This window comes from Camelus bactrianus, chromosome 2 (genome assembly GCF_048773025.1).
Source record: "Camelus bactrianus isolate YW-2024 breed Bactrian camel chromosome 2, ASM4877302v1, whole genome shotgun sequence".
In the NCBI taxonomy this organism is placed as follows: domain Eukaryota; kingdom Metazoa; phylum Chordata; class Mammalia; order Artiodactyla; family Camelidae; genus Camelus; species Camelus bactrianus.
In genome coordinates, this window is record NC_133540.1 from 108997689 (window position 1) to 109286046 (window position 288358).

The 288358-nt window shown below is 43.5% G+C and overlaps 3 protein-coding genes, 1 long non-coding RNA gene and 1 other non-coding gene across 19 annotated transcripts; 1 reads left to right on the forward strand and 4 right to left on the reverse strand.

Annotated features, from left to right (window-relative positions):
- Window positions 1–3112: 3112 nt before the first annotated feature.
- LOC141579410 (uncharacterized) lies at window positions 3113–3831 on the reverse strand. Its single transcript, XR_012510680.1, has 2 exons — window positions 3673–3831; window positions 3113–3567 (listed from the first exon to the last, which is right to left on the reverse strand). It is a non-coding gene; the product is annotated as an uncharacterized LOC141579410 (long non-coding RNA).
- Window positions 3832–15503: 11672 nt separating this feature from the next.
- On the reverse strand, window positions 15504–208353 carry TBC1D1 (TBC1 domain family member 1). 13 transcript variants are annotated; one of them, XM_074349337.1, is made up of 22 exons: window positions 207727–208279; window positions 197621–198118; window positions 117582–118088; window positions 115478–115567; window positions 113614–113718; window positions 112957–113089; window positions 108227–108318; window positions 101656–101766; window positions 96587–96715; window positions 95233–95319; window positions 91737–91978; window positions 89784–89945; window positions 88870–88989; window positions 87758–87897; window positions 54423–54608; window positions 51916–52077; window positions 46309–46467; window positions 34316–34560; window positions 32776–32935; window positions 25842–26011; window positions 19445–19618; window positions 15504–16001 (listed from the first exon to the last, which is right to left on the reverse strand). In XM_074349337.1, the coding sequence occupies exons 2-22, from the start codon at window positions 198035–198037 to the stop codon at window positions 15801–15803; spliced, it is 3792 nt and encodes a 1263-aa protein (XP_074205438.1). In that variant the 5' UTR covers window positions 198038–198118; window positions 207727–208279; the 3' UTR covers window positions 15504–15800. The 13 variants fall into 13 exon arrangements, with proteins under 13 accessions (XP_074205438.1, XP_074205435.1, XP_074205446.1 ...); XM_074349334.1 differs by having other exon boundaries at window positions 91698–91978; window positions 207727–208278; XM_074349345.1 differs by lacking the exons at window positions 197621–198118; window positions 207727–208279 and adding exons at window positions 143495–143620; window positions 143846–143995 and having other exon boundaries at window positions 91698–91978.
- Window positions 208354–225676: 17323 nt separating this feature from the next.
- Window positions 225677–225749, reverse strand: TRNAD-AUC (transfer RNA aspartic acid (anticodon AUC)). Its single transcript has one exon. It is a non-coding gene; the product is annotated as a tRNA-Asp (tRNA).
- A 2037-nt stretch (window positions 225750–227786) lies between these two features.
- PGM2 (phosphoglucomutase 2) lies at window positions 227787–262231 on the reverse strand. Of its 3 annotated transcripts, XM_074349374.1 has the most exons (14): window positions 262061–262219; window positions 257760–257927; window positions 252381–252487; window positions 249241–249325; window positions 247476–247559; window positions 247147–247340; window positions 243308–243497; window positions 242361–242458; window positions 241049–241229; window positions 240866–240959; window positions 239230–239359; window positions 238322–238511; window positions 236076–236209; window positions 227787–230896 (listed from the first exon to the last, which is right to left on the reverse strand). In XM_074349374.1, exons 1-14 carry the CDS (start codon window positions 262109–262111, stop codon window positions 230794–230796), a joined length of 1809 nt encoding a protein of 602 aa, XP_074205475.1. In that variant the 5' UTR covers window positions 262112–262219; the 3' UTR covers window positions 227787–230793. The 3 variants fall into 3 exon arrangements, 2 of the variants coding, with proteins under 2 accessions (XP_074205475.1, XP_074205480.1); XR_012501276.1 differs by lacking the exon at window positions 238322–238511 and having other exon boundaries at window positions 262061–262231; XM_074349379.1 differs by lacking the exon at window positions 247476–247559 and having other exon boundaries at window positions 262061–262220.
- A 21646-nt stretch (window positions 262232–283877) lies between these two features.
- LOC105074966 (GTPase Era, mitochondrial-like) lies at window positions 283878–285670 on the forward strand. The gene is given in 2 exon segments (XM_010962692.3): window positions 283878–284598; window positions 284601–285670. Coding segments are annotated over 2 exon segments (1308 nt in total). The 5' UTR covers window positions 283878–283892; the 3' UTR covers window positions 285203–285670.
- Window positions 285671–288358: the final 2688 nt, after the last annotated feature.

Sequence of the window (288358 nt, forward strand, 5' to 3'; positions counted from 1 at the left end):
CCAAGGCACCCTGCAAGACAATGTTATCACCTAGAGAGCGCCAACGCTCCTGTAGGCAGATTTTCCTCCTCTGTTGCCCTTAAACTCTGGACACAGGGATGAGAATGGAGACCAGATGAGGGCCTTTGCACTCTTTGAGAGGGTGTGCTTCTTCTCGGGGGTGTGGGGCACACCTGAAGTTCTCCTGCGAACCAGGTTCCCAGCTCCTGAGGTCCTGGGTGCCAAGAGCCTTGGCCAGCTTTTGCGACTGGGGATGTGTTGAGTTCAAATTGTTCACTCCGTTGGGAACCTAATTCGATCTAAGATACTGCACGAGGTGGGCCTCATATTCCTTTCCTCCTCCCTCGTGCCAGAGAAGGATGGCGATCAGAGGAATGAAAGGCAGTTGGCCGTCTTTGAACACCCAGAGTGTCTCACAGCCAATACAACCTGAAGAATATGGATAGACTGCTTCAAATCTTACCTCCTTTACTATTGTTCAACAAACACCAGAAGGACTCGGTGCATCTAATATAAAAATTGAATAATATGTTTTCCTCCTAATTAACCATGAAATAAAAGCTACTTATAAAGTGAACAGACGACTCAATATTTGTTTAACGATGACATCATATTCACATTTTTGCTGAAATTCCAATGATTTGGAGCTCCCCTTGCCAAACGGCAGGCCCTGAGAACTCCTTTAGAATTTTCCCATTATTCTTGGGCAATCCCAAAGGGGTGTTGGTGTCTTGGCACAAGGATCACACAGCATTGTCCACTGGCTTTTTCTGCAGAAAAAGTCCACCAAGCAGACCCTTAAGAAACTTCCCTTTCACCACTGCTGATAATGCGAGACTGTCATGAGTCCCAGGTTCATGCACAGAGAAGTGTTATCTACTCATTTACTCCTTTGACTAACTGCATCAGAGCCTCAGCCCCACCCACCCAGATACACACACATGCACACACACACACATGCAAATGCAAATTATTGTATGCATAGAAAAGGAGCTAAAAGGTCACACATCAAGGACTTTTAATAATGGTGAAAACTCCTGGAGCATGAGTGTTTGAATGTTTCTCGTTTTTGTCTGCTGACATACCCACTTGCTTCGCTTTTGTGCCATCATTTTATCTTGTAATGCTCTTTTTATCATGTATTAATATATATTTAATATTTCATTATGTGGTGCTTTCATTTTAAAATACCATCTTTGATGTTATCATTTGGCTGATAACTGGAAGTTCTTCCATTTATTTTGGTCTTCCCGCAGGTTGCACTGAACCCTTCAGGAACTGTTCTTTGAGTGTTTTCTGGCTTTGCATTTCAACCTAATATGGAAGCTGTTGAGAGCTGGTGTCCCAGGCGCTGTGCCAAGCACTTTCTCTGTGTTGGGCCATGCCACCCTCCCCAGCACTCTGGGGGGACACTGTAATCCCCACTACACTGACAAGGAAGCAACCCTCAGAGTGAATGTAAGCCACCAGGCAGCATGTGATTGATGCCAGATGCACGGTGCAGAGACCTAAGTTCTATGGGAGCTGCAAGGTCTAGAGCCCTTCTGGGGCGTCTGTTAAGGTACTAGTTTGAGGGCTCCCTCAGGCACTGGCCAGCTGGACTCCCCACTCTCAGACAAAGATCTTTCCTCTTCCCCCAACCTCCTACATCCTGGAAGAAACAGGGAAGGGCTGGGCCTCTCTGGGGAAGCTTGCCCACTCCCCACCCCGAGGCAGAGAGTCAGCAGAACTCAGCCAGCCTATGTTCAGAGAGGCTGTGGTCCTGCCAAGTGTGCCCCACCCAACCTCCTGTAAGAGCTTAAGAAGTCAACAGGCCCAGAAAATCAGGCAGGCCTTCTTGGGGTAGGGAAAGGAAAAAAACCCTGCAGCTGCCACTTAATTGGCATTCTAAACAGCCAGAGGCTTCCAAGCACAGAAATGAATTAAATAAGCTTCTTTTCCCCTTCAGGGTGGAGAACAGCCTCCAGGTCTCCACCCAAGTCACACCCTAGCAGCGGCTATTTATAATATCTAGGTGCCAGATGGAACCTGCCAGGGTGAAACAGAAAACAGAGGGCTGGACAACAAAGTCTCCCCAAGCCTGGTGATGCCGGGAGCAGATGCCAACCCCCACTGAGCACCTGGGGACCGACCGCAGGACCCAGGACCCTGTGCCTCTCTGACCGTCCTGCCCAAGTGGCACTTCCCCAGGCAGCAGAGGGCTTCAGAGAGCGGGCTGGATGCTTCTTTCACATTCCACAGCCTGCAGCACAGGGCTGGGAGCTGGGCAGGGACTCAGGCTGTACCTGTCGGACAAGGAGCAGCCAGCAGAGTCCAGGAAAGCTTGCCTGGGCCAGCAGCCAGCTGTGGGGTGGGGCCCCGGCTCCAGGCAGAAGCTGGAACAAGGTGGCACGTGGTGGTTCAGAAGGGGGTCGTGAGGCAAACCCTGATTTCCTCTTAGCCAATGTGACTTCTGCCTGTTATTAACCCCAGAGGGAACCTGCTTCCTTATTTGTGAAACACAGGCAGTAATTAAACCAACTGAATGGAATTTTTGAGAACACTAAATAGACAGTAAGCACTTAAGATTCTTCCGCAGCCTTGAAATGGCAGCTGTTCGTATTGAATTTTTTGTCCTGATTAAAAAATGCCTCTATGTTGGCCACTGTCTGTACCACTGTCTTGCAGGGCAAACACAGGTCCCCCTCCTCCTGGAGGGCTAACAGGCTTGGAGACAAATCACATGGCAGCCTCCCAGGTCCTGCCTCTGGTGGGCCCATGCAGACCGGAAGGCTGGCTTGAGCTAACAAGCCATGGAAACAGGCATCTGCATAAAATCTGCTCAGTATCCTGCTGCCCCTGCTGCTCTGGTCCGGCTGGTTGGCTAATGAGTTAAAACAGTTTCTCCCCAAAGGAAAAGCCCTTCTCTCATTCTCTGATGAAATCCTCCCCTCCTGTCTCAGTGCAGTGCCCCTCCTTTTCTCACCGAGCGTTCCTGACCCCCAGGCCACAGTGAAGTTTCTTTCAGAGTTTCTGGAGTATCACTGTCCTACAGAAATGTAATGCAGACCACAGGGGTCATTTTAAGCATTCTAGTAGCCCCGTGAATAAAAGGAAAGAGGAACAGTGAAACTAATTTTAATAGCATCTTTTACTTAACCCAATATATCAAAAAGAGTATCATTTCAAAACATAATCAACATAAACATTATTAAGGAGACGTTTTACAGTATCCAGTGTGCATTTTATACTTACAGTACATCTCAGTTCGCTCTAGCTACATTTCAGGTGCGTGGTCTGCACGTGTGTTTTGTCTGGCATGGTCCTAGAGCATCAGCTTGATCTGCCACTGGCTTGTCTGCAGGGGCGGCTCCAGCTTGAGTCTTTGAAGCCGCGGGCTCTGAGGTTCTGGCAAGGGTCTGCTGCAGATCAGAGCGAGGAGTCTGGCAGGAGAGACTACAGTCTGAGTGGAGCTGGAGACGGGACACCAGGATCCCCAGCATCACACTGCGCCTCCCTTCTGTCTTCTCCCAGCCAGTCCCCCGACATTTTGGGTCCTAGTCTTGGGGTGGGGGTGGGTCGTGGGCACTGCAAATAAAACATAAAAAGCCATTTGCCCCCCAGAGATCTGGACAGCTGTGCTTTGACCGCCCCCCCCCTCCCCTTCTCAATCAGGGGAGATGCTTTCTTCACCTCCCTGTGAGCTCCCACAGCTGGACTGAAGTTTGCAGTTGGGACCAGGCTGTCACCATTGAGGAATAAAAGGAACCTCCCAGGGATGGGGTCTCACAGAGGAAGAAACAGGAAGAAAAAAGAGTGAAAGGGAAGACGCCTCAGACCGGCCAGCTGTAAGGACACTGGCAGCCTTTTCACACAGTCTCAGAAAAGCTTCTTTGGTTTCCAAAGTATCTGCAACATTTTTAGGTTTGTGGCCTCTGAAGGCTCAGTGAGCCTCTGCATGTGAGAAATAGTTTCCAAGACATCACATGAAAAATATTTTCTTTTGGTGCTCTGAGGACCGGAGCTCACTGAGGGCTGACCCTACCGGCGAACGCAGAGCAAGGCCCTCCCTGACTGCCAAGCCGCTGGCTGCCGCACTCACCGCCATTAAAACACGGGATTACGATGCCTGCCGTGTGCAGGGAATGTGAGAACCTTCTGGAAAACCTTGGAAGGGGCCAAGATGGGACTTTGTGGCTGGTGCCTACCAGTCCTGAAGCCATGGAGGCGACCCCTGGTTTCACACGGGTCCCCACCCTGCTGGAGACGCTGGTTTCTGGCGCAGTCCTGGAGTCTCCCAGGCCCTGATCTGGCCTAGCTTTCTGAGACATTGGCCCCTCTATGTTGGCTGCCCATCATGCAGACTGCCAAGTCAGTTACTGAGAGGATTCGGAATCTGGGGAATAAGAAAATTCATCTCCTCTGATCTAGGGGAATTCATGGGAACAGTCTGAACAAAATGACCTCTTCCAGACAACCTGGCTGAAGAGCAGAAGCACCAGTTGCCCCAGAATTGAGCCAGTGAGCAAAGCTGGGCCTCCCCTGATTTTGTCTGGGCTACTCTTGTGTCCGGCCAAAGCAGACCACATGGACACCTTGTCCCAGAAGAAGTATTTTTCTTAGAAAAAAACCACCACAACACACTCTCTTGAAAAATAATTTCCTTTCTTCTTATCACCGTAAAAATCTCAAAAATTAAAATGCTGAGAAATTGAGGTTCTTCTGATACCTGGCCTTTTCTGGTTAACAGGAAACTCTTTTTAACCAGTGGTGCTGAAAATCTCTGTCTCATGGGCCAGGGCCTGGCCTGCTTTTAATCATACAGGACCCTGCCGGGTGTCAGGGCACTGTGATTCCAGATGGTGGGGGACGTCGATAAAAAAAAACACAGAAGCCACCGAGTCAACCCTGATTCCAGTCCTGCCGCCGGCTGCCGGAATTGTCTTTCTGTTTGGTGTTAACCAGACCCTTTAGATGAGCTGCTTTTGTTGTAGCTGTGTCCCCCTTCCCTAAAATCTAAGCATAACAATTCAGTTCGAGGGCTCCAGTTAACAGGGTTCCACTGGAGGCGCGGGTCTAGTTGGAGCAAAACGTTTTTGGCGCACGTCGAGCGCCTGACCGCGCCACGACTGCAGGAGGACTTCAGCACCGCTTGTCAAGGGCATTTCCATTTGGCTCCCTGTGAAGTCACAGAAGTTCTAGCTATTTCTGCAGTGTGTGACTGCCTGGTTTATTTGTCAGAACTACCCATCAGGGCTGAGCTATTCTTTTTCTGGAGCTGCTTATATGATCACAGTCATAAAATGTTTGTTTTCTTAGATCCACTTAAGCTGATAAGGCACTTTTAAATCTTGGAAGCCAGATTGCTTAGAGAGGAGATGATTTTCCTGGTAGGGGGTAAATCTAATGAACCAAGGCCTCTCCCTTGACTGGGCCGCTACATTAAATGGGTGTGAACACCACACGCTCATCTGAGAAATGACGTGGCTGCCTTAGGAAGGTTTGCTGCCAACTCTGCTCTCTCTGGCTCACACCCCAGCTGGGAGGTGCAGCCCCGAGGACCTGGAGAGACCGGGCCACCCCGGGAGGCAGAGGGTCGGTCGTGAACATTCCAGGGCCATTGGCCTACTTGCCACCACCCTGGGCACAAGAAGCCCAAAGAAAATATTCCAAATGAATGAGCGTTGAACAGGCTCATGGATTTAAAAACCTCAGCACAAATCTATTCGAAGTCAGGCCTGGCCCTCACAAATCTTGCTTTGCTGAGACAAAGACAAATAGAGAAGGAAATCACTATGCTGTTGAGAGCCCTGAGTGACATAGACAGAGAAAGCTGGCTGAGGGGAGAGGAAGGCAGGGGAGAGGAAGGCAGGGGAGAGGGGCAGGGGGACCTGTCAGGCAGGGCAGGCAGGGCCGGCCTCCCTGAGGAGTGACCTGAGTGGAGTGACCGGGGAAACCATGTTCTTCCCACGCAGAGGCAGCAGGGGGTGCAGATGCCCCGGGATGGGGCTGTGGCCACCAGAAGGGCAGAGAGCTGGGTGTGTCTGGAGGGTGGCAGGGGAGCCAGCAATCAAGTAGGGAAGGAGGGAGAGAGTGGGGCAGTTTTTCATCAGAGACTACAGACGGTCCCCAATAGCCATTCTTCCTTCTTCCTCTTAGTGATAAAACCCCCCCATCTTTGCGGGGCTCATGGGCCTCTGCTAGTGACCCCGTCTTCCAGGCTCTTGTACAACAAAGGGTGGCTACGTCATTAAGTTCTCGCCAATGGACCGAGACTGGAAATGGCTTCTGCTCCGTCTGGGCTCGGCACTCAGTGTGGGCAAGGTTCCTCCCTCTCTTCCAACCTTTCTTCCAGGTGGAACCAAGACCTGGAGCTAGTGAGCCACCAGGTCCCTGTAGACAGGGGAAGGCCCAGGCAGAGGTTCGGAAAGTAGGGTCTCTGGGCCTGCAACGTCAGCATCCACTGGAAACTTGTAGAAATGCAAACTGGCCCCCCGCCCCCCTATCCAGATCAACTGAATTAGAAACTTTGGGGGCAGTGCCCCACAATCTGTGTTCCAACAAACCCTCCAGGGGATTCTGATACATTCAGGTTTCAAAACCACCACCAGCTTTCTCACCATGGGTAATACTGACACCGTGGGCACTGACTTCTGCTGGGGGGTCTGTCCGTGCCCTGTGGGGTGCTTAGCAGCATCTCGGGCTCTGCCCTCTAGAAGACAGTTGCACACACCCTTCCTCTCCCCCCTAGTTGTGGCAACCCAAAATGTTTCCATATGCATTTTGTGTAGTATGTGTATCAATTTTTGGAAGAAAAGCTAAGAAACTGATCAAAGGGATTACCTTTGGGTAGTAGGATGCAGGTTGAGGGGGCTTCGGGGGACGTCAATGTTATCTTGTATGTTCTGTCGTGTGTTCGAGTTTTTACCGTGTGTACTGCTGAAATCAATCTCTAGGCCCAAGATGGAGCCACTCCTGCCCAAGGTGCCACGCCAGCAACCAAAGCTCAGATAACATGGCCCCGTAAATGCTCCCCTTCACCAGGAACGCAGTGTGTCCCGGCAGCCAACCCCCAGCAGCCGAGCTGGCTCTGGGCCTTCTCACCCCAAACAAGACTGACCATGTGGCCCCCGGGCAATCACACATTTTTCATCTGTCCCGTCCTTGCTTTTTATTCTTCGTCCTATTAAAGTTTCTTGCCTTCTGCTCCATTTTGCAGTTCTCTGAAAGGAGGCGGTTCACTTTATGAAGTGTTAGATAAAGTTTGTATCACCTAAATTGTCTTCTTTAATGATTTTTAAACAGTATGTAACATAACAGTAATGCGGAAGAAACATTTTAGAAAGACAACAGATTGAAAGAAAGAGTGGAAACTACATTTCTTAACCACAGTTCTAACACCAGCTCCAGCGTGTGGGGGTTTTTTCCACACCACCAAGCAATTCTCGGATGCCAGCTGGGTCCCTTAAAGTTCAACTCAGTTCTGACAACTTCTGCCTGGGGAGAGCGTCAGGCCCCACAGGTTAAGGGCACAGTCCCACAAGACTTGCCCACCTTTGGACGCCCCACTTCACACGCCAGTTGCAAATCCCTGTTGTCACCTGTGCATCTGACTGGCTATAAATTGGAGGTTCCCCCAACCCCGTCTCTGGGTTCAATTAATTTGCTAGAGTGGCTCACATAACTGATGGAGATGCACAGAGCAAGTCAGGAAAGGGTTTGGAGCTTCCATGCCCTCTCTGAGCACCCCACTCTCCCTGAATCTCCATGTGTGCTCCAACCTGGGAGCTCTCAAAACCCCGTCCTTCTGGGGTTTTATGGAGGCTTCATCACATGGGCATGGTTGGTTAAATCATTGGCCATTGGTGATCGAGTCAACCTTCAGCTCCCCCGCTCCCCAGAAATCAGGAGATGGGGCTGAAAGTTCTAACCCTCTATTCTCAGTTGGCTCCCCTGACAACCAGCATCCCCCCTTTCAGTGCTTTCTAAAATTCACCTCACTAACATAAAAAACGATACTTCTATCACTTTTATCACAGAAAATCCCAAAGGTTTTAGGAGCTCTGCTGAAAGATCAGATATATATTTCTTATTATACATCACAATATCACATGTACGGAGGGCTTCTCAGCACATGTGACACATGCTAACACATTTTTAATCTCTGTGGGGAAGCCAGATCCTGGAAATGCCAGGCCCCGTTGTGAGCTTCTTAGATGAACATTACCTTATGAGGAAAGAAATGAGGGATTGATCCATTTGCAACTGTGAAATGATCAGCATTACTGGTTGGGTAGCAAGAGTTGAAGGGTGGGCTCGGTTCACTTCCGGCTCATCACAGGGCCTGGCATGTGGTGGACTGCTAGGCATTGTTTTGTTCTGTTTTTAGCTATTGTTATATCACCGTACTCTACACTTAACATTTCTCACTGTCTAACAGTCTCTAGAATTATTCAGATTTTCGACGAATAGATTATACCATGAATGTGGAACAAAGGGAGAGGCAAGTGGCATGCCCCATGAAGTATGGAAGGTCTTCACAGCAACGGGAAAGCATGGATACAATAGAACTGTGGACCAAGAATAAGGAGATTCTCTTCCCAGCCTGTGATGCTAACTCAGGTGTTTTCCATTTTGTACTTGTCCCTCACGTACAAGTGGTTCTTAAGCTTTGGCACGCTTTAAGATCCCCTGGAATCCCTCAGAGGGCTTGTTAAAAAAAGACTGCCAGCTCCACCTTGTAGAGTTTCTGAACTAGTAAGTTGAGGTAGAGCCAGAGAATTTGCACTTTTGACAAGTTTGCAGATGCTGCTGATGCTGTTGCTCTGGGGGTTATGCTTTGAAACCACTGCCCTTCGCATGAACCTAGAGCCTGGCATTTAAAACTGCATTTTGCTCGAATCAGGTCACAGGTCCAGCTTGTCAACATCAACGTCTTCACCGCGTTTGCTCTGTAGCATCCTCACGTCTGAGAGGCAGGCCCCCTTCCACAGGGCCTTGTACAGGTCACGGATACAATTGTGGACTCGGCTGGCCAAGGACAAAATCCAGGTCAGGTAAATTAAATCCCTAACTTCTAGGCTCATCTCAATCCATTATAATTACAGCAGTAGTTCTCCATCCTGATTAACTTTAAAATCACAGGGGAGCTTAAAAGACAACAAAAAAACTTAAAAAAAAAAAAAAATCTCCAGGTGATTCTAATGTGCAACCAGGGCTGAGAACCACCATCTAGAGGTCTTACTAGTTTAACCTGTTAAATCAACCCAAGTGAGTTCTCCCGCCCATGTAACTTTAACTTCCGTATGTTACTGTGAAAGATGTTACCAAAAGCTTTGCTGACATCAAGGTATGTTTTTCTACAGCTTGGTCATTGCACTTTTCAAATCATAAAATTATATTGGCCTAGCATGACATGCTTTTAAGAAAATGTAATCATTTTAGAGATCACCTTTCAAATATGTTTACAATCTGCTAAGGAATTTTGCCTGGGGTCGATTTTAAGCTCACAAAATTGGATCCATTTAGTTTCTATAATTTCTGTCTACTGATAGTTAACATGTACTGCTTGCTAGCTTTGTCTCAGCCACAGTGCTCAGTGCTCTTCATAAATATTCAAACAATCCTGTGAAACAGTTACTATTATTTCTACTTTATAGACGTGCTATCGGGGTTGGACTCTAGTTGACTTCAGGACCCGTGATTTTAACCACTAGTTGTTGCTTCTATTTATAATTGCCAAGTTCCATCTTGTTCTTCAAGTGTTTTAGGATAACTTAAAAGGACGTTAAAGATATGAGAAAGCATGAACTAACTGGAATAAAGACAGACCAGAGAGGGTCAAAATGAGTCATGGGTCAGAACAAAATGCTTCCACATTTGCTAACTGAAGGGTCACCAGTTTGGCTTTGAGTGTTTTGGAAATGTCTAGTCAAAATAGGATCACATGTTCAGCTGCACAGCTAACATTGGATTGAACACAAGCGTTGCTCAGGAGAAGAACCTGGGAAGCCCTGAGGCTTCTTAAAGACGACACTGAGGATTAAAGGAACTTCTGCAAGAACATTCTCACAATCCCCACAGACCAGACTGTCAACAGGGCTCAATAAGCCAGACGTTACAGCATCCACTTCTTCTCTTATTCAATAAAGCTGCAAATTTCAGCTGGCTTTATAATTCTTCAAAGATTTCTGCATTCCCATTTCCAGTACCCCTTCCACCACTGGCAACTCATTCTAAAAGAATATGAACAGCAACTGAGCAAGTCTTTGCCCATGTATTCTCAGAACCCTGGAATGGAATCTGAGCAGTCAGGATTTCCTTTTGGAGAGTTTCAAGTAATATTCCACTATATAGTTTCAAGTATATTCCACTATGGAATATTACTTGGTGGAATATTACTCAGCCATAAAAAAGAATGAAATAATGCCATTTGCAGCAACACAGATGGACCCTAGAGATGACCATACTCAGTGAAGTAAGTCAGACAGAGAAAGACAAATATCGTATGATATCACTTATATGTAGAATATAAAAAAAATGATACAAAGGAACTTATTTACAAAACAAATAGACTCACAGACACAGAAAACAAACTTATGGTTACTAAAGGGAAAAGCAGACGTGGGGGAAGGGATAAATTAGGAGTTTGAAATTAACAGATACATACTATGGTATATAAAACAGAGAACCAAGGAGGACCTTGTATAGCACAGGGAACTATATTCAATATCTTATAATAACCTATAATGGAAAAGAATCTAAAAAAGAAATATATATATATATACACACACACACACACACACACATACACACATACATATATACATACATGTGTGTACAACTGAATCACTTTGCTGTACACCTGAAACTGACACTGTAAATCAACTATACTTCAAAAACAAAAACAAAACAAAAAGACCCAAGAAAGTACAGGAAGAACAAAGGTGGGCAGAACTTTGACATCACTGAATAGAATGACACCCCACCTCCACCAGGTAAACTTGCCTCGACTTCTCTAAAGTGCTACTTCCCCATCTGCACAGATTCCCCAAGATGGTACCTCGGGATGTCACCCTGCAGGGGGCCAAGACCCAAAGCCATGGTTTAACAGTAATCAGAGTCAGCTTTTCCTACAGTTGGAGGAAATGAGAAACACAGTTAGACGTTTGGAAAGAAGAGCTGCCTAGAAGAGCAGGAAGACACGCAAGACACAGATCCATATACAGAACAGGACAACAACAATGGCAGGAAGATGCAGCCAGAAAAGTGAGGAAAAGCAGACGAATCTAACCGGGAGAAGAAACGAGACAAGGAATGAGAACAGCTTCCTTCATCCCCGTCAGACTGTCCAGGCTGACTCCAGTGGTTCTGTGGGGTGGACACTGCGGTTAAGAAAGTGCAGTGATTCGCAGGTGCTATTTTTAACACCACACTGTTCAGCTCCTCTCTGCTCTGCTCAGTCCAGGGCTTTGCAGGAAAGAGGCTGGTGGAGAGACACTGTGTTCACAGCAGGCACACAGGCTGGGGAGCAGGCAGCCACATGATGAACTGAGACCCATGTCTGAGAACACAGGGCTCCAGGCGGGGAGCCCAAAAGAGACTTCTTAGAACGTGCTATGGAAAGGGCTTTTCCAGAAAAGGGTGTTTGAAGTGCTGCTGTTGGTTGGGTCATCTCTTAGCCAGAAACCGTGTGAAGGTGTTACTCAAACAATCTTGGAAACGCTTTTATAATTTGTTCACAAAGCTTTCCAAAGAGCGGAAGAGGCAACCTCTAACACATGTTGATGAGTTTACGTTAGTCTGCCCTTAGAGAAGATGGAAATTTGCTAACCATACCTCAACAAAAACCTTTGCACAATTGGTGAATGAAAGTGAATTAATAAGCATCATGACTTAATGCGACCAGCAGTGCCCTTTCTCTCTCGAGAGGTTGTAAGCCATCCTTTATTCAGCCACAACAGTGCATTCAAACCAACCATCAAACTAGGCTAAACTGGGAAACTGACATCTGAAGGACTGTATTGCAGTCTTAAAACAATATTTTAAATGAAGTGTTCATGGTTCTACTTAGAAACACTAGAAGTCATCTTTTTAATCATCAATATTTTTTAACTATTTTGTTTCACCTCATTTAAGACTTTATTTTATAATAAAATTGAGTCATGTTTGAAATTTTTAAGTAAATATATACATGGGGTATAAATTCAAATGCTTTGCTAGTAAGGGCTTACAACCAAGACAGTTGGCTGATTATTCACTTTAGAGATATGAAGGCAGTTATTGATGAATCCTAGATAAAAACATTCTTTTTCATCTTTGTTGTCAGTTTCAAATTCAGACCCCACTGCAGCAGCATTCCTCTGCCCAGCGTCCACATGCAGGGGGACTGGGGAGCTCCTCCTGGTTTTTACTTACGATGGATAAATTAAGGCCCCTGGGGGCCCCACGTCTCAGGAGGAACCTGAGTTGGTCTCCTGACTATACAGATCACCCTTCTGGAAAGTGAGGCAGAACTTTCCTTGCCTTGAAACTTGATGCCATCAGAAACAGATTCCCAAAACCCACTGAAATTGAAGCTGAGCGGTGTTGACTGTGAGGCTGTCAGGAGACTGAGGATCTACCGATCCCGCAGCTGAGCCATTAGGGGGTTTTTGAACCTGTCTTCTTCTCTTCGGCTTTTTCCTCGATAAAATGAGGTGGAAGGTGGTTTTCTAGTATGAAGTAGAAATAGAAGGTTCCCTCTGGCTTTCCCAATCCAAGATTATTTTGAGCTATTTCAAACCCTTAAAGCAGTTTCAGTTTAAGATAATGTGGCTTGTACATTATTTTCCCACATAGGAAGCTTCCTGATCTTAATTTGTAGATTGTCTGGTAACACTTGACAGAAGGAAGCAGATGCAGGGAGGGGAGGTCCTGGACGCCAGTGTTGCACCATCAGTGACAAAGTCCAGGTCAGTCTTCGAGTCCGAACTCTATGGATCACTAATCATACATACTTAGCTGGAGGGCCTCTGTAAAGTGACTCACTCATGCATGCTTAGGCAGGTGCCAAAATTAATTGTGGTGGCTGTTCTACGCCAGCTTGGGTAAACCAGGACTACCTTTCCCCAGGTCCCCTTCCTTGGTGGTCTTAAATTAGAATCGGCTCAAAGACATCCTTGTGCAATTTTTGGAAGGCAAAGTGAAGCAAGGGCCATCTTTCTCGGAAGGTCAGCAGTCAAATGTGGTGACAGACAGACACGAGGCACCTGGCAGGTCCCAACTCATCCTCATTCTCCTCTGCTCCACCTCCAGCTCTTCTTCTCAAGTTCTGACCTTGACTGTTGACTTAGGGTGGCTCCGGCCCACCAGCAGACACCTGGCTGTAGACGCAGAGGTGGTCACCACAGAACACAGAGGCCCACGCACCACCTGCCCAGGCCCACCTCAGCACCCGTGTGTGTCCTGCTTCTTGGAGGGACCGACGGGGGTTTCTCTTGACCCGCACACCTCCCCCTGCACCGTCCCCTGTCCTCTCCTCACACTGCAGTGCCTGCTCTCATCCCTGGAACAAACCCTGTACCCACAGCACTCAGAGAGACCCTTCTCCCTGGATTCACCCACCCACCAAACACAAACCCCCAACTGGACACTGTTCTGTCTCCTTGCAGCTCCTCCGAGGACCCCACACTGAGTGCTCTGCACAGAAGGCGTTTTCATACGTGTTCTATGTTACAGTGAGCTTCCTGGGGGCTCACAGTGTCTTCAGTCCCAGAGGGCAGAAAGACAATCTTCAAGTGCACACGTGTGTAGAGTTGTGCGTCACAGGAAAACATAACACAAAACCTTCTTGGTTTAAAATTTTGCCTCTGTGAATTCTCACACAGTGAGGAGAACTATGAATTTATCTGTCCCCTACTAAGTCACAGGCTGACTGTCCAACCTGTCATCACAGGCCTGAGTCAACCATCCTCTCCCCCCCCGTGTGATCTCATGACAGCACTCGCTGGCACGTGACACATGCAGCTGGTCTCATCAGCCCTACTACGCACACCGCGCAGAGAGGTGGCAACGTCACAAGCACGTGGGTAGCAACACTAGAAACACGAGACGCCGGTCCCTCAGAGGCCTCGTCGCCATCTAGTCAGTCACACACACTGATCCACAGGTGATCGGGGGGCAGTCCTTCGCTCCTGGGCTAAAAATCAAAAACCCAAAGTTAAAGAAACACCAAACACTGTAAAGTGTGGACATGATTTATTGCTTCCTTGTTTCTAATTTAATGCAGAGTCGATGTTTTTGAGTAATGGTAACAAGATGTCCAAAATTCAACATTTTTAAACATTCAAACAGTAAAATACGTGGAAGGAAGCCCTCAAATGTGAGCTCCTCTAAGTTACAGCTGGTGGAACAACTCAGGGCAAAGGTTACTGGCTGTCACCTAGTTCACAAAAGGAACTGCTCTCCTCTGGTTCGGGGAACAGGCAAGGGTCCCCAGTGTGAACCAACTGCGCAGGCACCAGGGGCAGTACGTTGGCCTCCCTTGGAAATGTCTGGGGAGTCTTTCTAAAAAGTCCAAGTGTGAAAATGCTTCCATTCACCTCAGGCTTCAAAGAGATGCCCTCCGCTGAGAGTCAAGAGGCCTCTCATGGAGGAGACGTGGCTGCGATGATGCGGTGACGACCAGAAGTGGTTCTGCTGTCAGTGAAGTGAACCTGCCCACACAGCTCCCCTCACGCCACCGCCTGTTCAAGGAGCACAGGGACGAGCCTTGCACAGCGACCAGACGACACCAGGGCCACCGTGAGAGGCCTTTTGCCGGCTGAAGGCACAGGGTCCTCGTCATCCTGAGGGAAGGGGTCGTAGGGGTGTGAGTTACATTCAAAATGCACATCCTACCTCGAAAAACTGCTTTCAGCTGCCGTACATTTGACTGCAATTTCAGGCTGAAAGTCTGAAGACTTTGAAATGCCCTGATGTGCTCGGCAACTTCACCAGGAAATCAGAGTCCCAAGGGGTGCAGACACAGGGGGACACAGGGCTGCACTACATCCTACAGCAGCAGAACACATGACTCTGCAAGGTGGGCGTCAGACACCACAGAGACTGCAGCTGCGGGTGGCATGCTCAGCCTCCCCTGGCAGGGTCTGAAAACAGATGATTTCCCCTGAAACATTTATCTACAATGACTTTCATCAGTACTTGCAGGCCAAGGAAAAAAATGTATCAAAACTATTCTTCTTAAAAGACAAACTTCATTAAGTACCAAGCACAGTGATCAAATTTCAGATGCCAAATTCAAATAAGACGTCAAATTCGATTTTTCCTAACGGTCATCTGAGGCTTCCACAAGAATGGTCAAGGGCCAACTGTGCTCCCACCAGTGATGCTGAAGGTGTAGGTCACACAAACCCCCTTTGGAAGAACGATGGACCCACATCTTTGCCGGAGGAATCATCTCCAGCCTCTCTGGCTTTTGAAATTCCACCGTATTATGAATGCTCTTTATAAACACAGTGATCCCGAGAAAGGAAACAACAAAGGAACATAAAGGTGCATTTATTGGTGTCCATGCCATCTAAATCTACCGAGTACAGATATCAGGACTGGAGAAGGGACGAATCAGAACCTAAACAACAACAAGAACACCGGGGCGTTTGCCCAGGTGCCGCAAGTCTCAGCCCAGAAGACTCTGGATGCCGGCAAGCCAGCGTCCTCCCTGAGAAGCACGCGCCACGCTCCGCTCTCTCCCTCCAGCGTCTTCCGTCCGTCTCTCTCAGTTAAGGCCTGGACAGTGTTCGGGTGGCGGCCACGTCTCCCACGGAGCTGGGCGATGACGGTCAGTCGCCCACGGGCTCGGGCGGTGCGTGCTCAGGCTCCGGGCCGCTCAGCTCCGCCATCTGCCCCTGGAGCTGCGCCACCGTCTGCAGCAGGGCCGACCGCTCCAGCTCTAAGGCCAGGGTGGCCTGCTTCAGCTTGCTCTCACTGGTCAGGAGCCTCTCAATGGTGGCTTCGAGGCTTTGGATCCTCCCATTCGCCACCTGGAGAAGAACAGAAGAAATGAGAATGTTAACTGCCCAGGGAGACACAGCAGAGCTGGACCCCGCACGCCGTGCCGTCCAGCCCGGGGGCTGGAGCCGTATTTCAGCAGCCGCATCTCTCTGAGTTCACCATCACTTCGGCCCCAGGGGAAGACTGCCTCTCCCAGGTCCCCTCTGGGGGAGGCTGGGCTACCCTGAGACCTTCCAGCAGTGGCTGCTGTGGAGGCTGCATGTGGAGACAGTGGCTTCACAAAGCAGAGGGAGCCCAACCCCTAAGTCACCCACCATGGTGGGGACAGCTCTGATATGGCCAAATAATGCCCCGTGGAGAAGAGGTGGCGCTGTGGGGACAAAAAGACTTCTGTGGTGGGAAGCCACTGAGATGCAGAGTCATTTATCACTGCAGCACGGTCTGGCCCATTCTGACAAATACTTTACATGTACAAACTGACATCAAAATGGTTTCTACTTGAAGGCCCAAGTAGTAACAGCTCTCTAGTCTTTACCTGCCCTGCAGTGACAAGACATCACCCGTCAAGGACACAGGCATTTCCCCCAGGACGTGTGTGTGGAGCGCTCAGCTGGCCTGGCTCTGCTGAGAAGTCCCTGCTCACAGCCTCACCGACCAGACACGAGCAGTGTCCTTGCGCCCACCCATCTGCGTCCTAAGCACACAATCAGGGTGAGGCAGAACCTCCAGGTGCTTCTCCCTAGTAACCGACCCTCCTTTCTCTAATCCCCTGGGGCCGGCTCCCCAGGCACAAGTGGGCTGGCTCTGGCGACGCAGACAACCACCAGCCCTGGCCTCCACGGGCTGCTGTCCCCGCGCTGCTGTCCCCGGGCCCCCCTGCCTGTCCCGGCCTCCGCGCACTGCTGTCCCCGGGACCCCTGGCCTGTCCCGGCTCATAGCCGTGTTCCCGGGCGCGCAGATCATGGGGTCAGTGAGGCACCGCGTGGCGCCTTCAACCCTCCAGCCCTACACATCCCTGTTGATTTCAGGTGGGAAAATGGTACGTATTTTGTCTCGTTTTCAAAACAAGGGAAACAGTTTTTTGAACAAGGTAACGCTTGTGCCAGACAGACAATTCATGACTCAAAGCGTAGCTCTGGCTGTGACACAAACACTCAAAATAGAAAGAAAAAGGGGCTGAGAGCCTAAGTCGCAATCCTGCCCGCAGGCGGGTCCCGCCTCACCCCCTCGAAGGGCTGCCCCGCTGAAGTCCACAGCACTCCCCGCAGTACCTCCTGGCTTAGCAGTGAGCTCATGTGCACGGTCGTTTACTGTTCTGCCTCAACGCCAGGTCTCTCCTCACGAGAATGCAGCTCTCACGGGAGCAAGCACGCCTCAACGTGCATGGGGGTCTGGCCTCCCCCAGCACCTCGCTCGTGCACTCAATGCCTGGTAGCTGCCTGCCATGGAAAACGCATATCCCTTACCATCCAGCACCGCTAGGCATGTCTATGCAATCGTCTCATGCATGCTGCTGGACAAAGGAGGCTGGACAGTGTGTCTCCAGCTGCCAGACACCATCCTTAGGTGTTTAACAAGAAAATAAATGGGACTTTGGTAGGTCTAACAACTATATGAATGGAACAAAGCCAGGAAACTGGTCCATTTTGATGCTCTGGGGAAAAAACCAAAGATTTAGGTTTGAAAATTAAACATTGCACTGAACACCTATCCCGGGACTCTGAAAACTGTTTTAAAAAAAAAAAAAGTGAAAAGAGGTGTGAGTCTGACAGAACTTATGCAGTCTGGCTGAAAGACAGTAAGTCCACATGACTCTAAGAGTAATGGGAAAACTACATTCAGGCACCCACAAACTGACACACCCCAAGAGCCCTTGGTCAGCACTCCAAGGAGAACATCTGTTATCGCCATGGACAGCCTGACGCCTGCCTTGAGGGCTGCAGATATCTGAGCAGCTTTTCACAACTCCCTGTCTTCACAAAAGGGGTGCAGGATCACAAAAGCAGCACGAAATTCCTTCCCTTCCTCATCACAAGAAAACCCACACGGGTATTAGCCCAATAAAACAAATCTTTTATTTGAGTGCTATCTTAATGAGACAAATGCTTCCAGTGCAGATCTGAGCTTTGCCAGGAATGTTTCCAGCATGCTACAGTTCAGGGGCCAACTGTCTGGAAGGCATTTTAAATGACCACCTGTACTGCAGACCCTTACAGGCAGACCAGCTCTTCATCCCCCGGCCTCCCTTTCAGGTTACAGCCATTCCATCCTGGAGAGACTGCATCCAGGCAGCCACAAAGACATATTCTCAGCTAGGACATCTCAGTCTGAGAGGGGAAAGCAACTAACTTTCAGAACGTGACTGGTAGTCAGGACCGAGTAGGGAAAGCCTTTCCTTTGTTCCTCTACCGTAAATGTTGACTAGGTTCCACTCGGGTAAACCCCTGCCGGGAGGAGTACATTTTAAACAAGGGCTGATTTAAACTCCCAAATGATGGCCTCTCTCCCATCACTGCCAAGCCTGTGTCTGCAAAGCAGCAACTTTCCACGGAGAAAAGTAAAGAGGCTTAGACCAGGATGGAAAGCTTATTCTAAAGACAGTCCAGGAACACCACAGAATACATATTTTGGGGGAAAAAAACAAATTTTTCTCTGCAGCAGCTCAAATATAATTTTTAACACCCCACCAGAAATAATTCCTCACCAGTAACAGCATTACCACCCATTTATGACATTTAAAAAGTAGACTGTGTGCTTACTTTACTCCATCTGACAGGTAAAGGAGCTGTGCTGAGCAGTTAGGTATCTCTCTGTCCTTGTCTCACACTCGAGGGACAGAACAGAGCAGGTCAGCAGTCTGCCCGGGGGTGGGGGGCGTGGGGAACACGCACCCGGCATCATCCAGGTCTCCACCTCGCCCTTCTGCCTGCGCGGTCTGGGTCTGCCTTTCTACTGGATGTCCTCACCCACGTTGATCCATGTTAAAACGGAAGCTGCTAGAGGGGGGGACTGTGTCCTTCATTAACCAAATCTTTGTATTTGCACCAGGGACTCTGGTTTATTTTATTAGGTAGATTCTGTGGCACTTTCCTCACTTGGCATCACTCTGTGGATCTAGCCGGTTTCGCTCATGAAAGCTCATGCTTCTGATTCTCTCGTCACCACTCAAAGCACGGCTGCTGGCGTTCGGCTAACAGCACTGCTGCACCCAGTTCACCTCTGGGTCTGTCTCCTGAAGGGCCGAGTGCAGAAACGGCTACTCAGGAAGTGCCAGGAGCGTCTGACCTCAGCAAAGGATAATCTGTCTGCTTCCTAATAAAAAGGAACAATTCTCCTAGGCTACCTTTGATCCCCACTGCAAACAAGCCAGGAGAGAACGGTCATGGGAAAACCTGGCCCGCGGGGCCTCTGGTGAGTTAATGAACCACCACACACTCTCGGGTCAGGAGGTGGCCTCACAAACACGCTCTACCTGCAGTTGTTCCAGGAGGTCAAGGTTCTGTTTGCGTAAGCTGCTGTTGGTTTTCTCTAATTTGTCCATTCTTTGGTTGTCACTGAGAGGAGAGGAATCGATAAGTTCTTCTTGAAGCACATGGTACTCAACTTCGTAAGCTTGTAGCTGTTTTGAGATGTCCATCTCAAACACCTGTTATGTACAGAAAAGTCATCAGGCACTGAGGATGAGAAAAATCTCTCTCTTGCTCTCTCTCACACACACACGGACACACACACACACACACACACACACACACACACACAGAGCCATGTCTACGGGCATCCAACCAAGCACCTGATGCCGCCTGATACTGACTACCGACAAACAAGGAAAGCTCCTGAACTGAGAAGGTGGTAACTTCACTTGGGAAGAGAGGATATAAGAAGCATTTAAAAATAAGCCCAAGGTAATAGTAAGTGTGGGTCTCTAGCACTCATATTCCAAAAGCCAAAACCTTATTTTTTAAAAGGTTTACAACAATTTATTTTAAATTCTTGTTTCAGTACTTACACAGCCATTTTCTCTAAAAATTCTGTTAGGTTAGATCAGCAACAATGGGGTCAGAGACAGAAGAGAACAGAGAATCACAGCCCTATCTGCCCAGTCACTAGGTCAAAGTTTAATTATAGTTCAGCTGGGTTTTCAGAGTTACAAAACAGCTAAGTAATGGAACTGTTTACTGAACAACCCTCCTCTGCACATAAGATATGCAGAAATGAGCCAAAACCCAAATGTCACCCACACAGATGAGTGAATACGAAACAATGCCTGAGTTGCCTTCCTTCCCATAATAGTAACAGTGATGAAAAAACCACTCGTGTGAAAAACAACCCCAAAGTGCACAAGTGAGTGAGCTGTTCACGTTTGAACTTTCTCCCAGTGAGTAAGCTTGATGGAGGCAGGGCCAAAGAGGGGGTCAGAAGGCAGAGGCTGCTGCTACCCCAGCTATGACGCCCCAGTGTGAACCTGAGAATTCAATCACCATATTAAAAAAGCCAGCATGATCAGAACACACATTTGGAGAATGAAATTGGTCTTTATAAAAGCAGAAACTGACTCTTCACTGCATTTCCCTAAGAAATTCCAACGGAGTTAAAAAAATCAATGAAAACCTCATTTCCCTTGATAGCATCCCATTAGCATTCAAACACAGGCGACTCCTATCTTCCCTGAAATCAACTTTCAAAAACCATGTTTACTTTCTCACCATTCCCAGCAATCTTATTTTCTCTTCCTTAAGATTAATTTTTCAGCTTCCTGATTTTCAATTTAATTCAATGGCTAATACTAATTAGGCACAAAAGTCATTCTAGGCTGAAAAACTAGTTATACATATTGTATATGTGGCGTGTGTGCACGCGCGCAGTCGACTGTACTGATGTGACCCTCTGCTGTCCCTCAGAGGACCACGAGGTCAGCAGAGATTATCTATTCCATAGTCAAGAAAACTGACTCAGAGGATTTGAGTCAGTCCTCCAGCAGAGCTGGGCTGGTGACTCCTTGAATGACCTTGAGCAAGTTACTTGCCCTCTCCTGGCCTCAGTTCCTGGCCTCCAACATGAGGGTGATAACCACGGCCTCCCAGCACCGCTGTGGGAATTGTGAGACACATGCCTGGCAGCCAGTTGAGCTGGTGCCCACTTGGCTTCCACATGCTTGTCGCAAAATCTCTCACACTCAACCTTGTGCTGCAGCAAAATCACAAGGGGTGCCACATCATGGAACTTCTGAACAGTTCAAACAGAGTCAAAACCGCACACAATAAAACCGAGATTGCTGTGGCATGGGTGTGTAATTACAAATATGGTGCAGAATAAATGTCATTCACACAACTTTCCTTCTTCCACAGAGATTTTTAAATGAGCTCCCAACCTGGAAAACCTGGGAACGGAACCTCTGGCCTTTGATGCAGATTGACGCACAGCTAAGGTTAATGGCTCTCAGCTGTGCACAAGGCAGAGCGCTGTTTCAGGCTTCCATTAATCCCTAGGAACCATCCCGGGTCATAATCATCTTTGCTTAATTGCATCATTATCTCCTGGCTGCCAAAACACTTGGAGCCCTTGACTTTGCAGTTGTGCCTGGGAATGTATGCCCGACTATGGCAGTGTGTGGCTGCTGGTGACAGGAGAGCCCTGGTCCTCGAACAACGCTTCTTCACGTTGCTGCACCTTCTTATAACCGAAACTATAAAAGGCTTCATGGTATTCTACCAACTCGATGAATTAACAACCGTGTTAATCCATTCATCATGTGTTGGGTATCCAGTTACTTGCAAGTTTTTGTTGTTATAAAAGACAACTCTCAACATGCTCATATGTATGGCTTTTCCCATATTTTGGATTATTTCCTAAGCATATATTCCAAGAAATGGGATTACTGAGGCAAAGGGTATGAATACTGGCCCATGAAATACATTACCAAATTGCTTCCCAAATGGGAATAATCAACATACAATGCCATTAGCAACATAAGAATGTGCCAGATACAGTATATCCATTTCTGTTCTTGGCCCCTCTGCTCTTCAGTGTTTCTCTGCTGTCTGTGGACACTCTGTAACGAGGCCATTTACCCTGCCAGCTGCAGAACTAGTCACATACTTTCCGCCCCGCACCCGAACCCCCGAGCCTGGCGGTCTTGGTGGCGTACCAAGGGCTGCAGGCAGTCCTCCCGTATCGGAAATAAGGGCGCAGTGTCTGCAGTGAACTTAAAGACAATAATAAACCCAACCAAAAGGTGATCTGCTTTTTATTATCCCCACATGCCAGCACTTCTAAGCAATGCCAGTGGTAACATACTCCTCCCTGCGTACCCCACCCTCTGTACGGCACTGACTGGACTTTTAGAAAACTAATTCTCAACAGCACAAACCGCCCAAGCACGAGGGCTCCTCCCACAGCAGAAGGGGCAGCCTGGCCACTGGGACTGCAGAGAGCGTCTTCTGAACAAAGAGACTTTGTGAAGATCCTGGCTTCTCTCCTACAAGCTCAACTAGAGCAGAGGATCGCCTGGTGTGTTCATTCCGGAGTGGCCACGACACAGCTTTCTGATGCCCCCTGCATGTGGATCCCCTGGGGCTCTCGCTGAAAACGCAGGTTCTGACTCAGCAGGTCTGGGGAAGGGCCCTGATTCTGCAGAAGTTCCTACACGTTAAGATGCCGGTGCTGGTCTGGGGCCCGACTTTGAACACGGCCCAAAGGATGCTGGAAGTAGGCTGCTCGCCCTGCCTCCCAAGCCCCTCCACCTGTTCTCCTCCCCACATGGAACTGGGGCTGCACAGGCAGATGGCACTCGCTGCTCCGAGACCTCGACCTTGACCCTCCTTTCTCTTCCCTTCGGTTTATTCCCCGGGCTTCCCCCCTTCTTCTGAGGGGATTTTTATGGCTTACATTCAACTGACAGTTAAGTCACACTGAGGAGCTACCACAGAGCCTTCAGACCCTGCCTCTGCATCCTGGGCTCTGGCAGGTCTGGACCTGCCCACCCCCTGCCCCGCCGACGGCTGCTCCTGCCCATCTGTGCCGAGCGGGAGCGCCAGGGCCCTGCCCTTGGTTACTGTCTCCCAGCGGGATGTGGACTGTGCCCAGCCACTCAGGCTGAGGCCCCCACAGAGGGGCATTTAATGAGATGGGGCTGTGGCTATCACAGAGGCCCACCCCGACTGTGCCCCTCCACATACAGGACAACACACTCGGCCGTGTGCAGGGAAAGCAGCTACCACACCCACCCTGGGGACGCCAAGATTCCAGCCTGAGGGCTCTCCGAAGGCTGCAGAGAAATCGCACTGCACCTCAGGCTTCATCTCTGAGAAGAACTTGAGACCAGCGCACCCTCTGCAGGGAGGGGAGGGGAGAGGAGAGGAGGCAGCCGGAAGGCAGAAAGCCAGCCCTCAGAGGTCAAGTTCCAGATGGAACACGTGGGAGGGAAGGAGGGAGGGCAGAGAGCTGCCTGCCGTTATGTCTTGTTTCCCATTGGGACTTGTGGCAGGATGAAGACCTGGACCTCAAGATGGAGATTTGTGTTCCCCACACTCCACTTCCAATGCCCTCGCCTCCCGGGAAAAAAGTGCACCCTGCGGGGCACCCAGAACTCTCGCTCCCGTACCTTGGTGTATCCAGTGAAGTACGGAGGGAGCCGCGTGACTACAGCCCTGGACCAAGGCTGTCCCACTGTGTGCTGTCAATAAAGCCGCACTGCAGCACGGTCACTGCATTCCGACACATACCGGCTGTGGTTGCCTTCAGGCTGCAGGTGACCTTATGTGTCCTTACGGCCCTCACAGCCTAAAACGCTTCCTCTCCGGCCCCTGCAGAAAGGTGTGGCCACCCCACCTTCTCAGCACACTCTTCAGGCCCCGCCCAACTCAACCCACAACTGCTGCCAGCCCTGCTCCCTGCACACTCCTTGCATGGCCCGGCACCGCCCTTGCACGAGCACTGCTGGAGCTCACACCACACTTGAAATTACTGGGTCACACACTCGTTTCCTGCACAGGATGGGCTTCGCTGTCCAAGAGCACAGCACACTCTTGGCTCTGTCCCTCTGCACAAGGTGCTGGGGATGTCACTCCCTCTGAGCCCAGGGACCCATCTATACAAATGGGGATAATGATGCCATACACCATGCCCCAGGGGTGTTAAGGAACCAGCGGAGTAAAGGATGCCAGGTTCCAAACAGAAGCCATTCAGGGACACACACAAAACTGTCCTCTCTCCACACTGCGTCTCTTTCTATACTTCCAACATGTGAAGGCAGCCTTGTAGACTCAGTAAGTATCCTTTATAGAAAAGGGGAGGGAAACGGAATTTTTTTTTTCTGTGCTCAACATCCAGGAGGTAAACAACATCAGGGAGGCTGCCTGCCGTAGAGCCAGGCCCCAGGCTCCAGGTCAGGGCACTCACTGGCGTGGAGTGCAGTTTAGGGAACCAAGGCTCGGGCGTCTGCCCCTGCAGCCAAAACACGGAAATGCACGCAATGAAAGCTCAAAAAGGGAGTAAATGCATGTAAGTATCAGAAAGTAAAGAAGTAAAGGGTGGAGAATTCAGTCTCAGAATACGGGTTAAAATACAGCAAACCGATGAACAACACCCTGTGGCACATGGTGGGGCAGAGCAGCCGCTGGGCGTTTGAAGGTCTGAGAGGGCCTGAGTCTGCAACCCCACCTTTCCACTTCGCAGAGGCGTGGCTGTGGGAAGCTAATTAACCACTCAGCCCTAGGTTGCTAGTGGGTTAAAACCACCTGCCCTCTCAGGAACACAGTCATGATCAAATGAGATCATGTGTGTATGTGCAGATTCACAAAGAACCTGCCAAAGAGCATGTCCTCAACAAGCCAGAGCTATTCACACAGAGAAAGGCACCAGGGAAGGAAAAGCCTCTCCTTGAACAAAGGGGACAGGGCAGAGAGGAGAGAGCTGCTCCCTCACACAGGCACATGAGAGTGGCACCCTGGGGGGCCCTCTCCCCTTTCCAGGCCAGACTTGCCTCCTTCTCAGGGCTCAGCACCTAAGAAAGGGTAGCAGACAAAACCACAAATGCTGCAACTGGGTGCAACCCACCACTCTTGGACTGTCAGAAATCCTAAGGAGGACTTTTTAAAACATAGTTTTATCCCACAACTTGTTTTTACCTTATTGCTCTACATTTGGAGCAGGTGAGGTTAGTTCTAGGCTTCTGAGGCCCGACGCAGAGATCTCTTTCCGAGCACCCAGCCACCCGGCCTCTGCACACTTCCGAAGGTGACCTCACCTTCTGCACAGCAGCTCAGTCCTGCACGGTCAGCAATCATTACAGAGTCAAAATGCTCCCACTCCTAGCCCAGACCACTGGTCTAGCTGCAATGACCAGCTCGCTTCACCCTTAACCCTTCACATTTCAGAGTTACGGTTCTACTGAACACAGAAACCAGAGGTACTGAGACCACAGATGTGGAATTGAAGTCTATTAAAAACACACACACATCATGGAACAAACCTATAGAATATACTCATCACAACTCTGTATCAACAAGTTATTTTTAGAAAATTCCAGTTAAAACCATTCAGCACAAATATCTTAGCACTCATTTTACAAAAGCCTACGTTGAATAAAAATGTATGTATTTCAGAAGAACAAATGACGAGGGGTGTAGACTTAATTGTAAGAAAGTACTGATGGTTTGTGCTGGTTACCACATGCACACACTCACAGCACACGCACACTCGGACACACATTTAATCACGGAACACGTAACTGCGACGTGCCTCCCACACACTGAGCAATGCTGCTCAGGACACAGAGTGGTAAGAAACAGCTCCCACTCAAAGGAAGGAGAAACTCAGCTCTGCACATCCAGGATCGCTGGAGCGTTCAGAGTGTCCGGGCTGAGTCATACCTGACTGATGGTCTTTTCCATCTGCACCAAGCCCAGGTTGGGGAGTGTGCTTTTAATAAAGTCAACTATGGTTTCTAGGTTTTCGTGCTGCAGAATCAAGGGCTTATGACTTCCCAACAGACTTAAAGCCACTTTAAATATGACCTCTGATCCCTGAAGAAAGATCATATCTGGAGAAACACAGAAAATCAGAAAGTTAAACCAAGACCATTTCCAGTCCATTTCCCTTCCCAGATGTTGAGGAGGACAGTGGGACATGCAACCCCGAAGTGCAAGATGCTGATGTGTCAGATACAGCTGTCAAGGTGATGCTGCAAATAATAAATGTATATATATATTTACACCAACATATTGCTGAGATTTGTCACAGGTTCAGATAAATCTTTTTCTGCTCCAAAAAAAAATTAAATTTAAAAATACTTCAAAAGTTGAATTGTGGAAAAGAAAACTTTTTATTAAGTCTATTTTTCCAGGAATTCTCTGGATTTCCAAGGAGTTTATTGCTAACACATATGTTTTCATGAGTAAAACAAAGATTTTAACAAATACTCCATCTTAATTTTTGATGCTGTTAAGGTGAAAAAAAAATGCCTTTTTCCTCTGCTTTGAAATAAGGGGTTGAATTAAAAGATCTCTAAAAACTGTTATAAGCCTGCAACCATTGCAAAAGTACATTATTAAATACTTACAAGGATACTGAATTTCAGCACAATAATGGAATAAAAAACATTGTTAACTCTGAAGAATTCAAAGAACTTTGTCAGTATTTTCTAGTTCACGCCATACTTTTCTCTTAGAACGGTTAGCAAATGTTAACAATCCCCAGCCCGACTGTGCACAGGGAGAGGGAGGGCACGTGGCCCAGTAGCCAGCCCAGCCCTGGCCCCTCTTCCTCAGGGCTGAAGCCACCCAAAGACTCCAATGTCCTGGGGTCCACAGCCCCAGTAACTAATTGTTGGGTGACTGAATTCTGGAAAGTTACCCAACAATTGGAACAATAATGTAAGAAAAAATATAATTTTAAAAGATGAGAGAATAAATCTAATTAGAGGCAACTGTCAATATTTTTCTTTCTTCTTTTTTTTTTTTTTTTTTTTTTTTGGCTGCAGGAGAATGAAAGAGTCAAAGAAGCTGTAAAGTGGAATTTGCAAGTCAAGGAAGATAAAAGCAGTTGAGAAGAACCCCCAGCCTGTGCCTCCCTGGGTGGTTTGGGGGTGACATGTCAAAGCCATTAAGAAACAAGCCACTTAGTGAAGGCCGGATGCCGCTGTGCAGACAGGAGAGGTGTCCCAGGGTGGTTTGCGGACGGTACTCAGGAGAGACCCAGGCGCTAGCTGGTGAGTTAGCCCTGGAGATGTCACGTGAGCGGATGTGCTGCTGGCCTGGGTGCAGCCCTGAGAGCAGCTGCCCTTACAGAGCCCAGGACCACTGTTCCCACAACTGCAAACAGATCCTGGCTCAGGGCAGCCCTGGGAAACCAGAAAGGACGGACGCTGCCTCCTCCTTATGTATGGCTATGGGTGCGGGGGAGATAAACCGATCCTATCTGTGAAATTTGAGCTTCTTGAGGGAAGCAGGACCTGTATCCAGGCAGTGCTGTGGAAGACTACTCCTGTGAAACATCTGATACAGAAAAGACACAGTCTACCCATGTAACTCACCACTGTAGGAGCATAAAGATCTTAAACAGCTCTATAATGCAAACATTTTTAAATAGAAATGATGTTTCCAAAAACAAAACAAAATTTGAAGTTTCTTTGGTTTAGACAGTAAAACTTCCTTTCAATGTATGAGTATTTGCAGCATAATAAAAATTGATGGCATCTATCAGAATAAATATCAAAACGCTGTGCAGGGATCCTGGGGAACGGACTGTACTACCGGGCTAATGACTTGCTATAGCTCAGACTCCGTGAGGCAAGTACCTTGCATTTGGACAGCCAATTAAAATAAACAGTGACTGGGAAATGTTCGTGAGCGTAATCAAATATGCAATCCACATCCGCTGTCTCTTAAGATTAACAACTTGGGTTAATAACAAAGTTTTATTCCTTTAGGATCTTGGTTTTTGTAACAAATCTACTTATGAGTAGAGTGCTTCCTGTGATTCTTAACTTTTCCAAACTGTATGAATTAAAAGCAAAGGGAACTTTGGAGAGGTGTTTTTTTTTTCCTTTAATTCTCTTTTTGGTATGTTAAAAAAAAATAAATAACTACCCCTCGGCATGTTTATTTCATTTGGGGCTGTCTGTATTTAATATAATTAAAAAGAAATGTTTCTTTCCTAACCCTATTCTCAACACCTTAAGAGCACTCTTCTTACTGCTGTGAAGTTTCTTTAATTTAACAAGCACTCACTGAGCATCTAATACATGCCAAGTGTTGTACTGAGCAATGGGGAGTAAGCCATGAACAAAGCACAACAAAGAAACTGCAGAGACACCAACTACCACTTTGGTTGAGTTATGCCCAGGATGTTATAGGAACAAATGGGAAGAAAATGCCCAAGGAAAGGTGACTGCCAAACCTCGCCTTGAAGAACCAACAGAAACTCGCTGGGTAAGAAGCCAGGGAGTGATGCCCAGAGCAGAAGGAAAAGAAGGTGGAAACGCAGAGAGGCCTGAAAGCACCACATCACGCGCAGGAGCCTGAAAGAGTAGGTAAGGCAAGAGCCCAGGCCGTGGGGCAAAGGGTGGGCCAGACCGAGAGGGGCTTTCTACCCGGGCCAGGCCCCTCCGGCTGTCTCAGAGCACGTGTACCAGGGCCACCGAAGGCTTTCTCTTTCTCTTTTCTGAGTAGGTCAGCGCATTCCTTGGCAAGATGATGCAAATGAGACGCAGGTTGTGGGTTTGAGCCTTGCAAGGGAGGGCTAGTTAGCTTTAGACAGGAAAGAGCCACTTTTTAAAAGCCACTGACAAGACCACGCTGATTCCCACCAGCAGATGCCCTCGTACTGCTGCCAGCCACAGGATGCCTGGAAGCCGCCCCAGGGGCCCATCCTTCTGAAGACGAGCAAGCCGGCCGACAGTCTGCATGAGCGAGGCTGGAAGAGCTCAGCTCCAGAAGCTTCTGTTAGACTGAGGGGGCCTCAAATAAGGATTTCCTTTGGGGACACAATGAAGGAATGTGTCTGAAGGGTTGAAAGAAGGACTCCTCAAAGTTTTGCTGAGAGGAGGGGGCCCCTACATTTATTTGATTGCACTTGGGGGCAATATCTATATCCCTTAAAGAGAATTAGCACCTTTTTCTTCCTCTGGAAATTTAAAAATTGAGTAATTTTTAAGTAGTAGGAAAGAAAAATGTTACCTATGAACCAACTGCTCCAACCCAATTATTGTCATGTTTGTCCATCTCTCAATCCTTACACATTTATATACTGGAATTTTTATGAAAAAACAATAATTTCCTTGGAAAAGTGAGTTAATTTCCTGCATTTGAAAATCACTGCATAGGGAAGTGAGCTGCTAAGCCTCCCAGTGGTGCAGCAGCCCTGCTCACAACCCTGAGGCCAACTTCCTTTCTTCTCTCCTTTTTCAAACCATGGAAACAGGCAAAGGGGTTTATCAGGAAGGAAGTAGAGGGAAACTTAAATTCATCTGACTCCACCATTCTGCAAATTATTTGCTGAGAACATTGCAAATAACTACTTTGCTTTGAAGACACTGCAGCAGCCCTGTTATTGTGTAAACGTGCATGGGAACCCTATCTGAAACTCCCCATGATACAAAAGCGCAATTTTCCTCTGGGGGGAAATGATCAATGCAAAGCACGCGGCCAGCAGATGAACTTATTCTGCATCTCTTTTCCAACTACCTTCGTCTTTGTCAAGAGCAATCTCTCTCCTTAACTCTGGGAGGTCGTAGTCCTCCAGCTGTGACACCCCCACATTCTTCCCAGGAACGGGGGGGATGGGGGGAGCAGGGGAAAATGAAGGATGATGGCAGCCTTGCAGCAGGACAACAGCACAGATTCCACAGAGACTCACCTCATCACCACAGCCCCATCACGTTCCCTGAAGAGCCGTTTCTCCTGGCCATCTAAACAATCTTGTTTTCCATCTTTTTAATTCTGAAGACTCTTGGCATTCTTCCCTACATTAGTCTTCTGTTTTTTGGCATGTGTGTGTGTGCGCGCCTGTGTGTGTGTGTGTGTGCGTGCGCGCCAAACCCTCAGTTTCTCAACCCCACCTCCTCTCTCACCTACCTGGCAGCACATCCTACAGAAAACATCAGGAGTCTAACAATACTACACAGCCTCTACCTCCACCAGGAGCAAACTAGGTCCTATTTCTCAGGCTTTTTCCCCAAAGGTAGACATCATTAGAAGGTGAACAGAGAAAGCATCTCTCCTGGGACCCCTCTACACCTGAACTGGAAAAACATATGAAGAGGTGCTTTTACCTTATGTTGACACCCGGACAGAAGGACTGACATGGAGAGAGCTGTGACTAATCACCACGGGAGGGCTGAGGCACGCGCACCCCTGGCAGCTGCCCCTCCAAGTAGCACACACTTAATTTGAGGTAAGCTATTCATCTGTACGTGAGCTATGCCGACTGCGAGCTGAGAATCCCCTACTTACATACAAAACAGTGACTAGTTAACAAAAGTCCATTTGTTTTTCGCTTTTATCCAGGCATAAAGGCCTTATAATGAAATGGGCCTCAAGCCAAAAAAGCCTACAGTGTATGAATGGCAGGCTTTGGGATTTGAAACGAAGCTACCCACCACTGTGGAGCTAAAGGTCACTGATGCTAAATAGAGAAAAAAAAAAAAATTTAAACCTATCTTTTCTATGGAAACTACTATTAAAATGGTTTGCTTTTAGGTACTGATAGAGGAAGTGGACTGTGCAAAACCCCAGCTGCTTCTGGAAAACGACATTGCAACACAGTGCTGCCCTGGGTTGCCACCTCACGCCTATGATCTGAGGAGCCCTCAGCCCTCAGCCAGCCGGGCATGAACCCACTTAGTACAGCGGGGATCTGTGGGACCCAGGAATCACACAGAGACGGGCATCTTTATGCACAAGAAACACCAAGACCCACCGCTGCCTGACAGTCTAAAGAAAAAGACCCCGCTTTTAGTGGCTTCAGCTTTATTTATGAAGTCATTAGGATGAGCTTCAGAGAGTCCCGAATACTCTGCAACAGGAGGGCTGTCATTTCCAAAGCAGAGTTCGTTTGTTTGTTTGTTGTTAATGCCACTTATGCAGTCTGAGGAAAGACTGGTTTCCCAGAGTTTATGGGCCCAGTGCCCAGAACTCTGCAGCGCGACCTCCCTGCCTGGGGCCGGGGCATCAGGAACTCGGCGCTGACCCTTTCGGCGCTTCCTGCTCAGCCCCCTTTGCAGAATTTTCTTCACAGTGTAACTCGATGCTTGAGCTGATTTCAAACCATTAATAGGACTCCCTCCTTCCCCTTTCAATCTTCGCTCCTCTCCATTACCCTCCTGAAAATTACAGCGAAGAATCCAGAGGAAAGTAAATAAGGAGACCACCGATCTGCTTTTAATTTCCAGACTAAGTGAAAAACACAGAAATGCCTGGCAGGAAAGACTGAAGCCTACAGCTAGATACCTTGTAGTCTCTGTGACTCTTTTTTTCAGTAAACTAAGCAAAGAATTTTGAGGATTTTTTTTTAAACTATGGTATAAAACATTCATAAAATCTCACTAATGATTTGTTTAACCAGGAAAAGAGTGTTAAGTATCGATCATTTTCAATGCTTATTTTTTTTAAAGACAGAAAATAAACATCAATTTGGGGAGGGAGCTATGCAAAAGTGGGAGGAGGGTGGTGAATATTTTAAGAACAGACTCTTCCAGGACAGCCACGTGGGGAATGCTCTTGTGGACAGAACTGAATGACAGTAAGGATCTAGTACCCTGGGGAGAGAGGAGGAGAGAAAACAGTGCCCACTTAAATTAAAAAGTGAATTTCAGGACTCATAGAATCCAGACAGATGAGTGGCCTGCCCAAAACTGCCTAAAATGACTCTCTTGACATCTGTGAACATTCCTTTTAAAAACATCTCTAAAAAAGTGTAAGAGTACAGGTTTTTAAGCTATTAAGTGACTGAACATAAATGGTACTTTAAAAGCACTTGATGTGTGGTAACTATCAATTATTTAATAACCTCCTCCACACTAAAAAAAATAAAAGGAACTTGAATTGTCAGCATTATGATTTCATTCTGAAGCAGGGAACTCTCACTGCACAAGGACTGACTGTGCTCACGGTGTCACTCTGCTCCTCATATCCCTGCCATGTCACTGTGTCGAGGCGGGTTTCTGAACTTTAAAATTTTTAATTTTTTAAACTGAGGTACAATTGTAAGGCAGTTTTGAGACTTTGCATGTGAATCCTTATTTAACTTTGACAGAGACAATCTTCTTTAAAAGTAAATCAGTAGAAGGGGAGATGGTTTGAAATGTGTCCCACCCCAGGGTTCTGGGGGCAGAGTGGGAAGACAAGGTGGGGACGGATGAGAGCTGGCAGAGGAGAGGAAGGTGAGCCCGGGGCCATGGGGAGAGGAGGAGGGATGCAGAGGGAACCGGGAAGGAACGGTGGCCCAGGAGTCACCGCTTGAGAAGTCGTGCAAGTGCCAGGCCAAAGAGGTCGAGGAAAACGACTCAGGAGAACCATCGCTGGACGGCGCGTCGGGCCCCCCAGCCAAGCCTTCACGCTGTCTGCCTGGTGGGGCTGCAACGGATCTAAGTCCCACAAGAAGGCAGCTAAGGGGCCTGCTGATCATCAGAAGTCAAACAGGTCCTGGAACTCACAGAACCTCATCATCTCCCCTAAACTGAGAATGACGAACAGCACCCTTTCTTGCAGAAGACACAGGCATAAAAGAAGAGACCACGGAGTGACAACACTGGTCTCACCTAACACGAGAGCACTGGTTCTGGCAGACAGACTTACACACACTCACCGAAGACTCTGGCCACGAATCCCAGCGGGAACTGGGAGGCAAACACAGTGAGGAACCAGGGCGCGGCGTACAGGCTGGGGCCGATCTCGTGCTCCTCCAGGTGGTTGTAGAGGTCTCGGTGGTAATCGTGGAGGAGCCTGGAGAGCTGGTACATCTGGATCTGCAGGGACAGGCATGCAGGGGTCATGGGGAGAGAGCAGTTACCCGCTCTCCCAGGGTGGAAGAGAAGGACCATCAGAACATTCAGGTGAGGTCCCTCATCTCTCCTTTATCCAGCGCGTGCTGGCTGGGGCTGCTGCCGTGGGGCAGGGCCTGGATGGGCCCAGGACACTCATGACGGGGCTCTCCCTGCCACTTCCTAACTTTTTACTGTTTCCTTGTGTTTCTGAGCTAAGAGAATCTACACATCTGTCTTGTGGAAACATGTCATAAATTCTCTTACAAATACACATTCTTAGCACAACGCAAAGCCAGGGTAACTGAGAATAGACTCTGTGGAAGGACGCTACCTAACACCTGTTCCCTTGGCAAGTTCCTCTAACTACCTCAAGTCATTCAAGAGGCAGGACAAGTGTGACTTCAGGTTTACAACACAGGAAAGTTAAAGTAGGAAGACAAGTGTTAACTCAAGATGGAGAAAATAACTTTTCCAACTGGGCTGAACTTCAGCTCATGGGGCTCCGGCTTCCTGCCCAGGAGGGTCCCAGGGCCAGGCCCTGATTTGAGCAGTGCCACGGCTGAGCCCAGAGAAACAGTAACCCAGAGAGGGCAGAGCCCTACCAAGATGCTGCAGGCTGGCTGTGTACTGCCAACACTGGAAAAACCTGTTTCCAGGGGGCCAGACAACACGGTTCTCTCAAGAACCAGCTGTGGCTCTTTCGTATCAAAACGAATCCAACCACCAGGCCCGGCCCACAGACTGTTATATCCTAAATTAAAAAACTGAAAAACTCCGCTCAGAAGATGGCTGGGGTGCCTACAGAAAGTGTGCTGATGGGAGAAGGCAGGAAGAACCGGACAGTCTCTGCGGAAAGTGTGACGTGGGCCAAAATCTAGTCAATGGAACGGTTCCCTCCTCTGAGACTAATGTTCACGTGGCGCATATGCACAGGTGGAGGGAAAGGATTTCTAGCCACGCTGTTCAGTGCTCTGGAAAAGTCCTCGACTCTAACGTATGCTTTCCAAGGACACTGCCTGAGACTCTGAAATCAGAGTATCCTGCTGGTAAGCAAACACATAAACACAAGTTCCAACATTCAGGGATATTCTTGAAGCAGGATCCAGACTTCTCCCCAACCCTGAAAGGCGGCAGTAACCTCTCTGAGCCTCAGCTTTCCTGTCTATAAATCGAGCCGATCAGCAGTGTCTTTCTGAGGACGTGGGCGCATACGAAACACGTGGTGTCATGCAAAGCACAGAGCAAGCTCTCAGCAGTGGCATGTCACGGTGTTAACTACCGGCGGGAAAGCTCCTCAGACAGATCCAGAAAGGATCAGAAACATTTTTAGCATTTATCAAAGGCAGTAAGAACACTCTCTACCTGTAAAATAATCATGTCCGGCCGATACTGCTTCCGCAGTCCCATGTCAAACATCAGGAACTTGAGCATGTTAAACGCTTCTTCTTCGCCCATATGAAGCAGCAAGATGCCTGCCACGAAGCTGAGACCTTGGCAGTAGCCCACTTCCTGGTCTAGAAGCGAGTAGGCCTTCAAAATGTTGTAGAGTGACAGCTGCCCCGCACCCAGCTGGGCAGAGAAGTACGGATGGGTTGGAAAAGTTCTCCCTGTGAAAACAATACACATTAGCTGTGATTAAAAAGAAAAAGAAGAAGAAAGAAAGCTTATTGAACCAGAAATTGGACATGCTTCAGGTTAAAGCAACAGATCTTTTCAAGTTGGATCATGTCCTAAATCAGCACTTTAAACAAGGTCAGGTGGTTGTTCTTGGAATAATGCTTGCAATTAAAATCAGCAATTATTCATGCTTTCAGGTGAAAGAAATGAGAACCTCCTGCGAGCCTGCAGATAACCTGGATTTCAATGTAAAACCCAGAGAAAACTGTCCATCCTGTAAACATGCATCTACTCTCAGGAGGAGCTGACGCTGTGGTCCTTCACCCCTGAGCCACCAGCACCATCGCCTTGCCATGGACACGCCCTGATCAACTCTTCCCAGGCCATCTGGTTTGCCCGCAGTCTGACATTTCTGTTCTTTTAAACTACAGGCAGTGCTTTGAAAAACTGAGGAGCAGCAATTGTTTTCTTTTATACAAGAAGTTATCTCCCAGAAAGAGGTTAAAATAAAAAGCTCTTAACATCCTGATTCTCACAAAAATCTGGCATTCGGAAGGTTTACAAAGACTTCTGTCCAGGAGGCTTCTGTGGTTGATACCTGTCAAATCCCACCTCTCTTCTCCTCCTGGAATGTGACAGACGGGAAAGTGTGTCTCCAGGGAGCAGGGAAGTGCCTGATTAAAAAATGCTCAGCGGGGGCCACACCTGGACCCAGGGGAGAATTACAGCTTCGCCCGGATCAGCAAAGGCAGAAGGTACATAGAGGCCACAAGGTAAATGTTCACCTTAATTACTCAGTCACAGCAAAGGGAGGAGGATACGGTCATGTGTTATTCCCCAGCCCCCTGAGAAAGCATTAAACCAGATCAGTTTTGTTCTGAACTTGATTTAGGGCAGCAACCGCCAAAGAACGACTTTCCTGATTTCTTGTCCTGTGTTCGTCTCTCCCGCCAAAAAGTCTTCCCCGAACACACCCTGCACGCATCACCCCACTACTGGAAAGCAATCAAGAGCTCCCTAGTGGGGCTCTGCACACTCACCTCCTCGCCTACCCTCCCACCATCATGCTCTACTCCAGGCTAGGGGTGGGTGGCCTCTGGTCCGAGCCCCTCCAGGCGTGCGCAGAGCTGTGTGCGCACGTGAGAGTGTGAGAGGGTGTGGCTGTGACCATGCGCTTTCCTCATCCACAGCAGCGCATATAACCGAGCTCTGACGCCAGCCTCGCACATAATGTAACATTCTCCAGTGGGTGCGTTAAAAAGTAACAGTTGAAATTCTTATAGTTTGACCCGACACACACAATACTCTTATTTCAGAGTGTGATCAATATATATATTATTAACAAGACATTTGGCATTATTTTCCTACTGGGCCTATGAAATCCAGTGTGTTCTTGGTACTGGCACACTTCTCAGTCCCGACCAGCCTCATTCCACCACGCGTTTCAAGAGCCACACGTGGCCGCAGTGCTGGACAGCACAGGGCACGCTCTCCTCAGGTTCTCAAAGGATGCGGGCAGAACTCTGGAGACAGCCCTTCACTCCTTTCCCCGCCCCAGCTCTGCCCCACCCCGGCGTGTGCGCCTCCCCCACTTTCTCTGGGTCTCAAACAGGAACAGGTGGCAGAGCACAAAGGAGCCGTGCGGCACAGAGGAACACCAGTAAAGGCTTAGCTGTTTTTAAATTCCATCTGCCAGTGTCAGCACTTCTGCTCCTCAGATGCCCCTCGTGTTAGATGCCGCCCTGCACGGAAACAAGAGCTCCTGAGAACCAGCCCACCTGATGAGCAGGTATTTCTCATTTAACCCCCGCAAGGCTCCTAGGAGGACAAGCCTGGCAGGCTGCAGAGTGACCCATGCCAATCTGGTCCCTCAACAGTTGTCAGATTTGAGGGCAGCGCCTGCCCGAGCGTGTGTCCTGGGCAGTCATACGGGCTCCGTGCTTAGCAAGGTCTTGTGCTGGGTTTAATGCTCTGCTGTCACCGTCTTAAAACTCTTAATCTCGGAACAGGCTGTTCTGTATTTTTATCTTGCAATAGGCCCACTCTGCAAATTATGTACCGTTTGAGAGAGGCAGCCCCCTAGGTAGCCTCCCGGGGTGGCTACAGCCACCTTTCCCGCAGCTTGGCCTCCCAGCCATATGTGGAAGCACATCTAAGGCCACAGTCTGCCAAACACACCGCCTTTATTAGCGAGCCAGAATGAGAAAGGAGCCACACAAGAACTTCATGTGCTCTGTCTTCAAGACTCCAACAAGCACCTCTTGGAAAAGGTTGGGTTGGAGAAGGGCTCTGTGGCAGTGTGATGGCAGAGACAGGCCATATGGGACTCTCCACGGAGCGCAGGGACTCGGCCCTGACGGCGCTGGCCTCAAGCTCTACTCCTGAGTCGCTGGCAGCAGGGCCTGGACCCTCTCTGACCAACGACAGGTCTCAAACTTTACCCTGTTTTACCAATAAAAAGTTCTAAGAAGCATCTCTTATGCTAAGAGCAAACCCTAGAGTGTACATTTCAATTGCACTTGAAGTACATAAGCATCCACCTCTGGACAGTGGGTCCCTGACGAGGGAACTTCAAAACGCCAACCAAGCACCTGCGTGAGAATGGATTTATCTCACAAGGCCACATGTCACACTAGTAATACTCCAGGAGCATTTTTAAGGTGTCACTACACAGACAGTAACGTTACCCTCATTTTATTCACGAGAAAAATGGGAGGAGAAGGGGTTAGCCCTTTGGTAAAGTCACCCAGCTACCAAGTGGCAAACCCAGGATCTGACCTGGGTCCTAAATGCCTGGGACTAAGCTCTCACACTGATGTCAAAGAAAGAGGTATGGGAATTGGGGAAGACAGCTCTCACTCACTCACAGTGCCCCTAGCTCAGAGCACAAGCTTGTCAAAGAGCCAAGGTCCTGCCCTCTCTTTTTACAGAGTCTAAGTCTTCTACCTTCGCAGCAAAGCCTCCCCCAGGTGAGACCCGGCTCCTCCTCCTTCACTGCTCACTCACCTCCCATGCAACACCTCATACCAGGTACTCTTTCCTGTATTTCCCCATCAACGTCCTTGCTGTGTGACCTTGGGCACTTAGTTAACTCCTCTGAGCCTCTCCTTCTCACCTGGAAATGGGACTATGACTGTACTTCCTGGGGCCCCTGTGAGGATTAAATGCAAGGGTGCAGAGAACAAGAGGGACGTGGCCCTGCTCTCAGGGGGCTCTGTGGGTGGGAGAGACCATTTCAGACCACTGGTGTTCCTGTGGTTCTGTTCCATCCCATGGGGTGACAAGCACTCCAGAGCAGAGGGCTGGAGGGCATGGTGATGGTGGGGCTGGCCAGGGTCTGGGAAGGCTGCTGGGAGGAAGTGAACTTCCACCTAAAGCAAGCAGAGAAGAGGAGGCGCGAACAAGGCAGGGAGGGAAAAGGATACTGGGCAGCAAGCACCATGGCCCACAGGCCTGGGGCTGGCCATCAGGAGAAAGGACAAGAAAGAAGTGGAGCCTGTAAGCCGAGGGCACTAATGCCGGGCTGAGCCCTGGGAGCCAAGGCCATGGAGCCAGAGACGTGAGGTTTCTCTCTAAGGAAAACTCAGGAGGCAGCCTGCGAGACAACCCGGGGTGGGCAGAGTCCAGGGCACGTGAGGACGTGAGTCAGGAAGCTGGCACCAGAGACCAGGTCCTCAACTGGGAGGGCCCTGGTGGTGAAGGGGCGAGGGCTGGGTTCCGGATTTGCTCCCAAGACAGGCTGAGGACAAGGAGAGAGGGGAGAGCAGACTGACTCTGGAGTTTCTGGTAAGGAAAACTAGGTGGTTAATCCAAAATAGGAATTGACCAGAAAGAGAAGATGTGGGACAGAGGGCAAAGAGTCAGCAAACGTATGCCTGGACCTATAAAGTTTGGGAAATTTCATAAATGTGACCAGATTACAGTAGTTCTGCAATCTTGTGACCGAAACCCTTGAGGGAAATGCATTTCACAATTCAGAATTTGTGAATTTTAGAAAGGTAACAGTGTATTTGTTGCATATTATGTAACTCCTAGAAGGATCAGGGCAGCAATCTATAATCAAACACACTTAGAATTTTGCAGCAAAACACAAGAAAAGCCACCCTGACGAGAACAGCAAAGTCTGTAAACAGCCTCATGGCACTTCCAGTCAAATTTTGCCTCCAAAATATAGTTCAGGACTTGGTACATTTTGCCAAAATTAAGTTACAGAAAACTTTGGTTTTCATATTCATAGCTTTTGGAGTTGAGAAAAGGCAGACAAAAGATTATAGATCTGTATTAACTTCTATTAAAACTTACAAATTAGGTGAGAGCATAAATAATAGACTATTTTTAAGGAAAAGCATCTTTTCCATTTTGAAACGTACAGCTTGAATCAGGTTCAGCAAGTGCTGTTCAGCTTTGTGCCTGGAGGACTCACTCTCAGGAAAGGGACAGCGGGGCACCTAACTGGACAGAAGGGATTAATGCAGTACACAGAAAGCTAAGGGGCACGAGGCAGGGACGGTCAGGCTGCACTTCAGCACTAGTTTCCGAGCCGTCAGATACTTCATGAGAAGGAAGGAGAAGCTACGTGGGTACAGGGCGAGCGCACACAGGGGCCGGGACTGAGCTAAGTTCCCCAGGCCCTGACCCACTTCACCCACAACCTCAACGGCAGGCATTACACTCCCCCACTTTTAATAGCTGAGGGGAAAAAAAAAGAAACAGGTTTTTTAGAACTTAGCTTAACATCTTACTTAAAGCATCTGACACATGAGTTCTGATGAAGGGAGAAAATCTTCCTATGAGGATCTGTCCCCGAGGCAGCGTGGTCAAGTGCACAGGGCACACGCACCCCAGGAGGGACCATCTGGCCTCTGTGAACCTCGGTTTCCTCTTCTTCACGAAGGGCAGAACGCGCACTTTCTGGAGCCGGGAGCACACGCACAGGGCCTGGCACAAACGGTGCGGTGAGTGGCGTCGGGTCAGGTCCTCGGGTGCGCCATGCAAAACACACACTCAACACAGCTCCCAGCCAAGACAGGAAATAAAGGGCACACGTACCAAGGCAGAGGAACAGTCCTGAAGAACCACTGCTCTACTGACTAGCACGTTCCACCTGAGCCTGGAAATCTCACTTCTAACAGGCGCTGAGAGGCAGCAGAAAGCTCGGCCCCGCACCCGACTCCCACGAAATCTGGCTTTGACGAACACGTGGAACTGAAAGTGGGTATGAATCCCAAGTAACAACGGCATCGAACACTGTCACCGCCCAGACGCACCGGAACGTCTGTGGGGCCCCAGGCTTCCCCGTCTTTCCTTATTATCGACACCAGCCAAGTCTTCCCTGTCGCAGAGTCTCGGAACCAGCACTGATTTTCTTTATGCAAAAAAGCTGCCTGCACCAGCCTGGCCAAGCGAAAACAGATGTTCCTGTGTTTTCTATGAGATCTTCAAATGCAGAGACAGTAAGACAGGCCCCGGCGCCCCTCCCAGGCTGGGGAACAGTCACGCCATCAGCTCCCAAGGGGAGAAGAGCAATGACCGCCCATCTGACGTTGAAATGCAGGCCGTCTTACACTCAGTTCTAACTGGGGGAGACACTGTCTTCCTGTGTTACATTCTCCCTGTCACTGGTTTTCAATGCTGGTCAGCCTAAGGACCTGTGGGGGGTCTCTGAGACCCGTTCAGGGGTCCATGAAGTCCTCCCGCCCTTTTCTAACTGTATCTATGTGAGGTCAGCTTTACCTCATATTTTTCAAACAACATAATCACAACAGATTGAATGCAGAAGCAGATATGAACATTCAGCCGATCCTATTACGCCAGACAAAGAGATTTGTAAACATGTAAAACAATGCCACTCTTCTCACTTTTTTTTAATTTGGGAAAATAAATTTTTCATAGTGATGTGTTGATATGCATGAGTTTATTATAGTTACTTTAAAAGAAATATGCAAGTATTTATATTAATAGACTATTTAATAGTAGAAATTAAAACTTTCTCACAGTTTTCATTTCTAACATGGTAAATATTGATAGAAATTATCCACATCAACAAAGCTCTTTGGGCGTCTCAGTACTTTTAAGGGTGGAAGGAGTCCTGAGGTCCAGAGTCTGGGAAACGTCGTCCTAGGTGAACACCACAGTCCACCCGCACTCCTGGGTACACACCAGGCGAAGGGAGGAGGCAGGCCTCATGGGCAGGAGATGGACCAGATTTAAAATATTCATGGACGATCGCATTCATACAATCCAGTGTTAAGTACTGCAGCCCTAATTTAGAAGGCACTGGGCCAGCACCGGAAAAGGAAAAAACCATGTCCTCTGAAGACTGTACACACGTAGTTCACCCGCAGCAGGCGAGTCTCAGGCGGTGCACACGTAAGGCGGCGATTAGCTCCGTGCACCTCACTGCTCACACACGGGCCACCCGCAAAGTGTTCGGTCTGCGGTGGCGCTCTACAGCTGACTAACAAGCCTCTTTCCTCTGCTTCTTTCACAAAGACCCTGGAGATTTCTGCCTCTCTAGGGAATGGTGCTGACAAATGAGCAAGGATTGTAATCCTAAAACTCCTTGGATCTTGGTTTCCTCATTTGCAGAAGGAAGAGTAATCCTACAACCACAGGAACTCCAAGGCTCCTCCCTGGCTGAGCGCGCAGACCTCTCGATCTTCTATGGCTGCATTTAGCTCTGAGCAGAATTTCGGACTAAAGGAAAAATCCTCTTTGTATTACTCTTCACAATTTTAATTAAATAGTTTGGTGATCAATTGTTCAGTGTCTGTCTCCCGCACTAGAATATGTGCTTGCTAGAGTGCCCGGAAGCACCAGGGGCTCAGGAAGGATCCATGGGTCACCACTGAGTGATGTGGGGCTGGGGGGCCGGGGAGGAGGAAGGCAGAGCTCCGCTGCACACAGGTTACTTTTCAGAAACACTTGGCTGAGTCAAACGGCTGCTGAAACTGGCTCCTACTGGCCTGTTCACATCTCTGCTCAACTCCACATCATATTGGTAGCTTCAGTTCAGCCAAAGTGAGAGTATTTACACCATGGAAATCTGCAAAAATTGGCATCAGCTTCTTTTGAGGGGTTGAGCTGGTTGGTAAATACTTGCCAGCACACCCCTGACTGGCTGGAAGGACGTAGGGAGAGGTTAGGCCTCTCAGAAAGCAAGGGAGGTCACCCCACTCTACTCTTGCACCACCCGTGTTTAGTTACATAACTTCAAGGTTAGAGAAGATTTTTAGAATGATCAAGTAAATTTGATCTCATGGTGGGTTCTTGATATCGGAGGCAATGGCAGACCCTTTGGAATCAGGTGTGTAGCTTCTGGCACAAAAACTTTAATTAGACTCTTAAGCCATGATTTTTAACTGACTCCCATAAGGCAAGGTCCCAACTGGACAGACAGGTGTGTCCCGTAACAAGACTGCTGCATGGCAAGTGCTAGGTACTTTTCTCTCTTTTGCCATTAATGCTTCTTAGTTTTTCACCCAGGACTTCAAGCCAAAGATGAAACAGAAAGCGGTGCTTGCCACCAGCACTCATCTGCTCATAATGAACAGCCCCATCTACTACTCAAAGCACATGGCACCCCGCCCCTCATGGCAAACGAGCAGGCAGGGATGGAGGAGGGAGGCGCTCTCCTCCGCCCTTCCATGGTCGGTCACCTTAAATACTCTCAGCTGATCCTTCAATTTGCCGGCTCTTCTCATCTTTTAAGGATTCTAAAACAGCAAGGAAAAATTCCCTTTTATACTTGGACTATAGCTCCTGTTCTTCCAGACACCAGGCAGGTTTTACACCTTTGGTTAAAATACGTTAAGTGGAAGCAAAAACCAATACAACAGCTGCCACGCTGGATTCTTGATCCAGATGTGTTTTTGGATACGTGCTCTGTCTCACTGCAGCCTTGGCGTGCCCAATCCCACTTCGGTGCCAGTGACAGCAAGTCTCTAGAAGGCCACCAAAAATGGCTACTTCTGGTCACCAAAAGACCCATCAGACCTCTGCAGGGTTTGTAAACTAAGCCACCACTTTACCTAGAGAGCACATTAAAACGATACGTAATTGATGTGGGACTGATTAGGAGCAGTTTCTAAGTCTGCTCTCTGATTTAATGGTGTCCCTACATTTCTGGACCCATTCAAGGGTTATTGTAGCTAACCTCTCCTATCATGGGGGACGCTGGGCAGCCTCCCCGGGGAAGCACTGTCTGCGGGATGCCCGGGAGAGGAGCAGCTGACACGGTGGAGGGTGACGTGGAGCCTGAACAGGGTCTCCAGCTTGCTGCTCAGTGTCCCCCACGGCCTTTCATGTGGCCATGACTAGATGGAGGCATAGCCACAAGGCAGGATGCTGGGCAGCACCAGGCGCCCCGCCAGGAGGGTGAGCAAGAAAAGAGAAGGAAGAAAGATCACAAGTACCTGAGGGCGGCACAAGGTGGGCAGGGGGAGGTTCCCGAACTAGGGCCTAAGTGTGATCTGCTAAGTGTCATCTCCTCTGCTGTTTTCCCCTGGCTGGGCGTGGCCAACTCTGACAGCATTTCTCCACCTCACCAGAGGAGGGAAAGCAGTGTGGGTCTGCAGCCCGCAGGGCCAAGAAAGACAAGACATACGGTGTCCTAGAAGGAACAATGATACAAAGACTAAGAAGACCCAGGTTCTAGAACTTCCTGCCACTGAGCAGGAGCCTGTAACTTGGGCAAAGCACATAAGCTCTCTGTGCCTCATTCATCACCTCCAAAGTGGAAATAATATGTGTCCAAGATCATACAGGGCTGTGCAAAGTTGAAATCCAACAAAGCTAGAGAATATGGTTCACTGTCCAACTACAAAGTCTAGTGTATTCTTGCTCTTTGGAGGGAAAAAAAAATCTTGCAAAACTGATTAGATTAACAGCTAATTTTAGAAAGTAAAGCAAAAGGCAGGAATATAAACATGCATGAAAACCCAAAATACATCCAACCAACAAGCATTCTGTTCTGCTGGCCAGGATATGATGTCACTTTTTAGGAAACACTGAAACATGATTGGTTTTTGCTCTGCCCTGCACACCTCTATTGGGCCTTGAGTGAGCCACAGTGTAGGCTAAATAAAAAGCGTAGACAAAACAACTGACTTGGCAATACCACCTTGGTGAGAGGTGAGGGGGAAGTAATGGGCAAAGTCTGGAGGAACTTCTAAGTGAGCCCTCCCTGAACCTGGCCAAGCGGAGCCAGATCCTGGCAGGCAGGGCACAGGGCCTACTGCTGGGCTGGGCCAACACTCAGGTTCTCCCAGTTCAAGTGGGGAGAGAAGGCTGGGCCTGGAGGATGCCTGGACACAGGCAGGGCGGTTACCTAGGCAACAGCCTCTCTGGGGCCCTGGGAGGGCACAGAGCGGGCATCCACACTGGGACCATGACTGGAGAGAAGCCAGGTGGAGAGACGAGGCTGGCGTTGCCGGGGAGGGGAGGGTGCACCCAGCCTTCGGGGGTGCAGAGCGTGAATGTGGGAGACAGGCGGGGGTGAACAGGATGTGAGTGCAGCCCAGCCCAGCCCAGGAGGAGGGAAGGCCAAATCTCAGCTCGCACACACCCCATGCCAACTAGAGGAGAGGCTGCCGCGGGCCTCTGGGCAGGGAGGCACCTGAGGTGCGGCTGCACAGACACAGCTCCCCGAGGAGCCTCGCTGAGGCCCTTGCCTCATCTGGCCTTTTCTTCCCTCTGCAGAAAAGTGACTGTGTCTGAGCTCCAGGGGCAGAGGACACATCCCGCCCAATGACAAGAGTACTTACTGAAAGAAAAACGAAGAGAGGAGAACATCTGAATCAGGAGGGGGAACATATCCCCTCCCCTCCCTGGGAGGGGGGCGTGCAGAGAAACTGTCCGTACCCCCCTCCGCCCGTTCAGCCTCCTACTCTCAATTTATTTTTCTCTTCATTTCACATGGTAGGAACATGATGTCATTTTTCCTGTTACTCATCACATTAGCAAACACAGCTACTGCCAATCCATAAAACTGCTTTCCTCGGGGTCAACAGGCCAAATGGGCCCCAGCCCCAGGCCTCACATTTTCACCGTCCCCAAGGTGCAATCATGGCCTGTCTGCATCACCCGTCACCCAGCCGGTCATCTCCTAAGGACACTGGGGCTCCTGGTGCAGAGGGCCTGAGGAATGGAAGGGTCTACTGCAGCCCAGAGCCAGAGTGGGCTCAGGTCCTGGCAGTTAGCCGTGTGGCCGTGGTCCACAGTTGACCTCTCATGCCTCAGAGAGCATCCTCATTTCTTAAAAAGGATACAGGTCCAATTTCCCAGGGCTGTTGCGAGGTTTGCGTGAGGTTGGGATGCTAGTGCCTGCCTCATATTCAACACCAAGAGACTTACTGAGCACCTACTACACGACGGCTTCTGTCCCAGGAGCTGGGGTACAGCTACAAACAGCCTTGGACCAGCCCACAGAGGGAGGGCTACACCCTATTGGGGAGAAAGGCCATAAAAAGGCTCTGCCACATAACTGAGGACAGTGATGGGGGGCGCTGGGGGGAGCAGAGGCCTGGAGTCACACTGCACGGCAGAACAACAGCCGTGTCACTTCAGGTATTTCTTAACCTCTCTGCATTTCACTATTCTCAACTCTAACTAAGGATAGAACAATACTTCCCTGATCGTGTTGTGAGGAATTAAATAAAGTTTAAGTAACCTCGCACATTTGGCCCAAGGAAAAGTTAAGTATTAGCTTTAAATAGCAATAATTGTCATAATGATAAACGTGGTATCACGAGGGGAGCGTACAGGGTGGGACAGAAAGGCTGAGCAGAGTCACCGAATGCAGCTGCAGGTGGGAGAAGGGGCCATGTCAGGGCCAGTTTCTCAGGGGGACATTTAAGCTCAGGCCTGGGGAGAGAGGCCTAGGAGCTGCCCGCTCCAGCTCACCCTCACACCTCGAGTGACTGTAAAGTCCTCTCTCCCTCCAGGATGCTGTGCGGTGGGAACTCAAAGAGCCAGGCCTCCGTGGGGCCCAAAGCACTGGCTGGGGTGGGTGTTCTGGAAGCAGGACCACGTGCTCTAGAAGTACCAGGGCTGAGCTCCTGACATACGAAGCCGGTGGACCTCCCCAGGGGACAGAGGCCCCGGTGAGAGGCAGCAGGAGGAAAGGAAGTCCCCACTTGGGGTCACTGACAGGTCTTGTGCATTGTGATCACATCCTGATTCCACAAGCTCTTCACCGTGCTAACCGCAAGTGTACTCAATACAGTTTCCACCTTAGCGTTTTTAAAACTGTTTAAGAGACAAGATTCCTGCCTATTTGCAAAATAAAATCACCCAAGGTATACACACAAACTGCCTTCTACAATTTTTCTAGTAAATCCTGTTTGTAAGCCATAAAGACTAAGGGGTGCCTCCTATAATTAAACGCAGCTGCAGCCCTGACACTTGCGGTTTCCAGGATGTTTCTTCTATTGACTACAAACCTATCAATATCTGTATTACTGAACTGAACGACGGTCACAACTGGGGCCTCTGCGACCCTCACCGCCCCCCGCCCCAGGGCTGACCAGAGTTAACAAGCTGCCCAGTTCAGAGAGGGATTTTTATACATCTGAAGCAGACATTTGTGATCACTCTAGGGCTTTGTTGATTAAAAGTCTCAGTAGTAAATTTTGATCGCTAAACCTAAAGACAGATCACTAAATAACTTGGACAGTCTCTCCAGATTTCTCAAGTGAGTGAAAACTTCCATTTTCATGTTAAATAGACTGCAGACTCACCGAGGTCGATCAGAATCGCGTGCTGCTGGGAGGTGAGCTGTTTTAAGAGCTCTTTGTATGGTGTGTCCTTCGGCTGCTGTTTGCTGGGAAACTGGTGCTTCAGGTGGTGTTGCTCCGCGAGGAATTTCCAGATTTCACCCCGGTGATGCCGTGGCACACCTTCACAGGTGGGGGTGGGAAAGAGAGAGAGACTTCAAGTACAGAATACACCTTAATGATAAAAGCGAGCTGTGTTTCATGCCATTGACCCAAATTCTCATTCCATTATGAATTAACAGCACAGGAAGGGAAAGGAAGCAAACTTGCTCCCTTCCTTCCTTCCTTCCTTCCCTCACCCCCATTCTCCCCTCACTTTCCGACCCCCTCCCACTTTCCTTCCACCTTTCAAGTACGCATGTACTACGCTCAGACTGTTAGACTCTGCAAGGGATAAACTGACCAATGACATGAGCCCTTATCTGGTACCAATTAATAACGTCCCAGGGAAAGAAGAACAAGCGTGCAAAATACGGCGCCAAACGTGGCCTCAGAGGAGGGACAGAAGCAAAGTGAGGTGAGTTGGGAAGAAGGAGCTCAATGGGGGAAAAGAGAGGAGACAAGTCAGAGGAGGGAACTGGACCGCAGCACATGGCGCGTGAGTAGAGAGAGCAGGTGGCAGTCGGGCTGGAAGGGCTTCGCTGGAAGCAAAACTGAGGGCAAGAAACCAGCAGTCTACTTGGTTACTGGAGGGAACCACTGAATGCTCTTGAGCTGGGGAAGGAGGAGCTGCACCAAAGCTGAGACTCTGGAATACTGATTAGACATCCTTCTGGAGGATGGGCTGGAGGAAGGGGCCAGAGGTTAGACAGGGATGGTCTGCTTGAACGCGTCTTGGTGGGCACTCAACGTGGCCCTAAAAACAAGAAAAATGATCTAAGAGCCCCTACCTAATGTTTTAGATCTGATTAATCTGAATACTTAAAGTACTTTAAAAATGTCTAAAACTAAGGAAAGTTCTCTTAAAATCAATGATGTTACTTAAGGCAAACCTCATTAGAAAGTGATGGTTTTCAATCAAAATTCTCGAGTTCCTGATTCTGCTGTGATGAGGCCCAAATGTGGGAAAGGGGAGCAAAGAAAACTGCAGAATAAGCCACCAAACCCTTCTTATCCCTCAGAGGCATTCTCTTTGGAGAAAAGGAGCCTCTGAATCAGGGATTAACCTTTCTTTCCATCCAGAGAAAGAGCAGCAGCGACAGTCACTGCGAGGCGACCAGGCGCTGTCACCACCCTCCACACTTTACATCACCCCACGACCTGCTGAGGGAGGTACAGCACTGGTCCACATGGTAAAGGGGAGGAACAGGCCTCCCGGCTGCTGAGTGGCAGCCAGGGAAAGTGACTGCCAGCTTCTCTCCAAGTTCTCCCTGTCGGACAAGCACTACTCAGACAAGAACTGCGGAAAGTATTTTACGTTCTTACCTGGCAATTAATAATAAAATAATCATTTGTGGATTTGAACCAGAGAGTCCACTTCATTTATTACAGATCCACATGGAACTACTCAGAAAGCACCACTCAGCCCTTGCCTGGAAACACAGTACAGTAAGGAATTCGGTTTTACCATGTGGGAGAAATACAGGGCCACACTTAATTGTGGCCACATCCCACTTTCTCTGTTGATCTCAGAGTTAATTAGATGACTCTGTGTAGTGGGTTGAATGGTGACCTCCAAAAAGGTATGTCCAAGTCCTAGTCACCAGAAGCTGTAAATGTTACCTTATTTGGAAAAAGGGTCTTTGCAGATATCATTAAGTCAGGGGAAGATCATGAAATGAGATTATCGGGTGGGGGTGGGGGGTTGGCGAGCTATATCAGTGACAGTGTCTTTACAAGAGTCAGCAGAAAAGAAGACAGGAAGAGGCAGAGACTGACGCGGTGCAGCCCCAGTCGAGGGAGGCAACAGCCACCAGGAGGTGGAAGTGGCCAAGCGCAGCGCTGCCCACACCCAGACTTCAGACTTCTGGCCTCCGGACTGAGAAAGGAAAACTTCTGTTGTTTTAGCCACTAATTTTGTGATCATTTGTTACAGCAGCAACAGGAAACTAATACACCCTGACAGATGCCTTTTTATGTTATTTTAGTTCTTCTCTCCCTACTATTCCTGCTCATGGGTGTGTGTGGGTGTGTGTGTGTGTACAAACCTCATACTTCACACCATATTAGAGGTAAATGTGGGCTGAAAAACAGCATGTTAAGTGATTAATAGTGGGGCTTTTCACAAAATAATTTTTTCAAACTGAGAAACTTTCCCAAGTTATGAGACGACCAATTTCCCCTTATTACTAAATCATTCCCAGTATCTTATCAAACCTTTACTGTTGGGAGGAAAGGAATAAATGGCTGTGTCACTGGACAGCACCGCATATTCTGGTATTTAAGAGAAAGCTTAGATTTTCTGATTTAAAAACAAAGGGTCACGCAAATCAGAGTCAATATTTTTGCTAAGAATGACCTGGAATACCACTCCCCATGCTCAGTTTTGCCTCGGTTCATAACTAGAGAGAAATCTGGCAGTGGACTGGGGCCTGCAGGCAGGGTTCTGGGCGGACAGGAGGCCACCCACCCCAAAATGTAAAAACCTTTTAATTTTTACTGACTTTAAAAGGTAATACATGCTCATTATTTAAATGGGGGGGGGGGGACAAACCAACCTTCTGAAAACACAAAGGGAAGTGAAAAACCACCTAACTAGAGGGAACATATAATTCACCTCCCAAAGCAGGAAGCTTCTGAAAGAGAAGGGGAAGAAGGCTACTAATTATTGTACTGGGACAGGTTGTAAAGCAGGTACCCAGATGCACGGCCATCCTGCCCACAACTCGGGCATCTGCACACATGTCACGGATGTCTCTACACACACACACACACAAACACACACACACACACACACACACAGAGCTGTACAGGAGACCATGCGGTCCTCTTCTTTTCCATTTAACAACTTACCTCAGACATCTCTGATGTCAGTCAACACAAATCTACTGTGTCATTTTCAAGGAGTATGGGTGTGGTCACACGATTGGAGGTCTAGGGGTTCTGCTTTGTTTTTTGGCTACTAAACAATGCCACAATAAACATTCTTCCCACTGCAGTACATTTTTGACTGATTGATTTCTAGAATAGGTTTCTATACATGTCAGTGCTGGGTCAAAGGTGAGCACTGTTTGCACCTGGCCCATACTGCCAACTGCTCAGGTGGCCTCTTTGCAATCCCATTCCTCGAAAAGTATGCTCCAGATTATAAAGTTCTACCTTGCTATCTTTAGAGAAATCATTTAAACCCAAAGTAAACTTTGAGTTATTTAAAATTCCCTAGAATTATTCTTCCTTCTCCCAGGTTGACGCCCTAAAATCCTGCCACTCTGATCCAGCTTTAACTCAGGAAGTTTACACATCTCTTTCTTTCCATCACTTAGCGATCTTTAGATCATTAAGAGGAGAGCCTTCTTATCCACACAGGGTCTGTCTTCTCTTTTAAGGGCTCAGAAGTGACTTGGCCTCTAACTGAAAGGTCAAAGGTGAGATTCTGATTTGATCTCGTTTTAATTCTGAGCTATGAGATGGACTGTGGTCATTTGTTTGGAGTCGTTCAGTCTTACATGTTGAAACCAGCTGAATGATTGACAAATCTCCTTTTACAGTTACAGATACAAAGTTTCTGCCACAGAAAGTGATGTGGTGATGTCAGGGGATACTCAAGGAAATTCCAGGGTACCCTCAGCTCACCTCTGTGTATAAACTGTCCAATCATCCATCCCCAGCTTCACTACCCAGATTCCAGATACTCAGAGTACTTCTAGTTAGTCCCTCTTATAAAATGCCTGATGAAGACCAATATATATCCAGGTGCCAGGCTTCTAAGAAGCTCAAACATTTGGGACAGCTGTCACAGAACCATGCAATTTACCCTGTGCAGAAGCAGAGCCACCTGAAGACCATCATCTAGTCAGCAGTGAAAAGACTAAAGACTCATTCTATTCTCTGCTTTCTCCTTTTTCAAAACAGCAATCTGGGGCCACATGGTGCAATGGTAAGCCTCCAGCAACTGCTATGGCACAAAGAATGTGAGAACTGGAAGAGAGCCGTGAGATCCTCTGAGAGGTCCATGCCTCTCATTCTACCAGCCACTAGGCCAGAGCCCAGAAAAGTGAGGCCACACTGGGAGGTGTTGGCCGATTCAGAACCTGAGGCCTCACCACTCACCACGTTTCTAGTCTCTGAGAACAGTACTACCGAGGCACTACTCAACTGTGGGCAGGGCTCGATGGTGGCCAGAACTCTAGCAGACTGGGATGCAACCAGCTCCGTGGCCCTGGGCCCATTACTCAACATCTCTAGGTCCAAGTTTTATTACCCATAGCAAGGGGAAAGTCATAACTAGTTGTAGCTACACGTATTATTACTAACACTGATGCTCTCCAAACTCAGATAAAAGTTAAGTAATACCTAATAGACCATGCTAGGAAAACTGCTTTGCTGTATTTACTCTTGGAGATAAATAATGCTTGTGTAACTTCGTCCACTGGACTGCTGATAAAGTCAGAAGAGAACCTAAAATTTTTACCCGTTTGCAACCTTTATTCTAATCACCTGGTTATTCCTGCCTAGACTGACCAGAACTCAATCAGACTCAGAAAGCTTCCAAAGAAATGGTTCTGTTTTGCTTGAACACTAACAATCACTGAAGAACAATCATTAAGCTCTAAAATGCTGTCAAACTATCTGTATTGAAGGACAAGTTTTTCTGTTCTTTTTAAATGTTCCAATCCACTACAGGTCGATACTTTGAAAAAATACAGTAAAAATGAATTAGAAAAACGAAATGGGAGGAAAAAAGACTGACAAAATACGGAAGTCCACATTTCTTTTATTAGGACCACTCTGCCAAACTGCTGGGGAAGTTCCCAGATGCACAGTCCCAAGTCCCGCACTTACTCTGGATCAGTAACTGTCCGGACCCACACACAGTCAGCAGGTCACACTAAAACAAAGAGCACGTACCGTCCACTCTCCAAGGCCTTCTAGCACAGCGGACGCATGTGGTGTGCTTCTCACAACCACCACTGTCATCACCCACATCTCACACATGTGGCGAGTGAGGCTCAGAGAGGTTAAGCCATTTGCCTAAGATCACACCGCAAAGCAGCTGGTAGAGCTGGAATCCAAACCTGAGACTACCTGCCTAAAGTCTGCACCAGGCACTCCGTTGTCCCCTGAGAGTCCCCAGAGGGAAGCCACACAATCCATGGTCAGTGTACTATTTAACTCAGGGTATCATCACATCATTACCCAGTTTGCAGCATCTGAGCCCTTAGGCTTTCCTTTGTCTTCTTCCTATTTCTTGGTCTTCTGGGCATTTTAATTAATTTAATTAAGAGGAATCACGAAAGGTGATAAAACTCAAGTTAATTAACTAAGACATCTGGAAACAGATTCGGTAAAGACATGACAAACAGAAGAGAGATGGCCACTGAAATTGGACTTTAAATGTTTTTATTCTACACGCCTCCCCGGTCATCAGTGAGGGCGAGGCTGCCAGCTGGACTGGTCCCCAGGTAAGCTTACCTTGCCCAACAGCCGAGTGCATTTTTTCCATGTCAAACTTGATTTTCGATCTTCCTGGAGTGGCAAGCATCTTTTCCCATACTGTAGTTACTTCTTTAAGACAAGGAGTGATTTCTTCATAATCAAGCTTCAGGCGCTTGTTCAGCAAATCATTTTCAGAGGCTGGAACAGACGATTTCAGAACACGTTAGTGAATGCTACAGCCACAGGTCTCCTATTTCGTAACCCGACTGCCTGGACATCACCCGCCGTGATGCTGAGGAGCTACAGCCAGCGTAACAGGTCCTCATCAAAGACACTGACACTGCCCCACCCCATTTCCCTACGTTGGAAAAAGCTAAACAGCTAGGAGGTATCCCTGATTCCTACTGCCCCAGTGAACTCTTGTTGGCTGCACTGCTAACATACGCCCACACCTGTCTGGTTCAACCCATCGCCACAGCTACCCTACCAACCATAAATGGCTCGAGGGCAGGAACTATGTGTTAAAATTCCCAGCTCCCAGCATGGCTGGATCACAACAAAACTTGGTCTAAATTAGGAGAGGCTCTCCGAAGATGGTTCCTTCTTATTTAGAGCCAAACCTCCTTTAGGCAGCTTTGACCCTTAGTCATGCTTCTGCTGCCTGGGGCTGAACAGAATCGAATCAATCTGACCTTTTCACATGGCATCTCCTCAAATATATGAGGATAGCTATTACTTCCTACCAACCTTATTCAGTTCATAGCTGCATTAAGAAGAACTGTATCTAAATTACCAAACTGGGGGAGACAAATCAATAAAGGAAAAATGTAAACTGACTCTTCTAAGGATTAAAACTGACAAATTTTTGTCACTCCCACCTAAAACTCCTAAATTCTATTTAGACACAGCAGTAATGCTGTTAGTCCCGATATCCATTCCACACCACATCTCGAATCTAGACTGTGAGTTTTTTAGGAGAGTAGGTAGGCTACATGGCTAAGCATAAGCCACAAGCTCTGCTTCTGCGGAAACCTGGCCTCATCTTATAAATTAGTCATGATCCTGCCCCAAACTCCCAAGATGCCAAGCAGCATCCTTCCCATTTTACAGCCACATCCTGATTTTCTGTGGCTGTCATCTGCAAGAAGATTGGCCAGGATAAGCATTAAGGTTTATGACCTACGTGATGAACAAAACTGCCTTTTTGCTTTTCAGCAAAAGTCTCAACCAACATACACACGATTAAAAGAGCTGTGCTCCAAAGCTGTTGTTTAGCTGATGGAACACTTAGAGATGCCATCGCTATCAAATCTCTTCTAGACACCTGCTTTAATTCTACCTTCAAGAACATACAAGAACATGGTAGAAAAATAGAGTCGGGAGAAAACGGAGGGTTCACAGATCTACCCCCTCACTGCAGCCTCCCCTTCCATAGCAGCCTCACAGGTGACCCGTCTCTCAGCTTCGATACCGGGCACTGGAGAGCCCACTCCATCCATCAGTAGTTTATTCCAACTGCTCAACTACTTTCATATCAAAAGGTGTCACTGCTTTGCATTTGACTCCCTGTTTCTGGTTAAAGATGACATACTTATTTGGAAAATGAACCTTACCAGATTTGGTGTCTTAATAACTTTCAGCTTTATATAAACATCACAATAAAAGATGAAGATTTGCAATTAAGGAGGAAGTTCAATGAAACATACTCTCATACCAAACTGCTCTGGGCAGGGTCAGCATGCACAACCTGTACAGCCTCCCTTTCAAAGAGCGCAGTCAGACTTCCCGATCAAAATCCTCCTTATTTTATATCCAGGCAGCTCTAGACACTCCAAGACCCATGCTCTGGCCATTATACCACCCAGGGTACATAAAAGTTAGCTTCTTAGCTACTTTGAAAATAATATTTTTGGTTAAGTGACTATGGAAATAGGAAATGAATAAAATCTAAACTTTCAAAGTTCCTGTCTTATTTTGATACTAGTGTAACCCTGGGCTCCTCTGAGTTGTAGGCTCCTCTTCAGGCCGCTCTCTGCCTTCTAGAGTTGTCAGCGGGATTAAGTGAGTCCATACTAAAACCTTGCTATCAGTACAGATAGAGCTCAGCTCACTTGAAGTTCAGCCCTCTGTTTTTCAGGTTACCTGCAACTCACTAAAAATGCACATAGAATGAGGTTATAAACTTTAATGATTTATGTAGGATCAGTTCATACTTAACACCCAGGCACAGACTACGGCTGAGAACAAAGTAGGGAGAGCGAGAGAAGAAAATAAAACACTTTCTTCAGAGAGTGAAAGCTTACATTTGAAGGATGCCTCTCAGAAGATTTAATTTAATACAGTTGGTGAGATTATCATCACACCTCCAGAAAGTAAAAAGTATTTACTTTGAAAAAGCAAACAGGTATTTAATATGTACGTGTATACAGATGTTAGAGTATCCTGATCTTTTTTTTTTCTGCTTAACATCTGATGTGTTTCACTTCAAAGTCAGAACAAATTAAATCATCAGGCCTGTTCAATATCAAAAATGACAAACCAACCTTGCAGCTTCTGATTTTCCTTCTCCATCCTGAGGAGCAATATCTGTTGCAGAATGGCCTTTTGCCACAGCTCTCGAAGTTCACGAGACGTCCTTTTCTTTTCTTCTGGGACGGGGCCAAAGGGTCCATCTTCACAAACTGGCTCAAGAGGAGATCGTGGGGGAAGCTCTCCCAGCTCTGAATAATCTGGGGAGGAAAAAGGGCATTTCTGAATGGTCATTTTTCAATTAAAATTTATATTTATACATAGTGCCAAGTCAGAAAATTCTGCTCATTCAGATACCACATTATGATAGCACCAAATTTAAAATTCAAGTTTTAATATGCATTGAGAAACTATGCCTGAGCCACAAAACAAATAAATCAAACAAATTATACGTCAAATAGTAAGCAAAAGCAGTAGCAACTGAGGAAATGGTCAAGGACAGCTACTTTTTAAGGTACAATGTTTTTATCTTCTTCTGAGTTAATGACTGTATTATTGATAACAACAGCAAATGTTCATACAGTGCTCACTCTGTACCAGACTGTTCTGAGGGCTTTACGTATAATAATTTAACACTCAACCATGCTACGATGTAGGTACTGCAGCTATTCAGCTGTAAAGAGAAGCAGACTGCAGCACCAGTGTCTCAGCGCCGCGCCTGGAGCCACACGGCTAGAAGTCACAGAGCCAGGGCTGGGACCCGAGCGGTCTGGCTTCATGTACATTCTCAACAACTGTGCTATAAGGCTATGTGTTTTAGGAGAAGATTAAAACTTATTTAATAGCCAATAATAATGGTGACCATTATCAGATCCTCTACCAAGTGCTGGGCACCATGCCAGGTGTTGTATACGGACAGAATCATTTCATCCTGATGCCAACTCCAGAAAGCAAGTATTAGCCTGAAGAGGCAACTAGGGCTCAGAGAAGCAAAGCAGGCTGCCCAGGGTGAGACACTCAATAAGCAGCTGTGCTGGGATTCCAACCTATGTCCACCTGAGTCTGAAGCCTATTCTTTCTGCAGACACCCCTACAACCCAAATGTCTCCGACACCGTCGATTTTCAAATTTCTATTGATTAGCTAAAACCTCTACAGCTCAAGCCTGTGCACCTTTCCTGACCACAGACACCACGTTGCTGGTGCACAGTGTTGCTGTAACTCTCCAGTGCCTTTTGGACATGCACAGGGAACACCCCACTGGTTCACTGCGGAACTAGCTTTGGGGGCAGCGGAAGTTCCCACACAAGTGGACCTCACCTGGCACAACGCATTCTTCACATGGGCCATGAAAAGCCCGTCACACGCAACTTGAGTCTCACAGCCACCATAGGACAACACACAATCTCTCCCACTCAATAGCTCCCACACACTAACATGTTATGATTAATTTGCAGACAGTCTTTACCACTGACTGTTCATTATTCTTCCCTCAAGTTGGGGTTGCTTTCCCACTATGAATTAAGCACAAGCCACAAAATGTTCAATTTCCTAAAGTAACTTGTCTATCTTAACTCCTCTTAAAAATACAGGATAAAAAAAAAAGGATAATAAGCTATTAAGAACGCTTTACGACCTTTTTAGGCATTTAAATGCATATCATCTCATTTCTATTTATGCTTATTTCATTATGAGCTTATCAAATGAATAAATTAAAATCCTACTTTTTTGGAGGTAAGAAATAATAGACTATGCACAATATGGGAGGATGCTCATGTGCAATGGTCAATATAAAAAGCAGGAATCAAAACTGTCTATATAGTATGGTCTCAATTATAAATGTTATGAGAGGCAGTACAGTTTAGTGATTAACGAGCCTGGGGCTAGGCTGCCTGGGTTTTAATCAAGACTCCTCATTTATTGATTTCGTGATCTTTAGCAAGTTTCTTAACCTCTTTGGGCCTCAGTTTCCCAATCTGTCAAGTGGGAATAACAGCACCCCCCTCACAGTGGTGTTATAGGGATCGAGTTACTTAACCCATGTCATACGAACCACCTAAAACAGGGTCCAACCAACAGCAGGAACACAGCGAATGTTGGCTCTTATCATTTGCTATCACATATTCACTAAAGGGCACAGAAAAAAACACCGGAGGGAAACACATCAAGATTTAGCCACTGAACACTGCAAGCTCTGAGAAGGCTAGAATCCCCTGTCAACGAGGGCTCGCCCAGCACCAAGCCATCCCTGGCACCCAGCAGGTGCTTGATAAACAACTGTAGGAAGAGAAAGGTAGGTGCTGGGTTTGGTGTACTTGCTGTTCTTTTTTGTGTTTCTGGTATTTTCTAAATTTGTGACAGTAAAGATTTTCATAATCAAAAAATTAAAGAAAAATAATGCAAATCTGTTCTGATTTAAATTAAAGACTGAAAAATGTTCTTGGCAGGAGGGTATAGCTCAGTGATAGAGTGCGTGCTTAGCATGCACGAGGTCCTGGGTTTAATCTCCAGTACCTCCTCTAAAAATAAATAAACCTAATTACCTCCCCTTACACACAAAAAAATTTAATGTTCTCTTGCAAAACAGAAGACGAATCACCCTTCTGACAACCTGTATACTTAGGATCACTCATTATTGAACATGATATAGTTTAAATTCATCCCTTTTCACAAAGAGTTTTAGTCCGTATGCTTATCTAATCTTAACTCTGCAGCTTAAACTCTTCCATTTGAGCCCTTTCCTTTCCTTTTTGTTTTTTTCTTTCGCCATCTTGACTGTTGAAATTCTGCTGGGCCCTGTACTCATGATTCAAGTTCTGCTTTATCTCATGTTGGAAGTATTTACATTCCCTCCTGTGAGACGTCCAGGCTGACGTGGTCAGCGCTAGAGCCGTGGTTAGAGCAGCAATTTCTGCACACTTTCACGTGGACACAGAAGGAACCCAGGGACCAGCCGGTCAACAGCATTAGGGTTAATCTGGAGATTCTTTCCGCCTTCTTAAACCTCACCCATAAGATGGGCTCATCTCTCCTAGTCTCCTTCCTCAAACCACATCCTTCCTCTATGCCTGTGTGTCCTGAGAATTCCTACTACGTGAACTTTCAGATTCCGGAGTAATGATGAGAACAGTGCAGGCGCGCCTCCTGTGTGGACGGAGCACGGCCAGGAGTTTAGGCTGTTTGGTCCCCTGGTCCACTTACTCTCTGGCAACTGGGTTGCTGACAAGGACCACAGTCTACAGATGCTTATGAAGCTCCAGTTTCTGTTATTTTCCTATCTGGAGAAATTAGACCTGCCAAGAGTACAAGCACTGTTTGGTGATGACGACCGCGCGACCGTGAAGTTTAAGACATAAACTGCCTGCCTAGGGTTCTCTACTCTTGCCTTCTTTTTCTTGTTGTCAATCACAGCTCAGTCTGTTGAGCCTTTACCATGTGATGAGTCCTCGGCACAGAAAAGTCTGTCTGTGGCAACCACCTCATGAGATATGAGAAACTATCTCCTTTCTACAGCTAAAGTAACCATGGTGCAGTGCAGTTTCGTAACATGGTCAAGGTGACATGGCTTGTAGGGGTCAGAGCCACGATCTGAACCAAGGTGCATTCTCCTCTAAAGTAAGAAATGTCTACCCAGTGCTCCTCTAACTTCTAGATGCACACACATAATGTGGGTACCTTGCTAAAATGCAGATTTTGACTCAGTCTGTCTGAGGGGAGCCTGAGAGTCTGCATTTCTATCAGGTTCCCAGGTAATGCCACCACTGCTGGTCTCAAAGCACACTTTCAACAGCAGGCTCCACACTACATTTTCACTCCTCACTCCCTTAGGTACCCCTACACACTTATCATCATGTCAGCTCTTTATTTTCCTTTGCTGTTACCACTAGAACACCGTTTAAGAGCTGCTGTCAGCCACCTGGATTTAAGCCTTTACAAGTGGTCAGAGCTTCTCCCGACCTTGGTCAGGATACCAAGGCCAAGTGCAGAACACAAAGGATTATCAGCGCTAGTGTTAACTTCACTTCTGAATTAACTAAATAAAAGCTAATCTCCCCTGCAAAGCTCAGCAAATTAACCTAACATTTTAAGCAAGGTTTCTTAACCTCAGGACTATGGACACTTAGGGCTGGATAATTCTTTGTCACGGGGGACCGTTCTGTGCATTGGAGAGTGTTTATCAGCATCCCTACCCCATGACAGCAGCATCCACTCACCCCAGCAGTGACAACCAAAAATCCCTAGACAGCGCTACACGTCTCCTAGGGAGACGGGGGACGAGATCACCCCCAGTGAGAACCCCAATTAGAGTAAACTACCCATCACTTGCTCTCTCCTAGACCCCAGGAAGGGGTAAAAATACATCCCCTTCACCCAAATGTATTTTATGTTGTAACAATTACTGATGCTATAGTCTATAACTAACAACAATTTTTTAAAATATACTTTCTTTTGTTCATGTTAAGATTAGCCTAGTTACAAAGTAATTTAGTAATTTACCAAAGGGGGATAGTTAAATGTTTATTCTAAATTTGGCCTGGCTAAATCAACCCAAGAGAACTGAAGAAAGATCCAGATTTGAGACAAGGCCATCACTTTGTGATCGGTCCTTTCTCACGTGTGCATGCGCGTGTGTGTTTGGGGTGCAGTCTGGTGAGATGTGTACTCATGTACACAGGGGGGTGAGTGGGATGGCAGGGTGAGGATAACAACGTGAAAATGTTGGATGACTGTGGGCTGAGAACCCTGTTCTAACAATAAATATGTGCATCATTTTGACTTGGATCATTCCTAAGCCATTCACACCAGTATTTGCTGAGCCCCTTACACGGCCCCTGGATGTGAAGTGCTAGGTGGTCTAAGAAAGACAGCGACGTTCCTAATATTCCCCAGAACAGCAGCAGGGATCTGACTTCTTTCCTCAACTTTCAGCTTTGCCGAGAGGCTGCACACAGAGGCTCGGGGAAAAGAGCACGGCTGAGGCCCAGGCCAGCTTGGTTGTCCCTCTTTGTAAAACTCTGTAAACATGTACACCTTTTGGGTTCCAGTCCCTTGGGGCAAAATGTGAGAAATGACATTCACTTCCGACTGCCCCAACTGTGGGGACCACAGGCACTGACAGACGTCTTTATAAAGCCTACAAAGCCACGAAGCCAAAGGACTGCAGTAAGAGGCCAGTCTGGGATGGGCTTTTACTATTCCGATATCTCCTGTAATGACGGGCTCCAGAATGCTTAAATTATGTACACTTTCAGAGACAACAGCCTTCTGTGGGTTCTAAGAATTCTAAAGCCAGCCATAACTCAGGGGCCCTATGAGACAACTGCTTCCACTTAAATCACTGCTGTGACCTTCTCAACAGAGTCATAAACACAATCTACGCTGCTGCGTCAATACTTCAGATGTCACACTGTTCTCCAGTCGCTCCATGCTGCATCCTCGTCTCTCTGCACACAGACACGTGGGGAAGAACGTGACATCGCATCACTGGTGCTACAGGGCAGGAGCAAAGGAACGTGCACACAGCCTCACGCTGGCCCAGCTTCCTGCCCTGCAAAGCCTGGGACACAGACTCATACCAGGTCTGAACTGCAGCTCTCCTCCCCTTCAAGACAGGACAGAAACTCACACACTAAGTGCCCTGTAAGAAAGAGCTACCCCAGGAAGAAAATGAAGAGAAAAACCCTTATTCTCCATATTTTTCTGTTATCCCACAATAGAGGATTTTATAGCTCTCTCCATCCCTCTAGAAAAAATCCTCATCTCCCATGCCAAAAGAACAAGAAAATGTTTAAAATTCCAGTTATTCTGAAACCTCTGTTTTAACAATGAACAGACCTTGGAAACAACAACTAAAACTGAACATTAAATCTCTGGAGAAAAGTTAACAACAACAGGGATTAACATCTGCAGCATCTGCTGTTACCAACAGCTGAAGAAAATTTCTTAAAAAAACAAAATGAAATGAATGTGTAGATTTAAGAAACAGGCAGTCCTCAAATGAATGCCGTCAAACTGTTTACAAAGCGCCAACAACTCCACCTCTACACAACAGAGCACAGATGCCAGGAGAACAGGAGAGCGCCCTGTGCCTGGCAAACAGCAGGCGCACATGGAAAAGTCACGAACAAATGAATTCATTTACCCAAGATGGCGCTACACCCTACCCTGACTTCTTTGGATGTTTGGAGGAACAAACAAACAAAAAGAACCTTGCCATTTTTCTACAGTTGCATTATACGATGGTCCAGTTATAGGAAAATAGAATCTTTAAATAATATTCATTTGTTAAAAAGAAATATACTTTATATATATTTACTGAAGTATAGTCAGTTTACAATGTTGTGTCGGCTTCTGGTGTACAGCCCAATGCTTCAGTCATATGGGAACATACATATACTTGTTTTCATATTCTTTTTCACCATAAGATTTGCAGATACTAAGAAGAAATATTCTTAACTTTTTGCCACCTGCTGCCAGAAATCCAGATATGAACATGACACAGTCCCTCAAATTTCAACAGGGTGAGTAAGAGGGGTACACGACTGCTGAGAAATACAAAGGAAGTGTTCTAGGAGCTCAGGGAAGAAAACGAACTCCTCCTGTGATTCAGGTCAAGGACACGGGCCTGGGTCAAACCCCAGCCGCCCGCCAATCTACCTTCTTACCCTCGAGCAGGTGGTTTGATTACTTTCACCTGTTTCCTCATCTGCCAAACGTGCATCTGCGTGCCCACCTCAGAGGAGTCCCGTGAGCATTACAGAGGCAAATGTGTGGGGGAAACCCAGCCTGGCACATAGCAGGCATTCAAATAAATGTCCGCTATCATTTTTCCTCCTACAAGCATCAGGCTTCTGGAAGTGGTGGTGGTTCTTGAAGGACAAGTAAAATACGGGTGAGTGGAAGTGACAGTGGCCGTTCCAGTAAACGGAGCGGCACAAGCAAGGTGCACGGCGGACTCTCAAGTAATCACGCAACAGCCCCATCTGGCTGATGGCTGGACGGTGTGCGCATGGAGACGGAGAAGAGTGGTGGCACCCAGACACAGAGAGCACTGGCTGCCTGGTTCACTTGTGTATTAGTTAGTGGGAATCATGGAAGATTTGGGGTTTTAAAAGGAAAACTTCTTTCCTTTATGCATGCTTTAGTACTGGAAAGGTGTTCCGGCCACCGGGGAATGCAGAGCTTAGTGGACCCAACAGAGGAAGGGCTATTACAAAACAATGTGAAAAAGTGCTGGGAGGGGTTGTGGGGGAGCTCTGAAGACAGAACAGAGCACCTAACTCTGCCTGAGATGGGTGCAGTGGAGGGGGGAGAGGGAGGTGGGCATACAATTTTTTTTTTAAGAAACAGCCGAGAAATGCTGAAACTAAAAACAGAAGCGAAAGCCCCACAGATCTTTATCCCTGTGCCTTCCCAAATGAGCCGTTTGGGGTGAGTTTCCAAGGCTCTATGAAGATGTCGTGGACTCGCAGGGAGAGGAGCAGCAGGGAAGGTGCAGAGCGGTGGTAAGTCCTGGGAAGAGAAGCAGGAAGAGGCACGGAAAGACGGAAGGGAGGTGCACAGCCCTGGGCAGTGCCCTGCTTCTCCCCCTTCCGAGAGCTAGAGCTGAGCAGGGTCACAAAGGCCCCCTGGGGTGGGGGTGGTGGGGGACCGGCTAGGAAAGTCAAGGCCTACATTAGCTTGAAAAGAACCGAGAAAATGCTGTAGTCAAATGAATTTTTATTTAGTGCACTGGATAAAATTATCCTTTGAAATGAATGGCATCTGTTTCTGCATCTGCAAGAGGGATGATAGTGTAGTTTTGGGAAGGCTGAAGGTCAGGGCTCTTGTTTCTTGATTAAACACAGTAAGACTATGAAAAGGAATAAACATTCAGCCTCAGTCGGAATATGAAATGCTGATCCTCATCATAGTTTGATCTCTCCTATTACCATTCATATAACCTTGGATCTCAAAGTGTGGTTCCTGCAGTTTTATGGGACACCTCGGGGTGGAAAAGCACCACCACCACAAAAGGCCCCTGGTCAGTGCCACCAAGACACGTGTGAAGAGTACCTCCAGGACCGGGGCCTGGCCCCCGGGGACTCCCCACCAGCAGCCCTGCAGGACCTCTGCATCACGGGCCACACCCGTTGCTCACTCTCATTCCTTCCTCCGGCTGCTGGGGGATCAGCAGCATTCACAGGAACACAGAAACTTAGGGCTGAAGACAACTTAGCTCACCCCCCACCTCTGCCCCAGTGGTCCCGGCACTGACTGGGCCAGGCAGCGTGCTTCACCAGGACGCACACACCGCAGCCTCACCACGTGGTAAGCGAGGGCTGCAGTGACAGCCTCAGTGGCAAAGGCCTGGGACCCAGAGCTAATTTGCTGGTGGCACCAGATTAGAACTCAGCCCTGGGCTGGCTCATCCCAGTGCCTCAGGGTGATGAGAATGACTGCAGGGGGAACGGTGCCATATGACATGGGCGCTGCCACCTCCCAGCCAGCAGAGCAGCCCGCCTGCCCCTTGACCTCCATGCCTCCTCGGCCACAGATCACAGCCCACAGCAGCACCCATCTCCCACGGCTCTGGTGCAGGGATCCAATGAAGACCCTTGAGAGCACTTACAACAGTACAGCCAGGGGCACGTGACGTCCTGTCACAATCGTTATTTATTCTAAACCTGGCAAAACCTCTGTGTTGCTTAGACTTCACAACCAGACCGGCGCTGCGGATAAACAGACTGGTTTACTGAAGAACACTGGGGAACACAGACATGTAGTCTGTGAAGAAAACAGCAGTGCTGTCCCAGGGGCTCCCCCAACAACAGGAGGCCCCTGGTCACCGCCTGAATGTGTCCAGGGCCCGTGACCACGAGAGGCTCCCAGCGCTGGAGAGGGCCAGCCGCTCTCTCAACGGCTGGGATGCCCTTTCGGCTTTTCTTTGTGGGGCTGACCCCTTTCCTCCTCTTTCAAAGCTCAGCTCCAAAGTCACGCCCTCCGGGAAGGCTCCTCCTGTCACCCCTGCCCTGCCAGATCCTTTCTGCTCCCGCAGCACCGTGGCAAACCTCAGGCGAGCCTCCAAGGTTCTGAGAGCAGCATCCCAGGGGCTGCCAATCACTGTCCTGCGCACCGATGGGAAGGAAGAGCAGCTCAGAGAAGCAGGGGACCCGCGCAGCCTGGAGCACTGTGGGCAAGGTGAGGCAGAGGGAGAGAAGCGACGAGGGGCGGGAGGGCGGGAGGGACAAGGGAAACACGCGGGAACCAGGAGGAGACAGGCCAGGCCCTGGTGCGCCACACAACTCCAGGCCGAGTGGCGGGGGCCCCAGGTGCTCAGCTCTTCTCAACAGTTTCATTCTCACATTTATACAAAACTGCTTCTAAACTTTACATCTATCTACCTGTGTGTAGATACATAGGTGCCTGACGTTTACGGAGAAACATAACTTTACATACACAAAGCTTTATAGGAAATGTTACAAATAATGTGTTAATCATCCATTTACCTCAGCCCGAAAACAATGATGAAATGAAACCCCTTCTGTCCCCGAGGAGACAGCTGAGCAGGCCACCATGACAGGTCAGTGTCAGAAGTGGCAGGACAAGGGCCCACAGGCGGCCGAAGTGCGGGGGGCGTCATGGAAGAGCTACCCCTGGGTGAGGTGACCCTCGTCTGACCCTTCTGTGGGGGTAGGGGACGGCGCAGTGCTCCTGCAGCAAGACCAGGAAGAATGATGGTCAGAGAGGGAGGGCCACTCCTTGAGAGGTGCAGAAACTAAAATGACACATCATGATCCATTCAAGATGAGTTTCAAGTAGTTCCATGTGCCCTTAGGAAAGTGTGTCTGTGTGTGTGTGTGTGTGTGTGTGTGTGTGTGTGTGTGCAGGCGCAGTTCCACATGCCCCTGAGAGATTGTCGGGGTGGAGGGCACACAGATGGTAAGAAATACTTCAGTCAGGGAAGGGCCTCTGTGCTAAGCAAGATCATGTCCTGACACAAGCTCTAGAGGAGACACACAAAAAAATGAGTAGCCATTAAGTTGTGTTCTTGAGAGCCCGTGAGCACTATCACCTTGCAGGGTTTTGCCCCAACTGTTACCTACACTTAGCGCTCTCGTCTCATCTGTATGGATTTTTTAAAAGGTGTCAGACCATCCAACATTGGTCACTTACATACACTGTTGACTGTGATTGCTGCTGGTCGAGCCCCCCTGCCTGGACCTCACTGTGGGTGCCAAGGACGAGCTGTCCCCACAGCAGCACATGGTGTCACTGCCAACAGAACCGAGGCCATGAGTTCCATCTATGGAAGCAGTTCTCACTTGAGGCCTGCAGACCAGCAGCACCCGGATCGCCCAGTCGCTCATTAGAACTACAAATACTTGGTCTCACCTTAGACCTACTGGACAAACTCTGGGGTGGGGCCATTGACCTGGGTTTTTAACTACAGGAATATGAAACCCTTAGCCTGGGGCATTCAGTATTTTTTTCAGTCACTGGCTTCAGGTTGTAGGTTTACCTCAACTGGTTGTTTCACATTATGTAACACTGGGGAACAGAGGTACCTTTTAAATAAATTATTTCAAATTAATTGAGCAATAACTCCATCCATTACAGAAGACCTGACTTTTAAAATAAAAATTTTAAATGTAACACATCTTGCTTTTCAAACACTAGCCAAATCTTGTTATCTTTGTCACTGCCAACTGTTTGAACTAAAATTAATACCATTTCTTATGAAATGCATTCGGAAAGTGCCCCTCCCTGGTGACCCAGATCCACTACCCACATTATTACAGTGATAATAAATTTCCTTCCAGAAAACTTCCAGATATGAACATAAACAGTGAGAAACATAGACAAATGAGTCACCCAACACAAACAGAAAAATACACTACTAAAGGCTAAGATCATGATTTCTCAATCCGTGTTTTTCTAACCATCTGCACAAAAGCAGCTCATCTGTTTATCTAGCAGCCTCCAGTATCTCCTGGGCAGGCGCCTCCCCCAAGCAGGACAGGTCCAGCCCCACCCCCATGAGCGAGGTGTGCTCAGTCTCAGGGCCCCTCCAGGCTTCTGTTCTGCTGGGCAGACTGAAAAGAAGCCCAGGAAGAAGCCAACACCCTCACCCTCAAACCCCTGAGCAGAGCACCGGGTGTTACAGGTCAGAGTGCGACCCGCTCAGAGGGAAGGGCTGCATGACGGAGCGCCGGCTGGCTTTCAGACTCTACCCTCTGATGCTCTGTTTGCAATGTCCACACAGGGGCCAGGAGCGGTGGGGAGCAGAGCTGTCTTAGCTCGGGCTACAACAACACACATCGCCTGGCGGCTTAACAACATTCATTTCTCACAGTTCTGGAGGCTGGGGGTCCAAAATCAGGGTGCAGGCCCTGTCAGGTGCGTGGGGAAGGCCCTCTTCCCTGCCTGCCTCCTCCCTGCTGTATCCTCATATGACAGAGACAGAACTCTGGTCTCTTCCTCCTGTTACTTACAAGGCAGGCAGGCGCTTATCCCATCATGGAGGCTCTACCCTCAAGACCTCTTCTAAACCTAGTTACCTCCCCAAGGAGGCCCCACCTCCATGTACAACACATGGGGTAGCAGGGCTTCAACATACGAATTTAGGGGAGACATAAACATTCAGTCCACAGCTGGAGCAAACGTGGTTCTAAATTATCCCTCCACTCCATTTCAGTATAGCAGATCTGACTTAATGTTTTATGAGGCCGTTGTAAAATTTCCTTAAAAAAGAAGTCATTAAGTTAAGAAAAAAGGAGAAGTTTTGAAAGCACAGGTAACAAGGTTTTATTGTGACCTCATGGAATAAACTGGTGTTTTCAGTCCTGATGGACTGGCAAAATTCAGATTTTTGTTTTTCAGAGGGAGGAGATACCCAGAGGCCAGAACAAGGGACTTGCCTGAACCTGCCATCTCTGTCATTTACATGGCGACTGGCCAGGGCTGCCATGTGGCGTCTTTCATAAGCCGGGTCCTGGGCTGGGACTCAGAAGTGGACTGTCACCTCGTCTCCCCTTTATCCCGCTTCCTCAGCCCGCCTGCTTCCTTGTCAGTGCAGGACAACATGACCTGCCCGCTGCAGAAGCAGGTGTGGAATGGTTCTTCCAACCAACACAATGTAGGGCATTCCCCGGGCACACACTTAGCAAACACATGCTTCCAAGCCCCCAGGGTACCGCGGAGTGCAATCAATGCCAGTGCCTCCTTTACGAGCCCAACTTCCTAATAAAATCACTTGAACACTCATAAGATGATGGAGAAAAAAAAAAAAAGACAACCCCCGTAGCCTTAAGACATGAGGCAAACACAGGTTTTCAATATAAAATCGGATAAAATACGCTCAAGATGAGACAGCATAGCATTAAGGTGCTTATGAAAGAATCAAGAGTCAAGACATCGTTTCCATCACACAGACATTTATAATATAGATGGGTAGGTTTCGTGTATTTAATTAGTACTCAAATAATACTTATGAAGCTTGGGGTGGAAAAGCATCATTTTATCCTGATAAAGTTGTAGCCCCCAAATCATTAAGGTTTATGCCACAAAACAGCAGTGCAAGACAGTAACAGAGACCCCGGGGTCCGAAGGGCCCTCCCGGCTGCCGCCATGGCTCTCCAGTCCAAGCCCTGAACTGGGCAGCATCCCTTTCAGCAGCCCATCCCCTTACTTCCCTTGCTGTTTGTTATTGCCTCCCTGACCACACTGCATGCTCCTGTATCTAGCACCAAATCCACTTTCAAACCAGCGTACCGCAGTGTCATAAGAATCTGCGTATGGATTAAATAGCACATGATAAACCTCCCTCACCCCGTCATTGGCAGGGACTGGATCTTATTCGTAAACTCTGGACTTCCACTGAAAACAGCAGCAGTGTCCCTCGAGGATGCGATGATAAAGACGGGGGCACAGAAAACCGTCGAGGGAGGCAGAAGGAACAGCTGGGCGGCGGCAGTGGAGGCCTGGGAGCTGACCGTGGAGGAGGGGGAGGCAGGGATGGCAGAGGGGCTGTGGGAGGAGAGCGAACTCGGAGGGAGGAGGCAGGCCTCCTCCAGGTGTCCAGCCCGAGTGACCGGGACAATGATAAAATAACACCACAAACAGTGACTTTCAGAAGAGAAGACCTGTTTTTCACCCTCTGGCTCAGGAGAGGGTTTTAGGCTTTTTTCGCCATGAAAAAAGTAGTATTTCAACAGATTACAGAGAAACTAGAGACACTGAAAACATGGGGGAAGAAAAACCGAAAGGAAAAAAATTACCTTAACCCCACCTCCCACAGGTAAGTGCTATTAATGGCCTCTGCTTGATCTTTCCTGAACATGTAAACGTGCCCTCCATCCTCTACCCTGGGCTTTGTCAGCACCGCATCGGGTCTCTCAGTCCATAACCCTTTTGAGACATCACCGGGGGTGCAGGGTCCGAAACCACTGAGGCACGGCCGAGACAGAGCGAGACAGCAGCATGTGGCCCCGTTCCCCATGAAGCGGCCGGCGGGGCGGGCACACTTAGGACTCATCTCCAGAGGGAAGCACTGGAAGCTACTCAACTAGAAATAATCAAAAATAAGAGGGTCACACCACAGTCCCATAGCTCCCAGAGGAGAGCTGGCAAGACGTTCGGTGGGAACAGCTGGGACCCAGGAGCAGAGGTCTTTTAAAGGGGCCTTGGCAGAGGGGACCTTGGGGAATGTGAGAGAGAACCATGCGACCGAGCAGGAAGGTCAGAGGGAGAGAGGGAGGGATGACCCGAAGGCAGTGCAAGTGACCCACAGAGGCGGCAAGGAAACCCGCTGGGGCTCTGCGTGCACCACAGTCCCCCATGAGAACTCTGACTTGGTCACTGACGAGGGAGGAACTGCGAAAAGCCCCAGTGATATGCGTGGCTGCTCTCCACCCTCCCCCTGCCTCTCATGCATCTGTGACTGAAAACTCTAACCCCACCCATCCCATTACACAATGCTTATCTGGAGGTGATCTAAGGTCGAAATCCATGAAAGGAAGCTTATGACTTAAAAGTTAGGAAATATTTTTGTGTTTTACTGGGGAGAGGGGATGGGGAAGTCCACACTATGAAATAAGAAGTTTAAAATAGTGAATCCAATTTTTCCCCCAACTCAACACAATGCTCATTGGGTTAAATGTGGAAGTGTGACCTTTCCACCTGGAAAACCCCAGTCTCACTGCCTTCCTTTTAAGAGCCCCTATCCTGAAAAAAATCAACTTGGGAAGTGGCAATCTTTCTGGGTATCCATGACTGCTTGGCAATTGGGAAACTTGGGTTTCAGCTTTAGCAAAGTTTCGGGGCTTTGATGTTTTTGACTAGAAAGTGGAAAGCAACTGTATGATCACTGAGACAGCTTCCACCCCTTCAGAGTCAGCACACTGACACTCATGCAGAACCTCAATAGATTTCAAACACGTAAATTTAATCTACATGTTTATAAATTATGTAACAAAGTGAACATGTCAAGTCCAAATGTTCTTTGAAAACTGTTTGTGGTAAGCAAATTTCTTAAACATTTTCACAATTTACTTTGCCCAAAAAACTCATTAGAAGAGGCAACATTTTGCAATTCTCTAACCGACCTAACTGACTGCAGCTGAACGTGGCAAATTTCAGCTGGCTGAGCTTCCATTCCAGTCGGTAAGGAGTTCTCACATGCGCACAGGACAAAACAAAGAGGGGAGGAATTGACCATTTGGATTGAATAAACAAAGTATCTTGGTCAAGAGTTAACATCTGCCTCTCCTTTGGACACTTTTTCAAACATCCTGGCACAACACAGAAAAACCAGTACTGCACACTCAGCTTAAAAGTGGAGCCTTAGATTCCAAGGAAGGTCAGCACGGGGAAATCGACCCTCCAGAGCCTGGTGATTGTGTGCTTAGTGGGCCAGGTCGCACCTCATTGCACTTGTTAGCCCTGGGACATCCTGAAAGCTGTGCACTGTCTAACCTTTTGCCAGGATCAGTTTAAAGAGTGAAACATCTATGACTAATTTCTTTACAATGATTCCTGGTCTTTTGTCACTCCCATCAAGGGAGTCTGAAAGGAAACCAGACCCCTGCATCTGTCAGCACTCCTGGCCCGTGGTTTTTCTGAATTCAGAGCATAGGGCTGCTGGGTGAGGCAGGGCCTGTCGCCGCAGGTGTGCACCTGGGCTGGGTGGGGCACGAGCATCAAGCTGCTGCTCGAGGGCCCAGGTCTCCTCTGGCTGTGACTTCAGGTGACGATATGCGCTTTGTCAAAAAGCTGAAGCCATTGTGCAGACCACCAGCCCAGAACGCCCAGAGAGGTTCCTTTTGGCAACGTGAGTGTCCTCCCTGTGCCAGAGTTTCTGACTGTCCAAGAACATCCTCTCACTTGTCCTGAAAGCCTAGTGATGATAAAAGGGAAGGCAATGAGGGTGGAATCATAGTGGCTGCCATTTGTGGAGGGGACTGAAAAGGCAGCTATTTTCATTTCCTTCAAAATCCTACTCAGAACAGACTGCTGGTGCTCTTTCTCGGAGGGTATCGTGGGTGCTTCCTCACCGGCTGCCCCAACACCCCTAACTCTGTGAGGTGGGTGCTGTTCCTCTGAGCTGAGGGTTCTGTGGCAACTGCCCTCCGTTAAACAGCTCATAAATGAAGGAGTCAGGATTTAAGCCCAGGCCAGTTTAATTTTAAACCCACACTTTTCAATTTAACAACAAAAACAAAACCAAACAACTTGATATTAAAATGGGTAAAGGATTTGAATAGACATTTCTCCAGACATGATATACAAAAAGCCAAAAAGCAAATGAAAAGATGCTCAGCGTCACTAATCATTAGAGAAACGCAAATCAAAACCACAATGAGATATCACTTAGCACCCATGAGGACTTCCACTTCAAGGAAACACAAAACACAAGTGTTGGTGAGGACGTGGAGAAACTGGAACTCCTGGCGCACCACTGGCAGGAATGTAAAACGGTGCATCTGCTATGGAAAACAGTATGGCACTTCCTCAAAAAAGTCAAAAACAGAACCACCATAGGATCCAGTAACTCCATTTCTAAGTACATATGTAAAAGAATTGAAAGCAGGATCTTGGAAAGATATTTGCACACTCATGTTCACTGCATCATTATTCACAACAGCCGGGAGACAGAAACAACCTAAACAGCTATCAAAAGATGAATGGTTAAACTAAATGTACTATATATGGTGGAATATTGTTCAGACTTAAAAAGGAAAGAAATCCTGTCATTTGCTATAACATGGATGAACCTGGAGGACACTATGCTAAGTGAAATACACCAGTCACAGGAGGACAAATACTGTGCTATTCGACTTAAATGAGGTAACTAAAGAGTCAAACTCCCAGAGACAGAAAGTAGAATGGTTGTTGGCAGGCGCTGCAGGGTGAGAAAGGGGACGGAGAATTACTGTTTAACGGGTATAGAATTTGGGGTTTGCAAGATTGCAAAGTTCAGCACTCATTACACAACAGTGTGAACACACTTAACACTATTGAACTCCACACTTAAAAATGGTTAAGATGGTAAATTTTATGTTACATGTTTTTTTAACACAAAAATAAAAAATTTTCAAAAATCCATAGTCCTAACCAGGATGCTACACTGAGCCTCCAGTTCTCTTCTCTCTGAAATGACACATGACCTTTTCCCCCGCAAGCGGCCATTCATCACAATAGGCGTCATCGGCTAGCACTAAGTTTCACTTTATGCTGCCTCATGACACCTCAAGAAAACAAAGGACCACAGAGCCCATTTTTAAAACTCTGGCAAACTCAGAAAAGGCGGGTGCATAAGGAAGGAGTCTTGCTATAAATGAAGATCTGAGAGTCCAGGATATCCTCCCAAAGGTCACTAAAATTCAAAACATGAAATCAGAACATTCCCAAGCCCTGTGTCTCTCCCAGAGCCAGGGAGGGTTTCTGAGGGCATGCACTTTTGCCTCATTTAGGCCCAAGCTCCCACACATTATGCAATACTGCCTCTCCTGGAAGGAGACAGTTACAGCTCACCCCTCTTACAATGGAAGAATAGGGTGAGGTAGCAGGCTGAAGACCTAGAGGTGGGAAGCAACATGGCACCCCACAGCCCAGACCCACCTGCCTCCAGGGGTCTAACCAGGATGCTCTGTGGTTAGCCAAGCCGGGGTGCTGCCCTGGGACACTATTCCTGAACACAATGCAGAGGACAGCTCCTGTGGGCATTATGATCTTTGAGCCCCAGTCTTCTCACGTGTAAAATGAGGCATTGCATTCAGCATGCCTTTTCTTCCTAACATGAAAAGCTCCAAATAATCTAAGCTACCAACAATATCAAGGAGACCCTACTGAGCTCCACAGACTCAGGATACCATAAGAGGAGTATTAAAGATAAGTATTTAAGTGAACAAAAGAGCCCTTTTATCCTACCAGCCAGGAGTCTAGTCTCGGACAAAAACCAGTGCAGACACACATGCCACAGACGATGGAGACAGAACTATACCACTCCAGAAGGAATGGAGGAGCGGAAGGATGATACTGAAACCATTTCTGACCCACAGCTGGTAGGATGGTTACAGATCACAACCAAAGGAGCCATGGGAGGCTGAGAGCAGGAGAGCCAGGGACTGTGGCAGAGGACTGGAGTTGACAGTAATACGAGTGACCAAAGGCGAAAAGCCACTGAGGCATCTGGGTGAGGGGATGACCCTGGTCATGACAGACACCATGGTATGTTTGCTTTTTTCACATCACTGACATTAATTCTTCAAAAAGAAAAAAATCGTATTATCAGGAAACTTAAAATGACTTCAAGCGCAGAGCTTGAACTTCAACAAACTATGTTGTTTTAGAAACAGAACACACTGATTTGTACTAACCTATCAATTACAATTTTTTTAAAAAAGTGTTTATGAAAAAGAATATGAAAACAAATACACACACACACACGTATATATATATGCATGACTAAAACATTATGCTGTACACCAGAGGTTGACATATCGTAACTGACTATACTTAAAAAAAAGGGGGGTGTTTAGCTGTATGGAAGGAGCAGTCAGAGAAGATGGAACATATCTTTCAAGCTACCAGAAATAGAGAAAAAGGTTCCATGGGCTTTTATATTTCTTCATTTAACTTAAAAAAAAAATCAATTCCCAAACTATTCTCTGAAACTATGAACATAACATCCTGAAATTTTATTTCTTCTAGAACCATAGAAATCTGGAATCTCAATAAGCATTAAGCAACAAAGTGCTTTGGGACACCTGGGGCTCTTTCTCGGGGTGTGTGAGCAGGCAGGAAGTGGCCCTTGGGAACAAAGGCTTCTGAGAAAAGGAACAGCAGTGGTGGGAGGGCCAAGATGAAGAAAAACCCTTCAAATGAAGGCCATGTATCTCTAACTTTTAGGCTTGATTTCTGCAAATGAAGGCTGTCATTTTCTCAACTCATATTATTGGTCATGCCAAGTTTAATCATTTCTTAGAAGAAAGGGGGGAGGGATTGCCAAATGATCATCTGTAGTTCAGGCCCACAAAAGAAGTGATCTTTATAATTAGGTCCATTTCCAATAAATCTGAATACTTGTTACCATCATGATTTGTGACAGAAACGTGCTTCCATTTTAATCCTCCACATGACCAAATATATTTCAAATGTTTCTTAATTAAAAATGAATTTTTCCCACTTCAAGATATTACTACATGAGAAAACTGAAAAAGAGAAAAGGGGGAAACATCACCTATCGCTACAACATCTCGAAACTTCTGCAGAATGTATGTTTTCTTTGTATTTTTTCCATGAATATGCTTTTTTCCCCCAAAGTATAATCTGAGTAGTTAATAATACCCATATTTGGTTAATATTCCAAAACCATATATCCCTGTATCCAACAGAAACCAAGCACCATCTATGAACCAAACCCTGTGCCAGGTCACAGAACCATAACTAGACAGTGCCCCTGCCACAGGAGCTGAGACAGAGCTTTGAAAATGGGCCCTCAGTGCCTGCAGTGGCTAGGCGAGACCAAAGCGGGAGCAGGTGTGTGAGAGGGCTCGCCGCACACGCGTGTGTCTAAGGTCCACGCTGAGCCCCGCCACGGCTCGCCAGCCTTTCCTCCTCCAGGGACCTTCACCACCTCTGGCTGCTGAGCCCCATGACAACTATTTGCTCTAAGAATCCCATTTTTATTTCTGTGTAAACGTATCAATCAAAATTCATTCCTGGCAGAGCAATCTTTGACGGAAGGTCACTCAACTTCTCCCCAAGTACTTCTGGTAATAAGTTTATATATTTACCCACATAATTTCACCTACTTTGGGATAAACATGAATTGCTAAAAAGCTAGTGAGCCCTGGTGACTTTCACTGTTCTGGTTCTGCCTTTGGTTGCTAAGTAGCGTAATTAACAAGAAGACACTGACGTGTGGTGGCCGGAGGCAGAGCTCCCTCCTCCCAGCAGTGGCCCTGCTCCTCTCCTCCCCACAGCCCAGATGGTATCTTGAGTGGATCCCACTGCCATGCTGGTACCACGGTTCTCCCATCCCTCCCACGGTGAGCTACAATGAGTTGGGCCAGTCAGCTCCCCAGTATCTGGATTGGTACCCGGTAACTGGATGCCTCTGGAGCTAAGAGGCCATACAGATTAGGGAGCTGGCTAACTGTATACAGTGGGAAGCAAGCTGGGAAAGCTAGCATGTAGAATGAAAAAGAGGCCAGAAGAAAAAAGGAGGAAAAATTACATGACCCCAAAGAGGATGGAATCAGAGAGACTTCCTTGGTTCCTGACAACCTAGTTCCTGGCCCTTGTGCTTATCTTGATTTTTGCAAGCCTCCTACTGATTAAGCTCACTTAAGTCATCTTCTGATTTTTGCAACTAAATGATCACTGACTAAGACAGGCTTACACTCATCTGTTTCCTGAGCGTTCTCAGCACTGCCTATAAGTAGCAGGCATTCAAGGACAGCTAAGAGCTCCAAACAACTTCCTCTCAAGAAGCTGGAAACTGAATAAGCAAGAAGAGAACAGAATCAGGGAAAACAAATAGGTTGGTGATAATCAGGCCTGGTTTAATGGAAAGAGAACCATGATTCTAGTCCGTTCTACCACTGACTGCCTGTTTTACCTTAAGTGGGTCCCTTTCTCTCACTGAACCCGTTTCTTCATCTATAAAACAAGGAATTTGGAACAGACACTTTTCAAAGTTCCCACTTCCTTGGATTCCTTGAAAGCAATGGACTCTCCTACATATCCAGTAAGGATCATTCTGGAAGCCGTGTGGGCTGTCGAGTATCTTGCCTCTGCCCAAGGTCAACACTTCAGTTAGCAGGGAACACAGCAGGTGCATCTCTTGTGGTTCAGAGGAGTCAGTGGAAGGGAGATCCCGAAGAGGTCACTGCCAAGAGCAGCATATTCGGGAGAATTCAAAGGAGGGCAATGTCCCAGGGCCGTGCTCTCCAATGCCGTAGCCACCAGCCACACGTGGTTCTCGAACAGCTGAAATGAGGCTCTGCTCCGGAACTTTTCCATTTGTGTTTAATCAGCTGTGTGGAGCTAGTGGCCACTGTACTGGACAGCCCAGATCTAAAGCTCGGGGGAAAACAACGGTGAGACAAAGCAAGCCGCTCTCTAAGAGGGACAGACAGAAACCTTAAGGAGCATCAGGGGTAGAGAAGCAGACCACACCCGAGAAAAGAAGAAACGGCGACATGAGAAGTCCGAGGTGCTCAAGGGTGGAGGGCTGGGTGAAGAGGGGAGAGAAGTAGCATGAGGAGCTTTCTGGGCAAAGGAAGGCATCTATGCAAAATCCCGGCTGCAAGAAGACACACCGCACAGCGGGAGTGGAGGGACACGGCCGGGGCAAGTCTGTGGCCCTGGGTGCCCAGCCCACACCCAGGTTCCCAGCCCTCACACGCTTCCCCTTCATCCTCGCAACCACGTGCATCCTACACAGTGGCCCCACGCTCAGCCAAGTACCATCATAGCTCAGCCGCCCTGCAGCAAAGAGTGACCAGATGCCAGAGTTCCAGACATCAAGACACATGCAGAACTGGACCATGGGCTTCTGCAAAAGTTTGCTCTCTCGGTATAGAGGGGTCACCCTTTCCCCCTTGTTGCTTCCTCCTTCATTCTGCTCGGAGCTGGTGGGGAAGCTGGAGGTGGTACAGCTACGCTGTGACTAGGAGGCATTCAAGAGGAAGAAACAGGAAAAGTAGGAAGTACCTCCGCTCCCTGGGAACGTCATGCATCAGAGAACAGCCCTGCCCTGCCATCCTCCGGACTTCTTGTCCGTGAGAAAGATTAATCCCTCTCTGATTACATCAGCCAGCACGATTTCTAGTACAGTCAGTCAGATACAAATCTCTAGATGATGTCAAATTTGGTACCTGGAAGTGAGGGGCTGAGGAAGGTGGAACTGGTGGAGCAAAGGAACTTGGGCAAGGGAGAGGAAAGCCTGCAACTTCGCTGTGTGCTGGCAGAACATCTGGTCTAAGGGTACGTAGCCTGCTCCACGCCGGGGCCTGTACCAAGTGTGGCTGAGACCGCAGCGGCAGGAACAGTGGAAGAAAACTTCCAGCATGTGGTGCATTGAATCAATGGGAGAATTCTCTGAGGGAGAATGATGAACTCAAACCACACCAGCCGTTTTGCAGAGAGAGACAAGAAATACCCCTTTGTCAAGGCAGGTATCCCAGCCTATGGCCTCTAATCTAAGCCCCACAAGTTGAAGCCTTGTAGGGATGAAAAAGCCAACTGTTCCTATACCCCACCCCCAGCACAACCCTTGGCAGGAAAAAGAAAAACTTCCCCTTGGTAACTGTTGGGTAAAGATGCTTCTGCAAAAAACAATTTCAAAAATGGAATCACACAGGTGGAGATATAACCTCTCATCATTAGACCTGTCCTTAATCGAAAGTTCTCAAGCTAACACACCTGGATAGGAAATGAAGCTCAACACTTGAACTTTGTGTAGAAAACTCATTAGTCTCTCAAGTATAAAATGCAAAGTTATGTAAGATCATAATTATGGTGTTCCTACTTTAGTAAATGATGCTTAAAATCTTATTAGTAGTCATTCTGCAGATATTTTCATTTATATAAAAGTGATAAAACAAATTTACTTAGAAAAAAATTCATTTTAAAAAGCAGTTTAATGCATCCCTTGGCTTGATCTCAGGACTTTACAAAACCAAGAGCTCGCTGAGTGAGCCCGCAGCTGTCACTCTGGGGCCGCCGGCTGGCATCCAGTGGGAATGCCCGACTTCGCCCCCTCCAGGAGAGACAGGACATTTTTTCATTTAAGCAAATGAAATGAACAGAAACCATTCAACTAGGAGGATTCTAATTCTGTTTCTAAAAAATTAAAACCACCAATAAATAATGCCCAAAACGTGTGCTGTATTAGCAAGAAAAATAACATTTAATTCTAGAATACTTCCAACATAAGAACTGTTCTTTCACTCTAACGCAGCTTATCGCCACACAAACACTAACTTAAACGAGTCAAAACTCCTGATGATTTATTCCTAAAACTGTCAACAGCTCATTACTGTGATTAAGAGACCAGACTTAGAGCAGAACCGACCTGATGTGAACCGGAGCTGTGTGAACTGAGTGCCGCGGGAGGAGCACGGGCAGTCCCCACGCATGGGGTTGAGGAGAGAATTATCACCTAGCTGGGTGCAAGTGCTCAGTACGCGGTAGGGACGATTGCGACAGCTATTACTAATATTCGGTTAGTTTTACTGCAAAGAAAATAGGATTTGTTGGCCATTTCATAATCTGCCATAGAACACATTCCTAATTTTCAATCTGTTTATTTCACTAACAACCACTCAGGAGTTTGGGGGCTGAAGTTTAAATCAGAATAGGATGTGCTCCTGCCCATCAGCTGCTGCAGCCTGAGATATTCAAAGGACATCAAAGTGTGGTCCCCACATCTGCAAAGGCAGCATCACCTGGAAACGCCTAAAAATTGCAAATTCTCAGGCTCTACGAAGAATTCCGTCTCCAGAATGAGAACCTTTAGGGATGAGGACGAGCAACCTGTATTTCCACAAGTTCTCCAAGGGATTCTGGGCATGCGGTTTGAGAACAGCTGAAAGAAATGTAGCCCCAGGCCACTGCCACTGACCCGTGGCCCTGTGGCTGCCTCCCAGAAAGGGGGCTCCCCCGCCCCACGTCTTCCCAGGCACTTCTCGGGCAACACCAGGGTCCCCTGCACCATTCCCCTCAGCCTGCAGTGGAAGGAAAGCAAACAGGGCCAACCAGTAGGGAAGCTCACCCCCCTACCCCCGGCCTAACCACGCCCGTGGTCAGAATCACGGGTGACAACTCAGAGCCCGCCAGAGGAGGTTCCACACTCCCCCTTAAAACCCCTTCTGAGCACACAACCACACATAACTTGTACAGGAAGGTTTGCAGCAGCGCTATTCATAATGGCCAAGAGGTAGCAACAACCACCCAAACGTCCGTCGACTGGTAAACGACTGCATTTGAGGTCTGTCCACGCAATGGACCATTAACTGACCATAGAAAGGAACAGAGCACTGACACAGGCTATGACACCATGAACCTTGAAAACATGATGCTCCGTGAAAGAAGCCACACACACAGAAGCACGTATCACCTGATTCCCTTTATATAAAATGTCCAGAATGGGCAGATCTATAGAGAAAGAAAGATGATTAGTGGTTGTTTAGGGGGAGGGAGGTTTGGGGAAGTGACAGCTATGGGTTTCTTTCTAGGGGGAAAAGTATTTTAAAATTAGATTGTGGTGATGGTTCCACAACCCTTTAAATACAGAAAAATACACTGTATACTTCAAATGGGTGAATTGCGTAATATGTGAATTATTACTCAATAAAGCTGTTTTTTCAAACAAAACAAAAGCTTCCTGCCATGGACAGCTCCTCAGAGCTAACTGAAGCTCCCGGGCAGTGCTGTTCAGGCTGCAGGGTGGCCGTGCACAACCAGGAGGAGGGTGAGGCAAGCCAGCACCTAGGATGCAAAATGTAAGGAGCCGCTCATTCTCAGGGCCATGTAAGTGCAGGGTCCATACCTGCAGGGATCTAAAAGCAAGTGCCTCTTTAAACTTTGCATTCAGGGCTGCTTGCCTCGCCCTGGTTCTACTTCACGTTCGGGTATGTCTACAGTTTCTATCCTCCTGAGAATAGCTACAAACTACGAACCATTTCCTTGCTTTACACACTTCAGTGGCTCCCTAGTGCCTACAGATTAAAATTCAAAGGTGACAAATTAAGATCTTCCACTTTGGACTTTAATCCTGTGGCCCCAGGCACAGGCTCTGGAGTGAGAGGAGCCCTAAGGAGGAACTCCCTGCCAGCTGGATGCTGTAAGCAGGGATCACACCCAGGCCCTCCCACTCCGGGACCTCCAGGGTCCAAGCCCTCAAGCAGCAGAGATTGAGATGATGTCTCTGTGTCATCATCAACCCTCAGCCCCAGCCTTTGCACGAAGCGTAAGGACTGACCGTTTAAATGCCAGTGGTAAACTAGGAAAGAAAGGCTCAATCAACGCTAACGTACAACTGTTATCAGGCACGAAAACAGCAAACTGAGGTGGAGTCTTGCCATTCACTGTGGCTTCTCCAACATCTGTGATGATGTGCCAAGAAGCACAATCAAGGGGAAAAATCTAGTAGCTTCAAACTATTGAAATCCATGAACAATCCATCCCTGGCTTGCAATATTTTATCTTGAACCTGGTCCTTACTGACCACAGAAAAGCAAAATTATATGGAAAGTAAGTTAAGAACAATCTGAAAAAGCCGTATGTCTCTGGCAATTGGAAACTATTTTTTTCTTTCTTATTTTGCCCACTCCCTAAAACCTTGTACAAAAATAAAGAAAAATATCTCAATTTCAGAAGGCAGCTCTCCACAGCAAATGAGGAAAGAAGATACATACTGTAACAAAAACAAGACCGAAAACAAAAACATGGGGGGAAGAAAAAGTACACTCTGCTGGAATTAGAAAAAGGCCAACAAGACACAGGGAGCAACACTGCCACCAAGCGGTGACTGTGTCTCAGGGCGCCCTGGCATCTAAATCAGCGGTCTCTAATCAGAGCCACAATCAGAATGCTCTGGGTGGGTTTAAAAAGAGAAGCCATGCCCAGGCCGTCCTCACCCACCTGACACAGTGAGAGCAGAGGGGCCGGTGCAGCCCACATTGTAAGTCTCCCCATGTGACTGGGACACAGTGAACCAACATGAACCAGCGATCAAAACAAAGGGTCATACGATGTCACCGCGATGCTTACAAGTTCCAGTAAAGTTCTGCCTGCACTTATTCTGCTTACATCATCCATTAAAATTTCCTAATGGTAATTAAATTCTTGAAAACTTCACTATGAACAATGCAAATAAATCACAGTCGTACAACAGTTACAATAATAATATAAAAGTCATTATAAAGATTCAGATTACATTCCTTGGTTTTGCCATTACTATTTACATCTAATATCTAATCCAATCAACTTAACTGGATCATAAAATCATGCATATTGACAGAGGTATACTCACAACACAAAAACCCTCTGAACTTCAGTTTCACTAGGCTGTTTACTTATACAATGGGTTTCAAATCAATAAGTCTTTATCTATATTAGGTGGGTTTTTCTTCTTTTTTTTTTTTAACAATACACAAAGTCTGAATGCTTCTATTGTTAGTGAAATCGGTAAATGCACAATGTAATCAGAAATGCTTAAATTAAAGGCATTGGACCAAGACTAAAATTGTTCCTTGGCACAGAGGCAAGTAAAAGAACCCCCCCCCCATTCCATAGATGGGAGTTACCTAAAAAAAAAAAAGATTTCTTAACAACAAAGAATTATCTTTTGCATGAAACATGAGGAAAAACCGTGGAGTAGTTCTACTCCCAAAAATCTAGTCAGAAGTTGATTTTCAGCATTTTTTGCAGGTCTGACAATTAGATCAGAGCCCACAGCTAAGAAAACAAATACCTGCACATTCTCTATGCCCTGCTGCCCCCACAAAGCTTCCGTGGAAAACAAAACGGCAGGAGCAAGGCAGACACCATACGTTTGGTTTCATTTGGCACACTGTCAAGTTTTTCTTCATCCCTAGTATCGTATATTTTTTATCACTGCATTTTCCCCAGCAGACTGACTCTTTGCTTCTCCAGGCAGCACAAGTCCTCTCAAAAAAATGTCACTGAAGACCTAGACTTCTCTGAGTTTTGACACATGTGGGTGACTCCTCGGGTCACCTACAGCAGCGGAGAGAGCACAGGTGTCCTAACCTGGGAATAGAAGGTCTGGGCTGGATTGACCATGATCACTCTTCTAAGCCTTGCTACTCACGATCAACCAGAACCACAGCATCACTGGGCAGTTTGTCAGAAATGGAGACCCTCTCCAGAATCCAAACCCACAACACCAGAATGCACCTTTACCAAATCACCAGAGGACCGTAAGCACACGTAAGTTTGTGAAGGGCTGCTCTAGACTGTGACCTGGGGAAAGCCATTCAATCTACAGGTGTGTTCCCTCTACAGCTGAGAGGTGAGAGTGCCTGTGCCACCCTTACTTTCAGTGCAGGCCAAGGGGGAGGTGATCACCAGGGTGAAGGCCCTGGAGATGAGGAAGGGCTGTTATGCAGACATCAGCAGCGCTGCCCCTACTCAGAGGAACAACTGCGTCTGCCCTCAGCTGGCTCTGCTCTACAAACGCAGTCTTCAACACACTCGGCCTTCAGCCGCTTTGCCCTGTAACAGATTTAACTGAACCCCTGTAAAACCACCTTCTGTCAGGTGTATTGTATTGCTTACCAACTACGGACCTTTCACTTCCTCAGCACCCCACAAACCTTTCACCCAAAGAATCCAAAACACAAAGGAGGGAGAACACATTTCCCCGGGGCTTCTGGGGCACCAATCATAAGTGGCCACAAACTAAAAGCATCACTGAAGACTCTGCTTGAAATTTCAGCCACCATGCCACTTTTGATATTCATTCTACTTCATGACCTCCCTGTGTCTGTTTTATGACAAAAATGTTTGCCTCACAAAGTCTTCGAGTACAAACTGGTGAGTCCGCTACTGATCGTATAGTTTCCCTTCGATGCCGTGCTGCTGCACACCAGACCTACTGGCTGAGAAGCAGAGACCCACCCCTCTGAGGGTCAGAATGGAAAACCATCCTGCTAGACTTTCTACAAGAAACTGACTGGTCTCTGCTGAGTTAAAAAAAAAAAATCATAAAGCAGCCTGAAATTTGGAGATGTTTGCACTATCCTACTAAACATTTATAAGTAAATTTCTAAATGGAAATTAACTGCCTACTTTCAGATAAGCTTCCAAAACATAAAATTCAGATTCCTGCAACTTCATTATTTCACAGGGATTTTGCGTATAGAAAGTCACACACCCCTAAGTGACAAGCTGACTCGTTTGAGATAGTATTTGTGCAGTCTAACCTCTCCACCTCTACCCACACTGTTTTTTACTCTATATTTAGTTGGAGTCACACTCCCTACTCATTAACACCCTTCTCCAGTTTTTAGCCCATCTATAAAAATCAGAACCCCCAAACTATAGAAAGTTCTATTTCTCCTTCACTTGTATCCTTACTGCTATGCAAACACCAGTTTTTAAATTACTGATATGTTTTACTAGTATTTTCCAAGCAGGAGGGGACAGTACAATTATCCCTGTCTCATGTTTCCACCTTGACGAAGGTGAGACCTGTCTATGAACTGAAGTCTGCAGTGCCAGAATATAAATGCAGAATGGTCACAAAGAGTCACTGAGCACCTGAAACATTTTTAAAGGCACTGCGAAGTGTTCCTTGTAGACTTTTGTCCCTTATGCTCAAGCCAGAGCCACTGGCTGCAGACACCTGGGCTGCCCAGGGGAAGCCCCCACAAGATGAAGCAGAACAGAGACTCAGAGTCACCTCTAGTGGTAGACACTCTGCTGGGATGGTCTGGCCAATGCAGGGGCCTCTGGGGCCCTCAACTATCGGAGGATCTGTAGGTCTCACAGTTAGAGGGGAACACACAGAAAAGCATGTGGGTCCAAGTGGTCCCAGGCCACAGTGGAAGGCGCTGCTCTCTGCGCCCTAAGGATGGGAGGCAGGCAGTGCAGAGGATGGAGATGCCTGCTTTGGGAGAAGAAAACTCAGACAGATGTTACGAAATCAACCTCCCTCCCCTTCCCGGCACACTCCTGTCCCAGTGCTAACACGCAGGGAGGAAGGACGAAGGCAACTCTGGAGCTCTGATACACAGGGACACACTGGGAACAACCGCTCAATGCAGGGGCTCACGCGAAGCCCAAAGGGAAGGCGCCCCAAGGAAGAAGCCACGCCCAGTCTGGGCAGCTCCCGGCCACGGGCCACACCCACCCCTGGGGCCACGCCCACCGGCAGCTCAGCCTGCGGGCAGTTCCGCAAACTGTGGGGCAGAGATCCTTGAGCTCCAGTCCTGCCTGTCGCCTACTAGCTCGGTGGTTTGGGGCGAGTGATTTCAGCCACTCCAAGCCTCTGCTCCATCTGTGAAACACGTGCAATAAAAATGCCGACCTTCGTAAGGTTGACTGGGAATTAAAGGAAATAATTCATGTAAAGCACTTGCTAAAAATAAGGACACGGTAAGTGATTATTATTATAATACCACTTCAGAGTCGTAAATGCTTTTATTTTCTCTTCTCTCTGTCTCATACACAGAGTACCTACAACATAATTTTATAATTCAGACAGCATTTCTTAATTCTGTAAGAGCAGAAAGGACACAAGCAGAAAGAATGGGAAGGAGCAGGGAGTTAAGAAATCACGAAGGACCAAATATTAAGTTTGTAAGAATCTGAACAATTTACCTAAAAGTCATAAAGCCTGTGCAGACTGAAGGAACCTGAGATAAAGATAAGGAATAAGTACATAACTAGAGTATGTTTCGAAGAGGTAAGAGCTATGGAAAAAATCGTGGTAAGGAGATTAGGGATGTCTGATGAAGGTACAACCTGAAATGGAGTGGCCAGGGAGGCCTCAATGAAAGGTGACTTTAAGCAATGATGTGAAGTAGGTGAGGGGGTTAGTCATGGGGACAACGGGTGAAGAGCACTGCAAACACAGGGAACAGTCTGTGCAAAGGCCTCAGGAAGGAGCCGGAGTGGCAAGAGCAAGGGGCTGCAGCAGAAGCCTTCCTCAGAGAGGCCAGGTGGACCATGTATGTATGTGACACCCATCTAGTGCTGCACTGGGGTCTCTAAGGACATCTTCCTGCAGGAGATGTGGGGAAAATGGCAGTAGCTGCATAGTTTGGGACCTGAAGAATCAGTGATGACCGTGGAAGAGGAACGGCAGGAGCGGTATCTATGCAGGGCCCACCGTGCTCAGCACTTTTATCAATCACAAAAAGACATGGAGGGCCTGGCTCTTCAACTTTACATAGCTCGCTACAGCATACTGGTCACCAGAATTAAGCTTCAAAACCATCCCCAAACGACTGGCTGATGCTGCCACACTTCACAGGTAAGAAGTAGAAAACTTTTCACAAGTGCAGGGAGGAATCAGACCGATTTTGAAATAACAGTTCATGCCCCAGGGGACAAGATATGGTAAGAGCCAAGAATGTGAGTAAATGACCTAAAGCAGAGACAGGTTATAAAGGTGGCCTTGCATTCAGAGAAGAGTGCGCCACGTGGGTGGGAGACCGCGGGAGGTGGAGCTGGGTTCCAGGTCTCCGGGGGTCCAATATGGTCAGCGGACAGGACTATGACTAGAGGAGACTGACAGTGAAACGGAGTGGGTCAAAAGACTGGGGGAAACGAGCCTGGAGCAGAGCTCTGGAGGAAGCAGCGCTTCTTTGACCCTCTGTCATCTGAGGAACAGGAAGTGCAAACAAGTGCATTCCGCGCGTCTCAGACCAGACACAGACAGGAACCAAGGGAGGGAACCATGGGAGACAGGATTCAGCTTCATCTGAGGAAGCTCCCTGTAAAACTTACAACTGCTCTGGCATGGGACAGGCTGCTTCACAGTCATCCACCACCCTTAACACGTTCCTGGCCACCGCACCGGGAGTTTACAGTACATCCTCATGACACGCTCTACACTTGAACACATTAAAGACATCATACAGCACTTCAGTCTCCACAGCAAGTCCCCGTGCGGTATGGCCACCGCAACACTGGGGCACTGTTCTCAAACAGCGAAATTCCACTTCTGGTGCTGCTGCTGTTTCAATCACAAATCACAGCTCAGTTCCCAGTCCCGGCCCGCCTCCTTCCCGTTCCTTCCCCTCCCCGCCCAGCCCACGCCCGCACCTCCCCCTCACCGGGCACCGCCAGGACCTGGGAGGAAGAGCCCTCTGCAGCGGGAGGAGCAAGGCCCGGCCATCCAGTCACTCTGGCAGCCAGAGAATCAAGCCCCGCCACTTGGCACAGCAGCTCCCAGGACGGTTCCGGCAGCAGCGCGGTGCATGCCAAGCACTGCTCCACAGCGCCCCCCTGTGGAAGGGCCGAGGGGGAGAAACAATGGGCAGGGAGCACCAGAGGGCCCTCCACACCGTGGGAGGTGACTTTATACTAGAAACGTTTGCATCACTCACTTTCTAATCTCCTGAAATTTGAACACTTTAAAATAAAATGTCAGTAAAAGCATCATACTTCTCTTATCCCAATCAGTGTGACAAAAGGCCTAACTAATCCTATAACATCAGGGAGAAATTAGACAAGTGTGTCCCAGACCACAGTGCCTAAGGTGGAAAGCGGGGATCTGGATGCAGGTTCTCTGCCCCTGTTTTCAGAGGAGGTTACCCTAAATGAGCTCTAAATCCTTTCCCGAAGTTCACCATCACGACCACCTGAGACCTTCCCACGCTAGAGGGCAGGTCCCTGCTATCAACAAGCTATGACCCCAGGGGCCTGACAGGTGGATGCTGGGGTGCTTCTTTGAGCAGCTTTGAGTGCCACTTCCAGCAGGGGAGATGGCCAGCACCAAGTGCTCCATTCCCAGTTCCCTAGCAACCAAGCTATCCAGGGAGCAGGGCACTGGAGGCACCTGCTCAGTGCTCTGACCTGTGTCTGCGGCAACAACCAGGTACCCCACCTCCTTCCCTGCACACTTGGGCCCAGCTGTGTCAGCTAGCCCAGAATGCACCAAAGAACCCTGTGCATTGCAAGTATCGTCAGTAAGAATGCAACTTGGACCTAAATATTCATTTCTTACGATATTCCCAGACTAGACCTATTAAAAAGAAAAGTTTCCTGCCATGACTTCCAAAAAGAGAACTCAAATGCAAACTGTGGCCTCCTTCCTCCCTTCTTTCCTCTCCACTGGGGTGACACAAGATCGCCTCCTCTCATGCTGCTACAGCGTAGTCTCCCTGCCTGTTTTACCCTCCTGGGGTTGTCCAGAGAAGCAAGCATTCGCCAGCACTGACTAACCTTCTGACTCAAGTCTCTCAGACCCCGACAGGAAGATACCAGTGCCTGTCCAGAAACCTCACACTTCCGGATTCCAGAGACAGGAAAAGGGCGGCACCAGGGCGGGGCCTGCAGAGACCACCAGCATCTCCTCAGGGGCCAGAGCTCCAAGCAGGAGCTGTGCAGTTTACAAGCCTGGTGTTTTCTATAGCCACAACCCTAGCAGATCCCTGTGGCCTAGAATTTTAAAAGAAGTTTAAGGAAGGGATTAGGTTACACAATCTGGCTGTTGGACATTAGCAGGCAGTGTACAACATGAAAATGAAACCTTTAAAACAAAACTTTCTAAACTGATACGAACTGAAATAACTCAGTTTACTCAAAAATTTTTTTAAATCTCACTGAATTTATAAACCCAGCGCTCCTTTACATTGCTGCTGCTGGGAGACAATGGCATAGGAAGCTAAATACCAGTGCTCCAATCTCAACAACGGAAACAAAAATAATGTTAGTTTACATCTAGTGTGCCTTCAGGTTTTCAAAGTACTGTCACATTTATAATTTAATGTACTTCCGTGAGATAGGAAGAGCCAACACTACTATAACCCTTCTACAACTTAAGTGAAGTTACATGATTTACATCACAAAGATAGCTGAGCCCAAACCAGGCTCTTGTTTAATTGGGCAGAGGATTCATTATTCAAATTAAATACTAAGAACTCTGGGGGAAGGAGGCAGGGAGAGATGAAGAAACAAGGGGGAGGGGGAACAGGAGGGGAGGGTTCCTCCAACAGCCCTCCTCCCTCAAGACAGATGCAGGGAGCCTAGTCTGAAAACTCTCGGATTAGCCTGTGCTGCTTCCTGGGAGACATGCAGAGGTGTGTCGAGGGACAAGAGTGAATCTACACTATGTGCAATCTGAGGCGTGCAAGTACTCGTTGAAGGTCTACTGTTAACACTTTGCTAATTTTTAAGGAAACAATTTCTGATCGAGAAACATTAAGGACAGTAAATATCTACTATTGAAAGTTTATGATATCACTGGTCAGAGAAAAATCTTAATTTTGGTCAGAAGAACTGCATTTAAACTCCATTTTTACATTGTAACTCAACATCAAAAGGCCTAAAGACAAACCTGAGCACGTTCCACACGGGCATACCGCGTCTCACCGTGCTTATTACTGTGCTTCGCAGATACTGCTTTTTTTTTTTTTTTTTTTTGTAACAAATTGAAAGTTTGTGGCAACCCTGTATTGTCAGATGATGGTTAGCATTATTTTTGGCAATAAAAGTTTTTTTAAATTAAGGTATATACATCTTTTTTAGACATAATGCTATTGCACACTTAGAAGACTACATTATAGTGCCTATACTACAGTGTAAACATAACTTTTACGTGCACTAGGAAACAAAAAAAATTCACGTGGTCTGCTTTATTGCGATATTCTCTTTACTGTGGTGGTTTTGGAACCCAAACCCGCAATATCTCTGAAGTCTGTCCGTATTTCTTTGGGGGGCACAAGGATGAGCGAGCACAAGACAGCCCTCCTGTGACACCAGACTGAGTGACAGCAATTGACAAGGCACAGAGCATCACAAGCGTGACCAGTGGGATGGGGTACCTCTAACACCACACCGTGCTAAGGCAGGGAGTAAAGCGACCCTTGCAGAGGGGGAAAACAGACAAGCCTGGGAACACAGTGGGAAGGGATGAGGGAAGTGGAGGCGTCAGCCCGAGGTCCTTAACATTCCCGTGAATGAGGTAGGGCTGAGCAGTCACAAGAGCTCAGCAGAGGTGCCATTTGTAACACGCAGCGTCGTACACAGTACTGTAAGCTGCTGAGCCCTGTGACAGGTTTCCCTGCAATGCGGGATCCTCTTGAAACAGTGCCAGGCATTGCCATGTCAGCCTCTCACCCAGGGAGCTTTAACATCAGGGGATGATTCTGACCTGAAATCTCATTTCACCTCTTCTTCCACAAATGCACTTTTTCTAGTTTTATGTCGGGGGCAGGCCTCACCTTCATATCTGCCGGGAGACTCGCACGCTTTCTGTGGGGTGGCCACGCGAAGGAAGATCTGCTGCCTCCACGAGTGTCTCCGTGTCTTCACAGGGGTCCCACTGGCGTCACTGAGATGGTTGTCTTTAGACTCAAAGTCCCTACAATTACAAGATAATTGACTTATGACTGGTGGGGAGATATAAACAGGTATTTTAGCTTGACTTACTGGTTTTTTTTTTTTTTAACAAAGCACTGAATGATATATTACCTTTGTACAAGTGAACAATTAGATAATCATAGACAATAAGCATGATTATATTGGGTCAGGTCAACACTCCTACATGACTGACTTCTTGCAGAATGCTTTTTATAAAAAAAGCAAGTTTACACGTCTTTAATTTATTTCTATTGTAAAAGATATTAAAAAATATGCTCCGCGGATCTTGGCTTTCAATTGGGTCTCCCTTGGTGCCACTTCAGGAAAGGGAAACTGCCTACAGGAGGCGCCACAATCTCCCCTAGTCGATGGGTAGAGAGATTTTCTTAGCATAGGCCTGTGTCTCCAAGGATCACCGCATGAAATGAAAAAAGTTAAATTATACAGAACCAGCAAAAGCAATAATTATGCAGTCACTTGATATGATTTTTTTAACACCTATATGTTTTAAACTACAAAACAAAGTATAGTTTTCAATGTACATAAAAACCATCTAGTCACTAATTTTCTTCCTATTCAAAGGACAACTTGGGGAAGCCCTTGTGAGCTACACCCAAGTGTCTACCTGCAACCAGACAGTCACCTGAACTTACAGATCAGACATCCTGACTGATACTGACAGCCAAACATGCTCACTATCCAGAAACACTTCTAATCAATTAGATGGGTAAGACTTTCTCTAATTTGCTGAAAATAACAACACATTAGTAAACTCATCCCAGTCAAAACTAGATTACAAGTTGACTCCACATTTTTAAAAAATCACATCCAGTAAGAAAAACTTATAAGAAAGAAGATACAATAGGTCTAGCGTAAATGATTTTTTAAATGGCAAAAGAACAGCTGAAAAATCCCTATGTGTCCAACAGTCAGCACTTGTACCCAGACTTGATATATCTAAATCAAACCCTACCTTTTTGTGTTCATAAAGTCAGAGGTGTTATTTTCATCTACAGGAGCCAGAAATTTTAGAAAATTTGGCACAGAGGAAGAAGAATGAAGTTTTTTCCGCAGGGCATTACGGTAGGAGATGCTAAGAGTTTGGTTGAAAAAAGAGTTTAGGATAAAGAAACACAAACAGACAAAGTATAAAACATAAGCTTCAAAATAAAAAACATTTTTATAGTTCTAATGCTAAGAAAATTAAAGCAGGTAAGAAAAACAGCTTACAAATGACATTTAACTTTCACTTTCAGTCAATAAAATTCTATTACTTTAAATGAATGGAATCAATGAATTAATGAATAAACATCAGTCCATTCAGTTATGTAAGATGAATAAATTCTAAAGATCTGCTGTGCAACATTGTGCCTACCATTAACAGTACTGTGCCTAGAGTTAGTAATACTGCAAACACGTTAAAAATGTGTTAAGAGAGTAGATCTCATGTTAAGCATTCTTACAGAGTAAAATAAAAACAATCAGTCCATCATCCAAAATGACTCCTTCCAAACTGGAAATACAGTTTTCCTAAATTAACGAGGAAGTTTCTAATACAACACAAATTGCAATGTATGTGATCAAGCACAGTCGTGTGTGTGTGTGCACGCATGTGTGTGTAATAGGGCAGGGGAATGTGAAAGGATGTGAAAGACGTGTTTTATATAAAACACATCTTGCCATTAAGATTGTTTTCATAATAATTTTGAGGAAATCAATCGATAGTAAAATTAAGTAGATTCAAATGATAGACTGACAATAACAAAACCCAAACCAGACAGACACACAAGCGGTGGCCCCGGGCTCCTGGCACGAACATCAGCACACTCTCTGCGTGAACGTGCCGGTAAGACGGACGACACTGAACTTGCCATGCGGGTGGCTCACCTCTTGGGCACCGCATTCCCACTCTGTTCTCCACTGGAGTTATGTTTGAGGTACTTAAAGAAATTGGGCGAGGAGGCAGAGGGGTTAAGACGAGGTGGAGGAGCAGGAGCTGAAGACTGACCTGAGCGACTTTTAGACTCGCCAACAGGTGGATGATTCCCACTAAACAGCAATTAGAAAGAAAGCAGGGGGATTAGAGAGAGGGGAGGGAACCACGCAGGAAAAATGGAGGGAACAGGAAGCCCGGCATTGAACAGGAACTGCCAGAGTGGGGGTGTTCTCCACGTCTCTTCTGCACACCAACTCCCGGGCACAGGCAATTTGCAGTAAAGAAAGGCCTGTGGAAGGTCATGCTTGATCACTTCCCACATGTCTATGCACCCAACAGACCTGTTTCCTCTACTCCCTTTTTAGGACCTGACGGGAAAAAAAATTTTTTTTTAATTAAAACAAAAGCAAAGGAAAGCAAAACAAAATCCAGAGTTTTAAAAATACATCTCTCTTTAAACTGAACAATAACCTGCTTCTAACGTCAAGTCTCATTTCCTGTGCATAAATGAGCAGAGAGGTCACGAGGGGATGCAAGGCCAAAGAGGTAAGCTGGGGAGGGAGGGCGGAGGGCAGGACGTTTCCACGTCCCCTCATCACCTACATCCGGCATGACCTTTAGGAAGCTGCATTCTTAGGGGAGAAGGGAACCAGGGCTGTCAGGGATTCTAATTTCCTACCATCCTTAGCTAATGCAAAACAGCAGGCTTATTAGCAAGACGGCTAGGAATCTCCAGACAGGAAGGTTTCCATCATCACTAAAGTGCCGGGAAAAGAGGGGCGGGAGCACAGCAGAGGGGCGGAATAAAAGAAGCGTGTGCACAAGGTTCTAGAAAACATGACGAGAATCCCACAAAGCCTCAACCTATCCTGGTCTCTAAAATGTCGTATGATTGAGTATTAGCTTCTGAAGTGGGTCCTGCTCTGGGATCACAGTTATCCAGCCGAATTCCAAAGAACCGCCATAACTATCTTGAAGGGCTGACTGAAGACAGGCTGAGAGGCTCCACCACACTGTCTGCGACTGCAGACACCGTCCCCTGTCCACCAGCAGCATCTCAGACGCCCCCGTGTGGACGCCCCTCATCGGTGCAGAACCGGCTCCGACGCGCGCCGTACTCCCGGTGTCACCAAAAGAGGGAGGAAGGGCTGCACGCAGGCAGGGCCTGCTTCGTGTTTATAAGGCAAGGGCTTTGAAAAGACGTTTAAAGTTATTTTTAATGATATCTCTGTGCCCATTCATGCTCTCTGACACCTGGGCTCAAATTAATTGCCAAGGGACCCTGGAAGGAACCCTCTGTAGTGCTTACCCAGCTCTAGAACCAGGAAACTCGCTAGAGCCCGTTATCAAAGTTAGTCAATCTTGTCGGGAGGCTCTAGAATCCTCACACTGCAGGGGACTTCAGATACTGCCCACTCCAACGGCGACGGGCAGTGACTTGCCCGGCCCAGCACAGAGCAGGACGGGGCCCCAGGCTGTGATCCAGCACAGGCGGCCCGACGCCACGCCGCCGTCCCGGCCTCCAAATGAGCAGCCCCTCCATGGCTGCTTCCTCGAGGCCAGCAGTCACCAGCCCTCACACTGCGAGAGGAGCCCCGCTGTGCCCCGCGGGCCTGCTCCGCCTGACCTGCTCCCTCACTGTCCCTGCACTGGCGCAAGTCCGAGCATCTATGATAGCTACACAGTCCCGGGGGGGAAGTGGCGGAAACAGGCACCGCTGCGAGGGTTATCTTTTAAGCCAATAGTGAAAGCTGACCTAGGCTTCTCTCTGACCCCATCAGCACGGCTGAGCCGCACGTACCTGGTCAGGAACAGGTAAGCCCCAGCCATTTATACAACAAATCTACATTTTAAACAAATCTTACTTCCGTTCATGAGGCGTCTCTGTGCTCACTGAGTGATACCTCACAAGTTTCCTCTGCGAGACCCCTGGGGACCCCTTGGCAGGCTCCGGGGGCTCCTGGCACTCCACTGGGACGTGGCTCAGGGTGTTGGCACGCCTTCTGAAGCCCCGCTGAGGTGACAGCGGGGCGAGCTCTTCCGCGGGGTGGTCCTCCGAGTCACTGGACAGGTCATCCGAGGAGCCGAGGAGCCTGAAGGAGCTCTCGGAGATCGGCAAGGCCTCCTTCTCACACACAGACGGCTCCTGGCAGCAGACAGACAGCACATCAGACACATCACAGGGCACTTGTGAGATTCATAAATCCAATTCCAGCGGCAGGAAAACATTTCAGTATGCACGTCTTCTGACTATAAATGCCGTCTAGAAGCCACCAAAAGTGCAACGCAGTAAAGGCCCATCAAATGCCTGCTGTTAGAGACAAAACACTTGTTTGCAGGACAAATGGGGAAACTACCAAACGCAGGTGTGAAGGCCGTAAATTACAACTTGCAACTGTCCCAAGCAAAGCTGAAATAGTTCTCTGTCTAGAAGACAGAACTCTTTACTGTTGCTTTTAAGCAGAGACAGTTGTGTAACTTGTCTGCACCGTTTAAACAAATCAAGTTCTTTATCTCAGCCAAGTGTGTTCATACATGTTATACCCATATTTTAAGACTCTCTCGGAATTGGACCTAATGTTGAGATTTAACCTGGTAATCTTGAGGGTTAAAAATTATATCCTGTATTATTCTTAGATATGGAAAAATCTCTCTAAGCACTTCTTGCCGTGGTTCAGGGCAAATCTCTTAACTTCTCCCTACACTTTAATTTCCTCATCTGTAAAAGGGTGCAGTGAAAATTTATCTCACTGGGTGTCGGAATTAAGCAAGATAATACAACCATAAGTACCCGTTCACTTAAAATGTTATACAAATGTAAGTTATTATTTATTAGGTACTCAGTGAATTTACTGAGTGGGTACGCAAACACTTGTTGAGAACCATGACAATATCTTCACACTGCAGGCTTGCCAGATGCATACTTTTTCAAGGGAATGAACTGCCACCACTCACACTTAGTGCTGCACGCCCAAGACATGGCTGGGGGCCAATATATTTTCCTCAAATCAAAAAACATAAAATAAGACAAAGTGTGCCAGCTTGTCCCTACTAGAACTGCTAGAAGGGATAAATAAATCAACACGAAAAGCGCAGAAAGGAATGAATGCATCTAATGGTGGACTGGAGAATCTAAATTCTTCTTGTTCACCTGCCCCCACAGTTGAGTGTCTTTTAGATGATAGGTATTAAGGATTTTAAGAGATTAAATTTATGTTTATTGAGGAGAGAGATTATACAAACTTAATTTTTTAGTAATTAAATTTAAAAGGCTTAATTCCCAAAACATTATGAAACGTTAATTACTTTAAACATAACTTCAATTTTTCATTCTTCAAGACTCTACAGTTACAAAGATTCTTTTAATTTAAGGCTTTAAAAATGTGTCTAAGACAATACATCAAGCAATGGCCATCATGCAAGCCTGTTCATCTCAACTCTCATTAACCCCTCCAAATTACGTGGACCAGCTCACCCTTTGCTTAACCTTACACCTGAAAGGGCCACTCAGATGCTCAGCTTCTTTGCTTCTAGACGATCCATTTATTAGAAGAGATTCAATTACATAAAAGCACATCTTTACAACAGTTTCTTAATCTCAGGATGAAAAAATATGTAAAGAAGTGCAGACAGCCACACATACAATACACATAGGTAGCTTTTGAAAAGCTGCATTTCTCCCAGAATTACCCTAGAAATTCAAGCTATGTGTATATTCCCAGATCTGTGTTTTGAAGAAGAATAAAAAAACAAGAAATAAGACTTTCTGGGAAAGTCACTTGAGTGATATGAATTTCTTCACAGTATGTTTATTTGAACTAATCTGAACACCTTTTTCCCTGTCCACTTCCACAGTACAATTCCTACAGTTTCCCCAAGATTTAATTCAGAAGCAATACTGCCCCCTCCAACCCCGCCAGCTTTTTCTGGTCTCACTGACCAAAAATATCATCCCTCCCCGGACTCCTGTGACCACTGAGCTACCACCAGCTCTTACTTGAACTCTCCGGCGCACAGCACTCTACACTCAATGCTGTGTATCTGTCACCTCCTTCTTACCAGATGAGCTCCCAGAGGGGAGGGGCTCTGTCTTATTCAGCTATATCCAGAGGATAAACAAACCATAATGCTTCCAAACTTCAAATGAATTGTGGGCAGAATCAGTATGTGGGCAACGGAGCACAGATGACACTACGTCCCACAAGATTCTAACTTAGAAAATCACATGCAGAAGGTGGGTGTGTCTAGGGTCTTGCTCCCCCAAGTGGGTCAGCATTTTAGGCCTCACCCAGGCCTATTGAATCAGAATCTGCATTTTAACCAGACCCCACTAAAGATGCACCTTAGAATTTGAAAAAGCACTCCACTAAGGCAGTGTTTCTCAAACTATAGACTCTAACACATTAGTAGGTAGTAGTATCAATTTTGTGGTCTTTTTCACTAAACTTTTCAAAACAGAATAGAAAATACCAGTATGTACCACATATTGTTTACAGTAAATTCTGTTTTGTGAAATTTTATGTGTGAGTGTGTATGTTTGTCTGTGAACCATTTTGCGATGTTAAAGGTGTAAATTACTGTTGCTTATGGTCTAAAAACTTTGAAAGCCACATGCCCCAGAGGGAGCTCAAAAGAACTTAAGATTCCTGTAGTAGGGAGCTGGCTTTCACAAAAACTCCCCTCTCTTCCATCTGAGGGCATTCTGGTCGCAGAAGGAAAGCTGACTGTCCCAGCACAAAATCCAAAATCCACTTTTCTGGTAGTTTCTGGTGGTTAAAAAGTTCAACTAACTAGGTTTAAATATGCTTGTATGTCAAGAAAGCAAGAAATTAAAACAAGGACATAGATACAGGTTTGTCACCAAAGAGAACCACCGACTTTCTCGCTGTCACAAAGCTGTGCCCATTGGTGACAGACATGAGGGCGGAGGCTTCACTGCTTATTTATAAAAATAGTAATATTTAATTATAATCATAGAGCCAGCCAGAGGATACAGTAAGTTTCAGGAATTTACCCTACATACTTCTCAGAATTCACAAACCCAATTTTGAGGTTTCTCTAACTTAAATTATTTTTAATATTTCATTTAGATTTCATTGGAAAACCGATTTAAGAAATCCATTGACTGCTTTGTGCTAAATTAGATCTCAGTGGTCTAAAACTGCGATTTTGTTCCTTTGTTTATGGGATGGCATCTGCTTTGGTAGGTAAACCTTTTTTCTTGGAACAGAACTGCATGACCAGCCCTCCATCTGCACCTGGAGGTCTGGAAGCACCAAACTTTTCATGATTGGAGATACGAGTTTCTTTTGTTCCTCTTGACAGACCCTGTATATAGGGGACGAGGAAGACCCATGTGCTGGTTTCTTCAGGGGGTCACTTAAAAAGAAATGTGCTTACCTTGCTGGTGTTACTTAACGTGCTAGACGCCGAGCTGTCCAAGTCCAGATTGGCGGAGTGCTCCTGCAGGCCTTTGGCTTTATTACCCTGCATAAAGAAAGGCAGTTATGACCTCTGAGGTTTTGCAAAGGAAGCGACCTGATCTGTTTAAATAAGCTCAGGAAAAATGCATTTACTGAGAAACACTGTTGAGTGCATATGTGCATTGAGACAATCATATTCTTTTAAGCCAACCTGAATGTTTCAAAGCATCTTTTGGATTAGTCATTGGCAGGATGACGGGCAGGGGAAGAGACATGTCTAGGAAGAGCAAGTGCTGAAGTGTGCACGCTCAACATCGCTCTCCTGAGTCACACGGCATCATGACCTGCCAGGCCGTGACACCCAAACCGCCATCTCTCCACTTGGGAGCTCTCCAAAGCAGCCCCACTCCAACTCTGGTTTTGTAAGTGAAATGGTTTTAATTATCTATAAGGTTGCTGCAAAATTCTCAGAAACATCTTCACACACAATAAAATTTAACTTCTACGAAAACTAAAGCATGATTCATCAAATGGAGTGGTTCGTGAAATAAAAAAGAACTGTAAGAAGACAACTGCAAGCTCCAGAAAGGTGCAAGACTTTGAGAGAAAATCTAACTTTTATTTCTTAGAAGTGCCATCAAGGGTATTTACACCCATGAGAACGAAGGGGGACGGGGTGGTAGTGATTTCTTAAAGAACCCCCAGATTGGAGCAGCATATATATACTCGTTCTTCCTAGAGAGCTGCAGGCCACAAACTTTTTCTGTAACGGGACAGAAAATAAAGCTCTTATGCTCCGTGGTGTCTGTGGCAACTACTCAACTCTGCAGAAAAGCAGCCTTAGACAACAGGTGAACTGATGTGATTGTGTTTCAATAAATCTTTAGTTACAAAAACCAGAGATGAATGGTATTTGACCCAAGGGCCACTGTTTGCAGATCCTGCTTAGAAGTTCCAGACATATAACAATAACAGCTGACAATAACTGGATTTTTAAATAGTACCTAGTGACACAAGGGAGAACGGAACCCACACGTTGGCGTATCTAATCCGTGCTCTTTAGAGGGACTAGCCAACAAATAACACTCTCTGGGAGACAAAAATTCCATGGATATAATCTACAAAAGAGTGAAGTTTTTTTTTAACTAAGGCCAAGATAAAACCTGAATTTTAAGTGAAGATAACATTATTCGAAGACTGAGAAGACATTTTAAAAGGTCTTACCCTTCTATACTTCATGATGAACACTGATGGAGTAAAAACAAAGAACTGAATCTCATGCTCTCTCAAAAAGTCATTTAACTTAAATTAAGAGAAATTATGGCACTTACCCGGGACAAAATACTTTCTAAAGACTCTGTTAAAGATTTCTTTGCTTTGTTCTTCAGCATATCTAGCCTAAATCGAGTGGCACTAGATGGCAATTCACTTCCAATATTCTCTGCCACAATCTGTGATGTCTAAAAAATAAAACAATGTAAAGTCAAGTCACTTAGAGCCTCCTGCCTTCCTCTTTTCCTACCTTTTTAAAAAAAAAAAAGGATTGAAAAGTCTCTAGGATGCATCTTTTTGACCCCAGGCCATATTCTTTGTGTGACCTCTTCTCATCTTCTCATCTGTCACTTGGTGACATGACTGCAAGTCCAGGAAATAATTTTGCCTCAAAGAGTTGCTTTGCCTACTCCAAATGTAATGAGGAGATCTGCTTAGAAGCCAATCAGTTAACAAAGCAGCTTAGAGCTTGGGCTCGGGCTGGGTCAGAGATATGTCATTTATTAGCCGTGGCCTTATGCAAGTTACTTACTCTGAGCCACAATTTCGTCTTCTATAAATTGAGACCAACCTCAAGATCTAATCATAGCACTGTGTTGCACTGTGATTAAAACAGGTAAAGCATTAAAGCACTGGGCACAGCTTCCAGTACTAAGGGAGCTATGATTAGCTCTTTAGAGTAAAGTAACAACTTACTTTTGGGGGCATTTCACAGGGTAAGACAAAATAATCAACTGAAGAATCCAACCCCCTCTGCCTACAATAATCTTCATCCCCTTCTACAGAATCCTACTTTTTCTTCTCTCCCACCTCTTCTTTCCATCATCCCATTCGCTCTCCCCTGCAACGAAGCATCTCCTCCTTAAGTGACCATAACGTGAAACTAAATCTGTTTGCCAATCACAAAATGAAGTTTAATGTTACTTATTAACAGAGGTATGCTAAAATAAAAATTTTTTAATCCTCAAAATTAAACTGCCTCTTCTCTGGATGCTTACCTGAATGCTTCCTGCTAGATGATGATTGTTAGAAAACAACCACCACATCCTTTATTACTCTAAACATCGACTATTCCTTGTTGTTGTTACATATTTCAAGTATACAGAGAAGTGTGCAGATTAATACAATAAATGCCTTCAATTCACCCCAGCTATATCCTGCAGGTGTTGAGAAGAGTGACACTCACTCAACAAATATTGACCAAGTTATGTACCATGGGTGGGTGCCTTATTAGCTGCAATTTGGTCCTATGCAATCATTTACCAAGAATAAGAGCTTATTCAGACACAAAGCAGCCACCAGAGCAAAGGGAATTACCCATAAAGGAGCTCAGGCACCTGTATTTGACTCAACACTAGCTCACTCACAAAGGTACAAAGCTGTAGACTTGCTTTGAAACTCATAACAAAAGTTTTCATAAAAGAGAAGCATTTTGAATTGTGTTGACATATAAGGAAAATACCGGGTAAAAGACTAGTAGTATGCAGTAGATCCTACACAGAAAACCTGCGCTGGTGTTTTGTTTTTGTTTTTGTTTTTAATAAACCAGCCCATTAGAGTCTCTCTGCACTTAATTCAGTGCTGCTTCTGCTCTCCTCTACAGTCTAAAATCATTCTTCTCTGTCTACCGTCATAATTCAAATGCAACCTGAAAATTCACATCTAGAAAATAATTCATGCTTAGAAAATAATTTCATTTAGGAAATAACACATTCCTTGTTTATTTTAAACTAAGCATCTAGAAGTTTCTCCTTTAAAGTTCCTAGTTTGCGGTTCTCGAGTGAATTGTACCACAGTGCTCACACTGCCCACCCCAAGACAGAGGGGAGAACTCTAAGCCTGAACGTTTGGAGCCAAGTTTCAAATTCTGAAGCTAAAATGAAGTCCTCAGTTGAGAACCCACCATCCTGAGCTGTCACAGCATATTCACCAGCAGCTTTATTCACAATAACCAGAACCTGGAAACAGCTTAGGTGTCCAACAAAAGGAGAATAGAGAAATAAACTGTGGTATGGACACAATGAGATAAAAAGGAACACATTACTGATTTATGCAACATCAAAAACATTACGCTAAGAGAAAGAAGCCAGAACTAAAAGAGAACATACTGTATGATTCCATTTATAGAAAGTCCTAGAATAGTCAAAACTAACCTATGGTGGAAAAAAAATCAAAAGAGTGGTTGCCTGAGGGACGGAGGACTGACAGGGTGTGGGGTACTTTCTGGAGTGATGGACATGTTCTATATCTTGAGAGCGGTTGGGGCTAACTAAATGTATGAAATCCTTAAAACTCAACAGATGGTTCACTCAAGATTTGTGCAACTTACTATATGCAAATGTTATCTCAAAAAAACAGTAGATAAATACCAAACTCTCATTAATGATACGCAAACTAAGTGTTTGGGAATCAAGAGTACTAACATCAGAAACTTGCTCTGAAAGGCATCAGAAGTAAGGTGGCATAGGAGACGGACAGATACACGGCAGCAAACACAACAGTGCTAAAAACGGTTTCAGCCAGATGGTGGGTATAAAAGTGCTCACTGTGCGATTCTTTCAACTTTTCTGTATGTCTGACAATTTCTGTAATAAAATGTCAGAAAAAAAACTTATCTACTGGATAATGGACCCAGGCATATCAATGAATAGTTACATAATATTAAATTTTGATAATTAAGCTCCTAAAGGGCATGATGATTAAGATGATGTCCTTGGACCTCAGACACATGGGCTCCACGCTGCCCAGCAAACATCTTGACCCCATTCCCCATGTCCTCGTGTCTCACATGGGTATCATGCCACCGAACTCAAAAAGGCATTGTAGAAAAAATGGCAGAAGTCGTGTAAAAAATTAAAACTATGTCTGATACATGCCATTCAACCAGTGGCAGTTGATTTAATATTATTAATTTCTGTACCAGCTCAGTGAACACAAGCAAAAATGATTAAAACGTGGTACCCTTTAAACTTTATTAATTTATAAGTCTTTGTCCAAACTGAATCCTTTCCCATAAGATCAAAGGATTCATTCAGTTTGTTTTCTACTTTATGAAACGATCCCTCTACCAGCCTCCAACACCAGCATTTTAGTCTGAAAAACACGCATGGGTTGGAATCACCATGGCTCTGAGAAGTACAGCCCTGAGACTGTGGTTCATGTCTTCGGTCCACTTCTGAAGGCTGGTGGGCACAGACCACAGTTCCATTTCTCTCTGGTCAAGTCATAACACATTTTCAAAAGTTCCAGGAATTTTTAGGAGTAACAAGAAGGTAATGAAATCCACGTAGTTAAACCATCTGGTAGCAGAAAGTAAGAGCAAGAATCTACTGGTGACTCTCGAAAGTCCATCTGATCCATCTATAAAGCAGTTGCTGCTCTGAAAAGCTAAGCTCAGAGCCCAAGAGGGTGTCCAGCCTGCGGGACCACCCAACCACTGGGGATCGGGGCAACTTCCTTACAGGCAAAGACACAAGCCTCCTGGGTTACAGAATGTTTAGAAACCTCTAGTGAAAGGGATGCCCAGATGCCAGTTCCACCTTGAGGCTCAGTCTCCTTTAAATTCTGTTTTCAAATGGGGGAAAAAAAAAAAAAACATGAAATATATTTCTCCACTGTACTAGCCTATGTCCTAATCATAAAGATATTACCCTGTTCCATAAAAATGAGACTGCCCTGAGGTCAAAACTTCCCACCCACCAGAAATGCTTCATTCCCCTTTCTAGCAGTTACAAATTATTTCAAAGTTATCAATTTCCTGTTGGAGTAAGTTGGACTGACTCAGGAAGAAGAAAATCAGAACACAGAATAACTGTCAGTGGCACAAAAGAGAAGAGGAAAGGAAACAAGAAAAGAAATAGGTTGAAAAGTGAACTAGAGAATTAACTGAAAACTTAGACTGGGTAGCCCACCCAAAAGTGAACAGGTGGCGCCCAGAACTCGCAGGCGGCCTCAAGGGCACTGGCTGCAAGGGGGGGAACGTCAACACATAAAGGCCAAAAACACCACGTACTGGTACTAGGGTCGCAGCTAAGGGGCCCTAGAGTCGGCCAATGAGATTAAAAACAATGTTGGACACTGTATGTGATTAAGAGCTCAGGAAGGGCACGTGACTGCCGAAGCCAACCGGAAGGGAGAAACAAATGGGGAGAGTTGCTATGTGCGATCCCAGCAAAACTGCATCACGGTCAGGTTACCAGAAAAGCAGGGGCTGTTTACAGGGAAAACAGCAAGGAAGAGAGCACGTGACTGAGCTTTACAGTGCCTTCAGAATAGACCCCCGGGGAGTGGCTTCTGGTGGTGTTTTTTTAAAAAGTCAATATACTTTTGGAAATTTAAGATTTTTTGAACATCCTTTACTGATTTTTCTCTAGATTTTCTGGCCTACCAGTAAAAAAAAAAATAAAATGCATGTCCAGAAGTTATAATGGTTATTATGATTGACTTACACAGAGTTAAAAAAATATAGGAAAATGGTTCTTGGCCCCATGCGTACTGAATCCCAAATGCAAAACTTTTCAAAGACGGAGACCTGCAGGTGGCCCCGGCTTCTGACGCAGCACTCCTCACACAGAAAAGCTGAACAAAGCTGTGGGCAGTGGAGGTGGGAGGCGGACTCCGCACATCCATCCAGCATGCGAGATGGAAGGAACATGCCCTCCATGTGAAGGGCTCAGCACCCAGGCCAGCATCACCTGTGCTGTGCCAGAGCGCCACCGTACATTCACACGGCATTTATGTGACAAGGAACTCGGGTACTTCCTGTAATTCTGAAGGCAGCTGTACAACGTCACTCCCGTTTTATCAGGGAGTGAGGTGACAGAGACTGGCCCCTGCAGGTCAGGTAGCTTGTCTTGGTGGCAGCTACTCGTAAACCTCACTCTTGAGGTTCTATGCCAGTCCCCCGTCAGAGCAACTGCCCCACCCCTACTACAATGCAGACAGACACTTCTCTCACCTTCTCCAAGCACAATCTAAATATTCCCAAATTTTCCCTAGTTTACCGTACATGCAACAAATGAAAATAAAATAAAAGGAGAAAGAGGCTTCAGAGCTTCAGAAAGTCCTCAAGGCTCTTTTACAGAGCATCCTGGTAAACTCATAAGAGAGAAAAAGAAAAGGGCCATACCTGCTTTACCTCCCCAACATGGACATGAACTTTTTGTTTCTCTTCATATAAACATCTCAAGAAAGAAATAATCAATTCATTCTCTCGCTGCTCATTTCTTGGTCTCAATTTCTTAAAGGGGAAAAAAAAAAGAATACATTAATGTTTAATTGTCACCTAAAACTGCTATACCATCCCTTTGAAAATGCTAACAGCTTCCATCCACCAACTAGTGCTTTTTTTACCCAACCATCTCACTAGGGGGCACTGATGATCCTAAAAAGTGAGAATTTTTTTAAAAGAAACAGATAATGGAGCCAGTGGGCCAGATTAAGCTCTGATGTCCTTATACCTAAAATAAATATTTTGTATCAGTTAGAGGCATAGTCAAAATATTTAATAAACAGCCCTGAAAACAGAAGAAAAGGACAAAATCTGTGTAAACACCCAAAGGTCAACATTTGTAAACCCTATGGTTAGGGACTGGAAAGGAAGACAGAAACTGGACCCCGGGTTACGGTTCCTTCCTCACGTCAAACGTGTTCACCACGGAGCACTTTCTGGAAGCCCCACCAGGCATGCACTTACACACAAAATTTCATGGCATGGACTCAGTTTCTCTTTTCTTTCTTTCTTTAAAAATTCCTTATATGCTTTTTATTTTTTAGGCAGGGCAGTGGCAAGACACACTGGACTAGAAATCAGGACACGCAGGTTCAAGGTGCTGCCTAGAAGTGTGACCAAAGGCCAGTCACTTAATCTTAGCTTCTCCGTCTGCTCAGATGAAGACTATGCACAAGATACACTCCAGGGTCTCCTCTGGCTCCCAGATTCTTTGGATTTGAAATAGCAGTCACAGTTCACTTTTAGAAGACCATCTAATTTAATTATTTTCTCTGAGTATGAAGAAAACAAAACTGAATTACTCTGGAAATACACAAAGCTTCTAGTCTATAAACTTCAGGAACTTTATAATGATAGTTATCCACTGCCCTGGCTCCTCCTCTCTGCCTGCCCTTTAAAACAAAGTCCGGGTGTAATAAATGCATCAGCTACACAAGCATCTGAGTCTGGGTCAGCGCTGTCCTTGGCAGCCCAGCTAACGAAGGAACGATGATTTTGCCCTCGTGTCACAGACTTTAGAAGCAGAAGTGACACTAACCCAGACCTGTGACATTCCCTCTCTAAAAGAAAAAGATCATTTAAAATAAGTTCTTCCTGTTACTCAAGGAAATGACAGTAAATGATTAGAAGGGGTTGTTTTCACTGAAGACTTCCTATTCTTCCAAATTTCAAATCTAAAGATTAAATATTTTAAAGGCTAGAACAGATGATCTCACTCTGGATGCCAAGCCATGGACCTTAATGTTATAAATTTTTACATGTTTTATGCAACAAGTGGATTTTTCCAGGGAAGGTTCCCATCAGATCTTCAAAAGAGGAAAGTGGCAGTCACACACCACAATCCCAGCTTAATTCTGCTGACTTTGGGAAGGTCACTGTGAATCTAAAAGCCCAGGAGGCAACGGGAACTCTCACTCACTGCTGGTGGGACCGTGAAATGGTACAGCCACTTAGGGAGCCAGTCTGGCCGCTTCTTATAGAACTAACTACGTTCTCACCAGGCAATCCAGCAATCGCACTGCTTAGTATTCACCAAAAGGAGTTGAAACTGTACGCCCACACAAAAGCTTGCATAGGAATGTTTGCAGCAGCTTTATTTGTAACTGCCAAAACTAAGAAGCAACCAGATGTTCTTCAATAGATGAATGGATAAACAAACAGGTACATCCAGACAATGGAATATTATTCAGCACTAAAAAGAGCTATCAAACCATAAAAAGACATAGAGGAACCTCAAATGCACACTGTTAAGGGAAAGAAGCCCATCTGAAGATGCTACAAACTGTATAATTCCAACTATTTGACATTCTGGAAAAGACAAAACTATGGAGACAGTAAAAGATCAGTGGTTGCCTGGGGCTTGGAGGGGGGAAGAGGGGTGAACAGGTGGAGCACAGAGAATTTTTAGGGCAATGAAACAACTCCATATGGTACTATAATGGTGGCTACATGCCATTATACGTTTGTCAGAACCCATGGAAGGTACCACACCAGGCGTGAACCCTAATGTAAACTATGGGCTTTAGTTAATAAAGATGCATCAATACCACCTCATCAACTGTGATAAAGGTACCACACTAAAACAAGACACTAATAGAGGAAACTGAATTGGGGGAGGGAGGGGGAGGGCATGAGAAGTTTTACAGGAACTTTTTCTGTGAAACTAAAACGGCTCTGAAAAATAAAGTCTATTTTTTTTTAAAGTCCAGGAAAGAGGAGCAGACAGGACTGAAAGGTACCCAAGAGCTGCCCCATTCTTTCCTCTCCTACTCTTTAATTAAACCTTGGGCTGCTCTCACAAGAATATGTCTATTTTCTTGGAGAAATTCTTCACAATCACTTATTTCAAAATATTAAAAAAGGCTAAGAATGCAGTAATAAAGAGAATTATTAATACATTTTCTTTTTCTCAACATACACATCAAAGAACCTACTCAAATGGACAGAGAATGAGACTGCAGTGAACACAGGGTACCACCAGAGCCATCACCCAGACACTACATCACAGAGCACCTTAGGCATCACAGGGAAAGTCGGTGAGGCTGAGAAGACCATGTCTGGGGTGTCACACAAGGTCAAGAAATAAATCCCTCCTTAAAATAACTGAAACATGACTCGGGGCGACCCTCCTGTTGAGTGAAAACGATTCGTGAGGTCTCATCACCTTAATACCTCCCATGTGACCATGTGACTTCACCATTCTCCAAAGGGGCAAATCATTCCTTCCTAAAGGTGATTTATAAATAGCCATGAGTCAGAGGGACAAATCTGAGGAAAATAATGGGGACTCAAGTTGGATAATACTACTTTGCAGTCAAAAACTAACTTGCTTACTCAAAGTTATCTACAGCGTCAGAAGTCAGGACAGTGGTTCCCTGGGGGCAGTGCTGACCGGGTTCTGAGGGACGGGATGGCCCTATTTCCCAATCTGGGTGCTGCTGCACAGGTGTATTCATCTTAATGAAAATTCACTGAAATGCAGCCAGTATTTTATAATAACTATAAGTAGAGTAAAACCTTTAAAAACTGTGAATCACTACATTGTACATCTGAGGCAGGGAGGGTACAGCTCAGTGACAGAGCCCCTGCTTAGCATGCACGAGGTCCTGGGTTCCATCCCCAGTACCTCCATTTAAAAAAAAGAGAGAGAGAGAGAGACTATGTTGTACACCTGAAACTTACATAATATTGTAAAAACTATGCCTCAAAAATTTCTTTTAACTGCAAAAATATTTTTTTAATTTCATTGAACTATACAACATTGATTTGTGTGCTTTGCTATAGATTTCATTTTTTAAAAAGAAAAATGCAAAATAATTAATTGCCTATTAAAAGTAACAAAGCCAATTTTGTTACACTTCTTAATCTCATTTCTCTGTAAGTCAGTTGTAAAAATGATTTTAAAATCAATTTCTAACACTGGCTAATGAATACCAGAACACTGAGAAAGTCTATGGTCTTCTGAGGGGTCTATTCAAAATAGCGACACTCACCTGGATACAACCACCAGACATCTTTTTTAAAAAAAATGATAATAAAATCTTATAAGAAATCATTTTTAAATCACTGAAAAGCCAACTAAGTTGATATATAGTCTACACAAAGTTGGGGGGGAGTTCCTCCAACCATTAATCTTTGACTTGTTTAAAGTTATGTTATTTAATCCATTATCAACATCTATTGAGTCTCAATCTACTTGATTTACCTACTGAGTATTCATTAAGGCATTCCCTAAAACGCACTCATTCAGATGAATGGAATTAAGACTTATAAACATTTTCTTCACCAATTCCACTTGGCATGAAAGCAGTTTCTTCCTCTAAGGACAATGGATGTGGACACATTCAGCCAGTGGAGACAGCAGGAGAGAGCAAGGCCCCGCCTGCGGGTCACCTTCCTATATACCCACCTAGATATGTTGAAAATTGTACATTTCAAAAAGGTCATTGATAAAAAAAAAAAGTGCCTCTGCAGTGTCATGAGTCCTCTTAGGAAGAGGAGGGTTCGCAGCCCCGCAAGCCCATGGGGCACCAAGTCCTCCTCTCGGAGCTCAAAGTCGAAGCTGGCTTGCTGGCAGCAGTGGTAATCCCCAGCACCATCTGCACAGTAATTAATGATCTGTTTCTTTCCGGTTCTGTTTGGGTTGCACTTTTTTATTTTAACATGAAACACTGATTTACAAAAACAAATATGTATGCTTCAATAACTATTTAAGTAATCATGTACCATTTATTTCAGTAGTAATTAGATTTGTTTTATAAAAATTTGCCCTTGGAGAATTCCTCAGAAACAAAATATTCTCCAGGAAAATATTAACCAATCTATTTATAGGAAGTCTCATGACACTGCAAAGCCACTTTTTTCTTTATGATGTTTTTGAAACCCATGGTTTTTCAAAAACATCAACAGGCACTACTACTAAAAAATAAACCAGTGACTTGGTTTATAAAATATTTTATAAAAAACAAGATTGATCCTTGAGGAAGTAATTTAACAAGACTACCAATAAGCCATCAGAAGAAAGCTGTGTCAAATTTGCATTATTTAAAGAAAAGCCACACTTACAATGATGGAAGACAAAGTATGAGCTGGCTTTTCAAAGCCAATGAACAGTAGGACTTCCCTTTGTCTTTAAACCAATCAAAAAATTACAGTGCCTTCTAGAACCACACACAGGGCCCTGAGATATTAACTGAATGCATTTTTTAAAGCAAACCTTTGTCACTGATTTTCTCTAAAGTTTGTTTGTCATAATGTGTCTTAAACTTTCATGCATCAATGAGAATCTCAGAACCACATCCATTAGGAACTTGTCACTGCTGCAAAAGAATATTTTGGATATTACCTATCTTGATTCATCACAGTCTTCTGGGGAAAACTACACAGTGCTGCCTAAATTAAAAAGAAAACCAACTCACATTAGGGGAGGAATGTACATCTTCTATGCTTGCTAGAAAGATGTTCCCCAAAGTGACTTGATAGCACTAATACAGCAAAGTGGGCCAGCATCAGATGAAAACAGCCCCAGCTCCCATTACAAACGCATTAACAGTCAGAAGCAAATGTCCATCTATTTATGAATTCCAAGTACAAATCACATTAAATTTGCCTGAGAGGACTGTGTACTTAGAACTCTAAAGATCTTTGAAGAAAAAACAAAGTAGTGTGTCTCAAGTCAATTCAGAAGAAAACAAGAAAATTTAAAGGCAACTGGAAATTGCGTAAGTTATTCTAAGCTATTTATGGAATTTAAAAACCTTACTATGCTTTCTTTCTACAAACATTCGCCAATCTTCCTGCAGAAAAACAAGGGAAGGAGAACTCTTAACATGTGATTAAAGAAAAAGACAGTTCTTTAATTTTTCACTCTAACAGAAAACAGACCACGGGCCCTGTCTGCAGTCCTTCCCCCAGTGAGGAGGGAGAGAGAACTCACAGTCTAGAGTTGCTGGCCTTCCTGTTTTGTTTAAAGACTCCTCTCTTTGCAGAACCCTGCCACTCTCCTCCCTCCAAAAGAGAGATTAATGCTTTGTTCTGCTGTGCTCTCCTCCCTAGAGAAGTGCCACGAAACCACAGAAAATGCCCCTCGGCTAAAGCAGACATGAAATTTTTGATGAGCTCATTAAAGATTCATAATGAACAGACTACAGGCATGCCAGCACACACAGCATGGTTTCCCCGAGAAACGTGCATCAAAATGTGAGGACAAGAGCGAGTTTCCGGGTTTACTGCAGAAAACCAACGAGCTTGGGTTTTGTTTTGTATTTTGGTTTTTTGTTTGGTTTTTTTAAACTTTTTTTATTTGAGGGGGGAAGATAATTAGGTTTTTATTTATTTATTTATTTACTTATTTACTTATTTACTTATTTACTTATTTATTTATTTATTTATTTATTTATTTATTTATTTAAATGGAGGTACTGGGGATTGAACCGAGGATCCAGTGCATGCTAAGCAAGTGCTCTACCACTGAGATATACCCTCCCCACTCTGTATTTTGTTTTTAAGTTTGATATATCACATAGTAGGTAACATCATCTATTTTCAAAACTGAAAAATAAGAGAGGGGAGGAACAATTATGTTCAATTTCATGTACGAAATGTCCCTTGAGACTCCCACAAGGAGGGCTGAATCCCCAGCAGGAAGGCGCGGGCAGAGGTTTCCTGGGGAGAGCAGTGCTCAGGGACCAAAGTCCAAGTCCCCTGTCTCCCAGGCTGAGGCTCTCTCCACTTCATTTCCTTTCTCTCATTCTTTAAGGGACAGCTCCCCTGGCTTAGTTATATTCACAAGAAAACCAATTCTGACCTGGCCCCCTCCAGGGGGCTGTTAAAGCTTAAGCCAAGAGGAACTCGGGGCCACTTCCTCGGGGCTCTGACCGCTCTGCTTTGTAATTTTTTATAAATAACATTTCATGGATAAGTTGCCTGCATTCTCGTTCCTTCTAGAAATTAGAAACCATTACCATACCTGAACCTCTTCAAAAATTGTCGCTTGCTCCTGATTCGTTAACGTTGTCAGGTGCTTCTGGAGTTCTAGTTTGGTTTTGGAAGAATTCATTCCTATTAAGAGATTTTTAAAAAGACAGAGACATGAGAACACTCTATGTAACAGCTATAAGGGAGAGTCAACACCTCCCATAATCACTCCTCTTTACTTGAAAGGTGGGTGCTCACCCCCCCCTCAGGCTCTTGAGGTTTCACGGAAATTCTAATCCAACATGTCGGTGATGATGCCGGTGACAACTAACATTTTTTGGTTGAGCCCTTGTGTGCTAGGCACTGACTTCAACTTCAGGCCTGGGTCATTTAATAGTCAGAACAATCTGACGAACAAGAGTCGATTAGCCCCATTTTACAGTTCAGGAACTGAGACTCAGAGAGCTCCCATAATTTCCAAAGACCACCAACTGGGCTTTACCTCAGGTTTGCGTGGCTCCAAATTGCATTTTTTCACCACTACTCCATGTTAGAACACCTCACACAATCAGAGCATTGTCCTCAGAAAACTCTTGGGAGTATTTGTACGTTAACATTTGAAAACTGACCAGAGTTTTCCTTTTACATGTTAGGCTCTTTCACGTAAAACTGATTTGTGTGGCTAACAACTTTTCTTTTCACCACCACTTGCTTATTAACAGTCTTAAGACTGTGTAGTTAACATTACAAAGGAGTGTGAGGAAAAGTCCTTAAAATAAAGTTGCAGTGTTAGTACCCATTAGAATCTGATATTTCACAAAGTTCCTTCTCCACACATAAATGGCTAGGAACCTGTCGGCCTCTTCTTGGTGCCAGAGATAAACGCCCCACATGAAGAGAGGATCTGGAATGAAAGGAATCACTGACCTAACGTTCGTGGAAAAACTGCTGCCGACTGCTCTGGTTCCAAGGGCAGTCCTGTCCCCATCCACCTGCCACCCCCGCCTGCTCCCGGGTGAGCAGCGGGGCAGGGGCTCCAAGCCAGATCTACCTGCGTCAATGAGGAGGGCTGGAGGGGACCTCCGACATCCAGAACAGGGACTTGGAAATCATGCCTCTGTTTTACAGATGAGTTTGCTGAGGTCCAGAGAAGCCAGTGACTAAAGGTCAGGGGGCCGATCCGTGCCCAGAGCCAGGGTGCCTCCCCCGACCCCTCCTGCTGCAGAAGGCAGAGCCCCACCCTCCTAACAGGCTGCGGCCAGGCTGCAGCCCCTGCTCAAACTGTTGCAGCTCTCTCCGCTTCCAGAAGTCCTGCCTTTCCTCTCAATCTTTTTTTTGGGGGGGGCCCCGAAAACCCTAAGAAGTCACCATAAAAATAAAAGGCAATTATTTAAGTGACTACTGTGCACAACACTCCATGAATAATATCATTTAATCCTCAACATAATCCTTGAAATGGGCACTGGTTTTAGTTGTCCCAGTGTCTGTAGACGAAGAAACTGAGGCACAGTGAAGTCAAGTATTTTGTCCAAGGTCATCAGCTAAGTAAGGGACAGAGTTAAAATCTGACCCACATCTGCCAGCCTCCAGGGAACACTCTGAAACACGCCACTGCTCCCCTTCACCTGGACAGTCAAGTCACCTGACACCAGTGGCTTTAATACCAAAGTGAATCGCTAAGTGAAATGAGGCAGAAAAGACAGATATTATATGTTTTCACTTATATGCGGAATCTAAAAAAAAAAACAAAAAATACAGCAAAACAGAAACACACTTAAGGTACAGACAACAAACTGGTGGTCACAAGAGGAGAGGGGAAGGCGGGAATGGGTGAAACAGGTGAAGGGAAATAAGAGATACCAGGGGATTAAACTACCAGTTATAAAATAAATAAGTTACAGGGATGGAATACACAGCACAGAAAACATAGTAAATAATGTTATAACAACACTGTATGCTATGTAATATATAAAAATATTGAATCATTATGTTGTACACCTGAAACTAATAATAATATTGTAAGTCAACTATACTTCAATTTAAAAAAAAAGAGGTGAGTACAAGTGCAAAAGGACAGATGGATTTTGTCAGAGCACAATTCAGGTACTCTTCTGGCAGGCTGGCAGGTCACAGCAGCCAGGGAAAAAACAGAGATGACTTTACTGAACTAACTACTGAAATGTTGAATCAAAACAGTGTTTAAATTTATGAGTAAAATTAGCACTTAGAAATCATTAGATGAAAATCCTCCCCCGGACATGGACGTCAATGACACAGTGTGAGCATCCTCTCTCAGACACACTGTTCTGTCTGATGAGACATTCACGTGTAGAGAAAAACCCCAAGAAGAGGTGGACTAATTGGGTACACTTCAAACAGTCTCGGGTGAAATCATACAATACGGACTACTCTTCACATCCAGCAGGCACAGAGCCCCTGCGACAGTTCTACCCCTGCCGTGAGGATGCCTCCATTCATTAGGTCCTCCCCACCCCACATTAAAACAGAGGTGGTCCTCCTGGGCCCAGTGCCTGCTCCCCACCGTGCACCCCCCACGGGGCTTCTCACCACCTTCAGCCACTCCTGGGGGGTGTCTGCAGCAAGAAGGCAGCACTCCCTGCATGATGCCAAAAGCTTTTTTTTTTTTTAATAGGCGAGAAGGGAGGCAAGAAACACAGCAGAGAAGGGTAACCAGAGTCCAGGGCTTTCCCAGACTACAGTCCCTCCAGGGTGGTTAGTGCGCTGGCCTTTGTGCTGTCCGGCTGAAAAGGCTCTTATTAGAGGGAGCTCTGAATCTGAATGGCTTTGCCGTGTTGGAGGCAAATTTAGAGTGCAAAAGAAAACCTTAGTTCAACTTTTTTTTTTCTTTTTAGTGAAAGTATAAATTCTTTCCAGCAATTCCCCAAATGCTCCTCTAAACTTGAAAAAAAAAAAAAAAGCAAAATACCATGTAAGTAATACTAGCAGTTGTATATAATTCTAACAGAATCAAGAACAGCAGCCCCTCTTACAAGCTGTAAGTGCGCTCCAGAGTGCAGTGGCCACCGTTACCCATAGGTGCACTGTATTTAGTCTACTTTATAGATTCCAGAGCACACGAGACTGTATCAATTGATTAAGAAAACACAGTCTTTAAGTCCTTTTTGTGGCCAAGTCACTGGTCCTCTCCACAGTGTATGAAGTTCTTGCCCAGATCGTGGCTTCCTATAAAAACTACTCTTAATGGGAACATACAACGAGCTTTAATAAACCACTTCATTCTACTTACTAGGGAAGCAATATAGCAAAAAGCAAGAACCTCAAACTGTTCATAAAATAATCAGCATCTCCTCTAGTAAGGATGGCTCTAATAATGGGCCATCTACATTCTAGAAATGCTTCCCATCACGAAGGCAAAACACCCTCACCAGCCTCCTAATTGTGCTACTTAATGGATGTTTTTACGTCAGCATCGCTTTCTGCTTTGCTTGGTATTTTATCAGGGAAAAAGATGAATTAAACAGTAACTCCAAAACTACAGCAGCAAAATCCCTACCATGACCAAACTTTTCAGCTTTAAACTTCTGAAAGCTAAGCCAGACCAAAGAAAGATTTATCAAGTGGAACTCTGGAATCCTTCCAGTTCCTCCAGATCACGGTCTGCTTTATCTTCAAGGCCAGAGTCACTGCTGGTTCTTAATAAGCTCATAAGGGGCATTTCCGTCATCGTTTACCTTATCTTGACAACCACTAAGGAAAGGGTTAGTGATCTTCTCAGATGGGATCTCTTGTTAAAGCACAACTTTTCTTGTTCCCAGATATATTTTGTATAATGTCAGCAAAGAGTAACAACTAGGAAAACACAGTTTAAAATGTTTATCATTTTGATTCATTTTAAAGAGCACTGGAATGCCAGCAAATGAACCTTTGAGGACCTTAAGATGATGTCAATTTATCTTTAAAAAAGGAAATCAGATATCACTTCACACACATCAGAATGGCTACCATCCAAAAACAAAACAAAACAAAACAAAGCAAAACAAAAAACCCCAGAAAGTTAGGGGGAGGGTATAGCTCAGTGGTACAGTGCAAGCTTAGCATGAGCGAGGTTCTGGGTTCAATTCTCAGTACCTCTATTTAAATAAATAAATAACCTAATAAATAAATAAACCTAATTACCTCCCCCTTCCAAATAAAAATAAATATAAATTTTTTTAAAACCCAGAAAGGAGGTTTACTTATCCCTGAAATGTACAAAATAAATAATCCCTTTTCTGCCCACAAAGTGGTGAGGATTAAATGGATGATAACACATGTTAAAGAAAACACCCAGCTCAGAGCCAGGCACATCTTAAGTACATGATCAACATTATCTGCAAACTGTAACATTTATTGCAGTTTCTCCCTAAGCCAAATTTCTAGAAACTGTTGTCCATACTCACAGCACCATTTCCTGTGCCCTTTGTAATAGGCTTCTCAACTGCCACCTGTCTTCCGGCCACTCCACCCCATTAAAACTGCTCTGGCAGAGGTCACCGATGACCTTCTGATCGGGACACCCAGTGGAAAGTCTTCCCTCTTATACTACTAGCCCTCTCCACGGCAGCCAACGTGACTGAGTGCTCACATGCCTTTGATTAGCAACACAACTGGGGTTGTACCCTCGGATTCCCTAACTCCTCCACTACCCTCAGAGCCCCTTGGAGGGAAGGTGGTAGCAGGGGGTGCCTAGCGCAGTAGCTGACACACAGAAGACATTCATCTGCTCGAAGGGGTCCCCGCTCACCCTCCGCCCCGGCTCACCCTCGATCCGCTCACAGAGCTTGTGCAGACCCTGCAGGGGGCAGCCCTCACACAGCTGGGCCGGCGCCCTGGCCGTCCGCTGCACCGCAGCCACCGTGAAGGCCTGCTTCAGAGTCATCATGATTTCATCAACCTGGACAGAGAGAAGGCAGACCAGTCAGCAAAAGGCCACTCTGAATGAGCTGGGCAGAGGGCTCAGGACTCTGCGGAAAGACTCGGGATTTTAAGATTCTTCTGGAGCATCAGTCACAGGCTGACGGATAATAATCATAATAACTGCTAGGATTACGTTCAGTCTGAGAAACACGATGAATGTGCAAAGCTCTTCCAGGAGATAAGGTAAAAACTAGGCTCAAATTAAATACTGAGAGAAAAAGCCAAGTCTTCTGATCAGAAGTACAAAATGATATTTTAAAAATGCTAATAAAGCAGGGGTGAAAGTGAGCAGGTCTTCAAGAATAATGAAAATTGAAAACACACACCCAAGTAAGGCTCAGGTGTGTGCTAACTAGCTAACTGTTTAACAGCCATGGATAAATAATTAAAGCCAAATAACATGCCAATGAGGCCATATGGTTTTGCTAAGGAAAGAAATCAGTGAGGTTGAAATCCCTGGTAAATGAAACTTGGAGGTAAGAACGGCTCCTTCTCACTTACCAGAGCCTCGTTTGTGCACTGAAACACGTAACAGACGAAATGAAAGCCTCCACCTCCTGAAGACTCTCGGCAGATAAACCCAAAGTGGTCCACGTGCCTAATACCCTGCAGAGGCGGGAAGAGAGAAGGGAGCGGTGAGCTGTCTCCAGAAGAGGCACCACTGCCGGACATGCAGCTTCAGATTTACGCAGTACAATTTTAAAGGACACTACATAAAGGTATTATTTTCTCAGGTATTTTAAAAATCTAAAAAATCTCTCAAATGTGAAGTTCTACTAAAATGTTACCCTGATTACCCCCACAGTAAGAGACGTAGCATCTGAAAACTGGAGTTTTTCATGCTCATTTTACCACTAAAAGGAAGCAGAGAAAAGCTGACACAGAAAAATGAGAACTTTTCTTAGGTATCAAGGAGTAAGCAGATGAGACATTAATGAAAAAACACAAGTGTACCCACACACACGCACGTACATGCACACACAAACACATGCAGACACAAAGGTTAAGAGAAACGATTTATCATCTTTGTACTCCTAAAATAAGAAATAGGTAAATACTGAAGTAAACTGGAAGGAACAATGAATCAAAAATCATACAAAGAATGGAGAAGCTTTTACACATAAGATATTAAGGCCAAAGCTCTACCACAGTTCTTAAGAGCTCTTTTAAATAAATATTGTATGTACACTTGTTTTGAGAGTATAAGCGAAGAGGCACAGTAACACAGATAAGACTTCATCCATAAGTGTGAATACACAGGGTCTCCTGAAATCACCAGCATGCTGAGATCTGAGTGCTGACACTCTGAATGTCAGGTGATCATGTCAACCACATCATTTAGGAAATGACAAAAACTATCACGTGCAAAGGTAAATACTTAATAATAACATTTCAATAGAAATAGCACCTCATCAAGATTAAAAAGTCTGTGGAGAATCTCACTTTCAGGTCAAGTATCTCCCAACAAACGGGCAATCACCGACACAGCCTGGCATCTCAGGCAACGTCCTCCAACAGCAAGTTAACCAGATGCGAGAGGTTACTTCTCAGGGGGGTGTGATTTGGAAAATCTTTTCCTTGGTAAAGGGTTCCCTATTCGACTGTATTCATGAACATTCATTGTTGTCACATTTTGGGGGGGAAAATATTCCCTGTTGAAGCCATATGTAGATCATGTTATAAATCAACAAACAAGGAGACTTTCATTATATCTTATTTTGAGAAAGTGGAAATCAGAAAATGAGAGAGTTTTAAAAAGGAGGCATACAATAACTTTAAGTGATTTCATATTTGCTAGGAGATCCTGAGTAAAACTGGCATAGCTCATTACAATTGACAGATTCTCCAAAATCTCCCTGTGAAGCACACGCAGGAGATTATCAAGAAAGAACTCAAGGAGACACTGTATTCTGAGGAAGACACCCTTATAGATAGTCACTATTTATTATATTTTAAGGAAAAAGAAATAATGATCATTGGTAACCCAAAAGTTAGGAGTTTTTGTAAAGCAGAAATATCTATTTAAAAATATATATTTGTATGTATGAATGCATATATTAACACACACACAGACGTACACATATACATACACCTGGAATTATGACTGTGGAATATAACTACAGATGATTTAAAAAAGAAAAGTAGGTTCTCCAGTAGATTATGGTTGCTAAAAACAAAATTCTTGATTTCAAAATTATATTCACATTTTGCCTTAATATACAAAAGGAAGAAGAAATGAAGATCACAAATTGGGTACTTACAAAGCATACACCTTGTAACCTTAACCACTTCTGCTCAGTGACAAAGTAAAAGAATTTATTAAAAAATTCAATGGCTCTTTAGCTGATAACCCATCTCCATTTACCTGAGAGCAAAAGGATATCTCCTTAAAATTTTTCTCCAACGCTATTTTTTTGGTGTCAGGACTGATGAGGTAAACTTCCGATTGACCAATCTTAAAAGATAAACAAAAAAAGCAACTAGCTTTTCATGAAAATTGAATTCAAATTTATTACACAAACTTTCTCATTTCATGACCTATGAAAATAAAGAACAAAAGAGTCAAGCTCCTATAGAATTCGGACCATCTCATGCAGAAAATCACTTCAAGGTTACAATCTATCCTACGGATTTCGGGTAGCACAGATGACCGTCGGTACTTTCATCTACAACAGGCAGCAGTCTTGAGATGAAAGGATCAACTATCCGTAAGTTAGCAGCAGAGCCCCAGGTCCCATACCCAAGCGTGGTAAGGCACTGAGGTTTCTACATGAGTGAATCTCCCTGCGAATATGGAGCTTCGCTTTTACAAATTCCAGAACACTTTCTAACGATTACAAAAGTCTTCTTAAATTACTGTTAAAATAATCTACCATTTGTTGATGCACACTGTGAGTTAGGTATTCACCACTGCTTACCTGACCTTCTAAAAAAGTTAGAGCATTAGCATAAATTAACACTGACTTACAAACTTGAGTCAGCGTAACAGATATCCTAATAGATGTCCGTTGCAGCAAAGGACTGTGTTGCAATAGCCATGTTAACTGTGCAGCATCCCTCCCTCACCTGCTGCTCCCTGAACCCAGGATTCTCTTCTAGATGACCACAATGAAACCTCTGCTCAGTGAAAGTCACTTTCTCAAAGAAGTCTTCCCCGATTCCCCAGCTGCTTTCACAGGATCCTCTACTTATCCTTTGCGGTATTTAACCACAGTTTTAGTGAGACAATTACTTGTACAATCAGTTGCTGGTCTCCTCCTAGAATCTAAATTCCACGTGGGCAGAGACCGTGCCTGTCTTTGCTGTTTTTCCAGCATGTTGCAAGGGACCCTGTATACAGCAGTCACACAATAAGTACTTGAAAAATAAATGCACTGAGCAGCTTTCCCAATGACACTGAGAGTTTTTGTCTTTTTTTAAAATATAAATCACAAGTTAAAGCACAAGTCTGACTGTCAACATAACACTCTTTTCAGGATACTAGGTCAACATGAAAAGAGGAAGAAATGGGTCCTATTTACTCTGTGACACACCATATTGATCTTGGACCTGCATACATGCACACAGCCAGCTTCCTCACCCTTCGCCACAGAAACCAGACATTACATTTAAGTTAATTTTGCTCTTTCTAGAATGTCAGTCAGCCTAAAGCCAAAGAAGAGACAGAGGAGACCGAGGGACAGTCAGTCCCCTGTATCATCGGAGGCCAGCTCACTGTTGGGAGGGCTCTGAGTCCTGTCAGCTCAGACCCAGAGAGCTCCCAGGGAGGGCAACACATCCAGAAGGGCCAGGATCAGCACGTAAGCCAGGAGCCGCCACTGCCAGGGACAGCTTCCCTGTCCATGCCTCTTCGGGCATTTGGCTCACTGTCAGTTTACCAAACTGCTTCTAGAAAAAAATGAGTAAGCAGTTGGCTAAACTAATATTTCAGTTTGTGTATAAATTTCAAAAATCAGGTTATCCCCAAATCTAATTATCCAGACTTACAAAGGATAAGTATTTTACAAATTAATAACAATAGTAAAGAGGGAGTATCTTCCAAAAAGATTGTGTTGAAATATATTACTTGAAATTTATATATATATATATATACATATATATATACACACATATATACATATATATACACACACATATATATATATATAACCTTTGGGGGCCTCTTTTATACATATTAACTGTTTTTACCACATTGAAAAGGTGTCTGCACAACCCCGAGGGAGGGGGATAAAAATTAGACAGGATAGAAGACAGATTCTCTTTGCTTCCCCCTGATGACTCCTAATAGGGACTAATAGGGACTAAAATAAGGATTTTCTCCTGAGAAAAAAATTATTCAATATAAAAATATTTGGATTCATGCATAAATCCAAAAGCAATTCACAGATAATCTTCACTCAAAAAAGCAAATTTTCTTTTAAACACACAGTTCAGACTGGGGATGTGCAGGAGGTTTGAGAATATTTTACCGTGAAGAGCATAGTTCGATTTTCCTCAATATCTGTCGGCTGCACAATATTGTGTCCACTAATTAGGTGGTTCTCAATGTCGTTTTCCTCAAAAGAGCTGAAAAAACTACTACTTCGCAGGCTTGCATCTTGAAACTCCTTCCTGAAGGCCAGGGAGCGCAGCCCTGGCTGGGAGAAGGACTTGCGCATCGGCCGCGGGCCCTGCTCGGCATCAGCAGCCGGCTGCAGCACAGACCGGAATTTATCCGAGAAGGAAAAGCCTCCGGCGGGGGCGGGGGCGGGGGGCGCAGTCTCCCAGCCCCGGGAGCTGCCGCAGACGTGGCTGAAGCCCTCGATGCATTCGTCGATCAGGGCGGGCGGGGCCTTCCGGTGCGCCACCGCCACGCGGCCGCAGAACAGCACCTCGAACTTCTTGGCGAAGGTGTCATCAAACTCCGACGGGCAACGGAGCTCCTCCTGGCGGGCGATCTTCCCGGCCTGTCGGATGGAGCTGATGATCTCAGGCACCTGGCGGGAAAGGAAGGAGCGTTACTTGGAACAGGCGGCGGTGGGTACCACACAGGGCCCGCATCGGCAAGGAGCCAACGCCGCACTCTGACCGACCTCACACTGCGTATTCCATCGCACGGTCCTGAAGGAGCATCCCACGCAGAACCTGGGACCATGAGAGGGAAATGTTCAACTTTCACAGAGATCAAAAGGGGAATGATACTTATTAAGCACCTCTTACACGCCCAGGCTATGCTAGAGGGTTCCCATGCCCAACACCCCATGAGCTTAAGCGACTAACCTTGAGACCCACAGCCCAACGTAGCAAACCCTGGATTCAAATCCAGCCTGGTCCCCCCAGTCCAAAGCCAAAGGCCCTCTCTGGAGATGTTGTCACCCCCATAGAGGTCCACCTGTCACCAAAACATTATGCAGTTACTTCTAGATCTCATGGCCGCACATTAAGGCTTCCACAATAAATGATGGGATGAGGGTAGCAAGACTGAAATTATCTTACAAAACACTTCTAATCATAACATCATTATTTTCTCTAATGACAACTGACAATTTATTATTCCTCAGTCCTATACTTCCTAATAGTGGAAGAGTGCCGACTACACAGCGAGGAGGTTTTAATTAAGGGGTAAGCAACCATGACAGTATCATTATCACAGCAACACACTGGGGCTTCTTTCCTGTGAGCTGCTAAAGCCTTTGGTCCCTAATGTAATGTCATGATCAAGAGAACTAGCAAAAGGGCCCCGTGTGCTACTGTCAGCCCTACTGCTACACCCTCTCACCATCAGCTTCTGACCAGATGCTTCAAAGCCGCGCAGACAGAGACGAATGAGCGTCTGTGCAATCATCTGGGTGGTGTGCAGCCACAGTGCTGACCCAGGAGAGGCACCGATTCAGTCTCCATAAGGAAGGGACCGGTTTTCCTTGTGCCCTAACACCCAAAGCAATTTTTCCTTTCCTCTGTAAGAAAATCCAGTTTAAGACCCACTGGCCCAATGTCTTTTTTAACAGCATTATAGAGGGAAAAGAAAACTAAACCCCTTTTCAATTCAGGTCAAAGATCAACCTGGGGAAGTGGTTTTTGTAGATTTTAAAAGGAAAGCTTATATTCTGTGTTCCTAACATAATCCCCAAAGACCCAATGACGCAAAAGATTTTTCTCTGTCATTTCATATCAACACCCTTAAAGACAATCTCTGCCATAAAGATTAAGATATGGCCTCTCAAAGCATTTTACCATACGAAGAGTCAAAATATCTTTAGGCATATTTTATATTTTAAAAAATTAATTCCTAAAACATAAGACCTAACACACTAAGCCAGAGTCTCCACATCAAGCATCCATCTGTACTGAGTATTTGCTTGTGCTGCAGCTCATTCCTCTCCTGACAGGTAATTATACATCCTGCAGAGGCCTAAAAATTATTCACCAATATAAAAGAAGACAGGACAGAAGAGAGAGAAAGTCTAGGTTTCATTCACACCTTTGCCAATCAGTCACTACAAGACTTTGGCAAGAACAGCCTCAGTTTCTCTGAGGACAAAAAATGCTTATAAATGTTTCAGGTAAAAGTTGGTTCTGTGAGGGTAAAGAATAATGCCTTTTTCAAAAAATAGAACCAATTGGGGGGACGGTATAGCTCAGTGGCAGAGTGCATGCCTAGCATGCATAAGGTCCTGGGTTCAATCCTCAGTGACTCCATTAAAGATAAATAAATAAGAACCTAACTACCTCCCTCCCAAAATAATAAAATAAATAAATAAAAAGTTTTTAAAATATATAACCAATTTATGCAAGTATAAAACCTTGCAGGTTTTCTGAGCAAGTGTGTGAAATTATTTTATCTGGCAAGAGTCACGTAAATCTTCCTAATTATTAACCCCACTCTGAGTAGAAGAAAATTCAAAGCTTACTCAGTCTTTCAAGGCTTCTTAAAATAACTGACATTCCTATATGCTGGGTCTTCCGCTGCATCCGAAGTAACAGTGTCTTTCTTTGTGTGCAGTCACGTAAATTTATGGTGATTCAGTAATAAAAGGTACAGACACAAGCAAGACACAAAGTAGAGAACGTGACTGTTTCCTGGCTTCACAGGGTCCGAAGAGGCCACTAAAGAGGACGTCGTACCCTGGCTACAGCTGAGCTGTGGTGTATTTTTCCAATCACCAATGTCCCCTGTACTTTCCTCAGAACCTTCAAAAGACATGCTTTAGTCAAAGACCAGTGCCTCCCTCTCCTTGCTCTGGTGAGTCGTGTGAATACGGGTATAAAGGAGATAACTGGGGTTAAAAAAAAAAAATCACAGGAATCCTGTTAAGAATATAACAACTTCAGAATATCTGAAGGCCTATTGCCATACATAGTTTCAACAATAAATGGTAAACAGTTGAAAATCTAATTTTTTTAAAAACGTTTCTGTAAGGCATTTAAGTACACTAGGGGACTAAAAAGTGAGCTCCATTTGTGCCTAAGTTTGTAAAACTTTGATGGCTTAGTTTCCTTTACCGGAACAGACCTGGAGCACTGTTTTGTGGAAAATGAAGGTATAATATCCACTTGTGATGAAGTCATGAATTTTCTATCCTCTATAACTCTGTCCTGGACTCACCCACACTGTTGTTGTTACATAAGGGAATTAGCTCATTTATTCATTTTCTTTCCCAGCGTTTTCCTATGTCTGACTGGTTGCCAGGAGGGTGGGATTCAGAAGACTGAGATGAACACCAGGCAGCCCTGGCTGGGAAGGGAATGTGGCCAGAGGGAGGTTCAGTCAGAATCCTTTACAGTCACCAAGATGGGGTCTGCTGGGAACAAGCACTAAAGATGGAGAGAGAGGCTGCGGGAAAGATTCTGGAAGACAGACCCACAAGACTTGGCGACTACCTGGATGGGGGCGCTGAGGGCATGAAGACTGCACGGAATTCCCTAGGCTCTGGCTTTGGCTTTGTTAGTAGAGAACACAGAGGCAGTGGGTTTGGGGAGACATCCCAATGAGCTCCGCTCCTGTCCATGTTGAGGACAGCCAGGAGGATGTGTAAGTAACGGCATCTGGTAGACAGATGGACCAGCAGGCCTGGAGGTCAAGCCAGGAGATCTAGACTGGACACTAGCGGCCCAGATACACACATACACAGACAGGAGGTGGCTGATGCCTTGGGAACAGAAACAGGAAAGTAAGTGAGGGGCAAAGGTGTGACACTGATACACCAACATTTCAGGTATCATGAAACTGAGCAATCCAGGCCAAGAAGGAGGAGGCAGCAGGTGAGGATAACGTCAGAGATGCCAAGGGGAGCAAGCACTCTCTCTTCAAGAAAGGAAGAGGTGGCCTCTGAGAATAACATGGGCTGAGATGTGTCTGCTGGAGCCGCAGCTCACAGCCAGATGTAAACACCAACGGGGTGCCAACACTGACCCTCCAAAGTCAGCAAACAACTGAAAGATGTCTCAAGGTGAAACTTCAGTCTATCAGAACATATACTTCAAGTTACAACGTTTACTGCAAATACAGACCCTTTTAGGGCAAACACACTGAGTCAGTGGAGTTTTATTCCCACTGATACGATCAGGGAACTTTCAACAAAATCTTTTTTTAGTTTAGTCACAGGAATAATATCCACGTCATTTAAGATTGCAGATAAGCAGATCAAGTAAATCAAAACTACAGCAAAAACAAGAATCTGAAAAGCACTTTGCTGGGGTAAATTCAATAGGGGTTTGAGATTTGGTTTTATTTCCTTTTACAATGGGAATCACACCAAAAATGTTAAGTAAAATGAATCACCAATAATGAAGAAATAGGCCCCGTTTAGACATATCGGAAGTTTACTAAACTGCTCTTCTGTTGACCTATTTGAGTTTATGCTAAAGTTCAATTTTAAACTCAATCTGCACTTATTTCACAACCAAAATGAGTTTCTCTTGCATTCACACACTAACAAATGTACAGTGTAGTATGAACTTACTATAGCAGGCTTGAGTGAATATCGTTTTATAAGTAGCCAGAAAATGATACTCTAAGAGAATTAGAAATACTCATTTCTGTAAATAAAGTCCTTACTTAACATTTGGGTCAAGTTTCTTTTTAAGGATTCGGGGATTTTAAAGGATTATAAACACACTGCAAGTATAATTTTTTTCACAAGGACTTGGGAAAGAGCTCCTGAAACAGCCTTTTGAATGGAAAGTCATTTTACTACGTTTACACTTTTGTTTTGCTGCCAACTAGTAACAAATAAATACTAAATCAATCTAGAGCAGCCCATACTTGTATTTAAAACTCTAGCACTTCTCCTTGTTATTTAAAATTAAAACATTCCAAAACTGCGAAAATACGGCAAGCCACGCTGTGCTTTGTCTGATGGATGAAATGTTCTGTCACTGTCAGGAGTTAAAAACAAGCACTTCAAACAGAAAATAATCATTCAACATAATTACTTTCCAGAAGGAACAGACTTGTGTTTTGTTTTTGTTGGCAATGAGTGGTTATTTCTATTTGTTGGTCATAAACAAGGTAAATAGGGGAAGAAAACAAAATTAAACCAAGTGTCTCCTTACTTTATCTTACATGCCTTGAATTTCATACAAAACACCTAAATATCTTTTGACTAGTGCTCGACACTTAAATTATTTAATGAGAATAAAACAGCTGTCTGACACTATCTAGGTAAGACACATGAGCATTCAGGTTACCCTGGAAGGTTCAGCCTGCTGAGACTGGATTCAACAGGAAGAAACGAACATGCCTCATACCATGAGTGAGCCGCCTGACCCATTAGAGGGTCACAGTGTAGGAAGTAAGAGACACACCTAAAAATGTGGTTTCCAACATAATGGGGCAGACGCTAGACCACACGCAGGAGCCCAGCGACAACGTGTGCTAGAGAAGGCTGGTCCTGAGCAGAGGTCTGTTTTATCCTGTTGGGCGCTTACAATCAGCTAAAAGTTCAGCCTGACATGTTACACCTTCCCACAAGAGTGATCAGATGTGCTGTAGTTGGCTAGGGATGTGCCTGGCACAGAAGAAGTGCCAGCGACTGTGGGCGCCTGGCACAGGCCACATGCCCCCCTTCCTGACTGCCTCATCTTCTACCCCCGGGTCTTGATCTTTCATCACACGTAGAACAGAAGTAGTAGTATTCAGCCCCCCAGTTCGGAACCGGCAAACTGGATAAATTCTTAGTAGCTTTTAACCCCATGGAAAGATGCGCTGCAAACTCAAAACCCAGCATCATGCTCTAAAACAATCTGTTGAAAGGTTCACTAAACCTCTGGCCAAACCAACACTCTTCTACAAAATGAGACTAAAAGCCAACATAAGATGTGATTTAACAGCTGCAGGAGCTAACAAAAGGTGGGAGAAGAAAGAGTGGGAGGAAATACCGCAGGTAAGAGTATGAAATTATTTTGTCAATTTTCTAAAGCCATTTCTAAAAGCCAAAATATTCTGAATGGCCAGCATAAATATTGACAGAAATCACTGGATGGTCAACCTGGGAACATAAGTCCTTAAAGTCCAACCCTCTTCATTTAATGCACTGATTCGCAACTCAAATGTGGCTGCACATTAGAATTGCCAGTAGTTCTAAAACCGAGTGACCTGCCCGCCTCAGTCTGGTTGGAGGTGGGGCCAGGCATCTGCCGTTTTCAGAAGTGCCCGGCGGCTCTAAAGGGCAGAATCCCGGATTTATCACCTGTCCTTCGTTGCGCCCCAAGGTAAGGAATGCACTCCTCACCCTGCCCACCACACCATTACACCCAAAACCTCCGCGATTATGAAGGCCCCAGGCAAGCTGTGAACAGCAGCAAGGCAGCCCCACGGCACAGGTGCAGGTGCAGACCCTGATCACAGCAGAGATGAACAAACTGGTGAAGACAAAAACACAGACAAGCCACACTGATACTTGATAAGCTATTTATATCACTTAAGGGAGAATTTGATTTGTCAATAAATTTGCTGCATTTCAAAGGTCTTATATATTAAACATGTAATAGCAAATGCCTTATAAGAAATGCTACTCTATAATTTTGATCAAAGTTTACTTCAAAATAATCTCTCCAGTATTAAGAAACACAAATATAATGTACCAGTTATGCTACATAATCTCTACAAAGGGACACTGGGGTCCCTCTTCTACAAGGCAGAGAACTAAAAACATGTGAATGTGCCATTAAACAAAGCACTGGTTCCTTCTCCAGGACACATGCCAGTTTTTATAAATGATGTCCTTATGAAATGTTGTCACTGAGGGAGAGATCTTCAATATAGGAATAATTTGATCACATGGTGTGCATTTACAAATAAAACAGTGAAAAACCAGCTAGGTGTTACCTAAAATCATCCAGGACCAAACACATCAAAACTTGTTAAAATTGATTTCCAAGCTCACAAGTGCTCATATTCAAATCAATAATTTCAGAAGAAACACTTAAAGGAGAACATGGACCTTCCATCAGGTGGCAGACACACGAGTCCTTTTCACCTGTTCTCATCTATGCGTCAAAACGAAAGTCCTGGAGACTCCCTGAGCAGCTACTACCCCAGTGCCTGAGGAATGAGAATGAACAAGCTATCCCACACGCAACAACATGGGTAAATACAAGCACAGTGAGTGAAAGCAACACATGTAAAAGAATCACGTGGTATGATTCCATTTTATCAAACTTCAAAAACAGGAGAAACTAAATTATAACAATAGGAGTCAGAATAGGGATTATCTCTGGAGGAGGGGGACTTGGAGGGGGCCCGTGGGGGCTCTGGACTACTGTTTATTGGCCTGTGTGCTGGCTGTACAAGATTATTCAAACTGTGAAGTCACTGGGTACATGATTTATGCAGAGTGGGAAGTAACGACATATAACACGAAAGGACTAAGAGGGCCCCATAACATGGGTAATCTGCAAAGCATCTGCACAACGCCGCACGCGTAGGTCTAAGTGTGCCTCTCAGAGACGACTTTGCTTCTCTTGGAAGGTCATTTTCTACCCCTGCACCGGGCCCCACGTCTGCAGTGGGACTGCTGCCAGTCCTCTGTGACAGGGGCTGCTGGCATATCACGTGGCCTTGCCCTCCCTCTGGGATTCACGGCCCTCCTTCGCTTACCTGTAAGCAGAACCCACCTCATTGGAAAACCCAGCAAAGGAATTTTTTGGGTTTCAACAAAATGGTCAAGGGCAGGACTTATTTCTTCAGCAAAAGAGTAAGGCTTTCCTCCCCCAGAGGAACTGAAAGGGCAAAGGAGAACACCCTGTGCCCAATGCTGGGCCCTCAGCCACGGCCACAAGAAACCATCGTCCCCACGGAGGCTGCACTCGTATCTCACAACCCAGGCCACTCTGCACGAGGCCACCAAGAGCCCCACACATGCCCCGCAAACTCCAGGGAGGCTACTGCTCACACTGCTGGAGCACACGGTCCAGTCCTGTTAAGCAAATCTGAACCTTACTTCTGTACAATGGGTGAGATCCCCGGCCCAAGGACAACCAGCCCCAGGCAGTATCTCACTGTCTCACTCTGTGGACTCAGAACATACTGAATGGAATCAGTTTATCAGAATCAAGGCAGCCACTGGAGAATGCAGGCTTTGCTCCCGTATTCTTCCCCACTCCCACCCCCACCCCCTCTCCCGCCTTGTTCTAAGGGGAAGATAAAGCATGTGTTTCTCCCTCTGGGATCCTCCCTCGCATATACACCCCACCCCACCCCACCCCACCCCGTCCCTGGGGCCTCCGTTCCCAGCCAACATCAGCCAAGGTGCCTCTAGGCCAACTGGGCTGCCACCTCTAGGCTGGACAGAAAGGTCATTTTATGAGGAAGATGTCGCAGGCAGGCTGCTCCTGGGCAGAGGGGATAGAAAAGAGGAACACCTTGCCCCCACCCCTGACTCCTTCTGGGGCCAAGGTCAGGCCCCCCTCCTGGGCCCCAGCAAGGAGCACGCCGCCTGCCTGCAACGAACGTCTCACCTTGGTGCGAAAGGCCAACATGAAGAACCAAGGAGCAACAAGTACTAACAGTCCTGCCACTTTTCAATAATCCCACTTCCTTCTTAAAAGCAGCAGAATGTATTCTTTACTATCTTTTATTTCCAATACTAAGTCTAACACACATCCATGTAAAATAAAAACACAGAAACATATAAAGTTAAACTTCCCATAATCCCATGCCCAGAAATATCACAGCTAAGGATTTTGTTTTTCTTACCTGTGGTTCTAGATGGTAGTTTCCTTTACTAAGAAAAACAAACTAACTTTTATCCTCATGGGCATATTGTAAACCTATCACAGAACCATCTCATTCCTTCCCAATAACCACAGCATCCATTCCATTCACTGCAAACACTGTATACAACGGAAATACAAAAAAAACAAAGTTTTTATTTAACCTATTCAGAATCCAGTTCCAGTTAGTCTCATGCTAGCAGCCATGAACTCTACTCAATCAAAAGCCATTCTGGCAAACGTGTTATGAGCATCCCAAACTTTGCAACTCTGCCTAGACCCCTGGCTGTGTTTAGAGTGTGGAAGGCGTTTGTGTGCAGATCCGGGAGAGGAGGTGAGTAGGAAATGAGAGTGAACCCAGGACTGCTTACTAGACCAGAGAGAAACATTCTTCATCCGAAGGGAGAGGGGGCATCTGGGAACAGAAACAGAATTACCTTTAAAAAGACAGAGATACTCTTGATGTGGGCACAACCATTAGGAAAACTGCTGCCCCAGCTGAATCCATGAACCTACGACACTCACAGCTGGGATGGGGACTTCTGTCACGACTGCCAGACTAAGTTCCTAACTCGGCCGCTTCGTTTGCATGTCTGAGCAAGACACCCAGCTCCTTAGAACCTCAGCACTCTTCTTCCATCAAAATGGGGTATTACTGGCTACCTTGTAGGTTGTTTTGAGGATTAAATTAAACAATGAATGTGAAAGTTGTTAGTACAGAGCCTAGCCATAAATGTTGTGATCTTCACATTTGCAGAGTAAGAAAAGGTCCACTCTATTAAAGACAGCACCTAAAGGCAACAAGCTTACTGTTACTCCAACTGCCTTTCAGTACAGAACTGGTAATACATGACGAAAATTTACTCCATATCAGCCAGCCACAGATAATGCCAACCACATTTTTTAAAATGTGACTGAATTTCCAAATACCCTGTGGGCCACAGAACCCTCCCCCACCTCAACCCCACCCCAACTTCCCAGCAACCTCGAATACAGAAGAGTAGGAGAGCTCCAATTCAGATGGAGCTGGGGAAAGAGAACATGCCCTTATCCTTCCACCTGCCAGGCCTGAGGTGTCACAAGGCCCACAGAACAGAGTGAAAACCATTACCTTACAAAACTACATGGGTCTCCCTGGGTAGTAAACAGTTTCTAAGGCACATTCAGGACAGCCTACAAATTCAGAGCATAAGACACCTAACTGCTCAAACGTCAGCTCTAAGAGAGCAGAAGCGTTGTCTATTTGGTTCAATGACGTAGCCCGGAGTGCCTAGGACAGTGCCTGGCATACGCAAGTATTGAACAAATGTGCTCAATGTGTGAATGATTACACCTGAAAATGAAAATTTAGTGATTTCAAGGTTTTTCAGTGATAAGAAATATCTCAAGTAGACCTTGGAAGAGAAACCATGATAAATCTGTAAATTCTCTTAACACAATGCCAGCCCGTAGTATGCATGCAACAGATATTTGCAGAAGGAACAAATGTTTTAAAAATAGCAAACCAGAAACACTGAGACTAAATCCTTTCGGATTATAAGATTTTTCTAGACAGCTGAAGGCTGTCCCTTTAGGCGCCTATGCTATTTTTAACCATTTCTGGATGGGAATCACTTAGCGTATTTTTTCAAAGGCTACAGGGAATGTAGTTTAACTTTCTTTTTATGGCGAGCATACCTTACAATGATCACAAGAGCTACGGAGGCTGTGGCCGCTGTGGGCAAGGCTGCATGGGATTAGAAGGCATCTTACACTCGAGATGTATCTCAGCTTTCAGTTACACGCCCCAGGTTCCTACCAGCGCTCCCAGCAAATGTGGTTGGCGTGCTCTCTCAAATGCCCCCAGGATCCAAAGCAGAGGTTCCTAAACTTTTTGCGCCACGGACCCCCTCTGACAGATCCCTATGGTCTCTTCTCAGAATAAGATTTTTAAATGCCATAAAACAGAACACAAGGCAATCCAAGAGAATTATACCAAAAGGGAATTATCCAAACAATTATGATATAGCATTATGTGCTTAGTACCATGTTCAACAAGGTCTAGTGGCAAATCATATAACTATCATAATTCAAAGTAATGATGTGCATATACAGTATTTTTGAGAAATGTGTAATAACTATAATGCAATGTGAAAATAACTGATTTTACTGTCATAGGAGCTGCTAATGCTACTAGGTTAGATGACTACATTCATAATTGAAGGAGGTGTCAAGTTGCAGTTAAAAGGTTAGTAAAAATAAAGGTGTAATTTTTTTCCCAAGTTCATGGACCCCATCCCTGACCCCTTACTTCCATCCTCAGACCCCAGGTTAAGGATCCTTGGACTCAAGTCGGTGGGGAGGGGGTGGAACCAGCTACAACTAACTGAAAGATCAGACCACCACTACCGAATGTCATCTCTCTTGGGACCATGGTGTGTACATACTGCATATATTAATAATAAAGCAAAGCCATCCCACCATTCCAATGCAAATATAAATCCAACTGAAAACAGGAAAGCTGCCCCAAAGAAGCTGTAGCCATCAAAGTCTACGTAGAGAAACTACAATGTCACCATGCAGTCAGTAAGGGAAGCAAAATTAAGTGAGTAAAACTCAAGTGTCCATTAGTTAGAGTTATGGAATTAATCTCTACATAATGTCAATTCTTCATCAATATAAAAACATTACAGTGGGGAGGGTTAGCTCAAGTGATAGAGTACATGCTTAGAATGCATGAGGTCCTGGGTTCAATCCCCAGTACCTCCTCTAAAATTAAATTAAACCTAATTACCTCTCCCACCCCCACCAAAATAAAATACTACTAATAATTAAATGATAAAAACATTAAACTCTTTTCAAGTAGTTACAAATACTCGATTTAAGTCTGATGTGACTTATTGCTGGGCTAGTCCTAGATAATGACAATTTAGTCTAATATACAAATAGATGGAAAATTATTTTCAACTATCAACTTATCTTACCACTGCCAATGGAAGATCAGAAAAATATGACAAAATAAATACCTTTGAATCTTCATTTCAATTATGAATGTAGTCATCATAATATCATGTCTCAGGCACTCACGCCCCACTCATTTCCAATAGATTAAAAAAATATATATGTATGTTTGAAGAGCTCTTATTTCAACTACTTATTTTCAGCAAAAGAGATGCAATTTTAACCAGTGCTTATCACTAAAAAAGGTCTGGAAGGACTAACTGTGGTGTCTCTGGATAGCAGAAACACGGTGGTTTGTTATTTTTACACATCAATGTTATTTTTCTATACTTACATACATTGCTTTTGCAATCTTTAAAAACAAGATTAACTTTTAAAAGAATATAGTTTTCTTAAACTTTAAGAAATTTTAGAAGTTACTGTCTACTGTTATTAGGTAAAGCCTTCTGGGGCAAAATTATGTGGAGGGGAAAAAAAATCTTCATTTAAAATGTATGATAAATTATTTTCCATGTAGAAGTGAAATGGCATACATTTCTCAGTACCCCTAAATGCTTCTCTACCTAACATACAATAGCCTTTAAGTCATGGAACACAATCTAAAAAATAAACTTCAATATTCATAGAAACTAAAAACTTTAGATGACAGTCTAAAAGCAGTATTCAAGAGAATGCCCTTTCATATGCATGATTCCTTAAGATAAAAATTTCTAGCTTAAATAAAAATTGTGATAGTAAGAACTAGCCTATTTTCTGAAGCTGACAGTTCGAACGAATTTAGACACACCATTAGCCTTCTCAATCAGATAAATACTCTTGCTACTTCCTAGGAATTGCAGTAAAATCAATCTAAAAACTATTACATTTGTGGACACAGTATGGAATCACCTTGACAATATCAATATTAATTTTTTTAAACACAAAATAATTTATAGCATAGGGCTACTTTTCGCATATATGATGCCTTTGTTCAAATTATTGAAGGCCAAAGCCCTGTCCTTCCCCACCTCATAGACAAAAACTTACAGTGGCGATTATAAATCAATAAAAAATGTTAACAAAAAAAAAAAACTTACAGTGGCAGACATTGGTAAGCCAGATGTGGGCCGCATCTCAGCCCCTACTTGCTCTGTTGGCTGGATGCCTTTGTGCAGTGTGCAACCTGCACAACATACCTAGCAGCCCAGTTACAGCCCTGTCACCAGCATCTGTGAGATCTATGGTGGTTTCCAGGAACATGCTAGAAATTTAAACTTACTAATGCATGAGTGCTAGACTCAACTGCCAGAAGGGGTTCTGGTATGTCTTCATAAATATCAATTATTTACAGTTTTAAATACTCCACCACCCTAGCTTTTATAGCATTAACTGCATCCTTGAATAAAACCTATCACACATGTTCGAGAATCCGAAACTTCATTCAGATGAGTGGTACAGGTCTTCTCTCTCATACCATTTCAGTCCTCTTCTTGAAATAAACTATGCTCACCAAGCAGCCATCCCTTTTCTTTAACTGTGACCAACAGGCACATCAGAACTTTGGCCAGTAAAGGATATTAGTTACAGTCAGTCTATTTTCCACCCAACACATTTCATGCTTTAGCTATACCAAGTGTAACAAGAACAATACTACTTGCTGGTCCTTGACTCTCTCAGAAGTTATAATAAATGTTAGATAACTTTAATAAATGTTTATGAAACTCAGACTGTATCCTAGCACAGAACACCTCAAAAGTAGAATTAAGTGGCAAATAGTTTATTCCTGCTTTTAGATGAAGGAAATCAAAGAAAATACACAAGATAAAAATGAAACAGTATAAAGCTGCACATAGAAAGAAGTTGTCCAAATGTCAGCTCATATCCAGTGCCCAGCCCTCGGCTAACATTTCTCCTCCTTCCTGACCTGCCCACACTCTTAGTGTGTGAGAAAGAAAACCTGATCATGTCCAAATGCCAGCCCATCCCTCTGCTGCCAGCTTCCCCATGACCGTGTACATGCCACGTGTCACACTGAAGGGAGTAACTGCAATACTCAGATTACTTCCAGTTCCAAAATTGTACTGTGCTATACAAATAAACTGGCTAATAGAATGAAAATACAAAAAAGAAGACAAAAAAAATTCCAATATCAGGAACACTGTGATATATATATATAAATATACATAAAGTATTGTATGGAAGCTTAAAAACAAACAAAACCCTCAGCTGGGTAGGTACCCATAGGGTTGACTCAGCTTGCCAAAAGTTCATGTGAAAAAGATTTAAGGATTTTAATTGACTATAAGCCCAGGATAAGCCAACAGAATGGCCTGGATACCAAAAGAATGAAAAAGGCATGGAGAGCCTATGGCAGTAGGAAAAATGTCATCCTTAACGTTAAAGGGGTCACGGCCTTGCTGTCCTTCCAGCTCATCAGGCCACACAAGTTTCATTCTCAGTACTAGGCGACTTTAAAAAAAGACGCAATAAGAGTTGAAAGGTAACTGCCAAGTCCGTGAATGGAGAGTGGGGGCCAGAGCTGTGGGCTTGAGCTCAGCAGGAAAGACAGGAAACATGTCACTGTCTTTGCAGATCTGTCCCAGGGCCTGAGTGCTCTCTCAAATGGGAAGGAAGGAAGGTGAGACACAAGTGAGTGTCTGCATTCTGCCTAGAGCACAGCCTCTCAGTTCGAGATGTGTAGACCGGCATGGACTCATGGGGACACCGAGCCTCTCTGGAGCAGGAGCAAGTCCACGCAGCTCAGACTGCCCAGTCCCCAGGTCTCCCCTTAAAGACAGGCACAGAGATACGCCTCCCACAAGGGCCCCCAGACCGGCAGCTCCACCAGGCAGGAGTCCTACAGCGTGGCTCCTCCTTCCCCCACTCCCACCCTCCAGGCTCCTCAACTGACCTCATCCTCACTAGACCAGATATTTTACAATCAGGAACATTCCTAGAGAACCAACACTGAAACCAAGGCTGACGAGATAAAGGCTGGCCAGGAGCTGCTGCTGGGAACAAGAGTTCAAGGCTGGGGCTGAGGGAAGGGCTGGTGTGTGCCCAGGGGGTTCAGAGACTCCCTGACACTCAACCCGATCTACCCTCCACTGATTCTAAAACCACGGAACAAGCATTCCACCTCCCAAATGGGAACTGTACTCCCTGAGTCCGAAAGACATTTTCAAAAGTGGGACTTCATCTTGGTTTACAAAGATAAGAGGGGGAAAAAAAGAAATAAAGATAAGCCCTAAGGGGAGGAAAGGGGTAAGGTAATCCTGTTAATGTAATTCCCTCCTTTACACCGTTTTAGGAAAACACTTCTATTTCACAGACATCTCTTGCCAGGGATCTCATCCACTCCCCCAAGGCAAACAAAGATAATTCAATGTACATCTTAGCCCTGAATTCTTTCCTAAAAATTAAAAAATATATATTTCCTTAAAAAAAAAAAAAACAAAACATAACTCAGATTCTAATCACCTCTTAAGAGTGACCCAGACTTTGGGCACCTTGACTTTAAAACATCCAAAACAAGCCCTAACACAGGGCTCTCTCAGTTGTTCCCTGAATGCCTTCCAGGTCACTAGTCTGAAGACCTGGGAAGTGGCTTCTACTCTTCTCTTCCCCAATTTTCGATAAGCTGTCAGGGTATATAGTCTCTCACCAGGAGCCGAGCACCCCAAGCACTAGTCTGAGCCTGAACTTAAGTGAGACCACAGCAAGATCCCCAGACCCCATCCCACCCACCCTGACCCTGCCCCTGGCTTCTCCCAGTATATATACCCACCCACCCCACTCTACACGGGTGGCCTCATCTCCCAGGAGCACAGCTGGGATGGCGTCAGCCTACCACTCATAAACTTTCTAGGGCTCCTCTCCAACCTCTACCAAAACACCACCTGCCCAGCCTGACCCACAGAGCCCGCCATGCTGGGGCGCCAATCACCTCTTCCCTGTGAATTCCCCAATTCACCAGCTTTGGCGGGAGGGAGGGCACTCAGCTCCACTCAGGTACACCCTGGGCTTCCGCTCAGCCGGACGTCCACCTCCGAGCCTCTGCTCCCGCTGCCGCTTCCATTTGCTCACCCTCTGGATGGGGCTCTCGAACCACCCATTTCTATTTATTTCATCAAGAAACAAAGCCTCAGGGGGCTGGAACGACAGGCATCCGGTCACAGGCCAGGCTGGACAGAACCCGACCTCCCCCTTCAGGGCTCTTTTTCTAGACCACGCCAGGTCCTCTTGATTTGCTTTTAATAGGGATGAAATACAGACTTCGGCTTGAAATTTCCTTATCAGACTAAAACCTCTAAGCCCACCAAAAAAAAAAAGGCACCAGTGCCCACATTTCCAGTGACTTGGGGGATTTCTCAGACTGACAGCCTCACCGGGTTTGCACTTCCCAGTTTAACTGGGAATATGATGTGGATTTGAAAGGTTCTGGCACCCAGCCTGGAGTCTGCCCGTAAGGGCTTGAGAGCAGAGTCACTCCTGCCCGCACACAGAGGAGCCAGCTGGATCCACTGCCTGTTTATTCAATCAGGATTAAAGAAAAAAAAAAAATGTTAAGATATACAGAGCCCTAAAACCCGCAGAGAAAGGTGCCCCAGGACACCAGAGGCTTTTCACAACACCTACATCCAAACATATCGCTGGCTCCCAAATGCAAAACAATGTTTTTGAGAAGGACAACATTTAAGGTAACAGTGTACAGCCGGTTCTGACTATCCCTGCTAACTGAAGTCAACGGTGAGACTGTCGAGTGGGAAGGCTGCTCAGAGGCTGAAGGCTCCCCGGCCCACCTGTCTGTGGAACTTCTGCGCAGGCGCCACTGCACACGCCCACCATCCCCTCTGACAGGGCAGGGATTAAGTCCTACTCATCCTGGCATCTGTGCCCCAAGGGTCTGGCACAGAGAAGATCCATGGTCAGTGTGTCCTGATCGACACTAACCTTGAAGGAGAAGCTGGCTTTCTTGTTCCAGAATGTCTGGAAATACCACAGGATTCCCCAAGCAGGGGGGTAACTGCAAAGTAATTAATACAGAGCTATGCTCTGGTGGTGGAGCACACTGAGCTCTTCCCCTGGGGGTAAAAATCCGGGGATGACAACTGCAACTAGTTTAAACACCACAGAATTGATAAACTCAAACCTTGATGTGATGTTCTTTCAGCTACGTTAAAATTGGGTGGTACTACCTTGAATGAAACTCCAGTGTACTCTAAATTCCCATGTGTCACCTTCAAACACTTTCAAATGTGGGAAGAGAATCCCTTCCATTCACCTAGAAACTGAGCAATATGGCTATTTTTGAAACGCTAAGAGGGTTCTGACCATAGCAAAAGCATTAGCAATATTTCATGCTCACTATACAATTAATTTAGTAATAATCCATACACAAGGGGCCACAAACTCATTATTCATAAGGTTTTTGATTTGTGTTTCTGAAGTCAAATTTTACAATTAAAGTTCTAATATTTTAAATCTGGAAACTTACATATGTAAGAAAAAAAAAAGAAAACCTGACACAAAAGAGACTATCACAATAGGCATGTATAAATGTCCCTAAGCAAATACTGTCCCAAAGAGCTTACAATTTTTTTTCACCTAATGACTGATTTCCTTTGGGTCCACCCTGTCAAAAGAACTTCCGCAAAATACCATTTGGCTGATTCCCGGCCTTCGGCGGGCCTACAGTTATGAACACTGCTAAACAAATAAACGTCCTTCCTATTTTTAAAGTTTTCTAAAATTGGAGAATCTCCATCTTTGGTTGGCACACTATTTCCTGGACTTTAACAGTCCTGGCAGTGAAGAAATTCTTCACAGTATTTTGAGAAATGAAAGGACTTCAGAAACGGTTGAGCAGCTGCTCCCTATCTCTACTTTAGGGAAAGGGAAACCAAGGCAGAGCTGTAACCCTGAGCAAGGTCACACAGGAGGCTGGGGGCAGGGGCCCGTGTAATTCTAACTCATTTTCCCCTTATCGCATCTAAATGACTTGTGGCCTGACGAAAGCATTTTACTCTTGTTCTGTACTGCTGAACCAGAGCTTATGTTTAATTCATGTAGAATATGATAAAACAACAAAAAAAACCTAAACATCATGGTGAGAGCTGGGTGATGCAACGAGCTCTGGATTAAGAGCCAGGACACCTTGCTTTAATCTTAGCTGTGACTTTGGGGAAACCTCTTCACCTGGAGGACCCAATGTTTTCATCTTTCAAAAGAGGGGACAGAACTAATAAGCAACTGTGAAGGTCACCTCCACCCCTAACTGCAGTGAAGGTGAGGGTGATGGCTCACTCTTACTAAGTGCTCAGTCTGAGACAGGCACTCTTCTAAGTGCATTACGTGGATAAATCCTCAACAGCCTGGAAGACGGCTCTTATGCTCATTTTGATGAACACGTTCATGCTTAGAGAGAAGCAATGTGTCCAAGGTCACAACTCCACTGGGAACAGATGGAGAGGGGATCTGTCCCAGGCTGGTGGCTCCAGGGACTCTCTCTTCCTTATCAGAGGTGAACAACCTAAGAAGACCGCCCTGACTTGCAGCAACAGATGTTCCAAACTGACAGCAAGCATCATGATCAATCAGCACAATGTCCTCATTTTTCAGATCAAAGATCCAGGCCCAGGGAAGTTTAACTTGAAGTGTAAGTCAAGAAACTTAAGGGAAATACAAGGCTACATTCACCCCATTGTGCAGACACTCATCCTGAAGAGTGCTCAACAGTTTACTTCACTTAACTCATCTCATGTGACACCCAAACAGGACTACCTGGTGGACAGCAGTGATCACCATTCCCAGTGCACCTAACCAAGGCTAAACCAGCCAACACAGGGCAAACCTGGGCCTCCAACCCACGCCTTTGCCCTCCTGTCTGGTGTCCTGTCACAGGCTGTAGCAGATGACCACTACGGCAGGACTCTCTGGAGTGGATTCTTGAAATAAAGAGCACTTTCTCAGGAAGCTGAAGAACTACAAACATGGTTCCTTGGTGCTTTGAAAAGAATATCAGTTAATAAGTGATAACTCTCTACAGCTCAAAAGGCAACAAGAAAAGTGAAAACTCAGGCTTACGGTCACCTCAAAATTGACCTCTTTCAGTCTATCATTTAACTGTCCTGACCTGCTCCAATCTTGACCCATCTTCTTTCAATCTTCCTGAAGGTGTGATTTTCCTCTTAGTTCCTGTTTTCTTCTCTCCTTAACCAAGAACATGATGAAATTCAGGCATTCAAAAAATGCCAGCTCCCTTTCTTGAGTAGCTTCAGTCTTACACACCTATTTTTGAAAGCCACTAAATGTTTTATATTTTACACATCTCACCAATAGGAGGGGGAAAATGCTCAGCTTTTCAGCAGGAAAGGATAATTTTCTAAGTTCTGACCAGGCTTGTTTCATACCCTGAACATACTGTAATCCCTTTATTACAGAAATAACTTAAGTACAACACATAAAAGGTGAATTTAGAACCAGGCAATTCGAGCTTTAATGTTAACAGCAGTGACAAGCTGCCTAACTTCTTCTAAACTTCAGTTTCTTCATACGCCTTTCCCGAAAAGGGGGAGGAAGGGCTAACACCACTACTTCCGGGATTATCTGGAAGCTGACTGCTCCCGACACAATGGCTGGCACATATTAACTGCTCAAGTATCTAATCACCTCTTCCTTTCTGTAGCTGCGTTAACACTAATGTAATTTTCCCTCCTGTCCAATCCTCTTTGTAAGTGACATTTCTCTGAGCAAACTCACTCTCCCTCGTGGGAGAAGAGCTGCACCACACTCACCTGCACCTGCCTCGTCTCCCACGGGACGCCCTCCTGGGAACGGGAGCCCAGCACTGGGAGCGACGCCACCACACTGGACTTTGGCAACTTCCAATCGTCAAACCCTCAGGCCCTGGTTTCCTCCTGCACACACTCCACACAACTGGCCTGGCCTCCCAGGCTCCTAAGCGTTTATGACAACGACACCCTTCCCAGGTCAAGGGATTTCCACCCACCCCAACAGCCAACTCACTTCATGCTTCTTTTCTGTGCCCATTTCCTTGTAGGCACCTTTACTCTGAAATGCACATGCCTACACTCAGATGGCTAAATATTCTGAAGAACAATATATTGATAGATATGCATGCTTTTAGATTTAGTAAAATAATTCAGAGGGAAAGCACAAACAAATCAGCAGGGCAACATTACAAAGGTGTGCAAAACCCAGAGGTCTGGGACATTGGGTTTAAGATCTGCCACAACTAGCTACATGATATTTTTCAAATTAAGTCACCCATTGCCCTGGGACTCAGTATCCCCAGGCAGAAAAGAGAAAGTGGAATTACATTCTGGTTACACCAGAATGACCACCACGCTGGCCACAATTACTGACAGGTGTGCCCACGCCCTCGGGTGTGCAGGGGTAAGAGTTGTTCTTGATTTTGAACCTCCCTATATCTGGGGAATTTACTCAATGTGATGAGCCTTTCCCAAGGTTAAAGATCGCTGGTCTCAAAAACAAGGCCCACAGAGTTAGAAAGCAACACAGTAATTCTGAAACACGGTAGAAAACTACCAAGAGTATTTCCTAACTATTCTGTCTCATAATCCATCACATCGATGAACTACAACTCACCTTTCTTTAAAGATTTAGTGAGCTCAGATCTCCTCTCCTCTAAGTCTCCCCATCTCTTTAGCTGAGTGACCCCTGTGCATACATCTGTATTATCACACTAAATAAATTATCTTTACAGGGTCCCTCTCCCTGTTGAATCACAAGTTGCTCAAAGGCTCAGCCCGTGTCCTACTCCTCTCTGGATCCACAGCACCTACCACCACACATGTGCAAAGACCACAGACCAACTGCAAACTCAACCTTGTTTTAAATAGTTGACATTTGCAGATGGTCTTCATAATTTTTTACACAAATTTTAACATTATTCAATTTTAAAATAGGACCTATAAACAAGAGATAAATACAGAATACCTTATTAATTTTATAGATGAGAAAAGTTCAGCAAAGTTAACTTAGCCCAGCTCAGCCAAAGTGAGTGAACAAGACTTGTGAGTCTAATCCCACTATAACACACAACAGATACAAAAATAATCTGCAGAAGTACCAAAGTGCACAAAAACTGAGGAAGTTCTTTTTCATTATGTCTTTCTTATAAATCTAACAAAATAGTGTAGACTGCTGGTTCATCTTTCTTCCATTAGCAAATTCAGAGGTAACAGAAATAATGGAAAAATGAAAGATACTTAACACTAGATTCACTTTTATAAATGTTCCTGAATACCAATGTATATTATGAAATAAAATTCAAAAAACTAGTTTATTATTTCTATTCCTTAAAAAGGATCAAAAGAAAGGGACAGCTTCACATAATGTATCATTAGGGAAATGTAAATTAAAGCAACGAGATACCATGAAGTACCTATTCGAACGGGCACAATCCGGAACACTGACAAGACTAAATGCCGACAAGGATGCGTAGTAGCAGGAACTCGCTCATTCATTGCTGGTGGGAATGCAAAATGGTATGGCCACTTTGAAAAACAGTTTGGCAGCTGCTTACAAAACTCAACATCTTCTTACCACAAGCTCTCCAGTCATTCTTCTTGATGTTCACCCAAAGGAGTTGAAAACGTTCTGTCCATACAAAGACCTGTACAAAGATGTTTACAGCAGCTTTATTCATAACTGCCAAAACCTGGAAGCAACTGAGATGTCCTTCTGTAGATGAGTGGATAAGCTCTGGTACATCCAGACAGTGTAATATTACTCAGTGCTAAAAAGAAATGAGTGCTCAAGCCATGAAAAGACACTGGAGAAACTTACATGTTTACTAAGTGAAAGAAGCCAATCTGAAAAGTATGTATACTTTAAGGTTCCAACTAGATGACAGAGGATGTTTGGGGCAGTGAAGCTACTCAGTGAGATATTACAGATACATGCCCTTATGCATTTGTCCAAACACATAGGATGTACAATACCAAGAATGAACCACAGTGTTAACTATGGACTTCGGGTGATAATGATGTATCAATGCATAGTCATCAATTATGACAAATGTACCACACTGGTTGGGGATACTGATAATAGTGGAGGCCGTGCATGTGTGGGAACTGAGATTAGATGGAAAACTTCTATACCTTCTGCTCAATTTTGCCATGAACCTAAAATTGCTCAAAAAATAAAGATCAGATTAGGGAATCTGTCTAGGGGAACAAACTATAATTCAGTTTTTTCTCATGATGAGATCTGCTCCAGGATCAGTGTTCTGTTGTGGATTAGGTGAGGCTTCTATCCCTGCTTTTCTCCCTTCTCTCTTAGTAAAACCGACGTGTGCCCAAGTTATTGTCACTCTAAGTAACTCGAGAGCCCAAAGCCCAGAGAGAGGCTGCTGCCACTGCCAGACAAAAACGCCCCATGAAAAGTGCTGCTGAAATCCTGGTGGAAGCTACACCAACTTAGCAGAGGCAGCAAATTTTTCAAATTCAAGGAGTGGTTTCATTATGGCAAGTTCTTCCCTCTTTATTAAACTCAAACATTCACTAATTAAAGGTAATAAAAGTCTACAGACCAAAAAAAAAAAGTTAATATATATTTTTAAATATTCCATCACATTAACCAGGGTCACAACTTCAGTGACAAACCAACATCAGACTGACTTTAAGCAAGACAGCAGGGGAACTGCCACCTACATACCAGCTATGGTCAGACTCACACCTCACAGCAAGGCTGCTGTGCACCAGTGAACAGGAGAGAAAGTCCAAGTGGTCAGAGGCACCCAAGGTGGGCTGGTCCAGTCTGCAGGAAGCCGCAAAGCTAAGCAAATAAGCCCAACGCCAGGACACAACTGTGCCTGAAAGCTGCGGTTAGAAGCAGCTGAGCACAGGACAAACCGTGCTTGTATTCAACACAGAAGGAGCGATTCGGCATCCAGTCATTTGCACCAATCTCAGACACTGGGTCACAACCATTTCAAAAGATAAAAAACAATTATATATCCAAGGTATCACTATCACCTCCTGCCTGAACCACACCAGCCTTCTAAATGGTCCCCTCTGCTTCCACGCAAAGTAGACATCACTCCTCTCTCTCAGGCCCACTGCACTTAAAAGCAAGTCCTGCACAGCCTGGCCCAGGTTACCCTCCCGACTCAGCCCATCTCTCCTCAGCAGCCTCCTTCCTGCTGCTCTGCCAGGCCCACGGCCTCATTCCCTGCTGTTCCCTCTTCCTGCAACATGTCTAAGGCCCCTTACCAGTCAGATGAAATGCCACCTCCTCGCCACCCCAGCCCCCAGTCACTCTCTACCAAACCACCTTGTTAACTTTCCTAACACTCACCCACCACACCTGCAATTACTTTGTTCATCTGTTTGCTTCCTTCTTTGCTGTCTCTTCTGCCTGGAATTTGAGCTCCATGAAAACAGGGATCTGGTCCTGCCTGTTTACTGCTCCATCTCGAGCTCCTCAAACAGTACCTGGCACACAGTAGGTGCTCAATAACTATATCTGTGTTGAACACATTTATTAAATGACGTGTTGAATGAATAATGACTATAAACCCATGTTTTAAGCAAGGCCAAAATAAGAAAAACCTAGCTTTACATAAGGTATTAACTAGTGACTGAGTAGAGTTTACAAAAGGATTCCTTCCCTAATGCATTTTTAAATATTTGACTTACAAAACTTCAGTGCACACACTTTTTAGAAGATAAACCTTTTGTGCAAAATGAACTAACTCCTTCAGGGCATGAACAGTGCCTGGTACACAGAAGGCACCCACTAAACATCTGCTGAATACATACACAAGCACTGGAAAATAACCTCATACAAAACTGCACCTGGATTTGAGAACACGGCAAATTTAGGTATATTTAGGTCCCATTTTCCATTCCATCTGATAAACTGACATATATATTTAAAATAGGCTAGTTTGAGATACTAGCAATACTCTCAGCCATTATCTTCACAGGCAGGTGCAGATCCAAGGAAATTCAGAAAGTTACCTGGCAGTTTTGTTGCCATTAGTCTTACCAACAAGCACATGGATGCACAGAAACAACAGAAATACTCAAAGCTGCCAGGTTGTTGGCGGTATCTGTGGACTTAGTACAAAAATCACAAAGATTGAGAAATTTGTTTTTATTTATACACTGTAATTTATGTAAAAACTCAAGTGTCCCCAGTGAAAGAGTAATCAAGCAACCACACCTCTATAAAACCGGGCCCCATTTTTGACAGAAGGTATATACCTGCCTTAAAGTTCCAGGACATGTCTAATTTTAAAAAGCATATCTTAATTTTTCTTTTAACAGATAATTTCTTTGAAATAAACTTCTTCCCTGTTTTGGCTTTATTCTTACACCATGAAATTACTTAACTCGACATGTTCAATATTCACACACTATTAACGCATCACCCAAGAAAAACAAAGTCATGTCCACCTGCATCAAATGAGACCCATTCCCCCTCCCCTTCTTCTTCCTGACCAGGTGTTGAGCTGCAGTTTACACAAGTCAAAACAGAAATTAGATGTGCAAGTGTTTGTGCAAGAGGTGTGTGCTCATGCGTATTTGTGTGTTCCTGAAGGACCACTCTAAGGTCTAATATAAATGCACTTTGAGAATATGCACATTGTGTGTATAATCTGTGCCTCTTGCTTCTACTTTTTAAAAATGTCCTAGTCTATAATGCAAAGTGTGTTAATGACTTGTCTCTTAACCGAACACCACAGAAAGCCACTCTTACAATCTGTAACCCCAAGAAATGAATTTTCAAAGAGTAACTTCATATTCTAAAAGTTCTCACATAATAACACATTGTCTACAAAAATCAATTACAGGATGCAATTTACAATAGCACCACACCTAGAAGAAATTAAATATAAATGAACTACACTCTTAAAAATTATGCTGACAGCTGATAGATAACTTTGCTCCAAAAACATTTCATAGTTTTTTTGTTGTTGTTGTTCTGTAGTTTAAACAATTTTGGAATAGAATGATTCGCAACTCAGATCAAGTTAGCAACATGCTGTTCATTTACATGAACTTTTCAAAAGTACTGCCAGTTGGAGAAAGCTGACAACCCTTGTAAAAGTCCTTTTCTTTTTTTTAAATAAAGATTTGGTCTGTTTTCACTGTCACCTCCGTAGGCCAGTGTAAACAAAAGTCCATCTCATTCCTATAGTGAAAAGCATCTTATTAAATGTTTTAGGAAAGTAAATAAAACTACAAAACAGTACTAGAAGTTTTTTTTAATTTACTTCTTGATTTTGGAATAAAACAACATAATGAATCTTTTTTCCCCTCCCTTTGGCCTTACAGTATAGAATTATAATATAAACGTAGATTCAAGTCCTCCACCTAGAATGAGTCAGTAAAATGTATTCAGGCAACATACCCTGCATTACATTTTAAACTACGTACCATTTTAAAATTGTAGCATTATTTATAAAAGCAAACTAGTATCACTTCAAGCCACAAAATCTGGACATTATTAATTTTTCTTCAGTACAAAACTACCTGATAACAACTCAAAACTTGTTTGAAAGTCATTCCACTTTACTACTACTGATGTTTCAGGAAATGAAGATTCTGGTGAGGATGGGAAGATAGTACCTGTCTAGCAACTACTGTTATCTGGTTTCTGTGTCTCCATTTTGTTATCACTTAAATGATAGGCAAAGCCTTATCTGTATCATAAAAAGGTATTTGTAAAAATGTACTTTAAAACTCTAAAAAGCACAGCCTCATAACTAGAGACACCACCACCTAATTATGACTTGTAAAGGGTCACAGACGGGCTAACGGATTCTCTCCATACGAGTTTATTGCTCAACCAACCGGCCATATAACCAAGCTCTGCTAGGGGCCAGCAAAGTCAGGAGTCCGTGGGCGCGAGAAAGGGGCCCTGTTAACCCGCCGCCCTTAGAGGCTTCGAGAGCTGTATCATTCTAAACACACAAACACCTGGTACTCCGGGAGGAAACTAGTCTATAACTGCCTTCCCAAACTGGTGGGAACTCTAGAAATCCACTCCAACAGCGGAATTAGCCCGGACTTGTAACACTTAGATATTCTGAGGCGCCAATGTTCTGAAAAGAAAACTTTAAGGAAATACAAGGTAAAGAACTTACATTTAAAATTCAGATGCCAAAACTTGCCCTTGGAAACCGAGGAATTAAAAACAAGACAGACACCCTCTAAGCGAGTTCAGCCTTTTGGCAACCTCGGTGTCCTATTCCAGACAACCAAGCACAAACCTGTATCCAGGAGGCGGACACGCAAGGTCCCGCCGCCGGGAAACATCCAGTGGTGAATCCACGGCGCGAGGGAGTCTGCCGGGGCCGAGCCTCACTCTCCGGATCTGTGAAATGGGCGTGACGCCACTGGCCCGTTCGCCCCAGGGGGAAGAAAGGCTAATGAATGAAAACCACGGTGAACAACCCGGGCCGCGCGGGCCGCTTCCCCCGCGGTCAGATCCCCCACCGCACCCGCAAGCCGCAGGCTCTCCCCGCGCTCCGGGCCCCCCACTGCCCGACCGTTACCACTGTTCGCCCAGCCGTCCGCTACGGTAGCGGACGCCGGCCCGACGCGGCCCCGACGCCGCCTACCTTGGCCACCCAGCTGAACAATGGTGACATCGCGGGCCGGGCGGCGGCTCGTCGCCCGCCGCTCCCGCTCACTCGCGCCGCCGGCCCGTGGGGCGGCGGGCAGCCGGGGGCGGGCTCGGGGCGCGGCGGGGCCCGGGCATGGCTCCCCCCGCTGCGGCGGCGGCGGCGGCGGCGGCGGGCTCCTCCCCACTCGTCACTGCCCGGAGAGGTCGCGCCCGCGGGGCTGCCCGGCTGAGAAAGGGAAGTGGGTGGGGAGAACCGGGGGGAGGGGAGGGAGGGAAGGGAGCGCGGCCGACCCCGCCCCCACCCCGCCCACCCCCCACGCTCGGCTCGCGGCGGGAAGTTGGGACCCGCGGGGTTTGCCCTCCTCCGGGATGCCCCGGGGCGCGGGGCTACCAGGGGAGGAGTCGTGAACCCAGAGGGCCGGGGACGCGGCTTTCTACGCCTCTGGGGTCCCTTTCGCCCAACTTTCAGAAAACTAGGAATTCCTCTCTCTGAGGCTTGATAAAAGCCCCAGAATTGGAGCGAACACAAAGCCCGCCCAACTTTCCAGGGGTTACCTCCCCCACAACCCCGAGTGTTTCTTAAACGCTCGAGATTGCTGGTAACAAAAGAGCTAGTGTTTCCCTGGCTCCTAATACCTTTATGTAATCAAAGGTGGTTTTCTTGGAGTCAGAAAACTCAACTGTTGAGACTAGAAAAGGGGCGGTGGAAAAATAACCTTCAGTTCCTGCCAGGGAGGTTTTAGCAATGTGAGAAATGTTGGTTTCAACAGGTTTTTTTTTCCCCCTCCTAAGGCAAGATGATAAGCAGTGTAGTCCGTTTATAGCTGCAAAGGTTAAGCTGAGTTTCAAATTCAGATACCCAAAAGTTGCACATTGAAGGAAAAAAAAAAAAGGCCAAAGGTCGCATTAATAGCCAATGTGTAACATATGTGTCATGTTAAGCCACTCACTGCGTTCCTCAGGCCAAACCGCCGCCCTAGCCCCAGGATCTGATGCTTTCCTTTTGTCATATTAATTGTGTCTTTTCTTCATGAGGGGCCGTAGGACATTTTAATGATGTTCCCCGAATGCCTGGCATCTCAGTTAGATGGGTATATTCATTATCTATTGCTGCATAACAAATTACCTCAAAACTAAGAATCTGAAAGCAGTTTCTGTGGGTCAAAAATCCAGGAGCATCTTAGCTGGTGTCTCTGGCTGAAGGTCTGTTAGCTGGGCTCCCGTTGTTTCAAGACGGGGCTGGCACTGAAGGATCCACTTTAAAGTTCACAAACACAGTTGTTCCCAGAATTCAGTTCCTTGCAGGCTGCTAGACTCATAGCCTCAGTTTCGTGCTGCAACATGTAGTTCTCCCCATAGGGCTGCTCACAAAAGGGGAGCTTGCATCCCCCAGCACAAGTGACCCATCAAAGAACACGTGTCCAAGGAGGTCAGTTGTTTTATAAACTAATCTCAGAAGGGACATCCCAAGACTTCTGCTGTTTTTTATTCGTTAAAATCAAGGAAATAAATCTAGTCTACCTATAAGGCAAGGGGATTACACAAGGCATTAATACCAAGAGAGGACCATGGAGGAGGGAGGGGTGTCTTTTTTTCTCTTCCCACATAGGTTGCATGGGAATAGGATAAAAAGGGGGGGTAATAGCTCAAGTGGTGGAGTGCGTGCTTATCATGCACTAGGTCCTGGGTTCAATCCCTGGTACCTCCACTAAAAATAAATAATAAAATAAATTACCTCTCCCCCAACCCCCACCAAAAAGAAAAAAAAAGATAAAGGCATGGTCAAAGTCAAGAGTGATATCATTCTAATGGAACCTACCTGGGTAATTGAAAAGGGCCTTCCGAACATCCTAGGGAAGTGCTATTCTTTGATTCTTTTAAGCAGTGATGTTCTCTAAAGAAATTAAGAGATGGAAAGGGGGAGTGCATTTGCATCCATTTAACCAAATCATTCCCTGTTACCACATCATTCCCCCAAGCAAGCAGAAGAGAAAGAGGCTGAGAGCTCCATTAAAGTGGGAGCCTTTGTGGCCCTATCAGCCTTGCTACTTTAAGTGTGGTCCATGGACCGGCTGCCTCACATCACCTGGCAATTTGGCAGAAATGCAGACTCTCAGACCCTGCCCTAATCCCCCCTTAGGGAGTTAGAACCTTCATTCTACCATGACTCCAGGTGGCCAGGATGCACACAAAGTTTGAAATGCACTAGTATATAAGATTCATTGACACTGGCCTTCAAATAGTGTTACTGACCAACGGCCCCTTGAGAGAACAACAAAAACTGTCCTTCGTCCTTGTAATGGTGTGATCCAGCTCAGCAGAGGAAAAGCTAGAGAGCCACGAGGAAGCAACATTGTTTCTATGGGAGCGGATAAGCAGCTGAGGACCAGGAGGGACAGCTAGACAGGTAACAAACATCATCGTACACCACCGCTCCAGTCCCCAGTCCGAGTCCTATGAAAATGCCCAGGACTGAGAGGCGACTCCATGGAAAGGAGGAGGGGAACCCGAAATTGATGGAAGAAACCTGAATTACCTCCAACTGACTGAGATAAATTTTCTTCTTTGGCAGAAGGTAGGGAGGCAAAAAAAGAGAAATATTACCTTAAGTTTAGAATGAATATTGCACTTCTTGCAAAAAAAAAAAAAAAATTTAACTCAGACCAAATCCTGAGTATAACAGTTATAAAGTGTGCGGGCAGGTGAAATAGAGACAGCCTCACTTCATTGTTTAAACCTGGATCCAGTTCTCCATGTATATATACATCTGGGTGGCGTCTCCTGCAGATCCTGATTTGAATTTGCCTAAACCGTACATGCCTTTTAGGCTCAGAGAGGTCTCTGTCTGCTCCAGGTCTTCCTGCCCGATCCAAGGCTGGGCAGAATCACTCATTTCCTGGGAACGTAAGGACTTTTCCACTGGGTGGACTTGATACGTGTGGGGCTCTAACACCAAATATTTTAAGAAATATACATGAAAGATCTTAATTTCCTGCCAACAAGTAGCTTGCCAACAGAAACTATTACAATCTGGAAGTTCATTAAAGGGAACTTTAATCCAATGGAGCCCACATTCAAAACAATTTCCCTTAAAATACTACATCTCCCATCTGAAAAATGTATCTTTCTCCAAGAAACTGTATATTCCCCCAGGGAAGAGCTGTATGTAGAGAGGGCATGGTAATTCTTAATAGCTCCCTGGTGAGTCCCTTTCAGCCAGCATTGGGAACATTTATTGACGGAATAATCATTGCTCAAAGATGCTGATGGTTCCCAGCCCTGATTGTCTATCAGAGTTACCTGTGATGCTAAGGCTGGTGGGTGAGGAAGGAGGGCAGATGATTTGGCTGGTCTGGGGCAGGGTCCAATTCTTAGAGACCTCAAAGGGCAGGTGGGTCATATAAAGGTGTGAAGAGGGCCAAGTGAGACCATAAGGAATGAATGAACTGTGGCATCTTGGAGGACGTGTGCTCAATTATTAAAATATTCCATCCAGCCAAGCAAAATGTGTGAGCCAAATGAATTCAGCAAGAGAGGTATTATTGGTGTTGATCTCTGGATTTACTTAAAGCTTGGAGGAGTGTGTGTGTGTGAGAGAGAGAGAGAGAGAGATTCTGATTATCAGCCAGGATTGAGAACCATTTCTATAGTTCTGGATCCCTTGTTAAAAAAAAAAAAAAAAAAGGATACAGTTGCTTTGTGGAGAGCAACAGGTTATCCAAATAAGACTGCATCCAAATAGGATGTACAGAAAATCCAAGACTACTCTCTAAGTACCTTTAAAAGGAAGCTTTAATGTTTCACCATCTTAGTTTTCCTGAGACATCAAGAGAGGACTAAAAAGAGGGAGGCAAACCAAGAACTGGAAGAATTGCTCATCTACTAAGCCTGACCATAACTCCCCAGATAAACCCGACACTCCTGTCCTACTCATCTTCCATGTTTCTCCTTTGAGGAGGAGAAAGGGGCAAGGACAGAAAAGCCTCCTGAGAGTTCAGGAGGAGATGCTGACAGGCTGCTCTCCATGAGCTCAGATGTGGAGGGCGCCGAGGTAGGACGTATGCAACAGCACGACCTCACTCTGTAACCTGTTCCTCTCACCACAAGACCCGGTTAAAAATAGAGCCATTGTAATACCAACTGGACAAGGAAACTCAGCTTGGCTTCAAGTGAATCAGAACCATTTGGCACTTGGCAACTATGACTCTGACACCAGTTACAATGTGTTTTGTATTTTCCGCCACATCGCCATGTTATTCTGGGATACTAGCTGAGTGTCCTACAGTTCAACTGAATTCTGACACTATCTCCAGGTGGATTGTGTCAGATCCCACAGGTTAAGGGCTTAGTCCTACAAGACTGTCCCCTCCCCACCCCATCACCATGCCAACTTCACACACCAATTGCAAGTCCAGGTTGTCACTTATGCTCCCAATAACTAGCTATGAATCGGAGGTTCCAACAGCACCCTCCTTGGGTTCAATTAATTTGCTAGAGTGACTCACAGAACTCAGGGAAACATTCTGCTTACTGGTTTATTATAAAAGGATACAACTCAGGAACAGTCAAATGAAAGAGATGCATAGGGCAAGGTATGGGGAAAGGCAGCAGAGCTTCCATGCTCTTTCTGGGCACGCCACTGTCCCCAGATCTGCACCTGTTTACCAACCCGGAAACTCTCCAAACCTCATCCTTTTGGGTATTTACAGAGGCTTCATTACGTAGGTATAATTGTTTACATCACTGGCCTTCAGCGACTGAGCTCAAACTCCAGCCCCTCTCCCTTCCCCAGAGTTCAGGAGGTGGGACTGAAAGTTTCAACCTTCTAATCACAAGGTTGGTTCCCTTGGCAACCAACCTCCATCCTAAAGTGACCTAGGGGCTTTCCAAAGGTCACCGTATTAACATAACAAAAGACACCTTTATCCCTCTCTTCACAGGAAATTCCAAAGCTTTGGAAGCTCTGTGCCAGAAAGGGAAACAAAGACCAAAAATTTCTTACTGTAAATCGCAATATCGCAGCAACTGATCAAGAATTTATTCAGTTCGCGAATATTCATTAGCACCTATTGTGTAAAGCAACATGTGTCCTAGCAAGGAATAGCAAAAGTGATCAAACCTGAAGCCTGCCTAGATTAGACCTAGAGGGTAGCAGGGAAGAGTGTAAAATGCCAAGGGAAAGGCCCAGGTGAAGCTCCACGGAGTCCCAAAGGAACGAAAGATAACTTAAGGCTACAAACGAAGAACCAGCATCCTGGCTGGAAGACATCAGGACTCTTACAGATGGTGATGAGGGAGTGAGCTTTCCAGGAAGGACCAGCTGGCAGGATTGAAGGATTGATGCTCATCTCTGGATATCAACCCTTACTAGGGCAGATAGGATAGAAATCAGAGCTCACATTGCAGAGAGAGCATTTTAGTAAATGGTAGTTTGCAGGTGTGCAGGCATCTCTCACTGGCATTAAAGTTTGTTTCCAGAAAAAATATTTGCTAAGGATACTATCAAATCCAAAAAAAAAAGTCATGGGAAAAAAAAAAAAAATCCCTCTGTAGAAATTGGAAACATTATGTCTATGAAAAATTTATACATGAATGTTCACAGTAGCATTATTCATAATGGCTAAAAAGTGGAAACAACCCAAATGTCCTTCGACTGATGAATGGATAGTGTACCCACACAGCAGAATATTATTTGGTCATAAAAAGTGATAAGCTACCGAGGCATGTTACAACATAAATGGACCTTGAAAACATTATGCTAAGTGAAAGAAGCCAGACATAAAAAACTATATAGTATATGACTCTGTTTATAAAAAATATCCAAAATCCATAGAAACAGAAAATAGATTTGTGGCTTCCAGGGACTAGAGGGAGGGAAAAAATGGGGAGTGACTGTTAATGAGTATGACATTTCTTTTTGAGGTGATGAAAATACTTTGGAATTAGATAGTAGTGATGTGATGGTTACACAAATTGATGAATACACTAAAACCCAAATTTCATAGTATGTGAATTATAACTCAGTTTTTAAATGATGATGGTTTAATGACTTTAGATAAATTAATTCCCTGAACCTGTGTAATAATGGAACCCACACTTCAAGGGTCTAGTTTTAAAATGAAATGGGATGCAAATAAAGCAGCCAGCCTGAGTCCTTTTACATTGTAGGTGCTCAGGAAATGTTAGCTGATGTTAGCAGTAGCAGTAGTAGAGATGATGGTGGTAGTAGTGGTAGTAGTAGTAGTAGTAGTAGTAGTAGAAGACAGGAGGGAAGGAGGCAGGGCACAACTGTTAAAAGAACAGCACAGCAGTTGAGTATAGGTTAACTGGTTAGAACCAAGATGGCAGAGGATTCGGCTTCCAATAGACCCTGAGCCTCATGGCACACCCAAGGGTGCCATGACGTTTCCTAGGCTGACGGAAAAAGGCCAAAAAGTGACGGTGGCCCAATTTCTGAAAATCCCAGCCCTTCCCTAACATAGTTGGACTAGTCCTCGCACTTGTTAGCATGTGAAATTACCTGGCCCATAAAAACTAACCACCCCCACACCTCATGACCAATCTCTCTTCTGAGTGAAAGGACCACACTTTGTCTATGGAGTGTGTATCTACTTTTACTTTAAACTAAACACCCCCACACCTCATGGCCTCTCTCCCTTGCCTTTCGAGAGGGCCCACACTCTGTTTATGGAGTACCTCTCTAAATAAACTTGCTTTCACTTTACTGTGGTCTGCTCTTGAATTCTTTTCTGCAGGAAGCCAAGGACCCTTACTTGGCCAGGCACGTCCCAGGGACTCTCCTGAGACCTGGGACATGACCATCCCCTTGCACCCCATTTTCCTGCAACAGTAGTAGTAGATGTAGTAGTAGTAGAAGTAGTAGTAGAAGTAGTAATAGTAGAAGTAGTAGTAGTAGAAGTAGTCATAGTAGTAGTAGAAGTAGTAGTAGTAGTAGAAGTAGTAGTAGTAGAAATAATAGTAGCAGGAGTAGTAGTAGGAATAGTAGTAGTAGAAGTAGTAGAAATAATAGTACTAGAAGTAGTAGAAGTAGTAGTTGTAGATGTAGACGTAGACTTAGTAGTAGTAGTAGTAGTAGTAGTAGACGTAGTAGTAGTAGTAGAAGAAACTTCAGCAGCAGCAGTAGCAGTGGTTGTTGTCGGCTAATGATGGGTATGTGGGATGGTTAATTTTAATGATGTCCAGATAGCTGATAAACATTATTTCTGGGTGTATCTGTGAAGGGGTCTCTGGAAGACATTAGCATTTGAATTGGTAGACCGAGTAGAGAAGATGCCCTCATCAATGTGGTTGGTTGGGTGGACATTATCCAATCCACTGAGGTCCTGAATAGAACAAAAAGGTGGAAGAGAGGAGAATTCCCCCCACGCCCCCTCTCTCTTTGCTTGAGCTGAGACACCCATCTTCTCCTGCCTTCAGTCATCAGTGCTCCTGGTTCTCAGGCCTTTGGACTCATACCAGGACTTAAATCATCAGCAAACCCCCTATGTCCCTGACCCCCCCCCCCCAATTATCAAGCCTTCAGACTTGTACTGAAATACACCACTTTCCTGGTTCTCCAGGTTGAAGATGGCAGATCGTGGGACTTCCCGGTCTCCGTAACCAAATGAGCTAATTCCTATAATAAATCTCTTTATATATATATATATGTAGTAGAAGTAGTAGAAGTAGTAGTATACACACACACACACACACACACATATACATATTCTATTGGTTCTGTTACTCTGGAGAACACTGACTAATACAGTATGATATGTTATAAATACAGAAATAAAACATGGGCAGGAGATCTCAAGTTCATGGCTGTTCATAGACAGGACAAACAGTTGAGAGCAAAGAAGAGATTGTGTGTTAGCCAAAACTAATTCTGGGGTGGGTGGGCCCCCCTGGACATCTCTCAGTACTTTCCTCTCCCTTTTTACGAGTTGCTATGTCTAGCAGGGTGTCTGTGCTCCATGTGTTACTTTCACTCTAGAAGCTGCGCCACAAATCGTCCAAGTTTCTCTGCTAAATGCCTATCATTCTGGGCAGAGACTTGGTGTGCAACAGAAACACTAGCCTCTCACACTTTCAGACAGTTCCTCCTTAAGAAATGGATCCTGCTCAGTCACACGACTCAGCTCACTTTTCTCTTCCCCACACATCCTCTCTCGTTCCCGGTCCACTTCTCTTGCTTTCTCTCAAGCACACACACGTACTCACATTTTAAATCATGCTAAACTCAAAACGGAGTCTTTAGGTGGCAAGACTGGGTATTTGAAGACCAGCTTCAGAGCAAAGGATGCTCAATAAATTGGTGCATGAGTGAAAGAAAGTACAGGAGGAGGGTGGGAGGACACATTTTATGAAGATTTATTTGGAGGTAGACAATAAGTTCAGGGGATTAACTGAAGAACATTCTACTTTGATAGACCCGTGTCAATGTTTAAATTAAGGTCTCTAATTTTATGTTTTGGTTTTGTGCATCAAGTTGTAGTCTCTCGTTAGCCAGAATAACAGCAAATACATTTAATAAGAACATTTTAAGTGGCTCCAGCCACCTTCACTACATTGCAAAATTAAAAGCTGGCTGTTAAGCCCAGCTAGAACAGGAAAAAAGGGAGTGTAAAAAGGGAGCCACTGAACTTGTAACTCTAGAGGGAACCGGACAGTAACAAATCCCAAGAATAAAGTCCACACCAGTTTGGGGATGCCTTTTTTCTCTCTGCACTCAGCAGTCTTGTTAAAACAGAAATTTACTTTATGATGCAGCTTTTTCTCTTCCTTAGAAATAACAATCAATTCATTTCCGTACTTGTGACATTTTGAAACCAGCTAAATCGATATATTTTGCTATTTAAGTAACTGTTCCCTTCTCAATATTTTGCTTAATATGTATAGTAACTGTGTTCACTTTTTAGCTGGTAAGATATTCCAAAAATAGAAACTGTGTTTTCCTATTTTTAGCTCAGTCTATAAAGTTTAAGCAAATAATCTTTCCAAAGTGCGGCACACACATGTTTCAAATTCGTGGAAAAACCCAGCGGCAATGAGCTCATAAAAGAAAACAGTGAAAATCTGGAGTCAAAAGATTTTGATATCCTCACCCTGTGCTATACCTAAACATAGATGCTCAGCTTTAAACTCAGACATTTTAATTATACTTTCTAAGGGAAACATGAAAAATACCACTTTGCATAATATTAATTTCACTGAAAAATAACTTTTTTCCTGCACTGAAGGTTATGTTTCTCTGTAAAAATTAGACTGCAAAATATCAGTTCCTATTTCCTGGTCAAACCTATGAGTTAATAAAAATCGGACCTAAACTTTCTTTCCCCCTTCTATCCTACCAAATCATAATTTCCTTTTTTTTCCCCAAAAAAGTGGCTTAATTTACCTTTGATTAGAGTGATTTCCCACTTCTTAAACAGTTTGTTCACTCTCATCTAGGTCTTTAAGTGCATCATGTTTCAATCCAGCAAACACACTCCTTGTTATTTGTTGAAAACTCATGTCCACACAAAAACCTGCACACGGATGTTTACAGCAACTTCATTCATACTTACCAAAACTTGGAAGAAACCAAGATGTCCTTTAGTAGGTGAATGGATAAATAAACTGTGGTACATCCAGACAATTGAATATTATTCAGTACTGAAAAGAAATGAGTGATCAAGCCATGAAAAGATATGGAGAAACCGTAAATGTACATTACTAAGTGAAAGAAGCCAATCTGAAAAGGCTACATACTGTATGATTCTAACTACATATGACATTCTAGAAAAGTCAAAACTATGGAGCCAGAAAAAAGATCAGTGGTTGCCAGAGGTTGGGGGTGGGAGAGGAAGGATGAGTAGGCAGGGCACCGAGGATTTTTAGGGCAGGAAAATACTCTGTATGATGCTATAATGATGGATACATTTGTCCAAACCCACAGAATGTACAGTACACCACCACAAGTGAATCCTAATGTAAACTATCGACTTTGGGTGATAACGATATGTCAATGAGGGTTCATCAATTGTAACAAATGTACTCATTGGGGATCAGGCATTGTTCTAAGCATTTACAGCAAGCGAGGTGGGGACCGCGATTACCCTATTTCAGATGGGGAAACCGAAGAGACAGAACCAGGATTCGGGCTCAAGTCAACTTAACTACTTTACTACACAGCCCTAATTATTATCTGGAAAATCTCCTGCAAGCTGTTATTTTATTGTTTTTGCACACAAGGAAGCAGAGGTTGAGCAAAGTAAAAATCATTTCCCCCAAGGTCTTGCCTAGGTAGAGCTGAGGTTCTCCGCAATGCCAGGAAAGCAAGCAGCCCTAAGTGCTACCAACACAGGGCTTCATACTCTACCATTTCAGGGATCTAGTCTGGCCAAGAGCGGCTCTCAAGAGAGCCACCAGCTTGCAGCCAATAGCAAGCTTTGTCAGGGAAGTAGCTCTGCCTCTCTCCTGGAGCCAGGGGCTGAGCCAGTGCCAGCTGGACTAAAAGGAGGTGGGCTGGAAATGGCAGCAAATTTTAATGAATCAATGAATGAATGAGAGAAGAAGGGAAGGGAAGGAAGCAAGCTCTCCTTGAGTCTGAGGCAGCAGGGCCCTTCTCAAGGGGACTGCTGGGCCAGGGGCCAGTAAGAAGGAGACGAGGCTGCAGCAGTCTCCCCACTGAGGCCACGCTGGGAGCTGGCAAGCCAGACCGACCTGAATCCAGGACAGAGCAGGGGCTGGGCTGCTGGGAGTTGGGGAGGTAGGAGCAGTGGTCCTGCCTGTGAAAAGCTGGCCTGGCTGACGGACTGGGGGACCCTGACCGCCCAGTGCCCTGGAAATTCAGCTGGATGGGGTCTGGCCCCTATAAAGCTTAATAAGAACCTAATTCTTGGATTGGATGTGTCAGTAGGTATAGGACAAGGTTTCCTTACGTGAAAAACATCACCCTACTCTTCCTCTCCAAAGGGCCACGGCTGGCCAAATCCAAGAAAGGAACACAGAGGCCCTCTGAGCCAACAAATGCTGCTTTATAGTTTCAAGCCAAGCAGCAGTGATTTCAGGCATCCTACTCTGGCCCACTGTGTGCACAGCAATGGAAGTTAAGCCACTGAAGTGTCTTTTCATTTATGCAGTCACCTGATGGATATCTGTGGCGCACATTGGCACACCCATCCCCAGGGATGCTACACTAAACACGCCACCTGTCCCCAGAGGAAAGCCTTAGGGCCCAGTGGGCCTCTGCAGCAAGTAAACAGGAAACTGTGTGACCAAGTGAGACAGGCTACATGCCAGGAAAGAGATGATGCTAGGAAAGCAGCAGAGAAGGCCTGAAACCCAGCATGGGGGCCCTTTAAGATGGGCCCGCAGCAAGTGGGGCTGAAGGGTTTAAGGATGCACCCAAAGGCCAAGGAGAAATTAGCCACTGGAGGGTAAAAGAGAAGCAAGATGATCCCCAATCTACAAAGGAGCAGAACCTAATCCTGGACTTTTTATTGCACACGGCATTCTTATTTTCTAAGGTGTTTTTTAAAATCATAAAATATTTCACAAAAAATTAAATAGAATAATATGACAGCTATCCAGGGAGTTTCTACCCAGTTTTAACAGTTTTAAATATTTTGCACATATGTACATATACATATTTTTTTCTTTTAAGAAGTAAAGTGTCACTACAGAGTTCCCCCTCCAACCCCAGAGGCAACCACCATGTGGCACTAAGTGTATCTTTCCCCCTGTTTGTATATATTATCCCCATAGGTATGAACCACAAACAATACAAAGGCGTTTTTGTGCTTTCAAGTTTTTTTCCTCCACAGTATCATAGTGTATATATTCTTTTGGCAATTGCTTTTCATATTCAACATTGTGTAATTCTAACTGCTGAATAGTCTCCAATTGTATTAAGTTGTATGATTATTCCACAATATAATTATCTCCTCTCTTTTTGATTGGACATTTAGATTTTTTCCCCTCTCTCTCTCTCTCTCTTTTTTTTCTTTCCACCATAGCAGCCATACCTTTGCATCCATCTCCTTATGCACATGCCCATGATGTGTGCCCAGAAATGGAGTCGCCGGGTTAAGGGTATTCACATCTTCAGCTGCACTACAACATGGCCATATTCTGCTGCAGGACCACTGTGTCAGTTTATACTCCCACCCGCAGGCTGACGCCCATTTCCTCACATTCTCACCAATCCTGGTGCTATCCAGCTCTTACATGTTGCTAATCTAATGAGTGTGATATGTTATCTTCTCACTTTAATCTGCCTTTCCCTGGTTGCTAGTGAGTTTCCCATCTTTTCCTATGTCACATATGTCAAATGGCTGTCCAGGCTGCCTCCTCTGTAAATTGCCTGTTCACATTGTAGGCCATTTTTCTACTGGGTTGTCATTTTTTTTAATCGATTTGAAGAAATCTATTAGATATTCTGGATATTAATTCATACCAATTGTTCTTTGACTTCACAAATATTTAGAAACAATACTATTAAGAGAATCAGTTAAAAGATGAGTGTAGTCTAGTTAATACACATAACTTCAACCAAATGATTTTTATTGACTTCAGCAGAGGACATGGCTTGTATTTTCATAATGGTTTCCTATCCCACGGCCTAGGGCACTATATGCAAACAGATGTTGAAGAGTTCATGTTCGTTGCCAAAGATAGACCTATGCTAAATGATTAATCACTGTCCTGGAGATCTTAAAGACCCTCAGAGAAGCTGCAAGCCCTGTGCTGACCAGAGACACACTAAGTCAAAGACCAGGTTGTCATTAGATTTAGGGGGATTATTTAAAAAATTTTCTGTTTTGTTCAATTTGTTCACTTTATGTCAGTTTAGAATTTGACTTTTTAATTATCCTTCATAATAATCCTAAAAAAATCAGTAACAATATAATCACAAATTATCATAACTATCAACATCCTCATAACTAAATCCACAGAAATATTAGACTGGAAAGTTATCATCCAGCTAAACCTCTTTATAGGTGATGAAATGTAACTCTAAGAGGCTAAGTAATTTATTCATTGAACAAATATTTATTGCACTTCTGCTGTAACAGATTATCATTTAGGTGCTTACTATGTACCAGACCTTAAGCTAAGAATTTCATATAAACTTAGACATTAAAAATTTAAACATTAAACATTTAAACAGAAGTTAGACACATTTAGTGTCTCTCACAGCAGCTTTAAGAAGTAAAATTTTGGAAGTTAAGTAGCTTGCACAAAGTACGTGGCCAATAAGAGGGAGGGGCAGAATTAAGACCCGGGGACTCTGACTCCAGCAATACTACCAGTCTTGTCCAGGATATGCCTGTGGTGCTTGGTCTGAGTCTGAAACACAGAGATATGAATCTTACAGGAGAACAGGGCCCTGGCATTTACACAACATCATGTCCTCTTCCATAGACGAAATCCAGCTTTTCTGGTGAAGAGAGAATGGATGGGCAGGAGCTTATGCCCACACCTAACAGAGACTCATCCTTGAGTGGGCCACTGACCCAAGACAAGGAGTACTTATCTAGAGAACCCACCAGGGGGTCACCTCCAGAAAAACCTGAATGAGTTAGAGGAATTACCTGACTGAATTCTTAACTCAGTTGCTCTGACATTAAATGGAGAATGGAATCCTGGGGTCAGAAATGGAGCAAGAGACCAGTTCTCCAGTTAGGAGGCCATTATGATGGTGGCTTGGATTAAGATAGTGGCAGTGAACACTGTACAGAAGCAGATGGAGTCAAGACATATTTTGGAAACAGAACCAACAGGGCTTGCAGCTGGTTGGAAGGTAGGGTGTAAGTGAGAGAAAAATCAAAAGTGACCTTTAGATTAAAAAAAAATGTGAATAAGGAAGCACTGACTATTACTTCTCAAACATTTTATGATTTGTCTTGAATTTTTAAACTAAACAAACCTCCTGGGAGAAGTGTAAGGGGGAGAAAAAGTCACAGTATTGTGACTCTTCTATAGGGAAGAGTGTGGCAGTCTTGGACTGAGACTTAGTATCTCTTCTAGAGGTCAGCATTGAGCACCCTTTGATTGGGAAGGCATCTGGAACCCTCGGCCTCTGGCTGCCTCAGATGGCTCTGCAACAGCCATATTCAGTTGGCTTTTTTGTGGAATCAAACATTCAGAGACATAATGACTGCCCACTCTCCATAGGAGCAACAAAACTACTAACACATAAGATAAATACCAACTCTTGATCTAGAAAGCTCCCTACATCCTGGAATTCAGAAACCCTGGAGCAACTCCTGATCGAGATTGACATCAGACATCTATCAAAGCTTTGCACAGAGTCCAAGGCATGGGCACAAAGCTGTTTTCAGTTACAAGACTTCAGAAGCAAGGTGAGAACTCGTGAGTATTATTAACCATGTAGGCATTTTAATACAATCAGTGTTAGTCGGAGCTGCATATGTGTTTCCTATTTGTCAACATTTCACTTAACTCTCAATATTATCTCTTTTGGCTTCTGAGATCTCCTTAAGGCTCCTATCTGGTTCCTGCTAGACTGGAAAGACACGATGTGGGAAGCTCTTGACCTGACCCTGGCCTTTTTTCCTTTATCCTTTGCTATTTCTGGTCTCCTCCTTTCTCTGCAGGAGCAAATCTTGTTCACAGATCTCCAGAAGTGAGAAAATGGGTATGGAAGGAGTGTAGAACCAGCAGACAGCTCAGGGAGAATGAGAGGGAACATGACCCACTTTATATCTAAGTAGAATGTTAATTATAGCAGAAATGGTTATTGTAATAACTAATTTACGTGCCTAGAGCATAATCTGGGAGCCACATGACCTCAAGCAAAGAGGGCAGGCTGAGGTCAGAGAGAGCTGGGCCGGGTCTCAGCACAAAGCTTACAGTGAGCTGGGAGACTCAGAATTTACTGAACATCCAAGCCCTATTTCCACTACCATGAAGTGGAGGTCACCTCCACCTTCCAGACATTTGAAGTGACCAAAGGCACTTGCACAGAGTACAGGGCAACCAATAAATAAACAGCAGCATTTATAACGTTTCTTAATTTATAACGTACTTTTGCATACATGGTTTCACTTCTTACCAACCTTTAATAAATCCAAGTCTTCGATTTTTGACTAAAGCAGCTCCCCAAAGTTCTTCTAACTGCAAGGTGCCAAATATTTTTCACCCTGATTTCTCTCTTCTGCCAGGAGCAGAAATCTAGCACTTAGTGGTGATGGAGTCACAGGGCTCTGTCTGGGCTCAGCGGTGATGTCATAGGTACTGAGGTCTGCTGTTGGTGCAGGATACTGGAGTGTGGTAATGACCACATCCACTTATCAACCCTCTTCCAACCTAGTCCAGCCTCTCGATTCACAGTAGCAAAGGGTCACTTCTGTTTCTAACACCTCAAGATAAGTTGAAGGCAGTTTTGCAGGGGGTCCCTTTAGTTCAGTGATAAATATGCCTGTTTGCCAATGCATTCCAGGAATCTTTGAGCCGTCGCCGTGTGTGTGTCTGTATTTGAGTCCATATGCAAAAATATACCTGTTTCTTTGCATAAGGCTGACCTCAAATACAAAGGGCCACTCAGAGATACTATAGGAACCAGCTAGGAAGCAACAGGGCCTTGACTTGGGCCTGGTGCAGCAAGTGATTAATTTAACAGCTACATGGAGCGTGTGAACCAAGCACCATGAGGGATCAGGCAGTGATGCATATATGTGACATGTCAGGTAGAAGGCAGCAGGGAGTGGGGAGACTAGTGAATAGAGTGTAAATGCCAGCCTGCAGGCATTCAAATGGAACTGCTTTGCTTCAAACACAAACAATAAAAGTCTGCAGGCCAGGCCACGTGTCTGCAACCTGCACCATTACACCATTAACAGAAACTATAGCTAATTGCTTTCATTCAAAGCACTTTGACACATTTCTTTTTTCATTGAATAGCCTTAGAGTGGTTCTCTGAATTTGGGCAGAAGTAAAGTAAGAGATGTTGTGTAAGTGTTCTAAATAAGGGATAGATTGATGAGGTGTGACAGCAAATCCAATCCAGGAAAGCTTTCTGGAGGAGGCAGCATTAGCAGTAGGAGAGATGGAAATGAATGCTTTTCTTGAGTAAAGGAGGGAAATAACCTCTGTAGGCAAAAGAAACAGCAATGAGCAAAAAGAGGAAAGCTTGCTTGGCTACTCCAGAAAAATTAACAGTCCTATTTTGTTGAATAGGACACAAAATCTTGGAATTAGAGGGAAAATCTAAATAATCATCTGAGACCAGATGGACAAGGCTCTTGACTGCCAAGCTAAGGAATTTAGCATTTATTGGCTGGAGGATGGGAGGTGGACAGGCCAGAAAGCTTTACAGATGAAACAGCCTGATCAGAGAATGGATTTTCTGGGAGATAAGTCTGCTTTGTTGATTTTACAGACTCCTTCTTAAGCATATTTTTCCCTCGACAACTTCAGTCTGAAAAATACGTCATTCTTCTTAGCATATGTTTTAAAAGCAAACTTGGTCACCATAAATGTATATGAGAAAAGGGGGCATAAAAACTGGCAGCAAATCCAGGAAATGTGGCCATCTGTTTCCGTGGTTCTGAGTAGAGATCAGCAAAAATAGCATTTTAAGAAACACAGAACTATAGCTGAAATCACATTTTCCAGTGTAGGTTTTCACCAGTGACCACTTACAATTTTATTTGTCTGGCATTTTCAGTAAAATATACCATCTCCAGCACATCATGAAAAACTATCTTCTGTTGCCTTGTAAACACAAGGAATGAAAAACGAGGGAAAGGAAGGGAGGGGAGGAGGAAAAATGATACGTGGCTTGTCAGGAAACGTAAATCAGCTGTCAGAAGTGACCTTTTCAAAGTAATGACGAAGAAAAAGAAAAACATCAAACAGTCTGGTCTGAACTTTTACAAAAAAGTAGTGTAGGGTTAAAAAAGAAATTGGAGTTTGGAGTCAGAAAGGGTATGTTGAAAAGTCAGCTCTCCCTTTACTATACGTTCTTGCGATGAGATCAATTTCCTCCTCTCTAAAACAGTGGTATTATTTATTCCTTTCATAGTTATGAGGAATAAGTGTCACATAGTAATCATGGATCATACATAGTCACCTCTTTCCTTCCTTTGGAAAGGAAGGGATATGCCTGCCATATTCCGCTGGTGTGACCATGGGTATTAAACAAACTCAACAGCTGTGTAAGTTCTCTCAACCCACAAAGGAGGTTCACTTCATTCACTTGGTCGACTTGGGCCTGCGTGCAAGGGGAGGGAGGCAGTGGTGCAGATAACCCTAATGACCAGATAACAATTTTTTATGTTTCACTGTGGCAGGCATTGACCTCCCTGAAGGAGGTCATTACTGTAGCCCCTTTTCTTTAGATTAATATTCAAATTAGTTGACCCCCTTGAGCGCACCGTATGAGGCCAAGGGGGAAAGATAGAGAATGGAGGTACAGGGCAAGAACATTTGGAGATTTTAACTGTGTTCAAGCAAAGCACAATGAGGATAATCTGCTGGAAATGTTTTCATTCATCACAAATATTTACTGAGCACCCATCTGGGGCTAGATATTGTGCAGGCTGCAGGGATACATCTGTTAATAAAACAAAAAGAATCCCTGCCCTCACAAAACTTACATCCCAGTGAAGAGGGAGACAGACAACGAACAAAACAATAAATGCTGCTGTCTATTAAAAGTTCACTAGAAGCTGACTCTGTAGATGATAATCTACATACATAAATAGGAAAAGGGAAGGTGTAAACTTTGAGGTAGAGCCTTCTTATGTTAACACTGGATGTTCCTGGACCGCAAGCCACTCACAACAAATAAAGGGCAGGGATTTTTGTAGAAAAGAGTAACAGTGGAAATTACATGCTGAAGACTAATATGAGTAGCATGATTATGAGAGAGAGAAAGGAGAGATGTATGTATGCGCGTCAGACACTCTTGACATTTTTCCTGTATTACCTTAAGGAAAAAACTGGGGGAGGCATAAGTTCCAGAAGCAAGATGGAAAGCATTTTCCCTTTTTCATTTTTACAATGTCTTAAATTTATCAGTTTATAAATGGTTTTTTAACTTGCCTATGTTTTATAATATTTTTCAAATAAAAATCAGAGTTAAAGAGCGATGAGCTAGTTCTCTATGTGCTGACACAGAAATCAGCTCATGATACATAAAGTGGAAAATCCAGGTTACAGGTGTGTATCCTGTGATCACATATGTGTAAAATACACAGATTTTTTTAAATGGCAACTAGTGTTGGACAGCTGAGTGAGTTATCCCACCAAAGTCTCAGTGACATCTCTGAGTCCTCTCCCTTTCTCACCACCCATGAACAGTATCACTAAGGAATGACTCCGTCTTGGAGTGGCCTTCCAAATGTAGCCCCTTCTTTCCATTCCACTCATTACTGTCATAGGTCAGCTGTCATCATCTCCATAAATCTCCTTTCTGGTCTTAGTCCATCCTCCACAGGCTAGGTTTACTTCTCAAAACACAGACTTGATTGTGTCCCTATCTCGATTCTCCAGTGACCACTGGATGCAGTCCAGTCTTGGCATGGCGTCCAAGACTCTTCCAAATCTGGCCTCTCCTACCAGTGGTAGACAACAATTCTTGCCTAATAATGATTTCCTCTCATTCCACTATACTAGCAGAATCTTAATTTTGTTCAATTAATAAACAGAGACTCTTGATCTCAGGCTTTAGCCCCAAAGGATAGGCTATGAGTTGGTACATAGTAAGCAATGCATTTTTTTTAATTAAATGAACGAATAGTATAAATAAGTCATATTTATACTATTCCTCTTTCCAAATGATTAGTCCACAAGTCAACATGTGAGCCAGCTCTAGCCAATGAGATACTAGGAAAAGTATGCCCCATTCTTCCTGCTTGGAACTCACTTGTGAAGAGAGCTACAGCAGCCATCTTTGAACCATGAGGTCATAAAGCCAAAATCAACATGCTAAGCCTGGCAGAATGTAATGAGATGAAAACCTGTGTTATTGATGATACAGATCCAACCATTCTGAAACTGCTTATCTCCAAATCCTTATTAAATGATACATCAAAATATCTGTATTGCCTAAACTGGACTTCAATGTGCCTATGAATCACTTGGAAATCTCATTAAAGTGAAAAATTCTGATTTAGTAGACCTGAAGTGGGCCTGGAGGATCTACATTAATAACAGGCTCCCAGGTGATGCTGCTAAGGACCACAGTTAGAGAAATGAGGATGTGAACCACTATAAACTGGACATTCCCTTACTTTCAGCTGACCTCATCCTTACTGCCTACTGTCCTCCACACATACCACATTAACCACACCATCCAAATTTCTCAAATACACACGAACAGCCTCTTGGGCTTGCCTCATGCTCATCCTCTTTTGAAAGAAGCTTCCGTAGATTTTACCACTTATTCTACACATCAGACTGGCTCACTTCTTTCTCACTAACCTTATTTGCACTTGCTCCCGCATATGTTTCTCTGAGGTCTTTTATTCAAGTCCTTGTTAAACAATTACAGCAGCATGTTTAATAGGCAAAATGATTTTGAAGGACTTGAAACTTAATTGCAATATTACTGAATTCCCTAGTAGATTTTATATATTATATTATATAACTGGTTGTGTTCCATTCCAGTAACATGGGAATTAAAAACTACATAAACAGTGTTCTGTTGCCTGTGCCTCTCCTGATTTTAAGCCTTAATTGCATGTGGCACTTTGACCCTTTTTTTATAAAGCCTGACATTAATATGTATCAGCTTAAATCTGAGCTCATAAGAATTATTCATGATCACTTTCAGAATATAAACACTATCCCTCTCTTATCTGTCCAGGAAATTCCTACCTGATTCTGTTTTATTAATTAGCAATATGCTTTTCATACCACATTGTATTTCCGTGTATTTTTTAAAATATTACTCTGAAATTTACCATTCATACTTTTCAGCTCAAACTTGCAGAAAGGGCATCCAATTACTCAAGTTGAATGCAAGATATGTCGAGTGCCAGGGTAGGAGAGGGATGGAGGTAATGTGTGTGGGTGATGAGTGCCTGCAGCTGTCACAGACTCTGCACATCAGTCAGCACACGGTGATTACACAACATCAATCAAATCGTCGATTTGCTTTGATTTCCACTGTAAATGAGCACAATTTATCTGCAGCCCCAATCAGCCCCAAATCATCACATGATCTGTGCAAGTGACAAGGACATAAGGGTTAACTGAAAAACCAGGACTCCAGAGATGGACGTTTTCATTCAGATTCTACCAGTGACTCTGCACAAGAACATTAGCCTCTCCCTCCCAGTCAGCAGAATTTTAAGTCATATACTGTACAAGTGAAAATCTAAAACTACCCTGTGATTCAGCGAAGACTGCAATAAATATCTCATGGAACAGGGTGAGGGTAAAGCATGAAGAATCTCGGGGGTTGGGGGAAAGTAGAGCTCAGTGGTAGAGTATGTGCTTAGTGTGCACGAGGTCCTGGGTTCAATCCCCAGTACCTCCATTAAAATTTTTTTAAATTAATAAATAAACCTGATTGCCTCCCTGCCCTCCTCCTCCCAGAATGCTTTAAAAAAAATAACCTCCAGTGACCACAGGCTCTGTGAGTCTAGCCTTGCCGACACTGGTAGTTCTCTAGGACTTTCCAGGTAGATTTTCCCCCTCCTTCTTCATCTCTTTCAAATCTTACTACAGTAATGGTGAGCAATTATGATTCAAGGGAAGTATTCGTAGTCTGAGGACTTGTAGGTGCTAATGTGTAGATTTGTAAGATTCTGAAAGCTAAAACTCTTAACTTACTGCCTTACTCATCCAGGCAAAGGCTGTGACCTCTTTCTAGAGCTTCGGTAGTGAGTTCTCTTGGACGGATACTACAACTACCTTACAGATCCGAAGTGCTTTACTGAGAGCAGATGCCCTGATTTGCACATCCTTTTCAAATACCCCTTTTGAAGTCTGTTAGTTTATAACCATGAGGCCCATCTTCCCATCCTTGCGAAGTGTCCCCGTGTCTCGTCTTCTCCAGCTGAGAACTGCGAGGCCTCTTCCCTCACTGAGGACCAAGTAATTTGATACGTTTTCACCTATGAACATACCTGTGAAACCAAAGCAATTTACCAAACATTTCCATCACTCTCCAAAGTTCTTGCGCCCCTTTGCAATCCCTCCCTCCCTCTGCCCCACCCACAAGCCACCCTAATCTGTTTTCTTCACTAAAGATTAGTTCGCATTTTTGAAGAGTTTTATATAAATGCAATGACATAGCATGTACACTTTTTATTGGTGGGGGAACAACTTGCTTCACTCAGCAAATGATTTTGAGATTTTCCACACTGCTATGTGCATCCTTTTTATTGGTGTGGAGCATTCCACTTGCCACCTGTTGATGAACATCTGGGTTGTTTTCAAATTCTAGGCTGTCTTCCATTTTTGGCTTATTACGTATAAAGCTGCTAGCAGCACTGGTGTACATGACTTTGTGGGGACATACATCTTCATTTCCATGTAGATTCTCGTAGCTGTACTGAAATTTTGTAAAGCCCAGTAGCACACCAGGCTCGTAGCCCGTGGCCTGAAGAAACAACTAACATTGGCATCGCTATGACTTGCGCTCCCACGCTCCCTCTCCAGACACCACTGGTCCCCTGCTGCTGCCCCCACAGCTCTCACTTCTGGCCACTGCAGCCACCACAACCCAGCTTCCTCTTTCCACAGCTGATGCCTCTAATTATTTCCCTTGGGCCACTGCGGGCCCTTCAATGCTCCGGTCACGGTCTCACCTGTCCTTGGCGATATGACAGAATTGTTCACTTCCTGCTCAGACAAAATAAGGCTATGATCTTAACAGATTCATATGGTACGGGGTTTTCCAACATTTCTAGTCTATTCAGGATTGTCTGCATCACACTCAAGATACCAAAGCAAGAGCAAATTAAATTCCAATTAAGATATCACAGTGTCTTGCTTTCACCTATTTTTAAATGTTATCACTTTAACTGGTACCTTAAAAGAGCCAGAGTTTCTTCATATAAGCAGAATATTATAGCCTTCTGTCATGTTCATTACAGCTTTGCTGTAATCACATGTTGTAAAATAATATTTTTAACGAAGGTCCTTCTCTGTTGTCAATACTCAAAGTGTCTACATGTTTCCAAATGATTCACAGATGACTTCTATTTTGGCTGTGATTCCAAACTGAAATGGTCTCAACTAATCCACATTTTAAAAATTTCAAGCCATATCTGTTCACTCGATTCCTTCAAAAAGACCTAAAAATTATACCATTTCACAAGTATAAAACCTAACTGCTACCAGTTTAGGTACTAAGATGACACAACATGGAAAATGAAGGCTGTGTATGGGAATCCTGGATGTCGCACCATAATCTTATGGTGTCTGCACCCTTCTCTGTAGAAATACTGTGGACTGCTTGCTTGGTACAGAAGGAGCACATGATACCATTCAAAAATTACGTGCAGCATCTTTCCCAGACAGAAACCTGGGTCTGTGACAACAAAGAGCAAAGCAGGATGCTGGCTTTTGCTCCCAGGTTCTTTAGAGACCACAGAATACCAGTCCAGGGCCTTACTTTGGGGCCAATGTCAGTGACCAGTTTGGGTCAGCCCTGTAACAACCTGACATGCATTTATCCAACCTCACTAAAGTATATTATTTAGTCTACAACTTTAACATGATTTTTCATATATTTCTTACAAATAAGATTTTTAACAACCAGTTCTACTTTATTAAAATTCAAATCACTTATTTGAGCACCAAGTTTCTGTTCTTTATGCAAATTGTCTCCTATAAAAGAGTCTTACGTTTGCACTGCCCAACCTCTGTGGGGCACCGAACACACCTTCCTGGGTGCTACAGACCAGCCAGCTGCCAACAGAACATGGAAAATGAACAGCTACACATCCAGAATAACTTCCCTGGAGGTCAGCTGAGAATGGGTCAGTTCTGGAACTTTATTTCTTTACAATCTCAGCAAAATATGATTTCAGATCATTTTTGCTTTTTTTTTTATGACCAGAACTCTCCACATATGACATCCTGAACAGGAAGTTATTCCTTTGAGCCCTCAATCAGCTTGAGCAAAGGCAAAGTGAGTACCTTTCTCCAACGGAACCCAAATTTTGCTCACCCATCAAAATGACAGATGCCATCACATCCCTGATCTCTCCCAAGCAAGAAATACCCCATCATGTCCAATACAGCACAACAAAGCTGCTTACCCTTCATTGGGGTGGGGGCGGGGGAGGGGGCCCTCCTGGGAAGAGGAACCCCAGCAACACCACACATGGCCAGGCCTAGAGACTCCAAACAGCCACCTTTTAAAAAATTCTTTTTTTCACTTAAGTGTAGTTGGTTTACAACGTTAGTTTCAGGTGCACAACAAAGTGATTCAGTTACGCATATACATACATTTATTTTTTCAGTTTCTTTTCCACTACAGCTCACTACAAGAAATTGAAATATAGTCCTCTGTGCTAAATAGTGGATCCCTGTTATTTATCTGTTTTATATATAGTAGCTTGTATCTGTTAATCTCAAACTCCTAATTCCAAGCAGTCACTTTATTCTCAAGTAAAAAATACCAGACTACAAGCTTTACATGTAAATTGTAAGTACCTGATAATAATGATGAAGTTCAGCCCTGTATAATATAAGAAGCAATTCTTACTGAGAAGTCTCTTGAAGTCAGAACCTACTCCCAACTGGTAAGTGTGGTTCTGTCTTGGGGTAGGGTAAGGACTGGACTTACATTTTATACTTTACACACTTCTGAACTGACTGCATTTTTTTTATAGTGAGCATTTACTATAAATATTAAATGTTAAGTGTTTTACAGGAAAAAATTTCTTTCCTTGGTTTTACATTTTTCTGTCCAGTCCTCCCAGAGTGGACACTTAAAGATTTTTAGGCTGCACAGCATTGAATGACTGCCTTGTTCAGGGAGAAATTGTAAAACAGGTGGCAGAATGGCCCCCTCTGCTGACAGGGGACAAATATTCACTGTCTCCCACTTTTTCTTTCTTTTTTTTTTAATTGAAGTATAGTCAGTTACAATGTGTCAATTTCTGGTCCATAATGTCTCAGTCCTACATATATATATATATATATATATATATATATATATTCATTTTCATATTCTTTTTCATTAAAAGTTATTATAAAATATTGAATATAGTTCCCTGTGTCTCTCCTACTTTCTGGCAGCTAATGTACAGGCAATCAATGTTGGTTCTGTCAGTCAATCAGGGCTTCATTCCTGTCTGGCATTTGAATCTTGAAGGAGTAAAGTCAGGTAATAGGGTCGGCAAGATCTGACTCACAAGGGGAGCAGAGGCGTGGAGTCCAGTGGCGCCGCAGCTAATGGCCAGTGGTGGCAGTGCCAAGGACGGCAGTGCCTGGCAGCTGGGGTGCCCACGGTGGTGTTCTTAGCAGGGTATTCCTGTGCTGCAACCTTGGCCGTGGTTCCAGCTGCCTGGCTGCCCTTGGTTGCTGCTCATCTGCATAGCTGGATTCTCTAGTCTTTACGTTAATTCCGAGAACTACCCTGTATCCTTCCAATAAATTTTTTTCTGCTTACATCAGTCGGAGTTGATTCCTGGAGCCAAGAATCCGGACCCACAATTTGTTCATTTATTCATTTAATAAAGTATTTGTGAACTGCCTGATATGTGTCCAACACTGTTCTAGGCATGGGGATCCCGCTGTGAACAAAATAAATATCCATTCCTGTGAGGAGGTTATGGGCTGCTGGATCTCACTTCTTCCCAGCCCTGCCCTTCCTTTACCTTTCTCCAGAAGTCTGTTTTACTCTGATAGTACCCCTGAGCCAAGCTTGTCTTTCTTAGTTTCCCTTGGCGTTAAGGAAGCAAGGAACTTTTCATGTCCTTCGGGTCTGGAATTGAGGGCAGACCTACTCTTTGACACCACGAACGATCATTCATCACCATTCCATAAACACTTACCAGCACCTAGACTACTTGAGAAACTCTGCTAGCAGTTGGATACATAATGCTGAAGTAGTCACTGCCCTCAAAGAGATTACAGTGTAGCAGCAAAGACAGACAACAGACATTTAACAAAGCTCTCAAGGGCGATCTGTGCCAGAGAAAAGGAAGCACAGTGCCATAGAAACACGTGATTGGAACACCTTACCTGGTTTAGGAAGCGGCCAGGGAAGGCTTCCTAGAGGAAGTGATGTTTCACCTAAGACCTGAGGGATGCATTAAAGCTAGCCAGCTGAAGAGGATATGAAGCATCACAGTCAGAAGGAACAACACATACAATATTCTAGTGTAAGAGGGGCACGGCACGTTAGAGAAAATGGAGGGGGTTCAGCAAGCTGGGGGCAAGAAACGTAGCAGTTGTGAGGGGGGGGGATTACGGTTAAGGTGAGATTGGAAAGGTGGATGAAGGACTGTATTAGTGTCCACAGATTTATTCTCAGAACAATCAGAAGCCTCTGCTTAAGAACTTAAGCACAGGTGACAACAGGAGAGTGTGTTGTTGATCCTGCAAATTAGAAAGATCACTAGATGCCAGGTGGAGTGAACTGGAGTGGGGAAACACGAGGCATCAGATTATTTAAGAGCTCACCATAGTAGTCCAGCATACAGACTGGATCCTGATCCAGCAGGGGTAGGAGAGATGAAAAGAAGCAGAAATATTCAAGTGATAGGTACTGGGTACAGTCAAAAGGACTTTCTGATTGATGGGTGGATATGAGGTGAACAAGGAGAGAGAAGAGTCGAAGATGACACCCAGGTGTCTGATCCGGGTGGACAGGGGCTCTTAATCAAACACAAATGAAACACTGAAGAGGAAATGACTTTCATTTGGTTGTGTTCAGCTTAAAGTGACCACAGAAAACTGCCTGATTGGCAGCTGCAGATGTGGGCTGGGATTTAAGCAGAGATCAGAACTAGAGGACCTGCTCCAGGAATATGGGCAGTGACAGAGGTATGGGGGTAGTGAGACTCCCCTGGGGGCGACACCATCATGGGGTGGGCTGTGTTATTCTTACAAAGAGTCGTCACCCCTTCCTGGGGAAGGATTCAATTTTGCCATCTTGTTGATGTTAGGCTTGGCCACATGACTCGTTTTGACCAATGGCATGTGAATGGAAATGACATGTGTCACCTCCCTTCTGTGCAGAGGCTTTAAAGTTGGCTCAGGGTTCTCCATGATCTCTTTTCCATCTGCTCTGACAAGCAACAACTTTCCAGAGAGGGGCTACACAGTCAGCCCGGCCATCAGAACAAAGGTTATTAGTAACCCAGTGATAGCGAAGTCACAGTGAACATGTAGCTAGAGAAGAAATAAATGCTGTTATAAGGCACTGAGATTTGGGGATCGTTTGTTACTGTAGCAAAACCAAGCCTACTCTGACTGATACACGTGGGAAGAAAAGCAAGTCTATGATGGAAAACTGTAGACAAGCAACATTTAACAGCGGAGCCTACAGAGAAAGCACGCTCCTGCCGAAGCCTCTGACTCACAGAAACCTCTGGAAATTAGCCTTTGTCAGGCTGGCAAACTCCGCTTTCCATCCTAACAAAAGCAAACCCTTTCTTCCTTCTGCTCCCTCTGCTGCCTTCCTTTTGCCAGAAGGCATTTGCATCCACTCTCAGGCCTGGGGGCACAAATGCTGCACAGGGAGCCTCTGGGAATAGATGGCAGTAGAAGTAACCACCTTCATCTCCTCCCTCCGAGTCTGTCCCTGTGCTGGTCAGGCCCGTGACTGACTGTCTTCATTCCCTCTAGTTCCCAGCCAGTTTCTTGGACTCACTTCTGGCTAACCTTTTCTTGGTCTTGGACCCACCCTGGGTCCGTGGGTTGTTAGCACGGCTTAACGGACATCTATCTGCCTCTGGCACAGGCTCAGGGACACCTTGCACTGTGATGTCCATGCCCTTCTGACTCATCCTGAGTTTCTGGGCTTGCCTCTTGGATTTGTCTCCAGACCAACAGCTGTCCTGCCAGTTGACCTTTCCAGATTCCAATCAGTCTGGTTGCTCTTGCCTTCACACTCACACCCCTCCATCCCCTGGCCTCAGAATTCAGCCCATAACACTCTGGACACCTATTGCCAAAGTTTCTTGTGCACCAGCTTTCTCCTGCCGATCCAGGGGTCACTGTTCATGCAATACAAATTGACGCATGTACGTGTCTTCATTTACACCAAACACACACAACACAGGCAGCACTCATCTCTGACCTGGGACAACGCTGTTCAACAGGCCGTCTGGCTCCCCCACCTCCTAGGATCCCAAGATCCCAAGATCCCAAGGGCTGATCACACAGATCACTCTCTGTCCAAAAGCCCTTCTTCCCAAATGAGCAGGACTATGCCCCTTTCCATGGCGCAGGCCCAGTCCCCACCCCCAAGGTACCCGGCCTGCCGCGATGAATACGATCAGCACGGAGGACAAGCTAGGACACATGCCTTTCTTTTCTTAAGTTTACTCACTGTTCAACATTTTGTACATTTTGGTCACAATGTTAGCTACAAACATCTGTTGAAAGCTTATTAAATGGCAGACAATGTGCTAAATACTTAACATATTTATTTTGCTTCTCACAGCCAAAGAATAGTATTATTTTCCTCATTTTACAAATGGTAAAACTTAGACTTTAAAAGTTCACATAATTGTCCAAGGAAACACAGCCAATATCAGTAGGGTTGTAAGTCTGCCTGATTTCAGAGCCCTTATTTTCTACTGTTCAGCTATACATGTGCATGTATAGATACATACGTGTGTGTATACATATAGGAGTATGTATATATACACACACAAACACATGTATATATATATGTATACACACGTATGTGGGTGTTTTGGCATATACATGTATGTATATGTGTGTATGCATAGGTAGGTATGTGTGCAGATGTATATATGTGTAGGCATATATATGTATGTATGTGTATAGGTATGTGTGTATCTATGTGTGTGTTTGTGAGTATATATGTGTTTGTGTACATAGCTGTAGGTGTAAAAATTTTCAGATCTCAGGTTAGAATGTAGGTAACATTGTGATTTAACCACCTGGTATCACACCTACTTTGATACAATATTCCAATAGAAGTTTTAAAACTCTTTTAAATTTGTTAAGTTTTAAGTTTATTAAGTAAACTGTTTTAAAATTATGTTCTATGTGAAAGTCATTTAGAAATTGCTTTGAGAGGGCAGGAAGCCAGGAACCTGGGTCCCAGCCCCAGCTCTGCCCGTGGCTGGCAGCACTCAGCTCCTCTGAGTCAAAGTTTCCTACTTGTAAAAGGAAAGAATTTGACTTGATGCCTTATCAGGGCCATTCCTGCTCAGGAGAGTTACAATGGCAAGTCAAATCCCTCTTAAAAGAAATAGCTTTATATTTAAAATAGATTTGCACTTTTAAATTTTAATTAAATTTAATTAATTAATTAATTAATTGAAGTTAGTCAGTTACAATGTGTCAGATTGTGGTGTACAGCATAATGTCCCAGTCATGTGTGTGTGTGTGTGTGTGTGTGTGTATATACACATACATAAACATATATATATATATGTATATACATATACATATATTCATTTTCATATTCTTTTTCATTAAAGATTATTACAAGATGTTGAGTATAGTTCCCTGTGCTATACAGAAGAAATTTATTTTTTATCTATTTTTATATATAGTGGTTAACCTTTGCATAGATTTGCACTTTTGATTTTCTAGTGCCTTTTTCCACCCTGAAAGCCTTGTAAAATTATTTTTCCCAAGTATCAATGAGAACAATAAAAGCTGATTTCATATGCCCTTCAGTCTAAGGAATGCATTAAAGCAGTTATGAAACATCACTGTTCTTAGTGTCCCACATCAACTAAAAGCTCAGAAATGAAAACGATTGTGTATTCTCTTTCCATTTAGTGGGCTAGACAATGCACCAGGAGAGGGATCAGTGGAGGGACCTGACAGCTCTTTCTGTAAAGGACAAACTAAAGAGGCCCAGTCTTGACACTGCCTTTAAGAATAACTGGGAGTTAGGTTCCAGAGCCCTCACTGAAGATTCAGACTGTTTATTCTGGCAAAAGCCCACGAATGCAATATTTAGCTGCCACTGGGGAAAAACCAATGACAGATGAGTTTAAGATTTTCTCAGATGATTCCAAATTTGTTAGTCAAAATCCTACCAACCGAAGCTGATGGGGGAAGATGGGACAGACAGAACTTTTAGATCCAATTCATCATTTCAGAAGTGTATTTCTTGATCCCACTCAGTTACTGTTATCAGGACAAAGTAAACTAGAGTTGAGGCACAGGCAAGGGTAGAAGTTATTTTACATCAGAGAAGAAGTTTATACAACATCTGGTGTAAATGAGTTTGAGTAGCAAGGACCCAGTAGAGTAGAGAAAGGGTAAGAGGGTAATGAGGACAATAGGACTTCATTCTCAGGAATTCGTGTGACAGCTGGAAATAAAATACATTAGTACCTATAGTGAAAATGGCATAAAGCAGGCAGATAAGAAATGGAAACAACCATCATTATTCTTATATAAACTCAGTAGCACAGAGTCTCCTAAAGCATTCTTTCTCCATACGAAGGGAAGACTGCTCAAAGTATAACTCAGTATGATTTTTTCTATCATCGTTAGAGGGAGTTTTTATCTTGTGAATGTGCCTTTTCATCACTCTTACAGGCACACCTCCGAGCCATTGTGGGTTCTGTTCCAGACCAGCGTGAGAAAGTGAGTATGACAATAAAGGCAAGTTATACAAGTTTTTTGGTTTCCCAGTGCACATAAGTTATGCTTACACTATACTGAGGGTCTGTTAAGTGTGCAATAGCATTATATCTAAAAAAAGTCCATATTTTAATTTAAAAATACTTTATTGCTAAAAAAAAATGCTAACAGTCATCTGAGCCTTCAGCAAATCATAGTAGTAACATCAAAGATCACCAGTCACAGATCACCATAACAAAAATAATAATAATGAAAAAGTTTGAAATATTGTGAGAATGTTTTTACACCTACAGCTATACACACCACCATATATATACCCACACACACAAACAAACATAGACACAGATACCTAAACATACACACACATACACCAAAACATGACACAATGACACAAATGAGCAAATGCTGTTGGAAAAATGGCGCTGACAAACTTGCTCAGCATGGAGCTGCCATAACCCTTGAATTTGTAAAAAAAAAATATGCAACATCTACAAAGTGCAGTAAAATGAAGTATAGAAAAATAAGGTATGCTTTTGTTTAAATAATTTATAATTATTGATTTATTTTACTATCTGGCAAATAAATAATCCTTTAGAAAAACAAATATATGTTTTGTATTTATTTCATTCAGTATCAAATCTTCAGATTACTAAAGCAAATTTGCTTAAAAGTGTTACCTATCCTTCTAGAAACCTGTAACCACAGAGCTCAGAATTTTAAGGAAAAGTTTAATAACTTAATTAGCTTATCCTATCTTTAAAAAGTTTACTTCTTCCAAATTTCTTATTACTAAGTTTAAATAATTGTTATTTAGTATTTTATTTTATTTTGAGTCAGGTATGATTCCAATAAATGATTTTATTTAAATTTATCTGAGTAATAAAGGTAAAGCACAAAAAGGGAGCAATACAAAATGTGGTTGAATTTGTTGAGCTCAAGAATATCTATGCTCTTTGTTGTTACCAATGTTCATGCTACATCAACACATAGGTCTGCCTTCTAAATAGTAGGAGATTGGTTCCAGGACCCCTCTCTGATACCAAATTCATAGATGCTCAAGTCCCTTATATAAAATGGTTTAGTATTTGCATATAGCCTACATACATCCTCCCATATACTTTAAACCATCTTTAGATTACTCATAATAACTAATACAATGTAAATGCTGTGTAAATAGTTGCCAGTGAAATTCAAAAAAAGTTTGCTGCATGACAAATTCAAGTTTTGCTTTTTGGAACCTTCTGGAATTTTTTCCCCAAATACTTTCAATTCACGGTTGAATCCACGGATGTGGAACCCACGGACATGAAGAGCCCACTGTTTTATGAGAAAAACAGTCTCTTGTCTAACAGCTCAGTGGATCTGAGCTTACAACCAAACACTGTTAGCCATCTCAGAATGATTTACATTAATGGAAGAAAAACATGGAAGACAGGTAAATTCAGAGACTTCGCTCCATTCTCCTTCAAAGCCTTCTTGTCTGAACCCTGAACAAACTGTCGGTGAGCACCGAAATCGGCTGATGTGAGAATTCTTCTTTCTCCCCTTACTCAGTAAAAGACTGTGTGAAGAAACGAAGACACAGTGAGAGTCAGCGGATGGTTATCCCCACCGAGTAACCGCGTGCTGGTGACTGGGCACAGCCAGGTCCACGGTGCTTGGCATTAAGGGATTCTGCCCTTACCTGTGAGAAGGCTTGGTCAGGACCAATTCTTTGGTCCTAATGGTTAGTTCCATTTCTTCAGCATTTCTAACACCTTATTTTTTTCCCCTCCACATTTTAACAGCTTTACTGAGGTACAAATGACCTATAATAATCTGCATATATTTAAATAGCATAATTTGATAAATTTGACATTTGTATACACCTGCAAAATCATGACCATGATTAAGATGATAAAGATCTCCATCACCCCCAAAAGTTTTATCACGTCCTTTGTAAATTCTTCTTCCTGCTCCTACCCAGCCCCATTCCCAGGCAATCACTGAGCTCCTTTCTGTTACTATAGGATAGTTTCCACTTTCTAGAATTATATATAAATGGAGTCATATGGTAGACAGTATATCCTCTTTTGAGTAGCCTGCTTGGTGTAATGATTTTGAGATCCATTTGCTGCTTATATCGATAGTTCGCTCCTTTTTTCGTATTTTCCCAGCTCCCCTTACTCCACTCCAGTTCCACTTTCGTTTCTCTTCTTTTCCTTTCTCTCTAAGAGATTCTGGTACACATCCCCAGAAGGTCAGTTAATACCATTTAATTGAATACAGTAGACTCATGGACTCATTTCTTGTGAGAGAGGACGAGAGAAGACTTTTCCTTCCTGAATTCCTATGCAAGTCAAGAGCCTATTCAGACTTTAAAGTTGATGTAAGCAGTTAAATCTTCATCTGTACCTTATGCCAAAGATGTTATCGTCTACACACTATGACAGGATCATCTTCCCTTTTCACGCTGACTGCCAGAAAGCTGGAAGCCAAATTTACCCACCTGCAGCAAGGAAATAGGTCAGTGCTTCTAGAATACAGTCCTAACCACTGCCTCAGAACCCCAAGGGGGACGTGTTAACAACGTGGGTGTCAGAGTTCCTAGGGCGAGGCCAAGGAACCTGAATTTTAAACAAATACTCTCACGGTGAGGCCAAAAATACATGCTAAACTTTGAAACCACTGGTGTGCTGTTACATGACACAGGTGTAATGCTGCATGATACTGCATTTTAGCTTTCTCATCTGACTCAATATGATGTCCTTTTCATTGTGTTTCTTTCCTCTGTCATCCAATTTTTAATCCATAGACTATTGTTGTATTTTGTGTGTACATATAAATTACCCATGATCACTTCTGTATCAAGAGCTGGACTGATAGATAAACAGACAAAAGCTAGACTAGATATACAGAAGGAAAAAGTGTCTCTGGTACCCCTTAACTACAGATACCACCAGTCACTTATGAAATCATCAAAAAGAGATTAGAAAGATACAAATTACTGGATATGATTTTATGTTTTACATTAAGCCATCTTACAGTTTCATCACAACAAATTTAAAGCACCAACAGATAGAGGAAGGTGTTGATAGGCTCAGACCAGCAGTCCAGAAAGAAATTCTTTGTTTCCTGCCCACAGCTCCTAAACCCAGCCTCGAGAGCCTTCAGGAAGGGCTCATGGTGCTTCAGATAATCCTGCCTACAGTTCATATGACCTTGAATTTCTAGAAGTTACTTGTTAAAAATAACTACTATAGTGTAAAAAGGGAAATTAAGTGGCCATCATCAATTTCTCAAAGGTGTGATGACATCCTTTTCTGCAACAGAAAAGACTGCAATAGCAGAAAGTTGAATTTCTTCTATTTCAGCTCAGATCCTGCCCACCCCCTCCGCTCCCCACCACCACCCTGCCCCACAGTGGAGCCTGTGGCATTCCTGACCACAGCAGCCAGGCGTCACTCCTGTGCCAAAAAAAAAGAGCCTAGAAGAAATCTGGCACAGGTTGGCTGTTTACTGTGCACAGACAAGCTGCAAAATCAAGTTCTAAAGTTTACCCACTGCACGGGCTGGCTGGCTTATGCAGTGAGGAAGAGAGAGCGTAGAATCCAAACAAACTGTGCAAGAAGCAAAGCAGAGCAGAGCAGAGGATCCTGTCACAGGGATTAAGAAAGAGTAACAGAAACAGAGACTCAACAATCAGATGCAAAAGGAAGGAGATCAAGGTTCTACTTGTTACGCTTACTTTGACTCTGACAAATACAGCCCAGCTGAGAAGGAAAACTCCCAGGGTAATTCAACTATCAGAAGTTCGCAAAACAAACACAAAACACCACTCGGCTTTAAAACATTTAAATATTTGGTATTTGTCATTGTTGGATTTAATCACAATTAGCTTGGTCGAAGCATTAAAAAGGAACACTACATTATAGAAATGCATACCTAAATTTTGTCTGGCTTCCAAAAGATAATCATTCAGTATTTTTTCATGTAATAGCTAACATTTACATGCCTTACTATATGCCGGGTCCTGTTCTAAGCACTTCACACATATTAACTCATTTCATCCTTATGACAACCCAAGGACAGTGGTATTATTATTGTTCCCATTTTACAGATGAGGAAACTGAGGCACAGAGCGATTCAGTACCTTTTCCAAGGTCCTTCAGCTCTAGACCACAGCTTTGTATCACATCTGCCATACACATAGCAATCAGTACTCTTTTTGTGAATGGGCAATAATAACCTGAATTTCATCGTACCCACATTTTTGAGGGTGAATTAACTAGACAAAACAAGGATCTGTATTTAAGCAGCTTAACTTGCCTCTGTATCCCAGATTTCCACAAAATTACATTTCATCTGCACAATGGTGCAAAGATTTTTCTAAAATGAAAAATTCATCCACCACATCCAAGACAATTGCTGTTTTTGCCCTTATACAAATATCACTGTGGTAAAGCAAAAACTAAGGATGCTGGAGCCATGGATCTGGGCTCCCCAGGTCAAGGAAAATCTGAGTTTAATAGCAATAGTTATAAGAGAGCGATGCTTCAGCAGTGGCTGAATAGAGGGAAAGGCTTGAGACCAAGCAGCCCTGGCAAGTTTGAGAACAAAAACCCAAAGAAGAAATAGAATCTGTTTCAGCAGAAGGAGAGAGGGCTTTAGGTTCAAATGAAAACCTGAATTAGAAACGAGAGTTTTAGATGGGGCCATAGTTCTGAAAGACCTTGCTGACATGTCTGTGACTACCTGAGCAGTGCTCATCTGGATAGCTGTGAATTCAGTAATTACATAGTGATATTTCAAGCACCTGTAGACAAAACAACTGCCAATAAATTCAGCTGAGATTTAGAGGATTTTGTTAAATGTTCTAGTCTCTAAAAGACAGAGCTGGTGGTGGCTGTGGCCAAGGAGAAGGCGGAAAGAAGGTGGCTTCCCGTGGGGACTAGACTTGTCAATAGCAAGAGCTCAGTAAATAAACACATGTTTGATTGAGGACCACGGCACCAGGGCTCAGCTAGAAATGGGGCTACATCACCTAGCTCTGGAATCTCTACAGCCTCCGCATCCCCAGAGAGGGACGAGCCTCAGAAAGACAGAACCAGGACCATTCTATAGTGTTTTAGGTGTTGTTCCCTGAACAAGGATGCCTGGCCAAGGAAGCAGGTGAAAACGTCTTCAGCACTGTTCCACTGGCCCCACTGTAGGCGGGCCTGCCTCCTGCCAGAGGAAGGAAGGGGTGCCTGACTCTAATTTGGACAAAGGTGCCAGATGGCTGTAGCAGCCCTGAAGAGCAATGCTAAAACAATAAGGAGCCACAGCAGCCTGACCTACAGGGATGGGAGGCTGAGAGGACTCCACGGAGGCACAAAGGGAGGGGATCTGGGGTTTACTGCTAGAATTCACTGTCTTCTCTAGGGAGGTCACCCTGGATGCTTCCCTCACATGGAACCTTTCTTCCAAAGCACACACATTCCTTCCACAGAATTAAAGTTAATGCTGCCAGATTATGGAGCATTTCCTTCTAATGATGATGGATAATCATAGAGCCAACGCAGGGCACCATCTGGCAAATTCTGTATGATGAATGCCCTCCAAATAGGAAGACATAAATCCACAGTAACAAAGTTGAGTAATTTAAACATATTAGAGGTAGCTGGGGGCAGGGGGCATCCAGGGACAAATTTCTCCTTTTTGTTTTACAGAGTAAATTGATAACGAACTCCTTTGATCTTTTCTAATAGAGGATAATATAGCATGTCATTAATTTATTTTAAACTTTCATTTAAAACAATTATCTCTAAATGGCTTGATTATAGGGTGGTTTCTGTTTTCCTTGCTTTATGTTTCTATTTTTTGCCCAAAATTGTCTGTAATGGTTATGTGTCATTTTTATAACCAGAAGGAATATGTAATTTTTTTTTCGTAGCTTGTTTCCCTGTTCCCGCCACTTCCAGACAGGATTGGATTCATGCAGGAAAGCAACCCTGAAAGAGACTGGTCTCCAGCTGGTGGAGAATAAAGCTCAGCAGTGTAAAGGGAGAAGATAAGATGCCAGGTGTGAAAACCGGGCCAGGCTCCACCCAGGACGGGCTTCACAAAACAGATTGTACCTCCTCCCAATTCACCAATAGCACTCCAGGTGTGAGGAACGCGTGACCATGTACTCCGGCATTTGGCCCAGCGCCTTACACACAGTATTTACTCCACGTGTGTTTCTCTTTATTTGTTTATTTTGGGGTGGCGGGGGGTTTTGGGGGGCAGAATTAGGTTTGTTTGTTCATTTATTTATTTTTATTTAATGGAGGTACTGGGGATCAAACCAATGACCTGTGCGTGCTAAGCATGCACCCTACCACTGAGCCATACCCTCTCCCTCCACATGCGTTTCTTGAAGGGCCTGAGGGATGATTTGATAGTGGCCTCAGTATTCTGACTAAGAGAATGGCCTCTGGAGTCCAACAGGGATTGACTGTTCATGGAAAAGGATGTGTCCTTGGTCATGCTAACTTCTCTGAGCCTCAGATTCCTTAACTGTAAAGTACGAATAATAATACTGCCTCCTAAAGTTGTTGTGTATGTTAGACAAAATAATGAGCATAAAATGCATACAGCACGATGCCTGACACACACGAAGTGCTGGGCTGATCCAGTGAGTCCACCTCTGGGTCTACTGCCCAAAGAACTGAAATCAGGGATTCAAAGGGATACCTGCATATCAATGTTCACAGCAGCATTACTCACAGTAGTCAAAAGGTGGAAAGAGTCCAAATCTGTATCACCAGATGCATGGATAAACAAAACACGGGATAAACAGACAATATTATTCAGCCTTCAGAAGGAAAGAAATTCTGATACGTGCTACAACATAGACAAACCTTGAAAAAACTATCTAAGTGAAATAAGTTAGATATAAAAGAAAAGTATTACATGATTCCATTTATATGAGATACCTAGAATAGGCAAATTCATACAGAAAAGAGAATGGAAGCTACCAGGGAGAGGGAGAAATTGGGAATTATTTTTCATGGGTACAGAGTTTGTTTGGGATGAGGAAAAAGTCCTGGAAATGAACAATGGTGATAGTTTCACAACATAGTAGATGTACTTAATGCCACTGATTTGTACAGCTAATATTGGTTAAAACGGTGACTCATGTATATTTTATCACAATAAAAAAAGTGCTGGGTTAAGGGTAGGAATTTCTTCTGTCATTATTAATAATAGCGATAATCAATTCACACAAAGCGCAGGCAGCTCATAAACTCAACCCGTGAGAGGGTTTGGGGAGGGGCTACAGAGAAGGAATGGCTGATGGGACCGGAACCAGCATTGCACTGCAAACTTGAAGAAGCCCAGAGTAAGAGGACTGGTCTGAAGCAAATCCTAGAGAATTTGAGGATTAAACTTAGTGAGTCAAATCAAGACATAGGGGGAAAAAAATAGAGCTACAAAAAAGGAAAATATTCGTTAAGGCTCTTGTGGTTGCAGCTACCACTCAAGAGGATCAAACATGGGGACTTTACTGGCTTGCGCACCTGACGGTGCTGGGAGAGCTCCAGCTCCAGGCAGGCTGGATCCCACGAGCAGGTGATATCACCAGGACCCAGCAACCCATCCATCACGGTGCTGCTTCCACGTTGGCTTCATCCTCCCAGGCTCTTTCCAGGCAGGGGCCACGTGGTCCCCAGCAGCCCCAGCAGAGATTCTTTTTCCAGGACTGATTCTGATTTGCCTGACTTGGATCACAAACCCTTCCCTGAACCAATTACTGAGGCCAAGGTAACATGCTAATGAGCCATAAGTCATTCCCAGTGGACCATACGGAGGGGCGGATGACAGATTAAGAATAGATGCTGCTCTGGCAAAAAGAACGAATGTCTACCAACAGGGGACAAGAGTAGGAACAAAGTGAGGGAGTCTTAGGCAATAACCACAGAGGAGGCTGGAGGATCTGTGGTTTGGTTTTATTGCTCACCAGCAATTAGCACACGGATGAGTCAGGAGGCTTAAAGGTACAGGATCTTATTTGGCTATGGGCCAAAGCTCCTCCTGTACTGAGTTCCAGCAGGGTTGCCTGAACCTCACCGACATCCCCCATTGTAATTAGAGTCGTGCAGTGAAAATCAGGAGATTGGTTTCTAGTGCCAGGACCCACTAAACAGCAATGAAATTGACCTAAGACGTAAGGCTCTCTGAGCCACAGTTTCCTTGTCACCAAAAGAGGGGTTGAATTCCAAGGCATCTGGAACCCTGTGTGTCTGAATCTCAATCCTAAACAACTATAATTCAGTTAATGAGTGGGTGAGCAGATTATATATACCGTGATAAATGTGAAAGCATTTTGTAAATTACAAAGAGGCATGGAAATTAGTTGTGGTTATTGTTTTTAAGGTCGAAAGGTAGGTAAGGTAAAAAACAAAAAGTGGATGGGCTTGAGTAGAGATAAACAGGAAAAGGAAATAAAAGTAGGCCAGGCAGAATGAAAATTTTATAATCTATAGCTATCTAGATGTATACATACATGTAATATATTCCCTGTCCCCTCCCCTCCCAGGTTGAGTTAGAAGTCACAATGGCACCTCCATGTCTTTGCCTTCCCCTCCCTCTTCACCAACATCTGGCATCCGCCCCCTGCTACTCCAGTGACACTCCCAGGGCCATCAGTGACCACCCACGGGGCCAACTGCAGGGAAATTTTACAGCTAGTATCTTTACTTCATTCCTGCTCTCGACACTGCTGTCCTTGTCTTCATTCTTGAAACTCCCTAAGCCTTAGTTCTGGGGACACCGCTGCCTCCTGGGTCTTCTCTTATCTTAATATTCATTTTTGGACTCCCCTTTCCCTACCCACCTCCTAAAATACTCAGGTCTCCAAGTGCTCCTTTCTCCTTGCATAGTGCCAACCACCCTCATAGTTCTGACTACCATGTACCTGCCCCACCGTGTATCTCTGGCCCTGACCACTCTTCGGAGCTTCAGCCCACAGGATGTCACTCAAACCACTCCTCAACCCCACAAGCCCCAAATGGAAGTCCCCAGCTCCCCTCCCTCAAGTCCTCTCCCCATCCTTCCTATTCCTCATCTCAGGCAGCCACTAAGGTCAGAAGCCCACTCACTCATTTTCCCACCCTCTTGGCCATGCCTCACCGCACACTTTTCATGGCTCTCAGCCTTGTCTCTTTACTTGGTTCTTTCTCATTCTTCCTCCAAAAATCAGCTCACCCATCGTCTTCTCCTACATGGCTTTCCGGAACCCCCAGGGGGACAAGCCTTCACCTAATGCCCAAAGCATAACTGTACTTCTTTACCTCTTACCAGATAATACTGAAGCATCAGTCTAGGACTGCTCTCCAAACTCCTGCCCACCCTCACAGCCCCCTAAGATCCTCCAAGGCCTGGGCTGTTCGATGGTTTCGTATCCATTATGCCTGGTGCAGTGTTCAGCTCTCTTTGATGGAACTAAACTGATCCTCACCAGCTGTACTGAAGCTAAATAAGAACATTCTGCTTGTGATGAAAAGAATTTGTTAACTTTTAAGAGCCAGTATAGATAATTGAATGTAAACACTCAGCACTGATAGAGTCGAAGAAGGGGAAGCTCAGACATCTGAACTATGAAACAGAGGATGCAGCAGATTCTAAATTTGCATTAGGTTATTTATTTTGAGAAATATGCACATGCATTTTTTTAACCAGAGATTACATTATGAGTCTCAAATAGGAGTAGTCGTTCTTTGCTTAGTAGTTAACTGCACAGAAACTATCTGACCAAATTAAGATCTCTAACCTTAAAATTCTTTGGGTTACTTCTTCTTTTGAAACTTTCATTTCCAAGATGCACATTGTCAGTTTAAAAGAGGAAGTAAGGATAAGTCTTCAAGCTTCCAGACAGCAATCATCTTCTTTCACATCTTTTCTCCCTGTTGTTGACATTTGCTATAAGAAGTAAAACATCATCCAAAAACCTTAAAGGAAAAATGATTGAACAACTATGTTGAATTATGCTAATTAACTTTTTTAAAGTGTTATATATGCCAGAAATGTAATAAGAAGTTTAAAAAATATTGTATGTTGTATATCTATTTTTAAAAATAGCATCATTTGAAGTTAGTTGATAGAAGAGGTGTACATTGGTACATCTGGTTTTGGATACAGATCAAAAATTGTAAGGCCAGCCATTAAAGAAAATGCCAGAAACACTCCATAATGGCACCGGTTTGTTCACTCTTTGAAATATAAAAGCCAAGAAAGAAAAACCTCAAATCTTATTTATTGTCATTTTATTTTCTTCTTAGAACACAAATGCCAAATACAGCTTCCCAATATAAAACAGTCTTCCTTCTTCTTTTCTGCATTGTTAAAGTCAGTGGGAGTCACCTCATTTATCACGAGCAGTCCTGAGAAAACCCAGAATATCATGGAAGGAGAAAAGCAAGGACAGATTTCAGAAATCCAAGTGTTATAAATGAAGCTTTGAGAATGGAAATCGCATGGCTGTGACATTTATGCACATGCATGTGCAATTTGTCTCCAGTTGTTGTTTTTTTTTAAGCAGTAAATCCCATTAAAGCCTGCCTTCATAATTAAACTGTGATCTGGATTGAAATTTAACATCAGGGAACTAGCACAGGGCAACTACTGGCCCCAAGCCACGCTTGCTGTAAGGGGATCATACTCAAAATATGCTTAGTCTGTTTTTTGGAGGGAGGCGGCATTGTTCCTATCCATCTATATTAATTAACTATGTCCGCTTAAAAGATACACATACAAAGCTATGCAAGATTTTGGTTCCAGAGAAAACTGTAACAAAGATAGGAAACCGGGGGAAATCTAAATGACTGTTAATAGGGGCTTGGCAAAATTATGCACATCTATATAGAGTCCAGATGACAGGAGGGGTCATTCTGTCATTTGGCAGATTAAAAAACTGGATCAGAATCTCTTCTGTTGGGGAAAAAGAAGGCCAGCATCCATCCTAAATTCTCCAGGGGTTCCTGGGAGTCCATGGCTCCCCCTGTTCCCTCTGCCTCTGGATTCCAAGCCCAAGGAGCACTGGCTGTCTTCCCAGTCCTTCTTCCTCTCATTCTTAGAACTCGTCCCTTCTCTGTTCACTGTGTGCTACATGCCACACAGCCCTTTTCCTTCGATGTCCACAAATAACACTCACACGACCTCTCATGTATTGTAGACTGTAATAACTATTTGGAGATATTAGCAAGGAGAGGCCATAGTGGGAGAAAGAGAGAGAGAGAGATCACTGCAGCATAATCAACGTAGCAGCTAACAAGACACTAATACCAGGCTTCCCGTCCCTAGAAGACCTTGGTCATTCTCCCAACTCCGCCATCAAAACCAGGAATTTCACTTTAGCCTCAGCTTCCTGTCCTGTTGAGGCTTGGCTTTCTCCAAAATCTTTTTTTGTTATTGTTGTTATTTTTATTTAGGGATTTTATTTTATTTTATTATATCTTGTATCTTTTTGTATTTGTATATATTTTGTTCTTCTTGTACCTTTCCCCTCAGCTTTACTGAGGTATAACTGACATTCAACATTGTGTAACTTTAAGATGTACGTCCTGTTGATTTGATACAGTTATAGATTGCAAAATGATTACCACCGTAAGGTTACTAATACCTCCATCTCATCACATAATTACTGTTTCATTTTTGTGGTGAGAACATTTAAGATCTACTCTCTTAGCAACTTTCAAGTATATGATACAGTGTTAGTAACTATAACCACCATGTTGTACATTAGATCCTCAGAACTTACTCATCTTTTAACTGGAAGTTTATCCTCTTTGACCAACATCTCTCCATGTCCCCTACCCCTAGCCCCTGGTAACCACCACTGTACTCTCTGTTTCTATGATTTCAACTTTTTTAGGTTCTATATATAAGTGATACCTTACAGTATTTGTCTTTCTCTAACTTATTTCACGTAGCATCATGCCCTCAAGGTCCATCCATGTTGTCGTAAACAACAGAATTTCTTTCTTTCTTATGACTGTATAATATCCTATTGTGTGTGTGTGTGTGTGTGTATCACATTTTCTTTACCCATTCATCCACTGATAGACATTTAGGTTGTTTCCATGTCTTGGCTATTGTGAATAATGCTTCAGTGAACATGGGAGTACAGATACATCAAGATTCTGTTTTTATTTCCTTTGTATAATACCCAGAAGTGGGACTGCTGGATCACACTGTAGTCTATTTTTAATTTTTGGAGGAACCTCCATACCGTTTTCCATTGTGGCTGCACCAATTTACGTTCCACCAACAGTGCACAAGGGCTTTCTTTAATCCATATCAAAGTCAACACTTGTTACATTTTGTCTTTTTGATGACAGCCATTCTAACAAGTGTGAGATGATATCTCATTGTGGTTTGGATTTGCCTTTCCCCGATGATTAGTGCTACTGAGCACCTTTTCTGTATGTCTTCATTGGAAAAATGTCTATTCAGTTCCTCTGCCCATTTTTAATCAAATTGTGGGGTTTTTTTGCAATTGAGTATGCATTCTTCATTTATCTTAGATATTAACCCCTTATCAGATATATAATTTGCAAATATTTTCTCCCATTCCATAGATAGCCTTTTCATTTTGTTAATGGTTTCCTTTGCTGTGCAGAAGCTTTTTAGTCTGATGTAGTCTCACTTGCTTATTTTTGCCTTTGTTGCTCCAAAATCTTGTTTGTTTCTTTTGTGAGGCAGATCAGACATCTCTGAGTCACCTCCAGCCCATCCTGGCCGTGCTCTCTTTCCATAACCAGAATGGCTCATCAAAGCTAAACAAAGAGGATGCTGTCACCCGAGAGCAGTTCTGCCAGTTGTGAAATGAGCCTTTCCTTCCTCCTTGCTGCCCACAACCGTGCAGTCACTCAGAAGGATGTACCTCTATCATCATAGACAATGTCTAAAATAGCTAAATCAATAGCTATACCTACATGTCTGCATATGCTTTCTATTTTTGATATATATGGAGAGGGAGATGGAGAGGGAGATAGAGAGAGAGAGAGAGAGAGAGGTCTTTCTCTCTAAAAAAAGAAATGTGTAGAGTTGAATATATAAATTGATCACATATAGAAACATTTGTTTATATAATGAAAAAATAAAATCTGTAAGGATGGGGGGAGGGTATAGCTCAAGGGTAGAGCATGTGCTTAGCATGCACGAGGTCCTGGGATCAATCCCCAGTACCTGCACTAAAATAAATAAATAAATAAACCTAACTACCCACCCTCCAAAAATCTATAAGGATATACACCAATCTGTTAATGTTCATTTCTCTCTAGGAGGTGGGATTAAAGGAAACTTTTAATTTTAACACTTCTGTACTAATATTTTTTTACATTGAGCATAACTGCCTCTATAATCAGAAAAAGTATTTATTTGGGGGGAAAGAAAGGGTTGATGCAAAAAAAAAAAAAAGGGGGGCTCAAATCACAGCTGAAAGGATTTAACTTACACACCACAAAGCTCCTCAGCAGTAAAGACTACTCAACATTCATGAACTCTTCCCCACAACTATCATCAGTAGATGCCCCCCAAATCTGTGCTTATAAAAACCAAAGATGAGCAGTGGGCAGATTTCAAAGAGCGGAGAGCCAGTGAATGCTATCTTATCAGCAAAGACCCTGAGGGGAAAGAAGCTCGGGAGGGGCGGGGAGAGAGGGTGGGATCTAGGAATGGACTGAGCAAGAGAATCTGTCCTGATGAGGACGGAGAGGAAGAAGGAGGAAATGCAGTGCTACGGCTGCACTGGGGGTTTCCAGACGAAACTGGATTAAAGAGTTAAAAGTAACAAAAGGAGGCGCACACCCCCAAGAGTGAATACAAAAATGTAGCATCACTCACTCATTCCTGAAGCACCCACTCTGTAGCAGGCACTGTTTTGGGTGCCGGGGTCTGGCCAGCAGCAAGCCAGGCAAGGGCCCTGCTCTATGTTGCTCAGGCAGGTGGGGAGATGGTAGACAAGGAAGCACAGGAACCAACAAGATAATTCCAGGCAGTGGTAAGTGTTCTAAGACATTAAAACCAGATCAAGTGTCAGCGATCAATGTGGGGGTCCTTTATTTTGTTTGTTTAATTCATGATCAGATTTTATTTTATTTATTCATTTTTATTGAATGAAAGATTCTTTAAGTTCTATGGTGCTTTACAATTTTCAAAAATTTCACACACATGATTGCATATAATTCCACAATAACCCCCCTTTTCCCCTACCCCATATATTCTCCCTCTGTCCTTCTCTCTCAGCCTGGTAACCACTAGCTTACTCTCCATATCTGAATCTCCTTCTTTTTTGTTTTATTCATTAGTTTGTTGTATGTTTTTAGACTGGTGTGGGGACACTTTTGACTGGGAGGCCAGAGGATAAAGTTTGAACTGAGTTCATAAGGATCTAAGGAACCAACCACAGGAAGAGCTGGGAGCAGAGCCTTCCAGGCAGAGGCAACAACAAATACAAAGGCTCAGTGTGAAGAATGAGGTTGTCATAATTTAGTAACATGAACACCAGGGTGGCTGGGGTCCAGAGAGCACCAGAAAGAGTGTGGGAAATGAGGTCCGTGTGGAAACTCCAGCAAAATTCAGGATTTTAGTCTAAGTACAGGGGGAAGTCGCTAGAGAGGTTTTGAGCAGGGGAGTGGCATGAATGGACAGGTTTTCTAGAGATGGCTCTGGATGCTTGCTTGGTGGAAAAAGGAAGCAAGAATGGAAACAGGAAGAAAAGTTAGGAAGTACTGCTGCATTCCAGGTGAGGGAAGATGGAGCCGTGACAGATTTAGAATGGGTCTTGAACAATCTGCATGAAAGTGTGAAAGAAAAAGAGAAATCAAAGATGACTCCCAGATTTTGGCCATAGCAATTGTCATTGTCACTTAGGAGCTGCAGAAGACTGGGAAAGCCAGGGCTGGTGGGGAATAAATTCAAGGGTTCTATTTTAACCATGTTGAGTTTGAGATGCCTATTTAGCAGTTAAGTAGAAAAGTCAAGTTTGGAGTGGGACAGACGAGTCTGGAACTCATCAGTAAGTCTAAGCAGTAAATTACCTTTGGGAGTCAGCCAGCAAATAGGTGGTATTTAATGTTATGATGAGTTCATCTGGAAAGAGTGTCTAGAAGAGAAATGTAGAAGACAAAACTCAGAACAGAAGAGGAAGAACAAACAAAGGAGACTGGGTAGAAACCACCATTGAATTCAAAGGGAAAACAGGAGGGTGTGGTTTTCCAAAGGCCAAGAGAAGAGAGTGTTTCAGGATAGGAGAAATGCTCCCTTGCCATCTCTGCCAAAAGCTACTGAGACATGGGATAAATGAAGTGCAGAGTGGGGATCACCAGGTTTCACAAGCTGGAGGTGGCTGGTGACATGGGAAGAACCATCAGTGAAATGATCAGGATGGAAGCCCAACTGGTAAACCGGAGAAAGTGGGTGAGTGGAAGCAAAGGCAGCCACCACAGCAAGTCTCGAAAAATGGAGCACAAAGCTGGGCCCGTCACTGGAGGAAGCCGGAATGGAAAATGCGGTTAGGAGAGGGTTTGTGTTTAAGATGGGCGATACCAAGATATATATTTTAGAAGACCAAGCAGAAGCAAATCAGAAATTTTACTTTCATGTTATTCTTCATATCATTCCTTAGGAACCAAGCAAGTCAACATCAATAGGACAGGAAATCAGAATCTGATTGACTTTCTCTTCCGTCAGAGACCAATAAACAGACTATTCAAACCCTTCTGGGTACCAGAAGGGACAGTGATCAGAAGACATCAACACGGGTTCAGCAGGAACAAGCCACTTCATATTACACTTATGGATCAAGACACAGACGGAGTTTTCACACTGACTGCAGTAGCCTCCCAACTGGTCTCCCTCCTCTGTCTCTCAACCCTCTACTCCATCCTCCACTCCAAAATCTAAAAACAAATCCGATTATTTCACTTTCCTGATTAATGCCTCTAATGGCTAACACTTAACAGCACAACCTTCTTAAGAAGAATACCCAACTCCCTTAGCAAGGCATATCAATCCCTGTAAAATCTGACCCCAGCTTTTCTTCCCTGTCTCATCTCTGACCATGCAATCTGCAAAACATCAATCACAGCAGCTCCAGCTACGTGTCTTTGCTCCATTCTGGTTTGGCACGTGTTATATCCTCTACTCAGGATATCCATTCAATCTGCACCCAACTCATCAGCCTGAGAAATTCCTAAGGGTCTTTAAAACCCACTCAAGTTTCCTATGGAAAATGCATTACATTCTGGAAGGTCCCTCCAGAACAGATCCGTGACGAACAACCAGACATCACAGGAAACAACTTCATCTCTATGTAAAAGATTTAGGAGCAACTCAGGTATCTGACACGAGAGGGGACACTGTCAAGCAGTACGTTCCTCATGGTGGGAAGTGTGGATGCAGGAAGACGGTGACTTGCCAGGTGAAACCTCCATCCACGTCCACTGCTCAATAAAACCCATTTAATTATTAGATGGCTATCACTGTCAGGAGGAGCCCAAAATCTGTCTGCAAAATCCTGCCTTCTGGAGCAGTTTATCATTCGTCTGTTTCTTTTTGTACAGCGCCAGCTTTTTACGTAACTGCTGACGTTTATTATACTGGGGCTCCTCCCATTCTCTCAGCTGTCCTCTTCCATAACTTACAGGTGTTTGCTAATTCCTGGCAGCGCAGCATTCAGAATCTATTTTTGGCACATAAAATGTCATTCTACTTCTTAAGGGGGCAGTCATAGCTTATTTGACTTTGTACCCTAGCACCCAGCCAAGTGCAGGATCATTGGTCACATTCCAAAGAAAGAATTAATGTAAAATCAGCAACGTTTCAAATACATCACTTGACCACAGGAAAGGATGACTTCTGAGGTACTGCTGGAATCCAAGTAGCCAGAAAAGGGCTCCTGCCAGACAGGCTGCCCGGAAGTCACATGTAAGCTTTCTGGTTGGTCTTGTGTCAGGCTCCTCCCCCAGCCCCACTCCCCAGCCAGCCCCATCTGAGGCCTTCTGAGAGCCAGGCCAGCTCTCCAGTTGGCCTGCTCCGATTGTGGGTTCAGGATCACAGGCAGCAGTTAGTGGGACAGACACCTCAGCGTCCAGAAGAAGGAAACTTATTCAAAGAAGAGAAAAAGTAGAAACAAGAGATCTATCTCTTTCACCATATCCCAAACCAGTGGCCCACAGAGCTCTTCTCCACTGCAATCTGCATCAAGAACAAAAGCAGGTCACAGTTTTCACTGTGATTTTTTTTAGAGTGACTTTTAGCAAAATTCTTTAAAAAAAAGAAGATGAAAAAAAAAAAAAAAAGGTGCTGGGGATTGAACCCAGGACCTCATGCATGCCAAGCATGTGCTCTGCCACTGAGTTATACCCTCCTCCCCAAGCAAAATTCTATCATTAACGAAGACAAGGCAGCAAAGAAAAGGGGGAAACCTGAAGTCACTTTGTGATAAATATTCAGATGATTTCCAGAAATACTTCTTAGGTAGCTAATCCAGCATTTGCAGAAAGAGGATGCAAGCTATGTATGTAATTTTAAATTCTCTTGTAGGCACATCCAAAAAGGTAAAATGAAAGGTGAAGTTAATTTTAGTATTATCTTTGAATTAACCCCATATATAGAAAATATTGTCATTTCAACATGTAACCAATATAGAACATTATTGAGATATTTTACATTCCTTTTTTCAAAACTAAGTCCTTGAAATCTACTGTTTTGACACTTACAGCACATCTCAGTTCAGATGAGCTACACTGAAAATGCCCCAAACGACTACTGATTATTGTACTTGACAGTGGAGATCTAGGCTATAAATAAATCTTTTTAAGATGCAAGTCAACTTTAGGTTCAAGATAGTTGTAAAGTCTATTCTTAGGAACAGATTTATATTATAAATATGCTTAAAAAGGCAAAGCATTTGGTGAAAAATGCAAAGCTATATAAAGTCACACGTGAAAAAAAAAACCTTAGACTAATGTCAGGCACAAATTATTACTTTTTTGTCATTGATATGTCTTGATTTATACAACAAAGCATTAATTATTAAAAAAAATAAAGTGACACATGTTGAAAATAAAGACTTATAAGAAATTATCTAAGCACTTATGACCAGATGGATGCTTCTGAAACCCTCAGACTCATTTTTCAAAGTCAAAAATGAACTATGTAATCAATCCCGTGTCATGGACCCAAACCTTCCAACAAATGCTTCGGAGTTCATGCTGGCCAGGACATTCTTTTTATAGATGAAAAAGAATCCCTGCCAATCTTTGCACCCACAACCGACTTCTGTCTAGGATGACGGACGGTTCAGTGTTGAGCTGACACGGAGACACTGGTCTGTGCAACCATACACTGAGTCACAGCCCCAAGAGGGCCAAGTGAAATCTTACACAACAAACCAGAGTGGGATTAAAGACACCCAGTGGGAATTTTAACATCGATAAAAAATCTTCCCAAACATACAGAACAAAACCTTCTCAGAACTATTCCCTGAGTAGCAAAGACAGACTAACGTCTGATATTTAGAAATTATGAAGACTCACCAGGGAAAGGGCACAAGACAAAAAGAGTAGCAAAGTAACCCTGTGCTCTTCAGAATAATCCCCCTCAGGAACAAAATGCTCCAGCCCAGAGTTGTAATTTTGACCTTCACTCTAGCAAAGAAAGAAAGTAATGAGCCAGCAAATCTAACAGCCAAGCAAGAGATGCAACTGAAGACAGCCTTTATTGAAAATCCCGAAATAAGTGGTGCTTATTTTAAGTCACTAACTTAAAACTCCAAGCAGATGGGGAATTATTAAGACAAATGAGTAATGCAACCAAAACAAAGCTACGATCAAAAATAAAATGTTTTTAAATTGTTAATTAAATCATAAAAGTCAGCCAAAGCAACTTGGGCGTTCAATACAGGGGACTGAAGTACTAATCCTGCTAATTACAGGAAAACAACTTTAAACCACCTTTTCAGCTGATGTGCAATGTAACGGATCCGGAGAGGCCAGGAGAGGTAGCTCTCCATCAGTTACTGAGAAAGACGGGGTACCTACAGGGCCTCATGCGAGAATACATTGGTTCTTTACTGGAAATTTCAAAAGGAAACATTTCTTACTCTTTAAGTCCACAAATAGTTAAGCACTCTTAAAATGAGAGGTATGGAAGCCCACAGGGTTCAGTCTTAGATATATATCACTTTCAAGAAATGCAGTTTCATTGCCAAATTTCATAGAAAAGGAAACCCATTCTTTCAAGGGACACTGACATTCTCTTAAACACATCTTCCTCGGCAACCTTTAACAAAGTCCTCTTCTAGACTACACTTCTGCCTCCCATGCAGTCACTTCAGCATCTCTACTCCCCATCTCAAGTTCCTTCTCCACACTTTCCCCCTCCTCCTCATCCCTAAGGTTTTAGTACTTTATCATGTCCCAGTAAGAGATGGGATGTCCTCCTTGGGAGAGGGAGGAATGAGGCCAGCGAGATTCTAGCAAACCCAAGATGCTCTTAGGGAGGCTGCAGAAAGGGAATCCGGGAGTACCCGGCCCGTCTCAGTCCTGAAACTCCCCACTCTGCCCAGACTACATGTCAGAGCCAGAAGATCAGATCTGACTAAGGTCGGGAACAGTGTTTGAAAAGTCAGGATGGGTTTCAGGGATGGTAAGTCAGCTGAAGAACTGCGGGCACTTACAGCAAAACTACTCTCACGTTATTACCAGATTTCTGACTTACCCAGGGTCCCACGTACGGTTCACTCTCTCCCCTGAACACCAGCCTACACTTCTCCTCCATTTGTTACCAGCTCAGTAATCCCTGCCATTTCCCATTCAAATTTCATCCTTTCCTTTTATTGACATAAAACAACAACATAAAATGTCAGCACATAACCCTTCGGCTACCTGCAACTCAGTGCTGGACAGTCTCTTAAAGGAAGCAGAGCTTTGTACTTCATAGATTTAAAAAAGAATTAAAATGTAAATACTCTTCTGAGTGATCTAAAGTAAACTCAAGTGAGTGGCAGATCTGATGGTCTTCTGAGTATGAATTTTCTTAGCAGAAACAAAGCTGAAGAACTGGGGAAGGAAAGAATCTTGAGGCAATTTTCTTAGACTTGATGCTTTTTCTAGGGCTGAGTCTAGGAGGAACTCCCGACTTCTCTGTGATGTGATGAGGTGAAGATCTGGTCAGGGTCACCCAAGCAGCCACCTGTTTTCTGGAGTGAATGTTTTCATTTCCTGCCATGGATCCCAACTCAAAACTAAACTTCAACCCAGAACCTTATGCCACTGTGTTCACACGTGTTCTGAGGGATGCTCTTGGATGTTATGAGAAAATGTAACCTATGGTCAAATAAATTTGGGGATTTAATGGACTAATACATAATTCAAGAGTGGAATAGAAAATACAGTGTTTCTCTAAGACAGCAGTTCTCAGGGTGTGGTCTGTATAACTCAGTGAACCAATATTTCCCAAATAATCTAGGCACAATGTTACAGAATCATGCTTGCTTAGAAGACTCATTAAGGCACAAGACAGACTAATGGATTTTAATACAACAAAGTGCAAAAAGTGCCTTGATATGGTTTCAGATTTTATATTGCAACAGAATACTACCATTTGTTGAGTTTGGGGATAACATTAAAGAAAAATATTCCAAATTTTCTAAAAAGGCTATAAAATATTTCTCCATTTTCCTACTACTTATCTGTGTGAGGCCAAATTTTCTTCATATCCTCAACCAAACAACATATCACAAACAGAATGAGTAGAGAAGCAGCCGTGAACTAATAGTTGTCTAGACGTGAAAGAGATTTGGAAAAAGAAAAACCAAGCAAACAAAAAGTCAAATGATGCCACTCTTGTCACTTAATTCAGGGAGAAAATACAGTTATTTTTCACACACAAAAAAATTTATGCTGACCCGTCAGGGTTTATTGTTTTTGTTTTTTGTTTTGTTTTGGGGGGGAAGTAATTAGGTTTATTTCTTTCTTTATTTTTAGAGGAGGTACTGGGGATTGAACCCAGGACCTCATGCATGCTAAGCATGTGCTCTACCACTTGAGCTATCCCCCACCCCCTATTATTTTTGTTTTTAATAAATTTAAATGTCTTTAAATTTAATACCTTTAAATGTCCCAGTTTGAATTTCTAATACAATAGAATTAGAAATTTCTAACACAGTAAGTATGACTAGATACTTACTGAATAGATAACCTACATTAACACTTTTGGGGATCCTCAATAATTTTTAAGAGAGAAAAGGGGTCTTCAGATCAGAAGTTTGAGATGCTGCCCTAATGTATTTTGATCATGGAAGCCGTTCTCTGCGGAACACCTTGAGTGTATCCATAGAACATATAATGGGAAACACAATCTCATGTTGTGCTTATAAAACACCTCTCTGTGCCTCTTCTTCCCAGACCTTCTTCAATAAGTTAATTCACATGCTGTTCAAAGGGTTTCATCTCACACAGTAGTTTTGAGCTTGTGACCCTGGCAGTAAATGCATATATCTCCTCTGGCAAACGTGGTTGGATACCGAGCTCATCTCGTTAAAACAAGCCTTAACCTGCAGAATTATTTCACTGAGCAAATGCTACAGTCATGAGAAACGACGACACAGGTTAGGGTGTCCCAAGAACATAAAAGATATCATGCCAGCTAGAATCAGAGCCAATCTGGTTTACCATTCAGTTTCCAACAACAAGAGAATCGCTGATTGAGGTGCTTGTGTTACAAATTACTCTTATAAAACGGACAGGATGACAGCAACTGATTACTCTAAGTACTGGCAATTTGTGTTTATAAAAACTGTATGCAAGCCAGAAATAACCTAAGAACTGATTCATCTTTCTACCGTGGCTTTTTAGAATACAGAATGAGGCCAAATCTCTATTTTCAGCATGACTGGAAGCCCCAGTTCCAGAATTTGGTTATAAATCTCTCCTTCCTGTCAGGTAGCTCAGTGACTGGCCAGAAGCCTGATCTCGGATGGCTGTAAAAGATTTGGGAGAGAGTCGAAAGCGTAAAGTGCTGAACGACTATTCCATGCAGAACTCTCCCCAAGGAAACTCAGTCCTTACATAGAGCTGGCGTGGAGTACAGTCTGTTCAGTCCTCTAATTTTCATCCTGGAATTTGCCCAAATAAGAGCAACAACCGTTAAGTTTACTTACGCAGTTTTTTAAGTGTCTAGTTTATAAAAACATTGCTCAGAGATGACCCGGATCTCATCCTGAGAGCTGAAGACATGCTTCTTGGTCTCTTTTTCTTCTAAGATTTGAAGGTTAATTAGCATATAATTTGCTTCCAGTAAAACTTTCTTTAATGAAAAGTTTTTACAGCCAGAAATGCTTACTGGTTTCAGGTGCCATTCTAGTTTATTTAGCCCTCCCAACAACTCTACGAGATAGAGACTATAATTAGCCCCATTTTACAGATGAGGAAACAAGCTCAGTGTTGCCTGAGGCCACCCAGTTTACAGGTGGCAGACAGGACTGGAATCCTGGAGTGAGTCCCTCTGAAGCTCCAAACTGGAATGCTATCCCGCCTGAGATGCAGGAACAATAACATCAAACGACTTCCAATAAGAAGATACCCAATTCTGTGTGTACAATAGTGGTTTTAATCTCCAGATGAGCCATTATTTCAAAAAGCCTTCCTTACAGTCCAGCGTGTTAGACTCCATACTCTGCCCTCCCGTCACGCCGCCCGGTCCACAGACCATGTGGTATTTACCTGCTGACACTGCTGCCTTCATTCTGGCCTGTACTACATCCTCCCACCCAGGACCTGGAGCAGCAACCACTGAAGGAATGAGTGAAAGAACCAAGGAATGAACAAACAAAAGTGAATCTCCACAAATCTATTTAGTCACCGAGAACTTTCATTTCCAAATGAGGTTCATGCACCCTGGACGGTGTGCAAAAAAAGCCCCAGCGGGATGAGGGGGAAAACATTAGCACTTGTCTACTTACTGGCACCTACCACCAGAATCAGCATTGGCAGCCTCAGAGTCCTGCGTGTCCTGAGTGTGGCAGATAGCCACACAGGCACACCAGACACTCAGGCCTAGCGCTGGCTTCCTCAGGCCCCGGGGTTAGCAGTGAGGCCCCCACCTGCTTGCTCGCTTTCTGTAGTCTGTACCCGATCGCGGTCAACATGGGCCCAATGCAGAAAGGGGCTGTCGAGATTACATTTTCAATTGTATCTAAACTAACCCTCCCTCACAAAACAGCCAAGTGGCTTGAATGAGTTCTGCACAGAACTGCAAAAACACATGCTAACAACAGTACAAGCACAAATAAACATAGAGCTGACAATATTTCTACCGTTTCTCGTATAACATTTTTCTCAGCCATGTCATTAGATATAACAATAATAAGCTAATCACATCAGACATGAAGTTGACCAAAAACCCCCCCCCAAAACCTGAAAGTTTCAAAGCTTAGATTCATATCCACTATTTTTACCAATGGTCTCTGCCTAAGTGAACATTACACCTTGGGAAACTGGCTAATAATATTCTTATCATAAATGTATTTTTGTTAACAAAATTAAAAACGTAGAGCTCGCTGATATAGGAGTTTTCTACTCAGAGTGCCATCTGCACAGAAGCAGTACCAGTATCTCCTGGCAGCTTGTTAGAAATGCAGTCTCAGGGTTCATCCCAGACCTACTGGATCAGAATTTGCATTTTAACAAGACCCCCAGGGGAGTCCTGGGCACAATTCTGTTTGAGAAGCACTCTTTTAGAACACACACCTTAAATGAGCTGAATCCTACTAGTTCAGCTCTTCGGTATAAGTTTAGAAAGATTTCTCTGTTGAATTTTGGGCCTCCTACATTTTTCATTTTAATATCTGTTATCAAATGTTCTTCAAGACTATAGAGCAACCCTCCCCATAAACCAAAACTCCAGTGACATAATCTATGTTTAGCTGCAGCCTTAGCTTTCTCTTAATTCCAAGATACTTAAACGTTCGGACCCTGTGCAACAAAAGCCATCCAGCCACACCTTCACCCTTTGGATCCCCACCTCCACTTACTTTTGTTTGATCGTCGGCTTTGAACACGTAGCAGATACTCTGCTGATGGGCTGCCTTGTCTTTAATCAGACAAGCAAAATAACTTGGGTCGTGACTGTTATGGATCAGTTTGTGAACGTGCTGAGGCTTACACTCGAAGATGCTGGAGCAGATCAGCGGGTCCCACTGTTGACTCTTCCCCGGCTCAGGCTCACATCTCAGTCCAGAGGGCGAAACAGCAAGGCGGACTTGCTTGGTACCAGGCTCCTTTCTGGAGGACTGCCCGCTGAGCCTCCGCACCTCCGCCACGACCCAAGGCAGCATGGGCATGGTGGTCAGAGAGTGCACCGCCAGGGAGCCCACCAGCTGGAGGCCGAAGTCCACCGAGGCATCAGTAGGAAACAGATGTTTCCTCGCTGTGAACGTTATCGGTTCCATGTTGGGAAACTCGGCCAAACGCTGCCACTGTTTTCTATTCTAGACCAAGCTATCTATTTTACATGCTTCTGATGCAGAATCCTGCAGGGGAAAAACAGAGGCATTAGAATTTAATGAAGTCACCGCAATAGCTACTTTCGAAGAGTTACTATTTCAGAAGAGCTTAAGAGTCTGAAACCCAAATAGAGGAAGAAATGGATATTAGTTCAAATAAGCTGCTCGGCCGAGAGCTTCCTTGAAATTGTACTACATATAAAGCCTGAAAACGCCGTAAGCGTCACACTCACTATGGGTTACAAAGGTCCCACCGGGTGGCTCCTGGTGAACGTTAAGTCTCTTAGAGTCAACAAGGGCAAGCCCCACAGAAACAACAGGCTGCTGCTTGGACAGCTTTATCCCCCCTGCTGTGTTATTTTACATGTATTTCGAGGAATTTTTTTTAAGATGATCAAATTAAGTACTGGTGGCTCCCCCCACCCCCGCCAAAAGTAATCTTGTGAGAAAAAGTATCAGCTGTCTGTCATCATAGTCTACTGAACCAGAGCAGTTTTCAACAACGGACCTTATCACTCCTGATACCACTTTAGACGTAAAAGGCTTTCCCCGTGACGTAGCCAGAGGTTCTGAATCACGAATTCAAATTCCATTAATGTGTTCTTGGCGACTGTTATGTTCCAAACACCATCATAAATACTGCTTTGTTTCACTCATGTATATGAATCATCATCTCAACACCTTGCCTCTCCTCATCGACAGAGGGCGTTGCCAGTACTAGACTCACACTCACCCAGTGGGTAATCCTCCCTTCTCTCTGCGTGACTTTCGACAACCACGTTTGATGTTTCCCATCGCCCTCCTGTTCCATCAATGGCAAAACCTTTCTGCCCAGAGCTGAGTTGGCTACAGGATCTCAGGCCCTAACCTGTACTCACCTGTTCCCTGGACCTTCATTCTCTTGTGTGTTCCCTGAGCGTATATATACACATGCTTCAAGAAGTTCTGTGAAGACAGGGCCTGCATCTTCTTTGTCAGTGTATCCCCAATCCCCAACAGGCCCCATAAATATGATAAAGAGTGAATGAAGTCTCTCCCACCCCTGCAAAAAAAAAACAGATATCTTCCCTTGACCTCAAACCTCCCCCGGCCCCAACTCTTCCTTCCCTGCACAACTGCCTTCCAGGTAAAGTCTACACTTGCCGTCTCCACTTCCTCCTGCCCCTCCACAATCTGGATTGTGACTAGAAGCAGTTGCTCCCGTTCAAAGGTCGCCCACATCCTCTGGTTGTGAAATCCAAACGGCGCTTTTTAGTCCTTAGCTGTCTTGTCCCTTCTGATCAGCTTCTCACCATGGACCACACCGTCCTGCTTGAGACTCTCCTGGTTCTCTTCTTACCGCTCTGGTTGCTTCTTTTCAGTTCCTTCTACCCCTGCTTGACTCTGTCCTCTCCCCTCATCCCACCTGCTCCCTTCGGACAATTTCACCCAGTCTCATGGTGTCAGCAACCACCTCTGATACTCCTGCTGCCACTGAGGACAGCTTCCATTTCACTGAGTGCCAGGCACTTTGCACCTGTTATCTCATTTCATCTTCATAACAACCTTCATCTCTAACCTCAGTGCCAGTTAGAGACTATTATTATTATTGCCATTTTTATGACCTAGGAAACTGAGGCCTTGAGAGTGGGAGTTGCTTGTCACAAGTGATTTGAGTTTTCACCTGATTCTCAAACTGCTCTCTTGAATGCTGCACAAGAATGCATCTACCACAAACGCCCTGATGATTCCCACATGTCTGTCTCCTTCCTGAGCTCCAGGTCGGCAGAGACCATTAAATATTTCTATCTGGATCACCTATCCAGATAGCACCTCGGCCTCAATTTAGTCATTTTAAAACTCACTCAGTCTCACCTCCCTCCTTTCCAGAGGTTCTCTGCCTTCCTATGAGCTACATCTCCGTGAACAGTATCACCATTTATTTTATTGGCCAAGTCAAAAGCCAAGGAGTCCTTGCTGTAACTGAATGTTTGGTCTGATCTCCCTTCATTCATATGCTGGTATCCTAATCCCCAGTGTGATGGTATTTGGAGGTGGAGCCTCTTGGAGGTGGTTAGGTAATGAGGGTGGAACTCACACACACAGGATTAATGCTTTCGTCAGAGAGACCCAGAGAGCCCACCTACCCTCTACCACAAGAGCACACAGGGAAAAGGTGGCGGTCTATGAACATCACAGATGCTGCCTCCGCCAGCATCTGGGTCCTGGGCTTCCCACCCTCCAGAACTGTAAGAAATAAGTTCCGTTGTTCATAAACTACCCAGTCTATTCTGTGATATTCAGCAGCCCGAATGGACTAAGATAGTCACTCTGATGCCTTCCTCATCCTATCACTACTTCTAAACTGCTTTACATCTAAATAGAGCTTATCTTTCCTCAGCTGTTGAAAAAGTGGCCAACCTTCAATCCAGCCTTCACATATTTGCTAGAGTAATTCAACCCACACACAAAATTGATCATGTCACTCCTCTGCTAAAATTCCTTAGTAACAGCCCCTATAAAATCTAAACTCTTGGCAGAGAGTAGGGGTCATAGAGCTCAAAGGTAGAGTGCATGCTTAGCATGCATGAGGCCCTGGGTTCAATCCCCAGTACCTCCATTAAAAAAAAAAAAACACCTAAAATCTTCTACACAGCATATGTGATCTCTTCCGAATCTGGTCCTGTCTCTCTCACCAACTTCATATCTTTCATGCACCTTTCGGTTCTGGAGATGATAAGTAACTAGGTATTGTTCCCCATGTGAGATGTGATTTCTCATGCCTCTGTGCCACAGTGCATTCTGTTCCTCTCTGCTAGGAACACAGTGCCTGTCACAAACTGTAAAGGGCCTGCAACTATATCCTACTTGCAAGCTAACTAGTTAGTCAGCCACAAGTAAGCCTGGGGGTCAGAGACAAAGGACAATTTATTACTCAGAGCAATAGCAATTTTTGCTGGTTCCCTGACCCTCCGTTCCCACGGGCCAGATGACACCTGTATCCACAGTGGGTTACAGGAGAGGCACCTGAGTTTTAGAAGCCTGAATATTTCATACTGGGGAGTAAGCATGTCCATCCTTCACTCCAGAGAGAGATACTTTCTATCCTCCATGGCTGTTTGCTATCAGAAAAAAAAAGAAATTGAAAAGGTAGTCCAGAGCAAAGGAGTCAGTGCCTCTGCTCAGAAAACGTGTAGAAACATGAAGAACCCAAGGAGACTCTCCCCATGACCCTCACTTTCGCCCTCTAACCTAATCCCAACTCATGCACAAGTCCTAGTTCAAGCAACTATCGCCTCTTTCTTCCAAGGTGATGTAGGGCATCCATCACCACGTCCTCCTTCACTTTGCACCTAATCATCATATTTATTTTAAGAAAGTTTGAATAGGTGTCCCTCAACAAGTCTGTAAGCTTCGTAAACTCAAAAAGTTTAGGGTTTCTAAAAACAGTATTCAAATTCTAAACCTCTTTTGAACTAGAACTGAAGTCTATTTACTCTGTATTTTTCTAGATGTTATACATGCATATGTGCTGAGTAAATTTTTATAATGTAATTTGAATGTAGTTAAGACCTAATTTTTTATTTTAAACGTTCAGAAGTTCAGAAATAAGCCCATACTGTATTTAGAGCACTAATGTATTTCATGAAAGTGTATTCCTGTCTCTTTTCCTTTAAAGTGTAGCTTCTCTTGATGATGAAAACAGACTTGAAGTTCATATAACCCCATAAATGATGGGCTCTCTCGCTCCTTTTTTCTCTCTCTCACCTACAGGTGAAAGCGGCATTATGTCTAGCTCAACTTCCACTCCTGTAACTGAATCTCTTTCAAGTTCTAACCGATGACAGCTGCTAATCCCAAGACATGTTTAAAGAAGCACTAGAATTATTACAAAGGAAGACCCAAGATCTATCAATTAGTGTAGCTGAAAGCAGTTATTAATTTGGTGGCAACAAGTGTAGCAGAATTACTTTCAGTTTTCTTGTAAGGGAATATATACATAGTGCAAAAAAATTACACAATTTAGCAACAATAAAACATAAGATGCATGAAGCAAAAAAAAAAATTAAACAACTTTGTCATTTCGATCATTTGGTAAATAATCAGTGATCAAATTAGTTTTGCCATTTCACTGACAAAACTAACTGAATGTCTCAAGTTTTCACTTTTCAACCAGCTGGGGTACATCTTAGTTTCTCTGTAAAAAGTAGATTGGACTTTAACACTGTTAACAAGGTATCAAATAATAAGTTCTACTTCAGACATAGCCATCATTATTTATAAGCAATTCAGATTCTGCTGATGTAAGATTCATGGTAACTTAGACTAGGTGAGTAACTGTTCACATTACTGTTCAATAAAGATTTCCATGAAACAGAAGAACTATTCACACAATACTAACAAACCATCAGGTTATTTCTTAAGCCATCTCGATCCACATCATTTGCACAAAACCTGTGACCATCTTTAAGCCCCAGGTAGAACTACCTACCTCATACCTCAGTATGAAATACTATGATCTGTTATTCCACTGGGCTTCTGGTCGTGTTCTCAACAGCAGACTCATTTGTGCCCAAGTCCTACCCCTTACAGAGACTGTCTGTATTCTACACAGCTCCTACCTACCACAGCCCACAAACATGGTAGGGCCCAAAACACAAAGGTACCTTTTTTTTTTTTTCTAGAACAGTTCCAATAATCTTGTCAGTGAGACCTGCTATGCTCTATAACTCTTGAAGCATGCACCTACAATCACAAAATTTTAAAGCTAGAAAGGTCCTTTCTAGCCACTCAGAAATTTCCCTCATACATGAAATGAGGAAAGTGGAGAAATTAAATGGCTTGTCCAAGTTTGGTGACAGAATTAGGACAGTCAAAGCCCCTGACTCCCATCCAAGTGCTGCAAAGAATTTCAGTCTTCTTATGAAAACACTTTCGACTGCGAAGTTGAGAAACCAAGTTACTTCTCCAAATCTCAAGTTTATTCTTATAAGAGAATGGAACAAGATCATCCCCAAGCTTTCGTCTGTCTCTAAAATCTGGAGAATCTCATTTTCATAATGTATAACACCAAATGTCCCTGACATTGTGTGGGGATAGAAAGCTGCTCTTGCCTTCCCTTCAAGAACATAAACGTGGGAGACGTACATGAAGAAAGGATGGGATTTATCAATCAGGAAGCAAGAGAGGTGATGGTGGGAGTTAGTTGGCCGCCCCTGGAAACTTCTCTCTTCCCAGCCCCCCTCCACTCCCTCCCAGCAAACCACAGGCAGGAGGATGGGGACTTTCCAGTAGCTAACAACACTGCAGCCCCAGCAGATTCAGCCCTCACTCCTCAGAAAGCTTCTGGGAGGGGAGAAGGGAGAGAGAGAAGGATGAAGGCAGGGCTGTTGGAAGCTTCTGGCTCCAGGCCAGGTTGGGAACCAGTCAATACTGATTAGCTGTCAGGTACCTGCAGAATGGGCAGGGAATCCCTGGGTGGCCACTTACTTCCTCTTGAGAATCAATGGCTTAATTTTCCTGTTCTTTACCCCAGATAGAATAGGCATGCAGCTGAACAGGATTATTCGGCCACCAGAATACTCTGATCTCGTGCAATGAGCTCATTGGCTGGGCTCAAATATTTGTCCACTTCCTGCATGGAGAGTCCCACCCCATCAGAGCAAGGTGCTGCTCACCCAGGAATCACCCACAGGTCCCAAAGATCTTTAGAGCAGTTGGCTGTTTCACCATCACATGGAGCTCCTGGAGCCAGTGGTCCTGGCCTTTTCATCATCAAGGATGTTCCAGTACCAGGGTGTGCCTCTCTAATTTGGCACATAAAGTAATGATGTTTTGAATGATTTCCTTCCTTTATAAATCAGAGCTCATTCAAGCCTAGTCCTCTACAATGCCACCATCACTTCGTGTACTCTCTTCTACTGCACTGCATGGGATAAAAGGGGTGGGGGCGGGAGGTCCTCCAGGGACTATGTATTACCATACCTGAATAAGGACTATTATGGACTGTAATTATCCTTATCAGCTCCAATTTAAAGATGAGAGATGAGAAGGAGGTTGCTGGCACAGAGAAGGGAGGTCATTTGCCCAAGGTCATATAGCAGAGTGGCAGAACCGGGATTTGAGCCCAGGTCCTTCCACTCCATTGTTCGTGTCTGCTCTTAGCCACTCTGCCAGAGGAATACCTATTGACCAGCTACCTCTTCTTGGACATTACACATATGATCTTCTGTGATCTTACAACTCTGACAAGAGTTTTTAAATCATCCCCATTTTACAGAAGGTCCTCTTGCCAGTAAATGGTGAAGGCAGGATCTGAATCCAGACCTGCCTTGTGCCCAAATTTCTCTTCTTTGCAATATAACAATCTCTCTAGATGGGAGTAACTCTAAAATATCTTTCTAGTGGATTAGCTGGGTTGTTTTTCAACCTAGATTTTGTGTCAGTAATCTAAATCTAGTGTCAAAGTTTTACGGTAACAGTGTAGAACAAATAAATATAATAACAGTAATAAGTAATATATCTTGAGTGCTCACTATGTGCCAAGCACTGTTCTAAGCACTTTACAGGTATAAATTAATTAAGTTTGACAACAATCCCATAAGTGCTTACCCTCTTTGTAAGTTTAGATTCACTGATCACATATAATGTGTTGTTAAATGGGTACATTCTTTTTTTTTAAGAGAAAAAAATAGCTGCTGCTTGTCTCACAGGAAATAGGTACATTTAAAATTAAGAACATCTTTGTTGGTGTTAAAACATATTTCCTGTATTCTGCACAGCTTCACTGAAACCAAAGTGTTAAGAATATTTCATATGCCCCAAATGTGACAAATCTTTCTCCAAACATCTGAAACCTGAAAAGGGACACATTGCCCTTAAATCTAAGAACCCACCAAATGGAAATCTTGTCTTGAAAATGTCAAAAAAAAAAAAAAAAACCCTTGAAGATGGAAAACTTCATGTCTTTTGTGAGGAAGCTGGTTTCAAAATGTTTTTATTGGAATGTGGGGTTGGAAGGGAAGACGTGAAGATAAAAGTCGGCAAAGGCATTTATAATTTGCACCGCAAACCTAAATCCTGTGCCATCACCAGAGGGCTACAGACCCAACACACCTTGGCTTCTGTGTTTAATGAATGGATTCTGCTTCCCCAAGTTTTAATGACCAGGGAAAGAAAAGGATACGCGTCAAGTATGGGGATGAATGTGGCTATTAAATCTGAGAAAGGCAGCACAGTGGACAGGAAAAAGGGCAAAGCAAACTATGCCAAGGCACCCACACATAAGCATACATACTTAAGTCCTCAAATGGACTGACATACAGGCTAGATCCTCTGGGGAATCTGAAGAGGGAAGACCTGGGACCCTCAGGCAAATGCTGTGAAAAGAGTTAAAGGGGCCTGAGGGAGCTGACATTTTGTGAGATAAAATTAAAAGCACAAAGACAGAATCCACAGGCAGGCATCCTTACTCTGGGTGCTGTGATTAGAGATGCTGGGGGACAGGTAAGCGCCATGCTGCTTAGTGCAACCCGTAGTACTTCCTAGAAGTTCCTAGAAGATCTGGGTCTGAAAGGAGTGGCCTACCCACACGTGGCTATGCACGGGGTACATCTAATTGCTACTGCAGCCTTTCTGGTGAAGGTCGCCTCCTAGAGAAGTGGGACACAGGTATTGCCAACAGCTGAATAATAAGGGAGGAGGGGCAAACTGAATTATTTCTTCAGAATCGCCCTTGCTTCCTCAAACCATCTGGTACTATGACAAACCAGGTCGTATGGGTAAAAGGTCAACGCTGACATACCATCAGTGAAAGGGGAAATCTCCAAAGATAATGGTAGTCTAAGAAGAGACTTTCATTTGCAAAACCTTACTTTGATGTTAACAATTACAACTACAGTGAATTTCCCCGTTTTACTGGTTTGCAAGTGGCTGGACATATCCACATGAAGGCATTTATTTTAATTGTCACTTGATGATTTCATTTACTGCTTTGAGCCACACTTAGTCCCTTTTCCATCTCCTTGCACTCAATTGATAGTCTCAGGATGCTCCCCTGTGTTCACTGCAGAAATTGGCCCCTAAACATTTCACACGGCGCCCTTTAATCCACAGCTCTGCTCACTACCCTGTTGTTCATGCTTTGTCAATGAGTACTTAACAGAGAAGTCTGGAGAGCAAGCACTTTTTAAGGTCTTATTTCCCTGTAACTTGGTAGGAAGAAAAAGAAACAGGCAGATTCAAGACTGCAATAGCTTTCGATTTCAAACAGTTGGAAAAACATTTGTTTACAAAAGCAGTCAATCCTATTTTACACAAATTTTTTCATGCAATGTCCTTATTCCTTTAGACAGTCTTCAAGGTTCCTAGGAAGGAGCTCATAATGAGGCAAGCCTCCTCCCCAAGCAAGTGAAGCCATCTCAACTCTAGCAAAAGGTGCAGAACTCACCTGCTTCAGGGTCCCCTAAGCCAAGATGGTAACAGAACTGAAGTCTTTAGAAACACCAAGGGCCATTCTGCAGGGCGGATTCTCAGCCTCTTGGAACAGCTCTGGGTTTATTCTTCCTCTCAACCCCTCCCACCCCCAGCAGGCGCCCTACGCACATCAGAACACAGAGGGGGCCAGGCTTCCACTCCCCCCAATCCTATCTGGAACCTGGGGAAGAGAATGAATTTCTGCCTTCCCAAAGAAAGCATTTTTATCAAGGCCTCTGCAGTTCAAAGCAAGTACAGAGCAAAAAGTTTAGAAGTTTGGACTTGTAGAGATAGCTGAGTTTTTTGGATGTGGCCCATTTAAACCAGGTCATTTTAAAATGTTCTTTCAAAGTCTGATTATATTAATAACTGAAATCATCCAATCATCTAAAAGGAAGAAGGAGAGATCCATGAAGTGATGCCCACCCATTAATGTAGGACACTCTGAAAATTAAACTTCGGTGGTAGGAACAATCATCACTTTCAATTTCTTCTCCTTTTTAAGTAACTCCCAGAGAATAATCTATTTTAAATGAAATCACAACAGGTAAAGCCGCCTCTATGTGGATTTCAAAGAAAATGAAACTGTTTTAAAAATCCGCACACACAACAATGTGCGGCCAAGTTTGAGGGGTCTCATAATCACAGAGCGATCAGGAAGCTGCTAGAAACAATTAAGCAGGGTTTCAAAATGACTGGTACAGGATGTGCCCATAGAAAGAAATGTTGCGCGCACTGGTGGAGCTGACAAAATTGCTACTGCAAAGTACCCTGAACTTTTAAAGGGTGGCTTGGGGTCACTCTGATCGCCCTCACTTGATCTGGTCGCCTTGCAAACACACTAGCCCTAGAGATATTTGGCGGGAGGGGGGGAGGGGTGATGCGAGGACTGCGAGCAGGAGTGGAGGGCGGGGCAGAGGGAGGGCGCCCACCGGAGTGCCTGGGTCGTTCTGAACTTGAAGGTTTCGCTTTCGTCCAAGTAGGAGACAACGAGATGACAATGAACTTCCTCCCCCGCGAGCCCCGTGCAAGTCAAGGACAGCAGGGAAGCCCCAGGACCGCCCGATTCCCGCTTCTCCCCGGGCAGGGGAGCGCAAGGGCCTTCTGGGGGTGGGGGGCAGCCAGGATGCCCTGGGAGGAGGCGGTGGGGTGGCGTGGGCGAGGCCCCAGAAAGCGCCTACCTGTACCGCGGCGCGCTCAGAGCGCGGGGCCCGGCCGGGGCGCGCAGGTGCTCGGGGGCAGCCCGGGGAAGGCCTGGGCGGGCGGGGCCCGCATCGTGCCGGGCCGGCTGCGCTTTTCCCGCCGCGGGGAGCCGAGAGGGCTCCCGCCTCTCCTCCACCCAGCCGAGGACACGGCGGATCCCGCGGCGGCGGCGGCAGCAACAGGCACCAGGGCGCGGGGACGGCGGCGGCGGTAGCGGCGGCGGCGGAGGAGGAGGTGTCTGCGCGCGGCTCGCGTTTCCTCCTCCCCGGCAGGGCGAGCGCTGGGGAGGTGAGGGGAGGGCAGAACCCTGGATCTCCCAACTCGGTCCCCAGGGACTTAAGAAGGGGACACGATGCCCCCTCCCTCCCCACTGCGCCGTGTGACTCTGCTCCAGCTGCATGGCTGGGACAGGCGAGTCACACGCGGGCAACAGCTGCTGCAGTGCGGGTCCGCCGCGGCCTCCCTCCCCTCCCTGCCTCTCCCCTTCCCGGCGGTCCATCCTCAGCCCCCCTCTGGGCCTCCAGCCCCGACCCGGGAGAGGGTGTCCGGGACGCCGCCCCACCCAGCCCCAGCGCAGGGTCCTGGCCCGCCGAACCCCTCGGGCCCCGAGGCCCCGCGCGTGATTAAGGCCCTCACGGGGTGATGTGCGGTCGCACACCCTGTCCCCGGTGGCCTATTTATAGCAGGTGGCACTGCCCGCCGCGCTCTCGGCCTGCGGGGCTCTCAGCAGGTGGCACAGCCAGCCCGCTCTTCGCTCCCTCGCGGTAGCCTCGCCTCATCTTCACTCTAGCCTTCTCTCTCCGAAATGGACAGAGTGAAAACTGCAGGGAACACAGGAAGGCGACCAAGCCACCTGGCTCTCCCCCGCATCACCTCTTCTTCCTGTCCTAGGGTTGGATAATGGCAGGGAGTGAATTGAGGCACGGACATCTTATGGGGCGCTGGTAGGCAAGATTGGAAAAGCAGAGACTCGGGGAGCAGCGAAGGCTGAAGTGTCTTCCCCTACTAACCAGCAGTAAACCCCATTTCTGAACAACTGCCGGAGTGACGCAGGGGCTAGTTTGGGCGCTTTTTCCGTCCCTTCTGGTCCAGGGCGCGCGCACCCACCCCCCCACCCCGACCTCCGGAGGTAGGGAGGGGGAAATTTGAGGAAAGTCGGGGGGCTTAGCACCATCTCCAGACACGGATGAGCAGGGAGGGGAGAGCAGGAAGACGGAGATGGACTGGGGAGCTGGGGGGAGGGGGGCGGCGGGGGGACGGCAGCAGAAGGGGACAGCATCTTTCAGTATTTTTTACTTAGTGTATCTGGAGGCTGACTTTAGGGAAGTGGCTGAGTTTGAGGGTTGGACGTGAACCCAAATCCCAATTCCACCACTGAATTGGCTTAGGCAAGCTACTGGACCTCTGGTCTTCATTCTTTTACCTATAAGATGGGACCAATACATGCTGTATAGGACCATTGTGAGGATACAGTGGAAAAGTGCTTAGCACAGTGGCACATCTATGGACCTTAACTAGTGGCAGCAGCTATTGTTACCGTGGCTCAGGAGGCAAATAGAGGCTCAAGGTTCTCCCCTCCCTCCTCTCCCCTGCCTCCCCCTCCCCCCACCCCTCCCTGAAGGAACAGTGCGTTCCTAGAAGCTGAGGAGGCTCTTGGAGACTGTTAAGAGTGGGAATGCCTGGTTCTATTCCTCTGAATGCTCACATCCAGGGGAGTTATATTTAAGTGGGACAGAAAAGTTTTATCCACAGCTTGATTTAAAACTCATAATATTGATAGCTCTTATTCATTGAAAGGCTAGTCTCTTTGAGGCATTTGTGGTAGGTACTTTACATATTGTCTCTAATCCTCACAAAAACTGCAGAGCAGAGGTAATTAAATCCACTTGACTAATGAGGAAACAAAGAGGTTAGTGCCTCTTGGAGGCCACAGAGCTAGTAGGTTCTGGGACCTCCCAGATCCGAAGCCCCTGACAATGCACTTGCTCTCTGGGTACCGTGTCGCTGTCTTGTAGCACTCAGCTCATTCTTTGTTACAGCACAGTTTTGTGTGTACTTAGCCTCAAGTCTTTTTTAAAACGAGATGAGGAATATATACAGATGGAAATACTCTAATGATGAGAATGCTTACTGGGTTATGGAAATTACTCTTCATGAGATTATAAGACCAGGTAAACCAGTTAAGCCATACTGTTACCGCTTGGCTCACACCATAATTATTCCACATCTTCGTCTCCAACTCACTCATGCGTTCTCAACCCTTCTCTGCAGCAGCCTGCTGAACACACTTACCTCCAGGGTGCGAGGATGGCAAGACGGGCATACTGCCATCCATTTCAGTGACACTCGTAAACTGCCTCTCATCCACGACCTGCCGGAGGGCAGCTGAAACCTAACAACCTTGGTCAAGGCAGGACGCTGTACATAGAACATCCTAGCCAGAACTTCCTCCCTTTGCTTTTCCTCATTAGCCTTCTCCGCTCGCCACTCCACCCACACCCCAGTCCCAGAGTGCAGGAACTCTTAGGCACAGGCAGGCAGCCAGGTGGGTGCTAATCAGATCACAAAAGTAGGAAGTAGGAGGACTGAGGGGCAGAGGCAAGTCTAGACTCCATGTCTCTAGGCTCCATGTTCCTTCCTTCCACCCCACTGCTGGAATCTAGCAAGTTGCAGCTCAGAGAGTTAGCAGCAAATGACCATTTGCCCTGACCTCTAGCCTGACCTAAGTAAGGGCCATGACCTTTTCAGAAGCGGTAATTTCTTCCCCACCCCCCTTTTTTAAATTAAAGTGATAGTTGATTTACAATGTTGTATTAGTTTCTGGTGTACAGCATATATATATATATACACACACACACACACACATACATATATATATATATATATACATACATATATATATGTATTCTTTTTCATTACAAGTTACTACAAGCCATTGAATATAGTTCCATGTGCTGTACAGTAGGACCTTTTTGTTTATCTATTCTGTACATAGTAGTTTGTATCTGCCAATACCAAACTCCCAATTTATCCCTGCCCCCCTCCCTCCCTGGTAACCATAAGTTTGTTTTCTATGTCTATGAGTCTCTTTCTGTTTTGTAAATAAGTTCATTTGTGTCATTTTTTTAGATTCCATGTATAAGTGATATATGTATTTGTCTTTGTCTGACTGACTTACTAGTATGACAGGCTCTAGGTGCACTCATGTTGCTGCCAGTGACATTATTTAATTCTTTTTTATGGCTGAGTAGTATTCCATTGTATATATGCACCACATTTTCTTTATCCAGTCATCTGTCAATGGACATCTAGGTTGCTACCATGTCTTGGCTATTGTAAAAAAGTGGAGAAGCAGTGATTTCTGCATCACTTTACCAGTTCCCAGGGGCAGTTAGTGCCCTAACAATGATGAAGAGGGATTTTGTAATATGTATAGCTTCCTGGAAACAGAACTCCCTTTATAATACGTGGTAAAGATTTTCAAATTTTTTTTGCTACAAAGTATTGTCTCAGTAAGGGAGAGCCTGCCATCAACCTCATTTGCACTCATTTCTAGCAGTTCTGGAAGAAATAACCAAGAAGAATTTGGGACTGGTGGTGTTCCTGGGATGGCAGGATAAAGACTGTCAAACAGGAAGGGGACATCCATGTTGTCCCCTTGCAGAGTGAAAAGGTAAGAGTAACCACCCAGCTATTACCTGCAAGTGCCACTGCTCTGGGAGAGAAGTGGCTCCTTCCGCTCGTCTCATGGTTGTGTGACTCCCAGCAGGGCTGGTACACCTTGGTGATGGCAACAGAGGGCTCTCTGGGGCCCAGGAAGGTGTTCTGTTGGTAGTTCTTTAAGTCATCAGTAACAAAACTAAGTAGGGAATGGGGCCAAACACTGCTGTGACTCTGCTTCCAGCCCCTGAGTCTCCTGATCAGTGCCACCCAGGAACACAAAGAGTGTGGAGATCTTTCCCATTTAGCTGCCATCATTTATGATGCCGGACCCCCTTGGCTCAGTGAAAATCCCGGATGGGAAGACATCAGTAATCTTGGCTGCTGCCATCTCCTTGTCTGGACAACCTCTGCACCTTCAGCTCTTCCTGAAACCCTGCATGTATCATTCTTTTGAGGTTTCCCTGTAGATTCTTTCCTGATTTAGTCATTTGCACTGAAATCAATTGCTCATTGCCAAAGGCCAGAAGCACTGATGTCAGCTTTAAGATGGCTGCAGACCCCTAGAAAACTGTGAACCACTGACACCGTTACAACAAGTGGGAAGCCCAGAGGCTGAAAGAAAAGAGGCCACTTTGCTTTTAAAAAGTTAAGGGGACCGTATATAAATCTAGAATGAACAGTCTTTGGTTAATGTTAAAAAGAACTTTAATAAGAATACTCATTATTATCACATCCATCAGTTACTTGTTTAAATATTCATATTAGTTGAAAATCCAGACTCTAATTATTGCTATGATATGTTTTCACTGAACTTCCAAATATATATAATAAGATAAGAATTTTTAACTAGTGGGTCTATTCCAAAATTGGTATAAAGACAAGAATTAAGATGATACTGAGCAGAACCCCAGGGTAGAAGGTGGCTCACTGGGTACACTTGTGCCCACTGCTCGGTGGTGACTTCCTGGAGACCTAGTGGAGAAGGTTTCTAAGGCAAGTCCCAGCTCAGTGGGAAAGGCTGCGAGGCGGGGAAGCAGCATCTGCCCAGAGCGTGGGAGGAGGCAGCGTTGCAGCACCAACGCCAGGTAATTCGCCAATCCTGACAACCCAGGGCATAACCATTAGCCTCTAAACAGTATGTAAGTCACGCCCAAGTATCTTAATTAGCTGAAAGAAATATTCTTCATGACGACAATGGATTGAAGTCAAGATCAAGGAGTGCACGACATTGACTTGCCTACAACATGAGGACCTTGAAGCTGCTTTCTGAAAGGTATGAGAATGATTAAAATACAGTGGAGTAAAAAAATAAAATGGAATGAGCAGATAGCCAATGTAGGTTGGAAAATTTGGCAATGAAAGTACATAAAAATGTTTCTGCCTGGGAGAACCTGTGGATGAGACGATGGATGAGACGGCACAGAGTGCATAAATCCATGCGGTGTGAGAACGAGTGCGCTGCACCCTCGAGCCCCAGCATAGCTCCTGGGACAGCCTCATCTCCTTTTATAGACAAAGCAGATAGAACTCTGGGCACTGGTTCCACTTCCCTTTTCAGCTCCTGCTCCTATTTGTCAAGTCAGTACTCTTGACAAGCAACTCTGCCACGCAGCTCTCTGACAGTATCCAGCCTTTTCTGAGGTTTCCTTCTCCCTGCCTGAGCTGGTTTGGTGGGCTTGGGCATCGACACAAAGCCGAGCAAGAGTTAGAGAGCACGTTATCTTTTTTTTGTTTGTTATTATGTCTAAGTCTGTCTAACGTCTCTGAGAATTTATTTGTAAACTGTCAGAATTAGAGAGCTCAGGGATTTTACCCAGATTGACTAAACTTCCAACACTGAAAGACCCCCACTTTGTTTAATCCCAAATGCCATCGTGACATTGCTGGTACTTAATGTGTAATCTCACCTAGAAAATGCAGTAGCCAGCTCATTGGTCTCCCTGCTGCTGCCTTTGTCAGCCTGCAATCCATTCTCCATATGGCAGCCAAGTGAATCTATTAAAATATTAGTTGGGTCATGTCACTGCTCTATTTAGAACCCTCCCATGGCTTCCCAGATTGCTTAGAGTAAAACCCAGACTCCTTATAATGGTTTATGGAGCCAAATGGGATCTTCCCGTTCCCCACCCGACACTACTACCTCTGTACTGCATCGTCCACTGCCAGCCTCTAGCCATATTGACCTTGCTGTAACTCAAACCTGCCAGGGACACTCCTGCCACACGGCATTTGCACTCACGATTCCCTTTGCTGGTCACACTCTCCCGTCAGATATCCACATTGCCCCCCTAACTTACTCCATCTTCTTTAGTCTTTGTTTAAAAACCACCTTCTCTATGAGGCCTTCTCCGACCAACCTGTTGAAAATGGAAAAGCACACGGGTATGTACACACACATGCACATATATTTCTTATTCCTTTTTCCTGCTTTATATTTCTCCATTACATTCATTACCCTCTAATATACTATATTAGTTACTTGTCTATCTTTTTGTCATCTGTTTTTTTCCTGCTCCCCTCTCTATGAGAGTAGAGAATTCTTTCTGTTTTGTTTACAGCTGTATCTCCAGTGCATGGAATAGAGCCCAGCATGTAGTAGGCATTCAATAAATATGTTCAGGATGAATGAAAATAACTTGTAATTCATGACATTTGTGAGTTCATTGAATGTCTACATAATACTTCCCTTAGATTAGAAACTTTTTCGGTTTCCCTCTGTTTACCCCTTGTGCCCGCATCAAGTTTCTCAGCTGTCCTAAGAGATACGTCAGTTCTTCCCCAAGGTGAGCTGATTGTTAGAGCATGTGACTCCTTGTTTAACCAGCAACATAGGATCAGATTTCCAGATATACTGCTCAAGGATTGCAAAGTCATGGAGCAACCGAGAACTCATCCACACTCAACATTTGTCAAAAATTTGGTCAAGGTGAAGACCATTTTGGAGAACTGCCTGAAAGATGTACAGTCCAATTGGCCTTCTAGAATCTGTATCCCTAAAATCAGGCTCTATATCAGATCAACCCAAGTGAAGAGCAGTTTGCCTGGACTGTAGCCAAAACGATTTCTTTGGTCAAATTGTACTTCGACACTATCCCATTTGCCCATACTGGGGGAATACATTTTTTTTAAATGCCCTATTCAGTATGCGGTGTTGTTTAATACCTTACACAGTGTCTTTTTAAGGAGAATCCAGGAAGTAGCTTCTCGCAGGGCTCTACCAGGAATAACTTTTCTTTCCTTGAGCAACTAGTGGCATCTCCATCCCTGGACTGACTAATGGGCTCAAAGGGTCCATTGCTTGACAAATATTGAGGTCATTTTGTATAAAGTCGGTGATTCACGAGTGCCCTTTCTAAGCCATTGCCAGCTTGTGCCAGTTTTCACCCATCCAAGACGAAATATGAACGACAGCACATAATTTCCTCAACTGGACTATTCTGTATCCTGAGATCACATTTTCCCCACTTTGTAGGTATTAACAAAAGAAAGTCTTTCTTATATGAAGTGATGGTGCACGTCAATGGCAGGGGCCTTTGTTTACTTATTTTATTTTTGTCTTTTAATGACTTTACCTGGTAAAAGAACCTGATCGCATGCTTCTGTCACTTCCCAGTTTGGGGGGAAATTTTACTGGTTTAGAAAATCCAAAGTCTTGAGAGCACTGGTTTCCTACCTTCCTCCTGGTTTCATTTAGCCTTCCCTACTTTCTCTTCCCTTCATCTTATTTTCTTACTTATTGTTAAGTTTGTTGTTGCCTTGGATGCATTCAAGCTCCCTGCAATCATTTCTGGGATGTGGCAGGCATGAATGAATGTATGAGTGAATGAGTGAACGAATGACCAGACAAAGAACGAATCAACTCACCTGGCACGGCCTCCAGCTCCACACGGCGCCAAATGCTCTCATTTGTCACCACCTGCAGGTTATCTGCAAGTGCACGATGTATAGTGCTTTGTAACTTACATCTCCTCTTGCTTAATCTCATCAGCCTTCAGAGGTAAGTGTTATTTCCCCCCATTTCCTCATTATACACGTGAAGCAATTTAGGCTTAGAGTATTTGAGTTTTTCTAAGGCAGAAAACCTGTTGGAGGAGAAATTGGAATTTTCACCTAAATGTCCTGCCTCCCAGCCTAATTCTTTTCCTCTGTACCATATTTACTGTCTCTTAAAAGGACAGTTTTTGAGGGTGATATTGTCCAGGGTTGTGCTGTTGCTGCTTTAAGAAGACAAAAGGAGAGTCTGGTTCTTTCCCTGGCTTTCAGAATAACCTGACTTGTTGCAGGGTGTTCTGTGGGAGGCTTGTGCTTCCGCTGGGCCCTCTGACCCCCATAGCTTGGGGGAGTGCCCATTGAACTGAACCAAGGTTCCCGGGATCAGTACGTATTGAAGAACTGTGCTGCGGTTCACCTTTTCTATTGCTTAGGAATTTGTGTTGTGCAAAAGCATCATAGTGGGCACTTGCTTCATTACTTAGTAATTTCCTTTAACGTAAAGCTGAGCTAGAGACCTTTGGCCCTCTTCCCATTTTCCTGTTGCTAAATATAAAGTGTAAGAGGAAGTTATCCTACTATTCAAAGGAAAATAACTTGAGTCCTTAAATTTGAAGCTTGGAGCAAAAAATGAAGGGGGAGGTAGAATTTACCAAGATTTCCAGACTGGCAGGTCTGTACCACAGAGGGCTTAGAAGAGTCTTTTCAAGCAGTAGACAGCTTTGTCGTTTAGTGATTCTTTCTGCGGACCTGAGCTAGGCACTGAGGTGATGGAAAGAAATATGAGGCGTCCTCCCTGTCCTCAGGACCCTTACGCTTTTCTAATTCAGGGTCAACAAACTTTTCTTAAAGGCCCATTTAGCAAATATTTTAGCCTTTGCAGGCCATTTGAACTCTGTCCCAAATTCTGTCTTTGTCATTGTTAGGCAAAAGTAGCCACAACAACAGGGAAGCAATGAGGATGGCTGTGTCCTAGTGAGTCTGGACACTGCCACTGGAATGTCATGAATTTTTGCATATCCAGAAATATGATTCTTAAAAAGATTTTTTTCAATCATTGAAAAATGTAAGAACTACTATATCAAACTAAAAAGTTCCTGCACAGCAAAAGAAATTGTCAACAAAATGAAAAGGCAACCTATGGAATGAAGGAAAACATTTGCAAACCATATATCAGATCAGAGGTTAATACGTGCTTCGTTAATTAACATAGTAAATAACAAATCTGGCCACAGGTCTAATTACTCCATGGTTTTGTAGTGATGATTATACATGATAATCTAGGGTACCTGTGACAACAGAAATGTGACATGAAAATAGGTGATTTCTATTGATGACAAAGTCACGGGGACTGGTGATAAAAAATCAAGTGCTTTGTTGCCTGCATTCATCATCAAAGGAAAGTCTAAATTCTGGTTAGAACTACTAGAAGTAACTTTAAATTAAAAATTTTCCATCCAAGTTCGCTGACTCTGCATTCTATGTACAGAATCATTGGAGTAACTTTGACCTCAGGTTAAGAGCTCCTGGGAAGTCAAGGGGAATGTGGTCTGGAGAAATGGGGCATTTAGAATGCCCTCGTCTTTGGGAGCACAATTTTAACAGAGAGGAGAAGACAGGCTAAACTGAAGGGCATTGACCTGGCAGTGTTGGTTCATAAAATGGCCCCAAACACAAGGGCAAAGAGAAACCAAAGAAAGGGGCAGGCCACTCCCATAGGTGGGGTTTTAATAAGCAAGGGAACTTACACAGGGGCTGGTCCCGGGCAACCACAAGACCAGCAGGTCTCTGTACCTGCCCATCAGAATCTTAAAAGTTAACGTAGAGGCCTCACCTGGCGTCAGCTGGTCTCTACAACACGTTACTATCTCAAGGCTGTGTCCTTGTGGAAGCTTGTTCAGGGAAGGCAGGCAGAATGCACATTCCATGGACAGAGCAAGGGGTGGGTCAACTGGAGGTCACGACCTTTGATGACCTTCACCACCAAGCAAGGAGGGAAGAAGTTCTAAGTGGCCTGTGCAACTTTGTCCACATCCATGCGGCCTCTTGCACCAGTTCTTTAAGCGACAAGAAGGCAGGATGGGTGTGACTTGGGCTCCTTGGTGGAGCTCTTACCACACAGCAGATGCTGCAGTGTGGGAACCCTGCAAAGCAAGGGTTTCGATGCCATGTTGTCTGTTAACTGGACTTTTCATGTATTTATTTATTAAAACATTGATTTGGAAAAGCAGTTTGAAACAGATTTACTCTCCCCTAAGAAGGCCCCCCCCCGGATGGTGAGAAACACTTGCTATTCCTTTCATTTCAACTTTACTGGTGGGCACAAAAATGATTATTTTCATTGAATTTTTATATTTTTATATTCTTCTAATTATCTATAATAAATGTGCATTATTTTATTATGGACAAAGCCTTTATATTAAAAATAAAGTTTATTTCTGCTCTTTATTTTGGGGTCTCTCATCTGTATTAAAATACATATACAGGACAGAGTCAGCCTTATTCCTCAATATTGAATCAGAACTTGAGGAAAGAAAGGCAGGAGGGAAGAAAAGAAAGAAGGAAGGAGGGAGACAGGGAGGAAGGGACGGAAAGGTTAAAAGATTATTCAGTTTCCTTACAATTCCAAGTCACTCAACCTTATCTAGGCTCTGCTACCGCTTGGTAATTCTTTCACTCATCTCTTATCTATTCTTTATCCTGCAAACACAGGATGAGTGAGCCTCAACCAAGCCCAGTTAAGCCTGCCCCAAAGCAGAACTGTGTATCTCAGCCCAGGCCACATTGCCAATCCACAGCATATGCTAATTAATTGGTTATTGCCTTAAGCTACTCATTTTGGGGGTGGGTTCTTACGCAGGAAAAGCTAACTAATACAGGTGGGTAATGTATTTTCCAAATCTGTATTTCCTGGCAATTTTCCCAAATTCCAAGTTCTCCAAGATGCACACAGTGTATTACGATAACATCTACAGCTCTTCTTAGCACCCAGAAAGATTCTTTTGAGTTGTGAGTATTTTCTTGGTGTCATGTTATCTGTCCTGGGCTTCAGAATTCTATTTACATTTGGCATGCAACACGATCGCCCCTGTACCTCAACATCAGCTACCAATCATCACAGCTCAGTTCTTCCTATAACCAGTGACAAGACCCCACAAATCTGTGTTAAATTTCCCTTTAATGCTCCATAACCATAGAAGCCCCTTTAGGTTTGGATGCTGCTTTGGAGAAAGACCCCATTCCTGTCTCACTGACCACCCTCAGGGTCCATGGATACTTCCCAGATTTGTAAATTTGGGCAAATTACTTAATTGACTTCTGTTGGTTCTCAATGTCACCACTCATAAGGTGAGGATAAAAATGGTAGTCCTTACCTTACGATGTTGTCCGTAGGACTAGTGAGCTAATAAAGGCAAAATACTTAAAACAGAATCTGGCACGTAGTAGAGCAGGCCATTATTGTTATATTTCAGAGTTGCAGTGTCTCCTTTTCCTTCTTCTCTGGGTCTTACCAGCTTTCTTTCCTCTTCTATCTATAGCGAGAACAGGATGCTACCCTAATAGGCTATTTCAAATAACCCCAATCTCTTTGGAAACTGTGACTTCAGGAATTCAGCATTTATGCCGCTTCATAAGCAGTTATCATGATTGCTGTAAAGAAAAAGTCGGAAACATTTTTCTCTTTTAAATGGTCAAGGTTTTTCCAGCAAGGACAGGAAAACTTCTCCAAAGCCAGGAACATTTTTCAAGCTGAAATTTAACAACTTAGAAGTCTTTCAAAACTCCTTCAAGTCCTGTTTCCCTAAAATGAGATTTTGCTGGGAACCAGCAGGGTGTGCAGGAAAGCATGGTCAGGGATGGGCCAGTTCTGGAAGCCTGTGGACTGCACAGGTGTGGAGAAGGCTCACAATTCAAGTGGACCTTAGTGCTAGACAAAATAGAGCAAAAAGTTTTTAAATACAGAGTTGCACTCCAAAGAAGGAAAAGAGAATTTCCTAAGTATTAAAAGAATTTTCCTTGGTGAACTGGGAAGAGCAGAAAGCAGCCCCTGAAGTCCCCAGGGGTTTAATCTCTCTCTTCTCTCTCTCTCTCACACACACACACAGACACACACACAGACACACACACCCACAGACACACACACCTACACACACACACACCCACACAAGGGCACCTGGAAATGTGGACCTGGGCTGATAGGAGGCAGGAAGTTGGAACTGACTCGGTTGTCTTTTTTTTAAATTTTTTCTCCCTTTAAAGCTCTATTGCATTCTTTTTTCAAGTCTCTTGTTTTTATTCATGGTCCTATCTTATCCCTTCGAGTCCAAGACACATGAAAAGGACTGTATCTCTGTGAGAGGGGAACTAGAAAAAAAGTTACTCCTTGGTCCAGAATTAAGGAAGCTTGTAGTTTGACACTGAGTAGGGATGGGGTTGGGGGTGGGCTGGGGGTCAGAGGTTACAAATATCTTCTCCCAGACTGGGTTGTCTTTTCATTGTTTACACTGGCTTTCGTTATACAAATGTAGTATTCTTTTTTTTTAATTAAATTTTTTTTTTTAATTTTGAGGGTAATTAGGTTTCCATATTTATTTATTTTTAGAAGAGATACTGGGGACTGAATCTAGGACCCTGTATATGCTAGGCATGAGCTCTACCACTCGAGCTATACCCTCCCCCCTGAATGTGGTAGTCTTTTGCCTTATGGTTTGGGCTTTTTGTATCTCCTAAAGAACCCCTTCTCTACCATGATATCATAGAGACAATTTCCTACAATTAACTTCTAGAATTTTTTAAAGTGTTGTTCATATTTAGATCCTGAATCCAACTGCGATTTACTTTTCCACATAGTTTTGAATATGGTTTGAGGTAGGGATCTAATTTTAGGTTTTCCATCTGGATAGCCAATTGTTCCAGAATTTTCTACTCAGGAGTGCTTTCCTTACAGACTTATGGTGCCACATTGGTCATATACCAATTTCTTCTATATACATGTGCTTATTTATTATTTCTTTCCATTAGTTTATTTGTCCATCTCTTTGTCAAATTTATTTACCGTATCTTTATAAAATCCTAGTATTTGGCAGCACAATTCCCCTCTTCCTATTGTTATGAACTGTGAAGAGTCTGAGACTTGATCTGTTTGCAAGCTAAGTTAGCCTGTCACTGACTCACGAATACAAGTAGGAGACATTTGAGGCTGGTGAGTCAGAAGCAGAGGACTTCATTGCTCACGGCACAGCAGGCAGCATAAACTTCATGTTCACCTCAGTAACTCTTGCCCTCAAGTCCCAAGTGTGATGCGGAAGAGCTGAGATGAATTCTGCACATGTCACTGTGAGGAACCCATGCCTGGGAAACCCCAAACTTTAAAGGGGGATGCTAGCAAACTTGCCTGTCCTTTTCCTCAGACGGAGATGCTTCTTAAATATCCTGGACATCAAACAAATCTTACCCATGCCCTGGAAAGGAACACCATCTCTATCTTCCAAAGCTATTTGCTATACAAACATCTTTGAAAAGATAGTCAGGAAAAAAATCTGTCAGAGCATCTGCTGAGGAGATGTGCAGGAATGCGAGACCAACAGAGCATTCTCTCCCAACATTATTTCTCCTTCAGTATTATTTTGTTTATTGTTACCCTTTACTCTTTCATATCAATTTTAAGATCAACTGGTTAGTTGTTTGGGTAGCACTATGTCACCAGATATAAATTTATAAAAATCTTTTTGAAATGTATTATTTACACATAAATAGTATCTTATGATTAATTAATAACTGGAATTATAGACATGCAAGGCAATTAACCATTAAAAGAAAGATCACAAAACAGAACAAAAAAATAGGTAAAAACAAACCCAACAGAAACAAAACAGTGAAACTCCTGGGACCTTGCAGAAATAAGTATAAAATCGCTTTGTCATAACATTTTTATAACGTAGGGCACAAGGGACTCCCACAAATGAAAAGAAATAAAAACAGAAGGAAAAAAAAAGCCCACTGCTGAAAAGAAAAACAAGCAAATTCACCAACATGAGAAAACAATCCACTGTGTTGGCCAGTCAACCCACGCGACAAACTGGAAAATGGCATCTCAAGCACTTTACAGAACAAGCTGAGAGACTAAAGCCAGCATAGTAACAGTTATTCATAAACAAAAACCAAAAATGGGAACCAAGAAGATGGAATGGGACACTAATAGTAAAGAAAAGGTAGATTTGAAAAGACATCAAATAGAACTTCTAGAAGTTTTTAAAAAAGAAACAACACTGAAATTTGAAATTCCAAAGAAGGCTTGAATAGCAAATTAGAAAAAGCTAACTAGAGATTAGTGAATGGGAAGATAGTTCCAGTTCCCGCTGAGAAGGCAAGGCAGAGATAAAGAAATGGGAAACAGTGACTATAGAAACCTCATATCATACTGAAATGGCAAAACACCAAAGAGCAAAAAAAAAAAAAGTCTTGAAAGTGATCAAATATTGAGCAAAAAATACAATCGCACTTATATGAAGTTCAAGAGCAGGAGACACGAATCCATGGTGCCAGCTGTTAAATAGTGGTTCTCTCTGGGGGTTGAAGGGAAAAGGGTCCCAATCGAAAAGGGCATGAGGGTACCTTTGAGATACTGAACACAGTTTATATCCTTATGTTTTGATCGAAGTATAAAATCTGAAAAGTCACTGAGCTGCACATTTAAGATTTTGTGCAATTTATTTACAAGTATTTTACTCGAGAATAAAAACACGATTTAAAAAAGCAATCAGAAATTTAAAAAAAAAACAAAAACTGTCTTCAAAGAGATGACAGCTAAATAACAGCGTACTTGTGGTCCTAAGCTAAAAAGGTCAGAATATAATTCAACTGTGACTTCAAAGTGCTAGGAAAAATAAACATCAACTTAGAGCTACCTGGCAGAACTATTACCGATGAGTGAGGGCGACTAATGAGATTTTCAGGCCAAGACTAAAAACAGCCTCTAAAATATGTGCTTCGGCAAGAAGGGTTAGGACAGATGAATCAAAGTAGCAAAGAGTTGGTGAACCTACATTGGCATTAACTTTCACAAATCACAATTTTGATGAGGTGATGAATCTTCACTAAACTTATTGTGGTAATCACTTCAGTATGAATGTAAATCAATTCATTATGCATGTAAATCAAATCATTATGCTATACACCTTAAACCTATACAGTCCTGTACATCAATCACATCTCAGTAAAACAGGAAAAATTTAAAAAACTAACTAATTCTTAAGGGTTTTAAAACTTAGGTGGATTATCTCACAGATACACTCTCATGTGAAATGATCCGTGCCCAGGTTATTCACTGCTGCGTTGTTTAAAAGAGCACAAATTAGCAACAACATCAATATTCATCAGTAGGGGAAATGATTACCTAGATTGCATTACATCCATACATTGGAATATTATTTGGCCATCAAAATATATTTCCAAGTGTGATATAGAATAGACTTATTTCTACATGAGTCAGATTTTTCTTTATTAACAACTGCAAATGTCAGTGGGTTATAACAATGAATGTGGATTTCTCAAAAGCTCCATCTACAGAGAAAGCAGTGAATAATTGTAAACATTAAAACACTTTTTCACAACTGGTAAGTGAAAAAAGCAGAGTGTAGAACAGTGTGTACAGCATCCTACCATTTGGATAAAATAAATCAAAATAAAAGACTCTATTACGTCATTGTTTTATATACAAGATCTTTGGAAGAATACAACTGAAACTGGCAAAGATGATTGCCTTCATGCATAGGACCCGAGTGGCTGTGAATAATGGTAGACTAGAGATAATTCACTGTCTATATACCTTTTGCACATTTTGAATTTTCTTCCACTTGAATGTACTATCTAAGCAAAAATTAAATTTTCAGTATAAATAATACTGGGTAGAGGTTAGAGATACTAACTTTAGACGTGATTAAGAAAATATGTTAAGATTCTAAGAGTAACTACAAAAAAAAAAAAAAAAGAAACTGAATGTACAACTAAAATGCCACAGGAAACAAAGAGGGGTAAAAAAATTATCCTGAACACTTTAAACATATTTAAGAGCCATTTGTGTTTCCTTTTCTGGGGACTATCTTTCTTTATCATTTGCCCTGTTTTCTATTGGGTTGTTGATCTTTTTTGTCATTAATATCTAGGGGCTGTTTGTACATTAGGAAGTGAAGCCCTTCGTGATAAAAGTTGCAAACATTTTTGCCCAGTTTATCATTGGGCAAAAGATTTTATTTTATGTACGCAAATTTTTCAATTCTTTCTTTATAACTTGAGTCATGGTTAGAAAGATTACACTCCAAGATTACAAAATAATTAATCCATATTTTCTTCAATAATTCCCATAGGTCCTGTGTGAGTCTCATTTCCCCAAACTTTTATCTCCTTATAGGTAGGAACAATAATTTGTCCACATGTAGGTCATCCACGGGGCATAGTCCCCCATGTGTATTTTCTCCAACAGGTGATACTTTTCTGCTGACAATGTCAGATTTCTCTCTGATCATCAATTAGTGTCCTCTATGATCTAAGACAATCGAAACACCACTAGCAAGTATTCTGCAACAAATGAATGGATTTCATCCCCATTACAAATAAGGGAATTGAGGTTTAGAGATGCTAAGAAATTTGCCCAACATCACATAGTTAGAAAGTAAGGGAGTTGGAATTGAAAGTCAGGTGGTCTGGCTTTAGAGCCCATAACCGGAACCCAGTGAATTGTAGCTGGCACATCCTAGAAATGATACCGTTGTTTTTGTTTTTGTTTTTGTTTTTTTTCCTTTTAAAAATTACTGTCACCATCTGGGAAATGAGGGCAGCAAAAAGATACTGATTTTTTAAAAACAGAGCTGCAAACACTGAATGGGCAATTATGAAACATGGTTTATTAATCTGATGTGTTCATTTCCAAAGACAGTAATACTTAACACATTGCAGTTTATGAGGTGTTCTTACCAACGTCATCTCTTGCCATTCTTTCAACAAGGATGTACGTTAGCTGTTAAAGTAGTGTTTGTCCTATACTAGAATGAGAGGGAAAATTATACACACACACAATATTATTCATTGCTATGTTATGTTAGCAAAAAATTGGAAACCTCTTAAAGGTCCTTCCTCTAACTAGGGGGTAAAAGGCAGATGTAGAACAGAAGTGTCTAGTATGCAACCATTTGTTTGCAAATGCAGGCTATTTCAACTTCTTCATCTTTTTGATTTTTCTAAATTCAGAAAATGGCCTAGGTAAGATTCTCCCAAATAAAGCAGATACTTTGGCCACGAACTTGGGGTCTGTTTTCTCCACAAGTTCAGTCCATTCAACTGTAACTGCATTTTTCTATTCATTTAAGTTTCCACTCATCAGTCAAGTCAGCCTTTGACTTGTGTTGCTAACTGGTGATTCTCAAAGAAACAGAACTCTCTCATCTTTTTTCTGTTACTGAAGATCGAGATGATATTGATGGCAGAGAGTAAATGATAAGCACCCTCGACCAAACTCTAGGTGACTTCCCAGACTTCTTTTAGAATCTTTTTCTTTATCTCATTTTGTGAAATTGGTTTTTGTTGCTTGCCACAGAAATCTGTACTCCAGAACAAATTTCATGGCATCATGTAATTTAACAGTTTTCTGTCCAGCATCCTTCTCACAGAAGTTGCTAAATGCATACTCTCTGAAGAGACATAGGATGTAGATCTCAAATGAGACCATCCTTCTCAAAGAGCCACACGAACTCAACCTCATTTAAATCTCTTGAGATCTTAACAAAGATTTTTGTTCCCATTCGGGGTTGCATACCAGAGCACATGCAGTCTGAAGGGAGATGGTCCTCTTTCCGCTGCCTTGTGCTTACATCCACCATGCAGTTGGTCCACTCAAGCAAAGCCTGCATCAGCTCTCTGTGGATTCTTGCACCTGGCTCACATTTCTCCGATTGTTGGTCTTCATAACTTGACACAAAAATGTAATTTTGTTCCAGAACCAGCAAATATTCAATTAAAAGGAATCACCAAGAACCTAGTGCATCAAATCCCTTTCTTTGAACTCACCCCGAGCCCAAGAGAGCTCTGTAAGAGCATTGGGTAAGCTGTCATCAAGGTTACTGTGAGCTATGAGTGAGTTCTGACTGAAATAGCTCATCAGCTCCTACCGCCCCCTCCTGTGGGAGGTCTGCCTCCAGCTGTCTTGCAGGATTGTGTAAGGACACTGGATACATTGATTCATCCCTCTTTTTTGGGGGCGGATGTTACTTATTTTTCTAGCGGAGGTGCTGGGGATTGAACCCAGGACCTTGTGCATGATAGGCACGCACTCTACCACTAAGCTATACCCTCCCCCTGATTCATCCCTCTTTTTAATGAAGCCCTATTGCCATTTACCTGATTCCCCTTTTATTATACAGCACAGAGCAGGAGTGGGCAAACTGACAGATGGTAACTAGTCCATGGGACTTGGAAAACAACTAGACATGGTGGGAGTGCCGTCACTCCCCAACTCCTATCAAAAGAATTCAAACCTGTATCAGATCACGCTTCTCCATCTTCCATACCGCTTTACAGGACATGTAAGGCATAGGGAAATATGTGAAACACACCATGAGGAGGCAGCCAGCAAAATTCAAAATGTGGGAAACCCTACAGGACAAACCATTTGGTTGTTTGGAATACATTTAAGAAGGAAAAGAAAAAAATACGAATTTATAGATTAAGAGAGATTTTAAGAGACCTGTCAACCAAGAGCAGTAACTGGATACTATTTGACCCCTGATTCAAGCAGAGTAAACAACACATATGAGACAAATGGAGAGATTGGCACACTGACTGGATAACTGATGACATGCTTCAGAATTGCCCTGTAGATGGACGGAGACCAAGGGAGATTTAGATGTAACAGGATTAGCCGTGAATGGAGTATTTGCTATAGCTGAGTGACGGGTACTTGGGGGCCATTGTACTAGGCTTTGTATGTTTGAAATTCTCCCTAAGTTTAAAAAGGAAAAGGTGCAAGTCAAATAGTAAAGTCATTGGAGGTTCTGTGTAGGTGTTTTGGAGTGGTGTCCAGAGAAGACTGGAGGGGAACTAACTGAATAGGAAAAAGTGATTTCGGGCTGGGCTACACTCAACGTGATTTGAGGATATCTGAGTAGGACAGTCCTAGGAGGCAGGTGTTAATACAGAGTTGGAACTCGGGAGGGAAGTCTAGTCCTACACTAGGGCCATTACAGCCTCGAGCATAAAGACGCTTTCAGAGGGCAGAGGGTCGATGATTCCACCTCAGGGAATGAACTGACAGTGTTCAGAAGGGAAAAATAACAAGGAAGCCTGCTGAATCAGCAAAGGAGGTAATTTCCTCAAGCCTCCACCGAAAGTTTACTTATGTTTTAGGAACACTTATTAGATCTGGAGCTACACCTCACTCTTGCCACCTAGAAATTAAAAAAAAATAGTTAAGGTGAAATAGTTTAGAACAATGCACTTTAAGGATGCAACCAGGCCTTGTCATCTCTGTAAACTGGCACCCTAGCTTCCCTTTGGAAGTTGCACGATGCTATTTTGAAATAGTTTCAAATGTTTAATCTGACCTGGAGCTGGCTCTTGGGTCTTGTGTCCCCAAGTCAATTCTGAACCAAATTTGCACCAAACACCAACGTGGCTTTCACTGGATGTGAACAGGAAGTGGCTAGCTGTTTCGCAAACTTTCACTTCAGGGACCTACGCAAGGAAGCCAGGTCACCAGAAACCAGTTCCCCCAACACTGCTCTCCACCCTGGTCATTACGCACTCACGTCAGGGGCCACCTCACCTCTCCAGACAGCTGTTTCTCTTCCAGTGAATCTGAGCAGTTACTGCCCTTGATTACATGGACAAGTTTTCAGAAGTGATGTTATTTTAAACTTCCTGTCTGTGATGTCTTGCTTTCCATAGTTGAGTTACTCTCCGTAAGTATGCTTGTAGCAAGGATGGAACAAGGGATGATGTAGGAAAATGGCATGCAAATAGCCTCCCAGAGTCAAATGGTTTTGAACAAAAAGGTTAGGAATTTGAATATGATGTTCTTGAAAAAGTCAAGTCCAAGAGGAGACATCACAGTACTGCTTGCCCATAGTTCAAATACTTGCTGACTGCAATGCAGCAATCTTCTGTGTCCATGTGGATTTCCTCTGCCAGATTAAGTTGTGAGATCACAAATGCATGTTCATTACCAGTACCAGAAAAGTGCCTGGCTCATAGCACAATTCAAGCATGAGTCAGTCAGTGAACACACGAGCGAACGCACAAATAGCTCTGAAGAGGCAGTCTTCTAGGAAGTAGAAACTGTAAATACGATTTAGATGCCATTCTTTCAAAATCCCTTCAAAGTAGGATAGACACATTTGTTTCGTCACTTAAAGCATTTATTTTAAAAACCATGTTTCCAATGTTATGAAATAACAATACCTTCCCTTAATAGCATGATGATTGACTTAAATTGATGAGATAAAATGAGAGGTACTGTCAATGTTTCTTGAAGGAAAGAGCAGCTGTTATTTCATAGGGACACCATGAATAAAAAAACCATACAGGATGGCCTGCATTTATTTCCTCCTGCAAGTCAGTCTCTCAGAATGAACTTGTGATGTGTTCTTTCTAGGCACCAAGAGACAACGGGCTGCCACCTCTACATTCAAATCAGACAGTCTTTCCCAAAAAGGTTTAGCGATGAGAAGGCAGAGAGCGCTGTCAGGCCCCCACAGAACATTCCCCTGGCATCTGCATGTCACGTGGCTCTGCCTTCCTCAGCCCCCATTTCAGCACCTCCTCCCTTTGCGCTGCAAGGCAAGGTGGGCTATGAACTCAAGGCTGCCTGTCTCTTTGGTACAAAGCGTTTTTCTCCCATCTCAGATGTTAGGTCTTATAAGAGGGCTAGTTAAGCATTACACCAAAGAGAACTGCCAATAATTTATTATTGCTGACGGTTCCGTTAATGGGTTTTTATATAATTTAAAGACCCGCAGCATGAAATGGCCTCAGAGACCATTTAGTAAAATCTCTTCATTCTTGGCCTCAGAGACCATTTAGTAAAATCTCTTCATTCTAACGACAAAATTATCCTTCATTCTAATGACAAAATTATCACGCAAAGTCTATAGTTTACATTACGGTTCACTCTTGCTGTTGTACATTTTGTGGATTAGGACAAATGTATAATGACATGGATTCATTATTACAGTATCATACATAAAAGTTTTTTTACTGACATAAAAATCCTCTGTGCTCTGCCTGTTCATCCCTCCCTCCCCCTTAAGCCCTGGCAATCACTGATCCTTTTTCTTGTCTCCAGAGTTTAGAGGATAACAACGTGTTAATTTAGGTTCATCAGTAGTAACAAATGCACCACTCTAGTCGGGGGGTGTTGATAAGGGGGGAGGCTGTGCCTGTGCGGGGGAAGGGAGGATATGGGAAATCTCTGTATCTTCCTCTCAATTTTTCTGTGAACCTAGAACTACCTTACAAAATTAACAAAGTCTTTAAAAAATAACAAAATTGAGACCGAGAGGTTAGGTGACCTGACCATGGTCACAGAGCTGGTTCAGAATGGACCAAGATTAGATAGAATGCTGGGGCCTTCTCTTGCAAGTTTTACACACCACATGTTGCTACCCTGCTTCCCATAATAACAAGAAAAAGTTGAAGAAATAGTGAGAAATACAGGAGGCTCTCCTCTAGGTCCAACTGAATGGCTCATGTGAGTGGCAGAGAAGTGGCGCAGGCCCTGAAGTTTACATCTGGGTTCCGTTTTTACCATCTCTCCTCCTCCCTCTCCCACCACACGTGCCAGCACCTCTAGGCTTTTGCTAATGCTGTGCTCTGTGCCCACAAGACATTCCCCTCCATCTCCAGGTGCTGGTTACTCCTCTGGGCAGAATGAATCCCTCTCTCACAATTCTCAAGCCTGAGTCCTTTGCAAATGACTCTGTTACAGAATCTGTACTCTAGTTACTCACTAGCCCCCCAGTTAGACCCTGAGCTCCATCAAGCAGGACTGGGTCTTAATCACCTTCACATTTCCAGAAACAAACTCTGTCATGGGGTAGTTTTTGTGCTAAAAAAAATGTCTGGAGAAAGGCCAAAGATCTAACATTTCTTTTTTCCAGAGTACAGTTTAAGACTAGAAGATATTATCAAACAAAAATAAATATGGCTTCTACAACGAAGCAGCCGACTGACTATACTGAATGTTGTAGATGTAAGAGTCCTGGGAGGGCGCACACGGTGTGTCAGTGGGGTATACAAATATTCTTTCCTTTACATTAGCATAATTGTCAATAGTACTGTAATTTTTCCTCGTTCTGAAACTGTTAATAACCATTTAAGTTAATAATAATGGGCAATCATTTCCTTGAAAAATAAAAAAAAATCACATACAATATAAAAAGTATATAAAGAACACTTTGGTCCTAGGTCATGGGTACTCAGTGGGCGTCATTCTGGAAGGTTATAAGGCCATCAGTTAGGAGGGTAGAAGGCACGGATTAAATAATGAACCTGGAAAAGTCTGGTTTTACAGTGTGATAACATAAGACAAAAAGGCAAAAAGAAAAATCAAGGTCAGGTAGTTACTGCAGTTACTTCTTGCTGCCTTTGGACTAAGAATTACATTAAGTTGTGCTAACGCAAAAAACCGCAATAATCTACTCTGCAAGTTTCACATAACCAACTGTTTGATTCAAGATTTAAAGAGATAAAAGGAATGTTAACATACTGAACATAGATTGTTAAGCTATTTTTCCCTAGCACATACATGATGTACAATGGTGCATTATTAGAACTAAAAAGTTTTAAATCAAAAAACCTTATCTTTTTAAAGTATCTTCTGCTCCACTTTAAAGGTTCCTATAAATTGTATTTTCCCTAAACACAACATTTGATCTGTTCATTCACTAATTTTATAAGCAAATGATCAAAATGTAAATATACATATATGTAAAAGTGGCTACCCTAGATAAGACAGCCCAGAATTTAGTAACTGTATAGGCCTTCTGGCTATTTCAATTATACATAAAATGGATTTTAGAAAAGAAACATATTTGGTATTTATTCTAATGAAAGTATATTAATTATGATATATTTTTGAAAGTTATTTTTAAAATCTTCATTTTTAAAATTCAGATGCTGCTCAGGCTCAGCCTTTTAGTAGGAATGTTGGCTTATTAGATTTGGTCATCTTTCTTTATTTGCCTTAAAGTTCCAACATAAAACAAGGAGGAATGTAGTTCTATTACAAAAATATAAATACTTGTAGCAATAGCTTAAATTATTTGGCCCTTGAAAATACTGCTTAAGAAATCAAGCTCAGCTTCATTGTAGGTAAACACAATCATGTCCAAGGCTGGGATATTTCACTCTCCTTTTGGCTGCAGGTTATACTTTTGTGGCTGGAAAAAATGTTCTTCAATAGCACTGACTAGTTCATTTAGTTCTCTCTTCAGCTGCTCAGGATCACTGCAAAATAAGGCGGAAGAAATTCCAGATCAGTGGATTATTCCAAAGCTTAAAGACTCCCCACACAGACCAAGTAGCATTGATATTTAACCTTGAGTGGAGGGCTAAATCAGACAAAACTCCAACTACTTAAGCATGGGAATGTATCTGGTGACGCGGACAAAAAGCCCCATGAAACAATATTATTCTCCCCAAAGTACTATAAACAAAACCATCCCTTTGCACTTCTCGTAAGAATTTTTAAGAAACACAATTTGTGGCCTGGCATCTGTAAAAGCTCTGCAATGTCTATACCTAACAGAGCTGAGACAATTTTCACGACTCCAGGTGTCATTAAATCCTGCTAAACTTTTACAAATGACATCCCCAGTGTGTCCTCGGTCTCCCAGGATACGGATGTTCCTGATCCTGTTGTTTGTTTGTTTGTTTTGGTGGTGGTGGGAGTGTCATTAGGCTTATGTATTTATTTATTTTTACTGGAAGTCCTGGGGCTTGAACCCAGGGCCTCGTGCATGCTAAGCATGTACTCTACCACTGAGCTATCCCCTCCCCATTCCTGACCCTGTTTGTCTTCGACTACTGGAACCTAGGCGACAGCTCCTGGTAAGGCCTTCCTAGGACGGAGATGGGGAGCCTCCTAGTGGGCTTGCTGGTCACTCAGCTGGAACTCAGACTCCCTGTTTATCTTTTTTATTCTATCTCAGGAACAAAAATCTATATAACAAAATCTGTATAAACAAAAATCTAGGGGGCTAGACTCCTTTAAGGAAATCAAGTTCTCAAGCATGTGGAAAACATTCATTTATATGCAAACAATTGGAATAAAACAGACTGGTAGTGAGGGAGGTGTCTAATTCATTAGGCTACTAGTGTGATGTGAGTTACTATGATACCTAAAATCAAAAAGCTGAATGAAAATACTAACTCCTTCCATTCAAACTTTCATTACTTCATACTTCACCATCTTTAATATATACAAACTCAATTTTAATGGAAAGGGCAATCCCTGTAAATCATTAAGATCATTTTTGTACTGTAATAGTTAACCAGTACCACTAAAACAATCGTTTTATTATCAACATTAATTCTGGCTTGACTACTTCTTACTGCCTGTGTGCCCTTGGGCAAGTGACTTAGCTTCTCAAAGTCCCAGATTCTTCATTTGTAAAACTGAGATAAAGTCTTTATCTTCTCAAGAGAGTTGTTGTATAGGTTGAGATAAATTATATAAAGCAATTAGCACAGAACCTGGCCCAAAAACCTCAATAAATGTAGCTATCATTGTAATTATTTTTTATCCCCAATGGTAACATATAAAGTAATTATGCTTCATAAATATATATGAATCACACAGGTCTTTTCCCCCTTCTCCATAAATATGCTTTGAAGAAAATAACAGTTCTGAGGAAAGCACTTAACTAAAATTACTTTTTTTTTTAAAAACCCAATATACATAACAGTAAAACTCATCAATGAATTTACTTTGTATCTCCTGCTGGTTTTGTTTCTTTATTAGAACCCTGCCTGATATAATTATTACCTAAATTTTATAGTAGAAGAACATCCTTGTTCTTAGGAGATGAGTACTGAAGCCTATGACTTACTTTCAAATGGCTCAGAAAACAAACAAAAAAACAAACCCAAATCTATAATATATATGGTGAGGAGAGCAAATATTGAAAAATGTCAGCAATTGCTGAGACCAGGTTGGGGGAGGCAAACTATGGTGTGTGGCCTGCTTTTGTAAATAAAGTTTTATTGGGACACAGCCACACTCATTCTTTCATGTCTGTGGCTGCCTTCCTGCTACAACAGCAGAGCTGAGTGGTTCCAGCAAGGACCATATGGTCTGCAAACCCTAAAACAGTTACCATCTGACTCTTCACAGAAAAAGTTTCCCTACCCCTAGTCTAAGTGTTGGGTATGTGGGTATTCACCGCATTATTTCTACATTTCTACAGGCCTGACATTTTTCACAATAAAAAGTTGGATGAAACTAAAGACATCAACCCCAGCAAAAAATATTTTTTTAAAACTACTTATATTTGAAAAGGATTTTCCATTCTAAAGGATTAGTAGTGTGGACTTCTATGAATGAATGAAATTCATGATATAAAATATGTTAATAATATTTAAGGTCATTGGAAAATAAGAAAAACCTGAACCATGGCTTTACTGCTGTCACGCGTTAGGTATGCTGATGTCTTGAGCCCTGATGACACATCCGTGGACCGACATAGGGCCTAATGTCCCATTTAATCACTGGGAGCAACATTTCAATGAATATAATAAAAGGACAAATTTTCAAAGTGCTTTCAGCAATTTATAAATTAATATTTGAATCTAAATCCATGTGAAAAATGCAAATACCATAGATCCTTAAAAAGTAAGCTATGTTGTTATTATAAAGGAAAGTTTTCCGAAATATTTTCACAGGATAACAAAGAGGAAAAAACAAAGATACAGAGAAAAGAGATCTTTTAAGTTGGACTCATGTCCATTTGTTTTCAAAAGAATGAGGCACAGAAATATGAAAACATAAGTGAGAATGAGAATTACAAAGAAATATTTATGGAAAGTCATACTCAATGTAAGAGTAAATAGCTTATTATATAACACACATGGAAACACTGATACTTGCACAATATTACAATAAAATATCGGTGATCCAGAATGCTTAGAAAACAAGCTCTTTTATGGGTTTATTCAAGTGGCTTAATAGTTGAGTTTTTGTCTTTTAAGCACAAAAAAGTATTGAATGGGAATCTGTGATGAAATACATTACACAGTCCCATGACTTCTTAAATATACTATCTGAATATCATGCTGTCTGAGAGCCACAATCATGACTGTTGGAATGGAGCTCTTATTCAGAAGAAAATTCAGGGCCCATTTGGGTGTGGATTGCTATTTCCTTTATGATAAACTCCCCTGGAGGTGAACACTCTGAGTTCTTGTATCCGTGTTTTGTAGTTTTTGTTCTGTTTTAATATTTCTTGCTTTGCTAACAGCACTGACTTCTCCCTGCCTGAGGAAAGGCCAACTGCAACAAGTCTTCCCTGCCCCTCTAATCTACTACATTTAATCCGCTGTTGGCTTGCTGATTTAAGATGCTCAGAAATTTTCCTCTGCTCTTATTTGCACATAGTGTAAATGTGATTCATAAGCTAGAAAACCCTGTGAACAAAGCTTTGGTGCGTACGTGTTGCTAGAACCCCAGACCTGCGCTGTCTGCTACAGCTGCCGTTAGCCACACACGGATATGGTGCACTTGAAATGAGGCTAGTATAACTGAGGAACTGAATTTTTAATTTCATTTCAGTTTAATTAATTGAAATTCAAATTTTAAAACTGGTACTTGATTCAGTATTGGAAAACCTGGGTATGTTTGCAACAACTTGGGTGTCAAAATCTACTTTTTTATGAAATTTATCTAAGTTTTATGAAATCTAAATACAGATCAAGTATTTCCAAAAAAAAAATAGCATTTGAATTTGAGATATGTGGTAAGTATAAAATACTATACAGATTTTGAAGAATTAGTGAGAAAAAAAGAATTTAAAATATCTCATTGATAGAAAAGGGGACTCTCCTATACAGCTGGTGGGAATGTAAATTGGTGCAGCTACTACAGAGAACAGTATGGAGGTTCCTTAAAAAAACTAAAGATTGAGTTACCACATGATCCAGCAATCCCATGTCTGGGCATATATCCAGAGAAAACTCTAATTTGAAAAGACACATGCACCTCAATGTTCATCGCAGCACTATCTACAACAGCCAAGCCTAAATGTCCAAAAACAGATGACTGGATAAAGACATGGTGTGTGTATGTGTGTGTGTGTGTATATATACATACACAATGGAATATTATTCAGCCATAAAAAGGAATGAAATCATGCTTTTAGCAGCAACATGGATGGACCTAGAGATTACCATATTAAGTGAAGTAAGTCAGACAAAGACAAGTATCAATATGATATCACTTATATGTGGAATCTAAAATATGAATTTATTTACAAACCAGTAACAATGAAAACAAATGTATGGTTACCAAAGAGGATAATGGGGGGGGGGTGCAGAAATTAGGAGTTTGGGATTAATTTATACACACTCCTACATATAAAACAGATAAACAACAAAGACCTACAGTAGGGAACTATATTCAATATCTTGCAATAACCTATAATGGAAAAGAGTCTGAAAAAGTATATATATATACATAATGTATAACTGAACCACTTTGTTGTACACCTGAAACTAATACAACGTTGTAAATCAACTATACTTCAATTAAAAACTCATTAATAATTTTTATAATGACTACATGTTATGTTAATATTTAACACACTTAGTTGTAATGTTAATATTTAATATACCAAGTTAAATGTATTATTAAAATTATTTATACCTCTTTCTTTTCACTATTTAAACTTATGTAGGAGAAAATTTCAAATTGCATATGGGGCTTACATTTTTTGTTTTATATGGAGCTTACATTTATTTCTGTTGGACAGCGCTGACTTAATTCATCTTTAAAAAAATTTCCTGTTTTCTTAACTGTATTCTACATACAGAAGTGTTAGTTAAGTGAGTGTTAAATAGGTATGCAACATCACATTTACATGTGCTAACTACATGTAGACGGCTGGCAAAGTTCAAAATGTTACAGGTGTTGGAAAGGACCGACTCAAACCCTTTACCAAGGTGACAAAACATGACACTGAAGCTAGCAGACCATCAGCCCTTTGGTGTCAAGGGCTCTTTCTCACGTGGGTCTTTATCTGCCCCAGGACCTGGCATGACTTACACACAAGAGGTGCTCCAAGATAATGGAGTTTAAATTATTGTATCAGAGATGCAGAGAGAAAGAGAAAATCTCATTGTTGCTAGCCTCAAATAAAAAGTACTTAAAAAGGAAATTTTATGACTATTACTGAAATCAAGAATTAAATTTTCCCGTACAAGGAAAGTTAGGAGAGAAGGAAGTAGTTAAGCAGGAAGTAAGCTCTCTTGTCCCTGGACACTTCAAGCAGCTGTTAATATCACAATACCGTGGCAGGTTCTGAAACAACATTCCTAATTAAACCACATATTGGAAAGATGAAATATTTTACTTAGTGTTGATTTTAGGAAGTTTAGGGAATAAAAATCACAGTGGCTGCCATCCATAGCATACCTATTTCCAGGGGGGGCGCACAATTCTGAATAGTACTTGATTTTGGGCTCTGTCCCACTGGTCCGAATGGTGGCCACGCCTCCATTAGCAAAGGTAAAGGTGATCATTTGGCTGCGTTTACTGGTAGGGAGAACCTAGGAATTAATTTACACATGTCATAACTTTAAGCAGTAACATAAGCTGCTCTCACCTAAGCGATATTTCCCCCTGGATAAGCAAGAAAGTAAATGCAAAACAAATACACTGGTTTGAAGAGAACATTTTTGAGGAAAACAGAAAATGTACTCCATATAAATGAAATAAATGAATAATAATAATGATGATAAGGCAATTTGTGAAAATTAAGTAACTCTGTACACTAGCATTTTACCTCCCTAGTTCTACTGAAGTTACATAAGGTTTACTAAAATTGAAACACATTTCACCAAAAAATTGCTTAAAACAGATTAATAATGCATTACCAAAACCACACAAAACATTAGACTTATTTCACTGTCAAGAGCTTCTAGAAGATGTACTGATTGCTTTCCAAACCCCACTGAAATGACTGAGGCATTAGAAAACAAAAAACACACAAGTGCAAAGAGGTAACAGCAGCTGACAGAGCTGCCAACCAATCGTGGAAGTCAGAAACCAGAGGGAAATGACCTAATGGAACACGGGACAAGAGCGGAGCCCTGGTGGCAGGCAGACAGAACCGAGTCAGCATGCTCTGCAGAGCCTGCAAAGCTCACCACCTGGGGCACCCAGTACTGCAGGGGTGAGACAAAGGTAGTATTTGAAAGGAGCTATTAGACCCTCCCAGATCCTCACCCTCTGCCCACACGGTCAGGCAACTACCTCATCAGGAGACGGTTTAAATCCCTGGTGTAACTGAACCAGAAGGGCTCAGGAGTTGGTGACATGGCACCATGGAGGGCAGGGCATGGAGAAAACTGAGACTAAGTCAGAGTCCACACTGAGTGCTCGCAGCCCTCCCCTCCGGCCTGCAGCACCTCTCCATTACTTCTGGGACCTCAGCATCCCAACTTATAGCCCTTGGGCAGGAGCTTAGGGTGAGACTGAGGCTTCCCCAGATCCTCTCTCCCCAAATACAATCTCCCTAGAGTGAAGTGTGGTCAATGCTTTGGCAATGCCTTCCACATGTATAAAGAGACTCCAACCAGTTTTTTAGGGCCCAAAGTACAATTAAGGATTAACAGACTTTGGGGAAGACAAAAGACAAAGTCCAAACCAACATCATCATAATAATAACAATAACAATAATATATATAAAGACAGTACAGAGGAAAAAAGATCTGCCTTTTAAAAAAGCTATAATTAATATCCTTAAGAGATAAGATATGATATACATGAAACAAGAATGGGATGTTATTTTTAATAAATTAGAGAAAAAGAGCTGACATAGCCAACAGAAGCACTGAAAGTTACTGTTGAGGTCATCTCCCCAAAAGTAGGAAAAGAAGATACAGATGGACAGAGGGAAGAAAGAAACACAGAAAGTAGAACATCGCTCCTGAAGAGTCAGCATCTAAGAACTTGTCGAGAAGGGGAGAACAGAAAATGCTTGAAGTACAACCATCCAGCCTCCTTCAATATAAAATTAAGAAAACTTCTCAGAACCAAAAGAAATGACTCCACTGACCAACAAAGACAAACCAAGTGTCCAAAGAAATGAATGAAAAGAGACCCATACTAAAGCACATGGCTGAACTTCTAGAACCCAAAGTTTAGCAGGAAGTTCCCACTATCTTCCCATAGAGAACAAAGTAAGTTGCACGGAAAGGACTGAGTGAGTATGGCGTCCATACCCCTGTAGGCAACACACAGCAGGCCCCCACCAGTTCCTGAATGAAGGGATGATGGTGCTCAACAAAATCCATGGATGCTCAAGTGCCTTATATAAAATATCACAGTAAAATTGACCCTCAGTATCCGCGGATGTGAAACCCGTGGATACTAAACCCACGGATATCAAGGGCCAACCGTATCGGTTTCCTGATGTGTTAAATGACAGTACTGGCCTCGATGACTAGTGAGAAAGAACCTCTTCAGTTTCAGTCCATGGTTTTTAAATATCTATATAATTTGACATCTTATTTATAATAACTCTTAAGAACCAGCTTCAGTTAATTATATGATTAAAACCAGCTTCAATTAATTATATGATTAAATAAGTTGAGCTATTCAAAGTGTAATAAAAGGTAAATAAAAAAAGAGTTTAATTGATGAAAGACATTACTTACAGCTTTTTTATCAGGTTGGCTATCATCATAGCCAGTTGTAAGGTCCCTAATGCCAGAAATTTCAAATTTGCCACAAGTTTTTGGATAATTATTCTTCCCATCGTAGTTTCTAAGGTTTTCAAATAATTTTTTAACAGTGCCTTGATCATGACAGATAAAATATGAAGCTTTGGTAATATGGTAGCCATACCTATCAATACAAATACAATTACATGCAAAACAAGGAACAAAGAATTCTGCACAGTGTACACTGAACATGTCATCAACCAGTATACTCTAAAATAAATGACACAAATAACCATGACGAGTTTCAAAGGAATAATTTAGGATTAAAAAAAAGAGGTCCAACTATCTACCCCAGGGATTGCTGAACTGTTGCCTGACCCTCAGCCAGTGTTTCTGAGTAAAAGTTTTATTAGTGGAATAGCCACATCATTACCTTACGTGTTGAGTCTGGCTGCTTCTGCACTACAAAGGCAGAGCTGAGTAATTGCTATAAAGACTAAACAGACGTTTCATGAACACATTTAGTCTTTTTTGACATTAGACACTTAAAATCGCATTCTTCCATTAGCCATTTCTGCAACTAATTTTCTCATTTGTTAAGGATTAATGTCATCATGAACGGTAATTACTATTAAGTGATTAGGTATCAAAAGGAAAAGATGATCTCTTATCTAGTTCTCATAAGAAATAGAATTCGTAACTAAAGTAAGAGCATCAGAAAGAACATCAGTATCTCATGCACAAGGACAGAGCAAAGCATTATAAAATAGTACTATGTGTGACGATGCATGTTAACTTTACTGTGATCATTTCACAATGTAGACGTATACTGAGCCATAATGTTGTACATCTGAAATGGATAAAAAGCTTACTCCAATTAAACAGCATTAATAGAAACTTACTCTATATAAATGGCCTTTAGCTGCTGAGACAAAGACAAATTCTTGGTTGCTAGAAAGCTAGCCAACTCTGCAGTTATGACGGCAGCACTGACTCCATCTTTGTCCAGAACAAAAGGGCAGCACATGTATCCTGCAGAGACACACACAGTGAGGAGCAGGTCCCTTTACACACTACGTATGCACACGTCTACGTGCATCCTGCCTACTGCCCAAGAGGCTGCACAGTACGTAGATGCTTCTCATTCACCACCATGATATTTGAGAATCTAGCCCAGTGCCTAGTGCATAGCAGGCCTTCAAGAAGTATTTGTTGAGGTATAAACTACTATGTATAAAATAAATAAGATACAAGGATGTATTGTACAGCACAGGGAATATAGCCATTATTTTATAACTAGAAATGGAGTATAATCTATAAAAATATTGAACCACTATGTTGTACACCTGAAACTAATATAATATTGTAATTCAACTATGCTTTAATTTAAAAAAAGAAAAGAAAAAAAGAATTATTTGTTGAATAACCTGTAAGGAGTCTCCCTCCTTGTCAAATTGTGCACATTTTCCAGGTCTAGCCCAAATCGCTCCAGCTCACACAAAATTGTTTCCAATGGTTCTAGTCAATCTGTATTCTGTCTTCTCTGAATCCTCACAGTTCTTGCGAGTTTCATTATTCACCTTGACACTGAGCCCATACTCTCTTGTGTGGTTTCTAACCAGATCTATATAAATTGCTGTAGGCTAAGGTCAGTGTTCTCCATTTCTTTCAGAGTCACTGTATAAGTGATATACAGTAAATATTTGATAAACAAATGTAAGAAAATATTTGTTTTAAATAACAAAGCTACAGAAAGACCAGACTGCCAGTTTTGACAACAAAAGAGCAAAAGCTGAGCTACTGCACTTCATTCAATGAATTAGTTCAGTTGATGTGCTCATGTCTGTGCTGCAGGGAACGTTTAAACCAGCGAGATACGTGTTGTATAATGAGCATGATGCACAGTAACTTTTACTAAACAAAGAGTTAAAATTATCTCCAGCACAAACATTTGCATTTCAAGTTTCTATTGCTAGCTCTCCTTTCTGCTCATTTATAGTGATCATTCAAGACAAGTGTTTTTCCGTCATCCTGGCTGGGTCTTTCAGGTGACAATCACTCTGATCAAAGTCCCACAACCGTGCATTCTCCTTTTTTCTGGACAGATCTCTGCAGAGAATTCTCCGTGTGTGAGTGTGTGTGTGTGTGTGTGTGTGTACTATAAGTGAACTATATTCGGACTGGGTATCAACACCATAGTGAGGAATCTCACAACTCTCCAAATATGAGGCTTCCGAAGCTACTAGCCGCCATGTATAGAACATCACTGTTCTTAGTCATCCAGGGAAAGGATTCACTTCCTTACATAAATGGCTTGGTTATCTGTGAGATCTATTTTTTTTTCAGCTGAAAAAAAATCTGCAACACCAAATCTGGGGTGGGACAATTCAACACTTGCTGAGCGTCACAGAAGCAAAGCAAACTGTGTGCTCTCATTTCACTGTTAATCTTTTGAACCCAAACCCAAATCCAAATTTTTGCCCGTTTATTTGCATTCTGTAAATTAGCTGATTCCATGATCATGATGTCAACTCTTACCAATAGCTTCTTCAAATGCAAATAAGACATTTTTCCCCTGGTCTATTAGTTGTTTGGCTCGGTTTCCCATCCACTTAAAGCCAGTTAATGTTTCCTAAAAGGATAATCCAAAAGAGAAAGAAATGCCTTACACCTTTTACAGAGCAAAAAAAGGGAAGAGAGCAAGTCTCACAAAGACCTTACCTCGAAGTGAAAACCCTCCTTTAAGGCAATGGCCCGCAGGATTTTTGAGGAGACGGTGCTGGACAACATGTACGTGTCTTTGAGGGCACTGTGATCTTGGTTCTTCTCTTTCCAAGAAGTAAAGAGCCACCAGCCCAAGAGGGCCCCCAACTCATTGCCTGAAAACACTCTCCATTCACCACTGAAAGAAAAAACAACCTCTGCATGGCAGTGATCTTTTAAGAGAGACGCTGGAAGTTACCAGGACAGAACAGTTAAGCCAAACAAGGCTCAAAGCAGCCCCTGTGAAGCTGTTCTTGTTATTCTTGTTTAAACATCTGGCCAGAAGTGTGACTGCCACTCCACAAACATTTGAACAACTACTGTGTCTCAGCCAGTTTGTCTAGACAAACAGCCTATCTCTGAAGGGCAGTGATGACACAGAAACACTTTTATCTTACTCATTGGCAAAGGTGTTGGTTTTAAACATAACTGAAGTATGCTGGCAAGATGCACCCAAGTGTAATAGTTTGCGTAGCTCAGCTTTCTGCTGATTCTCAGTGACTGCGCGGCAGTCCTTACAGTCAAGTGCGGTGTGAAAACAGTCAGGACCCGGAGCCCAGGCCTGGGGTTTGCTCCTGTCTGCAGTCCAGGCAGCTACAAGTGCATCTCACTTCAGCATGTATCACTTTAGCTTAAATTTCTAAAAACCAATATAGAATTGAATCTGTTTTGTCATAATCTAAAATCCTAGCCCTTTGAGGGTATCCCACTGCCTCCTAAAATCACACAGGCTGTTTGACACCCAAAACTGCTTGGACGCTGCTTACCGTTCAACGTTCCCCCTTACTTATCACTGCTCTGTACAAACTCCAGTCACTCTCATCCTGAACTGTCAGCAACCCCAGGATACATCTCTGGTCTCAACCCAAATTCAACATGGCTTTGAAGGGCCCACTCCTTAACCAAACCCTTCAGCAAATACTGAACTGTAAAGTCAGCACCAAACAAAGTACTCGGCCCTCATTAAGCACTGAGTCATTAATTATAATAAAAACAATGATAAAATGGGGAGATAACAAATGATCATTTCAATTCCAAACACATACTGGGCTGCTTTACTCTGTATTGTGCTTGCTGATTGTGTGGGCCCCGGATCAGGACTCGCTCTATGTCAGAGGACCTGACAGATGTTCAGTGAGATGATCGCTTGCAAAATAAACGCAAACCATTTCCAAATAGGTCTGGTCTCTCCAGAAACATTTTACTGCCGAAGATGGAAGATGTCACCTTTCATATTTTCCATTATCTAGGTAATCACAATTAATCGTACCTGTCTTGCTTTTCAGCCACAGCAAGTCTATCAGCATCTGGGTCGTTTGCTAAAACGATTTTGGCCTTGGTTTTGTCAGCCAAAGCAAAAGATAAAGTCTGAAACAGAGTAAGGAGAGGAAAGATCACTCCAATTGAGAATAGAGGACACTGCAGTCTTTAAAAACTCAGTTCAGTTCGTTAAGCACTAGAAGAAGACTTTCCCCAAACCAAGGCTGCATTTTTTTTTTTTTTCTGGAGCTGGTCTTGGCTGGTCACATATTACTTCCTAAGTCAGAGGTCAGATGAAGGGCGCATCAACACATGACCCACACATGCCCGTGGGATCCGCCCCACATCTGAGAGCGCGGGTGTGGCTGGACTGGTATTTCCAGGCCTGGCTGTGTGATCAACCTCACAGACAAACCAAAATAAACCGACTCTCTGAATATCATTGTAACCCTAACCTTTAAAAAGGTTAAAAGAACCATAATTTAAACAGTACTTCTTCATACCAGAAAAATATCAATTAAGGAGTAAAAATCATGTGACGAACCTTCATTCTTTTTTTTTTTTTTAAATGGAGGAACTGGGGATTGAACCAAGTTCCTTGTGTACGCTCAGCATGCACTCTACCACTGAGCTATACACTACCCGAATCTCCATTCTATTAGTGCTCCTTTTTGGCATTAAGAAGTACAGTAAATTAAATAAAAATTAAATTAATTAAACTGAATGTAAAGCATCATTTTAAATTTGCAAGCAATTTCAGCTCTCACATCCTGATGCCAAGGCATCTGATTTGAAAGTTCCTCTAAGAAACAGATGACTAATAACTATAAATATTTCCAATGATGAAATTACTTTTTTGTTCAGCACAATGGTAACGCATAAAAACTCATTTTACTTGATAGTAATAGTTTTGAATATAAAAGGTAAATTTGATAATTGAAAAAAAAAATCAGTTACCAAGACACCTTTACCCTCTTCGGGATTCGGGTATTTCACTGTCGGGAACTCAGGATCAGGATCCTTCTGTTCGGGAACGGCCTCAGGAGGAGCAAAGTCAAAAGCTTTAAAAGCCGACTGCACGAAATCATGCCCCACGCCATGGACGGAGGTGTGCACAAACTTCACCTTGGTCTCCCTGTTCACACTCCTAGAACCAGACACATCGCAGAGAATGATAAGATATGCAAATACGGCTCACAAAACTGGAAGGGTTGCAAAATATCAAGGAGCCAGATTCCTAAGAACGTAAGATATCAAAGGAATACGAAAGTATAAGACAGCGGAGTATCTTTCTAATTCCATTAAAAAAAAAAAAAAGAAACAACACTTCTTACTCTCTTTCAAACATCCACCCTCCCCCAAAACATTCAAATTTTACATTTTACTCTGTAGTTATCTTCAGCCAATCTGATTACTTTCAGATTGTGTTTTACACTACAGCTTTCGCACCTAGGGTGGGTTTCAGGAGAGACTCAGCTGGCCCAGTGGCAGTACCAGCCCTGGGGCTCCAAATACTCTTTACGAGCTCCAAATATGATTTTCAAAATGTCCCTTTTACCAAAACGTGGTGGAGCATCTCATACACAGATGCATAAAAAATAAAACTTTTCTTTGTCCAGTAACAATCCTGTTTGGCAAAGTGTCCTGATATAGGGACTTAATATAGAATAACAATAAATATCAAAATTAACAGAAGTTATAAAAAGGTAAATATAAAGTGTTAAAAAATTCCAATGATCTACTTCCTAGGTTCTTAGGTTATTGTCCATTTCTTTCAGTGATGAATAAATGAACAAGGTCTTCTCTAAGACCTTTTAAACAGTAGTTTAAAACAAACATACCCTTGAAAATAAAATGCATCTAGAAAAATAAGTATACAAGATTAGTGAGAACAAATCTGGAAAAAAATCTCTTAGATATTAAAGTGAATTAAGCCATCACAATTAGAACAGTTTAGTCCTAGATATATAAAGGCAGATTAAAAAGAACAGAATAGAGTCCAGAAGTTGATCCAATTTAAAATGGGAAATAGACATGAGAAGTAGTAAGGCTTAGTGGTTAACATGATTTGGAGACAGACTCTAAATTTAAATCCTAGAGCTCTGCCACTTAAAGCTGTGTGACTATTGGTTATTTACTTAACCTCTCTGTGTCATAGTTTTCTCATCGATAAAATGGCCACACACTAGAATCTACCTATCAGCATTACTGTGATGATTAAAATGAGATTAAATTAATTAGTACAAGTGAAGGGCCTACTGCAGTTATCAGATATATAATAAGCACTCAAATCATATTAGAAATTGTTTAATAAAGGTGGTATTTCCAATTGGTCAAAAAAAAAAAAAAAGACTCCTCAATTTAATAAGTTGGTACAATTACAAACTTTTTAGAAAGAATCTAATCTGCTTTCCTACTTTATGCCACATATAAAATTAAAAATATAAACACGAAAGTCTTAGAGCAAAACAAAAGTCGTGGCTTTTTTTTCACAGAACTAGAAAAAATCATAATAAAATTCATATGGAACCATCAAAGACCTAGAATTGCCAAAGCATTACTGAAGAGAAAGAAAGAGGCTGGAGGAATAACTCTCCCAGACTTCAGACAATACTATAGAGCTACAGTCATCAAGACAGCATGGTATTGGTACCAAAACAGACATATAGACCAATGGAACAGAATAGAGAGCCCAGAAATGAACCCACAAACTTTTGGTCAACTCATCTTTGACAAAGGAGGCAAGAATAGACATTGGAATAAAGACAGTCTCTTCAGCAAATGGTGTTGGGAAAACTGGACAGCAGAATGTAAAACAATGAAGCTAGAACACTCCCTTACACCATATACAAAAATCAACTCAAAATGGATTAAAGACTTAAACATAAGACAAGATACAATAAACCTCCTAGAGGAAAACATAGGCAAAACATTATCTGACATACATTTCAAAAATTTTCTCCTAGAAGAAATAAAAGCAAGAATAAACAAATGGGACCTAATGAAACTTACAAGCTTCTGCACAGCAAAGGAAACCAGAAATAAAATAAGAAGAAAACCTACGGAATGGGAGAAAATTTTTGCAAGTGAAACCGACAAAGGCTTGATCTCCAGAATATATAAGCAGCTCATACAACTCAATAAGAAAAAAATAAACAACCCAATCCAAAAATGGGCAGAAGACCTAAACAAGCAATTCTCCAAGGAAGACATACAAATGATCAAAAAGCACATGAAAAAATGCTCAATATCACTAATTATCAGAGAAATGCAAATCAAAACTACAATGAGGTATCACCTCACACCAGTCAGAATGGCCGTCATTCAAAAATCCACAAATGACAAATGCTGGAGAGGCTGTGGAGAAAGGGGAACCCTTCTACACTGCTGGTGGGAATGCAGTTTGGTGCAGCCACTATGGAAAACAGTGTGGAGATTCCTCAAAAGACTAGGAATAGACTTACCATATGACCCAGGAATCCCACTCCTGGGCTTGTATCCAGAAGGAAATCTACTTCAGGATGACACCTGCACCCCAATGTTCATAGCAGCACTATTTACAATAGCCAAAACATGGAAACAGCCTAAATGTCCATCAACAGGTGACTGGATAAAGAAGATGTGGTATATTTATACAATGGAATACTACTCAGCCATAAAAACCGACAACATAATGCCATTTGCAGCAATATGGATGCTCCTGCAGAATGTCATTCTAAGTGAAGTAAGCCAGAAAGAGAAAGAAAAATACCATATGAGATCGCTCATATGTGGAATCTAAAAAACAAAAACAAAAACAAACAAACAAACAAAAACAAAGCGTAAATAAAGGACAGAAATAGACTCACAGACAGAGAATACAGACTTGTGGTTACCAGGGGGGTGGAGGGTGGGAAGGGATAGACTGGGATTTCAAAATTGTAGAATAGACTACACTGCATGGCACAGGGAAATATACACAAAATGTTATGATAACTCACAGAGAAAAAAATGTGACAATGAGTATGTATATGTCCATGAATAACTGAAAAATTGTGCTGAACACTGGAATTTGACACAACATTGTAAAATGATTATAAATCAATAAAAAATGTTAAAAAAAAGAAAAAAAATCATTTCTAAAAAAAAAAAAATAATAATCTTAGTATAGTGAAATCTGAAGTATGGCACAAAACCCAGAAGTCAGAAATTAAAAGTTTCAATGAAAAAAGTCCAAAAGTAACAACAGAAGGGAAAACCATATTTGAAATAAAGACTAGTTTTCTGTATAAGCAAAGAGGTTTTACAAATGCAAAAGATGAAGAGATACATAGAAAAATCTAGGTGAAAGAAAAAATATTAATAACTAATGCAAATAAAGTTAGCTATTACTTTCATGTAGCAAACTGGGTAAGAGGAAAAATTTGATAATACTCAATGTCAGCAAGAATGTATTCATCACATACTATTATCATATACTGTTGGTGAAAATCTCAACTAGTGAAACATTTCTGCAGAGCAATTTGTTAACCATTATCAACTTTGTAAATGCATATGTAATTCTGATGCCTGAAATGTATCTTATGAATACACTTGCACACAAACACACAAATACTCAAGGAACTGTGCTCAAAGCTGCTGACTCTAGTGCTCCCTGGAGTAGCAGAAAACTGGAAACCCTTAGTCTCTGAAAGTTCAATTAGAGGGACAGAGGGAAGGCTGACAGGTGTGTTTTGTTTGGATTATAGATTTTAAAATGGTCCCCAACATTTAAAAATTAGAAGATCTCACTTGAGGTGAGTTTCCAATCCATTTACCTGTGAAAACAGTATTTTTTAAGGTCTTCAAAGTAGTCCTTACTGATGGAAGCTTTTGGGTCATGGAGAAGCGGACTGCTGTTGATTATAGAATCGTCCCAAGCTTGAGGCCATGGCTCCAGATTCTCCTCAATCGCTTCGGAGATCCCTTTATCATGAGGAGAAATGATCTGAGCTCCGTTATCCCAATAAACCTAGAGAAGGCGGGAAGGTGTCCAGACGGTTGAGCGTTAGTTAATGGAAATAAAAGCATCCATTCCCTGTGCTCCCAAACCGGAAAGGCACGGGATTCATATTGAAGGATGTAAGTGTGGATAGAAAAATAATACCTTATAACCATTATCCTGCTTTGGATTGTGAGAGGCGGTTATCATGATTCCAGCGCAAAGTTTCAGATGTGACACTGTGTAGGGCTGTAATACAGTAGGCAACCAGAACAGTGTCAAACAAAAAAATCAGATCTGCTTAAAAGATCTATTACACATTGTTTGCACCATGTTCCCTTTTAACATGCATAATATATAAATATCATAATGTGTCATACAATATTTTTGTGCCACATCCATGCAATAGACTCTGATTCTCCTTAGAACTAACCCATTGCTCAAAATTCCAGGGTGTGTACCCCAAATGAGAAGTGCAAGTATTTTCCTAGGTGTCTTCTCATTCTGTCTTCTACTTGGTAGGGCCAGAAAACTCTCCCAACAGTATGATGGGCTAATTCTCTACTGCACATTCTCTGAAGCCTTCTGCTTCGACCAGAAGTCTATGGATTCAGTTCATTCCCTCCAACTGCTACCTTCTCCCTTCTTTCCCCAATTTACTTCGAAGGAAAAGGCTGAGCAACTTGCTGAAGAAATGGAGAGAGCTGTCACAGCTTGTCACTTACCTCCCCCTTCAGGGCTGGTTATCCCTCCCCTGTATGTCTGCTTAGCTCCCATCTTTAGAAGACTACTTTCCAAAATGGGGAGAGGTGGGCTTCTGCCCACTACAGCTGTACATGAGATCGACTTTACCCAAGCATCCTGAGAGTCTACCCATCTGTCCCCCTCCATCTTCCCACCAACAATCACTGTGGTCACTTGTCCCCCTAGGAGTTAGCTCAAGCACCCCCCCCCAAGGTGTCCTGGAGCCAAGAAAAAAGGAGAATCACCCCATAGCATGGGCAAATGATCATGAGACACATGTAACTCATGTCTGATATAAAAATAATAGCTGTCAACACTTATATAATAGAGAAGACCATGGATGCTTGAACATATCGCAGTTTTTCCATCAAACAATAAAACCTGAACCACACGTGGAGGTAACACTGAGTGTCTACTGGGATATTCACAATCTAGGAGGTGCTGCAGGTCCCTGTCAGTGCATTAGAGACAATAAGCACAACCAGTGGAGCTTATGTCTCCTGTGCTTATACACTCTTATTTCTACTTGACGGAAGTAACTGTATTCAAATTCTGTTTTTGGCTTAATTTCTAAAAACATATTCTTAGCATTTGGCCCTGCTCTTAAAAGTTCTACCTACTTAAAAGCAACAGCTGTCACAATCCCTATTGTCCTTTTCTTTAGATTTTTCTATGTAAGAATTTGATAAAAATCTTACTAAAATATGCCAAGGATGCTTCTTGTACTGTGGCCATGCATAGGATTTAGAATGAACCATTTATATAAAAAGCTACTGCATCAACTTGTCAGAAACATTCATGATAAGACATGGTTTCGGGTGAATTCATATTTAGACCCAAGAAGTTTCCTAACTGTGATAGCTGGTAAAAAGAATACACAACATATTAAAAAGCAAATGAACAAACAGACAAACATAGACATTTTGCTAACTAGCTAAAATATCCTTGAATAAGAAAAACTACATTAAAAACATTAATTCTGATGAATCAAAAGCTGAATACCAGAGAAATATAAGTAGGATGTGGGAGGAACATTTCTGGAGAGGAGAGAGAACTCCTGATAAAAAGCAGGCAGCTCTTCTGCCCTTTAAATCCCAGAATCCCAAGAGCACGAAGACTGTAAGACTCAGCCACGTCCCACCCCCAATTCCGTGACAGGAAATTATAAAAGGAAATGATGACTCACCACGAAGGGGGTTGGGGTTATATCAGAAAAGAGGTACACAGGAATCCCCTGGCTGATAAATGTGGTTGCAGCAAGTCGGGCAAACCTGGAAATGCAGAGAGTCGGGGGAGAAAGGAGGGCAGAGTGGTCAGGACTGTGGGCGACAATAAAGATGGACATGAATGTCTTCAGGCTGGTACAGCAGCCAGATCAAGAAAGATGCCCGTTATCCTCCTGCTGGCAGGGAGCATTCAAGCTGGAGGAACCTCAGGAGTCATTTCACTCCACCCCTTGGTTTTACAGAGATGGGACTAGACCCAAGAAAGGCCAGGCGATTTATCCCACGTCCACCAGCCACCCAGCAGCTGAGCCAGGCCTGCAGCCAAGTCTCTCAACTCTCTGTCCATCTCAGCGGGTCTCAGTTGAGGGAGATGCTGCCTCACCCCGGACAATGGTCTGGAGACATTTTTGGTTGTCACCAGGGTAGGGTGCAAGCGGCAGCTGGTGGGTGGAGGCCAAGGATGGTGCTCAGCATCCCACAATGCACAGGGCAGTGCCCACAACCAAGAATTATCTGGCCCAGGACCAAGTCACATCTCGACAGTGCAGAGACACAGAAACTCCAGTTTAAAGCTCTCACAATCCAGAAGATGCCATGAAGACTAGCATTTGATTTGATGCTGCCTTCTATGAAACACAAGACTCATCGGTGTGTGGGTGTGTGTGATATATGTGTGACATACACACATATACGACTATGTATGTGGCATGAATATAACTTGAATCCACTCAGCCCGTAAAAGACTTAAATCTGTGACACTTTGACACATTCCTCAATTTCCACGGCACCTGGCTTAGCACAGGACACAGAACATGGCAAAGTCTTACTCCACGCCTGGAGTTAAATACTTGACCACGGTAAATGAGCAATTTACTTCCAGTGAACAATATTATACCATTACAGGATTAAACTCTCCTCAAACATTTTTTGAGCACTAACTTCACTGAACTATTCCAGGAGCTGGTTGGGGCAAAAAGAGATCTTTAACAGCTCAAGCATTAAAAGTTCTATGATCAACAGTCATACAAAAATGATTTTGACAGCTCAAAAAAGTAAAAATGCTTCTACACAGGGGAAAGTCATAAAAATAACAAAATTGAGCAAAAAACAATTTAAATAAAAATCCTAATTAAATCCAAAGTGCACTCACTAGGAGGTACGGAAGTCACTTTTATCCTCATGAAATGTTTATCATGTGTTCAGGCTGACTTTAAAGGCACTTTCTTAAAGTTGGCAAAGGAGACACTCAACATATATATGATATATACACGATATACATGAACTAAGCTACAAACATGCACAAAAGAGAGTCAATGTGTTCTCTGCGTATGCTTAACAGTTATTGCTTATAGTCCCTACCAGGTATTTAAAATTGGAAGATTAAAGAACTAATCAACATTTCCTTAGGCAAAATTCTGAGACTGCAATAGTTTCTGACTCTTTAAGAAAACTCCATTTACTCATCATGAATATTTTACCATGTATTTACTGGCTTAATATTTGTTACAATCTCTACATATCTTGCTTGTTGTAAATGACAGCAGCGCCCCAGAGCTCCACTCCTTCCTATCCCATCAAACTCTGGGACTTGAACCATAAACAAATACAATCAGTTACATTAGTCACTTTAAGGAAATGACATGGCCCCAAGGCCAGAGCAAGATGTATCTTCACCTTAATTGACAATGTTAGAATATATGAAAGACTCATCAACCTGAAGCAGGTTAGTCAGCCTAAAAAAAAGAAATCTGGAAAGCTAAACAGGCAGTTAGCCACTTGTACGCACTGTGCGTGCTTTGGCCGGAGGCTCTGATCTGCTCATGGGGCCAGTAAAGCATACTTAAGATGTAATTCTAACTGTAAATTCACTAACAGAAAATTGACAAACTGATATTCTTGTTTATACTACATCACTCTCTTATGAATGTGGTTCCTATGCATCAATCCCTGAGAGATATAGCTCTTCTCTTGCTTTATTGACAAAAATCACATTTTTGAGCCTGCAAGCTGAAGACTCAATATTTTATATCACCCTGAGTTCAGCCTAAGAGCTGATGTCATCTGGTCTTTTGCCTTGGCCTTGCTTCCTTCCTCACCTCAACACTTCTCTCTTAGATCAAAAGTTGCTGATGGGCAAAGATCAAGACTCTATGAACGTATCTTGTACTGTAAAGTTACAGACTTTTCATTAATATTAAATATATGCACGTTCTTCCAATCTCTGAAACCACTAGTATTTTTACTCTGGAATGATTAAAAAAAAATCATCATAATAGAGAAAGCATTCAAGTAAAAAAGAGGGTCATATAACACAATTAAAAGCCTTGGTTGGCAAACTCCAGCCCATTTTGTAAATAAAGTTTTATTCTAACACTGCCCATTCAGTCATGAATTGTCCATGGCGGTTTCTTTGCTACATGGCAGAGTTGAGTGGTTATGATAGAGACTGTGCAGTCCACAGTGTGTAAGGTATTTACTATTTGCCCTTTAAGAGAAAAAGTTTGCTGACCCGTGGTTTGAGCCTCTCTATGTTTAAAATTGTGGTTCCAGTCAAATGATCCTATCACCACTGCGGCCACCACCACCACTGCCGCCATCATCACTACCACCACCCTCACCACCACCATCACCACCATCACCAACATCACTACTGCCACCATCATCACCACCACCACCATCACCACCACCACCACCACCAACTGACAGCTACATACAGCAGAGCCCTATTGGTCTGAGAATGTTACAAAAACTCAGTTTTCAATGGGCATTTAAGAATGGGAAGGAGCTCATGAGGCTTATAATTGGTGGAAAAAGAAAATTATGTGAAAGGAAAAGTGAGAGAAATAAATTTGCAACTATAAAAAATTGCTTTCATTTAGATAGGTATTAAGTTCTAAACTGTTGAAATAATTTCCTTTCCTTAACCCAAATGTAAACCAGAATTCTTAAAAGTTGCAAAGGAAATTTACCCATCATTTTTATAGTTAAGCTATCTATGTAGCTGACAAATGTATTTAACGTCAAGCTATGGAAATGGTGATTACAAATAAAACTACAAACTACGCTACAAAAAAACAGCTTCCTAAATATCTTTACATACCTTTTGCTGCTGCCTCCACTGGCTGGATGGGCTCGAGCGTCAAAGCTGATCACGACACCTCTTTGCTTGAGGTCACTGAATTGTTTTTCCAGGTATCTGCAAAATCCCTAAAAAATACCCCAGGAATTAAAAGAGTATGTATGTTTTAACACATCATATGTATGTGTATATATATATATATATATATACACACCAAAAATTGGTCAAGTTTTCTCTGCTTCCACAAGAGAACACTATAGTAGAGAGGGGAGAAATCCCTCAGTAACTTAGCAAACTGAACAACAGAAAAATAACAGCTTTACTTGTTGTCTATCTATATGTATCAGGTACTGTGCTGGAGACCTAACATTTATTATTACTAACCTCAGATCAACTTGGCCAAGAAATCCCATTTTGCAGATGGGAAAGCCAGGCCCAGAGAGGCTCAGAGACGTGCCCAGTTTCAGATACAGGAGTAGCAAAACCTAGATTTGTGCCTGGGTCTGGTTAGAGGTGGTTCAGTGCTGGGTTAAAAGCACACAGAATCTGTGGGTTTGTACTCCACCACCACCTGTGAACAAATGACAAGTTCTTTAATCTCTCAGAGCCTCAGTTTTCCATTCTGTAAAGTGGGAATAACAACAGTACCCCCTCAAAGGGCTGCATGAGAGTTACATGAGTAAAACATGCCAAGTGCTGAGAATCCATTACCAAGGAAGCACTATGTGTTTGATGTTATAAGCACTGGCTTTATTGTCATTTTCTTTCAAAGCCTGTACTCCTTCTTTACTCTAAGTTCAAGAAAGTCTGAGGACAGGGAGGTGTTTCAGATATTTCTGCCTGCGGGTGGGTCAGTGGGTCAAAGAACCTCAACACGCTTGGTAAGATTTTGACATGTAACAGATCTAAACTTGTTCTGTTTGTCTGCGATACTGTTTTCCAGCAGGCAGCTCTTAAGGAGGCTCTATCAGTCCGCCAGTATAAAGATAAAAGTTGTGCAGAGTTGGGGCTATTCCCACCTGCCTAGAAATGGTGGAGCACACAATTCCTGCACCTCCATGCCTCCAATAGCCTCATATCAGTTTGAAATATGGAAGATTAGAAAACCTTTGAACTCAAGAGGTTTAGGTAACTGGATAAAATAGGTTTTATTACGGAACAAAAAGCACTCTGGTTGATTGGGCAATAATGACGGTTCGTATTACTCATTTCACTTTGGTTGAAAGAAATCCTGTAAAAGATAACTGTAACTCTTCACAGGTCTGTTGCCAGAGTAGGGCCAATCTAGAAAGCCTTTAGTTTTTCTTGTACAAAAATATGATATTGGGCATATCTTCTGCAGTTGAATGATACAAGGTAATGAGGATACACGTGCACTGGTTTTGTGGGGTTTCGCAGGTTTCCCCAGAAGGTACCCAGACGCTCACAGGCTACAGCTTACAACAGTGAAGCACCCTCTCCCTGGCCCTGGTCGACCCCTGTGTTGTGGCCCCAGTGTTCAAGGGGGCAAAAAGTATTTAGCCTTAGTCTAAAATCCTTTCATCTTCAAATTGCTCTAAAAAATTCTGGGGCATGCTGGCTGAGAGAATGGTCACAGGAAGGGTGAAGGCTTTTTCCAGAGAAAAGTCTCAGTGAGGGATCAGGGAGGTTTTCAGAATCAAAATATTATCACATAACACAAGAAATAAACTTTAGATAGCTTCAAAAGGTCAAACTATGACCAATATGTGAAAGCTACAGAAAGGAAGATTTCGGCTCAAAATAATGAAACCATTCTTTAACGAGAACAATCCAAAGACAGAATGGCTATTTCAGGAGACAATCAGTTTTCCATCACTGATGCGTCATGGCTCAGTTAAGTAACCTAGAGGAAATTATAACCTCTGTCAATGAGGCAAACAATAGCTCCACTAGTCTCTATCCTGTTTCCCACTGGGGTGTTCTTGACTCACATACATCTGCTTCTTAAATCCAAAGAGATAAATGTGGGGGCACCAACAGGGTGAGAGTCCACCGCAGAGACCAGCGGGCCAGGGGGCCTGGGCCACAGTAAAAGCCAGCATGTTCTGCCAGGTCACACTACCCCAGCTTGGGCGTGGAAGCCGGGTGGTTTGTCTGGGAAATCCGTTTCCTCTAATTTTGAAACCACTCCTAAGATTTAAAAAATTCACCTGCTGTTCTTATAAAATTGTCTAAACTCTTAACATCTTTGTCTCCTATTGTGTAAGTGTTCCAGTGCAGCTGGACGATCACGTCAGAGTGGTGGTTATTACAGAGGAAATTATCCCGATGGGTGGCTAGTTGAATCAGATGGCCTTTAAAGGAACTCGGGTTTTTTGTTTTCTTTTTAACACAGTTTTGTAGGATTCTTGGCTATCACAGGGTCTACTCCCAGAAGAGATCATTTCTTATAGCAGGGAGGGTATGTAAAACAGGTCCTCGGACCTTTCTGGGCACAGATTTCATCATTCCTAGAAAGTAAGATGCAGATGAATATAGGAGAAAAGGCTCAGGTTTATCTAGAAGGCTTTGGAATTCCCTAACATTAATTAATTAAGCTTAACAGGAGCTATGACCAATTGGATTTTCAAAGACGGCTACACCAATATATTTCATCCCACATGCCCCTCTAATGTGACACTGACTTTTCTCCATTGAGAGGGTGTCTGCATGCCCTCTTCTTGAATATGGTAGAAGTGATTCTGTGTGACATTCAAGCCCAGGTCATAAAAGTCAACCCAGCTTCCCCCTGGTGTGCACACACTCTCTCTGGATGCTCTCCTGGGCCCTAGGAAGCCCAGGGCCCCATGGGGTGTTCCAGCCCCAGATAAGGTCTCAACCAGCAGCCAGCAATGACTGCAGACACATGAGTGAGGGCACTTTAAAGGACTCCACACTCCAAGTCGGCCCAGGTGATGCTAAATGCAGCAGAGATGAGCCATCCCGACTGAGCTCTACCCACATTACAGATTTGTGAGCAAAATAAATGCGGTTGTGACTTAAAATCACTATGTTCTGGGTGATTTGTTGTGTAGTCCTAGTAACTGGAGCAGAAGGTGACCTGACCCTACAGAGCGATTCCATGTATCCGTCAACGACAACAGGAGTTCCAGGCTCACGTATTCCAAGCCTTCCCTCCGAGAAGATCTCAGGGAGCCCTCCTGCTTAACAGGAATTTGCAGCCAGTAGTCCCCTGGCAACTCTGTACCCTTAGGCAAGATTTCCTTCTTAGGGTTTTGTTAGGACTTGTCCAACTCTGCCTTTACACTGGGAGGTATGTGTAAGGTACCTGTAATCACCAGTAGTCAATTTTCCCCAGCCTTTTCTTTCCCAGAATTAAAGTGACCTCATTTTTAACAAGTCTAAGTAGTTGAAGAAACAGAACAATCTGTTCCACTTTCTTTCCTTCATAAACAGAACTCTCGACACTCAGCAGCAGCTGTTTTATCAAAGGCTTCATCTTTATTTCTAAAAGTTGGGTCTAGACTCTGACAGTAAAATTTGCAAATGAAGGCAAGGGAACTCAGCGATACTTTCCACCTATACTATAAATTAAAACTGAACAGAATGGGCTGTAGGTTATTCTGGCAGTTAGAAAAGATTTTCAACGCTTACATCTGCACAACCATAACAAAAATTACAAGACCATGAAAGTCGGTCAGCTTAGTTGGTGGATTTGCACTGGAATGAAAGCTCCATGGTGGAATCTATCTGTTTTAGTCATTATTATATCCCCAGTGTCTGGCACCCAATAAATCTGCTGAATGAATGAACGAATGGCTATGTGAGTTTTGAAATAGTACCACTTCAACCGACTGCACAAGACCAACTTTATGGAGTAAATGTGACTCCCTGTGCCTAGGCAAACCCACAGGCTCATCCACAATGAAAAAAATTAGGTCTATCAGATCCAACAGGAGACTGGGGTTAAATTAATTAAATGAGAATGTCATTATACTGGGGTAGCTTTAATACTTCAGGAGCCCAGTAAGCAAATCAAAACCCTGCCCTGTAAATGCCTCAACGTTAAGAAATCACACCCTAAGAGTCACAGCCAATCACAGCCAGCTTGGTTTCCCAAATAAGGCACCTGGTTGAGCTATAGCCCTTTGAGCAATTTCCTTGCTTTGTTCCTGCCTTGTCTCTGAAAAGTCTTTCCCCAGCTCCTGTCAGTGGAGAGCTCTGAGGGGGAACAGAAATGCGTGACCCCAAATTACGCCACTCTGGTATGTGGGTCATTTTGAGCTGAACGCAATCAAGACCCAACAGACTAAAGACAAATTTTACCTCTTCCTTAACTACCTAACAAGAATTCAGATATGGAGTTTGAACCAGAAAGAGAGCTATTACCAGAGATAACTTTTAATCTGAAAGATTATTTGTATGGCAGGGCAAACATCTAGTCACCAAACACCTGCTCCTCTACTGACCTGTAGGGGAGAGGGATATATACGTATATCTATATCTATATCTACCTATTTTAAAAGTTCTTCTATTGTTCTTTCCCACTTCGAAGCCCCAGGCCCCTCTCCCATTCCTTGGCTGGGAATGGCATATAAGCCTCCACTGCTGAATTGCCCTTGGGCCTTATTATCTTAATGGGGCTCCCACACATATGTAATTAAAATTGTCTTTAGCACTTCAGTAAGAATAATATGATCCAGCAATTCCACTCCTGGCCATATAACCAGAGGGAACCTTAATTCAAAAAGATGCATGTACCCCAATGTTCACAGCAGCACTATTTACAACAGCCAAGACATGAAAACATCCCAAATGTCCATCGACAGATGACTGGATAAAGAAGCTGTGGTATATTTATACAATGGAATACTACTCAGCCATAAAAAAATAAAATAATGCCATTTGCAGCAATATGGATGGAACTGGAGATTGTCATTCTAAGGGAAGTAAGCCAAAAAGAGAAAGAAAAATACCATATGATATCATATATATATACACACACACATACATATATGTAAAATCTGGAAAAAAAAGACAAATGAACTAATTTATAAAATAGAAACAGACAGACATAGAAAACAAGCTTATGGTTACGGGGAGGTGGGGGAAGGGGTTGAGAAGGGGTAAATTGGGAGTTTGAGATTTGCAGATACTAACTAATATATATAAAATAGATAAACAACAAGTTTATATTGTATAGCATAGGGAACTATATTAAATATCTTGTAGTAACTTACGGTGAAAAGAATATGAAAATGAATATACGTATGTTCATGTAGGACTAAAGCACTGTGCTATCACCAGAAATTGACACAACATTGTAAACTGACTATACTTCAATAAAAATATATTTTAAAAAAGTGTTACAAATAAAAACTACCTATGGAGTGTCAAAAAAAAAAAAAAAAGTAACTAAGAAATATAAAAATGTGGTACCTGTGTAGTCTGGATGATGGTCAAGTCATTCATATGAGAAATTCCTGGCCCCATAGCAGCTCGCAGGCCAGCTGTCCCAAACTCCATTCGCGCTCCAAAACATTTTTGTAGTTCTTCTTTATTACCTTCTGCAATTAGTTGTTTCACTGACTCGAAAGTTAAAGGATTCTGCAAAACAGATATGTATACACCATACAGCCAGATGAATAACACAACGGGAAATCTGAAATATAAAAAAACCCACAATAATTCTAATGTACAAATGGGAAAAAAATTAATATATATTCTGTCTTTGCTCCAGCATCTAAGAGAGTGAAGAGATGAAAAGCTTTTCAATTTTCTGATGCTTTTGAAATTTGAAATATGAAGTTGGTTTTAAAAAAATTATCATGTATAATATTTAGTTTTTGTTCCTAGTTTCTGGCAGAGGTCATAAAATTTTTGGAATTTCCTGAGTGATTAGGGTGAGAGGAACATCTTTTGTTATTCATAATAAACTCATCCATACCTGAGTTTATGCTAATGAGGTGACTCTAGGGAACTAACCAAGCGATTAGAAGGTTGGAACTTTCAGTCACCAATAGCCAATGATTTAATTAATCATGCCTGTGTAACAGAACCTCCATAAAAACCCTACACAGCACGGTCTGGGGAGCTTCTGTGCTGATGAACACAGGGATGTGCTGGGAGAGAGGTGCCTGGAGAGGGCATGGAAGCTCCACACCCCCTCCCACACACCCCGACCTTGGGTTCTCTTTCACTTCGCTGTTCTTGAGTTGCGTCCTTCACAGTAAAACTGGTAACAGTAAGTAAAGTGCTTTCCTGAGTTCCATGAGCTGTTCTAGCAAATTATCAAACCTGAAAAGGGGGTCATGAGACCCCTGATTTATCACTAGTTGGTCAGAAGTACGGGTGACAATCTAGGACTTTTTGTGGGGATCTGAGGTGGGGGCAGTCTTGTGGGACTGAGCCCTTAAGCTGCGGCACCTGTGTTAGAATTGAAATTGTAGGACACCCAGCTGATGTCCGGAGAAATAGAAAATAGCTTGGTGTGAAAAACTCACACATTTGATGTTAGAAATGTTGTGAATAAAAGGCAATAGTTTCTCCTTTATAAGTATTATTCTCTTTCCTACCAAGGTAAGCATTTTTGGAGAAAAGGAATGAACATATAGGTTATGGAGTCTAATACCCAGAATGGAACCCCAGCCACAACACCACTCATCGACTTTATGCTCCTGGAGGATTATTTAGCTTCTTGAATTCTCAGTTGCCTCATCTGTAAAATGGGAACAATCTAGACTCTTCCTTACAAGGTGGTTTTGAGGTGGTTTACATTAAATTAATGTAAAACACTTTTCTCTATCTGGCACCTAGTAGTAATCAAACGTTCGTTTTCTTCTCTAATGTTTTCAGATTTCCCCAGAGAGTGATAAGCTTATATAATTTAAATCAAAACCTTTGCTCATGTTTTAAAAGCTGTACAATACTTTCACACACCTGGTCAAATCTGAATCTTGCAATGACTGTAAGAGGCAGGCAAATTAAAAAAAAAACATTTTATAGGTGGAGAAGCTTCAGAGATTAAGTGTCTTGCTTAAACTGCATGATAAACATTAACTTAGTACCTTTTCTATTATTAACTGCTTCAAATAGACAGTCACATGAATCACTTAAGTTCATTTTCTATTGCTCTATTTTTGTTGTACAATAGTTGCATAAAATGTTAAGAATGGAGAAAAATGACAATTACGTTAATTCTATTACCAAATTTTTCCCTTAAGAATTCAGGGTAACACTAGAGTGAGTATTTTGGTCTTAGAGTCATCACCTCAGTAGATGAACATGCAGGTCAAGACGTGGCCACATAATTAAACTTAGAAATGCTATTGCAATAAAATGCTGGCTTGCTGGAATTAAGCCCACATTTCCAGATTGTTCCAGATTCAAGAGGAAACAAGCAAAAGCCCTTCTTTTGGATTAAAAGCAATAGCCACAGAGCACAATCTGACCTATCCGATTGTCAGGTGTTAGGGCTCAGGTCTGCAACATAAAAGAGGTTCAACCAACATTGCTGAGTGAAAAGACAAACTTATTTACAAAACAGAAACAGACTCACAGACATAGAAATCAAACTTATGGTTACAAGGGCAGGAAGGGTGTGGGAAGAGATAAATTGGGAGTTCAAGATTTGCAGATACTAATATATATAAAATAGATAAACAACAAGTTCATACTGTAATGCACAGGGAACTATTTTCACTATCTTGTAGTAACTTACGGTGAAAAAGACTATGAAAACGAATATATGTATGTTCATGTATGACTGAAGCGTGCTGTACACCAGAAATTGACCCACTGTAAACTGACTATACTTCAATAAAAATATATATACAATAAAATACATATTGCTGAGTGAATGAGGAAACACAGAGACTATAAGGTCACACCCAGTAGCCAGTGATTCTTTCATTCACAGTGTAGATTTGGAAAATCCTAATTGGTCTTTGACATCCATAAAAGACCAAATAGCCTGAGAGCAACCAAAGGAGGCAGAGCAGTAAGAATAAAAAGTCGAGAGGGCAGCAGAGACTAGAACCAGGATTGGGAGTGACATGTCTGTCAGCATCCAGTGGAACAGGGACGGAGGGTGAATGCCTGGCACCCTGAGTCTGGGGCAGTCAGACCAGAGGGCTGCAATGCCTTTAGCTGGTGGGAAGTTCCCTCTGAATGCCTGTCTCAAGCCAAAGAAGAAACTGAGGAGAGGACAGGAGGAGTGGCAGCAATTAAAAAATGAAAAGGCCAACATCCCCTCACCTCTATCCAGTGAGGCATTCTCCATACCCACAGATAGAACAGTGTGTGGAAACTGGGATTCTATGTGTTCAAAGGGAAAGTTTTTTGGAACCAATTCATCACCAACTATGATTTTTCAAGATTTCTATACACTGCCAGTTACTGAGTTATCAGAAATGGAGACCTTTTCCTTTCCTAAAGAATTACAAGAATTACAAAGGAAAAGCACCCAAGGAGTTGCCAACAGCATCCAGAAACCGGATGTGCTGGCATTTCGTGGGCAGGGGCTTGGGAGTGAAGAGGAAGGCCTGGCCCCTGCAGACAGGCCTCAGTCTTCCTCACTGACTCCACAGGTATTTCCGGTCTCTATTATGTGTGGTGCAGGCCTCTGGATGAGGGAAGTTAGTGAAGGAGTGGGCAGGGCCGACTACATGATTTGCAAGATCCAGTGCAAATGAAAAAAGGGATCCCTTGTCAAAAAATTTTAAAAGAATTTCAAAGCAGGACAGCAGATTATTAAATCAAGCGCTGGGCCCTCCTAGGAGAACGGGTCCTCTGTGACCCAGTGGATCTCACGCCTTTGAAGTCAGCCCTGGAGACAGACGTTAAACAAATAAACCCACTAGCAAGTGTTTTTGTTCTTGGCCAGTCGTAGTACGAGCTATGAGAGAAACGAATAGTCTGTTTAGGGAGAGTATTACGGAGACATAATTTACCCTTGGGAACCAGGGAAGGCCTCTCTACATAAGCCACATTTAAATTCAGACCTGAAACATGAGTAACAACATGAAAAGCAAGTCCAGCAGAAGACAGAAGAGAGGAACTTTCCGGGAATACAAACAGCGTGTATGAGCGAGAGACTCAAGTTAGAAAGGAGAGAGGGAGTGACGTCCGGAGCTGGGTCCCCGATTCTCTCTTTGCTCGAGCATCTAAGACAGTGAAGAGATGAAACACCAAGGAGCGCTGTGTCTAAGGGGGTTCCCTCTCTTCTTGGCAAAGTCAGAGACCTGGAAAAACGCCTAAAGCCCGGCAGGCCGAACCCGGAGGACCCAAGCTTGCAACCAAGTACTTGGTAAGGCTGCTCTGCCAAGTTTCCAGAAAAGGAAGAAATAGGCGGCACAGAACAATTCAGGGTCGGTGGGGGATGCACAGGCGACTGCAGAGGACGAGCTGGCGGTCTGAGTGGCAGAAACAAGAGCTCGCCTCAATTAGACTCCGCCGCGCTCAGACCAACCCGGCATGCTCCCCTACTCCCGAACTTGCAGTCCCCGCCCGCCAGATGGCTGGTTTTGTCCTGGGACAACCTTTCCTGGACAAACTTCGAATCTGCCACAAGCCGGCCGGACCCGAGGAGGCCTGGCTGCAGCCGCCGCGTCCCCCTCCTCCGTCTTCCGGCGGGCCCCGCGCGGCCCCGCGGCGTGGGAGGGGAGGGAAGGAAGGAAGCGCCGGCACCGGCTCTCGCCCCCACCTCCTCCGGGCACTCTCGGCCCCCGGCCACCCCTCACCTTGTCCCATCGCAGCCACAGGGCCGTCTCCTGGTCCAGCCGGGTGTCCATGCCGGGGCCGCCGCCTCCCGGAGCCGCCGCCGCTGTCCCCGCGCTGCCACCACCGAGTCTAGGGGCAGGCGAGCTCGTCCTTCCGGCAGGGCGGGCCGAGGCTGGGGCGGGGCGGGGCGGGCCGGCTCCGGAGCCAGCCGCGTCCCCGAGGACAATGACGCGCTCGCGGGAGCGCGCCTCCTGGCCCTGCACCCGCGCGCCTCCGGGGTAGCCCGCTAGACCTCGGCGGGTACCGTGAGGTCGAGCTGGGGGTGCTGAGTCTTCAACGTCCTCTTTGAAAGCTCCCGACGCCACCCTCATTCATAGAGCCACAGTTGGCCTGGAATGCATATTTGCTTGTGACCTGATATGAGGAATGGACTCAGGTTTCTTTTTTCTTTTTTCTCCTGGATATCCAGTTGACCTAGCACCATTATTTGAAATTAAGTCCTTTCCTCTTTTTCTGCAGCGCCACCTCTGAAATAAATGAAGTGTTCATACATGTGTCATTTTTTAAAGCCTTTTTTTAAAGTTGAAGTATAGTTGCTGTACAATATTATATAGGTTACAGGTGTACAATATAGTGATTCACAGTTACTCCATTTACAGTTATTATAAAATATTGGCTTTATTCCCCATGATGTACAATACATTCTTGTAGCTTTACACCCAATAGTTTGTACTTCTTACTCCCCCACCCCTATATTGTCTCTCTGGTAACTACTAGTTTGTTCTCTATGTCTGTGAGTCTGCTTCTTTTTTGTTATGTTCACTGGTTAGTTGTATTTGTTAGATTCCGCATATAAGTGATATCATACAGTATTTGTCTTTCTCTGTCTAACTTATTTCACTTAGCTTAATACCCTCCAAGTCCATCGGTGTTGCAGCAAAAGACAAAATTTTGAGTGGGCAACATTCGTTGTTTACTGGAACAGCAGGCAACATTCCCTTTCCACACAGATCGCACTTGACCTTGTTTCCTTTCAAATATCAGAGCTCTCCCTGGTGGGGCTGTGCACTCCAGCCTTCAGCTAGGGTAGGGATGGAGTGGAGAGGTTGGTATGAAGGCACTGGGAATCAGAGTTCTTATCACACACTCCGTGAAGCGGGTGGTTGGTGCTGAGTCTCTGCTACAATTCAAAAGGTGTGGGGAGTGGGGTGGCCAGAGAATATTTTGACACTTTTCATTACATTCCTCAGCACAGAAGTTATGGGCCCATGAGGACATCCCATCAGAACTATTTTAACTTCCCTTTGGGACACCAAGGGGCAGGTTTTTTAGTGCTCAATATTCAAGGAAAGAAAGCAAGTAGGATTTTTCAAGCCCAGAAGATCTTTTCACAAGGAAGTTGCCAGGTTGTAAATACCCTAAGTTAAATGCCCTTAATTTGTGAAAGCCACCAAGATCTCAGGTACTGAGCTGAAAACAATGCACAATAGTCTCACTCTGTTGCTCCCTTTTGCTTCCCATTTGAAGCAGAAAAAATCCTCTGAGGTTATGTCAGGGGGTCTCTACATGCAGGAGACTTTCCCAGGGTCTCTTGTAACTAAGATGTCCGCACTGTAGGTCTTTTCCATTCTGACAATGATGCTACAATGACCTGAAGCAGTTGATTCCCACACATGACCCCCAAAATTAACATTTCATGTCTGTGGAAGCCCATGTAGAATAAGAAAATGTTGGAGCAGAAAGAGTTCTTTGAGAACAATTCAGACCTCGTCTTATGGATGAAGGAACAGAGACATAGAAAATGTCCAAGTCCTTCTTGGAGACCCACAGCTGGTCACAGACAGAGCCAGGATTCTCATACCTGGTCTCCTGATTTTCAAGTCCCATGTTTAATCTCCAGTTCCACTCAGCCCATTTCTACACATGTCCATAGAAGGAAGTCCCATGAACTCTGGCAACCTATTTCCATGTGATAGCAACTGGCGCTTGATGAAAAATAAATATTAACCATCTCTGGCATCAGTTACGTTAGGTGATGCTCAAAATAGCTTAATTTGTTTGTGCATGCTCTCCTGCTGCCTGAGAACTGTTTTACGCGTTGATGTCCCATTTTCCTTGGGAACCTTCCCAGCGTCCCCAGACACCTTGTCAGCAATTCTACCAGCTCCTTTATATCCAGCCCAGGAACAGGTATTCTAAAACTTTTTATTTGGGGAAATTTTAAATATTTACTAAAATTGATCGCCATGTAACTATCACCCAAGTGAACTATGATTATCCATGCCAATCTTGTTTTGTGTACCCATTTCTCCCTCCTGCATATTTTGAAGAAGATTCCACACATCATATGATTTCATCTATACAATTTTTAGCATGTATCTCTAGAAGGTAAGGATACATTAAAAATAACCACAAAATCTCTCACCTAAAATTTTTAAAGTTCAAGTTAATCATCCTTAACATTATTAAATGTCCATTCAGTGTTCAAATTGTCCCATATCTAGTAAGCAACTAATTTTTTAATTAAAAAAAAATAGTTCACTTGAATCAGGAGTCGAATAATCTTGCCGTTGGTTGATAAGGCTTTTAGATCTCTGTTAATTTATAGGTTGTGACTAAATTTCCTTGCAATTTATTTGTTGACAAAACTGGGTTGTTTGTCCTGTAGGGGTTCCCACAGTCTGGATTTTGCTGATTGCATCTCCATGGTGTCTGTTACTGTGTTCCTCTGTCTCTTGTACTGCTTGTAAATTCATCACGTTATAATTTTCTCTTTGTGGTCTCTCCCTCACTAGACTCCCTGAGGACAGGAATGGTGTTTTACTTATCTTTGTCTACCCAGAGCCCAGCACTGTAAGTGCCCAATAAATGGGTGACGAAATGAATGAAATCACGAGGCTGTTTGTTCTTCCCTCATGTAGGAAAAGGGACGGCTCTAGTCAGGACTGGATCTTGGCTCCACCCTTTGTTCTCTGGGGTCTCTGGGCAAGTCACTTAACCTCTCCTGGCCTCAGTCTCCTTATATCTAAAATGGAAGCCATAACAATGACCACCTCAGAGAGGGTGATGTGGGGCTTACACGAGGAGTTACAGGTAAAATGCTTAGCCTAGTGCCTGGCATGGAGTAAGCCCGCAATGAACGTTAGCTGTTATCGTGGAAGTTTTACTAGCTCAGCATTCTGTGTTAGTAGGATAGCCTAGGCTAAGCTGCAGTGATAGACTAATCCCGAAATCTCAAGACTTAATGAAACAAAGTTTTTTTTCTTGCTCATGTTCATGCTCAGGTTAAGTCAGTGGATGCTATACTCTGTACAGTCACTCAGGGAACTGAATGTTTCCATCTTGTGACTCATCCGTCTTGATACGTGGCCTCTGCAGTCACCATAGACAGGTGTGGGGGTCACGCAGTGGCTCAAGTGCTTGTGCCTGGAAGTGGCGTGTGTCACTCCTACTCCTATTTTATTAGCTAGAATTCATCATAGGAACCTGCTGAGCTGCCAGAGTTCCAGGAAGTGTAGACAATCTATGTGCCCAGGAAGGAGAAGAGAATTGGGTAGCAACCAACCTCATGGTCACTACCATACGTTCAACGTTGCTTGTGATTAAATCTTAGGATGGTTGCAAATACCAATGATTCATATATATTTCTAACAAGCAAGGAGTAATTCTTAGCCATCATTCAGTCAAAATTTAGACCCACCACCTGATAGAACAGTCTTTTCTCCTCCATACAGTAGAGTGAGGGAGCCTTTGTGATAGAAATCAGATCACTTCCCTCTCCTGTTTTCAGTCCTCCATGGCTTCATAATGTACTTAGAATTAAAACTGTATCTTGTACCAGGGCCTTCAAAGCTCTGCTTAAGCTGTCCCCTAGCCTGATTTCCTGTCACTTTTCTCACTCACTTCGATCAGCCATGCTATTTTCTGTGCTGATCCTTGAAAATGTGTCCGGTAAAAGCTGGTCTGAAGCCTATGCCTGCATTGCTTTCTGAGATACCCCAATGACAAATATCCACACTTAATTCAGGCTTTTGCTCCGGTATCACCTCATTAGAAAGACTCTTCTCTGTCAAGTGCTAGTAAATATTTAACAACTAGCTCTCTAACATAAAAACCCTGACTTGTAGTATTTGCCAATTTCTGTGGTATAAATACATCCACCATGGTTGATTGCAAACTGCCAATATGACATCATTGAACAAAGAGTCAGGAGGAGATGTGGAGTTGTATACCGTAATGTCATGTTTCCAACACACAGATAGAAGACATGTAAATAATTTAAAGAGCAGAAGTAATAGTAACAGGTAGTAAAATACATAGAAAATGGCAAGTTTTTTTTTTTAATGAAAATGGCAAGTTTTGAGTATTTACTACATTAAAAAAATTTTAGGGGGGTGGTAATTAGGTTCATTTATTTATTTTATATTTTTAATGGAGGTCCTGGGGATTGAACCCCCCGTTTTTATTATAATGTATTTACTTGGAAGTTTATAAAATTTGATTTTTAATGAAGGCTTTAAGAACTGGCCAGCAAAATTCCTAAAAATGTATTAGTCAGCTCTGGTGAGCCACTCTGAGCTGTCACCAACACACCATGGCCTCTCCTAAAATAGGATCTGCACCCTTCTCTTATCTTACTTTGTTATTCTTCAAAGTGTTTATCACTACCTGCCATGATATTATAAATTTGATGTTAACAGTGTCTGTCTACCCTGCTGTAATATAAACTTTTTTCCTGACTGAGTCCCCAGCACGTGGAACAGTGCTTGGTTCGTAATAGATGTTCAATAAGTATTTGTTGAAGGATGAATCATTGTGTCTTCTCACACACATGAAGAAAAAGGAAAGATGGGATATAGTAATAATATAAGGTACAGAGGTAACACCTATATGAACCTTTTCTCTAAAACCAGCTAATATTTCTGAATTTAACCAAAAAAAGTGGACTCTGTCACTGCTCTCTAGGGCCCCGATTTCAAGGCTGATGGGAGAACGAGTAGGCATGTGTCAACAGACTTTATCAGTACCCTCGTTACTGTGGCCATAAACCCAAAGTACACCAACAGCAAACATTTCTGCAAACCAGCTGGAGTTTAATGGTCTTCCTCAGTGGGAAAAAAAAAATTGTAGCTATCTCTTATTTATGCCTATTTTCATTAAATAAATTTCTGAAATTGGCTAGTTTTCTCCCATTGCTCATTTTAATAATTCTTCACACTTGAGCTCCCACTAGGCCTTCTGATGAGTAAACATTTATCACCAGGGCTGGGTTGCATTCCCTTAGCCCAGCTTCCTCTTTCCACTTCTCTTTTTCCTCTTCATGGTGTCCAGTTGTCTAGCACATCTTCCCACCACCCCCTGACCTGTCACAGCCAGATCTCCAGGGACGAGTCATTATTCTCACTAGGTGGGTGACTAGTTAAGCATCACTGCACCCTTTTGCCTGAGGTGTTTGGGCATTAGCCTGGGCACTAATGAGCTGGTGAATTTAGTAAAACACTGTCATCGAAGTGCTCTGTGTCTCAGTTTCTGCCTTAGTTAGAGGAAGGAACACCTGACCATGTCATCAGAGTGTGTGAGGGTAAATCCCCCTACGAGATTCTTGTCCCACAGTTTCTGTTTGGGTAGCCACCAAGTAAATTTATTGTGCTCCAAAAGAAGCTGCATAATACACTGCGTTTTTCTTTTTCATCAAGATTATTTTGATCTACCACCTTTTCACTTCAATCATTTCTAATTCTCCCTGCATTAAAATGAAATTTAGTTTGTACTTCTTGAAGTGAACAATATTAGAAACAAGACCAGGAGTCACCTGCTAAAAGAAGTACTTGCCCCCAGTGAAATTATATTGCAAAGATAATACACAAATCATAATTTATGGTGGACAATCCAGCCTTAAATTCCTTAAAGAACATTGTGTTTATCTCAAGAAAAAATGTTTTTAATTTGTAAAGTTTCCCATTCTAAGTGCTGTTCAGTTTAGCTCTAATCCCATTTCCTTTTCTTCAATGATTTAAGCCTTTAAGGCTGCTTTTCTACCTGTAGAGACTGGATTATTGCTTTTGATGACTCATGCATCCCCTTCCTTATAGGAAGATTATAAATCCACCAGGGGAGTAACTTCCCCTCCCCATCGATGTGAGCTTGGCTGTGTGACTTGCTTTGCTGTGGAATGTGAGGAGATACGAATGGGTAGCATTTGAACAAAAATCTGAACAGGCACCACATGTTTCAGGCAGCTCTTTTCCCTCCGTCACTGAGCAGGTGTACCACGTGGTGCTGTTCCTCTGGTTTGCATCTGGGGATGCCACAAGCAGCAAGTCATAGCACCTGACCCCACACCTGCCATGTAATGTGGCAAAGAAAGAAATGTTTGCTACTGCAAACCATTGGGATTTGTGGGCTCATTTATTACTGCAGCAAAGCTGACTGACCCATCCTGAAGTGGCTTTTGCCTGCTTTGAAGATGGCTGGGATAAAGGAAAGTTTGGATTTTAAAAGTTAGCCCTTCTAACTTCTCCCACACCATATTAAGATAAACATATTCAGAAAAAGTTCCCTAATCATATTTGATATTTCCCCTGGGTCACCAGCTGAATGAGGGACAATCAGGATTTTAGCCTCCTCTTAATGATAAATAAAACAACAAAAATACAAAACCACAATGTTTCTCAACAAACCCCAGGCACCATGTACCTTAAATAATTGAAAAGTTTTGACTATTAAATTTTCATTTTTTGTTTTTCAAAATGCTCTCAGTATAGCACACAAATAAACAGACTTCTGCAAAAAGCACAAAGGAAAAAATTTCCACAGTTCTTGAATACTGAAAATTATCAGATTCTGAGAAATACTACGTCATAGTTCGTCTTGATGAAATCTTATCAAAATGTGGTTTGATAACTCTAATTTGCTCTAGATAAGCTCCTTTTAGGATTAAAGGCTTAGATAATTATGCAGTTGGACATCTAAATAATTAAAGATTTTCAGTGAATTTTATCATTTCTGTACATCAAATGTCCCATTGACTAGCTTTATGTCTTAATGTTCATTTACATTTTTACATATATATGTTTGTATGTATTAGCTTTTCATTTTAGTAATGGAGAAAAAAATTCCATGAAGTTAACTTTTAAAACATTGTTTTTCACAGGAATGTGCTAAAACATTGAATGGTTTAACTTCTGTAACACAGATAAAATACATCTAATACACCGAAGGCAAGATGCAGGAAATGTAATAATGAACAATGAAAATAGGATAAGAAAGGCTCAGAAACGTAAATAAACAACCTCAAATCACAGAATCAATCTGACAGATAAACATTAAAATACTAGTATTATTAATGGTAAGACTCGGATTGAGGCTTTGCACCAAGAATATCAGGTTAGCCACATACTTTACTCCCACCCATTCCAAAGCCACACTAATGTGGAAATAAAGGGACATTTTAGGAAGACATACATCTACCAGGACAAAGAGAATTGGGAGAGGTGGGAAACAGCTGCACATGTTGGAGGCTGGAAAGCAGATAGAAGAATGTGGCTGATTTTGCAGCCTGGAGGGAGCTGAATCCTAACCCAGCAGAGAAAGCCCAGACCCCTAAAGACTCAGGAACTGGTAGCCCCAGACAATTCTACAAGTAAAGTGAAAGTGGAGCTAAAAACAGAAAGCCTGGCTGGAAGTCTGTTTAAGAAGCAGTTAGATCTCTACACTTGTCCTCCACACCAATGACCATTGCCCCTTTGCCACATACACACCAGCAGAGAGGGCTGAAGGTTTATTTTCTGGTTCTAAAGTAAGAGTCTCTTGACTGAGGAACCCAGATATGAGTTAAGATCAAGATACCCAAGTGAAGGTAGGAGGAATAGGAAAAAATTATTTACTGGACAGTCTCACATAAATCAATGAAATTGGAATACTCCCTCACATCATATATGAAAATAAACTCAAAAGGTTTAAAGACATAAATATAAGACATGACAGCATAAAACTCCTAGAAGAGAACATAGGCAAAACATTCTCTGACATAAATAGTAGCAATATTTTCCTAGATCAGTCTCCCAATGCAAAAGAAATGAAAGCAAAAATAAGCAAATGAGATCTAATCAAACTTAAAAGCTTTTGCACAGCAAAGGAGAACGTCCATAAAATGAAAAGACAACCAACAGAATGGGAGACAATATTTACAAGTGATGTGAATGACAGGGGCTAATTTCCAAAATATGCAAACAGTTCATGCAACTCAATAACAGCAACAACAAAACCCCCAAACAACCCAATCAAAAAATAGGGAGAAGACCTAAATAGACATTTCTCCAAAGAAGACATACAGATGGCCAACAGGCACATGAAAAGATGCTCAACATCACTAATTATTAGAGAAATGCAAATTAAAACTACAGTGAGGTATCACCTCACACTGTTCAGAATGGCTATCATCAAAAAGTCTACAAATGATAAGTGCTGGAGAGGATGTGGAGAAAAGGGAATCCTCCTACACTGTTGGTGGAAATGTAATTTGGTCTTCAGCAGCCACTGTGGAAGACAGTATGGAGGGTACTAAAAAATTAAAAATAGAGATACTATATGACCAAGCAATCCAACTCTTGGTCATATATCTGGAAGAAACTCTAATTCAAAAAGATGCATGCCTCCCAATGTTCATAGCAGCACTGTTTACAATAGCCAAGACATGGAAGCAACCTAAGTGTCTATCAATGGATGAATGGATAAAGAAGAGGTGGTGTATATATACAATGGAATATTACTCAGCCATAAAAAATGAAATAATACACGCTATTTGCAGCAACATGGATGGACCTAGAGAATATCATGCTAAGTGAAATAAGTCAGACAGAGAAAGTCAAACATTGTATCATATCACTTATATGTAGAATCTAAAAAGCAACACAAATTTATTTACAAAACAGAGACTCACAGACATAGAAAACAAACTTATGGTTATCAAAGGGGAAAGGGAAGGGGAAGGAATAAATTAGGAGTATGGGATTAACAGATGCACACTACTATATATAAAATAGACAAATAGAAAGTATTTACCATATAGCACAGGAAACTGCATTCAGTATCTTGTAATAACCTTAATGGAAAACAATCTGAAAAAAATATATATATAACTGAATCACTTTGCTGTACACCCAAAACTAACATAACATTGTGAATCAACTATACTTCAAGAAAATAAATTATTTACTGAATATTGATGCTGACCCAGGCATTTTGCCAATCTATCTTCCCAGAAAAGAGTGAGCCTTATGTGAGAATACAACCAGCCCAAAAAAGAAAGAATGAGAGCTATGAATATAGAGTTTCGCACGATGAAATGGGTAGGAAAGCAGCCTTACGATGAATCTCTCGTAGCACATAGAACTTCTAATCAGTTTTTCGTGCCATACTCTTAAATGTGAGAAGTCAGCCAAGAATCACCAGATTTTTAGCAACCCTCTCATATGAAAGACAGAAGCCAAAATAAACAAGAAGAAGTGAAAAAAATCTGGGGGGGAGGGTACAGCTCAGTGGTAGAGCAGATGCCTAGCATGCATGAGGTCATGGGTTCGATCTCTAGTACATCAGTTAAATAAAAAGTAACAATAATAAATAAACAAACTTAATTATCCACCCCCCAAAACCCTTCAAAAACAAACAAATAATAAAATGAAAAAAATCTATGTATCAAATGCTGCTGAGAAGAAAGTAAGAAAGTTCAGAAATGATCACTGGAATAAAGGTTACACAGATTCCAGGTATTTGCTGGAGATTTCCAGCCTGCAGAATGAGGCCATTAGCCTCCTAGGTCAGTGATTCCCAAACCAAAATTACCTAGAGCCCCTTTAAAAAAAAACCTCATTCACACACGTAAATACTCACACACATGCACAAACACACCCACTTAAAGCTGAGCTAGAGTGAGATCACCGGGTTTTACTGGGCAAGACTTGGAATTTACATTTTGAGACATTGTAGTTCTGATTCTGGTGGACAGCAAGGCCTGGGGAACACTGGCTAGATTTTATCCAGAACAGGAGCCGATAGCTGGGCATTGGCCATGTCTACAATGCCTGTCCTTTCTCAAACTTCATATATTTTTTCCTCAACAATGTTTCATATCTTGAAGCTTGCATTAATATGGGCTTTATACCTAGTATCTTTTTGAGCATCCTGTTTTAAAATAGTCATTTTGCCTTACAGAGTAAATGGACTGTGCTTCATAAAGGATTTTTCTTCTAGAGTTTTGTGTTATTACAGGAGATGTCTGTTCTCATACATAAGCACACTTGTCATTCAGATATGGAAGACCTCTCTTAATTACAGTGTTAGATAAGCTTTGAGACAAAGAGGCCAAACTCCTTCAATGGCTTTTGTAAAGAACAACTTACACAGCAAACAATACAGTTTCTGATTCAGTTACTCATCCTGCAGCCATCTTTTAAGCCATAAAGACTTCCTGTAACGTAAAAATAAGTAATGATTTTTCTTGCATTAACTTGATTACTTATTTCTATTATGCAACCTGGTAAAACTATTCTCATCTCTGAAAGTAAAAATAACCATTTTAAAACGGCTTCTTTTTATTGTGGTAAAATATACATAACATTATTTACCACTTTAATTATTTTCAAGTGTACGTTCTCTGGTGTTAAGTACATTCACATTGTTGTGTTACCAGTATTACCATCTAACTCCAGAACTAAAACAGCTCTTTTTTAAATTTCTGAAGATAGTTGTTTTATATGCTTAAGAGCTACTAAAAAAAACTAAGTGTTGGCCAAACTATTAAAAACTAATATACATATTAAGAAACTATTAATAGAATAACTTGTATCTTGAAATATCATATTTTCCTCTTTTTTCACCTATATTAGTTTTCTATTGCTGGATAACAAATTACCTGAGTTTAGCAACTAAAAACAACGACTGTTTTACATTCCTTTTGTCATATTAAGTCTTTGAAATCTGATGAGTCAGTTACACTGACATTACTTCTCAGTTCGTGCTAGCCTCATTCCAAGAGCTCCGTACCGGCCTGTTAAACAAACGTACTTGCTGCATGAAGACGCACCAGTTACAACGAGGACTGCGGGGACCTGAGTAACTGAGAGCTTGTTCTAGATCGCAGCAGCAGAAGCCTGCAGGATAAACGCGTGAGCCCGTGGCCGTTGTGCCAATTACAATGGTTTACTTTGTACCATCCTGGTTCTGTAGGAGGCCTGTGAACGGTCTTAGCCAGATGCGCTCCATCTAGAGGAGGGGCTGGGAACTCCAGGGCATGGTTTCGGTCAAGACACCACAGATGAGGCGAGGGTATAGCTCAAGTGGTAGAGTGCATGCTTAGCAAGCATAAGGTCGTGGGTTCAATCCCCAGTACTTCCTATAAAAAGAAATAAGCCTAATTACTTCCCCGTACTTAAAAAATAAAAATAAAAGGTACCATGGGAGGATTCAGTCTAAACAATATCAATGTTCCAAGACCTGTTTACTAACAGACTTGAACTAAGGAAAGCTATACAAGGTACAAATTATCATTAAGAGCATATTACAACTGTAGTTGTGATTGCAAATTACTAGGGCAACTCACATGTACACAGAAAGGTAGTTCTGTAGTCCTACAGCAGATCTGTTTTTCCTGCCTCCACCATGAGGAGGCGGAGAATGCTCACTCACACACTGGTGATGGGAGTGTGTGTTGGGAGAGCCACCTTGGAAAACAGGTGAAATAGAAAATGTACACACTGTAAGCTTCAGCATTTCCATCTTGCGTAGATCACGTGGAGCTGGAGTCTGTGAACATTTTCTGTGACAGGCCAGGTAGGAAATATTGCCGGCTCTGTGGGCGGAAGATCTTTGTTCCAGCTGCTCAACTCTGCTACTGCGGTCGGAAAGCAGCCAGGGGCAACATGGAACTGAATGGGTGTGTTTATATTCCAATAACATTTCATTTGTAGACATTGAAATTTGAATTTCATATAATATTCTCATGTCACAGATATCCTTTTTTTTTTTTTCTCCAACTGTTTCAAGTATACCAATCATTCCCAGCTTGTGGCCCATAGGAAAAGAAGCAGCAGACTGTCCCAGAGGAACTGTGGCACATGTGTAGAGAGAGGCTCATGCAGGAAGTTTCCAGCAGTGCAACTTGTAATCACAACAAAATAAAAAGTCTACCTACCACAGAAACACAGACAGCAAGCAATAGTTTGTGATATACTCCTAGGGTGGAACACTGCCCAGCACTGAAAATGCATGAACTACAGCTACATGTATCAGTATGAATGGAGCCAAACACTTAGTGTCGATCAGAAAAGCAAGTCACAGAAGAATTCATACACTATGATACAGTTACATTAAGCATTTTTTTAAAAAGAGCAGAATTAAACAATACCTAGGTGATACAATGCCGAAGAAAGACAAGGAAATTATAAACACATAATTCAAGAAAATGGTTCCCTTTGGGATGAGGAGAGATGAAGATACATTGCAAGCAGTATAAAGAAGCTTTTAAGTTACTGGAATTTTCCTATTTTCTAAATTTTCATGCTGAGCATGTAGGAGTTTCTTTTCTTTTCATGCTTTAAGGTGTATATATATATAAATAATACACACTTATAAATGTATATTTTACTAAAATATAATCTAACTTTTAAAAAAGCATAAGCTACTGAAAATTTGGCATTGGTATAGTGCTTTGTTTCACAGATTTGTTTGCATATTAGGCATTTAGCAAATGAATCAGTTTTGTAGGAAAGGGAGCCCTCTTCAGGAAATATGTCCAATGTTGTTAAAGACTTTGAATAGAAAATGTGAACTTAAAAAAAAAAAAATACCAAACGCTCAGAGAATCACAGGACTAAGATGAACTTTATGAGATGTTTTATGTCTAATCTTAACCAATATAAAGTATTTTATTTTTAGACATCTCTGGGAAGAATTTTTTTTTCTATTTTCATTTAATAATATGACTTAATTTACTTTAAAAATCCCATTTCCTTTATTTCTTAATTTTTATTTCTTACCAATTTATAAACTCCCTTAGATTGTTTTCTTGGAAGATTTAAGGTTTAACTACGGGAATGCTTATCAAGGGATGCCTCCCTTGACCTGTGATAATGCCAACAGGTGGGAAATGCTGAATTTCTTGTCATTGGCAATGGCTCATATATTCTTGCAAGTATTTCAGAATTCTATTTCTATTCAAAGAGAAAAACTCTATCCAGATCTAAGATCTTGCGGGGATTAGACTGGTTTGCCCGAATATTTAACATAAGCCTTCATTTAAGTGTATCTTATATTAAGTCTATGAAAATGATCTAAATAAAAAATTACCATTTAGTCAGCAATTACTACAAATATAGTGGAATTAATAAATACATTTTTTGGTCCAGGCATTGCAATTTAGTTAAATAAAATTTGTTCATTTCTTAATTCACTAAACAAGTACTTACTATTATTATTATAACCTTAAATCAAATGTAATACTTATTCTCCTAGATCATCTTACACCATCATTGTATTAAGAATAATCTTTCAAAGGATTTCCTTTTTTTACATTATATGTTAATTTTTAAAAATTGGAAAATATTTTAATGTATTATTTTCCTTTTCTTTCATGGATATAAAACTTAATTTCTATTAAAGGTTTTATTGGCCCTAAAATTGTTTTAGAGAAAAACATGTACTTGTTTAAAACAAATTGTACCACTTTTATTTTTTATGGAAGAGTGAAAAGTAGGCAGCAGAAATTAGAATCCTAGAATTTTAAAACCGGAAGAGATTTTAGAGATCATTTTGTCTATTGCCTTCTCCTGACTCCTGAGGGCAGCTGTCCTCAGTGTAAACTGAGTTCTAAAGTGGTCACTTGTTTTTCCCCAAATCATATAATTTTAGTAATTGAGGCAACTCTTTTAATCAGTTGTAAGTGAAATTATGTAGAAGGTTGGGTTTTATCTTAGTGCAGTAGTTTCTTTAGCAGTCTCTTGGCATGTCTACTCTTTTACCTTTGGGTAGCTGGGCGGCAGTGTTGTGTAGCGGGATAAAGCTTTCGAGTCGGAGAGAGCTGGGAGCTGGCTCTTGCCACTTGGTGGCAGAATTTGGGCAAATTACTAGGTATCTAAATGGGAATAATAATGCATACCCTATGGTGTTGTCATGGGCTTAAAAGAGATTCATAGTGCTTGGAACACAATAGATCTTCAGTTAATAGTAGCTGTCATTATTATGAGCTGTATATTTTATTAGCTGTATATTTATTATTATTATCCTTAGCTGTGTATTTTCATATTATTACTTGTTTATTTTTATTACTGATGTTATTTAATGCTTATATGCATTTTCATCTGAAATTCATTTCTTAATTACATATGTGCCGTAATTCACTACATATTCCCACAGTCCTTAGCAGAGTGCCTTGTATCATATTTAATTCATTAGTGTCTCTGTTTCCTCATTTGTATTAGGAGGAAAGGGTTGGAAAGGATATTTCAAAATCCCTCATAGTCCTAAGTTTCCATTTGTTCATTAGATGTTTTTTTTAAACTAAAAAAATCCCTGCTTCTCAGAGGGGAGTTTTCAAGTCTGAATTACTACATCAACTTCTTACAGTAATTCACTCTTCTACACAATGAGAAATACTGGATTAAACATCATTGTTAGAAGTTTTAAAAAAATGCTGTGGTTGGGGTGGAGGATAAATCACTGTTTAATAAGTGTTGTCAGGCAAGCAGAACAGTAGGGAGAAAAATTAGCTTTGCTCTGGACTTCGTGTTGTATTCTGAAGTCCACTGCAGATGGGTCAAAGAGTTGAGTATTAAAACTAATCTATCAAAGAAACAAATCTTTGGAAAAATGGAATGCCAAATTTAATTCAGTTATGGAGGAGAAAATACATCTCTGAATATTGAGAAGTGTAGGCTGCGACCAGATTTGCAATGCATATGATCAAATCTGTTGAGGTCAAACTAAAAGCTGTGTACACACAGTGTATTGAGATAAATATTGAAATAAATGAATAGAATAGAGGAAGCAAATGCAATGATGACATCTGATAAAAGCTTTACTATTGACATATAGCAAGCTCACCAATGTACAAGCCAGCAAGGAGAATTCCTTCAGCAAGCATTAAAGCTGATCCAGAATAAGAGATATTTCATTGTCTCATGGAAAGAACCTATGGGCCAATAGAAAGAAGAAATATAAAATAAGGTAGCAAAAGTTTTTAAAAAATTATAATGTCCAGTAGAGCCAGGGCTACATGGTCACCATGGGAAAACAGAATGTGCTTTCTCACTGCAGAAGGAACGTTTCTGGAGAATAAGTTTCCAATATGTAGTAGGCGCTTTAAAAACTATCCATACCCTTTGACCCACTAATACTATTTTGGAGATATACCCTAAGGAAATAAACTTAAAGGAAGTGACATCACTTGTAGAAGCACAAATATAGCTGCTCTGTTTATAATACAAAATAAAAGAATAGAAAGGGAAAGAGAGTTTATGCCAACAACAAAAAAAATATGGGACATATTGATCCACATATGTATATGTGTGTATGTACATATGTGTGTTTGTGTACACATATAATACATATACATTGACATAGTCTCTAGGCAGAAAAAGTTTGTGTGGTCTGTGTAAATACTTGGAATTTTTTGAAAATAATCTTAAGGTGAAGAAGAGAAGCCCAGGATAGTAGTTATGTACTGACTGTAGCTGTAACCATTCATGAAATGATTGTTTATTTAGCTGACTTAAATCTCATGGCCTCTCTTTCCTCTGTGAAGCAGATGACTAAATTGTTTGTTGAAAATCCTTGGAAATGAGGAAGGTAAGAGATGATGGAAGGCGGGATCTTGGAAAGAATCTGTAAGAACTGATGTAGCTGCTTTGGGGAGCAAGATAAGGAGGCAAGTATTCTTAGAAGGACTCTGGCTGAGGTCACAGATCATGAATTTGTTGCAGTCTAAAAAGTGATTTTTTTTCCTGACACTAATCCAAAATCAGAATGTGGGAGTGAAAAAATGGAGATCGAGTCAGGAAACAAAAGTTAGAGTTTGCAGAGAGGTGACAAGAATGACAAAGGAACAAGTGAGTTGAAGTGTGGTAAATATATCAGTCATCTGGTTGAAGGTAATGGAAATGAACCATTAACTTCAGTACATAATGAATAGCTCAGAGATCAAAGGGACGGTTAGAGAATCAGGCTTAAAACAACAGACGGGAACCAAGGGAGATGAGGCAGCCTACACAGGAATGAATGACCAGGAGACCCTGCTGGAATGGCTATCCCTGTTGCCTAGGAGCCAGCAGGGCTCCTCCGACTGCCACTACACCTGCCCCACCTGGACTTTGCAGCCCTGAAAACATACTAAACTATCCTTTTGTTCCTAGAGGTTAAGAATTGAGGCCTCAGGCAGGAGCATCCAACTGGCTAACCCTTGATCACGTGTCCAGGAAGGGGAGAGAAGTGTCTGGCTCCTGCAGCCTCCATACTGGGAATGAGTCTTTACCTCCCAGCAGACTCTCACCTTAGGGATTCCTCCCAATTAGAAATGGGGATTTAGACGCTGAAAAGGAAAACAAACAACACACAAACAACAACAAACCCTATCAATCACTGTAGTGAGAAAGAGTGGGTGAGTGCTGGACCATTGGTTCTGGGATTATAGAAGATGTGGGAAGAGAGCGGGATAATGGTACTGGAGGTCTGGATGCATGTTTAAATGTCAATGACGAGAATGCTGGAAAGAGAGGAGAGTGTCGGAGACACTAGAGAGACACTAGGACATTTGAGTTTAAAATTTCAAAGGGGGAGCACACAAGATTTCTAGGCATGGACACAGTTGTAGTTATGCAGCAAAGACAGCCAGGAGAAGACTTGGAATGATGGGAACGGGAGAGAGGTAATCTTCTATGTCTTAAAACTACCCTGGCTCATAGCAGAGAGCCTGGCCCTAAAATAAGTAAGTGAATGAATGTTGAATGGATTCTTTGCTTCTGTAGAGTTTTCTGTATTTCTGATTTATATATATAAAAAAAAAAAGCAGAAAGTTGTACTGAAGGTTTACCCTGATAATAACTTAATCTGATTTTCTGCATGACTTCGAGGTATGACATAACAGAGTCATGAGGCCTAAAAACACCCAGCCTTACTGGCAGTTTGCTTTATAAACTAGGCATTCGTATTGCCTTATTTGTAGAGATAGAGCTAAACAATTTTAGTGCATCTCTCTGTTAGGTTTATTTACTTATTTATTTTTTAATTGAAGTATAGTTGATTTTCAGTGTTGTGTTAGTTTCTGGTGTACAGCATAGTGATTCAGTTGTACACATATATATATTCTTTTCTGTATTCTTTTTCATTATAAGTTATTACAAAATATTAAATATAGTTTCCCATAGTCCTATACAACAGGACCTTGTTTATCTATTTTATATATAGTAGTATCTGCTAATTCTAAACTCCTAGTTTATCCCTCCCTAACCTCTCCCCCTGTGGTAACCATAAGTTTGTTTTCTACGTCTGTGAGTCTCTTTCTGTTTTGTAAATAAGTTCATTTGTATCAATTTTTTTTAGATTCCATAAATAAGTGGTATCATATGGTATTTATCTCTCTCTGTCTGACTTACTTCACTTAGTATGATAATCTTTAGGTCCATCCACATGGCTGCAAATGGTATTATTTCATTCTTTTTTATGGCTGAGTAGTATTCTATTGTATAAATGTTCCACATCTTCTTTATCCATTCATCTGTCATTTAGGACATTTAGGTTGCTTCCACTGCTGTTAGATTTAACGGGTAAGTTGGAGGGGGTCTGATATTATTGCTGATCACTTGCCTGTTTGCTGTTAGATTCATTCTCTGCCCTCTCCCTGCTCTGCTCTGTATTGTAGGGGCCTAGATTTCTCAGGCTCCCTGGTGGACTGGTTTCTTGATAGGTTCAGCAACAGGGAGGCAAGAAAGAAAGCTTTGGGGCGAAGAGGAGGAGAGAAGCCGTAGCATTCCTCTGTGCGCATCCGTCTCATTCTTCTTCCTTCTTTTCCTCCTTCCTTGCCTCCCTCCGTGTCTCTCTCTGTCTCTGGTGGAGTCTCCTACGGCAGCTGTGCCTCTCCCTCCTGCCATCAGCCCCTCTCTCTGGAAAGCCCCAGCTCTGGGGCTCTGCCAGCAGCATCTCATCCTACTGACCTCCTCGTCCAGGGGATGGTGCTGACTTCCTATATCTCTCATCTCTGGGCAGTCTCACTGTCCCCTCTTTGGCTTCTCAACTCTTTTTATAAATTCATTGTATTAAATTCTCATTGTTTGAAAGACCTAAAGTGTTTTCTGTTCTCCTGAGGGGATCCTGACTGAGTCAATATTCATAGAGAAGACTAAACGTTGTGGAATTCACTTGATCTTCAGCTGAATTCTAAAGTCGTCAGACTCAGGCAGAGCCTCCTGTTTCCTGAGAACACTTCTATGCAGACAGGTAGTTATGATCTGAAGCAGAGTGTGCCTTGCCATGCATCCATGCCTTTCCCTTTCCTCCCAGCTAGACTCCATTTCCCAGTTGCACAATGGATTGCTGGTAAGTGGAATAGACAGAATTTATGTCTGGCATTTCCAGATTTGACCTATAAAAATCTTCTTTCTTCCCCTTTCTGCTGACTGAACTTCAACATTCAGGGCGACTCTGGAAGGAGATGTTGAAGGTGTCAGAGCCTCCAACTGCCTGGTCCTTGACTGTCTATGCAGCAGACCTTACATAAACCACCGCCAACTGGACTTGGGGTGAGTGGGAGACGAGTGAGAGATAAGCTTCCTTTGTGGACAGTGACCAAGATTGGGGAGTTTGTCTCTTATAACATTTAATGTTACCTTAACTAATATATAAGTGGAGAAAAGCTTTTTATTGGGGAGCGTAATGGCTAAGAATGGAGGTGGATGAGCTTGGAATCCCCACTCTGCCACTTACTAGGTGTCTGACTTTATAACTCTCTCTGAGCCTCAGGTTCCTCTGCTCTAAAATGGGAATAATAACACTACTATCCCATGGCTACGTGGTAAGGAATTACTATGTATAATATCTACATGTGTAATTCCGTATGTTATTCCTATATCATACTCTGTGTAATTAGTGAGAACTCAATAACTGTTAGCCATTTTTGCTATGAGTCAATGAGAAAGAAAATTTGGTCTTAACAGTAGCTTCCCTTGCTCATGTGTATCGCACATAACTGTGAGATGCATCAATATAAGTTAAACAAAGTACCATTTCTAGACAAATGGAGCTTCATTATATAGTCAGTCCCATGGCCCCTGAACTTTCTTTCTGGTGTTGCCGCTAGGTTTTTCCACTGCAGTGGTTGGAAAATAACGTGGCTGATTCCATCTTCCTAGGGAAACTTCAGTGTGCAATTGAGAGGGTAAAAAGGAATAGGTCAAAAGGACTTTATAAACCACAGCCTCACCTGACCTCCCCAGTTAGGACTGATGGCTCTTTCCTGCGAGCCTTCCCTGCACATGTGACTTGATGACATTTGCTTGTTGCCCAGCTGGCCTCTCTGCATCAGCATAGAGGTGCGGAGGGGCAACCAGTGATTCCTGAGCCCATGGCATCCGAGTCTTTGATGTCCACCCTTCACTGTGCCTTGGCAACTGCTCTTCTCCCCTGAGGTCACTCCTTGCCTGTGGCCACTGTGTCCTCCAGCATATGTCAGCCTTCCCAGGCTGTCAGTCTGTTCCTGAAGCCCAGCACAAAGTTAAAGGGCTTCCATCAATGCCCCGTTGCTTGTTATTCCTTATCCTAGATTTTCTTGGCCTTTCCCTTGTTAGCTCTTGTGCTGCCCTAAAATCTGCATTTTGACATTCAGGCTGGTATTCTTCCTTATTACGGCATGTCCAGCACTAATCAACTGATCATTTTGAGAGCCAGTGCTTAAAAACTGTTAGCCAGCAATGGCAACAGAGAGGGCACAACAGAGGAGTGATCCTTATTTCAAAGCATCTCAACTCAAGGAGGGACGGCTGCTCTCATGGTTGCAGTAGGGATGGACCGCGGGGTCTGCTGCATTTTCCTTAGTGGTGTACTGCTCCATGTGATGCTTTGTTCATTTTTGGCTCAGAAAAGAGAGACAAATAGTGTATAATAAATCAGCACTACTCCAGGGCTGCAGTACATAAGATATGAATTTACTGGCAAAAGAGAAACCTTTAAAGAAAGTTATAAAACCTTTCTAAAATAGTAGACATAGTTTTATTATGAAACTTCGTAGAAATGACCTTTCTGTATATTTTAAATCAGTTTATTTGGGACAAGTCTTTTGTCCCAGGATGAAGGATATGTCTAAAAGGAAAGCAGACAATAGGTATATGGAAAGTCTGTTCCCTGTCATTTTTCTGGTTGGCTTTGTTCTATTTGCTCTGAAGACTGTTAGAAGGAAAATATTAGAAGCAGAAATTTTGTCAGAAGGATACCACCTATTACGGCCAGGTATGTGCAGCCTTAGTATTCACACAATTAGAGTTTTAAAGACTTAATTTTTAACCACCGTCACTAATCATTAAGCTCATTCACATTTTCTACTTTGAGCACGTCACTGAAGGTCACAGGTCATTTCTTTTTGGTCATGACTTAGTCATGTGAACTTTGGCCAAGCTTACCTATGACTTTTGTCATAAGAAAGACTTTCTCAGGGAGATAAGATGTTTTTCCTTCAGTTCATGATGGCCAAATTAGGAGTCTGAGCACATAAAATAGTATGTCCATATTTTCTTAAACAGATATATTCATGATCTACATTTTATCCATGAATTCACTGTTTATTGGATGGCTTTTTGTTTATGCACTATACCTGGTCCTCCAGGGATTTGATGAAAAGCGAGACATGGTCTCTGCCCCCAAAGAGAGTCTCTGGATGGAGATAAAATGTTTAATTTAATAACTAGACAGACTGAAATGTGAGAGCCAGCACAAGGTGTATTTGATTAAGCATCATTTGAGTGGAAGAGAGATAGCACATTTAGAGTTCTGAAAGGAAAGAGCTGACTGAAGACAAATCAGAGAAGCTTCTAAAAAGGAAAAGGAGATGAAATTGGTAGAATTTGAAGTAACCAGGGTCAGTGGAGGAAATGATGTGAGCAAAGGTTCCCAGAGATTTGTTATTTACCCTCTTGAACTTGATTTCTCTGTCAGTCCTGGAATCAGTAAATACATAAACCCCGAGTAAACAGTTTAATCATGGCAGCAGGGTGGTGGGCTCTCTGCTGTGCGCTAGACGGTTATGTGCACCAGTGATAGGTGGAGCCAGAGGCACTCACAATCAATGACAAAGCAAATAAATGAAAAATACATCAGTACATCTGAGAATTAAACATAACTCTAAGAAGACTCAAAGGGCAAGCTTGCTCTCTCTTCTTATTTTTACTGGTCCTTGAGTTTGACTGGAGTTTCCAGCACTACTGATATTTTGGGCAGGTAGTTCTTTGACGTTTGGTGCCGTCCTGTGCATTGTTGAATGCGTAACGGCTAGATGTCAGTAGCATTCCTCCCCACTTGCCAGGGGTGAGACCAAGCATGTCGGCGAGCATAGCCAAATGTCTCCTCGGGGTCAAAGATCACTCCTATGGAGAAGCACTGGCTTAGACAAATGAATGTATTAAAAAAAAAACCAAAGCCTTGGGTAGGTTTAACAAAGGATCTCATGTGCAGGGGTAGAGTGCAAGGTTAGCACAGAAAGATAGGGAAAAAAAGACATTTAAAACATTTATGCAAGGAAGTTTACTTTCATTTATTCCCCTTAGTCTCTACTTCCAGGAGAAAACATACAAAATAATATTTCTGGGCCTTGCGGCTGCGATGGCTGCCCCAGGCAGGCGTGGGGCTGCGTTCCTTCGGACCTTATTAGGGGTCTGGCAGCGGGGCCCCAATGCCGCGAGGGAGTGGGTGGCCCTGCTCCCCTCGCCCTTGGGCTGTCCGCGGAGATGCGTTTCCTGTGCCGCGGGCCCTGCTTTCTCTGGTCCCCTCCTGGCCTCAGCTTCTCACCCCTCTGGCCAGAACTCAGCCCTGGACTGCTTCCTTGGACTCTCTCAGCCCGACAGTTCGTTGACTTGTCCCGCCCCCGCCGTGTCCATACGCAAAGATGAGAAGGATCTCCTCTTGGTCCATCGCCCCGACATGCCTGAGAACCCCCGGGTCCTACGAGTGGTCCTCCTGGGTGCCCCGAACGCAGGGAAGTCAACCCTCTCCAACCAGCTGCTGGGCCGAAAAGTGTTCCCGGTCTCCAAGAAGGTGCACACCACTCGCAGCCAAGCTCTAGGGGTCATCACAGAGAAAGAGGCCCAGGTGATTCTGCTTGACACACCTGGCCTCATCAGCCCTGCTAAACAGAAAAGGCACAATCGGGAGCTCTCTTTGTTGGAAGATCCATGGAAGAGCATGGAATCTGCTGATCTGGTTGTGGTTCTTGTGGATGTCTCCGACAAGTGGACTCGGAAGCAGCTCAGTCCCCAGTTGCTCCAGTGCCTGATCCAGTTCTCCCAAGTCCCCAGCATCCTTGTTATGAACAAGATTGCCTGAAGCATAAGTCTGTTCTCCTGGAGCTCACAGCGGCCCTCACTGAAGGTGTGGTCAACGGCAAGAATCTCAAAATGAAGCAGGCCTTCCACTCACAGCCGGGCACTCATGCCCCTAGCCCAGCAGCTAAGAGCCCAAACACACAGTCTGTGGGAAACCCTCAGAGGACTGGCTGGCCCCACTTCCAGGAGATCTTCATGCTGTCAGCCCTAAGCCCGGAGGATGTCAGGACACTAAAGCAATACCTCCTGGCGCAGGCCCGGCCAGGGCCCTGGGAGTTCCACAGTGGAGTCCTTACCAGCCAGACACCTGAGGAGATCTGCACCAACATCATCCGAGAGAAGCTTCTAGAGTACCTGCCCCAGGAGGTGCCCTACAGTGTCCAGCAGAAGACAGTGATGTGGGATGAAGGGCCAAATGGGGAGCTGGTGATAGAGCAGAAGCTTCTGGTGCCCAAAGAATCTCATGTGAGGATCCTGATCGGTCCAAAGGGACACCTGATCTCCCAGATCGCACAGGAGGTGGGCCGCAACCTCATGGACATCTTCTTCTGTGAAGTTCAGCTCCGCCTAGCTGTGAAACTCCTCAAGTGACCACCCTCTGCTGTCTTTCCCAGAGCGTCCCAGCCCAAGCTGCTGGCTGGAGCCACTGACTGGAACTGCCCCTGCCCGGGGCCTGCAGGGACTAGGGAGGGGCATGGACACTGACTGGCTGACTGCTGTCTGGGCTGGCCTGGCCTTGCCAAGTCTGCACAGCCCCTGCCCAGCCATGCCTCCTGTTGGAGGAAGGAACCTACCTTAGCTCAGTTCCCAGGTAGTTCCTCTGCCTAGGGCTATGGCTACTTAGGCCTTAGAAGCTGGCCCTTTGGTGAGGGAGTGATGTGGCACTGCTTCCACCTGACGTTGGGCCCAGTGTTTCTCCCTGAGTTGCCAGTTGTTAGCAGAGAGATCTTTTTTCCTCTCCCCTCAATTCTTCCACCTTGAGGCTAGGCAAGGACTCATGTGTCTGAGTGAGATAATGCCTCCCACCTGCTCCTCCAGTCCTTGACTCCTCCCACTCCATCCATTCTCTCATTTTCTCCAGTCTTGGATGCTAATAAAATTAAAAGACAATCAAAAAAAAAAAAATTTCTGAAAGAGCCACCAGCTGTCTTGAGCTCTTTAAGCCAAGGCTTGGATGTTCTTGGCAGCTGACCTCTGCTGGCTGAGTGCAGGAACTTTCTGAGCCCAGTCCCGTGAAGACACTCACATTTTTCAGCGACTGATCAACTTCAGGGCAGGGTCTTGGGTGAAGCTGGTCGAGGCAGATGGCCTTTTCCCAGGGTTTACAATGCAATGGAGTGCGAGATACGGGGAGCATGTTCCGTTGACTAAGTCCCACAGAAACGACCTTCCATGTCTGGAGGCAGTGCAAGCCGAATTGCTCAGCCCTTGCTGGGCAGTGCTCTCCAGGATGGTGGAGCCAACACTGGGATCGATTCTCACTGCTATGCAGAATTACCTCATCAATACTGGCGATGGTCTCTTCTCAGTCTCTAGGGCTGTAAGCATTGGTATCCTTTTAAGTAATGCATTATCTTTTATGTACGAAAGTAGAGCATATTTTTATCTAAACATCTGGCACGAGAATTCCTTTTAGAGAGAGAGCTGACTTTTTTGGAAATAAAAAATGTGGTGAATATTTGGAATGGAGCAAGAGATGTCTAAGTTATGTAAGAAAGGCCATTACGGTTACAAATGCTTTGTGTGAAACAAGGGGATAATTCTGCTTTGCCTTTTGGAGGAGATGATGAAATGGAAGAGGAAAGGAGAAGAGAAAAAGAGAGAGGAGGAGAGATAAGCAAGCTGGCAAAAGTTATGTAATCTTCACCTTCCCTGGGACCCCCAGAATATCACAGCAAAATCTTTATCTGTTAGAGACGTATTAGGCTACAAGTCATAGAATACCAGACTCCTGGTGGCTTAAATAAGTGTGATTTTATTTAAAATCAGAGGTACGTAGTTGTTGGCATGGATTCAGCAATCGGTGACACCATCAAGGACCTAGGTACTGTCTTTATTTCTACTTTGCCATCCTTTGTCTGCTGGCTTTTGTGCTCATGCTTGCTGCATTGCGGTCTCAGGGAGCTGCTGTGGGCTCACATATTAAATCCATATCCAAGGCAGGAAGAAGGGAAGAAAGAGAAAGACTACCAATGATGGGCGTATTCTTTTTTAAGAAGGTAATATCTTTCCTAGAAACATCCCCAGCAAGTTTCTACTTACATCACATGGCCTCCCTGAACTCAAGGGGTGAAAGGACATAATTCGCTTTTTTATCTTCTTCAATGGAGGCAGGCGAGGGAGGCGGCACGGTGCGGGGTGGGCCAGCCTACCCCATCTGCTCCATCTACTGTGCTCGTAAAAGTTGGCTGTGTGCGAGCTCGTTTGGGAAATGAAAGAGGATGGTGAGTTTCGTACTGGAAGTGATCTGGTGTGAGCAGAAGCAGTTCATGGGAAAGTCAGATGTCAGAGAGCAGAGGCGACCAGGAGAATGCAGCCCTCCAGGATGAGCAGAAATCATGGTGAGAGCTTTGGGCCTACACAGGCTGTGAATCTGAAGGGCAAGGCAATCATAACAATTAGATCTCATGGCTGATGTCTGGTTTATATTAACCTCTAGTTAACCCCCAATTCCTACTAATTCTTCTCTGTTGTCTTAAAATTTGCCACAGTCCCTTCTTCTTTAACTTCACCGCTAATGTCTTCCATGCCATTCCTGAAATTTTCACCACCTTCTGCTTTTCTCCATCTAGTCCAGCCTCGTGTAGCTTGTTGGGGTCTAGCTGTTGCCGCATACCTGGAAGCTGCAAAACTGCTTTCAGGCAGAAAGAACATCAAGAATAAATGACTAGAAAATGGAATGTGTTGAATGGTGGTAAGAAATTAACAACAGAAGTAGTCGTCTTAATATGGGGGTTGAGATGTTTCCTCTTTTGCTCCTGAGAGCTCGGTTCTCCAATATAGAGGTCCTGCAGCCTCAATTCTTCAGCTCCTGCCAGAGCAGCATAGAGTCCCTTTGAATTCCCAGGCACAAAGAAGGCCCCCATTAAAATTTTGGGGGGCAAACTATTTGTAAATTTCAAATAGGTAAGTTACATCTCTCCGTGGCCAGCAACAGAAATACAATTATATTAAAACAAACTTTGAACAGTAACCATAAATAGGATATGTGTTTTAGAGTAGCATTTGATTATCTTGGGAAAATGCTTAAAATATCTTGCTAAATGAAAGAAGTGGGCTCCAAAACAGCATATATGACCTGAGATTTTTTTTTTCACATCCAGAGATAGAGGGAGAGAGGGAGGCATGGCATCATACATGCATCTTAGGCACCACGTTTAGAATTTAATCTCTAGTGAGGTGTGGCTCCATTACCATGTTTAATCCACACAATAAAGCAATCTATTAATATGTATCAAGGTTATAACTGCTTAATACTAAAACATAACAAAGTAGATACTGCCAGCAAGCAATACAACTTTAGAATTCTCCACCCTCCTTCCTATTTTAAGATATTGCTTTTGTTTTTTCTTTTAGTCTAGCTGAGTGGATATCAAACTTTAGTATACACAGGAAGCACTTTACAGACTTGTGAACATAAAACCATGGATACGGAACCTTATGAGTGATTTAAGGATAGTTCAGGGATGGTTTACATGTTTTCCCCCTTATTAGCTGACTTGAGAATTAAACCTTGAAGCACTTGCT

What these genes read in the sequence shown, in the direction of transcription:
- TBC1D1 (XM_074349334.1), bottom strand. Translation starts at nt 198,037, where the DNA reads ATGGAACCGATAACGTTCACAGCGAGGAAACATCTGTTTCCTACTGAT. An exon ending in GCTCTGTGAGCGGATCGAGG is followed by an intron (nt 108,319 to 112,956) that starts GTGAGCCGGGGC and finishes ATCTCTTAATAG; the next exon opens with GAATGAATTCTTCCAAAACC. An exon ending in GAGACGCCTCATGAACGGAA is followed by an intron (nt 89,946 to 91,697) that starts GTAAGATTTGTT and finishes ATTGCTGTTTAG; the next exon opens with TGGGAATCATCCACCTGTTG.
- PGM2 (XM_074349374.1), bottom strand. Translation starts at nt 262,111, where the DNA reads ATGGACACCCGGCTGGACCAGGAGACGGCCCTGTGGCTGCGATGGGAC. An exon ending in TGTGGCTGCGATGGGACAAG is followed by an intron (nt 257,928 to 262,060) that starts GTGAGGGGTGGC and finishes TCTGTTTTGCAG; the next exon opens with AATCCTTTAACTTTCGAGTC. An exon ending in CTAAAGGCCATTTATATAGA is followed by an intron (nt 238,512 to 239,229) that starts GTAAGTTTCTAT and finishes TTGTATTGATAG; the next exon opens with GTATGGCTACCATATTACCA.